The sequence below is a fragment of the Salminus brasiliensis genome, chromosome 10 (assembly GCF_030463535.1).
Source record: "Salminus brasiliensis chromosome 10, fSalBra1.hap2, whole genome shotgun sequence".
NCBI lineage: Eukaryota > Metazoa > Chordata > Actinopteri > Characiformes > Bryconidae > Salminus > Salminus brasiliensis.
The window spans coordinates 29,284,615-29,548,275 of NC_132887.1; the positions used below are offsets into that span (position 1 = coordinate 29,284,615).

Consider the following 263,661-nt stretch of genomic DNA (forward strand, 5'->3'; position numbering starts at 1 on the left):
AATATTTATACATGTGTATATATTTTGTTTGTTTGTTTGTTTTATATATACATATTGTTTTATATATATAGAGAGAGAGAGAGAGAGAGAGAGATTTTATATCTCATGATTTAAAAAAATTCTGGTGATCTAAAGTTAATTTGTTAGGATAACAAAAGTTGTTGTTTCGAGATAGATAGCAAACTTAGAAAATATCAGAAAAATGATTTATGATTGTGAGATAACAGTACAGAAAGAAATTTACTCATGGTCTTTGAGGACTTTTTTTTATTTCAGCACAATTCAATGGTTGAGATGTAAAAAAAAGGGCCATTCCTGTGTCATGTCATGCAAAATGGTGTGTTATGGAGCAACAAAAAAAAGACTATTAGTTATTATTATTATTAGTTACTATTAAGCTATTATTAAAAAGACTAATAATTTAGCCAATTTATTTATGACCCAAAACCATCAGTGAACCTAGTAAACATGTATATGCTCTTTTTTTTTTTTTAACAATTATACGTCATAACTTTATGCAGTGTAGCTTTTAGAGGCATTCAAGTGGTTCCCATCACCACCACTGTGACCAGTTTTGACTGGAATGGAGCATTTTATTGTAAGCAACTCTGAATGACTTTGTTTACATTTTATAATATTCATTCATTCATCCTGTTACCCGCTTCTTGCTCGTCAGGTTCGTGGTGGGTCTGGAGCCTATCCTGAATCATGGGGCTCAAAACAGGAACACCCCCAGACAGTGAGGATGGAACCCACAACCTCAACAGTCTGGGCCGTGTCACACCCTGCCACCCACATCTTAATGATTTCAATAAAAATAAGTAGAATTCTCTCTGTGATTGAGGAGGCAACATAGTCACTCAGAGAGGACTGATGTGAAGTGCTCTGTTGTCTGGGACAGAATTGAACCAAATGTCCAAGAACAAATAGTCCCCTCTCCATTGACCCACTTCCCAGCAAACCACTCTAAAGGACTGTTTACGCAATGGTGAAAATATGTCAGCTTGGGGGCTCTGAGTGGTGTAGTGGTCTAAGGATCGCTGGTTAGAATCCTAGGTTGTGCTGCTTGCCATCAGCAGCCGCAGTCTAACTGGCCTTGCTCCCACCCCTCAGAGACAGACGTCTGTTAGCTGTTGTCTTCCAATTGAACATTTTCACTAGTAGGGTGATTGCAGTGCACCTCTAGATTAACAGTGTGAGGTAGGTTGGATATTGGTGTTGGAGGTCAAACCTGCAGGACAGTAGATCTCCAGGAGGAGGGGTTGATGACCACTGCTTAAGATGAATCTCTGTGATCGTCTAAATATAAATCGCTGATGTTTCCTAAACGAGCTGAGGCGGCCTTTTATTGTGCACAAGCTTTCTGAAATGCAAGAAAATGCTTAACATGGAAAAAAAGACTAAATGCTGTGTTGGTGAACCCAGTTCTACTAAATTTAAATACAGTGGCATGCAAAAGTTTGGGCACTTCAATCAAACTTTGTTACTGTAAATAGAAAAGTAAGTGGAAGATGAACTGTTCTCCAAAGACAGTTAAAGATTCAATTTTTATTTTTTTTGGGGGGTGGGGGGGGAGGGTCTCAGAGTGGCTCAGTGAGCTCAAATCCCAAGCCATGCCGCTTTGTCATCAGCAGCCGGAGTCTGAGAGAGCACAATTGGCCGTGCCTCCCCCCCCTTCTCACTCTTGGAACAATTTTGGCTGAAACAGGCAGCTGTTTGCTGGTGCGGTGGAGCCAGGGAGCCGGCCCTTTCCTCTGAACGTGTTGGAGGGGAGGTGTTAAGTCCTTACCCTCCTGGGGTCGGGACCATTGCTAGTGCTAGGGGGAGTTACGAATGGGTAGGTTAGTTAGACAAAGGGAACAATTTAATAAACAGGATGAAAACATGAAATATTTTTATTTATTAATATAACTTTTATTATTTTATCTTTTTTTTTATTATTATTATTATCATTTTAAGCAAAATAAGAGCTTTCTTGTTTTGTATAATTTAAGTGAAAAAGGAAAGACACCCCAAGAGATTTGAGCTTTCAGATCTTTTTTTTTTTTTTTGACCAAGATCCCAGACCTTAATTAGCTTGTTTGAGCTATGGCTTGATCAGTCCTCATTAGGAAAGGCCAGGTGATGCACTCTGAAAACTAAAATAATTGAGGCCAACAAACAGGAGAAGGCTCAGAGAAGATTGCAAAGCGTTTACTGAAAGCCGCTACCTCAGTGCACAATATAATGCATTCAGCGAAAAAGGCAAGTAACAGTATTATAGCGATTAAGTTAAGTTGTAAAACCTAGAATGAGAACTTTTCTAAGAATTCCTAGAAAGACAAATCAAAACCCTTGTTTGACTGCAAAAGATCTTCAGGAAGATTTAGCAGACCAGACTGGAGTGGTGGTGCACTGTTCTACTGTGCAGCGACCCCTGCACAAATATGACCTAAGTCCTGTGGACTGATTAAGTTAAAATATGACTTTTATTTTTTGCCTGCAGGGAGTATGTAAAGATATGGTTGGAGAAATAAGGGTGGGCTGAACATGCATTGCATGGGCTTGTGTTGCAGCCAGTGGCAAGGAGGAACATTCCACTGGTAGAGGAAAAAGTATGTTATCAATGCAATGCCAACAAATGGAAGCAAACACCTCACTGTCTGTAAGAAAAAGCTGAAGATGAAATAAGGATGATCCTAAACACACGTCAAAATCAAAACCAAATGGACTACCTCAAGGGGTGCAAACTGAAGGATTGGATATTGACCTCACAGTTCGCCTCCCTAAATATCATCAAAAGCAGACCTCAGAAAAGCAGTGCGGCAAGACGGCCTAATAAAGGACAATTTAATGAAAATCCCCCAAATAAGAAATGAAGGAGTGTTAACTGGCTACAAAAAGCACGTTCAAACAGTGATGCTTGGTAAAGTGGGCATTTCAGGTGTCTTTCCTTTTTTGTTATTTAACTATAAAAGATAATAAAAAAAGTAGTCTTGCTTAAAATATTAAAGAGATGTCATCTATAGATTTTTGCCGTTTGGAACTTTTACACACTTGGCTATTCACAGTAACCTTTATGTTGACTAGGTGTCCAAACTTTTAAATGCCACTGTATCTTGTCCAACATAAACAATCCTGTATAGTAGTTATACATTTGACAAAAGTAATCAGACACATGCAGGGTATTAAAAAAAAGTGTGTTCATCCTGCTTTTATTGGAGTAAAGTCTCTACTGTCCAGGAAAGACTTTCTACTAGATTTTGGAGCATTGCTGTAAGAATTTGATTGCATTCAACATTCAGACAAGAGCATTAGCAAGATTAAGGTGTTGGATGATCACCACCCCACCTCATCCCGAAGTCCCCAACTTATCGGATTGTATGTATTAGATGTAGCACCATTATTCCAGAGAACACAGTTCCACTGCTCCACAGCTCAATGCTGGGGGGCTTTATGCCCCTCCAGCCCACACCTGGCATTAGGCATGGGGCCAATAGGTTCATGTTTATCTGCTTCAGAGAGTCCTATTCTATTGGCAATACTTTTTTACATGGACTAGACCAGCTGTGTGTGTTTTTGCACACCTGTGTGTCAGCAATGGGTGCAACTTAAAATAGCTGTATGAATGTATTCATTAGAAGGGGTGTCCATAAACATTTGGAGATTATTGCCGAGCTCTGGGAAACCTCACATACAGATGTGATGTATGATATGCCATATGTCCTAAAAGTCCTAAAGAACATTCTTATGATTAATTGCATAAATAACATGTAATACACTCAACTACTATTACTCATTCCTTCAAGCAGTGCATTGTGTGTGAGAGATGATTGGGAAAGTTTCAAGGAAAAGGCAGTATTACTAAATAATTACCTTCATTATGAGAAAGGCTAAGAAACAACCAGATGTGAAAGAGGCTGGTGTAGATTCTGGCAAAGCCATGAGTGAATAATGGGAACACTCTCGTGGACTTACTTGTGTTGGAGAGGCAGTGAGGAGAATGAGAAAGGAATGAGAGATGGAATGTGAATCACAGACAAAGATTAGGTAATCCGGATCATGTGATGGCTTGCTCTGGACAGAAAGCAGACGACAAGAATCAGACCGGAGAGCAGTGGAGCGAATATTGCAGATGTTTCTTTAGGTGTCCAGTTGAAAGAGTGTGTGAGGGCGAGCTTTACAGGGGTCAGGTTCAGTCCTTACCTAGAGGCAGGACAGAGGTTTGAAACAGGTGTTCAGTAGAACATAGACCATAACCTATTGCATAACCTATTGCAGAGTCCAAAGATCTTGAACTGGACGTGTCTTCAGTGGGTAAAAGAACCTACAAAATGGGGACATTAACAAACTTACCAGCCTCCAGGAAACAAACAATGGAGGTATATGAGGTTTTTTATGCGAAATAAAAAGTTTGGAAATAGATTCTTTCACCAGGACTGGCGTAAATGTGCCTCAAGAGCACTGTCTGATGGCGAAAATGTGTAGCACACTTTCTGCTGATTGGTGGACAGTATCTGTTGATTGCTGGGTTTACTAAATAATCATCCCAATTCAAGTAAGATGATACTTATGATAATTGTTAGTTGAAAAGGCTCATTATCCTTATTCCTAAGCCTACAAGCTACGCCTATCCATATGTCCTCAAAATCCCATAACAAAGCCAGCTCAACATCATTGATTTATTCTTTTTTATTAAAGTATTATCTTTTCAGCAGGTCGCTGTTCACATCCTCTACATTTCTTTCATATTTACACGGTCTCAGTTGACACCCCTTTGAGGTTTAGGGTATCGCCCTCATTAAGTAAAATAAGAGAAGGTAGAGGGATGCCACAGAGGTGCCGACTTCAGACAAAATACATTTTGAGGCCGTGAGTTTAGATGAGAAAGGGCTGTTGTGGCTAGTTCTTGGTCAGCCTCAGTAACCTCTGGATGTCGGGTTCAATGGCAATGGTCTCAAACTTTTTGCTGTATCTCTTGAACGGCTCGCCTTCAGGGCCAATGAGGAATTTCTCAAAATTCCACGAGACGTCAGTCCGACTGATGGGGCTCCACACAAGGAATTTGGGGTCCTGCATGAAGGAGACCGGGTCATCGTCAGGATAGGGGAGTTTGTCTTTCAGGTATGCGAAGACGGGATGAGTGCTGGCCCCGTTCACGTCACACTTCTCGAAAATGGTGAAGCCAGGTTCGTAGCCCGCCCCTGGGCGCACGTGCTTCAAGGAGTTTAGGATTTCTCCATTTGTGCAGTTTTCCTGCAGGAAAAGGAAACAGCAGTTTCACCTTTAACATGGACGTGTTTCATCAGGAAAACAAAGGAAGGTCCTATTACAACATGTCCCTTGTGTATACTGGCTCTCTTCCTATAGTGTGCATTGACTGTCTATTGATGAAAGACCAGACTGTGGGGTTAATTAATGGGTTCATTCACTGTATCTTGTCCACCATAAACAATCCTGTATAGTATTTATACATTTGACAAAAGTATTAGGACACCTGCTCATTCATTGCTTCTTCTGAAATCAAGGGTATTAAAAAGGTGTGTTCATCCTGCTTTTGTTGGAGTAAAGTCTCTACTGTCCAGGAAAGGTATTTGGAGCATTGCTGTAAGGATTTGATTGCATGCAGCATTCAGAGCATTAGCAAGATCAAGGTGTTGGATGATCAGCACCCCACCTCATCCCAAAGTCCCCAACTTATCGGATTGGATGTATTGAATGTAGCACCATTATTCCAGAGAACACAGTTCCACTGCTCCACAGCTCAATGCTGGGGGGGCTTTATGCCCATCCAGCCCACACCTGGCGTAAGACCTGGTGCCAATAGGTTCATGCTTATCTGCTTCAGAGAGTCCTATTCTATTGGCAATACTTCTTTACATGGACTAGACAAGCTGGAAAAAGTACTGCCTCTATTAGGAATGCTAGGTTGGTAGGGACTCCTTTTACTCCCGAAGGGATCAGCATCAGTTCTTTGTTGCATGGATTCCACATTACACATTCCTGCAGATTATACAGGTGCACGTTTATGCTGCGAATCCCCCATTTTTCCACATCTCAAAGCTGTTCTACTAGATTCAGATCTGGTGACTGGGAAGGCCACTGAAGAACACTGCACTCATTCTAATGGCCACGAAACCTGTTTGAGAGGACTTATGCATGGTGCATTATCATGCTGGAAGATGATAATGGGATTGGAAGATGGGAATATGGTGGCCGTGAAGGGATGGGCATGGTCAGCAACGCTACTCAAGGCTTTTCACACAAGGGAGATTGAGCCATGGGTTCTTGCTGTTGGTGCCAAATTCTGACCCTACCATTTGTTTAACCTCAACAGGCCAGGCTATGTTTTTTTTTTCCAGTTTTGGTCAGCCTGTGCCAGCTGCAGCCTCAGCTTTCTGTTCCTGGCAGACAGAAGAGGAACCCCATGTGTTCAGCAGAAAAGTACCACAGAATGCACAACAACTATTCACAGTGGTTTCACAACTGTAGAGTCAGTCGGGCCATTCTCTGTTGACCTCTCATCAACAGGGCGTATCCGTGTGCAGAACTGCCACCTGCTGGATGTTTTGTGTTTTTTTTTTTATTGCACTATTCTAAGAAGACTGCTGTGCTGAAAATCCAAGGAGATCAGCAAGTCTAGAAATACTCAAACCAGTCCAATTGGCACAAACAATCATGCTACACTCAAAAGCACTGAGAGCATTTTTACCCTTGTTCTGGTGGGTGAGGTAAACATTATGAGAAACTGCTGGCCACTGTCTGCATGATGTTGGGATCAGCTAATTTGCTTGTCATCATTTGTAGTAGTGGCTGCCAACACTGGTCCTAGACCAATTTTTACCATTTTTACATACACAAACACTCAAATTAAGGAAAATCTTGTTAATTAGCCTACTGGTTGGAAAACACTCTAAACTAAGCAGGATGGCTGCTCCACTCAGAATAAAAACAACAGCATGCTTTCAACCCTGATCCAGTAGTCTCACTGGAGCTGTAGGCCACTGAGAGAATAAGAATAATTACTTTCCACCAACCTGGTAGCCAAACTGGTTACAAGGGAAGCCCAGGACCACCAGCCGGTGTGGGTACCTGCTCTGGAGCTGGTTGAGCTGGCTGTAGTCCCGGGTGGTCGTCCCTCAGAGGGAGGCCACATTCTCAATCAGCACTACTCGTCCTCGGAAGACATTGAAATCGATCGATTCCCCCTCCAGCGTGGTAGCACGCAGGTCATAAAACGTCTTGGCTATGAACGTCATTGTCCACGTTTGCAGGTCTTCCAGCACACGGTCTTCTTCCCAACTGTCACGCAAACCCGCCTGGTTGCCTAGCCTCAACTATAAAGGCTGGGTTTCGAATGACTTTGAAGAAAGCAGATATACAAGTGATACATGATACCACCATGTGGTGAAAAGCCAGAGGTAGGCCATCTCAGGTTTTAATGTGTAAGCCTGCACCAGTCTTTACACAGCAGCCAGTCTTTTTCGATGGGAAGGAAAATCAAGCGTAGTTGAAATGATGAAGATGAGCAATCACTTCTGAAAACTATAGGTAAAATGGGCATGAGGTTCAACATGAAGGAACTGAACAATTAAATAATCACACAGTCTATTTATTTTTATATTCATCTTGGTGGCTCAGCGGTTAGAGCTCCAGGCTATTGATGACAGGGTTGTGGGTTCAATACCCGGGCTCGGCAAGTTGCCACTGTTTGGGCCCATGAGCAAGGCCCTTCACCCTCTCTGCTCCCCGTTGCTGGAGTTGGCTGCCCACCGCTCTGTGGGTGTGTGCTCACTGCCCCTAGTTCACTAGTGTGTGTGTGAGGACACATTTCGCTGTACATGTACAGTACAGTAACAGATAGTTGCACCTTTACCTTCACCACCAGTTTGCTCTACACTGCATGATGAAAATGGCTATTCTCGATCTCAGTCCCAGTCTTCTTCACTGCAGCAAAATGTAAAGAGAAGAACACTGTAGTGAACTCTATGTGAGCTTCAGAGACTGCATCCATCTCTGAGCCATTAAACATTCAGCAAGTCATTACCTATGTTCCTGTGTCATTAAAAATGGATGCCTGTTCAATCTAATCCCCTTCAGTGGAGCTGGCCCTAAACTCTGATTCTGTTACACAGAATCTTTCATTTGACGCCATTGCTAATCTGCCAAAGAGCTCCGGCACAAGCCATCTACAACAAACTTGACAAATGCATGCTGATGCTAATGATAGTCTGACCATGAACTGGTCCAGGTTTCTGTTTAAAGGAAGGTCTCACAATTAGAGGTCCTTCTCAATCAGTATCATATTTATTTTAGAAACACACAGTTAATACTCTATATACAATCTTCACATCACTTCCAAACCATCATCATTTTCAACAACAAACACTGTCTTCATAAGTATATGCATTCACACAATGACAATTATGCAAGATCTTTGCTTTTTAAACATGATTCCTTTCAAAATTCAAGAACTGTACTTGCTATTGTTCAGTCATCAGACAGTAAAAGAGCTTTTACCCAGTTCTTGGTCCAGACATGTCCAAATGAATCTCTTCAATTGGTCTGTTTGTAATTTACAAAGTTATGGGGATTTTCTTTACCACAATGAGGTCAAAAAAAACAGCCTCTCTCCAGCTGGATGGTTACATTTCCCATGCACAGCAATTCAACAGAATACAACAGCAATAAATGTAGTTATCGCAGATTCCAATTCACAGCCCTGTCTGCGTTTTGCACTTTTGTCAGTGAACACTGTGCAGGTTTTGTACTACGCTCTAATAAATAAAGGTGCTTCAAATGATTCTCTGAGTGATGCCATTGAAGAACCACTTTAGGTTCAATAACGAACTATGGTTGTAATAGAGATGTGCGAGTGGGAAGGATCTGTTACTTGATGTAAAGGTTCTTTACCAAGGTTTTGCCCACTCATCTCACACACATCTCTATGGATACCAAAAGTGATTCTTCTATGGTATCACTCAAAGATTCAAAGATCCACTTGAAGCACCTATATTTTTATTCTCAGACTGAAATCTGAATAGAAAAACTAGATCAAAGCAGCAATATTTTATTTAGGGACAGAGGGGAACAACCTAACATGTGGTGTTCGCTGAACATTAAAAAAATATTTGCTGAAGATTAATAATTAATCTGTTTTACCTAGCTAACCAACCCACGTATACAACAAATGATAATGTAAATTGTTTCCTTAACATGTAATTGATCAACAATTCAAACTAAAGTGAAATGACTTGAGCAGCATGTACACTATATGCACATATGCACACTGCATAATTTTGTTTTTCAGTGATAAATAAAAAAAATACAGGAATCCGCATCACAATCTTAATAATGCAGTCCGTATATGGAAAATTGGAGTAAATATAATTGGGTACATATAATCTGCCCTTAGTAAATGTCATGGAAAATGAGAACAGTGTGAATTATTCTTTTGCATCAAGCAGCAAAAAAATGAATCTGCATCTAGATAATAAGGGAGAAGTGGTGAGAATTTGAGAAGATGGCCAAAAGCAAGTTCAACTTGAATCTGATTAGCTATATAAAGTACTAAAGGTCTATGTGACACTGTATCCCACTTGCCTCTCCTTTTGCATGAGAAAGGATTAGCAGCTATGAACTAGATATGAGGATATGAGTCGCTGGTGACTGCCCTCTACTGGTCGATGATCAGAAGTGCATTTTTCCAAGTGTTTGTGGCTCCCCTTCTGCTTCTGGAATTGAGGCATGAGATAAACCTACAGTGAAACGGATGCAGAAATAAGGGACTGAAACCTGAGATCATGTGCAATTAATATAGAAGGAGCTTGTTTCAATGGTAACCATAACCACCTTATTTGCCTACGTACCTGGTAACACAGTTGAAAAATGATCTCATGCTTCAACACTTCCCTAACATGAGCAGGTGGAGTATTCATCCTCCTCCTCCTGCTCCTGCTCCTGCTCCTCCACTAGGTCAAGAACAGTGAGGTTGTCTTCTTTGGACGGCAGTATACTATCCAGCTCCTTCCTATTGGCTTGCAGCACCAGCTCAGTCAACCGGGTTAATGACTGGGAATGACGCAGCACAAAACAGTAATGCTAACCCTACGTTAGTCAGATTACAGTGGAACAATAATGGCACTGATAGATAGCTGCAACGTGTAGGCATGTTAGAAAATAATCACACATCAATGCAAAGTAGTGGTAAAGGTAAAGGTGCACGTATTTGTCACTGTACAGTGTACACTGTACAGCGAAATGTGTCCTCCGCATTTAACCCATCTGGTAGTGAACACACACTCACACACACACATGTGTTAGGGGCAGTGAGTACACACACACACCCAGAGCGGTGGGCAGCCAACTCCAGCACCCGGGGAGCAGAGAGGGTAAAGGGCCTTGCTCAAGGGCCCAACAGTGGCAGCTTGCCGAGCCCGGGAATCGAACCCACAACCCTGTTATCAATATCCCGGCGCTCTAACCGCTGAGCCACCACTGCCCCGATGCATGCACTGACCTCTTTGATGTTGTGATTGCTACGGGCACTTGTCTCAAAGAAATCCATCCCATAAGACTTGGCAAGCTGCAATATGCAAATGGTTTATGCATCAGCACAACACAAAGCAAATATACAGTACTGTCCTGAGAGGTCATGAGAAATGTTTACATACACGGACATGCCATGGCAATATTGGGCTTTTAATGTTTTGGGAGGTTTTCTGAAATGAACACAGGGTGAAACTTAGACATACATCACCACACATTAACCCATTCATCGTAATAATTCAGCTATTAGTCCTAAACTGAAAACTACTGTATAGCTGTTTATCTTACTGGAAAGTCCCACTGACGTTCTACTGCCTTTTGTCCCCCTAATATTGATCCACTTGATGTAAAGTATAACAGTAATGAAGTGTGGGCTTGCATACAGAGTTTAAAGGGTTTAAGGGGTTAATTCAGAGGTTCCTAAATGCTTGCGGAGACCAAGGCCTCTGAACTTCCTGTTTTTTGTGGGTTGTTTTTTTTTTTTTTATGTGGGCTTCTCTGTGGGCTTCTCTCACATAAAAGGGTTTGTTTGACAGCACTCAGTGGATTAACCGACACACAGTACAACTAGAAAGTCCAAGGAGATCAGAAAAGATCTGAAAAGGATGACTGCAGATTTACAAGTTATGAATCTCTTGGAGTCTCTTGGAGCCATTTTTAAAACAACTGCAGATGTCAAGATCATCAGTTCAAACAACTGTGCTTGAGTACAAGTGTAGACATTAAAGTCTGGGAGAAGACACATACTGTCAGCTGAGGAGAAGCAGGAAAAAAGGAATAGCCCAAGAAAAACCAAGGTACACGTCTGCCATGAACTGGAAGCTGCTGGAAGATGCCAGTGGACTACCTCAGAATTCTACAGCAGAACCTCCAACCATCATCCAGACAGCTGGAAATTGGACAGAATTTAGAGGTGACAGGAAAGTGGTAGCTGAATAGATAAAACAGGCCAACATTAGACATTTAATTGAACTCCACTAACTCTGCCAGGAAAAGTGGTAAAATATTTTCTCCAGATTTGGTACTGCCTAGAAAACCAACCCATCTGTAGCTCCCCCTAGCACTAGCAATGCTCCCAATACGAGAAGGGTAAGGAAACACACGTCTACACCGATACATGCAAAGCCAGCCACAGCCTCATTTGGGCGGCCAACAAGCTTGGAGGAAAGCGCAGGTCTTCAGCTCTGCAACACCAGATAAGTGCCCGAGGAGAGCCCGACCAATTGTGACTCTGGTGGAGATTGTAGGTGTGCTATATGTATTATTTTGATCCTGTGCACCAAATTTTTGTTGTATTAAAAATGTATGATGTAACCATCTGCCCCAGAAAAAAATATTGCCATGACAACAAAAAACAATTGGCACCTTGCTCCCTTGCTCTGTGGCCACCTGTCTTCGATGTTCCTTGTCACTTTTGTTCCCTAGGAGAATCTTCTGCACAGTGGGTGGTGGAAAAGCAGTCAGGAACCACATGCAATTTGGGCAGCATTACTAAACTCTACTGTAGAGGAAAGCAGTATCTCTGAATGTAGGACATTTATGATAGTAGTCCTCACCTCATCCACATCGCTCACCCACTTCACTATATGCTGGAAAGAGAAGGCACTGGTAATGTCATACACAAGGAAGATTCCCTGTGGACAGAGAGATCCAGCATGAGAACAGATCCAGAGGGCTCAGGTGTCCATTGCACTAGAGGTGCAAAAACAAAAGGCATCTATGTCTATCATTTCAAGCATTTTAACAGTAGTGATTAAATGACTGACCGCTGTCATCCTACTCTTAAAAACGAGCAATCACATAAATACAGTAACAGTTATCAAACTTCTATATGTAAACAACTTTACATGCCAAAGTTCTAGTCACACTGTCATTTGGCTATGGGCTACTTTTAAAGGGAAGCTGTTTACCACATACAGCGATTTGGAAGTAGTGCTGGGCAATATGGTAAAAATACTACATCACAACATTTAAAGACATTTTCATTATATTTATCACAATACATGTAAATTACAGACTAAATATATCAGAAGCAACAGATTCTACTATTCAGATACTCTCCCGTACTGAATATAGTGATTTATACTCAACATCTGCTACACTTCATCTAATTAAACCAGTCTAATTACACGGTATATAATAAAACCTGCAGCTGATCAGTGTTTATTAAGCACTAACAATATCCTCCATATGCTTAGAAAAGCGTTTTGTGCATCACGATACCAAAATTGATCACAATATAATAAAATATCGTCATATTGCCCAGCCCTAATTGTAAGCATTTCAAATGAGTCTGGACTTGAACGATGAGTAGGACTGATTATCATTCATTCATTCACTTGATAAATTCCAGCTCTAGACACAGTTTTAGAACAGGTTCTGGACAGGCTTTAATAAAATGCAAAACTCAGTCAGAGCGAGACACCTTGACTTATTGCTACGAGATAACTCAACGATCCAAGACACACCCAGTTCCCTGCACACCTACACCCAGAACCTGCACCTGTACTGTACCTGCGCTCGTCTGTAATATTGCTTGGTGATCGTCTGGTACCTCTCCTGTCCAGCTGTGTCCCTGCGAAGGGGAGATACACACACATAAGTAACTGCTTAAATCAGATTAAAGGAGCACTTCAGACACATTATTCATCGCCTTGTTTTCCCAACCTCCCTTTACCCCTTAGAATTAAACAGGCTGTTTTTTTGCTGCTGTGCTTTTAAAGGCTGAGATGTGTAAATGTAAACGTCTGTTCGGACTGGCTGTCCTGTATCGGCCCTCATTTAAAAGAAACCTAGGGGGATAACCTGATAACACTCCTGATAACCTCAGCAGGAATGGGGAGGACTAAACGGCTTGTAGTCTGAACAGGCGGGTACCGGTAAATACGCTGGTCTTCCTGCCGGTCATCACAAAAACAAGGGATTCAAGATGAGATGAGAAAGGCTCATGAGAGAGGCTCATGCCGTTTAATGGACGTGCACACATGGACAGTTACTTTTGGGATGTTTACATGAAAAGGGAAATTTGATCCATGATGCAGTGACTTTTCAGGGAAACTTTTGACTGACGATTTCACTCACCAGATCTGTATTCGTACTTTGACTCCATCTACGTCCAGCGTCTTCATTTTGAAATCCACTCCTGGAGAAAGGGCCAAACTTATCACACTGACCTGACAGGATGGTAGTGGACAGCATTATTATTATCATTATTATCATTATTATTATTATAAGTAACAGTTATATTCAGCACTGGACGGTACTGGTCAGCCCAATAAATAATATACTGATTAATCCGCTCATTTTAAAAAGATAAAGACCACAGAAAACATGCTTCAGCATGATAGCTAGCTAAGTTACTGTACATTACAGCTGGCTCATAGGAGAGAGGAGAAACCTCAGGGACAGGATGGACACGGAAAACTGTGGGCTGTTAATGCTGCAGGTCATGCAACTGCAAAAGGCCACATTTGAGGGTGTTTAACGGTCATTCCTCTTGAGTAATGTGTCCAATTATGAGTAACCTGCCATGTCGTGTTAAGTTTCCTCTCAGTTTCTCAAAGTTATTCCTACCTGGGGGGGTTTACCCGCTATACCCACTGAGCCTCCCCCTCAGCAGGTGTCCCGGAGCATTTGCACACAGTGGCGACTGGAAAGCCGGGCTCTTACCGATGGTGGAAACATGCTGTGAGAGGAATTCGTTGTCGGTGAACCTGCACAGCAAGCAGGTCTTTCCAACACCGGAGTCTCTCAAGAGCAGAAGTCTGAAGAGGACATGCATTTCTCCTCCTAACTGTCGTGAGAGGAGAATGGTGGCGGGCTTGTCCTGTTTGCTGTGTCTCCATTAGGACCAACTACTTAGTTCATAATTAAATCAAATATGAATTAATTAGTTAATTAAATAAAAAAAAAAAGATAAAGATCAAGCAAAACATGTTTCAGTATGATTAACTTATTAATAAAATTATTTTTGTCACTACATTATGGTATGCTCTCAGGTGCCTTGGGCAGTGGTGGCCCAGCGGTTAGCGCACCGGGCTAATTACTTGATGGTTGTGGGTTCTGTGATACTTGGGTTCTGTTGGGCCTCCTTGAGCCCCTAAGCAAGGCCCTTCACCCTCTCAGCCCCCCACCCGGGTGCTGCAGCAATGGCTGCCCACTGCTCCAGGCATGTGTGCTCACTGTCGCTGCATGTGTTCATTTAATCCATGTCCAACACAAATGGTGAATGCAGTTGTCTTTTTGAATTATTAGGCGATTGAAACCATATGGGCCTTTATGATCAGCAGATATAACCAGCAAAACCATTAAGCCAGTAGGCCTGACCAGCTATGAGAGACCTAGACCTCTAGAAGCAGCCTGAGCCCAGTTGCCCCCAAAAAACATTAATGCGACGACCTTCTTTGGATCTGAACCGGTAGAGAGGGTGTTCAGTTTGACTGTTTCTCTGTCATGTAGAGATCATCTATGTGCTAAGATACTTTTGGGAAACCCAACCTCAAAAGTAAATGTCCAGAACATCTCTATATCCAATTGTGGGCTATAGCTTTTTGTCCTGGCTGCAAAACAACAACATGTAATGTGTAATAGGGCATCCCTTTTTGGTCTAGACCCATTTTAAAGGATCTATGAAAAACCATCTTCAGTATATTTAAAGATCCATTTAAGCTGTCTTTCTAATAATCTCTTCCCTGACAGGCAAAGACTGATGTCACGTGAAACCTGTATTGAACTGGAGACTGAAGACTATAGGGCATCCATCCATTGTGGATCCAGTCTGGATCCAGACTAGAAGGTAAATCTTTACACAAACATGAAGCAAATTCATTTGTGACCTGTATAACAGGGTCAGATTCCAGGACACTGGTGTTTTCACTGCTCAAACATCCCTACAAAACCTGCATTTCACAGATGGGTTGAATCAGGTGTTTTCGATTAGGGAGATGATCAGACTGTGCTGGACGTTGGCCTTCATCCTGGCATCAAATACCAGTGCACTAGAGCAGAGATTTCCAGTTCCAGCCTTGGAGGCCTCACCCTGTGCTCACCCACAACTACCACAACTGTTCACTCTGATTTACTGCAGATCAGGTGTGTTACAATGGGGAAATGGGAAATTTCTGTGCAGGCCATGGCGTCCAGGACTGGGATATACAGAATTGCCTTGCCATTACAGAACATTTGCTTCTCCTCACCTCCTCACGTTGTAGCCGAAGTATGGTTTGGGGCATTGCTTAGTTTAGTTACAGTGACACATTAAACAGGGAGGGATTTTCTCCTGACTAGGCAGACACAGTATTTCCATAAATGTAAAACATTGTGGTGGTGTGGCAGTTTTGCCATTACTGTATCTGTACTTTATCCATGAAACAGACTTATGCTTTTGTACATTTTGCAGCTTAGATTTGCAGTATAGCATTGTGTTCTTTATACATTTGTGGCTGAAGGCTTCTCAATGTGTTGCTGGTTAATTTTTCCTCAACATCTTTGGTCGTCCTATCCTAAGCCACCCTTTATTCGTTTTTAAAATCTTGCCAGGCGTCACACTGAAGTTTCTAGTTTAAGATATTTCCATTTCCTTTAATGGAATAGTTTGCTGAAAAATCAAATTGATCAGATTTATAACTGACCCCAGATGACAGCCAGCCAGCCAAGACATGTTCAATACTTGTATGTGCTTCTTCAGTTTAGAACAGAAGCTGCCAAGCTGATATTGTTAATAAACCCTGTACTTGAACGGTGTGCTTTGAGGTGTGTATTTACAGAGACCAGGTTGTATGAGTTGGCAACATTAACCTAGCATCTCCCGTCTTGGCTGATCAATTGCATCTGGGGTAAGCGAGATCTGATAACAGTTTATTTAAAAACACTTAAATAAGACATTTTCAGCTCTTATTACTTGGTCAGTGGCACTGAAAAAGTCCACTGGCCTATACTGTTATATTTATTTTAGATTAACCAATTTTTGTCATGATAGACCAAGGGCCAAAAAGACAAAACCAATATACAATCTAAACTTAAAGACGGTAGGTAGGTGACGAGGATAGGGCTAGGGTCAGGTTGAATCAGCCTGGGCCTGGGCTAGGACTAGGCAATATGAAGATATGTTTTTAAAAATTGATGCATTTTATTGTGATACACAATATGCCTTTTTTAAGTGAGTATCACCAGTACTTAAATAACACTGACCAACAGCATCTTTAATTGGCTGTAGTACAAACGAACAAAAATCACTGCACTTGGTGCGGGTCAGTATTTGGAGAGCAGGTTTTGATCTCTGCAGCTACTGGTAAATTTGGCCAGCATGACAAAACTTTAACATTTTATAACATTTCTACCATATCGCCACGCCCTAGCCTGGACCATATTTTAGGCTGCCTAGTTCTAGAATGGAGAGCCAATTACAGAAGTGCTTAGTTCTCCATCCAACAAAACCTTGTTTACACACATTTTTTCATGTACTTCTACACTACAGTCTACTTCCCTCATCATTGTTGTGTGCCTGAAGAAAACGTAATGCATATTTAAAAAATAAATAAATAAAAGGGGCTTGAATTGCCCCTTTAACATTATGGAACCAGTGCTGGGAGGTTGAAAGCTACCACTTGCTTTCTCCAAGTCACACAAAGCCAGCCAATGGCATTCTTTCAACTGCCAGTTCTGAGAGAGAGAGAGAGAGAGAGAGAGAGAGAGAGAGAGAGAGAGAGAGAGAGAGAGAGAGAGAGAGACCAAGTAGGGTCACTTGACTATACACCACTTCCTTAAGGATCCTTATTGTTGTGTGCCTGAAGAAAATGCACCCAGTATTTTAAACTGGTCATCACAGACACATCTATCAAAATCCCACACGCACTAGCTAGAACCACCCTCCCTCCCCCTCCCTTACACATAATGGAACCAATGCTGGGAGGCTGAAAGCCAACACATGCTTCTTCCAAGTCCAAGTCTCACACAGCCAGCCAGTCGCATCTTTTCAAACTGCTGCAAGCACAAGGTCATTGTACAGCTGAACAAGCTTGAAGAACACCAAATGCCAGTTCGGTCACTCCGAGGAGTTGAGGCCAATTAGGATCTGTTGACCTGAGCTTACATTGGTGGACTATACCAAAAGCAAGATCCTTGAGGAACTTTCTGACGTTCTTAAGTTTGAAACCCTTTTCTTCTAGAAACAGTTTCAAACTGAAGGACCTCTAGAAGTTCCTCAAGGATCTCGTCATTTCAACAGCGTAGGGCTTTACTGTGCGTCAGTAACGCATAGTATTCTATGCATGCCACAGTGCCTTTCTAGCTATGTAACCTCTATAGGAGTTGACCCCTATCAGCACAATCACACTAATCACTGATGTAGATAAGGATAAAATAGTTTTATTTGTAGTCTTATAGTAAAGGTATGCCTCAACTTGCAAGACAACTGTTGGCAGTATGTACAACATACCTGTAATTTCCATGGAATGGAATAAAAGCAATATCTATTTCATACACACTATCTCTGAAGACAACTGAAGAGAGAAACATTCCCTAGCCAGGCAAAAATTTCCAGGGAAGGTTGTTCGGCTGAGACGATTACATTAAAGAGTATACAGTGCCATGTACTACATACTGAAATGGACATACTTACCTGTAATTAAGAAGAAGAAGGAAAATGAAAAAATGAACTGCCTTTGAACTGCACTGTGTAACATTCAAATTCCTGCAGGGAGTATTACCTGTATTAAAAGTTGTCCTCATTTGGCGCAGCAAATCAAAAAAAGAAGAAGAAGAAAAAAAAAAGTTCCAAAACTATGACGTGAGGAGGCGTAAGAGTAGAGGCCATCTAATTCCACTTACAATCTCAAGCAAAACAACATACTACACAACAACAGAATACAGCCTCAACGTTACATTAAATAAACATTTTGCAACAAACATTTTCCAAAAAGGGGAGAACATCAGTCTTCTATACCAGTGAAGTGGGTCACACAGCCACATACCCTTTTTTTTTTCTTTATAAAAGCACCATCATATTTTTTTTGTGGAAAAGTACAAATCTTACAAAGGTAAACTATTTTTAATGACGGGGTTTCCTCCTCACATCTCCAAACAGGCTCATTTGGGAGAGAACAATAAAGGGCTGCTTTGTAGCTTAATGTAATTTGTGCACGACTACTGAGGAGGTTTATAAAAGGTAACTGCAGTCTTTGACTGTCGAGCTGCCACACTTCGCAGGAGAACGTGGCTGGGCATGATCCGTGTGCAGAGTGGCATCAGCGCTGGGAGGGGTGAAAGGCGGACAACTTCGGAGCCTTTCTCAGGACCTACCCCCAGTTTCTGACCGCACGAAGGAGGGGGGGGGACGCACAAAAGATGGAAGGACGGGTTGTGGAGAGTGAGAGAGAAGGAGAGGGGGAGGATGGAGCTGAGAGTCTGAACCGAGGTCTCCCACTGCTGGGAGGGGTAGGCTGGATCTAGCTGGGCTCCACGCGGAACTTCTTCTTCATGGGCGGTTCCTCGGGCTCCGACTCGGAGCTGGAGTCAGAGCCACCATCGAAGGCTGAGACGGCACTGCCCTTAGGGTTGGTGTACAAGCTGCTGTCTGAGGAGTAGCTGGCCTGGAGCTGAGCATTCCCCTTGGCTTTTTCCAGAGCACGGACTAGTAAGATTAAAACACACATGAAATTAAGATAGCAGCAGGTGTCTGATTGTACCCTCAAGATAATCGGTCAGATCTTCTCAATCCAGTTTTTAGGGCCCACCAGGTGGTCTACATTTTTGGCTCCCAACACATCTGAATCAAGTCTTAAAGAAGAATGAATTCCTGTTACAGGTGTACTGGGATCTAGATAAGAGCAAGGATGTGTATGGTCTATTGGACCCTTCTGAGGACTGGATATAACAGGTGGCAACAAAACTAGATGACTTGTCTTTATCGCTACAGCGGAATGATTTTAGAAGTCTATCCTCTTCCTTTTGCTGGAGTAACTCTACTACTTAATAAAGGCAAAAGTAGATAGGTTCTACTAGATTTTGGAGCATTACTGTAAGGATTTGACTGCATTCAGTGACGAGCGGATTCATGAGGTCAGGATTTGGATGATCACCACCCCCACCTCATCCCAAAAGAATTGGATGGAGCACCACCATTCCAGAGAACACAGCTTACAGCCCAATCCTTGGGGGCTTTGTACCTCTCTAGCCCACACCTGGCATAAAACAGTAGGTTTATATTTTTCTTTTTTTATTGGCAAAACCCTGGTCCTGGAGGCACCCTGCCCTACACATTTTAGTGCTTTCCTACCAACACACCTGATTCAGCCATTAACCATTAGGAAGCCCTTTTAGAGTAGGGAGCAGGGAGCCCAAAAAATGTGCAGGGCAGGGCGCCTGCAGGACCAGGGTTGAGAAACACTGGGCTGGGCAAGCTGTGTGCGCACGTTTGCACATCTATGTAAACGATGGGTCCAATTTAAAGTAGCTGAATGCATTTATTAGAAGTGGTGTCCACAAACATTTGGACGTATAGTGTACATGCAGAAGCGTCACCTTTTGAAACGTAGGCTTATTATTGTTATTATTCCTAAAGCAGTAAGTAATATATAAATTACTTGCCAACTGTTTAGTGCATTTAGTGGCGTCCCACAGGGTCTATGAAACTAGTGCTAATTGTGAAAAAACAGCAGTTATGAGGGTAAAGAACAGAAGTATGGGCTGAAATACAGGTCTTAAGGACTTGTAATTTCCGATATTTCAGCGCAGTTGTCTGGGCATTAAGTTATCAGATATCCGAGACTCTTTCTGGTGCTACACAGAAACAGCCAAAAAAAGCCTGTTACTCTCCAATGACTTACATATCTGACTGCATCTTAACCCATATAGATGGGCTTGTATGTTCTGCACTACTCACCCTGCTGCTCCAGGAGAGCGTTCTGTTTCTTCAGGTCGTCAATGTCCTGCTGGTGTGTGTGGTTCTTTCGGCGCATGTACTGGATGTACTCTGTGGCTTTGTCTAGAATCTGAGCTCGGGAAGCCTGTTTAACAGAGTGCTGTCAGCAAAGAATCACAACTAAAGCATGACGCAAGGTTTCGTTGCACATATAAACAGCAGAACAATGAAGGACATCACTGATAGACCTCATAGACTCCTATCTAAACAGCTACTGTAGAACCAGTTCACCTTAACTGCAGTACCAATAACAGCCGTACATACAGCATAGTAACAGACTATTACAAACTACTACACATCACAATCAGCAAAGCAACCATTTCCAACAAAAATCTACACTTAAGAGGTAGAGAGCACACTACAGAACCTGGGCTAAAATAATGAGGTGGTCAAAAAACAACAGAATCAGAACCATACCAATCTCTATTACAATTATTCATCAAGAAACATTAACAAACAGCAGCAGCTTAATCAAATATAAACCCTTATCGTTATTACTTGTATTAATCTCTCTTACAATTAATCTCTCTCCTTCTACTCCATAAAAAACAACAATCTTAACGTTTAGCAGCTTTTATGATCAATTCAATGTGGAAAACAAGCAAAATGAGTGAAAGAGAAATCTGACATCCAACCTTCTCTCCTTGTAAAGCAGGCACAGAGTCACGTAAACTGTGAAAACTGTCTTTGATGTGGTCCCTGCGTTTGCGCTCCAGTGCATTGTGGTGTGCCCGCTTGTCTGCCTGGAGTAGAAATAAATTAAAACATAATTAAAACTGCCTTTAAAAAAAAAGCACACACAATTACAACACTATATTTCATCAGCAGTCTGCCATTTAACTGTACCTTTGAAACAAATGACCTTCCTTCAGTTTACCACAATGAGATTTACTACTGCAAGTGGTTTCACATCGGGTTTTGCAGCCAGTTTAATCATTTCTCTTGGATCCGTTGAAAATTACATCGCCAAAACAACAACTGAGCTACACTTAGTATGACTTAGAACAGGTATTAAAAGCCTTAGTCTCACTTTCCCCTCGATCTATATATCTATAACATCATTACGGCCAAAATAAAACATCTGGAGTGTAAACGCTGCCAACAGCACTACCTGATACCTCTTGTTTCTCTGAAGTAAACGAGAGCGGTCACTGACCACAAACTATTATTAGCTCATCAGATCAGTGTTTCTTAGTCTGGTTCCTACCATCTCACTGCACACCGCAGTGTTTTCTCTGCTCTAACCTTCTCACCTTTTAAACATGAGGGCCATGTTAAAGCACTGAAACGCCTGTACGGATTTTCTAATACCAAGACTAGATGGCGAAAGCCGTTTGGTTGTCAATTTGCTTCATACTCTTCCGCAACGTTTTCGCAACAGCTAAAACTTGTCCATCATGCCGTTTACCTTGGTAAACACCCATTCAAATACGTGCATAGCAAAATTAAACACAGTTGGTGTCTCTGCTAGTCCTGTTTTAGAGTCCAGCTATGAATAAATAAAAATGATCATGAGATCATGAGCATCTGAGGCCGCTTCAATTCACTGTTACACTTAAAGCAGCATTATGCGAAAACTAGCATTTCCCTTTTCTGGGCTCCCCTTACAGTCAGGAAGCAGAATTCACACTTCGATTCACGCCGCCGTTAAAGGACATGCTTTTCTGGACATGCTGGGAGATACAGAACCAACACCAGGAGCTGCTTCACCCAAGTCACATAGTGCAGTTGGTAGCAAGCCGAGCACGCAGTGGCCAGGATAGAGCCGCTATTCTCCCCATCACAGGCAGCCGAGCATCATCATGATTTACAGGCTGTTATTTTAAGGTAGAAATGCTCCAATGATGCTTTAATAGTGAAAAGAAGAAGCAACCTAGTCCACGTGTAGCCATAAATGTTTCAGATCAAGTTCAGGATTGTGTTGCTAATCAATTTTAATAATTTACTTCGGGGCAGAATCAGTCTGGAGAACCAGTCCTCAGTTATAACCACTATAGGCTAGCTTTCACTGTAGATGCTGAACAGATAAATAGGTAAATGACTCTCCGGAATCAGCAGTTTAATAAACGTGAGTCTCATAAGAGAAGCCTACTGTTTACTGGACGTCTGACTTCTGATAGCCATCTTTCGGGCTGCTGTAGCTCAGGCAGTTAGCCAACACGCTAAAGGCCACGGAGCTAATGTTCACAAACACACTGGGGGGGGGAAGTGGTTAGTGAACAGAGCCGATACTCACCACCGGGTGAAATCTCGAGGACTCTTCCTGCAAAAAGAAAGCGGAATTAGCGGAGGGTAGAGATTCATAAATTGGGGGGAAAACGAGAGAGGGGGGGAAACAGGAAAACACAGCTAGCCTTCTGCTGCTAGCGAGTCAGTGAGAGCCACACTGAGCACGCGTTTCAGCACATTTCCCTTGGAGCTCACTGCTCTACAGCGCGCTCCCTCACAGCAAATCAGCACCAAATCGGCCCCTAAAGCCACCGAAACTCACGTCGCTGTCGACTTCGATGTCATCGTTATCGCTCATTCTCTGACTGAAGCGAAAATGGGATTATATCGGGCTGAGACGGCGGACGCGGCGAGCCTCCACTGTGAGACAAGAGGGACCCGAGCGGAGCTACACACGTGACTCGGGAGGTTCGTGCGAGCGCACAGCACGCCGGGAATTGGAGTTCGTACAGGAGGGGGCGCTCAATACGAGCTCATGGCAGCGGCCATGAAGAGGACTACACTCGAGATCTGGACGCACGAGCCAACGTCCATGTCAAAACTGAGGGTGCGTCACATGAGCGAGCGTGCTCAGAGCTGCACGTGTCACTTAAATCCTCTGTGTATATGTGTCACGCACAAACCACGTATCTCATTTTTTTTTTTTTTTTTTAAATAAAACTGCCATAATTATGTGGGTAAAGGGAATGGCTGGCAGATGCGATTGAATACACATATGTTACACACACCTGCCTAACGGATTTGCTTTTTCAATTCAATGTTTGAGATGTTTATTATTATAATAATAATAATTATTTAATTAATTATTAATTTATTTTATCCTTGCCTCCAAAAAAGTAGGACTGTCAAAAATGTACATGGGATTTTTTTGAGAAATTAACTTTTTTCCTGTCCGTTTTGAATCTCCTCCTTCTTCAATACATTTGCAACATGCACTATAGGGCAAAAAGTATATGGACACCTCTTCTAATTATACCCATGCAATTGCCATCTACAAACACAGACAAACACTGGCAATAGAATGTGTCATACTGAAGAGCTCAGTGACTAAAAAACATGGCACTGTCAAAGGAGACCACATTTGCCACGAGTCAGTTCTTTTCTCTCTTCTCTTTTTCTGCCCTGTTAGATCTGCCCTGGCCAACTGTAAGTGCTGTCATTATGAGGAAGTCATTAGGAACAACAACAGCCTGGCCACGAAGCAGCGGACAGACACAAACTCACAGAGCGGGGCATCAGGAAACTGATATGCACAGCATGGCACAAAATCGCCTCGCCCGTTGCATCACATATACAGGAAAAGTTTTTCCAGCTGGACCTGGACAAGGAAGCTGCAATCTGGACCAAATTCCATACTGCGGCCGGGGGTGTTCTGATACTGTATGATTTTTGTTATAAAAGTGCTGAAAGAATATCTTCTGTGAATCCAATTCAGGTAGATTTTGTGATTTAAAAGAATCGTGATATTACATGAACAGATACACATTTTAATGGTTTCCACTGCTTATCATCTTCCCACAGGATACATTACCAAAAGCACCCCTAAGCGTCTTGCTTATCTTGCTTTGCACAAAGAAAGACTAATTACCAACATACACTACTTTTGATTCCTCTCTGTTATTCAAAAGTGCCAAATAATGCATTTAGTCCATATTTTGATATAGAAATAGTAAGCATATGACTTTCGTTTGGGTGAAAAAAATGCTCAGATGCGACTTTACAAGTTTTTTTTTTCAAATTTACAATTTACTTTAATTATGTATTTCATTTTTTTTTTTATGATTTTGGGGCAGTGGTGGCTCAGCGGTTAGAGCGCCGGGATATCGATAACAGGGTTGTGGGTTCGATTCCCAGGCTCGGCCAGCTGCCACTGTTGGGTCCTTGAGCAAGGCCCTTTACCCTCTCTGCTCCCCGGGCGCTGGAGTTGGCTGCCCACCGCTCTGGGTGTGTGTGTGTACTCACTGCCCCTAACACCAGATGGGTTAAATGTGGAGGACACATTTCGCTGTACAGTGACAAATACGTGCACCTTTACCTTTTTCCTTGTGGCACAGTGTGAGCTTCGCTAGCTGAAGTGTTTGCACCCAGTGTTAGCTTTTAGCCTTTCTGCTGCTCTGACAGTGGACAACACTGTCCATAGGCTCCCATAAGCCACAGCACAGCTCCTCCTCCTCCCCACGTGGTACTGCTTGCTCGGTCAGCCTAGCATTAGCTAGTTGTTAGCATTTTCAGCCTCACTTCCTTATTCCCCTGAAGCAGCTGTTGCAGTTAGCCTCCAGAACCCTTTGTCAGGTGGTTGAGTGTATTTAAATTTGGTGGGTGTAAATAAAATGAGCTAGGACTGTTACGAAAAGGTTTATAGTATTAAACCACCATGTACCAAACTCCATAAATACAGTTTTACCGGCCCTATCTTACACCCTGCACAAGGCGCGGAGCAATGCTCATTACTATCTTGCCCCCCGCCAACAGTCTATTTTCACACCTTCCTTCTGTGTTGTTTAAACAGCAGTGGTGCTTGTGAATATATCTACGCAGATGGATGTGGTGGTCCCGAAATGAGGTGTGTTCAGGTCAATTTCTGGCGTATTGCTATCTTGGCAGCGGAAAACACAGGAGAACACTGACTGAAAACAACCCAGGCAGGCGTCAACAGTCAGACGTTCATTGCTATCTTGGCAGTGAGTTGTCAACAAAGGCACGTGCAGCCTGACGCGTGTACACCCCTGCTTGTTAGGCACACATGGCCACGCAGCAGTGCACAAACCCATAACTCGTGGCAGTTGGTGGCTAAGCAAAGTTTTACACCAAAAATAAACAGAATATTAAATAAAATGACATTATTCTAGAGGAGAGGAGCTCCACCGCTTCAGCACGCCCTCCAAGACGGTGCACGATGCGCCACTGAAATAGCAATCCGCCAAAGTCAGACCGCACCTGGCTCTTAAAGGGAATTGCAAGAGACACGCTGATTGGTTTATTGCACGTTACGCCCAAAACATACCCATGATTAACTAAGAGACTTAGTACTAGTACTTAGTAGTGTGTACTAGCAAAGACACACTGACGCGCCCTAAATCAAGCTGCATGATTGGCGGCTCGCCGAAAGATCAATAGAATTTGAGCCGTTATTGTGTTTGTGTAATGTTAGCTATATGATGTGTGTGGTTATGCTCACGCTTAGCATTAGCCGCATTGATGGGCTATCGGGTGCAGCGGTCATAGTCTTGGGCGCCATTGAAGATTTCTCATTCTGACCTCCAAGCACTTGCAGATGCCTTATTGTAATGGATGGGATTCACTTTCAATCAGTTTTTGATTTATTTGTTAGTAAGGTTTTAACATTAAGACTACATTTGAGCAGTTACTTTGGGTGGGCCACTGTCAAGGGTGAGTGGGCCTAGTCCCAGTGGGGACTAGTCCCAATTCTACTGCCACCGCTACCTGTGCTGCACCATACACTTTACACACTTCACCAGGTATAAAAAATAAAATGTTTTTGTGTTGAAAATGTTTCACATCTCGGTGCTAAAACACGAAATGTATCGTATTTTGACATCAGTGCATTGTTGCAGCCTTAATTATAACCAGTGTTATTACACTCCTTTACCAGTCTGTGGGGCTGCCTGCAGGATCAGGGATTAAGAGCGATGATCTGCAGTCAGCTGACCTACTGGCCTGGAGGCAGCTGAGCACTTGTGGGAAAAATAATCTTCCCTCCTGCAGAGACGACTTGAAGAAGTGGACTGCTGAGAAAAACAACACTTAGTCCTTGATCCTGCAGGTCCTGAATTGTACTGACCTCTAGATCCATTAGATAAACAGAGCTGACTCTGAATCTGTGTACAATCTGTGGCAAATAACGTGTTGAAAGTAGCTAGCTGTGTTCGCAAAGAGACGAGCAAGCCGTTGTAAAGATTGCCTACAGGCTGCAGGCTTATTATTTACATTTTTAAAACCTATAATGTAGGAAATTATAGGTAAACTCTCTAGTAACTGCTGTCAAATAATACGTAAACAATGTCATTAGAAACTGTCACGCATGCTACGGATTCTGTAGTCCGGAATTCGTCTCAATCCGTTCATCTTTATGAACAATATGACCGAAAAGACTCCAACTCCCAACACGCACCCGGAGATCATGTGATCATGGACTCGACCAATCACTGTTCCGTCTGTGGTTCGTCAGCGCTAGTGTAAGAAGTCTGTACACCTGTGTTGTCGTGCAGTTTTTCGGTTATGTTGACATCTGGTTTTGGCCATTGCCTGTATTTTGACTTAGTTAACTGTATGTAGCCTTGATTAAAACCTCGTATCCTCTTTATTCGACTTTAAAAACCTCGTATTTACCTGCGATCGTCTAACTGTAATCCGGAACGTTAAAGTACAAATTCTTCGTTACCTTACTTAAGTAGAAATTTTGTTTATCTATACTTCAGTAAGTAATTTTTTTAAAATAGCCTCCTTACTCCTATTTAATTTCTGTTTGTTTTCATTCCTGCTTCTCATCGTCCAAAAAAAAATCCCCCAAAAACCTATCCGGATAAACTTTTTGACATTTTGCACCATTACAGTACTTCTAGGCAAATACTCATCATATCATATATATCATATTTTCCGCTCCATGAAACACAGGTTAATGCTCAGTAGTTCACACAGATGCTCCTTTAATAGATCTGATATTACTAAAATGCTTCATTTTCAGTGGTCAGATCTGCAGCTGAGACAGGCAGCCTAGTGCAACCCAACATTTTTCAACATGAACATTTTAATAGAACATTATAGTCATTAAGGCTTTTAGAAAAATGCTTTTGGGGAGATGGAGATGTAGTGCACTATAGACCCCTGTGGCACGGCTTAAGCTTTTGGCATTTGTTTTCCTTACATTACTTTTACTTTTATACTTTAGGTAGTTTGGAAACCAGTACCTTTACACTTTTACTTGAGTAAAAAGTTTAAGTTGATACTTTAACTTCTATAAAAGTCTTTTTAAACCCTAGTATCTACACTTCTACCTGAGTAATGAATATTCATTTTTCTTCATATCTTCTTAGACGCTTCATCCTGGACAGGGTTCCAGTCTATCACAGGGTACCACACACTCAATCACTCACACCTAGAGGCATTTTAGCATAGCTAATTTAGCTACCATGTGTGTTTTAGGGAGGAAACCCGCTCAGACCTGGTGAGAACACACCAAACTCCTCTGGAGCGAGGAGCAAATCCACAACCCCAGGAGCTGTGCAGCACACGCACTGCCTGCTGTACCGCCTGCTGTACCACATTTGAAGGGTACACATTTTTTTTCCTTGAGCTAGATTATTTTTTTTAAATATAAGCAACCTGTTTTGCTACTACTGGAAAATTAAACATTACTTCCAGCCCCAAAACACCTTATCAGTAAGCAGCACGAAACCAAATTAGTCAGTAGTAATGCTTTCAAACATTGGGCCTAATTCACCAATGTCCTGTTAAATTTTCTTAAATTTATTATTAAGAAAAGTTCTAACCAAATATCTGTGAGATTCATGATGGTTCATTTCTATAATGCAGAATTGTTTGCATTTTTATTTTCTGAAATTAACTTAGGATCAAAATGATATATATGGTCAAACATACACCCCCATACAGCCCACATTCATTCATTCAGGAAGTTTCAAAAGGTCTCTTAACTTGACAACTTTTAACTTGCCATGAACTGAAAGCTGCTGGACCACCAGTGTCACTGTCTACAGGTAAGTGAGTTTTAAATTGTTATGGACTGGGAGGCTGCCTTTCAAGAAAGAAGCTCCTGCTCCAAAATTGACACCTACAACCTCAACTTAAGTTACCAGCTGACCACATGGACAAAATTTGGTTTTATAGTCGGATAAAACAAAGGTTTGAGACAAAGAGTGGACTGACCACAATAAGGCTTTCCCCCCAAAAGCACTTTTTCAGCTGTTAAACATGGTGGTGGTAGTGTCATGCTCTGGGCTGCCAGTGAAACTGATACACACATGACGCATTGAAGACAGATGACTAGCTCAGAATTCTTTATCGTAATTCTTAAACCTTCAGCTAGATAGTAGAAACTTGGACACAGTTTTGTGTTTTAACAGGACAGGGCCCCCGAACACAGTGTAGAAAGCAGGTAAACATTGAGCTTTTGGAATAGCCTTCCCAAAGTCCTGATCTCAGCCCAATTAAAAACATGTGTACTGTGCTGAAAGGTCAGCTCCATGCCAGGAAATGAATGACTTATCGCTGTTTTATAGAGAACCTTGAAGATGCCCCTTTTTAAAGGTTGACACAAGTCTTTTAAACTATATAAAAAATTATCAGTGCTACATTTTAATCCAGAACTGAAGCTTATTGCTGTAATCACTATTAGATTAAGGTTTGGTCATTAAGTGTCCTTCAATAGCCGTCAGCCAGCCCGCTGTGCTGAAGTAAAGCAGAAGTAGCGAGTCGCTGTTCAGCTCTAATAGCAAAGCCCTGTTGCCTCTGAATTTGCAAGCTCAAACAACACTGTGGCCAGGAGTCGTGAAAATGTCCGAAGCAGAAGTCCAACAACAACACCAGACGCAGCCAGACCAGACACAACACTGCTTATCTCAGCATCTGAGACAAGTAAGAGTAAGTCATGTGGACATCAAATAGATCAAATAGACCAAATAAAAACACACAACTTTGTACTGATCAAAAAGCTTTTTATTCAGAGCAGAGTTTTTTTATGACTTTTTTATTATTTAATATATATATATATATATTTATTATTATTTTATTACTTTTTTTATTCTACTAAAGCAGTGGCTGTTCTGTCCACTCTAAAAAGCTGAGGCAAGGGAAATGAGCATGAAAAGAATAACTGCTTATTAAAACTACTGCACGCAATTCTGATTGATGTTGTCCCCCTGCAGGCACTCATAGCATGTCTGAGGGGACACGCAGCGATACAGGGGCACATACTGGGTGATCGCTTTGAATTTCTCTTTCAGATCTTTCTCAGTGTCAAACTTCCAGATGTCTCTGAAGACAAAAGCTTTCAGGCCGCCCCGCTTGCTCCAACTGTCCAGCATCTTCAGGATGCTGTACTCGCCTTTGACGTCAATACAGGTGTTGACACAAGGAGAGTTGTAGGTGTAGAAGACCACACATTCATCTTTTTGTTTGTTCAGGAGGTTTTCCATGGGGGAGGGCATGTTGGGCGGTGGTGGTGGTGGTGCGTTCATGAGAATAGACTCAGAGTGTCTTTTGTACTTCTTGCCTCTATTGAGCGTTCCTGCAGCGATGAGCTCTTGGCCTTCATACAGAGCCACTTTCTCATCATAGATCTTGTTCTTCACATTGGTGGCCACCTCGTTTGTTAGGAAGTTGCTTTGGTCAGGTGCAAAGTTCTTTTGGCATTGCTTTATAGGGACGTTAATGGCCACGGCATACTGACGGACTGCATTGTTTTCCACTTTCTTGTAGCTGTAGAAAGTAGAAGTAGAAATCAGTCTTCATCAAACATCAGCCTTAGATGAAGCGTTTGGATAATGATTAGTGATGAACGCTTTCCTGATATACATCTGTTGGTGTAATTAATCTGACCAATATACACTAGCCTTCAAAAGCTTGGAATCACATTCTGTAAAAAAAAAAAAAACAACAACTGGCGCCGCCCAGGGCTCAGTGCTCAGCCCACTGCTGTTTACTCCACTAATTCACGACTGTACTGTAAAGAGCAGCATGAATCGCTTCATCAGGTTTGCTGATGATACGACTGTAGTGGCTCTCATCAGTAGGAATGTGTAGTCAGCTTACAGAGAGTAGGTGCAGTGATTAACGGACTGGTGCGGAACCAACGTCCTGTCTCTTAAAGTGGACAAAACTAAAAAATCTGGGAATTGCAGAGAACCTCACCTGCTCCCTCAACACCTGCTTTTGCTCTGCGGTTGCAAATTGCACTTCATGTAGTTGCATAGCGTTGTGTTGCTCATGGTTCAGTCCACTTTTTTTTTAATCCAACTTTATTATTGTTAAAAACTTAAAAGTGTTCCAAACTTTTGAACACTAAGTATAAAAACTACTTTAATACTTTAAACGCATGGGAAATGTGGCCACACCCTGAACACAAAGACTGTACACGTGCGAGTGTGTGTGTGTACATAAGTGTCGCCTGCTCGAGGAAGCTGTAGAATTAGTTTTACACTCATTTGTTTAAATGTAAATACAATTATGCGGTTCAAGAATCCAGTTCCAGTTCAGAACATGACCTCGCAAGGTCGCTCACTTACTTGTTGTCGAAGAACTGGATAATGCGTGCAAGGGTCTGTATGTCCACACTGTCAGCTTTAGAACTTCTGCAACCAATAGCAAGCAGACACAGCAGAACAAATGCTCCCAGTGAGCCCGGCAGACCCTAGAGAAACACACACAACAACAACACAGCAAATGAGAGAGTCCCAGCACTTCTAAGCAACAGGTTTTAGGCGTTGTCCACTGTAAGATGACTAACTTGCAACGTCTGTATTACAACACTTAGGCCAACGTCAGTTAGTGATAACATCTTCATATAAGAGCTTTTTTTGGGAGGGTCAATGTGAGCCAACCGTTAACGCCAGAAGATGTTTGGACCATGTCTTAGCTTTTGCAGTCTGTGAACAGACACTCTTGACAAACTGAGACAGAGTGAGCCTTGAAAAACCAAATGGTTTTTAAATGGAGGTAACAGTAGTTTAACAATACTTACAGAATGGCCAAAGTGACCATTCAAATGACATGTTTTGTGTAACTAAACTAGTTTTCCACAGAAAACACTTAAAACTTAAAACTTAAACACTTAAAACTCTTAAATACATCCAGATTATTTTCACATAGCACTTTTAACAACAGAAATGATCACAACAGCAGCTGCAATGGCAGCCAGTGGCAAGAAAAAACTCCCTCCTTCTCAGAGCAAGAGGAAGAAACCTTGAGAGGAACCAAGACTCAAAAGGGGAACCCATCCTCCTCTAGTTTACACCGGACAGCAATATAAATAACAGCAACAACATCAAAGACGCTGGTGGGCTTTTCTAACTTGGCTGGAGGGTGAATGGCACATGCAGATTTCCCAAAAGATGGTGAAGATGGTCTGGAGGGCAGGTAGCAGGGAACCCCCCCTTCCTCCCCCCGTCAACGTTGACCATATACCATATATTCTTATATATAGTTGCTGTCTAATAAAAAAAATCTATTTCTGTCTATATTTTCCATGATTTGGACCCTGTAGCTGCTCTGCACACTGTGCTATTAATTCTACTTCTGAATGAATAGACCAATAGAAATAGAAAAATAGTTGGAATAAATGTCAATTCAAAGATATAAATATATACAAATATAAATATAATGTTCTTGTGCAGAAAATAATTGCAAAATTACCCCTGCCTTTTACCCCTGGCTTGAAATTGTAGTCATGTTCAGTTAGACATTAGAAAGAAAATCATTTACTATAGACTGTGGTCTGGTTGTGACCTGGTTTGGGCTTAGCAACTAAGGTGACAACATATTGCCAAGGTAAAAGAGGTAGAAGAGTATTCATGCCTATGAGGTCAATAACTACATTAAATACAAATGCAAAATGAATACCAGTAAACTCTGCCTATTTAAACAAATGTCCCACATACAGAGAACTGACTGAGGAAGTGTACAAAGCTGCTGGACATTCCAGCAAAAAAAAATGCTTAGTCGCAAAAACCTATGTGTGAAAATCTTAGCATAAAGAGAACACGAATCCACAAGGTGTTACTTACCATATTTGCAGTCAGGAGCCTTTAGGTGAGCTGTGCGGAGACAAAGAGTCGGATCTTCTCAGGCAAGTCTGACAAGAGAAGGAAGTAGGCTTTATTTGTTTGCCAAGTGCCAGCCCTGAAAACTGAAACTCACCATTGATGTGACTGTGGCAAAAAAAATAAATCACTGTGATGGAAAGAGCTTTTAGAAACTGTCCTGAAGTGACTCTACCTCAGTCTACCTATTAACTCGAAATCACCCTGCCTATCCGATGGAAGAACCTGCTTGTGTACCAACTCACGCAAAAGCACATGAGTCCAGAACCAGCTCAAGAGTCCCTCTACTGTCAATGGAACTCAGCAGCTGTTGAACCCAGCTGAAATCAGAGAGTGGAGGTTGGACGTTGCATTTAAAGGCTCAACCATATAGGCATCCCCAGTCAGGGATTAAACCTAGTCCTAAACTTTAGCAGTTTGACTGGAAATATTACAGCTAGCTAATCACCTGGTAGGCTAAAGGTAACCAACTACAATGAAATGATTACAATAATATGTATGTAAAATAATATGTCTATTTAAAATGATATTTAGTTATAAATGGACAAATATCATAAATGCACTGCCTCTGATCAAGGCTCTGGATCCCTGTTGGTGTTACTCAACCTAGGTGTAGCTTTTGATACAATAGAGCATTTTTTTCCTAAAAAAAGAAAAGAAAAGAAAAACATGGGTGGAATCACAGCAAAAGCTTTAACGTGGTTCAAATCCTACCTAACTGAACATTATCATTATGATTATTTATAAAGGTAAATTATGTATCTTTCAACTGCAACAAATGTGATAGGGAGTTCCGCAAAGCTCTATTTTAGGGCCATTATTATTCACACTATACATTGCCTCTGGGCAAAGTTATGAGCAAATATGGTAATAACTTCTACTTCCAGACGATACACAAATAAATATCAGCTGAACTTGATGTCAGTTGACACAGTTAACCCCTTAACACACACTAAGGTATATTATTCAGTAACTACAGGGACTTCTGCACAAACTGTTAAGGCTATTCTTGGGCATTAGAAGTTTGTATTAACACTTTCGGCCTGTCTTACTGAACATTACCCTGAACATGAATTCTGCTTGCAGGTTTGCTGGCCCAAAATAGGACAATCATTTACCAGGTTTTTCAACTAAACTGAACTGAACTGGAATTACAGTGAAGTCTGTTCACATTTCCAAGATGGACACCAGGGAGAATGGCCCAAGCTCATTTTTTTTTTTTCTCATGTTTTGTGTTTCTGTCCTTTGTGTCTTTTGATTTTCCCCTTAAAAGGTGGCCTGCAGTGAGGACTACCCCAGCAAAGAAGCTTGTGGCCCTTGGCACAGAACCAGGCTTGATTGTGTCCAGCGCATGGGTTTGAGTGCCAAGAGGCAGCAGAGCCAGATAAAGTGCCACCGTCACAATTACAGCCTGAAAAACACAATCAGCCCCAACAATGTTGCTGGTAGCTTTCCCACGGTGCTCGGGTCCTGCTGAACAACAGATGAGCCTTATGCTAACTATCTTAGTGCGAGGTGCAAACATCAATGGGGACTATTTAGTCCAGGGCTAGGATCAACTGGTGGATCAACAAGTTGCCAGACATCCCCCTTGAGTCCTTAAGGCTTAATTCAGGGCTTGAAATGCAGCAAATACATCACATATAGCCAAGCAATTTAAACAAGATGTCCACCTTCTTTTCCTACTTGCTTTCTAAATTTAGGGGTATAATTGAGTAATAATTGAATAAGTAAAGCTTAGTAAAGGCTTCACAAATGCTACTCTAAGGTATTGGATGGAGCCCCATCACTCGGGAGAACAACGTCCCACTGCTCCACAACCCTCTACACCCCTAGTTGATGACCACAGGCTCACATGCTGCTCCAAAGTGCCCCATTTGACTGGCACCTGTCTCAGCAATGGATGCACCTTAAAGTAGCTGAGATCTCCAATTAGAGGAGTTGTCTGGATACTTTTGGACATTTAGTGTTAATTCATTTAGGTTTATCACTCTCCTTCTACTCTCTAGGTAGAATGCTACATGCTGCATGATCTGGTGCCTAGAACGAGATGCGGGATGTCCGCAACAAGCCCTGGAGTGTTGATTCAGTTGCATGTTGCACAGAAGGAGGCCTCATCCCATGTGACTGTAAAACACCATGTGATGGGGATTGCGGAGCAGAGAGCAAAAGGGGTTATGCAAAAAATAATTTGAGAAATTTGTGTTTGTGCTTGTGAGAGGGGAGGGTGGGAGTGACTGAGAGGGAGGGAAGGACAGAGAGGTAGCTAGAGAGAGATACAGAGACTCTGGTTGAGTTGTTTCAGAGGTGCTTCAGCACTACAACTTCACATCTTCACAAAAATGAAGGTAAGAAAATCGGTTTATGCCATTTGTCAGGAGTGCAACTGGTCTGATATTGCTATTTTCTAGCATTTACATATCCCTTGCTAAAATATTTGGTTCTGCCTCTTTTTTGCAGAATACACTTTGAATTACTGAGAACTTTGCATAGCTCATACTGAACAGCTGTGCTGTAAATCATCGCTGCCACGCAAAAAAACATGTACAGCAGCAGCAACCTTCCTAACTTTTGATGGAAGTCAAAGTAAAGAGATTTTTATTCCAGGTCATTTTAGAGCATTTCTATTGGTCCATTCTTAATGCAGTTCTGACACAATATACAGAACAACTGCCAGATTCAAATTATGCCAAAAAATTAAAAAAACTGCAAACATTGAGGTGCATGGTTTACAGGACAGAGATGAAGTGCCATAAATAGCTATTAAAAAAGGTTCTTTAGCTCACCAGACATTCCTTTGAATCCTTGATTGACTTAATTCAGGGCTTGAAATGTAGCAAATGCTTCACATTTAGCCAAGCAATTTAAACTAGATGTCCAATAGTATGTAGACACTTTCTTATCCAACTTACCTAGGGATCAATTCAAGGGTTCAAGGGTCCAAATGCTACTCCAAGGTATTGGATTGCATCACTCCATCGCTTTAACCCTCTACATCCCTAGTTAATGCTTGGCACTGGGAATGATGATAAAAATAAAGAAAATAAAGATGCTACAGATGTTTTTTGGAGGGACGCTATAGAAGAAACCTTTTTGGTTATGTGAAAAAAACATTCTAGTAAAAGAAATGCGAGTGGCTCAATTAAATTAGCTAAAATTGTGTAATAGATTAAAAGGTTCTATTTTACAGAAATGGTTCTTCATGTAACCAAAAATGTTTCTTTTTATTTTTCATATCAACTTTAGTCATTTTTTGTAACACCTTCACTTTTAAGAGGGGAAATGAGATGTCTCAGTATGAAAAGCTTTTCAAAAGTTCAACGTATCTCCACATAGTGTAGAGGTTCTTGGAATAGGTTCTTTGAAATATTGTGGTTTCAAATTATGGGATGTCTTGTTTTAATGTTGCTAATGTAGCTTCTTAGACCCCATACAATTACAGACTTGCATTCCTTTCCCTTTAAAATAGTAGCTTCCAAATCACTGTGATGCTCCACTGACTTTCAATAGGGAGAGTAGTGTCCCCGTCACTGCCTACCCAGACTTAGCATCTTGCTAACTGCACTGTGTATTTTCGGAGAAGCAAGGACTATGCTCAAAAGAATATCTTAATACTGCGTAACTTGAGTTATATGTTTGTGTAAAATCCTATATAATTACTCTATCACAACCGTCCACATGCTTCTTTCAGTGATGGTTCTGTATCTCTCAGAGTGTCCAGAAATGCATGTGCAAAGAGTTTCCTTTTGATGTGGCCCAAGAGCAAGTAACACCAATTCTCACATAAAGCTGCTTTAACAATAACTTAGTTTGCTCTGTTTGCATGTGATTGCTGGATAATAATACCTAGGAAATCATAGCTTAGCCACTCAGAGCTTAAGAGGTTCACTGATTGCACATTTCAGAAGTGGCTGACTGAGAATGAATCTCAACATACAGCATTACTGCACGTTTTACATTTTCTTCTGTGGTATCACAAAAAGAACTGTTCTGTAGCATTTAATGGTTTCCAGGGAACCGGCACTACACCTCAAAGATGCTTTGCTTTTATCCACATTGCTGCATTTGGGAAAGTCCAGCTATAAAATAAATTGAGCCAGTAGACAGTAGAAGGGAGACAGATATTGCAACACTCTGAATGCCAAATGTGTTTGAACTAAGAGCGAGGGGAGCCAAATGCGTGCCTTTACCTCTCCTGACCAAAGACTTGTTTGTCTTCTGGATCCATTCTCCTTCTAACAAGAAGACTGGCTTTTGGGGAATGTGTAAGCCTCCTTTTGTAGTTTCTCCAGCAGCTGAAAGTCACACGCTCATTTAGAAACTCCATGGGCCAGCGGACCTTCAACTGGGTGACAAAAAAGCCATTATGCATTGGCCAGACTACTAAAGACACAGTAAGTCAAGCTGAGTTAAACCCAGTCAGTAAAAGCGAGAGCTGACATAACTGTCAATTGCACTCAAAATCATTGTTTTCTCAGCTACTTTCTACAGCTTTCATTGTCCTTACTGATGTTTGGATTGGTGGCTTTATATTCTAGGGCACAACGAGTGAAGGATAACAGCGTTAGAGTGAAGAAAGAGGACGAAGACAGACGAAAAGGTTAGAAGTTTGTTAAAAATTTCACAATACTTTTACAACAGTGGCATAAATAGACCTCTGTATGAACCCTTCCCCCCAAATATGACTAAAAATGATAATGTCATTAGCTTGCATAGTGGCTAATACCATTTCTCGGCCTAATTGCTGCTCTAATATTGTTAAATTCCTTACTTGATTGAAATTCCTCATAAATCAGTGTTGCTGAAATGTGTAAACAGCAGAGGATAAGGAGTCCAGTGAAGGCATTAGTGGGCCCCATTGCCAGATTAGCCCACCCCATGCTCCACTTTTCCAAGAGTGATTGCTTCAAAAGCTCTGCCTACAGCTAAACCACAGAAAATATGATATAAATACATTTGCAATTCTTTTGTAATTTTATGTTAAAGGTCGGCAACACCAAATGCAATTATGAACGTTACAGAAGTTCACCAAAGAGGAGTCAGCAATGGCCTCAGCTATGACCTCCTCCTCAACACCACCTCAGAAAACAGCACCATCATCAGAGGATTCCAGTCCCCCTTCTCTCCAGCCATGGACAAGGCCATAAATAGCTTCACCATCATAATCCTCTTCATCACCATGATCTCCCTTGGCTGCACCATGGAGATGGCCAAAATCAAGGCTCACATCCTCAAGCCAAAAGGGGTAGCAATAGCCCTGGTGTCTCAGTTTGGCATCATGCCTCTCACCGCCTTCTGCCTGGCCAAGGCCTTTCAGCTGGGGCCCATCGAGGCCGTCACCGTGCTGATTTGTGGATGCTGTCCTGGAGGGAACCTCTCTAATATTTTCGCCTTGGCGCTCCAGGGGGACATGAACCTAAGGTAATCTAGATGGACTGGTTCATAATTTTTCAAGGGCTTCAGAGAAGGTCATCTGAGATTTGTATTTATTGGACACAGTGAGAGTCCAGCTTTTAAACCCCTGAATCCAATGAATCCAATCCAAGCCTGTGCAACTAATCTTGCCCAAAGCAACTAATCTTGCCCAAAAAATCATGCTGTTAGCTGTGTGTTTCTTTTGGTGGCATAGAACAATGTTTGAGTAGTTGATAGCCCACTTTCAGATGCTCAACTTTAGTGATAATAGTTCAAATAATAAAATAGCTCATTTTAAAGTAATAAAAAATATCAAAGCAGTTTTCAGTATTCTGTATCAATTCTCAAGATTTTGATTATAGGTGCACCAATCTGGTACTGGCCAAACTTATTCAATGGGATATTGATAATCCGATCCATTACCCTAAACCATCCTGTAAATTCATGGTTATTCATGGCAATACTTGTTACAATACTTACCCTATCTAACCATGTTTTTAGAATCTTTACAAGCAACAAGCAACAACTCCAATTGCAGACGTGTCTGAATTTCTGATCAAAACAGCACATGTGTGAAGTCATGCTGTTAGCTGTGTGTTTCTTTCTGTGGGGTAGAAGAATGTAGTAGTTGATAGGCCACTTTTGCATGCAACTTTAGTGATAATAGATAAAATAGCTAATTTTATAGCTTTGAAGTTTTAGAAAATAAAAAATTATTAAAGCTGTTTTCGGTTTTTGTTATCAATACCGAAATTGATTCGGTGAGAAGGGCAAAGTGCCTCCAGGACCAGGGTTGAGAAACACTGGCCTAACGTCTCCTGAAAATAACATGCCATGTGTGCCTGTCTTTTTTTTATAAATTCTATAAAAGTAAAGTTATGTCAGACTATTACAAAATCACACAAAAAATGGCCTAGGGGTCTTATTGTAAAAAAAAGGATGGTATGGGATTGATAACAGTATCAGTAGATACTCCACGTACTTTTGAGTGTAGACACTAGGTAAGTGTACCTGATAAACTAGCAACTCAGTGTAGGTCAGCATAAGCTAGGTATAAGCAGATATGGCCTACTGATTGGATCACATTACTCTCCACCACTAGGTTTAAACATTACTACTGTATTACTATTACTATTCTTTTACTAATTACTTTTTCTTTTACAAATGACTAATTATGTAAAGCTGCTTTGTGACAACAACAGTTGTAAAAAGCACTATACAAATAAATTTGACCGTACTTGACTACTGTTAGCTGATGCCAAATCTCCCTCTCTTCTACAGCATTGTGATGACCACATGCTCCACGGTCCTGGCACTGGGCGCCATGCCCTTTCTCCTTTATCTGTACTGCCAAGGGTTCTCTGGGCTGGAGAATGCGGTTCCCTATGCTGGCATAGTTATTGCTCTTGTTATGACCCTAGTGCCCTGTGCTTTTGGCATCGCCATCAACCACTGGGCACCACGTTTCTCGCCAATGATAATTAAGGTACAAATCTGAGAGAAAAGCATGTGTTGCTTGGATGTAACTTAAAGCTTAAACTCTTTTAGACGCTGGGTTCTCAAGGGTTCTTTAGGAAAAGTAGTTGTTCTATATAGCAATGGTTCTAATGAAACTATGACTGCAAATCCATTTGAAAGTGAAAATGGTTATTTGCCTGGTTAAATGGTTCTACTTTAAAATGCTAAAATGTAAAGATCTTGTATATGATTCTCTACAACAACCAAAAGGGTTCCACAAGTGCAGAGCAAGAGCAAATTACACAGTCAGGAGAACTACTTCCAACCTCTATTTATCACTTTAAACAGGATGTTTGTTACTGTGCCTTTAAGACTGATAAATATCTTATAAATGAGCCCTGTTTGATTGGTTGTGCTGCATTGCTCCTCATTTATAAAGCAGTTCAGGCTGAAATACTCTTTATAACTTCACTATGAATGGGTGGAGCTAAACTGCTATGTGGAGCTAAGGCAGACCGAAGTAAATATGTTGTGGGAACATTACAGAAATTAGTTCATGTTTAAGACAATAGAGTACAACAATAAACATTAAAATATATATAAAAACAAAGATTTACATTTACATTTATGGCATTTAGCAGACGCTCTTATCCAGAGTGACTTACAAAAGTGCTTCATTGTTTACTCAGTGAGCTAGTTTGTATAGACTAGGATCCAAAAGATACCTCTAAGCTTAGATACTACTAATACAAAAGCCAGTGTGGAGACCACAATGCTCGGCACTACACTTCGCGAATTACTCTCGGAAGAGCTGGGTCTTCAGTTGATGTTTAAAGACAGTGAGTGACTCTGCAGTTCTGCTACTTCAATACCAGGACAGAAAAAAGCCTGGACGCTTGTCTTCTGTGGATCTTAAGGGATGGCGGGTCAAGCCGAGCTGTACTTAAAGCTCGAAGGGCTCTTGGTATGGAGGGGCTGGTCCATTCTTGGCTTTCTAGGCCAAAATCAGGGTTCTGAGTGTGGTGAGGAGTGTGGGGAGAGGAGAACGCAGCAGATGAGTGACATGAACTTTTATGAGCTTTTTTTAAGAGCTTGCCTCTGTATTATGGATTTTCATTAGCCTGCCAGTTGCCATAATTCTGAGTGAGGGCCTTGGTTAAAGAAATGCCGACCTTGTACCAGAAGCTTATGTGACATTTCTGTCTTCAACAGGTTGGTCTCAGCATCTTGCTAATAGCCTCCGTGGCGATCGGTGTGATGTCTGGCATCACTATTGGTGGAACAGTGTGGGTAGTACTCTCTCCAGAACTCATGGCAGTGGCCTCTCTGATGCCTTTAATAGGCTACCTGCTCGGCTACATCTTGTCAACGCTCTTCAAACAGAATGGCCAGTGAGTACTGAGCAAGCCTTTCTAGCAAATGTGGAAACTGAGTGATAGACAAACAAATATTAAATCCTGTCAAAACTGCACCTTGCTTCTGTTTTAAATTTTTCACCTCTACTGAATAATCAACTGTAAATGCTAAGTCTGAAATGGCGAGCTAGTTTGATTATTAGGAAAAGCAAGCCGGACAATTCCAGCGTCTACTCTGTGCAGGTGCAAGAGGACCATTGCAATGGAGACCGGCTGTCAAAACATCCAGCTGTGCTCCACCATTTTGAAAGTGGCATTCCCCCCAGAGGTCATTGGGCCCCTGTTTCTCTTTCCACTAATATACATCATATTTCAGGGTGGTGAGGCTCTGCTCTTCATCATCATCTTCAGATGGTACCAAAGGTGTAAACCCGCAACCGAAGGCAAGTTCCCTTGCCAAGCTTGTTAATGGAAAACATAGAGTAGAAAAGGACAAATGTGCCTGAAATGACTTGGAGAAGTTTGGTTATAGCTGTGGGCTTCTTCTAGCCATCAGCTGAACTGATTAACATTTAATTAACATACATAATAAACATGACTTACAAAACGTGTCTGTGATCAGGGAGAGCAGGTGTAATAAGAATGAATTCTGCCCTGCTGACACCCAGGGTTCGCCTTAGGGTGCACTCCATCCAATTAGTACACACTGTATCGTATGAGCAACTTACTGTTCGGTTATGGGATGTAACCACTAGGAAGAGGCCTACCCCTTTGGATAGACTGCAGGGGTGTTTGTACTATGAAAGACGTTATGAAGTGGTGCAGGTGCACTGCGGAACCATGCTAATTTGGTCTTCATATCCGAACATAAGGATATAATACGTCCATGTTCCCCTTATATTAAAGGTATGCTTGCTGGTCATAATGTATTGGCAATATGTTAAAACAGGTCTATTATAACTGTTTTAAGGTACAGGTTATGTTAGAGGTTTTCATGAGGATGCAGTTGCGAAACCACTGGAATGTACAAGTGATAGTGAAACCTCCCAATATAATCAATTTGAGAAATCAATAACTCCCCTAAAGATAGAAAACAGCTGATATTTCACTTTGATTGAGCTGATATTACATTTACATTTAAGGTGTTTAGCAGACGCTTATCCAATCTCTTATTTACTCAGAAAACCCTTAGCTAGTTTGTATAGACTAGGATACAAAGGATACAAAGATACCTCTTAAGTCTGCATACTACTAAACAGAGTTCACCTCCCCTTTAGCAACTGTTCCAGCAAGCCTCAGCCTCAGTTACAGTCAAGGGGGTCTATGGGGCCACTTTTGGCTGAAAATGTTCTGAGCACTGCTTGCAGTTCGAATATTAGCAATCTAGCTCAAATACTCTAAAAAATGTGGTAGGCGGTGTCCTGCTCTCCCTTGCATAACTCATATGATGTGTAGAAAGCCTGTGTCAGTAGATTTGCTCAGCCTAGCTGTTGCAGTGATTCAGATGAACACCATATTCCAGTGGTAGTAATGTCTGTCCTTCTTCTTCATTTTCAGCAGAGAAAAACGTACACCTGACAGATGACAAACTGGAAGAGGCCAAAGTTCCCTAACCACAGACATCACCTGCAGAGTTGGGCCAACTGGAAGGAGTATGCTGCTGACCATTAAACTCCACCAAAACCAAGAAAAGCAAAGCAATGTTTAGTCGCAGAATGTAGAGGGAGTGTGAGATGCGTTTTTGTGGATGACCTCTGTGCTGACTGGAGTGATGTGTGTGGTACCTGTACCCTCATCTCCTTCGAACACAAGGCATTTCCCGGCTTCTTCTGTAATCTTTGCGGAGAAGTGGGATGGAATATTGCTGGAATACTCAAATGTGATATTCAATGAAAAAGGACTTCTTTTTTTTGGATATGATAAAGTATGCTCTAGAGGCAAAACTTGAGTTGTGTGCAGCGTTTCCATTATTTCTCCTCTATATTAAGTTTACTTCCACTTCTTAAAGGAATAGTTTCATGGAAAAAAGCAAATTAACAGGATTGATTACTTCCCCCTTTTCAGTGTACAATAGAAGACGCTAGGCCAAGGTAGCTAACAAGCACTGGGGCTTAGGCTGGTGCCAGTTTCATCTGAGGGAATAAATACCTGTGACAATACTTCACCGAACTCTGTGAGGAGGCACGAAGGTTGTGTAGGGTAGGTTGGGATTGAATGGGTAAGTGAAATGCAGTTGCAGGCTGAAGAAGGGACAACTCTGAATATTTCTTTGCAGATGGTGTGATTTATTTACAAGGTGAAAACACTGACTCAGTGGCAGCACAGGTAAGTTTAAGGAGTCTTAGGCTGCAAGGCCATAGGACTAAACTCTCTAGCTTAGCCCTTATTCCCTTCTCCTCCGTCTCCTCGCAATCTGAGGTGATTATCTTTGAGCTAGCCCCCTACTAAACCTTTCCCCTACCTCTTATAGGGTTAGCCCCACCCCTGCATCACCTGAGCTGACCCATTCCACTCTGAGTGGATGCAGAGGTGAATAAAATCATAATGCCATACCACAACGCCTCTTCCAGTGTGCACATTTACTGGCCTGTCTCAATACTACATAAATACGTTTGTTTTATGATTTAGGAACACAGGAGGGGTTGATCTTATTTCTACTTTGAACTTAAAATTGGAACTACATTACCATCCGTGTAAAGCCCCACTGCTTAGTACTATTCTGCTTGCAGAATAGATTGCAATATGAAGAATCCCCATCAGTGTGTCTTTGTGAAACAAATGAAGAGCTGTATGAGTTTTAATGGGTTCAGAGGTAATTTGGGTGTGTATTTCTAGAGCTGATGTGTCATGACTGTTAGGCTGCACCTGGGGTAAGTGATAAATCAATTTTTCACTTGGCTATTCTTTTAGCGCCAATCTTGTTTAAGTGTGTTTCCATGGATCTGACAAATGTCTCCTTGTGCCGCACAGGCTGCTTGTGTAATGTGGATGCGACATGTTTCCAAGCGATCGGTGGAAGCGATATAATGTTTGGGGTTGGGTTGTTTTTTCGTTTGGGCTCCTGTCATTGAACCTATGAGGTGCAGGGGATTGGCTTTTCTATCAAATCTTGTTGCTCGAATGTCTTTGTAAAATAATAAAAGGTCGACACTGATCAGTGTCACAGAAAGAACAACAGAGAGCTAATGTTACATTTGCACAATTAAAACAATATTTAATCAGAACTCATCACAACTTCTTTACAATGCAGAGATAAATTAAACCTTTTTACAAACACAAAGCACTACTCCTCGCAAGTCACTCCGTTCTGTTCCGAAAGGTCAGACTGACTGTCAGTCAGTCGTACAGTACAAGACATCACCTTTTTTGGTATTAAATAAATTCATTTACATTAAGTTGTATGAGTTTACTCCTGCAAAAGTGTCAGCATGGAGAGTGTATAACATGTTCCTCCCTGCCTGAAAACAATAGAGGTTTACAATGCTAATCAATAGCACTTCATATACAAAGCCCATTTTTTCAGTTGAACTAAATGAAATTCTCAAACGCACAGTCAAATGCAAATATAAAAAATATGAAAAACAAAAGCTGCTGTATTGTCCAATCAAGCACACTCAGCGCACTCTCCCCAGCTTTAAGATGTTGTGAGAAAAGTAAACATTTGTTCAACATTATTCAAATCTCGATGGGAATGCAGGGATTGGCACTTGGTTTATAGACAACTGAGACACAGATTCAGTAGTCAGTCCTTGCAGTGTGTTTGAGGACCCATACAATTGTTGCTGCTGAGCAAAAACCTTGTATGTCCAAAACGGCAACTTTACAGGAGATGGACAAAACCTTTTTAACTTTCAACGGAAGTCAAATGTCAGAAATGTTTATTTTAATTTGGTAATTTGGGATATAATCATAATTTGGACACAATATAAAGAACAACTGCCAGATTCACATTATGTCAAAAAGGTAAAAACAAATGGAGATGTGAGGTTTATACATATAGCCAACCTCCTAATTAGAATCGTTTTGGTCTAACAAATTTTTAAGGTATGAGAACCTAGTTGTACAATGCCATGGTTTCAAGGTATTTAACAATCATAACAATCAAAGAAAAAGCCCAACACACAAGAAGGTTTTTAAAACAAACAAAACATACACAAACATGCTTTTAACACACTTTCCTTAAACATTAGTGTCTTTTTAAATAATTTAATACATTTATTTTAAGTGCATCTCTGTCTTAAAGCAACAAAAGAAAATGGAAGAAAAAGTTTTGAATTCCCTACCTGTAAGAGTTTGAGAATTAAAATTTACAATATGTCCTTTTTTATTTTTCTAGTTTATTTTTCTAGACTAGTTTTCTAGTCAACTACTTTTGAACTGCTTTATAGTAAAAAAAAAAGGTTTGGGCAAGTTAGTATTTAGTAACAACCTCTTTCTAGTTGTTGTTTAAGAAATGTTAACCCACTGTTACTTCCAGAACGCAAGTAGTTCTGTGCTATGCTCGGGTCGGGTCTGCACAGTATGTTTTAAAAATCTACCCACAGATTTAACAGTGTTGAAATAAAAGTATAAAAGGAAAGTCTCTCCAAACATATTTCAATAATTGTGGCCGAAGAGTTTCAATTTAACTACATCTTTCCAGTGCACTTGTTGTTCGGGGTAAGTGATCAAGCAATTTTTCCACTTTCACTATTCTTTTAAAGATAGCACCAATCTTGTCAGGTAAGGATTACGCCAGTCCTTTCTAATCCTGTCCAGTTTAGTCCATTGTTCTACTGACTTTGTGCTTCATGTATAAGTACAATACACAATAGTGTAATAGTCTGTCTAAAAAAACTGGACTGAACATGTTTACAAGAGACACAAGTTAATTCATGGTCCCCTTTACATGCAGTCATGTAAAAAAGTTACAGTTATATGCATCCGCAAATAATTCGATTTTCAGATCCTTAGACAGCTGCTTAGAGGGGCACACTGCTGCATATTAATCATCAGCCGATAATACTTAATGGCAATTCCTGACCTGCCTAACCAGCCCCAAAGAGTTGATTAAGGCATAATGAATTAATTACATTCTTTTTATATAAATGAAAAACTACATAGCAAAACATAGCCAACTACATAGCGGCCAGATGTTTGCACAGCATTGTCAATAGTAGCCTTAATTATTTCATTTTGTGAAATAAAAGGTCTTGCCCACCGTTATGTTAAAAAAGCTGGTTTCTAATTGGGTCTCTTTTAGAGGGGGAATCTTGAGGCGGAGCTTTTTAAATTTTAACAACACTGAGCTAAAAAAGAAAAAAAGATTAATAAAAAAAACAACAAAACCTTGTAATGATAAAAACAATTACACTCACTAGTGCTCCTGGCAGGCAGTGTGCAGATCTTAGCCATGCAGCTAAAACTGCTTACTCTTACGCATCTACATAAACAATGTGCAACTATACGCTGAATAAAAAGACACCCAAAAATGGCACATATCGCTTTGTTCAGGACAAATTGGAACTTGCAGAGCCTTTGAAATGTGAAAAGTGTGTGTCAATGTGAATCAAAAAGGACAGGGATGATACTAATGTAAGCTGGGAATCACTTTAAGGACCTATAGCTCATAAACGTGAACATCTGGAAACACATTTCAGTCGTTCGTTCGAAATAGAACACGGTGCTGAAACCATCCAAACACATACCGTGACTAACCGTGAAACCGTGACACTGTAACAACCCTCAGAATCCCAAAGCAGTTAAAAAATATATATGATCCAGTGACGAATGACATGCATTATTACTTCTAGAACCAAGAGAGGATTTTAATAATGCATGCTAAACTGTCTGGGTCAAAAATGTGAGAGATGTACTCATTTCACTAGTGCCTGACATTGGAAAATTAACACACATGGAAAAGGATGAGGGTAAAAGTAGCCCTTATCACGGTGTTCCGGGTGTATACACCTTGTTTTTTTTTTTTTTTCTTTTCTCCACATGCCAAAAATTGCTACAAGTGGGATGACACATTCAATCAAGTCTTAAAAAAGGAGAACAAACAAACCCCCGTCAGTGCTAGCACAAGTGTCCATGCATCATTCATAATGTCGAGTGGTGGTCTGTATGTGTACATACAGGTGGGGGTTGGGGTGGGGTAGGTGAGAGTTGGGGTGGGGTAGGTGGGTGTGCGTGTGTGCGAAATTGCTTCACTGTGATCACTGTGGTCTTCCCACAGAATGTGATCGATAACAAAATAATAATAACAATAATATTAATAATATGATCTGAATGCCAAGTAAGGCCTGTCAGCAATCTTTACTCTCTGTACAGTGTTGTGTGTCTCTCTGCTACGTCTCCAACTCATACACCTGAGGGATGCAGAGGGACCGTCTGAACTGAATGTGATGTGTGTGAGTGTAAAGAGCTGGGAGTTCTTGACTGGACTGTATTGTGGTGCCTGTTGGGCATCGGGTCTGCCTAGTTCAATATCACCTGAGATGGGCTGGGCTGTGTCTAGTAGAGGTGCAGCACAAAAGGGGATCACAGCAGTCAGGCCTGCCGGGTTGCAGCCTTCGTGGCCCCAGCGTACAGGCTGTGTGGCAGCCTATGGGATGGGAGTCCAGAGGCTCTCAGGATTCCTTTAAAAGGGGAATGTCTGCAGGGAAAAGTGGGGAAATGTCATTTAATAGAAGGTTAGCCAGCTACGAGGTCCTAAAGCAGCATTGTGCTAAAAGTGGCATTTCTTGCTCCCCGGCTCCTCCTGCAGGATACATTTTTTCCCCAAGCAGAGAGGTACAGGACAAGCACTGAAAGTAAAGGAAGCATTTGGACTGATATTAGAGATTTTAAACAGTAAAATCCTGTGATATCGATATGCAGCTCCTGCAAGCGTCGCTATTCTTCCTATTACAGGTGATGGGAGAATCACCATGATTTTGAGGCTGTTATTTCTCAGGTAAAAATGCTGCACAATATTGCTTTAGGAAAGCACTTCAGCTTTTTACATAAGTTAGATAAATAACAACAGACACAGAGAGAAAAATATAGAGGCAGAGAAATCAGAGCCAGACAAGTGTGCTGCATTACATTTATCAAAATGCAACTATTATTGGGCATCCGTTTATTGGCAAGAACATGTACACTCCATACAAGGATGACAGGTTCTCGCCAATTTAATATATTGTATTATTGTAAGGTGAAATATTATATATATATTATAATATAATATATTTTATTATATATTTTCATTGTTAATTCATTATTATTATTATTATTAAACTGTCATAATATCAATAAACCTGAATATAAAACTTTAGAGTATAGCAGAGTATAACACTGCTATCTAGCAGTCAGGGATTACACTGAACACCCAACAAATTGAATCAGGGAATCCCTACGACTATTTTCTACAGCCAATTATCAGTAAAAGCATGGCTGGCATATTACCTTTAATTCACTTCATGTAGGGGTGGGCAATATGGTAAAAATATTATATGGCAATACTTTTTTTTTATTTTAAAGACTCACTTTAGCCTCACATCACCCAGGTTGGACCTCATATCTGCTGTCTCCTCAAACTCTACCATATCGTTTCTTTAAACATGCTCTGAGGAATCGAGGAATCAAGAAATCGATGGATGGATGGAGAGAGAGAGAGACAGAGATGCAGAACAAGCCTGCGTTCCTACCATCAGCCGTGTCCTGCTCTGGGCTTTGTAGAGACAGCATACTGTTTTGCTGACTGGACTCTGGGTTTTGGTACTGCAACGCTGCGGACGCTGCCATTGCGCCATGCACGGTGTCCAGCGACCAGGAGGAGGAGGAGGAGGAAGAGGAAGGTGGCCGATGCACAACTGCGATCTCTGCGAGCTGAGCTCGTGCTGCTGAATCCTCTGCAGAAGGTTGCTCCACAGTCTCCAGTTGTGCATGCAGGTGAGGTCTGGGCACGGCGGGACCTCCAGCTCCAGAAACAGCCTCCTCATAAGATGGCAACGTCACCTGAACGCCCTCCACCATGATGGTTACAGGTTGCCCGGAGCCACCTTGATCGCGCCTACAAAAAAAGGAGGACAGCTTGTTGTTAGGACAGCTAACAACTAACAGCACCTACTAATGGAGAACCTCAAGCCTACTAAACAAATTATTTGTGAGGGAGTTAAATAGCTTGTGGAAAGAAGCCAGAAGGATCGACAAGTCAAGGCTTATTTGAGTGTGGGTAGCCAGTGGGCCACATTAACAACACTTTAGCTACATCAGATAGACTTCTTTCAGCCTTGCATTAAGAACGGCAGCAGATTACGTAATCTGGGCTACACCACCTTTGCATGCCCCCTCCCCACCCTCCAATGTAGTGATATTCTGCAAATGCCACAGACAACAGGTAAACCGGGCAACAGAAGTAAAAACTACAGCAAATGAAAACATACCAGAGAAATTCAGGTGAAATATCCTAGTATTTTCTATACTATAGAAATGTTATAATAATCAATCATTTCAATTCTTTTCAGCACACAAACCATTTGATGCAATCATGCTTTAAAGACTGAATCCTTCCTCCAAGATGCTGGTGTTGCACACTGTGGTTTTGCCTTTTATAAAAACGAATTAAAGTCCTGAAGCGATTCGATAGCTGAGCAGACGGCTCACCTTCCATGATGGAAAGACTTTAGTTTGGGCTGCAATAAGACAAACAGAACCACCAGCAGAAGGACCAGTGCCACAGAGCTGGCGGTGGATGCCACAATGGACAGTGTGTTCATGCCCAGGACAGGAGCTGGATTCTTTTCTGTGTAGAGAAGAAGAGTCTGAAGAATTACTAAACCTTACAAACCTTTACAATGTAACAATGTACAACGTAAATGTTTGTAAGGTTCATAGACTTTCCATGTGTGTTACTGAGTAAGTCCACAGGGGCTTTAGAGTTGTCTAGGGCCGCCACTAACTCAGGTCATTAAGGGGCTAAAGCTGACTTTTTACAAACCTCCAAAAAGTTTGCTTGGCATGGTTATGGAATTACCCCAACACACATGTGCTAACATAAAAAAAAGACCTGCAAACCAACAGAGGCAGAATTCCAGTATACTGTACTGTTATTCTGCAGGTTTAGACCAACAAACATTTCAATTAAATAGAGTAGGGTCAAGTATCCACATTTTTCTTTAAAATAATACCATGGTATACAGTCTTACCATTGGTGGGGTTATATGTTTACATAGCTTAAATACAAAAAAGGTCAAACACAGCATTCAGTTTCCTCAAAGTGTGACAAAGTGAATACTACACAGTTTTAAATCAATCATTCCATTAATATTAAACCATCAATCCGACAATTACAAAAGGTTAAACAGCTCTGAATCAGGACAGAGAGATTAGCAGCAGCTTAGTTAGCAGGATAACAGTCCGCTCAGCACAGAACAAATTCTGACAGGCTGACTGCAAGCCCATACCTAACTAACCACCTAGTGACTGGTGATTCCATGGTTTTGGATCTGCAGCCCACTTACTAAGCTAGTCTTTCGCTTAACCGGCCACAGGTCAACTCTTACCCAGGGAGGTTTCCAAAAGTGCTTTACTGTTTACTCCTTAGCTAAATATCCTTAACTTGTTTGTGTAGACTAGAATCTCAGAGATACATCAAGCTTAGATGCTGCCAAATCAGTCAGTATGGATACCTGGAGGCACAATCCTCAATACATTACACTTCACCTGAATTCAAACCAAGCAAGACTAATAAGTTACCATATGAGACACAGTTACAATTAAGACCATGTGGGTGTCCCAGAGAATGTCACTTACCCTGGCTGAGAACACAGCTGATCTGCACCGCACTGTCCCACTCGCCGTTCTGGCAGGTGAGGTATTTGTAGTCCCCCTTCAGTGTGTAGCCCTCATCACAAAAATACTCAACCACCGTTCCATGAGGCAGGTGATGACATGGGGACGGGTGGCAGGAATAGCCTCCGTTCTCCGGCTCAAACGGAGGACCGCATACTGAAAAATAAACAGGTACAGAAAATGTTTTAACCTTGTGTTGTATGTTTAAGCATTTTCTTAATTAATGGGAGCCAACGGAAGCTCTTCCTCCTCACCGGTATTGTGTAGACAGCGTGGTGGGCCTGAAGACCAGAGACCCTCTCTGGTACAGATGACGATGCTGGGACCATCCACAGTGTAACCTGAATCACAGTTGTACTGGAGCACAGCGCCCACAGGGAAGGAGCCTCTGTTGGTCTCTGTCACATTCACTCGGCCATGCTGGATAGAGAACGGCCTCACACAGCCTGGGAAAAGGGAAGGAGACAATTCTTAGCATAGTTAAACTGCATCTGGGATCGACCAGTAATAAATCATGTTGAGTTGATTAATCAAACAAGTCCTTTAAGATCTGAACGGGCAGATGCTCACTCAACCATTTAATGATCATCTTGATCCTGAGATGCTTTAGGAAACTCAGCCTTGGCTGAAACTGAAGTGCTAAACTAGTGACTAGTGAACTGACCTAGTACTTGTAATTGATTAGTGCATTTATCTTAAGTGTTATTAGGTATCTCAGCTCGAGAGTGTTTATTAACCACATCTTAAAGCTGACTAGTAACACTTCCCCAGACCTTCAGCGTATAGTAATTATTAGTGAACAGGTTCACAAGTTAATCCTTACAAACACAGCATTAGAAAATCAAACCCCTGGCCATTAGCACTTTTGCTCACCTTGAGTGGGCACACAGTTGACCTGCATTGAGTGGTCCCACTCGCCGTTCTGGCAGGTGAGATATTTCTGGTCCCCCTTTAAAGTGTAGCCCTCATCACAGAAATACTCCACCACTGAGCCCTGAGTCAGGTGATGGCATGGAGATGGGTGGCAGGTATAACCTCCGTTCTCTGGCTCGAATGGAGGATTACATTCTACAAAAGCGAATACAAATAAGGGAACGTATGAGTGCAGAGTGAATGTTAGAAATGCAGAACTATAAAATAATAAATAATTTATAAAAATATTTTTTTTAAAAATCATAGTTTTAATTGTAAACACGTAAACATATTTTCTTCCGAAATGCTTTAAGAATGAATTCACCTCATGCCAGATCATACAACCAAATAAACAACAAACTAAAAAGTTGAGCATGAAGGACAAATCAGATACTACAGAATGAAATGCACTATATGGACAAAAGTATTGGGACAAGTATTGGGACACCTGCTCATTTATTGTTTCTTCCAAAATCAAGAGTTTAAATAAGTGGAGTAACTGTCTCTATTGTCCAGGGAAGGCTTTTTACTAGATTTGGAGCACTGCTTTAAAGGATTTGATTGCATTCAATGAAAACAGCGTTAGAGAGATCAGGATGTTGCATGGTCACCATCCCACCTCATCCCAAATGTATTGGATGGAGCACAAAGAACACAGTTCCACTGCTCCACAGCTCATTGCTGGGGTGCTTTATACCCTCTAATCCACAGAAGCCTATTGGCATTGGGAATCATGCTCCAGTGAGTCCTATTCTAGTGGCACTACTCTCTACAGGGACTAGAAATGCTGTGCGTGTGAGTGCATTTGCACATCTGCAACTTAACGCAGCTGAATGCATTCATTAGAAGGGGTGTCCATAAACATTTGGACATATATTGTGTACGCTAGATTTTTTATTTTCTCTGTGCAAGCTCATTAGTCTTGTGTTACTCCAAGTTACATCGTTTGTTCATTCAGCCTGCAACCAAGCGTATTTATGCAGTCACACTAAGTGGTCAGGCTTACAGGCTTACATAAGCACACTTCAGGTCACTGAACATACTGGCTTTAGCAGCCTCATAACAACCTACCCAGCAGTTTTTAGGAGAGCAAGATGTAGCGTATTAGTACACTGCATATACGCCTAGGAGCCAAAACATTACGACCACTCACAGATGAAGCATATTACATGCATTATTCATTAACAACGGCTACTACTTACCTTGAGTGGGTACACAGCTGACCTGCATGGAGTTGTCCCACTCGCCATTCTGACAGGTGATGTATCGGTAGTCCCCTTTCAGAGTGTAGCCCTCATCACAGAAGTACTCAATCACCGTGCCGTGAGTCAGACGCCGACATGAAGATGAGTGACAGGTGTAGCCTCCGTTCTCTGGCTTCAGCGGGGTGACACAGTCTGGTAGTGGGACACACAGGTTTAAACAGCAAACCCTGAAATGCTTACTGCTCACGGTCTTTTCAGAAGTGTTATTGCTGCTGTCGGCAGTCAAACCTCATCAGACTGAAAAGATGATTGAGGCAAAATGAAATCTAGTAAATCTTCTACTTCAAACATTTACAGTACTGAGTAAATGCTTTAGACAGCAGAAAGAAATAGAATTAAAAAGCCATTCATCCAACAGTAAACATGTATTTTCTTTTTTCCCCCACCCATTTTCTCCCCAATTTGAACTGCAAATTACCCAATGTTCTGTCCCCAACACCAGTGAGGACGGACCAGCACACGCCCCCTCCAAAACGTGCACAGTCAAGCCACTCGTTTTTTTTAAACTGCTGCCCAACGCACCAGCCTGCAGACGGCAGTGATGGCCAGCACCGCAACAAAGCGCTGTGAGGGGGGAAACCGCCAACTACCCACCCTGGAAAGAGCAAGGCCAACTTGTGCAAAGATCCTCTGATCACAGGGCCTTAGTCAGCTGGACCACCCGGGGACCCAACATGCATTTTCTAGGGCTCCATCTCTTTGTTTCCAGGTCTCCTTAAACATGTTGTGTTTCAAGACATTTCAGTCTCTGATGTGGAACAAAATATGATTTGAAAACTGCTTCTGCTTCATTTTAATCATTTAAAGGTGTGTTATACTGCCTCCCAGACACAGTAAATGGTCCCAGCGTCTAGTATAAACTCAGACGCAGATTCTTACATATGGCCATTACAAATGTGTCCACTGTGAGCTTAAACATGAAGGTAGCAAAATACACCTAATAATAGCTTGAGGCTCCAAAGGTTAATTGGTTGGATGCTTCAAGGTATACTGACAACATACAAAAGAGCTGGGAATAAGTCTTCTTGGCTTAAGATCTTGTCTTTCTGAAAACAGAAGCTGCTCACATTCTAAATATAGCCTGCTTAGAAATACCACTAATTTAAACAATGACCCCTCTGTTCTGCTCTGACCATCTTTTATCATGAACCCAAGTTCCACTGCAGCCTCAATATCTCTCAATATAGAGGAAAACAGCATTTTGGACATTAAGGCTAGTAGAGACAATAAAGGCTAGAGTATTAAACCCCAAACGTGTGTCAAATGTCTACAGAAATGAAGCTTACACAGCTATTTGACTCCTGCTATGAAAATTGAAATATGCAAATCTGACTGTGCTGAGGAACACTAATGTCTAAATTAGGGACGCACCAATACCACTTTTACCTTTCTGATGCCGATGCCAGATTTTCAAGTATCTGCTGATACAGAGTACCAACAAATACTGGATAGATGGCTATAAATCCTTATAGGTTTTACTTTTTATTTGTATATCTTATCCCAAATAAGAGCTTGAAAGAACAGCATTTACTGCTTAAGTAACTGCACATTTGAAAAGTTTCAAAGCTATGAAAATATGTAAACTGCTATAATGCAGAAACACATGCAAGTAGGGAAGCATAATCTAGCTACGCTCGACCAAAACATTTAATTAATGTTTAAAATTCACCATAATAATAATAATAATAATACCAGTTTAGAAACAAACTGTTTGACAAGCTGCTGAATTCAAATTTTGGTTTCAGAACCAAACACCACATGGAAACAAAAGTGCTGTAAAAAGGCAAAAGTTCCATTAAATGTCTGTTTAACTATTTATGACTGCCTTTTACTGACTGTTTAAACATTTGGTTTTATAAAAAAAAGTATATTATATACATGTTATAATATACACATAAAAAAAGTACGGCGTCAGCAAGCTTCATGGTACCGGTGCTCTCTATTGCCGATGCTGGTACTGTGTGTAAGTGCCAGTATCGGTATCGCTGTAACACTAGTCTAAATCATAGCTGGGACTGTTGAAATAGCTAACCTGTCTCGAAATTAAATATTTAAGAAATATTAACTTTGGCAGCACTCCAGATGAAAAGTATCAGGCTAAATTCTTCTACTGATTCAAGGTAACACAGTGCTGAACAACTAATGTTTCACAACATACATCTTATAACCATAGATATAATGATGACAGACTTATGCATAACTGCGTATGGTTTTTGCAATACCCCTGGAGTGCATCTCATGGTGTTAAAATGTACATCAGTTGCTTAGACTATCAGTATTGCGTAACGTTTTTAACACGTGTGTGATTCAGAGGCATATTTCCAGTTTAACTGATTAGCATGTCAAATCACCTGATTTAAAGGAGCGGCTTGGTGAAAATAAATGATACACACTAAATTCTACATGATTCCATATGCATGCGCTATGGGTTTGTGCACCGCTGCGTGTCCATGTGTGTGTAACAACAGTGGGCTGTTGTGTGGGCTGCACGTGCCTTTGTTGACAATTCACTGCCAAGATAGCAACAGACGTCTGACTGTTGATGTCTGCCTAGGTTGTTTTCAGTTGCCAAGATAGAAATATGCCAGAAATTGACATGGAAACACACCTCATTTCGGGACCACCACATCCATCAGCGTAGATATATTAGCAAGCACCATTGTTTTTTAAATGATGCAGGTGGGAGGCGTGAAAATAGACTGCTGTGTACGATAGCAATGAGCATCGAGACACGCCGTGCACAGGGTGTAAGAAGAAGTCAATAGTCATGTAAATCTTTTCTGTAAATTCCCTAAAATGCTGTGCAGCTGGAGCAGCCATGTAATTTACCTGTCCTCAGTTAGACTGAGAAGATTTGATGACTTAAAAGATCTCACAGAAAGTGCTTTCCAACACAGGCTCCTCAACCTTAATGAAGACTAGCGTGCAGATTGAGAGCTGAAGCTTTAGGCATGTATTTACAGAAAAGATTTGGTTGACTATTGACATCTGGTGTTAGATGCATTAACCGTGATCCTTTCCAAATGAGAGGGGAAAAAAAACAACAACTCACAGTTAATGTGTAGACAGTGTGGGGGCCCTGAAGACCAAAGGCCCTCTCTGGTGCAGATGACGATGCTGGGACCATCCACAGTGTAACCTGAATCACAGCTATACTGGAGCACAGTGCCCACAGGGAAGGAGCCTCTGTTGGTCTCGGTCACATTCACTCGGCCATGCTGGATGGAGAACGGCCTCACACAGCCTGGGGAAGGATAAGGCATCAGATATATTCCTGACATTAGAGAAGCTACTGAATACAGAAAGTTTTTGGTTTGAAGTACTAGATCAGAGCTGTGGGCAGAGGTAGCGCCATCATTACTTACAGGCTTTGAAAAATAAGCCCAGGTGGGTGTGAGGTGGGATTATATAACTATGGTGAGTCACGTAATCGGTAAGCTCTGTTCACGTTCTGTAAAATACTACCTACAATGACTTTAGCTGGAGACAAACACACTCCTTTCTACTGAGGCTGGTTTGTTTTGCAAGCATGATTGTATTGTAGGGGTGAGGTTGAGGGGTTAGGTTTAACTAAACCAGTTCAATGCAACACAAATGGTGTTTCATCATTAAAAAGTCCATTTGGTTCTTAGTATTAGTCTTAATCTGGGTCTACGAAACTGGTCAAATCACATGCTCTTGCACATTATTGCTCTGATACACATCAAGCCCTTACATTACACACTAGGTTTATTAGTCAGTCATTAATCCTAATGCAGAAACTACTGGGAGTGATCTGGTAACTTTTGTTTAGCATATCTGGTGGAGTCCCACAGGGTTCTATTCTGGGGCCTACAATGCTGATTTCATGCCAGTAATTTAGTTACGAGAATAATAAAGAGCTAAATGTGTAAAGCAATCATCAAATACCTCAGAATACCCAGCACACAAATGCTCCTCATACACAAGAGATGCTTCCCAGAGAAATCACAACAATTGTTGCCCTCTTTTTTCAACATTAATCATCTGTTACAGCTAATCAATACTGTTTTCCCATAAGCCCAGTGTTTTGCAAACCCTGCATATCAGCATTACAACAGACCATGAATCTGACTATGGGAACTTACTTGATGCCTGTGAAGAAGACAGGAAACTCAGGAAGATCAACAGAGGCAGGGTGGGAAGTGGCGCTAAGGAGACCCGGACCGATGGATACCTCTGATTAGTTCCTTCTGACATCTTACCCCTCACGACAGGGCTCCTGTCTCCTGTAAGATACATTCAGCCCATAACATTTAATTAACTGTGAAGAACCACAGTATAAGCAGATGCTCCTCTCCAGAGCGACTTACAAAAAGTGCTTCGCCGTTTACTCTAGTTTGTATCAGCTAGGATCCAAAAGATACTAAACACAAAAGTCAGTATGGAGACCACAATACTGGGTCTTCAGTCTGAGTTTGAAGACAGTGAGCGACTCTGCTGTTCGGACACCCTGGGGAAGTTCGTTCCACCACTTCGGTGCCAGGACAGAGAAAAAGCCTGGACGCTTGTCTTCCGTGGATCTTAAGGGATGGCAGGTCAAGCCGAGTCGTACTTGAAGCTCGAAGGGCTCTTGGTACTGATCGGGTTTTGACCATTGCCATCAGGTACGGAGCGGCTGGCTGGTCCATTCTTGGCTTCGTGGGCCAGCATCAGGGTCTGATTGAATCTGATGCAGGAAGCAGCTACAGGAAGCCAGTGAAGAGCAGTGAATTGCAGCAGAGGAGTTAGCACTACATGGCTGAACCTAGAAACTCCTAATACAGTAGAGGCTTGTATGTGCTGGAGATCAGTTGGTACACTACAGTTGGGCTACAATGAGACGATCCTAACCTGATATGATCCGGATCGGTTGGAAAACTTGACACACTGCTAATTAAAGCAGTTACACAACTGTCAGCAGCCCTGATAACAGTCACTCGTTCAGTCATTCGGGCTTGGTGCTCAGTTCCAGTTAGCTAGCTAATATCCCACGCCTACTCCGGGAACTTCCTTATTTTGTTTCCCAATCCAGCGCAATGTGACCTAAAGCTGACATGAACACCTTCACATAATCGTGGCGATTAAAATACTGCATCTTCTTTCATTTAACTTCACAATTTAAACCATTTTGAGCTGGATTAGAAATCACGAACACGAACACACCTCCAACACCAGGAGATCGAGTCCCCGGACAGCTAGCCTAGCCTAGCTATAGCTAGCTGCAGCAGCTCTGGTGTTTACACCATCTGAACTAGACAGATCGAGAGATAACGCCTCTTAAACTGCTCCAAACCCGTGACTTTAACGCCTTTAAAGTGTCTCTGATAACATTCCTATGATATATTTCTCATGTTTAGGTTGTATGTGAATTAAACGTGGTACATGTGTGAGTTGTCGTTTCCGTTCAACAAAAGAACAACGCTCGCACAGACACAATAGCCAGCGAGCGACCTAACGTTAGCTAATCCACACCCGCTGCCTCAGAAAGACAGGGTTCACGGAAATCCATTAACCTCTAGCTATAATCTCATCACATATAGACATGACACGGCTACTACCTGCTACTCTGCCCTTTTAACAGCCTAGTCAGATATGAATCCTTCCAGATCGACTCTGGGATTTTCAGCTGAGGTGAAGAATTTGACAGCTAGCTGCTTGTTAGCCTGTTAATAGGCGTCCAGTAGCAACCAGCCAACCAGTCACCGCTAGCTAGCTACAGATGGCAGCTGATTGCACGGTTCTGCTTTCATCTAAAACGCACAGCTGTTACCCTCAGCCAGGTATCCGTGTTAAATGCAGCTGTGTTGCGGACAAACTGACCTTTCTTCGGGATCGGTAGCTAGCAAGCTAGCTCTGCCTCCGCCACAGCTGTCAGACCGCTCTGTGAACAGATGACCTGTCCGTCCGCCCACGGTCCTCTCACTGCGCTCCGGGGGCAGCGGAGAGAAATCACCCCGTCAAAATAAAAGCTCTGAGCCGCATAAACCAACACTGCCTAGATTACATTACCGTCTCGAAATCACAACAGAGCAATTATTTGGTAATTTGGCAATTATTATTATTATTTTTTTTTAGCTAACTGGTTAAATACACCACAGATCTGTTCCGCTCATTTGGATGAGAGAGTGTGTTTAAATATATAATTTATTTCTTTTTATATATAATGTAGCTATGTGCCTCACAGTAAGAAGAAAAAAGAAGACATATTTACAAAATAAAAATACTGATTATTTACACATTAATTTATACCATACATATACAAACATTATACACACACTATACACACTCTTCATTTACAATAGTTTACTGGTAAAAGCAATTAAACGTACAGGTTTGCTATAACTTGAATGTTTACATTATTTACAAAAGGCACTGGATAGGTGTGGGTTCAGGTGTAGTGTGGGTGGGGGTGGGTCTTTGTGGGTGCTGTGTGACTGTGCATAGGGTGTCCGGTAGTAAGTGCAGGGGGCAGAGTGTGTTTGTATGCGGAGGAGAGGAGGGGAGGCGTGATGGTACAGATGAGGTCCACAGTCCACAAGCTGTTATTAATTATGACTTCCCTTATTAATGTGACTTCCCTTGTTTCAGAGTTAAAGAGGCAGACCCAGCTGCCCTCAAGACTTCTACTGGTATTAAAATATAGTTTGTTATAGTTTGTTATGGGTAAATTACAGTTTGTGGGAGAATTGCATGACATTACACATTATTTTAAAATACTCACTGAAAAATGACATTTGTCCACAGCAAATATTAGAATATTATATTATTATTTTATATTGGATTAGTTTACAGAATGCTCCCAAAATATTAGTTCCGGGGGTTGGATTTGTCTATGTTTTTTGTGTATGTGTGCGTTGACACAGGGGAGGAGGGGCGTGAACCAGAGAGACGGAGAAAATAATACTAATGGTGAAAGTTATGCTATTATCATTTTTAATATACTGGACTTTTATCGGGTCTAAAAGAAAACACATGCACGGCTCGCGTCTCTTCTATGCGATCTTTGATACCGCGCAGAATCAACAGCGCTTCTGTGAGGCGCCTCCTGATTGGTTCAGAGCAGTACGCCTACTCCGTTAACGTCAGGATCCGGTGGCATTCATGACGCTTTTACGCTGAGTTTTGACTCGCCGAGCGCAGAAACCGGGTTTGCTAACGGAAACTACGCTAAGGCTTGTCTCAGCTTGAGGGGTGTCTGCTGAAGTGGTGGAAAAGTTTCCAGGTAGTCGAGTGAGACAGAGACCACTAAACCCACCGAAGATGTCAGCTCAACTCATCAGCGGGAAAGAAGTCTCAGCGTAAGTTCTGCTCGTACCTTCATTTCGCACCTTATCCTGGCCGTGCAGCTCAAGCTCCGAGGTGGGAGTCAGGTAGCTAGCTAGCGCTTTCACACCCAGCCTAGTCGTTCAAAGGTCTGGGGCCACTTCCCATAAACGTGGAGAAGACGCATGGTGCTCTGGATGAGTTTAGGAAGGCTGGAGTTTAGTGGATATGGAGTATTTAGCTAAGGAAGCGTCTCGTGCACAGCGTGCAGCAGTGGAGAGCGCGCCAGCCACGTGCGGCACTCACGAGCCTCTCATTATGTGAAAGCGTTGCTGTTCGCCAGGTTTCTGCAGAATTGGTAGCTAGCTAATCAGATCGGGGCTGTTAACGTTGCACTCGAGCGTGCATGTTAAAGGGGCAATTGCAGTTGTCTCCACCTTCACCTTCACCTCCACCTCCACCTCCACCTTCTGCTCATAAGGGCAAGAGTGCAGTGCCTGACCTCTTTACGAGCCCAGTGTTTAGGCCTGGCGTTAGATCACGGGCATGTTTTATCGTTTAGGCTGATGCTATAATCTGACACAGAATCATCCGAAACGCAAAGTGTTAATAGATCTAAAAAATAAAATAAAAAAAAAAGTCTAATAAGTGAAAAACATTGGCTTTGCTGGGCAGAAGGGGGCGAGTCTGGCTGCAGACTGGTCTGGTTAATGTTTGTGGAGAGATCCGTGAATCTTTCTGAAGGTTTCTGCACAGCTTGGTCTGGCTTAGCGCCCTCTAGTGGATGCAGAGTGAACACCAACACTGCCTTAATACAGACGCTTGTATTCTCAGGATCAGTTTGCCTGCTGTTGGGCTGGGTTGGATGTCTAGATACACAGTCAGAGTCTAGATCAGACATGAGAAGACTGATTTAATATTAGATTAATATTGAAAAATATTTATTCTTCTTTTTTAATGATCATATCTAAAGGTGGATGCCATGGACTTGGCATGTACATATGTTTCTCATATAGTATAATATTGATCATTTAAAGCAGCATTCTGTTGCATTTCTACATTAAAATAACTGCTTCAAAATTGTTGTGATGCTTTTACTGACAACACTCATGAGATCTGCGTAACACTGCGTAACACATGATAATGATATTTTAGTAAAATTTGGTGATATTACTCCACCACCTGAGTCCATGAGCTGCTTTCACTTCCAGTGGCTGTTGGGAACTCTTAGCTTGTCCACAAATGCATGTGTAAACCGTGTCCTTAACTAGTGTTCAGCTCAAAGTGCAGATTACACTTTGTAGGGGAAGCCAAGAAGCAAGAAATTCTCATTTTTATTTGCATGAAGCTGCTTTTTAGTACTGCTTTAGTTTCAGTACGCTACAATGCCACAATATTGATATTTTCTGTCATCTAAAGTTAGAACAGAGCAAAAAAGATGCATTAAAATACTGTCAAAAGCCAGTGATAAAAAAGAAATAAAATCTACTGCATACTGTAATTGGATTTCTAGCAAAACCCAGGGCACATCATGCTATGTTTGTAATGAAACATGTAGATGGTCTGTGTTATAAGTACTAATGAGATCCACTATATGATCAGAGAAGCTCCTGTGTTGTGATCTATCATACTAGTGATCAGTATTATATTGCCCAGGCCTGTAAGTTAGTAGTTAGATGACTAGCCTAATGGTTGAGTTTAAATAGCTGTGTGTTGTACACTTAAAAGTCTTGTGTGTGTGTGTGTGTGTGTGTGTGTGTGTGTGTGTGTGAACTACAGGCCAAAGTGGACTTTTTTCCCTCTTTCTTTCTTCTCCCCTCCACCACAACCGGAAAGTTACCCATAAGTTCCAACCAGAACTATCTTTTGGTCTTTCTGACCCTTGACCCACCACAGACATTGCACTTTGGCCTATTGATAGATTTTTTTTTTTTTTTTTTTACTGTATTAAAAGCAGGCCCAAATGTAATATTTGTAACACAGGTTGGCTGTATTTTGGACTTGTGTGGCTGTGTGTTCAGAGTATAATGGGAGTTTTAGCCATATTGTGCTGCTGCTGAACAAGGACAGCACCTGTGCAGTACTGGTATGTCTGAAAGCTTTGGTAGTGCAGTGTGCTCTGAACATGCTGACCATCTCAGGTGCTCCAGGCGAGAGTTTGACAAAGTCAGGGCAGAGACATGATCCAACACGCTTAAAAAATTTTGGTCAGGGTCTTTAACTGCGTTGTAATATGGTGAGACGTGCCACAATTGAAATAAGCAGCACTGTGCGGTACCGTATCTGTATCAGCGCCAATCATAAATCATTATGACCATAAAGACGTGTGCTTGAATATGAACGCTTATTGTTTCCAAACTGGTATTTTTTTTTCACTGCTCTGAAATGTAAATGTACATTTTATACACCAGTTAAAATAAAGTCTGTTTGGCTGAGCTTAGCCAGATTCTGCGTTTGTTGCTGAAACTTTTCAAACCTTTCAAGCTTATTATATCTTATTTGGAAAAACGTACAACATATAAAAAGTGGAACACTTTTTAAATATCAAGAATTATATAGAGCCATCTATCCAGTATTTAAGTCTGAATTGGTATCAGTACTTTGTATCAGCAGATACTTAAAAATATGGTATCGTATCGAAAAGGGAAAAGTGGTATCGGTGCGTCCCTACTATAATTGTGATCTGGTGATTTTTTTTTTTTTTTTTTTTTTTTTTTTTCTTTTTGATTAGCTGTGTCCGTGGTCACAAGACTGAGCGGCTCATGCTTTCCTTATTTGCTCCTCCACATGACTGATTTAGCTGCAGTTACACACTGAGTGATCTCCTAACCCAGTGCTTTAAACACATCATTGATTGTCGAATGTTTACATGCACCGTGTGTCGTGCTCTTCTGATTGCGTTGTGAACTTTCTGCACGTCAGGTATCACTGAGAGTTGCGTCATTGGCTACACTGTTACTTTGATCAGATTACAGTACTTTCACCCCTGATGGTGAATGATCACTGAAACAGTGACCCAGTTCAGGCTGTCAGACCTCAGATAATGTCGTTATGTAATGTCAGGCCTACATTGGGTTTTACTCAGTAGTCTCTTTGATTTAGCACAGTGTTGTTACACAGTGTTGCCGGACATACCGAAAGGCTCGGTTTTACTGTGAAGCTCATGCTGTATTTTGTTATTTGGAACTGTAGTAGGAGCAGATAGCGTTCATCCTCTGTCGTTCGGCAATAGACGTTATGTGGTTTGATTAGAGAGTCTGTTGGACTGTTGGCTCTCTTCCAGGGCTGCACGATATATGGGGGGAAAACTGACATTGCGATATATCGTAGTTTTGCGATATTAAAAAAAATAATAAATAAATAAATACAAGAAGCACAACAGATTTCTCTGGAAGTCAGTGATCCAGAATTTTGTGATTTTAATAAAGGCCTCAGGCAAATTGTAGCATGATGTGTATGACTTAGTTTGTCCTACATGGCTTTGCACATCTAGTGACCTGCGATGTTGAATGTGCCTTAACATTGCGATGGCGATACTGAAACAATATATTGTGCAGCCCTAATCTCTCTGTGCTATCCTAGACTGTACCCTGACGTCCTGTAGTTTTAAGTAAAAAATGCTTGTGCTTATCTAAACAAATGAAAAAATACAACAATAAGACTAGCTTATGGGAATTACCTTGGTACAGCACTCTCCAAAGTGATGTTTCATGCAAACCAAAGTAAGACAATTAGTATTTTGTCACATGAACATAATTCATCATTTTTAATGTACTGGCTGCCACATTTGTTATACCTAGCAGATGAGGTGGTTGTAGAAATGCCGATGTCGAGCTGCTCTGGTTGACTGCACTTAGCACAGCAGATATCATGCCTGTTACGAAATAAGGTTACATGTAGAGGACATGTAAAGGGGTCTGATTTGGGCAGTTCTGTTCTGTAAAAATGTTTTTTTTTTTTTATTATTAATTAAATTCAATAAAGTGAAAAAATAATAAGTGCAATCATTAATGAACTTTTTATTGTATCTTTGTATTTGGCGAATATTAAGATCCAGTTCGCAATCTATTAACTGGGTTGTTTGACTGTCCGCTTCTGTGCCAGGTACCGTCTAAAAATGACTGAAATGGCTGACAAATATTATATATACATATTACCCCAGTGATGAAATGCTTCCAAGTTATAACCATTAAGTTTTTAAGAACAGAGGTTACCTGTGAACATTAAACATTACATCACAATTATCTTAAGACCATTTAGCCTGAATAAGACAGACGTCTTATGTTTGACTAATTGACTGCCCCTTCATTCTGTTTTTTTTAAATGGCTTGGGAAGATGCTCTTGGTTACAAGAGCATCTTCTGGGAACACTACATCTATATAGGAGCGCTGACTGTAGCTGGGCTATGGCTTAAATGGAACCTGAATAATCCCGGTGAGACGATGTGCTGTTGGTTTAATATTTGCCTGTTGTGTGTGTTTCTTTCTTCTGTTTTTTTTAATCCAGTCAGGTGAGAGAGAGGCTGAAGAAGGAGGTGGAGGCCATTACACAGCAAGATGCAAACTTCAGACCAGGCCTGGTGGTATTACAGGTCAGTGGGAGGAGGTGCCATGCTCCTAGTAAAAGGAGTAAAGTGTGCTAATATTAATAAGATGAAATGTTCCTTTATCATAATTATAAAGATAATTGTTTTAGATTTTATGCAAATAATAAGAAAGATTAGGCTGAAGATTGAAGGCTGAGCTTGCATTTACCTACATTCCTCAATAACACATTGTTTTATATTATGGCCATGTGGTGAGAATGGGGAAGTTTCACTGATCAGTTGACAAGCCATTGAAACTAAGCTCACCTTGTATGTTTAAGGTGGTAGTAACTTACAAGCATACAGGTTTACCAGCAGAAATTGTAAGCAAAGGCCTCTTGCGTGCCACTCTGCTGCATATGTTCATGGTATGCAGTTTCCTGTAAAGTATTTTATTTCAGAAATTAGTTCTGAATAACCTGACTTGGCTTCTAGAAGCACTTCTTGCTTGCAAGCGAAGCAGTTTTCAATCACAAGCTATGAAACCTGTCCCCGCCAAAATCCTGATGTGAATTTCCTGTAGTCTGGGATTTCTGCCACTGCTGGTATACCCGCATGACCATACGCTTTGATACACCTGCAAATTTAGCTACTCCCTTTACACTATGGCCTCTGGCATGCCCAAATGCTGTCACTTCTTTTTGCCAGTCATTAGCATCTGCCCATTTTTCACACATCCAACAAGGCACTCACTACACTATACCACCTCTTCTCAATCTATAAAGCCCATCACACTCTGCAGGTATTTCTAGCCTGATTGTCCTTGTGCAATGACATCTGCAGGAGCCTGAAGTTACTACCACCTTAAACACCCAAGTTCCACAGATCTTACTTCTCCAGTGCAAAATTGAATGGGAATATTACCATTTACGCAAGGTTTACCACTTATCTTTATGGTTGTAGTGGTCAAAAAACATGTCCGTCTTGTGTCATAGTGATGTCCTTGAAATGCCTGTAGTAACTGCAGGGCTGTGAAGGTTTGGCAAGTTTTACTGTGTGTGAATTTTGATAAGATAAGCATGCTCATAGTGTTTTTTGCATGTTGGAAAAGCTGCTTCATTGGTACTTTAAATACATCCTACAAAATAGTTCCAGTTTTGCAGTTTTGTATAGTCTGTAGTTTGTTTCTTTTGGTCCAGACCACAGCGGACAATCATTTGTAGTTGCATGTAGTTCTGGCTACCTTTGTGTTTATGCTACGCCAAAAGATGTAAACAAAGGTCATGTCTGGATCGGAAATCCAGCATGGATTGGGCAGACTTATGATCTACAGTGGTGCCGATAATCATAGTAACCACTACTTGGAGCTCTGAACCACGCTGCTCTCTGGTCTACTTAGGCTGTGAGTGGTTTATACGTCTTGTTTTATCTGTGTTCTGCCATGAGAGGGCGCACCTTAGCAGGGTTTCTTATTCTGCTGTGTGGTCTGGTAAGAGGACAGTGTTGCCAACGCACTCACTTTGTGTGCAATCATATGTGTGAATATGGAGTATTTCAGAATGGCCTATCCGTCTCCGACCTTACATTGACTTTCAATTAGTGACATCCCGATCCGAGACAGTGGGGCTGTGTTCTTTATACCAATGCAAAAATCAGCATTGGCCTAGCATCCCCTAGTAAAGAAAGGCAAAGGGACTGAGACTGCCCTCCAAGGTGCAGCGGAACTTCTACTCCTGCACTGTTGAAATCATCCTGACGGGGAACATCACTGCCTGCTTTGGGAACGGCACCAAGCAGGACAGACTCTGTGAACCTCTTAAGGTTCTTGTACTTTTAACAGTGTATATTCTATTTCTACCTTAACTTTACCTGTTTCATGTGAGTGGACAGTTATCAAAGCATTTCACTGCTAGTTGTACTAAGTAGAACTGTGTATGTAACAAATAAACATTTAAACTTTGAACTAACAAGCTGTGTGTTTGTATTGCAGGTGGGAAACAGAGATGACTCCAACCTGTACATCAGCATGAAGCTGAAGGCCGCTGCTGAGGTAAATAGCTGTACCACTACAAATTATTTTACCGACTGTGCATTCATGAGAAGAGACTTTCACAGATTCTGAAAACCTCGGAATTGTATAGCAGTTGGTCTGCCCTCACTTTCAGATGAATTATCTTTTGCTTGAATTTAGATCGGAATCAATGCCACACATCTAAGGCTTCCCCAGACTGCTACTGAAGATGAGGTGAGTAGAGCCTTGTGAATGTGGCCTGAGTCCCTTATTTACTCATATCGTCTAAAGTATGGAGATTGCATGTAAAACATAAACTGTACATAGTTATAAGATAATCCTTTATTAGTCCCACAGTGGGGAAAATCTCAGTGTCACAGCAGCAAAGGGATAGCAAGACTCTCAGATGCAAAAACGTAGATAAATTACCACTATATACACAATATAAACTATAGAAGTAAAAAAGCAATAACAATATTGTTTACAGATTGTCAATATAATGCTAATAGACGAAACTCCTAAAAGGCAAGCAATGGGAACCCATCCATGCACTGAACACACACACTCGTGTTCAGAATAGTGGGCAGCCAAAGAGGGTTAAGGGCCTTGCCCAGGGGCCCAACAGTGGCAGCTTGCCCAGCCTGGGTATCGGACCTGTTCTAACGGTTTGCTAATGGTAAGCTGTCACTAACGAACACACATACATTCAGGTCCTGAGAAGTGTCAGAGAGGTCAATGAGAACTCCAGTGTCCATGGACTCATTGTACAGCTGCCCTTGGACTCCATTCACCGCATTGACACTGAGAAGGTCACCAACGCTGTGGCTCCAGAGAAGGATGTAGACGGGTAAGCAAACCGAATTTCAAAAAGATATGTTTGCTGTGTGTTGATGTAACTCTGTTTTGGACCACGTCCATTGGTCCATTTGTAATGAAATGATCACAAAAGATAAACAAATAAAAAAAAAAGGGGGGCGGGGGGGAGTTAAGAGGGTTACCTTAGATTTCGGAAAAGCCAAAGGTGAAAGATAAGGTGTAATAAGAATAAACATTGCAGTAAATGTCCTGTACGTCCTGTTTATAGTTTAACAAGCATAAATGCAGGGAAGCTGGCCCGTGGTGATCTTGACAAATGCTTCATTCCCTGCACTCCTAATGGCTGTATGGAGCTCATTAAACAGACAGGTAGGTGACTGTTTTTGTCTTTGAAGTTACTGCATTTTTATCTCATTTGTTTACGATTAAAGTAAGATATTGGTGGCTTTCTTGTATTAAGAAAAATAACACTCAAAAAACATAGACATGATTTATTAGAGGGGACTTTGATGTTCTATGTGAATTAGTGGTTGAGTGATTTATGCTTTCATTTTCTTTTTCCTTACAGGTGTGTCTGTGGTAGGGAAAAGGGCTGTTGTGATTGGCCGCAGTAAGATTGTGGGCGCGCCTATGCATGACCTTCTGCTCTGGAATCATGCTACTGTGACCACCTGTCACTCAAAGACCGCTGACCTGGCTGCTGAGGTGAACCGCTAAGCATACAAAAAGCAATAAATATTGAAAAGTGGTCTAAGATTCGTACAAGATGATGTGTGATCTCAACTGTAAGTCAGACTGATTTTCCTCAGCTATTGAGATCAGCAGACATGCTAGGTTTAATTATAGTCTAATTTGATGACAAATCTAGTCGGAAATGGCACTGAATTGCAATGGTGTCATTACTGTGTGAAAACGGTAGGAGTGTTTGATTAGTTTGGACACCGTGTATAAATGTAAAATAAAAATATATATGTTTTAAATCTCAAATAAACATTTTAAAGACAAACATAATTTCTAATATCAGAAAAGGACCAAGTGATATTAGGATATAGGAAGAATCACATTTTTCCATTGCACTGTAACAGTAATGCATTGTTCCAGATGGGTAATTCTGCAGCACCATTAACCTCCAGTGAATTCTGGAATTGTACTGTTGTACAGTCAAGAAGGATGAGATAACTAAGAGCTGCATTATGTAGCAATTGTACCTTAAAATCATTAAAATTCCCTCATTCAAACTCTGGGCTGGAAAGCTGCTACTGCTCTATGTAACTTTGGTGTAGCAGAAACGAGATTGCTTACTAGAATTGAGTTATGCTGTGTTATCATATTTCATATTGTCGTGTCTGTGTAAAATCCTGTTATATTACTCCAATATTACCATAACGGTCCACATGCTTCTTGCACTTCAGATACCAGTTCTGTAGCTTCTGGCTTGTCCAGAAATGCATAACGTGTGTCCATGGGCGGACCTCAAAGCGCAATTTGATGCTTTACTGTGAACTCGATTCTAGGGGGAGCCCAGGAGCCCAAAACATTCATAACTTGTACATTCGCTTTGTTACAATTACTATATAATACATGGTGTTCACTGCATAATACATGTTTAAAACTGGATCATAATGCTGTGGTTTAAGAGGTTAAAGTGTTTGGAATAACAGCTTATTAAGAAGAGAGGTAATGTGTATATTATTGATATTCTTAACATAAATTAAGGACCAGTAAAATGACCAGTGAATCTAATCCACTTCCCAGGTGGGAAAAGCGGATATTTTGGTGACTGGAATTGGAAAGCCTGAGATGGTGAAGGGAGAGTGGGTGAAAAAGGGAGCAGTAGTCATCGACTGTGGCATCAACCATATTCCAGGTGAGCATCATCAGAGCTATTACGGCAATACAGCAATTTAATTTTTGTTATGGTAATACAGCATGCGTACCACCTGGAAACCTTATGCTGCAAGTTATTGAATTTGCATGGTATTGTGAGAACATAACTTTTTAGGAGTATTGCTAAGGTAACTGTAGTCTTGTTTGCCCCCATTATAAATATAAACCTATTTCAGCCCATGAAATCATGGCGGATTGGATTAGTTATTGGTTTGAATGTGTGAATGCGGGACGTTTTAGGGTGCAGTTTCATTCACACTAAAGACTGATACAAGACACTGACTCCAACATGAATCAGATCTGAGGAAAAAGTGGAACATAGCAATGAAACTTCTGATGGTCTAAAGTGTCTCTATTACCATGATCATTTATGCACGCCTCTTGGCTGTGGGAACAGAAACGGGTTCCATTCCGGAAGAGAACTGTACCTCATGAAGGGTGCAATTTGTTAATGGGCTCCATAAATGTCCTGTGTGTGTGTGTGTGTGTGTGTGTGTGTGTGTGTGTGTGTGTGTGTGTGTGTGTGTGTGTGTGTGTGTGTGTGTGTGTGTGTGTGTGTGTGTGTGTGTGTGTGTGTGTGTGCCGAAGTCATGCATTTGTTTGAATGTCCTCACAGACAGCACTAAGGCAAGTGGAAAGCGAGTGGTGGGCGATGTTGAATTTGCCTCTGCTAAAGAGCAGGCAGCCTTCATCACACCAGTGCCAGGAGGAGTTGGCCCCATGACTGTAGCCATGCTTATGCAGGTAGGTCTCTCATCTGCCTATATTGCTCTTATTCTTAAATGTACATCAGAAAACATTTCAGATCATTATTTGCATTTACATACAACTGGTGGTCAAAAGTATCAGGACACCAGCTCATTCTGAAATCATTCAAAAGCATCTCTTATTTCATAAAAGTACAAATTAAATAGAATGTAGAACTTGTGCTTTAGGAGGAGTGTTTCCATTAGCTTCTTCACTGTATTTAAAAAGCTTAAGCTCAACCCCTTCAAAGACACTAGAGAAAAGATACCGTTACTGATTAGAAAGATGCAGGCGAGTCTTCCCACTCTGTGTGTCAATTGCATTTGCCGTAGTCGGACGCCAGTCAGTTGGAGCTCAGCTTAGCTTAGCTCATCTTTGCATGGCATGAGCCTGTCTCCTCCAGAGAGCCCTGTTCTATTCGTTGGACTTCTCTACAGGGACTAGACAAGCTGTGTGTGCGCATTTGCACATCTTAAAGTATCTGAAGGCATTCATTAGATTCCAGATGGTTCTGCTTTACGTTCAATAATGATTGCACACTGAACTGTGACCTCCATACTGTGTCTACAGCCCTGCTGTTTCGGTATTAAGGACTGTCTGTTTTCAGCTCTGTTAAGTTTGAAGTCCACGATGGAGCTGGATCTTCACCCTGTTTTAAGTGTTTTGACTTAAGCCATGCTTCTTCTTGTCTTTCTTGTGTTTTTCATCAGAATACTGTTATTAGTGCCAAACGCTTCCTTCAAGAACATAAACCAGGTCAATGGAATATCACTTATACCAAGCTCAACTTGCAGAGACCCGTTCCAAGGTTTGCCTCTACTTCTCTGATCTAAGCCTTTTCCCTTTAAATGGATTTGGTCTTTTTAGCTTTCTTTTTGCGACTGGCTTCATAATTTAGTGCACTGTAGCTGTATGTAACCATTTGGCCTCTCTTTTAATCTGTCTTTCTCAGCGATATTGTCATTTCTCGCTCTTGCGTGCCAAAGCCAATTGACCGCCTGGCTAAGGAGATTGGGCTTCTCTCCGATGAAGTGGAACTGTATGGCAAGACCAAGGCCAAAGTACAATTAGAAACTATTGATCGACTTCGGAGCCAAGCTGATGGCAAATATATCGTTGTTACTGGGTAAGAAATTGGCAAAAATGGAAATTGGTGCAGTGTTATGTTTTTGCAATATTCAGAATATATTGGAGGGTGTTTGTCCCCATTTACTGTCAAATTCATGAATACAAAGGGCCTCATGATTTTTGCAATTGTAGAATCACTCCCACGCCTCTTGGAGAGGGGAAGAGCACCACTACGATAGGATTGGTGCAGGCCCTCGGTGCTCACCTCAACCGCAACGTGTTCGCTTGCGTACGCCAACCATCTCAAGGCCCCACATTCGGTATCAAAGGTGAGTCGATTAGTTAGGTATTGCTGTGGGAGTTTTTTGGCCAAAATACATTGCATAACATGACTTTGGAAGGACTATAATACTATAACTTTTATTAATTATTGTTATGTTCTATCATTAGGTGGCGCTGCTGGAGGTGGTTATTCTCAAGTTGTTCCCATGGAAGAGGTACAGTGGCTTTCCATGTCCAGTTTTTAAAATGTTGCTAATATGACTTAGTTAATTAAGCATTAAATGGATTAGTTGTGTTTTCTGGTTTGTTTTTTAGTTTAATCTTCACCTTACTGGTGATATCCACGCCATCACAGCTGCCAACAACCTGGTGGCTGCTGCTATTGATGCTCGCATGTTCCATGAGGCCACTCAGTCTGATAAAGTAAGAACTGTCCATTTTCAGGGAGATATATAATATTCTGAGTTTATTGTGAGAAGATTTATTGTATGTGTATTCCATCACATTCTCCTGTTTATTTGTTGCTTTCAGGCACTTTTTAACCGCCTTGTGCCACTAAGTGGAGGCCAGAGAAAGTTTTCTCCTGTGCAGATCAACAGACTAAAGGTTGGAGTAATTGTCATGTTGCTTTCTAACCACAGATTAACAAATGTTATTCTGACCTTTTTACCCTCTAATTATCTCAAAATTCAACATTTTCAAATGTAATTTGCCAAATACTTCCCATTTCAACGTCTCAGATTACTGTGTGTGTGTGTCTGTATGTATATACAGCTCCAGAAAAAATGAAGAGACCACCCTACACTATCAGTTTCTCTGGTTTTACTATTTATAGGCAATGTGTTTAGGGAAATTAACATTTGCGTTGTATTTCATAAACCATGGACATTATCCCTAAATTCCAAATAAAAATATTTATATTCAGAGCATTTATTTGCACAAATGGCAACTGCTCAAAAACAACTGCTCAAACAATGCAAATAATTTACTATAATAATTAAAATGCAAAGAAGCTGTAACAGCAAAGCACTAATATTTGAACTTTGAGATCATTCATAAATGCTCTCCACTAGTCTTTCACATTGCTTTTGGGTGACTTTATTACGTTCATAGTCTACAAATTCAGGTAACTCTGCTTTGTTTGATGAAATGCCTGGAATGTCTGTCATACACGTAGAGATGCAAATTTTAAAAAAAAAATTAAGTCGTCTCTTATTTGTCAGAGCTCTATATATATAGATCTCAATTCAGGTGTATGCATAAAACCCTTTCTTTTTTAAATGTATTTAAACATATAGCTGCTCCATTTGTTTGCATTTTTAGTTTTCTGTGAGATGGATTTAATATAAAAACACACAAAACTGAAAAAATATAGATTTTTCTTCAAAATAATGTAAAAGTTAAAAAAAGGTCATTTGTAAAATGTAATTAATATAAATTAATTTTCTCATGAAAAAGTTAGTACACCACCCATTCATTCTATTTACTACTTTAAATGACCAAGATTAGAAGGTGCAGCTTAGGTTAGCTTTGTTTGCTCTTGATTGTTGAAGTGAGTGATATCCCCTATGGTGAGGTCCAGACAGGTTTTAGAGACCTTCAGAAACAAGGTTGTAGATATATATAGGAGTCTGGGAAGGGATACAAAAATATCTCTGAGCACTGAGAAAGTCTCCAACACTCCTGAAATATCATCACAGGACCTACAAGTAGCTCTGAAACACAGTTGACAAAGCACATCCATCTACCTTCAGGTTCTGATTTCAGGTATTTTAAGCAGTACTAAGTATGGGGATGTCCAAACGTTTTCCTCACAAGAAAATTGATTTTTTTTATTAATTATATTTTAACAAATTTAATAAATATGTATAAATATGTAATATATATATGGACACATAGGAGCATATAAAATATGATACAAATACAGCAGATTTCATTGGGTATCCTAATTTTTTGTGTGACCATATATCTATTTTTATTGATTGTAACATGCTTTTTCATGTTTCATATTTAAAGAAACTGGGCATAGAGAAGATCGACCCCTCCACGCTGACTGAAGAGGAAATTACTCGTTTTGCCAGGTTGGATTTTGACCCAGAGTCCATCACCTGGCAAAGAGGTATGGAGGACTTTAGGCTCTAAATGTACTACTGTGTGCAATACCATCCTTGTACCACATTGATCACTTCTTCCCCTTTATAACTGATGCTGACATATACAGATCTTGATCAGAGGCAGCAAATGGAGTTTCTCCCAGGACACAGCTCTGCCTAATTAGACACCTGATTTAACCCCTCAAATAATGAAGTTTTACTTGTATAATATAATAATTAATAATATAATTAAGAGTTTTACCTTGGACACTCCTGGTCTACCAGTTTAGTTGGACACTCCTGGTCTAGATGAATATATCCCTGAACAAGATCCATAACTTTTTACCCCCCCCCCCCTTCCTTTTCCCATCAATACAGTGTTGGACACCAATGATCGCTTCTTACGGAAAATCACAGTTGGCCAGTCTCCCACTGAGAAAGGCCATACCAGAACAGTAAGTATAAGGAATAACTATCTGATGCACCTCATTCTCCAGAGAGAGTGAGTTGTCTCCTCGTTGCTGCAGTTACAGCCTCTTCTCTTCTGGGAAAGGTTTATACGAAATGTTGGACTATTTATTGTGAGGATATGATTGCAGCTGTACGAGCGTTCTGCTCATGTGTGGCAAGTATCCCATTCTGTCCCAATGTTGAGGGTGTGTGTGTGTGTGTGTGTGTGTGTGTGTGTGTGTGTGTGTGTTCGTTCTGCAGGCTCAGTTTGACATCACGGTGGCCAGTGAGATCATGGCTGTGCTGGCTCTCACCAGCAGTATGGAGGACATGAGGCAAAGGCTGGCTAAAATGGTGGTGGCCACTAGCCGCAGCGGAGACCCCATCACTACTGAAGACCTGGTAAGTATGGCAGCTTATGATTTCTATCTTGTAGGAATTTAAAGGTTCCATATTAATATAATAAAGCCGTTCTCTCATTTTGAACTCTTGTGTGTGTATGTGTGTGTTTGACAGCTGGAAAGGTCCATTTTAGCAAGTGTTATTTTAGGGTTACAGGGCAAATTTAATGGGTAATATCTGTATCTGTATGTATGTGATTTAGCACTAGCTATTATCTCTGGACGGGGGAAAAGTAGCGTAGATGGTGCAACCTTTCTACAGTGATGGGCTTCACTCTCTCACTTCTATCTCTATTCAGGGTGTGTGTGGAGCTCTGACAGTGTTGATGAAAGATGCCATCAAACCCAACCTAATGCAGACTTTGGAGGTACGAGAACCTGCACTTTTTTGTGTGTAAAAATATTAAGATCAGCTCAAGATTGCATGCTTCTCATCACTGAAATGCAGGTAATATGTAATTCACTGAGGCTCTTTGAGTATGAACTGTGAGTAAGAGCAAAGCAATTAATGAATAATGAGTCTGACTGTTTTTACCCACCTTTTTAGGGAAACCCTGTGTTTGTTCATGCTGGACCCTTTGCCAACATTGCCCATGGGAACTCCTCCATCTTGGCTGATAAAATTGCTCTGAAGCTGGCGGGGCCTGAAGGATTTGTCGGTACGTTAAAACTCATTGGGTCGTATTATACATGCCTTTTTCCTCCGCCTTTTTTTTCCTTATTTGCATGCATTGTTAGATTCATATATTGTCACGCAAAAATAAAACTTTGAACCCAGCGTTAAAGTACATGTTACAGTGACAAGCAGAGTATCGCAAGTATAATTTTGGGTGAAACAGGCCAGTCCTGCTCAAAGTACGAATTACACTTCCTACCTGACCGTAGAGGGAGCGCAAAGCAAGGAATGGCAATTTTTTTCATGGTGTTTCTTTAAAATACTGTGAAAGTGGTAAAGGGAGCACAACAGTTCCAGCATGTTTACTTAAGTACCACCACCTCCTATTTGCACTGTGTTGCACCGTCACAGCTGTATTTCTAAATCTGGTCTGTTAGGTCTGAGATGTCCCACTGGCTCCACCTGCTGCACATATATGACAGTATTTAAGCTAATTTTAAGAAGTATACCGTATGATTACCATGACCCCTTGCTCAGTCTATCTAAGGCAAGGTTAAAATCCTGCTTGCATTTTGCTTTAAAACTGATTAACTGAGAAATGCATTTTTTCTATTTTGAATCACCAGACTTTGGTTAGTATCACGTTACTTAACCAAATACGGCAACAACAGCAACACTCCTTGTGTGAACTCTGAAAAATGGTCAAATCTGTACTGATTTCTGGCCTTGTTTCTATCTTGGTTTCCCTCCCGTAGTGACGGAGGCAGGCTTCGGTGCGGACATTGGGATGGAGAAGTTTTTCAACATTAAGTGTCGTTACTCTGGGCTGAGGCCTCATGTGGTGGTGCTGGTAGCAACGGTCAGAGCGCTGAAGATGCATGGCGGAGGACCTACAGTAAGTACCCAGTAAATATTGGGGGCGCTATTTAACTAAATTTTGTCTTAGCTGAAGCAGCACTGTTGTGTGCTAATTCAACTTAAGTGTCCATGGTGTATTTGTGAATTCCACTAAAGGACTGGGCTGAGGGGGAAACGCATGTCAGTTGATCCTCACTGTACTGCGGTGTATTTGAGGTATTTGTCTCTTTTCTATAGGTCACAGCTGGCATGCCTCTACCAAAGGAATACACTGAGGAGGTAATAATGTTTGTAAATCTCAATGCAAAAAGCGAACTAGATCTGTGTAGGGTACAAATACAGTGTATGTGGACATGAAATGACGTCTTAGACACAGGGATTAAAAACGAATTGACTTCAGTAATGTATTGTCATAATGCTTCTCATATTTATATTGTTCTTAATAATTATGATGCCTATGGATGTTGCGATCTTTCAGAACCTGGAGCTGGTAGAGAAAGGCTGCAGCAACTTGAGGAAACAGGTGGAGAATGCCAAGCACTTTGGGGTGCCGGTCGTCGTGGCTGTCAATGCTTTTAAGTAAGCAGTTCTATAAGAATGAAAACCCAGCTGCTGTCTCTCTCTTTTCGTCTCGCCAAATTCCGGCTAGATTTGTTCTTCCTGAAGATCATTAAGATCTGTACCTTTAATCCAGTATGAATTTACAGTGTCTGACCTAATGATTCCTCTGGAGGTGGTCTCAGTGGGGTTGTTTGTGGCTACTATTAGGGTCCAGTTGATTTAGGTGTTAGGTGAAAAGACAGCAGGGCAGCAATGTAACAATGTATACCTTGTTTGCTTGGTCCGGACCAAGAGACCCGAACTACAAGTACAAACACCTCCTAAAACCCCTCAGTTAATCAGAACCATGTGTGAAAATGCGCTTTGCTCTCATGCACTGTAGACTGCAGTTCTGACTATTCTCTCTGTGTTGTTGTCTACAGGACAGACACTGATGCTGAAGTGCAGCTGATCTGCAAGCTGTCTAAAGAAGCTGGGGCCTTTGATGCCGTGCCTTGCACTCACTGGGCAGATGGTGGCGCTGGAGCCGTGGAACTGGGCAAGGCCGTGCAGAAAGCCGCAGAGGCCCCCAGCAACTTCAGCTTCCTCTACAACACTGAGGTAATACATGTTTACACTTGCCTGACTTGCTCTTTTCATATTAAACAACATCACCTGGGCACTCCTTTTGTCAGTGGTGTCTATAAAGTGGTGCTTTCTTGCTGTTCTTTAGCTGCCCGTCGCTGATAAGATTAGAATCATTGCGCAGAAGATTTATGGGGCTGACGACATCGAGCTCCTCCCAGAGGCTCAGCATAAAGTGGAGCTGTACACCAAACAGGTGAGGCCGTATCTGTAAAGATGAATGCCTTGATTTAAATACTTTGTTGTAGTCAAGCAAGATTTGAGCCTCTAACACCAGATGCTTGTGTTTTGTGGTGGTGTCAGTTTTTAATTATTACTTAATTATAGTGCAATTAACAGTACTCTGCAAATGTTGTGCACTTGTGATAGAATTAAAAAGCTCCTTATCTGGTCAGGAACTGTTTATTTGCTCAGTGAATTTTTTTCTAAAGAACATTTTCTAAACTCTCCTCATGGGAGTTTTATTATTTAGTATTATTTATTTTTATCATCCACCACCTGTGCGGTGTACCACAGGTACAGCAGGGTTTCCCAGTTAGCCAGATGGCTTAAATTGTCCAATAGAAAGCTCCCTCAGTTCTTTTGCTATTGGGCAGACTTGGCTTTGGGCTCAAGTTATCTGGTTAAACTGATATCTTGCTTCTGGTTTGGAAAATCAGTGTGTAAAGTAGGGTGAGCTAGTTCTTTTTTACTATATTTATGTTTACATGCATCTGTTCTGATATCATCTAGAGTAGAAAAATGGTTTTAAATAACAAGCTTAGGTGCCTAAACTTTTTCACAGTACTGTACCATACGTGCATGAATATATACCTGAACATGCACATCACTGTTTTTCTATTCCCCTCGCTGTAGGGTTTTGGCAATTTGCCAATCTGTATGGCCAAGACCCACCTGTCTCTTTCTCACGATGCTGAAAAGAAAGGTGTGCCCACCGGCTTCGTCCTGCCTATCCGCGATATCCGTGCCAGCGTGGGTGCCGGCTTCCTCTATCCACTGGTTGGCACGGTGAGGGTTGACACTTCTATGTGATGACTTGACTGTGCTTTCTCTGGCTCCTACATAAGTTTATGGCATAGGTTTCACAAATTTGGGTCACAAATTTTGACTAACTAGAACTTATGTTATGGTCACATTTAGAGTTTGCTATTAAATTGATTTATTAGATTTAGAAATATTAAAAAGTGATCTAATAAAATTTACCATTTGTTTATATTAAGTAAAAAATAACTAATCAACTTTGAAATAATCCATCATATTTTATTTATGAATTAGGCTTCATTCATATATATTTTTTTTTTTATTCTTAAACTAGAATAAGCAACTTTTTGACCTGGTTTCGTTCTTGTGCAAAAAAGAAATTGTTTCTAAAAAATTATAACTTTTATAAGAGAAGGAAAAAACTTAACTTTGAATGGATGTCAGTCCAATTCTATTCCAGGTCATTGGCCCATTCATCATGAAATTTTTAACACAATGTTAAGAACAACTACCAGATTTAATCAAAATGTGAAAAACTTCAAACCTAGAGGTTTTTGTGATAATGATGATCTTTACGTGCATTTATCTAGGGCAGTTTATAGTGGCAGGTGAATGTAACATTAGTCTTGCCCAGTGGCTCTTATTCATAAGTAAGAACGTTTGTGACTGTTAGACGGTATGGTGAATAACACACTTAGCATGTTATCCACCATGCTGTCTAACCGTTCCACAGAACTGCATTTTCACAATCTGTTAAGTTCAAAAATGAGCTTTAATAGATGTAAAAAAAATGTTGACTTGGTATATTAAACTGCATATTTAAAAACATCCTCTATTCATTAATTATCATTATCAAATTTTTCAGGATTAGTGAGGCATTAAAGTTTTCACTTGCTGTTTTCCAATGCAGATGCCGACCATTCCAGGCCTCCCAACTCGTCCATGCTTCTATGACATTGACCTTGACCCAGTGACTGGAGAAGTCATCGGACTCTTCTAGAGGAGACACGTGTTGAGCCATAGTAGGCCCATCTGTCTGCTGGAGATGTTTTTAACAGTCAAATTAGGGAGATAACCCAGTATTGTATTAGGTTTCCTGACTCTTGTAGTTTTCAGATGGTCTTCCTAGCTTTTAAGATGAGGTAAGATGGGCCTACTGTCAGCTTCAAAGAAGCAGGAGAAATCTAAAATGGACTTTCAGAAACCCCTTTACACCACCTTGTATTAAATGAGCTAATTTGGGTTCATGAAAGTTGGGGTTTTTGTTTTGTTTAGTTTTTTCATTCACAAAATAACTGACAGCAGGCATGCTGACCACCCATGACAAGGGCTTGAGGTTGCACAAGAGCATGAGTAAAGCTGTGAGCATGTTCATAAAACGCAGGAGCGCTAACCCAGAACCAGGTGTTCACATTCTTCCTCTCAAATACTGTAGAAACATGCTCCCACAATAGCCACCTTTTTAGAACCTAGCAATTCCTGTGGAAACTATGAAAATTATGGTGTTTTTTTTTCTTTTCTTTGTGAAACATTGTAGAATTCCTTTTAGTGATACACTACATCCAGTGCATCTGCAACTGTCCCCTGAATTGATTTTCCAACCCATCATAAAACTTAGATTTCAGGATCTTAGCAGAGCTCTTAATAAACTCTTAAAGGGAGTCATTCCTCAGACCGGTGACCCAAATATGTGCAGTCCTCTATATCGTAACAGTGGCATTAAAGACACAATGTGAACCGCTGGAGAGATGGTTTTACCTTCCCTAAAGGAATCTCTTTCAGATTAACTGGAATTTTTTTACATGAACGCCAGTGGGTGCCCGTCACGGCTGTGTAACACCCAGAATACATCTATATCTTCTGAATACAGTGAATTAAGAAGCTGATCTACTAGATATTAGTTATTAACTGTCCCAAGCAGCCTTTTGGCTGGCATGTCCTGCCCGAGTCCATTTCAGTCTTTCTGTCTGCATCTTTGCAACTCCTATGCATTCAAACTAAGAAGGTCTGGGCTGGGATTTGAACTTCCGGATGGCTGTATAGCCATGCGTATTAATACTGTGACATACTGTTTCTTATGCCTTTCACGTCTCTTCCTGTGTGCTGCCTTGAATATTTTTTTAAAGATCATTCACCCTCAAACTGGAACCGGAGTCTTGTCTTTTTTTAAGTGTATCTTTATGAAGCTTGTTACTGGCTGTACATTGGAAATACTTCAGATCTCTGTTGCACCACACCTACACTGACATTTTACAGCCTATTATTTGTTCCAGTAACACTACTGTAATTACATCTTGGCTGTTAAAATTTTTTGGCAGCAGTTTCTGCAAAATTCCAAGACGCACAGGAAAATGAAATCAGTCTGTCAAGTTATTTATTGCTCTATACAGAATGTCCATGTTTCAGATCTGTAGACAACATGTCCAAGAGGTTGTAGACATCTGCTTGTCCAGTGTTTCTTTTGAAATCAGCAAACCCTCTGCAAAAACAGTGCTTTGACTCATAACAAAAGTCACAAGGGAAAGAACGATATATATTTTTTCATGTACAGCAGGGTATTCATGCATTTGAGGAATCGTTTAACCAGGCCAAGATCTATTTAAGAATTCAGATGTTGTCATGGCTCTATATATACACACATGGACAAAAATTGTTGGTACCCCTCGGTTAATGAAAGAAAAACCCACAATGGTCATAGAAATAAGTTGAATCTGACAAAAGTAATAATAAATACAAATTCTATGACAATGAACAAATGAAAATCTGACATTGATTTTGAACCATTGCTTCAACAGAATTATTTAAAAGGTTAACTTGTTAAACAGGCCTGGACAAAAATGATGGTACCCCTGAACGTAATGTGACCAAAGGGACATGTTAAATAAGGTGTGTCCACTAATTAGCATCACAGGTGTCTACAATCTTGTAATCAGTCAAAGGGCCTATATACAGGGCTCAGGTAGTCACTGTGCTGTTTGGTGATGTGGTGTGTACCACACTCAACATAGACCAGAGGAAGCGAAGGAAAGAGTTGTCTCAGGAGATTAGAAAGAAAATTAGAGACAAGCATGTTAAAAGGTAAAGGTTGTAAGACCCTCTCCAAGCAGCTTGATGTTCCTGTGACTACAGCTGCACATATTATTCAGAAATGTAAGACCCATGGGACTGTAGCCAACCTCCCTGGACGTGGCTGCAGGAGGAAAATTGATGACAAATCAAAGAGATGGATAATATGAATGGTGAACAATAGAGCCCAGAAAAACTTCTAAAGAGATTAAAGGTCTAAACTTCAAGCTCAAGGAACATCAGTGTCAGATCGCACCATCTGTCGTTGTTTGAGCCAAAGTGGACTTCATGGGAGACAATCAAGGAGGACACCATTGTTAAAAACAAATCACAGACAGAAAAATGAAGCATATCAAGAAAAGAACACTGTCCCTACTGTGAAACATGGAGGAGGATATGTAGTAGCTATATTAGCTAATCCTTGGGTCAGGTGGGCTTGGGTCTGTAGTAGCTATTCCATGGTTCAGGTGGGCCTGGGTCTGTAGTAGCTGTATTAGCTAATGCTTGGGTCAGGTGGGCCTGGGTCTGTAGTAGCTATTCCATGGTTCAAGTGGGCTTGGGTCTGTAGTAGCTGTATTAGCTAATCCTTGGGTCAGGTGGGCCTGGGTCTGTAGTAGCTATTCCATGGTTCAAGTGGGCTTGGGTCTGTAGTAGCTGTATTAGCTAATCCTTGGGTCAGGTGGGCCTGGGTCTGTAGTAGCTATTCCATGGTTCAAGTGGGCTTGGGTCTGTAGTAGCTGTATTAGCTATTCCTTGGTTCAGGTGGGTTTGGGTCTGTAGTAGCTATTCCTTGGTTCAGGTGGGCCTGGGTCTGTAGTAGCTATTCCATGGTTCAAGTGGGCTTGGGTCTGTAGTAGCTGTATTAGCTAATCCTTGGGTCAGGTGGGCCTGGGTCTGTAGTAGCTATTCCATGGTTCAAGTGGGCTTGGGTCTGTAGTAGCTGTATTAGCTATTCCTTGGTTCAGGTGGGCTTGGGTCTGTAGTAGCTATTCCTTGGTTCAGGTGGGCCTAGATCTGTAGTAGCTATTGCTTTGTTTGGGTGGGCTTGGGTCTGTAGTAGCTATTCTATGGTTCAGATGGCCAGAGCTGTGTTCCAACTCTCCTCCAACACACTTGACCCAGCTGAGCAAAAATGCAGACATTCAGAGGGTCCTGACCATTTAAGGGTAGGACTGTTAGTACATTTTTATTCTTTTGTGTGTGTCCTGGGGGGGTGGTGTAGCTCAAAATAGTTCCGCTTTACACCCTCCCCTCCTCAGAGGGAACGCCAGAGCCGAACCCAGATGTTCCAGTCAAAAGAGTACAAAGTAACTAGACCAGATTCTGTGACCCAGATTTAGGCAGTGTTTTCCTGAGTATCATATCTGAAACAGTGACCGGTGTTTATATATCTCATAATATCTCTAATATCTATCTAAATAATAGAATTATGTACTTACCTGTTTGGTTGTTGATGAAGTGAGAAGAACATGATCAGACTGGGTGCTCTTATCAAAGTATGATCTAAATGCTGACTCTTCTTAATGCAGCTCTATTCAAGATTAGACAAGTAATGGGACTTTTGTTTCCAGGCTCTGCTGTTGATAATACAAGCCAGGCATTTTGCAATAGTGTCGCTGAACTTGCGAGACCCATCATTTTCATAAACCTGTAAGAAATGTCTCACATTTTCCCATCAGCACAGTTTACTGCTGATTTCTGCTGTGGCCTTCCAGGACCGATGTTTCATTCATCTGATGTAGATCTTAAAAATGAAGCTGAGAAGCTTACGTAGGATCACATGAATACGTTACGCGGTTAGTTTGTAGTCTTGCTAAACCAACATATAAACTGCTAAATACACCCAACAGACTAAACACTACAGAGCAGGTTTCTCCAAACACACTCCAGAAGCGCTGTAGTAGCTCAGTTCTCCCAACTCTCAGCCACCTAGGGTTGCACAATATATAAAAAAAATTACGTATATTTTGTTTTGTGATATCTATTAAAAATATATATATATATAATAATAATAATAATAAAAAAAAATAATAATAATGTTCCTGTTATATTTAAGAAAATGTAAACTTTTTCAGTTTGCATTCAAACGTTTGGGCACCCCTGCTCAAAGTGTTTGTCACTGGGAATAGTTAGGTGAACAAAAGTTGAAGTGATCTATAAAAAACAAGAACAAAACCCCATTGTTTTTTTAACATATTATTAAGAAATATGGGCATCATGCATCATGCAAAAGTTTTGATGCTTTAGGAGATTATTTACCAACATCTGAGACCTTAACTAGCTTGTTAGGGCTTTGGCTTTTTCACGGCCAGCATTAAAAAGGCCAGGTGATGCAAATTACAACAAAGTTTAAAGATAGTTAAAAAAAAAAAAAGTAAAAAAATAAATCGTGCTAAAAAAATGTTTTAAATGTCATCTTTTACTAAATATTTACAGTATAGGAAATGTTGATGAGGAGTGACCAAACATTTGTATGCAAATATTTGTAATAGTTGCACTTTGTATTATACTAGAAATTATATACAATATTTCAAAAATTCAAAAATTGAGTTTTTACTTTTGACTTCTTACATTTTTCCTACATTTTCTTCTTTACATTTTCTGACATCTTTCTTGACATTTTACTTTCTCTACATTTTACATCTAATATTTTTCTTTACATTATTCTTTCTTTACATTTTTGTTACATTTATCTTTCTCTACATTTGACATCTTTTTATTTACATTTGACTTTATTTACATTTTTCTGACATCTTTCTTTACATTTTACTTTATTTACATTTTACTTTCTCTACATTTTACTTTTTAGATTTGTCTTTGCATTTTACTCTCTTTACATTTTACATCTTACATTTTCTCTACATTTTACTACTTATGTTTTTTTTTTACATATTACTTTCTCTGCCTTTTATTACTTAAGGTAGAGAAACTTTACTTTTTTTTCATTTCCTCTTGCACCAGTCAGTCGCGTTTTTCCAGTACATTTTACATTATTTTTGAAGAAAGCGACCAACCCAGTTACACCAGTGGGCATGATTCCTTGTACTGATTTGATCAGTCAATGCATGACACAGCACAACCCGGGAAAACATGCCCTGAAAGCATCTCAATCTGATCTGTTAAAGCATTTACTTTTTTACCTGAGTGTGTTTAAATGTACACTTTCAAAAACTGGGTTCTTCACAGGTTTTTTGTAAAAGCAGTGGCCGTGCCACTCAGATGGGTACTTTTCAATCCCCGAAGGTAGATCTTTAAAAATAGTAAAGCACGGTTATGTAACAATAGTTTCACTGTTGTTACGAGTCAACACACCTGTTTTCAGACTGTAGCTGAAGCTGTAGGCTATTTACTTTCACCAGGCCCTTTTAAACCCAGAACTATTCAAAGTTGATACTTTAGGGTTTATATTGTGATCTATCATAATAAACCACTTACTTTCCCGTCCCTATTCATTCAGTACCTGCTTTAGACCTTGCTCCAGCATTTCCTGGTTCTATAAAGTCCCATTACTTGCAGAGCTCTCCTTGACACTCCCACCATGTACCAGGCACACCCTCTCAGCTGCACAACACTGCAGGTCTTTGAGAAGCAGCATCTGCTCAGAAGGTGTTCTTTAATCCTAACATAACACCTTGATATGAATTTCACCCCAAATGAAGACAAATGCATAACCGCTGATTAATCACACACACTTTTTAATTCCATTACTGTCGCTCAAGCACGAAAAAACATTTAACATCCGTCAGGCCTCTGCGATCAGCCCCCTCATGGCTTTCCTCCTTTTCCTTTTCCTTCTTTACCGTGTTCTCCATGGCCGTGGCCATGTCCGTGGCCTTGACCCTGACCCGGGGCGCTTCCGGGTCCGTGTCCGTGGCCTGGGCCTTTTCCTTTTCCCTTATCTCCAGGGCCTCCCTCTCCCTTTCCTGGGGGCTTTCCTCCCTGCAAGGAGAAAACGCAGAATTGGTATGGCAGTTATGTTTGTTATGGACCCATGATTAGCAGTTAGCAATGAGATTTGTTATGGACATGTTGTGAGGAAGGGAGTTGAAGGGAGTCAAGATGTTACCTCAGGCTTTGCGTCTGTTCATGGAAGAGAGAAGAAGAAAAGTGGCGAACGTCAGTTTCAAGCCATTTGCCTACGTTTTTAAACAATTGCTCAGTTTTCCTGAAGTGATTTAAAAGTGCTCACCTGGTTTGGGGTCACTCATTGTGCAGCTCTTAGGTTTCACAAGATTGACACTGCATGACAAAAGAGATCGTTGGACCCCATCAGTACAACACCATGATACTCAGCACCCATAACCATATCCACTCTATCACACAGAGTCCTTCACAGTTCTACATAGTACATCATCATCATCATCATCATCAGCCAATACCTCGATACCTATGCTATAACTACACAACCTATACCACAACCAATAAACAGCATGTTCAAAATCTCTGCACCATGACCATAAGCCAGGCTTGAAACTCCTCACCAGAGTTAGCGCCGCGTGTCTTACCTGTTGTCTCTGCAGGTTGACCTCTGAGGGAATACACAGGGCTGTGCGAATTTATGATGCAGCCACGCCCTGGAGAAGATAAACAGGTATAGGCAGGTATAGGTGGCTGAGTGAATGAGGAGGAGAGCTGAAGTGGGCCGTCTCGTTGCAGTGCCTTCAAGAGGAACTAATGAATGCATTTTAATGCATTCATAGTAAAAAAAAAAAAGAAAAAAGAAAAACCAACATTGTTTTTGCTTCATTTTCTGGATATTATATGTAAATCAACTACGAGTGACTGTTAGGGTTACAAGGAGCATTGATAAACCAAAAGCTTTGCTCTGGAGCCGTCACAATCAGTTGATTAAGCTTGATTGCTCTATTAAAGTGACTTGACCTTCTCAAAGCATTGGCTGTGATTAGGCTCTAGCAGATTACATGATGATGATGAATATGATGACATTTGAAATTCTCCAACACTCTTAAAACATAAAGGTGCTTCAAATGGTTCTTTGAGCGATGCCATACAAGAACCCCTTTTAATAGAGATGCCTGTAAAGGTTCTTTGCCAAAATAAAAGGCTCGTCACATTTACGCACATCTCCATTACAAATACGGTTCTTTATGGAACCAAAAGTGATTCTTCTGCAGTTATTTGAAGTACTTTGGAAGCTTTGAGAGGCTGCAGATGGTTTGTCATCGTTGATTCCATTTTTAGAGCTTGTCCTGATTATGCAATTCTTTCTTAAAATAACTGGTTCATTGCACAATTACTAATATAATGGATAATAGGGAGGTGGCGGCATAGTGGTTAGAGTGCTGGGCTGTTGATCACAGGGTTGTGGGTTTGATACGTAGGTTCGCTAAGCTGTCACAACTGTCTCTTTTTGCTCTACATTGTTCAAACCTTATGATCAGAATACTGTTCTATGTGGAGGACTATATGTCATCGCAGCGAATCTCCCAAAATGTCAACTTGACAGGAGAAGGGGCTGGAAGTACTGACTGGAAGTTTGCAAATTAGCTACAACTTTTCTCCAGTTATTGGACGCTCCCAAAACTACTTAAAAAATGCTCCTAATCAGCCTTTGTCATGTCTAAAAGATGCAAACTGTGAGAAAATTAACTCTTTGGGCTGTTTGCATGTTTGTAGAGGGCGGGGTCTGCTATGGTCACACTAATTTAATTGGAGGAAGGGAACGCCTTGAGTAATTGTGCAACAGAGCTGACAGTTGAAGGCAGGAACTATAATTATGGCTTGTATTTACGCCATCATGCTAAAAGCATACCAGACAAGCAGACACCTGCTGTGTGAGAGAGAAGGCTGCTCCTTAGAGCTTCATGTCTGCGCTGTGATTGCAACACAGACAAAACAACCACAAATCATAACAGAGACTCCTTACTCTGAGAGTATAGAGGAGGGGAAAGTTCTTCTCTGTACTCTGCTCTCTGTCCATCCAAAGCTTTGTTGGTCAAGCGTCTGAAGTGTCAAAACAACTGATTAACCACTATGCACAGTGGTGGCTCACTAAATTATTGATGACAAGGTTGTGGGTTCCAATCCCCAAATCCCCGACTAGGAGCTGCCACTGTTGCCAAGGGCCCCTTGGGCAAGGCCCGTGGACCCTGTCTCCTCCAGGGGTGCTATGGCATGGCCGACCCAATGCTCTGACCCCAGATATCTAGGCTGGGATATTTCATTGTCCTGTGCAAGCATGATGTCACTTTCATGCAAAACCTTGTATATCCATTTTTGTCCTTTTGACATAATCAGAATCTGGCAGTTGTGACACAAATGCTCCAATGACTTTCCAGCTAGGAATTTTTGGTTAGCAGAACGTAACATGAACATGAAGGTTCTTAGAAAGTTCAAATGGTCAAGTTTTCTGGAGGTTTTATTATTATTTATTCTCACAATTGAATACGGCTTTTCAGATTTGGCAGACATGCTTCAAACAATAATACATGCTCATCATTTAAATAGTTTTATTATCAGTGTAAATAATTAAAAATGTTTGACATTCATTAAATATTCTATTAAATATTATATTACATATATTCTAATATACTTCAGATGTTTCCATGTTTTTGTCTAACTTACACTTAAAGCTATTATAAATGTTGTGATGCAAACCATTATTATGCCACACATTTCTGTAATGTTACAGGCTAACCTTCCTGGAACCTTTTAAAAACATTGCTGAACGTTCCTATAGTGTTTTCTGCTAGCTGGGTTGGACTAAGATGTTTTACCGTGACTTCCATTGAAAGTTAAGAAGTTTTTTTCCTGAGGATATGAGGTTTTTGCTTGATGTGTCAACGATAAATGACCATTAAGGCACATTCCAATAGATTCATCTTCATAGACATAAAGCAGCAACTTCGCATCTATAACTGCTCACATTGCTTCATGTTAGAACCAACTGAAACACTGTATTTTAGAGACAATTGCCCAAATTCTCCCCAATTCTGCCCAAATACAGCAGACTACAAAGATGACCAAGTTCAGGGTTGACCTTTGATGTACAGAACCTGCCTCTATCTTTAGTTATTTAGCTGGTGGAAGCAGCTAGTCTTCTATCTGTCCTGCAGTTATAATTACATGATGCTGCCACCCCCATGCTTTACTATTGGTGTGGAATTTGTTGATGTGCAGTGCACTGATGAAGTGCAATGGTCTTGTTCTAGCACTCTCCTACACAGGCCAGTTGATTGCAGAACCCTTGATGTCATTGACCAGTGCACCTTCACTCCAGCCTCATCCACTGAACTCTGTAGCTCCTTCAAAGTGATTGTTGGCAAAAACGGTATGACCACTGGTCTAATAAGCTGCCGTTTCTCTGTGTACCACCAAAACAGCAACAACCCACTGAGGCAGACCTCTGAAGGTGGGTGTCCTGTGGTATCTGGCACCAAGGTGTTGACAGCAGATCCTTTAAGTCATGTCATTTGTGAACTGGAACTGGAACTTGTTGTTCCAGTACATCCCACAGATGCTTGATCAGATTGAGATCTGGGGAACAGGGCAACACCTTACCCTCTTTGTCATGTTCCTCACAGCATTTCCCAAACAATGTGCACAGTGTGTTGGGTGGTAAAGTCTGGCTGCAAATGCTGTTAAAGGGAAGGGTTGCTGCAGATAAAATACTGCAGATTCTGTGATTAAACATTTTCATCCTGAATGACAGTACTCCCAGGGCATGGCGGGTCACTGATTTCCATTTTTTTCTCCATTTTTATCATTTTTCTGGTTAATATGTGCATTTCATACAGTTTTAACTGATGATATGAAGGGAATGGAAGTATAATGATATAAATGATTCTTTGAGTGACACCATAGTAGTACCACTTTTAAAGGGTTAAAAATGTGATTTTCTTAACCAATTTAAAAGTTCTTCACTTACACACCTCTATCACAAAACTGGTTCTTCATGGCAGCAGAAGTGGTTCTTCTGCACCATTGCTCAAAGAGTGGATGGCAGTAGTCTGCCCTCTTGTCTCTTTTATAGGACCCATGAGATATATGATGAGGAAAGTGAATGAGGTGTGTGGTGGCCCCACCCTGAAAGGATCTCCTCAGGGTTTGTGTGTCAGGAAGTAATGTTTGCCAAGGCGGGGCAGATTCTCTTGAGTGACATGCGGCTGATGACGTCCAGTAACACAAGAATCAATGCTAGTTCCAGAGTAAATTCTCTAAATGACAGACAGCCTGGGTGGGACCTTGGCCCAATTATGTCAGTGTCTCACATCAGCAGCCATGCCCCTTTTTTTTCAGCTCTCTGTACGCTGAATTCTTTTTGGTTATTGTTGAACAAGGTGTACCTTTTTTTTTTTTGCACATTAGCAACTGCCATACAGTACAACATGAAAGCCTGATAACAAGTCATTTGTTGAGCAACAAAACCTGTCTTACCTTTTCATTCTTGACATCCAGCCTTTGGCTTTGTTAGGTTTTGATTTACTTTCATGTAGATTTAGTACGTAGTTACGGGACCTTTGTTAAATCCATGTAGACAAAACAGATCAGTGGAACAACTGTAAACCAAACTACGCAAGAATATATCTACAACAAGTGCTATGAAAAAACAAGTTTATATGTATTTGGACAGTGACGCAGTCTAATTTTGCCTCTGTAAATCATATTAACAGTTAAGGAATTGCAGAAATGTCTCTACATTTCAGGCCGTCAATGACTGCCTGAAGTCTGGAACCCATGGATGAGGCCTTATCAAATGCTGGGCTTTTTTTTTGCAGCCACCTTCAGTTGTTACTTGTTTAGTGGGGTTTTCTACCTTCAGTTTTGTCTTTAGTATTCTCAGTTGGATTGACCCTTTAGGCCCTATGAGGTTTTGTATAAATGATCTCCAGAAGTATATATTTTGTTATAGAGAGCTTTGGTAAATGTACTAGCATCCTGAGACTTTACCTGAGAAGACACATGCTAAATGGTTTCTCCACAACTTGAGGCTAACTGTCTACAGTCAATGCAAAACTAGTCCACACTGGCTCCTTAAATTATGGACACGTTTCCATTTGTTTTCAGTTTATTTCAGTCATTTATTTGAGCAAATTAAATTTCATCAGCTGTATTACTTTGGATCCAGTAGCTAAAGGGAATGACACAGCAGTATATCCTCGTTTACTGCCTAATCATCTGTACTGCAAAGCACTTGGTATCGGTATTGCAGATTATGACCATATCTGAGCAGAAAGTAAAAGTCTACACACTTCAGAATTCACCTTGCTACTTCTATCAACAGCCACAACATCAATAAACACCAATGATCCAGTTCTATTGCCTGTCATACATTATTGCCTGAACACTGCCTCCACCATGTTTGACAGATAATGTGGTATGCTACAGATCATGAGCCTTTCCTTTCCTTTTCCTCCATCATTCTAGTACAAGTTAACCTTGGTATCATCTATCCAACAAATCTTGTTCCTTGTTGTTGAATCTAATATATATCAGAATTTAATCCCACCCATGGGATTTAGATGGCCAGCCTTGAAAGTTATGCAACATTCAGGTTTGTATCTGCATACTAATTACTTCCCACAACATGCAGCGCAACCCTCAAATGCAGCAATTGTCTGTTCCAATGGTGCAATAGTTACAGAAAAAGAACTCACTCTGGGTGGACCCTGAGTTCCTTATACCTTCAAGGAACCATTTTTTTTGTCTATAAATCTTTTCTTGAAGGTTCCTCAGAGCACCTAAAGAGGTTCCCCCAAAGTTTCAAACTGAAGAACCTCTAAAAGTTCCTCAAGAAACGTATACTTTAAACAGTGTACTGAATTTAATTAGACTATAATACCTTTTATAATCCACCCAGTTAAATTGAGTTTGGCCTCTTATTGTTAAAATGTGGGGAAATATAGTTTTCTTTTAAAATAATAATTCATTTTACTGATTAAAATGTTTTATTAGGAGTATATGTAAGCCTTTACACAGTTCAATTAAGGAGACAAAAAAATGAAGATTAGATTAGTTATTTTTAGCTATCTGCATATTTTTATAGCAGTAGCATGACTTTCCCGAGAACTTTGCTACCCATTCTTCCCTCTATGCAGTGTGTACACAAGTACCTGACCTTGTTTATTATTAGTAATCTGAGGGTTTCTCCCCATTTCAAGTTAGACTGGTAACCCCTTAGCTACAATCCTCAGACAGCCACAGACACTCCCTAGTTCTGCACATGATCTAAGCACTGTAGTGGTGTAGCTGATAGGCTGCTACTCCTCGTACGACCAGCTATGAATTGAGATACACCTATTTTGGCACCACTTTTGTTTACAACCTAGCTGACTGCCTGGAGCACATCTGGTTATGTCTGTGGCTCCCCGGTGTGTAGTTTCACTACCACCTCAAGCTGAAGTATTCTGCAAGCTCTGGCATCCAATGAGAGTGTCATTTGGGTTTGTTTTAATGACTACAAATGATGGGGCTAAATGGTAGAGTTGATTCTAATGGATTTAAAAGGTTGAGGTATGGGGGGTCTTATATAATAATCCACTACTTACTAATTCTAAGCACCAAAGGCTCAAAAAAAAAGGTCTATTGCACATGTAGATCGTACATACACAGCACAGCACGCAGGGTGTGGCATCTTAGAGCTAGTGGAGTTTCTATGTACTTATGCTTGAGATGTGATCCTCTGCTAAAGTGCTGTGGCAGCTGTAGATGTTGGCCGTCTGCTGGAGACGTCGTGCCAAGGTTGTACTGAAGCCATTTGCAGACATTTTAAAAATGATTTTTAAGCCATTATTTTTGTTTATGTGTTTTTTTAATGTCTTCATTAAGTGAAATACAAAATCACATGGATTCAGAATAAGTGGTTGATTTGGCAAGTCGAGAACAGAAACCCCACCCATGACCAGAGGTGTCAAGTAGCGAAGTACAAATACTTCGTTACCTTTACTTAAGTAAAATGTTGTTTATCTATACTTTACTGGACTAATTATTCACGGGACTATTTGTCAGACAACTTTTTACTTCTACTTCTTACATTTTCACACAATTTTTGTAATATTTTGTACAATAATTGTACTTTCTACTCCTTACATTTTAAAAATAACCTCATTACTCTTATTTCATTTTGATTTGTTTTCAATCCTGCTTGTCATCCTTAAAAAAAAACAAAGGAACAAACCCTATCCAGATAAATCTCGCCATCCAGAAAGTGTGAATTTGATTGTGGTTGGATGAGAAGTATAAACATATACTATTCTGACATCCTGTTGGTTTGTAAGCGATCCATCGCACCTGCACGCCACGTCAGACTCCAGCAAGGACATAGCAGACGTATGTAGAGTATGCAGATGTCCGTGGCAGAGACTCAAGAGAACTTGAGTGAAATGTCCCAACTAAGCCCCACATTTACATTCCAATAAAGCTTATTGATCACCTGCCTCTGAAGTTTGACTTTTGCACCATTACAACACTTATAGGCAACTACTCATCATATTTTCCTCCATGAAACACAGGTTAATGCTCAGTAGTGCACATAGATGCTCCTTTAATATATCTGATATTACTAAAATGCATTCAGCTCAAGTTAATACTAGAAGTCTTTTTTAAAACCCTAGTATCTACACTCCTACCTGAGTAATGAACGTGAATACTTTTGACACCTTGGCCTATGACTGCCCTTTAGAGCCATTGTCCTCATAGTCAACCAAAGAGTTCTCATGTATTTACTTGGAACCGAGTACTCGAGATGTTTCTGAGCTCATTAATCAAATTATCTTATCGCTTATATCATAAGTCACATTATCATTAAATGACAATTAATTATCCCCACTGGCAGCCATACACCCACTGCCAGCATGGTTTACAGATGAGGTGATCTATTTTCGGACCAAAGCATTTCTCCACATCATTACCAGCATCAATTTCTCTTACTAGCAAATGTGTGGAAAAAGGAATCACTTGTTCAATCAACCAATGAACCAAATTTAGTTGAGAACTGGGATCAGTTCAACTAGACATACCCAGGCTTGATTTCTGCCAACCCCTAGTTAAATCTAAACCTCACTTAATTAGAAACTTTACAGCTAGCTACAGTAGGCTAAAGGTATCAGTGAGCAGGACACTATCCAATCAAAAGAAATTCTGCAAGAGATAGTAGTCAGTTATTAAAATATAATCGCCTGGGAACGGTTTCTAAGGCTCTGGGAATACAGCAAACCACAGTGAAAGCCATTATCTCCAAAAGATACTTTCAACAGTGCTGAATCTTTCCAAAAGTGGCTTTTCTGACCATTCAAAAATGGTGTGTGTTTGGTCGTCAGTCTGTAAACTGACGCACAGTGGGGTTAAGTAGGGTCTTAAATGAAACACAATTAAGTTTTTTTTTTTTTTTTTTTTTTTTTTTTGGGCTCCAAGGCCTGACTTGAAGCCCACTATGGTGGCAGGAGCTTAAATGGGCAGTTCATGCTGGAAAGCCCTCTAATCTTTTAATTTGCTTCTTCCTGGTCAGGGTAGTGGTGGGCCCTACATGGAACCACTGGGTACAAGGCAGGAACACCCCCTGAACAGGATGGCCACAGGAAACTCCACATTGACCTGGGGGGAGCACACCAAGACATACTATGATCCCCTATCTAATAATGTGAGTATCCATCCTTGGCTCGTGTGAGACGTTTTAGGTAATAGAAGGTGTACATTATAGAGGTAGACTGGTCCACAGTGGTGGGTAGATTGATCTGTACCACTCGCCGGTTTCTGAGATGCTACCACACATCAGCCGGTACCCTATTATCATGCCCTTTTGGACATCAGTCAAATCGCATCCTTTGCCCATGACGATTGATCTGCTACAACTGACTGGTGTGCTTGCTAAATTATATGTGCAGCAAACCCTATCACATGGCAGCTGTGACATCCCAGGTCGAGTTCATTCCAAACCAGGGGTGGTCATAATACTCTCATATGACTGTGACAGTGGGCTAAATGTGGTAGCATCTCAGAAACTGCTAACTTCGTGGGATGTTCTAGAGCTGCCGTACTAAAGGTGTACTGGGAATGGACTAACAGTGGTACCCCATAGACCACTGATGCCAGAGGGGAAAGACAACTCCGACAAATGGTCTGAGGAGTCTGAGGAGCCCTCAGCTGTTATTTACAGCACATCACAGAATGACATAAAAAGAAGATTCTCCTGTTCTAGGTTCTACATTATTATTCATATGAGGAGATCTGTAAAGTAAGTGCAAATACAACATTGTTGTACAGTGTTGATAATTATTAGACAAATCCCACCAATTTCAATAGGTTCCCAAGCACTGCACCCTTAATGATTGGAAACTGGGTCAAACATGCCCTCTAGTGGTTCATCATCATAATAGTGACATTTTGCCCAAGCATTAACAAGTTCACTACAAGGCGATTACTGCTCATCTAATCATATTGGTCTTATTTTGCTTTGAAGTTGCTTCCAAAACTTCCAAAAGCATCCAAAACTCTACCTGCGCCTTAAATTACCCTCAGGAAACATCTGTCAGAACCAAAACCCCCAGCAGGCAAAAAGGAGTGGTGATATGTGGCCTTTCTTATGTTCACAACCAACAGGCCAGAGGCCAATTGGAAGTTGAGTAGGGTTAAGAATGGCTCCTTGCCATTCTGCCTGAACAGGATTACATAAACCTGTCCTGCTTCATTACACTAATCACACAGAACTTGATAGGTAATTGGATACCCTTGAAACCTTTCAAACACACACTATGAATAACGCCGAAGACCGGCTCCTCCAAAACCCAAAAACAGTGTCCTAACTGTTACATCACAGGAAAACATTTTACGCATGATTTCTTTATTCAATTTAATTCAATTTCAATATTGTTCAAATGTCCATCTGTCTAAATACACAACATGTACAAATGTATCCAGACACTCCTTCTTCCAAAATCTACTGTAAGGCCTTTGCAGAAGAGTAGGAAAAACAAACTCTATTATTACCTATTATCGCCCTTGATTTCAACTGCAACTCTAGAAGAGCAGGTGTCCACAAACTTTTGTACACTGTGTATGTTAAAAAGACTACGTTAAAGGGTGTCCTAATTTTTCATGTCCTTTTCTATTCTATTCTATTCTATTCTATTATTTTATTTATTTATCTATTTTATTTTATTTTATTTTATTTTATTTTATTTTATTAATCATAATGTTTCCAACTAAAGGAGATTTAGGAGTGTTTTATGGGAATTTTTACCATTCTTCCAGAAGCGCATTTGTGAGGTCAGATACTAATGTTGGACGAGAAGGCCTGGCTTGTCGTCTCTGCTCTAATTCATCCCAAAGGTGTTCTATCGGGTTGAGGTCAGGACTCTGTGCAGGCCAGTCAAGTTCTTCCACACCAAACTTGCTCATCCATGTCTTTATGGACCTTGCTTTGCACAGTCATGTTGGAACAGGAAGGGGCCGTCCCCAAGAGAGCGACCCATTCTTTCACAAATGTTTGTAGAAGCAGTCTGCATGCCCAGGTGCTTGGTTTTAGACACCTGTGGCCAAGGACTTGACTGGAGTACCTGAATCCAATTATTTGGATGGGGGTGGGGGGGGGGGTGGGGGGATACTTTTGACAATATAGTGTATGGATTGCTACCTGTGGAGAATTTGTCCAGTATAGCATTTAGCATTATATGAGAATTGGTATGTTGTGCTCCTGAGCTCCCCCTACAGTTGGGGAGTGTAATTCACTTTCCCTCCACTGCTGTAAATACAAATAGGCTGTGAGCTCCCATTGTGGACAGCTGTGCACGTGCATTTGACAAGCTTGAGAGATACAGATCCGGCATGGTAGAGTCACCACAAGGGGTACCACAGCAACCACTTGGCAACACCCTTCCAACCACCACAGCAGACAGCATAAAACTGCCTTACAACAGCCTATTAACCCCTAAGCAACACCACAGTGATCACCTGAGATACCAAAGCAACCACCTCGCAACACTAAAGCTTCCATCTACCGACTACTTAGCAACACCATAGCAACTAGCATCAACATAATAGCATCTGTGTACCAACTACTTAGCAACACCATAGCAGCCACGTATTAACATTATAGCATCCGAGTTCCAACTACTTAGCAACCCCATAGCAACCCTATGGAAAACAATAGCAACCATGTAGCAACACCATGGCACCATGGCACTTCTCAACTCAATAGAAACCACCTGGAATACATAGCAACACTTTCGCATTCATCTACCAACCACTTAGCAACACCATAGCAACCACATAGCAACACCAAAAAAAATCTGAAATATCATATCAACCGCATAGCAACACTATTGCATTCATCTACCGACCACTTAGTAACAGCATAGCAACCACCACGCAAAAAAAGAGTGTTACCCTAGTCACCAAGTAGCAACAGCCTATGAACTGCTTGAATATGGAAACTAATTAAAAATTAAAATTAAAATTAAAAATTAATTTGTGTTTTCATCGGTAAATACACTTTTCTAATTACAAAATAAAGCTCCGCGTTTATTAATAATGCAATATTAATGTAATTTTACTGAAGTATTTTGCCTCAAGTCGCGCCCACTGAACCTTTCAGGTCGGAGGAGGGCGGCGCGCGCTCGTCTCAGGGACGCGCACGGCAGTTGAAGCTCGCTAGTCACTCTGTCTGTCCGCCCACCTGTCTTTGAAAATGAATTGGGGTGTATTTGTGTGTGTGTGTGTGTGGGGGGGGGGTATACACTTGTTATAAATGTAGGGGCTCATGTTGTATTCACACTCTCACCCTAGAGGGCTGTGCTAATGGCCTGCTCAGAGCAGAGGTATGAGATTTGAGACGCAGCCCTGCTGTCCGTGAACGCGCACACATGCGCGCCATCTAGCGGCTCGTGCGCTCACATACATAAACATTGCCATCCAGATAATGAGTGAGAGACGTTCGAACATGCAGTGGTGATGCTCTCTCTCTCTCTCTCTCTGTATCTCCCTCCACCTCCCTCCACAGCGTACACTAGCGGTGTAGGACACAGGTGTTTGCTCAGTAAAATTGAACCATAAGTTAAAGAAGCTTAAACTGAGACGGTCTCATTATTGTAGCTGTATTGCTCTGAGGCCTGGAGTTAGGGGTCTAAACCAGCCCGGTCTCATGATGGCGTACTACATACCAGGTAGCTAGCTAACTCTCCTGCTAACGCCTGAAGCTACTGTTTAAATGGATACTTTAGCCCATGAGCACGAGAGTGAGTCTGGTATTTAGCTCTGGCTGATATTAAATAGTAAACAGTAAATAACTGACTGTTGTCATTAATCCCACTAAGCAGAGATCTGGTCCTCAGGTAAGATGGAGAGTCCATGGTGTCACTCGTCCTCAGGCCTGTGGGAGGAGGACGTCGATTACTTGGACAACAATGCAAACTACAGCTTCACCATAACGGATTACTTCCAGAGCCTCGACATCTGTGAAGATGTCAGCTTGGAGGTGAGTGAGGGTGTTTGCGTTTTTATAGGTTTTAACCAGCTAGATTTTTAACCTGCTTTAATATTAGCCAGCTAACAGGCTGCACTGTTGACTCTGTCTGTAAGAACTGGCTCCCATATTTCATATGTCCATAATAAGTTATTCCGATCATATCAAGTACCTTAAAAACTACATCAGTATATTACTCTTAGAAAAGCTCCTCTTGACCTCCTCATCTTGGGGTCAGTAATTCTAGAGGCCTCAGGCAGGGTTTGGTGGGCATCCATATAAAAGATGGCCTAGTTGTTTAGGCCTTTGCCTCCAGTTTTGTAGTAGTGCAGAGCACATGACATGAATGGGTAATGATGATGATGATGATGATGAAGAAGAAATGTTGCATATATTCTGCGCTGTCCCTCTAACCAGATCATTTAACATTCAGACTTAAGATGATTAAATTTCTAATTATTTGGTGAAACTCACCTTTAAGGGGCTCTGAAATGTTAGGTGGCTAGTATATTAACATTGGCATTGTTGATTTAACAAGTGTTTGGTACGTGGAAGTACATGGAAGCAAGACCCACATAAGTAAAACGGTGCCTGAGAAAGCGTATCGTGTATCCTGATAAAATCAGATATCGGCATATTGCCCACACATAGGGTCTGATAATACTTTGGTTATAATAATGCATAAGTCCGCCTCAGAAGTTCCTTACTTCTATAGAGCTTGTGATTACGCCATGATATCTGAAACAGCACGAACGCCCCAAGAAAAATGCTGGCCAACACCTAGACTGTCATATAACAGTCTTGGCTCTTATTTATTTATTTATTTATTCATTCATTCATTCACTCACTCACTCACGCCCTGAAGTTCTAGTTGCACACACCCCGCTCACTAGCGGAGATCTTTCAGTTAGCTCCCTCAGCTCTTAATATTTTTATTCTATTTATTGTTTAGTGTAAATGATTCTTATTCTGATACTTTTGGAGGGAAAAGGAAGCTGAAAGCCAGAGAAGAAGGAAAGGGTCAACCGGCGCAAGCATGGCTGTGGTCCTCTGTGGCCCCTTTAAAGTTTGGAGAGTTTGGATTAGTACCCGTGCTAAAGTTAAGATGTAATTCCAAAAGTTAAATTAATACATTGCTTTATTTAACACCATCTTTCATTTGAAAAGCAGACGAAGGCCGATTCACATTCTGTATGAACAGCTACAATAGAAAGTAAAATGCAAGCACAGTTTTTCCAGTCGAGAATAACTGCTCGAGTTCCTAACGTGGGCGTGCTGCAAGACTCAAGAGGTCTGAGCTGACCCTTAAGCACCTATATGGAATTACATTTGACTTGGTGTTATCTTTGACTGCATGCATGGTAATAATTGACTACAGCGACTTGTGTTTATGTATTTAGCATGAACAGATACACAAGCGTAAATGACAGTGCTTGCTCCTAGATGGGCCTATAGTGAAACACTATGTCCTGAACTGATGTAAAAGGAAATTAATAAAAATCGAAAGTTCTTTTAAGCTAAGCTTAACTGCTAAAAGCCTGGGGGTGGTTGTGAATGCATTTTTCTTTAATAGATTTTTTTAGTATGCTTCTAAACCTTTTATATTTATTATATGAATATCACTAGTGTCTGTATATGGTAGCTGTCCAATGAAAAGCATGCACGTCCAAAATAGTGATTGTACAGAAGAAGGCAAAAATGTTCATAATTTTAAATGGTACTTAATGTAAATTATCCAAGTAATGTAGAGCATTTCTATTGGTCCATTCATCCAGAATGATTTACACAGGGTACAGAGCAGCTACAAGGTTTAAACCATGGAGAAAACTTAAATACATAGAAGGAGGTGCATGTGTTTCAGTGGACAGCAGCGATATTTAAATAACTGCCCTCGTCTCTAGTTAGTATTTTCTCTTTGGACTCATGCCTGTGCTATATCTGGGGTAATGCGATGCACAGTCCACATCAGGCTTAAGACTGAACGAGTCGGTTAGGGAAACAGAAAATGTAACGGTTATGAAGTCAGCAGAGACAACAGGCGACATCAAAAGATATGTTGTTGTTGAACAGTGATTGTGCAGGGTTTTGGGAGGCACCCACCTAGAGGTGGCCGATTATGGTAAACATATTATCATGATTTTTAAGACATTTTTTTTAATATACAATATTTATCTTGATCCACATGATCGCAGACAAAATTCTTCAGTAAAACTATTCAGTTCAGAGTTAAGATTTATTTTATCTGCTGCTCTTCATCCAGTTAAATTAGGTTTTTTTTCCTGTTTGTAATGAAATGTGCAGCTAAACCATGTTCTTTCAGCACTGGTGATATCTTCAATTTGCTTAGAAAAGCATATTATGTATTAATATGATAAAATATTGTCCTATTGCCCACCCCTAGACCCACCACATCAACCCTTTGATTGGTGAGGGTAAAGTTCACACAAGCTTATAAACCTATTTATGAAATGGCAAAATATGATAAATATATATATATATATATTTTTTTTAGTAATTCACCTGCAGATGAGAGTTAGCCATTTACTAAAACTTTAGAGAGCCATGTTCATGTGTTGCTGCTAACTAACTAAAATACAACCATGTTGAAGGTGTTTGTGTGCACACATCTCATAAATACTCAAAAAGTATACAGAAATAATTTCTAACACACCTTCCCTATGCAATAGTGCACAAGTAGTACCACCTGCTGCTCTCCAGAACATTGTACAGTATGGAGTACACTGTTTCTTAAAAAAAATACACCACCATAATGCGTACAACCGAGAGCTCTGCGCGAGGCTCAGCGGTCGCAGGACGCTGCAGCTGCTTGTTCAACTGCTAGATGGCACTATGAAGGTTGTGCATGGCTGCAGAAGCCTATTGCAGCCAGTGTTGTACTCTGCTCTGTGGGCTGTGTTCATAAACTGGTACTTGAGAATTGGTACAGTATTGCCAAACATAATGTCACGATACTTCGATATAGCTATTTCCCTACAGCCCAAACCAAATGAACCCAATTAGAAAGAAATTATTAGAAGTATTTAGGCCTCAGAGAGGGGCTGGCTTGTACTTAGTATGGATTCTGGATTTCAGTCTTAATAGCATATTAGTCTTAATAACTGTGTGTGTGTGTGTGTGTGTGTGTGTGTGTGTTAGACTTTTAGACTGTAGAAGAGTAAAAGTGAGTAATGGGCTGCTTTGTCTTTTTTTTGGGGGGGGTGTTGGCCAGCACCATGGGAGCAGCGAGAGGGGTGGGGTGGTAAGTTTAACTGCAACTGAGTAGTGGAGGGCGAGACACACAGGAGGGTGGGGGGCAAGGGAGGAGTGGCAGAGGGAGAGCAAGAGTGAGAGAGAGAGAGAGAGAGTGAGAGAGGGACAAAGTGTGTGTGTGTGTGTGTGTGTGTGTGCACGCGTGAGTGCGAGTAAGTGGGCCGTTGATGTAAAATTTGTTAGCAGGGACGCTCCCGCTCCCTTTCTCTCTCTCTGCATTCGTTGGAGATTTTGGCTCGCAGCCTGCCGGGGTTTCATTTGTAATCGAGGCATGCACACACACTCCATGCAGTTCACTGTGCCTTCTCGGCTGCCTTGCGTTTGGAAGCAACCCAGGTTTTGCCGCTGACATGGACAGAGATGTGAGTGTGTTTGTTTCTCTCGCTCTCTCTCTCTCGCTCTCTCTCGCTCTCTCTCCTACTTCTTCCCTCCCTCCCTCCTTCCCTCTTTTTGCCTCATTCGCTTAGCTCTAGGTGTCATCTGTGTCTCTCAGTCTTGTTCTCTTTTTATCTCTCTCTCTCTCTCTCTCTCTCTCTCTCTCTCTCTCTCTCTCTCTCTCTCTCTCTGTCTCTGTGTGTGTGCATGTGTGTGTGTCTGTCTGTCTCGCTCTCTTTCTCTCTCTCTCTCTCTCTCTCTCTCTCTCTCTCTCTCTTTCACCCCTTCTGTCCAGCTAAAGATGGTTGCTGAGTGTGAGTGCGGTGCCGTGTTCAGCCCTAGGCTAGCTGCCACACAACACACACCCCTGTCCACATGCGCAGAGCTAGCAGTGGCTGCTGAAGAGGGAGGCCTGTGTTTTGGGCAGGCAGGCAGGCTGCTGTCAGCTGATCGTCTGGGGCTAATATGTTTGGATATTTGCCGTGTGACATTTCAGAGAAGGGGTAGGTTATTTTTTTTTGGGGGGGGGGTTGTTTGAGTGTGTTATGCTGGGTTTGTTATTCTGGGATTATCATGTCCTCTGTTTCTTCCCCCCCAGTGCACCCCCGTCCCCCTCCAAAATGCATTAGTGACTCGTTTTTGGCATGGCCACTGGGACATTCCCTACCTTCTGTTGTGCGGATTTATGTGTACGCCGTGTTTGGTGGTGTGGTGTGGGTTGTTTGGGTACCCTGACGACCAGAGCTGCAGTTTCCCCTGCCTGTTAGACACTCTACACTTCTAAACGTCAGCCTTCGTGATGCAAGCCCCTATGTCTTGGCAGCTATGCCTTATTAAGATGTTGAGTCATGTGGTGGTCTTTTGGCATTCTTGCTGATGCTATATTTCAGGGCAGGCCTAACCGAATTTGCTGATTACTAAGCTGTCAATCTGTCTCGGAATGCTAAGGCGGCCGAGAACGCAGGGAATCCTAACAGAGTCGTTGTGAACGTACTAGGCTTCATTCTATTAAAGTCAGCTGGTCCAGACTTTAAAGAGCCCACAGAGTATGTCAGCACTGTTCAGGTTTCGAAGTGTACCATTCACTTACACACCATACACACTTGTGGTCAGAGGTTTGCACACACTCATCATGGACCTGTTAATGTCATGGTAATGTAGGGCTCTCTGTGGTTTCTTTGAACTGTTCTTTTTCTGGGGCACAATGAGTGACAGCATGCATCTTTAATGAAAATATAATATGCATAAAATATACATACTTATATAGCTAATATTTGGTAAAATGTCCCTTAGCAAGTTGCACCTGCCCTGTATGCTTTTGGTAGCCATCAACAAGTATCTTTCAGATGAGCACAGTTCAATTAAATATGTTGACCAGACTTTTAAGCATAGTCTGCATATTTTCAATAGGGCTGTTAGCCTGCTTTATTCATTCCACAACTGTCTTTGTTGTGTGTTTGCGATCACCGTCCTGTTGGTGCACCCAGCTGTATCCAAATTTCACCAGTCTGATTGATTGGTGTCATACTGAAGAATTCTGAGGTAGTCCTCCTCCTCATTCTTCTTTATTCCACTCACTTTGTGCAATGCAGCGTTATGCTACCACTACCATGCTTAACAGCGGGTACTGTGCTGGTCACTTTATCCATCTTGAGGATCAGGATTATATCTGGATAAGGTTAAACCACATACAAATGCAAGTGTAAACACACCCAGAACTGATATAGATCTGATCTCTCAAACCACTTTAGGATGTGGTCTGAGATGCGTCTAAGACGTGTTTAAACCACGTTATAGCATTGTAAACACTACCGTCTCTCTCTGAGACTGAAACTCCTCCCAGAACAGCTGAAACACAATGCAAATTTGCAGTTCCTTCCAATACAGCAAACAGATTTCAGTCGGAATAACTGGAGAGACACATGACAACGAATGCATGTGTGTGAAATTTTACCAGGAAACAATCCAGTTACTAGTCACATGAAGTGACCAGGGGAGTTTTAGAAACCACCCCCCCTCAAAAAACAGCATTATACATCTGTTAAGGATGATGTCACTCATTCTGCTCCAGTAAAACACAGATTCAATGAAACCATTAAAGGACCAATATTGCCATGAACAGTGTCCATGATGACTGTATGTAAACTTCCCTGGGACGTTCCCTACCTTCTGTTGTACGCCATGTTTGGTGGTGTGGCGGGGTTGTTTGGGTACCCCGACGACCAGAGCTGCAGTTTTCCCTGCCTCTTAGACACTCTACACTTCCAAACCTCAGCCTTCGTGATGGAAGCCCCTTGTGATGTATCGGCAGCTGCATGGGAACTAAGCTGCAAAAACTGCCCAGATTTTGGATAATTGACTTGCTTGATCACAGTGATTGTCCTTTGCCTGCTGCTTGGTGTTTTGAAAGAACAGTGAAAATACATAAAGGCTAAATTACGAGGAAATATTGTTTTTGGTGATCAGATTTGTCTGGTTGAGGCTGTATCAGGTTTGTTGATCGTTCATTTATCAGAGCTCAGTAAGTACAGAGTCATTATCGTCATCAATACTCATGTAAGCTATCAGGGCCCTGGATTTCATCAATGATTTCATCATACCGCCCAGCGCTGGTATAGGTTAGGACTCCTGAAGAACTTGCAGATGTCATGTGTCAGAAAGGTGTTCTGTTTATCTGCTTCTGCTTGCAGCCTTTTCCCAGACTGTGTTGGCAGAGGTAGCTCTCGCACTCAGAAAAGCAGACTGTAAGTTGTGACTCACTATTCTGCTTTGAGGGGAATGTCACATGGACCAGCGAGGATTCTCTTATATCATCCCTGATGTGACAGCGGGTGGTCAGCAGCTTTTCGTTACCACCCCCCCTCCCCCCTCCCTCCATTCCGTCTTCCTTCCTGTCTCTCACTCTCTTGTTTGCTGACTGGCAGATGATGAGGGAGGTTAGTGCAATGGAGGCTCTGTCACAACAGGAGCTAATTGTGGCCACTGTGTTGGGAGTTCTCTGCAGTTTTGCCGATGACATAATTGGCAAGCGTTCTCGTCTTTCTTGGAGGACGAGAAGATGCCTGATGCTGGAAAACAAGAACGTCACATTTTCCCTGAGCCTGCATTCTTCACCTGTTAAAGGGATAGTTTAGCATCTTTATAGATTACAGTATCTGTGCTACAGGGGCAGATATGCATAATAACCACATTTTCTCTTATCATGTTTAGAGAACCTGTTCCCTTCAAATTATGTGTAAGTATCTGATAAAAAATAACACTGATCGCACATAGTTCAGAAGGCGGTTGTTTTGGTCAAAGAAGAGGAGCTTTTGTTGAAACTGACTCTCCTATGGAAAAGGCAGTGGCATGTACATCCTTTACAGCACTGTACGAGGCAGCAGAGTGAATTTAGCCAACAAACAATCAAGTCTCCTTTGCGTGGTCGGAGACATGGTCTCCGAGCCCCGTTGTTTCGAACACAGTTGCGTCACATTGGCCGCATGCCTTATGATGCGAATGACTGGTATAAACCAACCTTTAGGTGGGTATAGCTGTACACTGCAACTGGAAATAAAAAAAAGATACGAAACAAGCATTCTGTGATGATCTTTCTCAAAATAACAAAACCTTGTATCTCCATTTTTTGCTGTTTTCACTTTTTCTGTTATTCTTTATATTATGGTGGAAGTGCATGATTGATGGACTGATAGAAATGATCCAGAATTACTTGGAATAAACAAGTGAACGACACTTCCATTTAAAGCTAAAAAGCTTTATACAAGGTTTTTGTTGGATGACAACCACAGTATGTAGTCAAGTACCAGCAAATGCCAGGTTAATTTCAAATGAGGATGGACCGTAAGCTCTGTTTTCTGTAGTTCTTATGTGTGTGTGAGACCGATGGATATCGTTGTTCTGTACTAGGCTTTTGGATAGTTTGTTTAGTTGAATGGAAATCAATTTTTTGGTGTGAGGACCCTATGAAGGCTTTAAGAAAATCGCTGTAATGTTGTTATTTTTATAAAAGTGGTTCTTTATGGAACCGAAAATGGTCCTTCTGCACGGCATCACTCAAAGAACCCTTAGTAGGCACCACATATTTGTAGTGCCTAAATCATGCTTGTGTGTTTTTTATGGGCTGTATATCAGTTTCCTAAAGTCGTGGGAAACCCGTTTATTTGAGCTAATGGTCCGCACCACAAGACACCGGATTCTAAATGGATTTGGCTGTCTGGAATAGAACCTTTATTGGCCCGGTTCCATCCCTCTGTGCTGAACGTTTGACTCCTCTGCTTTAGGTGGTGCCTGTTTCCAGGATAAAAGATTCTTGTGAAGTCGAGGAATCTCCTGCACTGTGAGCTGACTCCACAGCAGATGGGATTCGACTCTTGGCCGTCCCTTTTTTATCTGAGGGCGTTTCTTCTGGTGCCTCTTCACACTGTGCAAGTGTCCTGAATCATCTCCCGTGTCCCCACCTCACTCTCTTGCTATTTGTCTTTTGAAAAGCAGTGCTCAAAAGCGGCGTCTGGTGCACGTCTCACTTCACAGCCCATGTCAAAGATGAGGCCTACCCAGAGGGAGTTCTTGGAGTAGAGCAGTGCCCCTCCCACCAACCAAACCCACCCACCCACTGATGTCATTGAACCAAGCCCATGACGCCACACTGAGCGCCCCCCTCTCCAGTTGTGCAGAGCACTCCTCGCTCTGCCGATTTGTCAGACATGTGCCCTTTAGCCTATCTTGCAGCCATTTAAAGAGATGGCATTACTCGGCGTTCACACAGACCATAACTGAGGCTCCCTTAGTGGAACAGGAACGCGGTGCAGTTTCAGACACGGTTCCGTAAGCATGTGAAGACAGTTCTGGTGTAAAACACAGTCAAAGTACAACACTACTGTAGAACTGAACAGTTCAATTACAACTGACCAGGATTTTTACTTTGTTGTCTTATTCGATTTGTAGAGACGTGATCTTTATTGTTATGATTGGTTGCAGTTGAGATCAAGTCACAGCAGCATCAGCAGAACTGTATGAATTATATACTTATATTAATGATATTTTTGAGTGAATATTATAAACGGTGCCTGTAAAGATATATATATTTTTTATTAATATGTCAAAGGTCTCCTGGTGGCCTCCCTCACTTGGTGGACTTTTTTATCCATGCCCTGACTTATATACTTCAATCAAAAAAATCAAATCTTAAAAACCAACAATAGACAGAAGTTGATTGTAACTTTTATAAAAAGACCATCTATGTGACTTCACTTGATTTATATGGGCACAGTAGTTCAGCCTTCGTCATGCAACTTCTGATTTGTGAAAGCCATCTCTTTAAATCTGCTTTGGGCTGAAAACTTTAGGTTTGATATTAATCAGTCGACGACGTTTAACACTGACTAAGTAGAGGTATGGTGCCTGAGCTTTTTCTGCAGCTTCTTTAGCACCTGCAGTTGTAGTTGCTGTTACATGTCCCAATCTATTTTTTGGTTAATGGATCTGGTTTGGTTGATTATTTTGTTATTATTGAAACGAATAATTGATTATTTGGGTTATGAATCTCTCAATTGCCAAGAAACTCCTATGTAGCCATCAGATTTTAAATGTAGCTTGAGTTTGTTTTATGCACAGTGAATTCCTCATTCAGAAATTTTTGCCATTAAAAAAACCTTTGTATTTATTTTGTTCTGTAATTTCTAAAAAGGTTTAAAGTAGCAGCAGTAACAAAACAATCAGTTTTCCCATATTGTTTCAGTTCAGAGAAATGGAGACAAATGAGACACTAATTTTAGCTTTAAGTTTGAAAGGGTTTTGTTACTACAAAATTTTTATTAGTGACTTTTATTTTCACACACAATGTTTACGTAGCGTGCCATTTTTATCCACACCCCATTCACATGACCGGCAGCGTCCGAGTCTGTATGTTTTCACTGTGTCCAGATTGAGGCGGTTGTTACTGTAAATTATTAAAAAGTAGCAGTGTCTGGAAAACTGTTTTCCACACTGTTATAGTTAAACTTTAGCGCTCAATCCGCAAAAAGAAAAAGTGTGATGTCACCAACTAATTGCCAGTTCTGATTCGATTAGATCTTTGTGGTTTTATAAATGATACAGCCACACAATTCAGGCAAGATGTGCTGCTAATTAATATTGAAGTAAAATCACTTTGTATTTAGTAGAGCGTTTTGTATAATGTGAGGTTCTGGACGGATCTATTTAGTTTAGTAGTCAACGTTTTTGACTATTGACTATTTGACTGTTACGCTCCAGGGAATAGGCAGTGTGTTTCTTACATTACAAGAGTTGCAGTAAAACACTGCAGTGAAATCTCTTAATGTATGATGTTTATAGATTTTATTCGCATGATTTGGTTTTGTACAATGTATTAATTAGAAAGGTGTGCAGTATGTCAGCTGGGAAACTGTGGCGTTTCATCAATAGAAAAAAAAAATCAGCCATAATTAAAGAGGTGGCAGTATATTTCCACACATGGTTTTGGTGGCATGGGCAAAAACAGCGGATAACTGACAAACGCCTGGAAGGATGGCAGCTCAAATGCAGTCAAACCTCAGATATCACACAGGTTTTCCACACTGCAGGCTTTTAATCGTTTTATTCTCTTTGCGGCTCTGAGCTGGGAATAATGTGTGTTAAAGGAGGATACCAGATGGTTCTCTACTAGAACTGTGAAAACAAAGGAGCAGAACTGGATTGGGCTTAAAATAGACCGTACCAAATCCATTCAAATATGCCTGCATCGACAAGACCATTCTGATCCGGCCCTAAATATTGTAGTGGTTCTTGTTGTCATCTTCTCATTAATGGGCATTGCAAAGTGCTCAATAATCTGCAGATGTAGAAAACTACTACTTAAAAACCACAAGGAAAGGGATAGAAAAATAGAATGGCTTAATGATGCGGCAATAACGAGTGAGGATATGACTCATTTAATGGATGTCTCAGAGGGCCCACTCACCTGGAAGGCAGACGCTTGTTCTCTGGAGCTTAATAGTCCGATGTAATATAAATAATACTAAAACTGCCATTGGTTTGAAAGCTACAACGGGGATTTGAAAATAGTAAGGTGATCGCTTTGCTGTTGCCGGCTTTGAACGCAAGAATGTTTTGAAGAGCTCTCATGCTCTACTGTTTACATATTTGGAAATCTAGCTGGAAGGTGTACTTTTCAACAGCGGCAGTATGCCGTACATTGTCATAAGTCCCTAAATTAAACTTGACAAATTACATAAGTAAAGCTGTTTGCACAAAGCTTGAGTAGCTTAAACAGTAATACTTTGCTAGTTTTAAGGGGGAAATATTGTATTTACAACCTAACCTCTAGCTGTAACCCCCCCTTTAGGGGTTGGGTCATCCCTCTTTTAGAAAATGTGGCATAGGTGTTCTGTTACTGGGGTCATTTGGTGATCTTTGTTATGGTGGTTATCCATAATTTGGTGTGAGGTGGGCGGGTGGGGGGGTCCTGGAGAACATGCTTGCATGTGGCACTCGTGCTGACAGCATCAGAATATTTAGCACGCAAGCCGATCATGTTGCATGTTTGAAACTGACCCCAGTAATGGGGTGTCCATCTGCAGAGGATTGCACAGCTGAACTCTATGTCTGGTCAGCATGGGAAGGTTTAGTCTGGCGTGTGGCACTGTTTGGAGAAGAGATTTAGATGGAGCATGTGGTAGAAAGGGTCTGCTAGGACTGTAGAATGGTCAGATGTATAGTATTGATGGCAGGACCTGGAAAGAAGCACATAGGCTTGGATGTTTCTCTGGAGCGACTGGAGTATTTCAAATACCTAGTTCTTGTGTCTGAATCAGGCTTTTCTGTTGCCTATGATTTGGTGGAGTGGAGTGATTGGTTTTAGTCTAAACAAAGTGATGCACATGATTCATATGTTTAAGACAGTTTTTATCCTCATGATTGAAATGGTCTTGCTCACAGAGCCCCACAGACATGATGCTGCTGAAGAAGGAGCAGAAGGATGCTGAGCTGGATAAGAAGATTGAAGCTCTGCGCAAGAAGAATGAGGCCCTTATGAAGCGGTATCAGGTAATAAACATCTGATTATTCCTCTGGACTGTAACACCAGAAATTAAGGCTCTCAGACCAATTTTGTGCCCCAGCACAAATATTAGGACTCATTTTGTGTCATTTTTATTCCATCAAGCCTATTGTGTGTAGTTACCTCAAATGAACTAGCAAATTGGAGACTTTTCATGAGATGGATGACTGGGGGGCTGGAAAAGGAAGGGAAAAAGGAGCTGTAAATACTGACTGAGGAGCTCTGTTGTTCAGACAAAGAGGCTGTTCCTAAACCTAATCTACATGCTAATGAGCCTGGTAATGTTTGTGACCCCTTTCTCCTATATCAACGGTTCCAAAAGTCTTGCCCTGGAGGACGCCGTCCTGTGCATTTTTTTTTTTTTTTTTTTTTTTTTTTTCTGGCTCCTGTCATACCTACTAATTAGCTAATGTACAAGTCCTTCCTGAGTTCAATTGTGTTAACAGTAGGAAAACAAAACCATGTGTGAGGCAGATGGCACTGCAGGACCAGCTTTGCCTGCTTACACATTACTAAAATGGACATGCTTGTGTTTTTGGTTAGAAACCTCCAAGATAACAGTGTTTTTGCCATGGTTTGATGGTTCTTGTTATTTGTTTAATAGATCACACTTTATCAGCTTACACTCTAGGCTGAATACGTTTTTTTTTGACAATAGTGGAAGTCTCTTTTGTTGCGATATAGAATGGTTTCTATATAAAGAACCATCTAAAATAGGTGTTCCACCATAGCAAAGAACCTGTAAATCAGTCAAACATGTTAAATGGTTCTTTGAGTTGTCATGGTTGGATGCAAGACTTTTGCCTTTACTAATGAATTCTTAAATCCCAAAAACATACAGAATTTACTTTTTTTTTTTTTTAAATAATAAATTTGGGGAAATCCAATTTCAGTTGAAGATGACCTGGTAAGGAAAATTGTATTCAACTTGGCATAGGTAAATAAAGCATTTGGTATGTGGAATGGTTAAACCATGAACCTTAACACAAAATCTGGCATAAAGCCCACTATCAATCCACAGCACAATCCACTATCAAAAGCCCTTCAAAGCTAATTTCAATGGCTCCAGTCCCATCATAAAAGAAAAAGCTCATTCAGCCTTTTCTCATTCTGAGGCCAAATAACAGATCTCATTAAACAGATCTCATTCCAGATCACTCTGGAAAAAATACTAGAACTTTGTGTTTATTGTCTTTTCTATTATAAAAGACTATTCAAAGTTATTTGGTCTAAAAGTTATTTGGATTAATCAGTGCTTCGATATGATTGTTGGCATTGTTAACAGCCCTTGAATGAAAGCCAGTGGGACTGGGGAGCATGCACTAATTTCCATAAAGCTAACAGACTTTGTTCTGGCCTGTGTTGGATGCTTAGGAGGTGGAGGAGGATAAGAAGCGGGCGGAACAGGAGGGCATGGCCCTGCAGAGCCGTAAGGGAAAAGTCGAGGACCTGACCATTACCATCAACAAGTCTCCCACTGTGAGTTTCTTTTTATTCTTTTTCTGTCTTTTTTTTATAAGATCAAACTTATTTTTATGCTTTAGCCAGTGTCATGTTCTGTCTTGGCCATGTTCACGTTACAAGGTTAAAGAGGCTCAAGGTGTAGAAGGTTTAAAATATCAGTATATCAAAGTTTTGCTTATTATGTCTTGCAAAACTGTAACTATTCTCAAAAACACAGTATTGATTTTTAAGATTATGGCAGACATTGGTTCGTTCTGCAGTGTGTTTAAACCCTGACTACTAGATTGCGGTGTTGTAATGTGAGTGTTTAAATATTACAATGGTTTAAAAAAAAAAAAAGTGCAAGATCATCTTACTTACAATACCACAGAATATTGACTCATAACCCCTGTATTGTGATACATACTGCTGTGAGCCTGTAAGGCAGAAAGGTTGTAGCTCTGTAGCCTGACAAAATCAGGAAAGTTGTTGATTTACACTGCGTGCAAAAAAATCACTGCTGCGCTTTCAAACACATCATTTTCAGTGAGATACATGGTGCAGATGCCAATTTTCCACTGCCCGGAGCTCACAGACATACGGGGTCATATAACGTTTAGAAGTTTTCAGCTTTTGCACGCTGCGCATTGGCCGAGTCCCAGCGCAGCCAGTACGAGAGCAGTGGGTGTTTCTGGTAGTTCCCTCCAATGTTGAGGAAGGGCTAGTTTGATCTTTTTCTGAACACATGCTGTACAAAACCAGTCTGAAAACCATCATAACCTATCAAGAGAAAGTTTAGTGTGGAGCAGGTGGCGACCCAAGTTGGTCTTAAAGGTTTGTAGTTACCAGAATTTAAAAGGTAGCCATTGAAATAAACTTGAAAGATAACATGCTGTCCCCAGCTAGCAAGGGGACATATGCAGAGCCTCCCTCCATACAGAGAGCGCCTCTCCCTTTTCTGCCCAACCGGCAAGTGCATTGCATACCGCAAGAGGAGCGTGTTCAGTATGAAAACAACTTAATTCATTAACAACTTAAGTTCATCATAGCCTTCTAGCTCGTTTACAGGGATAGCCTACTTTGTCATGAAAGTTAGCATTATGTTGCTATCTTATTTTTCGAACGTTTTGATTGGCTTTGGTTATTGGTTTCTGTAAACTAACACTATATGTATCGATACAGAGTATATCCAAGCTTAAGATCCGCGGGCTTCCTGCCCACTCTGTACATTTTGAAAATGCACTTTAGGGGGTTGATGACAAGCATATGGAGGCAGGGCCTAGTAAGCAGGCTAGTCAAGTCAAGTCAAGTCAAGTCAAGTCAAATTTATTTGTATAGCGCTTTTTACAACTGTTGTCGTCACAAAGCAGCTTTACATAATTAGTACTTAATAAAGAACAGAGACAGAGAAAAAAGAAGAAATAACATGAAGCGTCAAAGACCCCCGTGAGCAAGCCAACGGCGACAGTGGCAAGGAAAAACTCCCTCAGAGCTGGAGGAAGAAACCTTGGGAGGAACCAAGACTCACAAGGGGGACCCATCCTCCTCTGGCCAGACTGTTTTAGACATTAATGATAAAAATTACCAAAGCAGATACAACATAAAGTTAATAGTGTTGATATTAATAGTGTCAGACAGGCACGAGTCCATCTAGGTTTCAGCACGGCCACCAAACAGGCAGCAGCAGCTGGCGGGTGAGCCATGGGTGGTGGCAGGTTGGGGGGGGACCCGCTGGCCGGACTGGTAGGTGGCAGCTGGTTAGATGCAGGTAGAGGGGACCTCAGCGGGCAATCTTCCTGCAGATCGGGCTGGGTGGCCATTTACTCGGGGAAGGTAAAGAGAGAGAACAGAGCCAATCGGAGCCTTTTCCGCTTTGTACATTGCAGTCGCGATGAGTGGGACCAACAACTTTCGATAGGTTTCAACCACAGCAAAAATGATTTAGAACAGCAAAAGGGTCATTTTATTGTTATAATGGTATATATTTTTTTGTTGGACAAAAATCTGCAGAGTTTTCTCTCACTTTAAAGCAAAATTGACCATAAAAATAACTGTTTGTGATGATATGTGAAATGTTGACTGCAAGTGAAACAAAAATCAAATGTTATTCTTTCCTGTTCCCTCATGGTGCAGGAGAAGCGTGTGGTGACCAAGAAGGGCTCAGGAAGTGTGAGCCCCAAAGGGCAGCAGGAGCAGGGAGAAGAAAGGTCCGGCATTTTCAGCAGCGGCCGAGGAAAAAGGAGGCAGCTGCTCGTTACCACACCAGGAAACACCAAGGCAAGCCTGGGACAGTATTTGTATAACATTGTGTGAATGGGTGAAGGGTAGCTATGAAATCATTATTGCTAATTGGTGGTTTGATCCTCAATTTGAATTCATGTGTTGCTCAGCCTTCGAACTGTGTTCACTGGCAGTGCTCTCAAGTTCTGCTCTTCTTTTGGGGTGTTGGGATTGTTTAGCCCACACAAGCTGAGACAGATGTAGAGTAGTTATTGATTTGTTATAAATTGTCTGCAGTGTTGGCCTCCAGCTACTGAGTATAGCACTATGGATTGCATGTATAAAAACTGTGATGTTCTTTGTAGAGTTCTCACTGGGAGATCTGTCACTGCAGGGGAAGAGGGTGGTCAGTGAGCGTGTGGACAGGAGGAGTCCTTCCGGCCCTGTTGGGACGAAGTACCCTACTGAGGATAAGGAAGAGCTGCTGGATGCTACTGCAGGTGGACGAAACTGTGTAAACACCAAGAGAACCACTGGAAACCAGGTAAGGTGACTTTTGAAGGGGTGCAGAGATGCTATATCTGGGAGGATGCTCAGTATTCAGCAGGGCTGTGCAAAATTCAGAATTTCAGAATTTAATTTAATTCAGTGAATGAATTTGAATTAAATCCACCATCCAGAATGTTGAATTGACTTAGAATTACAAGTGAATTTATTGTAATTCAGAGAAATTCATTCTTATCACATATCAGTCAATATGTAATACTTTTAACATACATTTTCTGTGGTTTCCATTAGTTGTAGGAATTGGCTCATGATTTTCTTTTTATGTGTGTTATCATTTTGCATACTGCTGTAATTACAAAAATCTAAAATACAAACCAGCTCTGTCCCTCAATTAGCTTATTTCACAGTGTACTCCAAACAAAATGCTAAGTACCTAAATGTTTGGAAAACCAACATAACACGGTATTCTGGGAAATTAAGTGCTGTCCTATCATTTTCCACAATTTGAAAGTCATTCCAATGTTAATGATCTGATTTATAGCATGTTTTAATGTTAATTTGGGATAATAAGAAAATAGGCCTATTTACAGTAATAAAGTATTGTGTACATAAAGTCAATACAACAATATATTTATGAAATAATGTTGTAATCATTATGATGTATCATTCTGTGGAATTCCAATTCTACTTCCTGCCTTTTACATTTTAATTGCAATTTCACTTCCATTCATTCAATTCATGAATAAAATTGGAATTTCTGTGTCATTCTCAATTCAATTCTGAATTTTGTTCAACCCTGCTAGTCTGTGTAGGTGTATGGTGGGTGTTTGGGTGCACTGGTTTCTTTGGTTTTCATGACCAGATACAGTTTCTAGACAGTTGTCACACATATAGTTCTTGGTTACCGTGCTTGTTGTGCTTGCTGAAAGGGGCTTTGGAGAGGTGTCCTTTACTTGAAATTGTGCTTTCCTTTTTTTCCCCTGAACGTACCTCTCCTTAATGCGGCCTTAAAAAATTCTATCTTGGGTTCATCAGCCTACAGGACCTTCCTGAAGGTCTTTTCCAGTCAAACAGGGGAATTTGCCTTTTTAGCAGTCCTACAAGAAGTTCTAGACCTCAACTTGACCTAACGTAATGTTGACCAGGGGTCAGATATATTTTGAAATGTTGATATGTAAATAATTGTGCAGTAAATGCATTGGAAAATAAATACTATAAATACTAATATTTTTTAGTAGTCTAAATTTAAATGATGACAGCATCCAAAAAAAAAAGCAGCAGTTATAGCACATGACCGAAGATAAAACTATACAGCCTGAAGAGCTCTGCGGTGAGAATAAACATTAGATCCCCACTGTGAGCTGAGGAATAAAAGTCTGGGCAGATGAGCAGCTCAGTTTTCCTAGATCTGTTGTTGGGTGGTGACGCACGTTTCTCTTAGCTGTGAGCCTTCATGTTCTCAAGAACTGACCATGTGGCTCTCCTGAACAGGTCTTGGGGGAAGTTGTTTGAAATGTTGGGACTGTACAGATACGTTTGCTTTATGGATGAGTAGCAGTATGTTGCCGTAGTCGGTAACTAAGAATATACTGATGCAAAGTTTTAAATAAAATCAGCCAAACAAGTGGCCAAGAAATTGGAATTGCACACTAATATTAATTTGCTAATTTGAAAATAATGTCTGTAGTTACGTTTGATATATAAGAAATGTAATGTGATTCTTACATGTGTTTTTAGAACAGCATGATGATTAAATTATATTTTTGCTTGTTTATTTATTTATTTATAATTTTAAAGTACTAATTCCCTATGGACACACACAAGGGCATGCCTCAGAATCCCTGAAAGTCTGTGCACCCTTTCCACTTCACCCCTCTACTCTTTTTGTTTTAAATTATTACCTCCTCTCTAGTGGCGTCTGGGTCGCCTCGCTCCTTGAATTTCCAGCGTCTCACGCTCGGCTGTTTTGAATAGCCACCAGACATGAAAGCATGCCCCTCCCCTAACTCTCAGGAAAGCCAGACTGTTGCACAGAGGGATGGTCTGTAGCTGATTGACGTGGAGGCAGACACCCCGATAGCCATTCACAGTAGTTCATTGCCTCTGGCTTTTGAATATTCAGCAGGGCTTGTTCAGTTGTCTGGACTCTAGAAAAGCAGCGTTTCAGCTGTTCCTCAACTCTTTTACGAGCCTTAGTTTTGGTCTTTGTGTCCGTGTCTTGGTCGCCTTTGCTCCAATGATTGGTACTTCTGGGATTTAGCAGTTCTTTAGTCACACAGTTCAATGCTGAATCAACCATTTGATCCAACAGCCCAAACAAGGACCGTTTCACTGTGTTAACGCATCACAATCCTCAAACTGTGGAAAATGGTTTAGTCAATCCATACACAAACATGTCTCAATCTAGTGAGTACAAAAAGATTGAAAACCTGTCCAGGTGTGGTGCTGAAAAGCCTTAATGTTTTTCGGGTTGCTCACCCCACCCTTTTTGTCTTTTACTTGTTTTTAGAAGCCTTATAGACAAATGCATCAGTTTGTGAGGTGTAGATGTAGAAACATGTTAAGAGATGAAAAAATGAGAATTTGACAGACGATGAAATGCAGAATGATAACAAAATCATTGCTGAATATTTGTTAAAAATTAATTGGACAGATGTTTAGATTTGAACGATATATCCAACCAATTTTTCATGATGGTTTTGTTGTACTCCAGAAGGGACGAATGGTTGTTGCTGGGATACTGTGCTGAAATGTCTGCATCTTTTAATGAGCGTCTAAGCCTGCTTATGTAGTGAAAATCATTGGGATGCAAAAACGAACCACCTCCTTGCTTTTGATTTGCATTACTGGATGTTGTCGGTTGTCTAAGCAACACCTTTTACTATTTTTCTGTATTACCCCTGACTTGGTTTCAATGGTTTCAAATCTCATTCAGATCATCTATAAAATGTAACAAAATTTGAATAGTTTATAATGGTATATTATACAGTGTCAGAAACCACATAGGTGAGCCTACATAGCTGCATAGCTGTTCTATAGGATTTAGATGCAGTGACTGGGAAGTCCACTGAAGAACACTGAACTGCTTTCATGTTCATGTTCATGAAAGCAGTTTGCGAGACTTTAGCTTTGTGGCATGGTGCATCATCATGCTGGAAGTAGCTCTTGAAAGATGGGTAAATTGAATTACTGGATGTCAGTTGTCTAAGCAACACCTTTTACTATTTTCTGTATTACCCCTGACTTGGTTTGGGTGACTGAAATCCATTAGGGGAGAAATAATTTAGGAAATGGTTTCAAATCTCATTCAGATCATCTATAAAATGTAACAAAATTTGAGTAGTTTATAATGGTATATTATACAGTGTCAGAAAACACATAGCTGCATAGCTGTTCTATTGGATTTAGATGCAGTCCATTACAGTACCTTCACCTTCACTTTTTTGTCCTGTCTTCAACCAGCTGCCCAGTTTTGGTAAGCCTGTGTCCACTGCAGCCTCAGCTTTCTGGTCGTGGTTATCCTTTGTCAGCTCAACCAGTCAGTTTTTTTATTTTTTTTATTTTTTATTTTTTATTTTTTGCATCTTTCTGACTAAATCACGCAGACTGTTGTTTATTATTGTTGTTATTGTATATTCTAGGACACGGGCAATATTTAAGCCATGTTCACAGTTGCTCAGATCACTTTTTCCCCCAGTTTGTTGTTTATCTGAAGCCACTGGCCTGCATCTGCATGAATTTATGCATTGCACTGCTGCCACACGATTGGCAGATACAGTGGTCCTAATACAACAATCAGTGAGAATTTATGTAAAGTACGGATTTGGGCATGAGGCCGTTTTGGCGTTGTGTTTGTGCTGCATTGCTTTGCAGGGAGTGTAGGCTGGAATTTAGAAATCTATCCAACTGACGGAGACTGAATTAGCGTTAGTGGGAGCAGAGCTGAGTCATAAGGCAGCGAGGCCCACTGAAGCTCAGTGCTACGTCAGTGTGCTGCGAGCTAATCACTGCAGGATGACTAGACGATCGTGCCAGAATGCTGCAGTCTGACAGTAAGTTTGTAGCACCGTCGCTTCCTCTTATCTGAGCCAGAGCACAGAGGCGATTTACAGCACGCACACAGTGTGAACACTGCAAGAGCGCTACTACACAGAGAACGAGGAAAAGAGCTGACAGTCTGACTCACTGCCTCTTCATACATCTCTTTCTCTCGCGCTTTCTCTCTCCCCCCCCCCCCTCTCCAACTCTCTCTCGACCATGCTGCTGAACAGTAGGTTTTTAATCTAATTAACATTTAGCAGCTCTTTGTTCTGAAAGGCCAAATTATGCAGCAGCCGAGAGAAGAGGTGGAGTGCCAGAGTTGCCAGAGTGGACTCTCTCTTTGTTTGTTTGTTTGTTTGTTTGTGTGTGTGTGTGTGTGTGTGTGTGTGTTATCCCTCACATTTCTCCTTGAACAGAAAGCTTCTCAGCCTCCATTTGAAGTGTGTGTATATGTGCATGTGTATGTGTTGTATGGATGGAAGAAGATCTGTGGACATGCTGTTTTTAAGTACCTGAAAATTCTATATATTTTTTTATTTGCTCAGAAAACACTTTATATTTATGCAAAATGTGTATGCTGTCTGTGTGTAATGAGTAAAATACCATTTCCAAAAAGCACCCCATTAGTCCAAGGTTTTACAACCCCCATCCCCCAATTATCAGTACTCCACTGGCGGTTTTGCATGGCCACTCCACCTGTCAAACCTGCAGTTCTTTTCTTCACAGTAGAAACAGAGACTTGGTCCAGTGTTGAGCTTTACTACAAGCCAATGCCTGAGAAGCCTCTGATGCTGTTGTGGATCTGAGTCTGTCTGATCCTTCCCAGAACCACAGCTCTTCAGTATTCTCCCATTTCCAGTAGTCTTCTGATTGTGTAAAAGAGTTCTACTGGTTTTTCTGTCTTCCTTTTAAGTGTCTTTCTCTAGACATTGTGAGAGGAAACCCCGACGTGCCGTGTTGTCTATATACTGCAGTTGAGAGTGCAGTAACATAGTCTGTTCCAGCACTGCTTTTATACAGACCCAGGGTTTGTAATCAGTCAGCAAACGTTTGCACATCTGAATTGTTGGCATCAAATTTCAAAGCTGATTTACTTCCTTTGCTACAGATCAGCTAGAGGAAGAAAAAGGGAATCCAAGTTATTTTTATCCACTTTTGAACAATTTAAGGTCACTGGACATTGTAGCATTACAGGTAATTAACTGCACATGCACATGCTCATTTTATACGCTACCTCCAAATTTGATATGATGTTTATTTAATCATTATAATGCATGTTTTAGTCAAACATGCTGGTGTTCATTCAAATGAATCAAGGAAACCTGAGACCTGCTCTCTGGTCGAGAATTAAATGGGCAAGCTTGTTGAGGAGAATGGGACTAGTTTGGCAGGGTTTTGGTGTTCAACTAAGCAAAAGGCAAGAACTACTGCGTATTAACAGTGTTGCATTATGTCTGGCCAATAAATAAATAATCAAATAAAATTATTATATGAGGGCAGCACAGTGGCAAGGCAGTGAACGCGTCTGTCGTACAACTCCAGGGCCCTGGAGTGTTACATGGTGCATGTCATGACCAATGTATTACCATCAGGAAAATTTCAAGCTATACACTCTTAGCGAAACAGATCCTATATAGTTACCCCCCCCCCCCAAAAAAAAATATGTCTATATACAGCCATCTACAACAGGTTGTCCATCAATCTGAAGAACCCTTTCAGAATCCGGTAATGAATAGTTTAAGCATCCATGTCTTTTTCAGTAACACTCTCCTGTGCTGTTTTGCTGTAATTCTGCGGATAATTATCATTAGTTTAAGCTTATTTCATGCTCTTACTGCCAATGGATATCATTTAAAATTGCTTAGTTAGTTCCCTGGTGGACAACACTGCACATCATGACCATGTACGTCTTCCAAATATGTGATATTGCAGGTTTTGTTAAAGGACAATGTTACAGGCATGTTGTTTCTCATCTTGTCCAGTGGAGGGCAGTATAACTCTTTAGCCACACATGCCCGTTTAACTCTCATCCATTCCCATCATGTTTTAAATGATGTTGGATTCATGTTTTTCATTAGATTTAAGCAGTTTGAACCGCATGCTACCCCAGCACTGCTAATATAACTGAAAGTTGCATATTGGTCATTTTTGACTAAAATGGTCAGTCCTAGTGCTCAACCCTCGGTCGGTTGCATTTATATATTAGAAAAGAACATTAAATATATTGTCTCCTCATTTTCCCCATGTCTTTCTATTGAGATTGACGCAAAGCAGGAGGGAAAGAATTGAGCAGAGGAGACTCGTCATGGACCTAGTATGACCCCTATACACAGGTATTATCTCTCTCTCTCTCTCTCGCTTCCTCGCACTGTCTGTGCGTTAGTGAGGTTGTCCTTGAGTGCCCTTGTTCCTCTGAGTGTGAAATGAAATCCAGCTTTGAATGCCACAGTGGAACATTGCAGATACAGAGAGATAAACTGAGCCAATAAGAGGAGAGCAGGAGACTGGAGGGGGTTGAGAGTAAACTGTAGCCTCGTGACACAGGACAGACTTTCGCTGCATTGACTGGTCAGCCGAATGTGACCTCCTGTCGAGTCTTTCTCTCATCAATTCCACTACTAACACACCTACTAAAGATGATTTTGGTTGTGCAGTGATATGGATGCCTTTAACTTTGGCAGTGTAAGCAGCTGAAAGGTCCCCTGCTGCATTCTGATGTTCTGCACAACTGCATTGCAGGTGCAGAGTTTGCATTTTAGCTTCAAGCTAATCTGCGGTCAGCGGAAAGCTATCCGAGTGAGTTATGCGCTTTATTAATTTAACACTGCAAAGCTCAAAGTCTAGCACTAATCTTGGCTTCCTGAATAAATCACTGATTATGGCAAATATAATAACGTGGCTTAGTGATGCCCGTAATACAACAAAGAATAAATAGCTGCTGAGTTGAGGTAGAACCGACACTCTTATTTATTATAATAATGTTTAATTAAAAGTATGACTGGTCTGAATATTGAATTTCTTGGTTTTCACTTCTGCCTGTTAGCAGGTCATTTTGTTTCCGAACCCAGATAAATGGCGCAGTCCAGCTTTAAGGCAAAACTGCCATACCTGGGATTTCATATGGTTACGACCAAGCACACACTAAGATGATCAAAATGGGCTTATGCAAACTGAGAGGACAGGGTCCCAATTTTACAAGTAAATGCCAGTGTTCTGTTGGGTTGTGCTGATATGTGCATATGTACTATTTATTTGCATTGACTGTGTATAACACCCTACACACTGAGGTTTAGGGTTCTAAAAAAAAAAACCAAAAACACATACAGATAGCAGTGTTGTGCTCTAACTGTTCTGATTGCAGAAAAATCCACTTTTCTTTTACTCAGACTTTATGCTTAGGATTACTTACAGTATCCCAGTATATTAAATTCTAACCCTTGTATCTTGACGTGCATCGTATTACCAGTATCCTGCCAATACACAACCCTAAAGAGGTGGTAGTCAAACTCCTTTTTCTCTATTCTCGGTATCCGGCTGCTTGAAGGTTATTGGCATCTGGAGATTGCGTGTATCTGCAGCCTCCTGAAATAATCCTCCTATAAATTCTTTGCTCAACAGCTTTTACACTCACCTGTATTTAGGGTTTTGATGTTCAGTGAAGTAAAAGAACTTCAGCTGGATATGAGCACACCGTCCACTGAAACGATCCGTTTGGGAAAAACAGTCGCACTCTGCTAGTAAACTGTTACAAGCCCATAAAAACTAGAGGCTGCAAATCTCAGGTGCTTTTAACAGGCACAGACAGTTACAAGGAGTCACTTTCTTTGTCTAGGACTTACAGTGCTGTACAAAGGTCTTATGCATCTGAGCAGGTGATATACAGAGCTATATGAGCGAAAAGTTTTTTTTGTAAAAATGAATATAAATACAAGTAAACAGTGCATAGGGATCTGTTCAGCTCACTTCGAGGTAGGCAAGTATCACATGTCCTGGAGTGTCTCAAAAATGTTATCTGATTATTCGAGTGGTTATGTACACAGCATGCACCAATTTCTTAGATCAGAGTAAAGTCTAGAAATTAAATTAAGAATTCCAATTCCGAATCCAATCCAGAGCCGGGTTTTAGCTCCGTAATCGGATTATCAGTGTATACTCTTTGACCAGAGTTCTCTCGGACTTCTCAGTCTGCGCATGCGTAAAAAACACTGCTTGCTTATTTCCGGTACCACAGTCTAACACAGCACCCACGATACATACAGTGACGAAACACTTGCTGAAACCAATAACATTGATTGATTGAAGTGAAGGATTGAATTATTCTTCATCCTCTAGACGATCTATGTACATTTATTGTGGTTTGTTATGAAGTTTTGATTTTACGCAGCGTTTACGTCACATCTTACTCTGTGAGATTATTGGCAGGGTGCAGAAGCAACTCCGATTACTGCTTGTCTCATGTAGACCCAGAGCTTGCCGTCATCTGTTTACTGAAGTGCATGTTGAATGTATTGTTTGGATTACTGACAAAATCAGTATTATGAAGTGCATGCCAGTGCACTCGGTGACTTTACTGAAAACACATTATTGCTACTGTTGAAGGTAGTTCTTATTATTTCTGTAAAAGTCATTACATTTAGTCCTTCCATCACAGTGTGTTCATCAGAAGGTTAGAATTTTGTTACCTATTTCTGTAAAGAACATCTAAAATGATATTCAGTAAAGTGTGCACTCACTGGTGAAAAACACAGGGCTCTATATATTGTTTTACATGTTGTCAACAGCATTAATCCAGGTCTAGGCTGGTCCAGAATTAATGGCGTGCAAATATTAATACATTTTATTAATACCAATCAGTCATTGCTTGAATACCTGTATATAGACTGTTGGAGTATTGTTGCTGACCATGTGCATCCCTTCATGACCACAATTTACCCATCCTCTAATGGCTGCTTTTAGAATGATAATGGACCATGTCACAAAGCCAAAGCCGTCTCAGACTGGTTCCATGAACATGACTCTGAGGTCAGTGTTTGTAGTGGTCCTTCCACTCACTGGATCTGAATCTAAATGTGGTCTTATATTCCACTTCTGTAGTAATAGTTGTAATAGTTCCTCCAAACAGTGCTACTAAAACATCTGTCTGATGGTCTTTATTCAAGCAATTCTCTCCCAGTACTGATCTGAATCTCCAATCATTCTGCACCCCTACTCATTTCCTATAAAATCATCAATATTGTGACCTCTGAGACTTCCTCCTGGTATGCGCTTCCGTAAATGAGTCCCGGACATGTGAATGGACACTCTGGTTTCGCTCTTGACCTGCAGTAACTCTGCTCCTGAGGGAAGCGCACACGCCTGTCCCGAATGTTTTGTTCTTCACTGCACCCAGAGGAGTGCTTCCTGTTTACACGCAACTCATTTAACGTCACAGGAACACAGGACTGGCCTAATTGCTTGCTTTTCCTTTCTGATGTGTGTCGTCTGGCGCTTATGCAAAAAATTTCAAATTTTTCAAAGATTTTTATGTCTGGACAAGGTGGAAAAGTTATATCGCTGATAATTATGCTAAAGAAAATCATTTTTCTAATAAACTGTAAACTATCTAGCTATAAGTCACATGATTATTCTTATCCTTTGGCACGGGTGGCCGGTGACTGGAGAAACAACTGGCATTTTACAGATGGTCCGATCCTGACCCATAACCTAACGAAGGTTGATTTCGACATTCTGAAATACAGAAATACAGAAATACACCAGAAAATGGCTCTGCTCTCCCAGAACTGTGGTGCGTTCATGGTGGACGCCGTTTGGGCGGCACGGAGATATTGACCCTCGTTAAGTGGGCAGGTGGGCAGCCCAGCATCTCTGAAGTGCAAACAGCACAGCCATAGAAAGATTGCAAATGACTGTATAGATGATTCTGCTAAAAGCAAAGACCAAGTTAGATGTCTGTATTTTGCTTTTCCGCCCTTAATCACGAAAGCCTACGCCATGGTGTCTTTTGCCAGACTGTAGTGGATGGAAACACGACTTTTTTGCTCGTTTGTAATGGAAACCTGGCATATATGACACTGAAGTGGTCTTCTAAAATATATATGTGTGTGTGTGTGTGTGTGTGTGTGTGTGTGTGTATATAAAAGCATAAATGTGTGTATAGCATAAGTGTGTTTCCCTCTAAACAGCACAGTCATTGTTGAAATACTTTTATCAGAGCACACTGTGGAGGTCAACCATATAATTACACCACTCTGATTCCATTGTTACTCAAATGTCAAGAGAGCAATACACAAGCATTGCCCATTTTATGATGAAGGTCGAGCACCTCACTTAGTCTTCTTCACTGACCGTGAGAAATCCACACAAGGCCACATGCACTTCAGGTTGTCTTCTGTTTCGTTTGCTCAACATGTTTCTGATGAATGGCCATCACTGCTTAAATTGATCTTGTATTTACAGACAAGAAAGCAGCATTCATCAATTCAAAAGTGTTCAAAAGGGTAGACGAACATGATGATTTTGAGGTTTGCTGATGTTTCTGTGCACTCCAACAACAGTATAAATTACTTCATTAAAAGTTAATCAGGTGAGCAGCTTGTGAAACTGAAGGGTTGGTTAGGTATTAAGTACGTAGTACACGGTGTATGTATGTACATGCAGCATGTGTTATGATGGCTTGCTTGTTTTTTTTTTTTTTTTTTTTTTTTTTTACTCCATTTTAGCAAACTGAGTTGCCCGATGCACTGCACCCCTCCGACCTGGACACCCCCACTTCCAGTGAGGAGCAGCTAGAGTACTTGCGCTGGAAGAAGGAACGAGAGGAGATCGATAGGGAGCGCGTGGCCCGCCATAAGAACTCCCAGGGCCAGTGGAGGAGAGCCTGGGACATGGACAAACCAGAGCTTATGTAAGCTGTCGCTGCTGTCCCATGACTTGATGCATGTGCTCTATCTGCCTCATCTTTAACCTTGACTAACTGGCTTGCTTTGCTTTGTCTTGGGCCTTCTTTGATTTGTAGTTGTTTTCTTTTCGTTTTTTTTGTTTGTTTATTGTATGTTGAGCTGTTTCTCTCACCATGTCTAACTGCCTCTTCAACTAAAAGATAAATTGCAGTTTATTTTGGAAGCTGACTTGAGTTGTTTTTGTGTGCTTGTGCCTTTTTTAGTTTTGCTTATGCAAAAGACAGCCCGAAGAATTAGCCTGCCCAAATACAGTCTTACTAGTGTACAACGACTGCTAAAAGATTGAGACTGGCCAAACACTTAACACTTAACAGTTTACAAAGTCGCTCTGGATAAGAGTGTCTGCTAAATGACCTTAATGTAAATTAAATGTAATGCTAAAAGATTGAGACTGGCCAAAGACTAGCGGCTTACAAAGACTGCTACCAGTCAAAAGCCGATCTGCACCAAGAGCCCTTCCAGCTTCAAGTACGGCTCGGCTCGACCCGCCATCCCTTAAAATCCACAGAAGACAAATGTCCAGACTTTTTTCTGTCCTGGCACCGAAGTGGTGGAATGAACTTCCTCTGGGAAGTGACTGACTAAAGACCAAGCTCTTCCGAGAGAACTTAGTACAGTACTATGGTCTCCTTATTGACTTGTGTTTAGTAGAGTCTAAGCTTAGAGCTTCTTTGCATTTTTAGTCTATTCAAACTAGCTGAGGTTATTCTTAGGTAAATAGCAAAGCACTTTTGTAAGTCGCTCTGGATTAGAGCGTCTATGTAAATGTAAATGTAATGCTAAAAGATTGAGACTAGCTAAATACTAGCGGTTTACAAGGACTGCTAAAAAAGTGAGCCTAGTTGACAAATGTATGTTTTGTAGGTTAGATGTTTTCTGTAACTGTAACTCTAATATGGGAAACATTCAAATTCACATTCAAAGTGAGCCAGTATATCTGTTTATACAGCAGACATGGAGGAGCCTTGTTTATACTAGTTGCAACATCATACAAAAATAAACATCTGAATAGATTAAATGATAAGACGAGGATTATATACTGGTGCATCATTTTCTCCTTTTTGTCAAGTCTGTGCTATTCACTGATTTTCAGTGGCTTTTCAGTTTCTGGTGGTGTCATTTGCAAGTATTTTGCCTAACCTCCTACAGTTATTGTTTAACTGTGTAATTGTCTGTGTTCATAAGATCATCACCATCCAGTCCGCGAGTGAAACACTATGCATTTATTTATTTATATTTTCATTTTAGGATGATGACTCATTGCTTAATTTTACGCATCTTTTTAATTTTTTTATTAATTTTTTTTTATATAAATCGGGCACTGCATATTTTAGCCTGAAACTTGAAGGTTAAAAATGGTCAGATTTCTTCTGAGATTACCTACAAAGTCCAGAATTGTGAACAGCTTAAAAAAAAGAAATGTTTTCAGTGGTTTCCATTTGAGTCATGCAGTAATCCCCTGCTGATTGCTGCCATTAGCATAGTATAAGGAGTTTGTGCCTCTACCCTAGAGAACAAAAGGATGATGGCAGGGTTTTATTGAATGCACTTGTTAGTGGAAAAACAACAGCGTAAAGTTTAATGATCTTCCTAGGAATGGCATTGTAAGGGACTTCGGTACAATTGCAGCAGGTAGTTCATGGAACACTAATCTGCATATTACAGCTGAAAGATCGTAAGAGTAGCAGGAGCATGTCATTTATTAATCCATCAAAAGCCCATGAAATTAAAAAACCCAGTTGAACCTTTTGAAAGCAGTCGTTTAGCTTCCTTCACAGTATGAACGACCTGCAAGTTCAAATGTAAGCTGCAGTATAAGACTAGAATTGTACATCTGCCACTGTAATCCTTAACTCATGAATATGAGCTGATCGGCTCTCAGGATTGCCTAATTGAAGAAACGCGTATCACGTATTTTGGCTGAAAATCAGCTGATCCTGATTAACAGCCAATTGATTTTTCCATTTCTAATGGGAACATAAGATGATTGCTGAAAGCATGTCCGGCTTGGACCTGTTTAGCTACCTTTAAAAGGCCATGTTTTGCTTTATCCTTGTTTGTTGTTCTGCTCTACTGGAAATTCTTCAGAATAAAGAAAGGGCTGGGTTGCAGAATCTAATAATCGAACAGGGTGAATTAGAAAGGTGAGGGAAATGTGAAACATGATGCCTCATTCATCATACTGCCTGCAGCAGTCTGTAGTCTGAAGTTGTTTTGCAACAGTAGGTTTTCAGAAATGGATGATCTGATCAGGAGAGTTTATCTGACCAGATTGGTGCCTTGTGCTGTTGATTCTTTTTTTTTTTTTTCATCACAGAAAGTCTAGTCATAAAACATCAATTACCTTAATGCAAGAAAGTAAATCAAAAAGTCCAGGATTAGGGTTGAATCTAATGAGATTTAGAATAAAAGGTTAAAGTTGATTTATTTATTTATTGATTGATTGATTGATTCATTGTGGTGACCTTATTGTGGTTCTAGATTAAACACTCATGCAAAGGAAGACCGAGCATGTATGGAAGACCATACCATCTGTTGACCTGTAGAAGTCTCTCAGTCCTTGTTCATGAAAACACCATGAGTGCATCTCGACCTCCGGTCTCCTTTGGTCGCCCATTCATTCCCCACTCATTTGAGAGGTCGGAACCTTGGCCTTTAGCCCGTGCTCCTCACGTTGTTTTTGTGGTCCGGAGACGTATGGTTTGGCTCTTTTCTTCCCATGTATTTATGGGAATCTGGAAGCTGGGTTATGTAGCAGGATTGTACCCTGTGGGTTTTAACACCCCCACGTCTGGAAGTCCTCAACTGAATAGCTTTTGAGATACTGAAAAGATTCCCTTGTGAGAGAGGCACTGACTGTGGAAGAGAACATGAGCCTATTTTTAGGGCTTAAAATGCCTTGCCTTATTTGGGAGAGTTTGCAAACATACCGTAAACCGAAAGGGAGCAGGAAACGTGAAGGTTTCAGGAGTGAAATGTTTAGTGAGTACTGCATACATACCAGATGACGGTTCTGAGTGTCGCTTCAGGTTTTATTTCGAAGCCTTTTTAGGAAGGCGAGTACACTCTTTTTAAAACGGGGGGGAAATTGGTCAAATTATTTGAAATGATGGCATTGAGGAACCACCTTTTGGTTTTTTTTCCCAGTGTTCTACCACAGGCTGGTTATTTTCAGTGCTTAGTAAAGACCAAAGCTAGTTGACTCCAAACACGCTTGTTCCTTTACTAAGTACAGGTAGCAGGTAGTCTTAATTATTGTATGTGATCATTGACTATATACCACAGATGGCATAAATATTAGGGTAAAAACTAGTAAGTTGAATATGCTTTTAAGGGGCCCATTTTAATCACAGCTGAAAATTCCTTCCTTTTCTTGCAATACAAGAGTGTGTTTCAAGTTTCAGACCATTTACTACTTCCCAGTCCATACCATTCATTGTGTTTTGTGTGTATATGTGTGTGACACTTTTTAATTTCCATTTTTGTATCCTTTCAAAATAACAAAAGAGGAAAAAGCCCTGAAGCAAACGTTTGGGGACACTGCATGGTCAGAACACAGTAACACCCTCAGTACAAATTTAGCAGCATGTAAACAACAAAAGCTAAGCCTTTCAGCCCCCCCATTCTTCCCTGCAGGAGGTTTCTAGTGCTGTCTTGTGTCCATTGCCTATTCACAGGTTTTCAATGATGTTAAAGTCAGGGCACTGTGTGGATTGTGGCCAAACCTTCAGCTTGAGCCTCTTGAGGTAGTCCTCAAGGGAAAAAATGCTTCCAGAATTTTCTGATATTCAAACAAAACCATTCATTGTTGAGAGAGCTGTTTCATGAGCCACTGTTTGCAACTAAAGTGAAATCTAAAGATCTAAAAATCCTCCTGACGGTCGTTTCTTAATTACCTTAAGAACTGGGCAACCGGCTACCACTTTAATATCTTTGCTTTGGGGGTATCCAGTCTGTTTTATCTTAAAAGGTCTTGGCAGGTGCTCAGAGGAAGTTATGGCTGCTGATTGTTGGGGCTTAAGGTTTAAGGATTCTGAATTCTTATTAATCTTTTACAATTGCCATGGTCTGTCTTTTTCTAAAGATGATCCTGAACAAGCCACAGCCCTTAGACGCTAGTTAAAATCTTGGTGAAAGTCCTTTAAACCAAACCTTTGCATGGTGCTTCTTTCCTTTTTTTCCCCTTTTAATATTGTATATAAAATATACCAGTCTTGCCTAAAATGTTTGTCACCGTCACTGTGGATAGTATAGATTATTTATTTCATGTGATATGATATGGATGTATGTTATGCAGCCTCATACACACAGCACTACACATTCTCTTGGGCTTTTGCTGTGGCATGAGTTTTGCTTGTATCTGTGTTTTTAGCACTGTGGCGCCCAGTCGTATATGCTATTGATTTAGCCGCTCCACCTGAACCTACTGGGTTCGTTTCCATGTCAATAAATTGTCTTTGCAGGTTTTCTTCTGAGAAAGGGGCAGCAGAGAGAGGAGCGCCAAGCAGAGGTGAGAAAATCAATGTTAAAAATAATATATATTAAAAAATATATAATAAAATAACAATAAAAAGAAGTGTGAAATTGGAAATTAGGCAATCCCCATCTATCATTTGCAAAAACATCCTTATTGATTTTCTTTGTTAACGATATATTTTTTTAGAAAAGAAGGTCATCTTATGGAGTATTTCTGTTTTAGAGGTACTTGTTTGTCTGGGGGTTTTATTAATAGAATTAGGTTATGTATATTTAATTAATAATTGGCTTGCTTTACTTGATTTAACAGGTGGTAGAAACAGCAGAAGAGGAAATTTAAGATCCTCACCAGCAGAATCGCGAGGTAGGCAAATTGTCATCACTCTAAATTATACCTCACCCGAATCATGTCTTATTGCCATGCCAGTCTATACTAAAAATAAAAAAAGAGTAAAAGGCTAAAATAGAACTAAAAATGGCTCTTTTTTATTGCTATGTTTTTTTTTGTTTTTTTTCTACTCAAAAGATTATTTTCTAAAGAACAATATACAACAGGTTTTATAATACAGGGAAAAAGTTGCCTTTATTATAGACCAGCTTCAAAGAGTGAATGTTTTCATTTGACAATACAAAATTAAAAGAATATCATTTATAATTAATTTCATTTAACCTCAAAATTGGATTCTTTAATAAAGAATTGGTTTATTATTGAACTATTTGAATACATAGATGCCCCATTGCCTGCTTAACTAGACCTTTATGTACTTGGAAAACATCTTGGTTCTTTAAAGAGACAGAGAATCTTGTCGGTACTATTTAGAACTCTTTTGGCTTAGTATGCAGCACTGCGTTGGAGGTTCATACTAAAATCATTTTTGAAAGTTCATAACAGATCATTAATGTCTTTTATCTTTGTTTTTTTGTGTGTGAGATGCAGGATTCATGCCTCTATAATGAACTGTATAAACCACAGCTTCTAAAGAAATAATGATGCACTTGGCCATAAAATCTCAACTAGATTTATAAGAGTGTGAAATTCTTTCCTGGTAATGTTTCTAAAGGAAATGTGCCACTAAAGCAACATGATGGCATCAGTGTGTCATGTCCTTATTATCTCATATTTTCTTTAAAGTCAACCCAGTTCGACAGCGTGATAAAAAAGGAAAGAATGTTCCTGTAGTTGGAAGCAAAGCGAAAGGAAAGGATCGTCTGACTGGCAGAGCCAGGAGGTGAGAAACTTTCTATTTATATTATTACATTGATATAAACAAGTAGTAGGAAGCTCAAAAATAAAAATAAAAAATGTAAAAAAAAAAATAATAATAATAATCTAGAAATCTTATTGTCTGGAATAATGAATAGAGCTCTATTTAGGCCTGTCACGATAACTTTTAGCAACTTGTTGCACAATATATTGGCATCACCCTGATCATTTTTGCTGACTACAATGTTGGCCATTTTGTTTACTTTGTAGATTTTATATATATAAAAATATATTTATGTATTTTGTGTAGTTTAGCCAGTTCTGAACAGCTATTTTGTTGTTTAGCTGTTTTGTTAGTTTTTTTCCGTTCTGCCTGGTCCCAAATTGTCCAGCTATTTACACTGTCTGTATCCCAAGTAGTAGGGGTGTAACAGTACACAGAAGGCTCAGTTTGGTTCACACCATATTTTGGACATTATAGTTTGGTATGGGTTCAGTACAATGGCAAATAAAGCCTCCAAATGCTCAAGACTAGGCTTCTTTGCATTACGTTTGAGCGGCCAGTTGTGTAGGTTACAGCTTGCTCCTCCCTGACGTAGTTGGGTTCATTAGGAATTTTCCCACACAGTAAATTTTGAAAGAAGCCATGTCATTTGCACTCACTGTAGTCAGATGCCAAGCAGCTTGAGCTGGGTTTAGCCAGGCATGTTGCTGATCTGCTAATGGCTTTCAGGTTGAGGCTTCCAGGGGTTCAGCATTATCCAAACCGTGACAGTTCTGTACCATAACCTCTACCGTTGTACCCCTACCGGGTACAATAACATATACTACAGTGGTTAATCAGTACTCACAAAAGACACTAGCAAGAGCAAATTTCTTTTAGAAAATGGCCAAGACTCACTAGGCTTAAGCTAGAAGAGGTGATCATTTATCAGATATTTACAATACTGTCATTGCTAAAGAATGTTTAGTAGTATTTCAGAGCACACGTCTCCCTTGTTTTTGGCTGCCTCAGAGTTTCTGTCTACTGTATGCTGTCGTAGTATTCTTTATGGTTGTCTGTGGTGAAAGAAGTTCAGAATTACATGTGTGTTTAAGTCCTGAATTCTTTTTTTCAGATGGGATGCAAAAGTGGAGGAGGATCTGTTACAGGTTCGTTTGTTTAGTTCTGAGGTAAAAAAATAAATAAATAAAATAAAAAAATTGACCTCTGTTCTACTGAGGGCCGTAATAAATATTAAATGCCAGTTTTATTGTTCTTCCATAATGTTGTGAAACTTTGAGTGAACCCCAGTTTCCAGCTGAAGCTACAATGTACAGTCAGGTCCATCTATTTTAGTTCAGTTTTACTTTACTTTACTTACAGTCTGTGTAGACCTTCAGATTTAATGTGATTTTTTGTTTGTTTATTTTACATTCATATCAGAACAATGGACCATTTCTACTTATTATTGTTCCATGGCCATGGGTAATCTTTCCTCACTTACAAGTGACCATATAAAAGAGTTGATTTCAAGTGTGGCATCTGCATTTGGAACCTGTTAACTCTTAGTATGACATCAAGAAAGACCTGTATGGCTTTCAGTTGGGGTTGGGTGGTATAACTGTAATATCATATACTGTGTTATTAAAAAATATTGACTCTAAGAGGACAGCATTTCAAAATTACAACGTAGCTGATGTCTGTAATGTGTCTTATCTAGTTCATGGCCAAGTGAGCTCATTCCTCCCCATGCACATTTAAGAGAGCAACAGCGTTGGGGTGCTGTGAAGCATAGTCTGAATTAAAAGGAAAGCAAGCAAATCTGAATGAAACAGGCAACTAAATGTGCATGAAAACATTCCTAAGACCATTTACTTGACTTTGTGCTTTTGGGTATGAGGCTTTAACCTCTAAAACTGTGAGATTTGAGCCTCAGTTAGCTCATGTAAGCCAAGGTAGCTGGCTGTGGGTCCAAATACAGCTAAGGCCAGTCTAATTTTGGGTTTCTGTCACTCCAACACTAGTTTCTTGACTTTGCTCACTCATACAAGAGATTTTATCGTTGATACCAGCAAAGCAAAGACTAGTTTACTAAGTGGGCTACAGAACAAAAACAAACAACGGGGAAACTTTCTGGCCTTTCAACAGCTGTCACTCATTCTGTGTCATTCTTGTATAAATGTTTATGGGTTGGCTTTGTCAGCCACACTTAGCCAGCATGGTAAGCAGATTGTTATCCTGCTAACTAAGCTAATGCTAACCACCTTCTCTCTCCTGATTCAGAGCAGTTTAACATTTGTAATTGTCAGACTGACTGCTTAACAGCTATTTAATGGTTGATTTAAAACTGCGTTTGTTTGTCTTAGTCTGTGATCCTGTGAACAAACTGAAGAAGGTATTTGGTCAATTTTCAGTTAAAAACAGATTGTACGAAAGCCACGTAAATGCATAACGATCAGTACTACTAGCTCAACTTGCGCTACTCCTACGCCCCCCAGTAATACCATGTACCGCGGTAATATTTTGAGATGGTATGACTGCATGCATCTATAAAAAGTACAACCCTACTGCCAGTATAGTCATTGATATGAAACAAGACCACAACATCCAAATACTTATGAACCTGACTGTAGAAGCCGATCTCTTACATGGTAGTTAGATGGCATGATGGCACTGACCATCTGTAACCTTTAGGTTTAATGAGTAATATCTCACTGATTCCCTCTTCTGACCAGACATGTCCAGATACCAGTTTAGAGGAGTTTTTGGAGGAGCTGGATGCTCTGTGTGAACCCGAAGCTGAACGCAGCACTCCAGACACAGAGACCCAGGATGGATTCAGGATTGATGCCACTGCCGATATCAAAGCAGCGAGTCAACATGATAATCCTAAGGAGTCAACAAACACTGAGGCATCTGGCACTAAAAACACAGAGAAGAAGGTTCGTTTTTCAGAAGACCTCATTAAGGGAGCTTACGAGAAGAACACCAGCGCTGGCACAGCAGAGACTAAGGCTAGTTCTTTAAAGAACACGTTGCAGGGCAAAACAGCAGCAGAAGAGGAGGACACCCACCAAGCTTTGGAGCACAACCAGGACAGCATCAAAAACACCCAGGGACAAGAGGTCATAGGCAAGCTACCCACAGATGCCCTAAGCAAATCGTCAGGTCAGGAAGATGTGCAGGACACGAGTGTGAAAGAACTTCCAGAATCACCTAAAGGCTTCTTTAAGGAAGGAACTGAGAGTGGACCTAAAGAAGCATCCGATCACGGCTTCAGTTCTCAAAATGTTTGTGATGCCTCCGATTCCATTGACCAGGAGCTACTTCACCCTGTGGAGCATATGAAGAGCAGCACCTCCAGAAGCACTGGTAGGAGAGAATTAACGTTTAGTCTTTGATTGAAGAGTCTGATAGGACAGAGAATTTAGAGAATTACTTGTAAAAGTTTCTTTGTCTTTGATGTAATTCTGTAAATCTGATGAGTTCATTTAAGGCTTATTTAGATTCAATAGAGCGAAAGACCTATCTTGTACTCCATTGTGGGTATAAAAAAATCAGAAGAAGTACGAGAAGCATGTTTGTAATATTTACATCTATGACTAAAATCTTTTGCCTAAAGTGTAGTTTGACCGTATCCTGTAGGCAGAAGTGGTTATAGTAGCCTAAAATTGCTCTTAGTTTATTTTTGAAATATAAAAAATGGAAAAAAACAATACTTGAGTAAGTAAAACTATGATATTGATTAACTTTAAGTACTGAGTTTCCCTGTAGAGATGCAGTGGACTTGTTACATCCAATAGTAATTGGATTTAATTGGCAATATTCTGCTATTTTTTTTTATCCCATTTTCTACTTTCTCCTTAATTTTGGTCCAAAATGAATAAGTGAAGCTCAGCAGTGTGTGATACACAGATCAGCCATAACATAAAAACCATTGACTGGTGACGTGAATAACATTTTGATTATTTTGTTTTAGTACCACCTGTTATCCACAAGTGCGGTCCCACCCGTGGGCTCTGAACGTTCGGCTTTAAACGTGACACAAGCGTCAGCTTTAATTAAACTGATTCATCAAATCTGTTTGCTAGTTAGTCTTCCCACAACGCACAGCACAACCCTAAAATTCAGGGATTGTCCTTTCAATCTTAAGCAGTCCAAAGGTTGCAGAAAAGGACCATTGCAGGTAGCCAGAACTTGCTTTACTCTTAAAGGGTTAAGAGGTAGATATATTGGGCAGGATGTGAACAGGCAGTTCTTGAAGTTGATATGTTGGAAGCAGGACAAATGGGCAAGCGTAAGAATCTGAACCGCTTTAACTAGTGCCAATTTGTGAAAACTAGATGACTGGAACCGAACTGCAATCACCAAAACACCAGGCAGGTCTTGGGATTTTTTTTTTTTGGTATGCAGACGCGATCCAAGGAAGGACAGCTGTGAACTGGCCACCAGGTCATGGGAACCCAAGGCTCACTGTTGCGATCCACAGAGGCCTCACCTTACAACCTGCAGAATTAAAAGAATCCGCTGTTAACAGCTTGCTGTCGGATACCACATTACACCTTCCGAGGTCTTTGGAGTCCATACGTCAACAGGTCAGGAGCTGTCTTGGCAGCACGAGGGAGATCTGCATAATATTAGGCTTGGTTTTTATGTTATGGCTGATCTGTTTGAGCAACAGCAAAGCATCACAAGCGTTGATCTGGCCGAACAGAACGAAGTTAAACCCAGAGGAAGCATTCAAAGTTCGGTGTGAATGCTGAAGTGAAACCGGGTAAAGCTTAATGACTTTATGCACAAATGTCCTCGAATAAGTAAAAGTATTTATATAAATTACAAACCAGATTTTTTTGTTGATTTTAATAGTTAGTAAATAGTTACTGACCACCCTGCCTGAGGGCTAATAGAGCTAATTATATAACCTCTGTCACAGCATTGAGATAACAGATCAGGGTCCCTGGAACAGTTATTGGTATTAAGGTCATGTAACTCTGTCTGACAGAAGAGCTGATTGACTCCGGTCTCTCAGTATTGAGTTTGGAATCTGGAGAACCTCTTCCTGACCACAACACAAGCACTGATAAGGTAAGAGCAAGTTCAAAACAGACCATTCTTAAAATCAGAGATTGAGGTCGCAACGCTGACTGAACTGGGTTGACCTCGCCTGGATTCTGGGGAAGGTGTTGCAATTGAAGCATTAGTTGGTCATTTTCTTTTCGCGTGCCATGAAGAGGCTGGATTTCCTGGAGGCCTGGCTGCATGCTGATGAGAATCTGTTATTTGACTTGCAAATTTGAAGTAGCTCTGCCTTGTGTGGCTGAGCAGCCCGCTGAACATCCAGTAGAGGGTTCAAGTGATTCGGCGAGAGGTTTTAAAGTGGCACTGTGCATGTTCACTAAAGGCTCTGTTCCATCAACATCACGTTAATGCACTACATCCCAAAAGCACCAGGAGATATCTAATGGCGCTTTCAGGAGCATTCTCTTTTTATGTTTGCAGTCATTTATTGTGTGAATCGAGTGATTTTGGTTAGTAGTTTAATTCCCAGACAGTATTCTCTAGATTTTAGCTTAAGCCTGAGTTGCACCACTGTTTTGGCAATGATCCAGAGACCCAATATTGATGCTCTCCTGATTGCTAACTGTTTATGTGTATTAGTACTTGGATTCATAAAGATATAATCCACATAAGTGACACACATACTGTATGTTCAAATGTTTTTGTTGGGTCGGACCCTCCTAAATGAATGCATTCAGCTACTTCACATTGCACCCATTGCTGACACATGTTCAAATGTGCACACACAGCTTGTCTTGTCGCTGGAGAGAAGAATTGACAATAGAATAGAACTCTCTGGAGCAGATCAGCATGAATCTATTGGAACCAATTGGGGTTATAAACTCACCCAGTATTGAGCTGTGGAGCTGAGTTTTTAATATCCTTGAGTTCTTAAATTTTTTTATTCATGTTGCACTGTTAACTCTCAGCTGTGTGTGAGGACTGTGCTGCTCCCTGCTTCAGTCCCTTTTGTTCACCAACTGGGTTTAAGCGAAAAAAATTTTGTTTGTTTGTTTATTTTCTATTTTTTTCCTGCCATAAGTATAAGTAATTATGTGTCAACAATTTCTAGACATAAACACAAAAGAAAATAAGTTTGTGTGTCTGCTTAGGGTATTCAAAGCTGTGTTAACTTGAGCATAGATGACCTAGGCTTTTAATAAAAAAAAAAAAAAGCATCGTTTTCCCAAGCGTTTCAATTGCCCCGTAATGTTGCATTGGCGACGGTTTGGAATGGCTGACTGGCTGCCCGTGTCGGAGGAGGCATTTGTCGGTCTTCACCCTCCCAGTGTCAACAGCATTTCATGTAATGAGGGAGAATATGTATGAGTGTGGTAGTCATAAATTAAAAAATAAAAATGTCAGGATCTCTGAGTATGAACTCGCAGTCCAAATCCCAGGGGGTCAGTCACATGTGGCCCTAGACCCTCTCCATGGCTCCTTTTCTCACTTTCTCTCTTTTGCTATATCCCTTTTATACTCTACAGGTAGTATTATCCACTGGTGTTAGTCACATATGGTATTTGCCTATTTTATATGTTACAGTCTCATTACTTTATTCATATCAGTATAACTCTGGTTATTGTCTAGCATTAATAAATCCAGTTTAGCTTCTGGTTTGCGTTTTTAAGAATTCTAAACTGTGATTAAGAGCATAATGCTACGTTAACTCTTACAAAATGTTCTTGGGTATTCATGTTTGAAGTTATTCAGACATCTACTCTTAATGTAGTCAGATAAAATCAATAATTACATTTACTCATTTAACCTTTATCGGTCCCGGAACCCTCATAGGTCCAAGTTTCTGAGAAAAAAAACCCTACAGTTACATGAGGTTATTAGTTGTAGATCCATATCAGGAATGCATGTGTAAAGTGATTATATTATTACCCAGCCTATTATCCTCCATTATGGCTGGCGAATAGGGTCTGGTGGGGAGATATGAAGGGAAAATGGGATCCTGAGGGGGAAGTGTTCGCAAGAGCGCATGACTCTGATTGAAAGAGACTGTGTGACTCTGTACAGAGATTTCTACGCCAGTCATTCAGTGAGGAAGAGGAAACGAAAATCTCCAAACGTGTCTTTGCTGACTCTGACCGTGTCAATTAGGCAATAATGCAGTAAGGTGCAATGTATATATGGATGCACAATAAAATATATAATAAATGTAATACATTTACAGATGCCAAGCATCTCATGCAGGCATATAAGCATATTCAGTAAGCCATGAGAGAGAATTGCTCTCCCTGAATTACCCAATCTAATAGATGCAAACATCTACTTTATATATTGCTGAAACAGGTGTGCAAATGCACACTCCTAGCTTGTCTAGTCCTTGTAGAGAAGTACTGCCAATAGAATTGGACTCTCTGGAGCAGATAAACATAAACCTATTAGCACCATGCCTAATGCCCAGTGTGGGCTAGAGGGGTATAAAGCCCCCCAGCATTGAGCTGTGGAGCAGTGGACCTGTGTTCAATACTTTTGGGATGAGTTGGGGATGAGTTGGTGGTAATCATCCAGCATCCTGACCTCACTAATGCTTTTGTTGCCGAATGCAATCAAATCCTCACAGCAATGCTTTAAAATCTAGTAGAACGACTTTCCTAGACAGTAGAGACAGTTGCTTCATCAAAAACAGACACTTTTTTAATACCCTTGAATTTGGAGGAAACAATGAATGAGTCATTTTCTGCAACTTAAAGTAGCTGAATGCATTCAATAGAAGGGGTGTCCACAAACATTTGGACATATAGTGTATTTATCAGCATTTAAACAGTCGGCCCTTGAAGGGGACAGGACTTGTTGGAAGCAGGAAAAATGGAGTGTCTGACTGACTTTGACTTTGACCAGGGCCAAACTGTGGTGGCTGGATGACTGGATCAGACCGTCTTGTGGGGTGTGTGGTCTGGTATGCATTGGTCAATACCTACCAATAAATAAATATAAAGGAATAATAAAAAGGAGCGTTGTTGCCTTTCTTTTAGCCTGTTGGCTATCGGACAAGTTGATCAGCCTGATTGAGCATGTTAAGGAAATATGATTTTTTTTTTTTTTTAATATGTTAATACAAGGATCATTTGTAGTGAGGTGGCCCAGCCAATTATTTTATAATGCTTTAGATTGCAGGTGTCAAACTCTCTCAGACATGTTAGAATTAATTTCTTAATCATAAGCTCAAACTAAACATTAAATAGTTCTTGAGTGACCTGTGTTTGTAACGCTGAAATGCACAGTGATCTAACATCTGCTTCTTTCTGTCTTTCCTCCAGGCTAGAGAGAATGGGAAGATCGTTTAGACGGAGCCTTCCTTCACGCTCACGCCTGGATCCAGACTTAAGACTGAAAACCAAAACGAGCAAAAGGCCGTACTGCAGTTTGCCTGTTTTAGTTTATTCCAACTCCACGAATGGTTCGGTGTGGAACTAACGCAAAATTAGCACAACGATTGTTTTACCTACTGTATTTAACTCCTCTTGCTAATTCATAGGTCGTAGGGGTAACTTGAAACTGTATGTTTTGACTGAGAAGGGAAGATGAGAGAGGGGTGAAGAATGAAACAGGGAGGTGTCTGAGAGTCAAGGTAATGTATCTTGCTTGGAAAGATTCTTTTAAAACCGTTTGGAGGTGAATCTACTTCTGATTTACTGTCCTGTATGTGACTACACTCCTAATGTCTAACTTTAACATCAGATTGGGTTTTGTGGTTTGATGAATTTGCAAGGAAATTAGGCTAAGAGCACTACACAGCATATTGAATGTCTAACTTAAGTCCTTTGACACATGTGTATATGCAATGGAAGGAGGAAATTCTACAATTCACACCTATACAGATAGACACATTCAGGCTTGAACCCATCAAGGAAATATCATGTCATTGGACACCGTACGGAAGCCTCCTTATTTTCCATTAGAGACTATATTTATTTTTGTAAACACGTTTTCAGACTTGGGGACGTGGAGTTTTGGAGCGAAGACAGTTTAAGCAATGTTTACTGCTTTGAGGTACGTTTCTAAGCACTTTATTTTGTAAGAATGTTAATGAAATGTTACAGTTGTTGAATTTTCCTTTGAAAAATACTGTACGCTGACACACAAACCCCCTTTAAGAATGAACCTTTGACAGCTAACATTTTTGTCCGGGATTTAGTTGCTTCAACTGAATCTTGTTTGATCGGTTGTGACCAGTGACGAGGCGCTTTTTGTGATTGCACATATTCTGAAACAGGCCCAGAAGAACACACTTGGTAGGATGTCATGTAGTCCAATACATATTTCATTATAGATATGCCTATAAAAGTCTTATTAGACTTGAATGAAGAAATGTCAACTCTGCCCATTAAAAAAAAAAAAAAAAGTGTCCTCATTTGTTATGAGCAAGTAAATATTACAAATTAGAAATGGCCTAATAGTAAATAGTAAGTTCAATCAAGTACTGGACAGTTCTCTTCAAGTTCACATTTCACTGTCAAGTTCTGGCCTGGGTTCTCCATCACTGTTTTAGCACAACAGTACATTGTTGCAGGCCTATTCTGACCATTTCCGTGTTAGTAAAACTGTATCAGTAGAGCTTCTAACTTGCGTATTGAATTCAAATAAAGAAATGATCAGTATTTGTTTTGAGCATGAAGTGGCTAATTTAACATTTAGATTATTTTCCTTATTATTATTTTATTTTATTTTATTTTATTTAAATCTTGCTCAGACTAATATTTACATCACCACTGTCACTTTGTGTCCATGGAGATTTGAAACCAACTTTGTGTACTGCATATTAAAGAGACTTCGGCTGACACATGCCTATACTTGATCGTATTTGTTAACACGCGTGTTTATTACTTCGTCTTCATGCTTTATGCTCTCTCTCATGTCGATATCCTCTGAGATTAACAGATATTTCTGTCACTCAGAATAGGTATGTATGTAAAGGCTCTGAGTGGTTCAGCAGACTAAGATGCTGACACGATGGCCAGAGGATTGCAAGTTTAGTTCCTGGGTCATGCTGCTTTGTCATCAGCAGCCAGAACCCAAGAGAGCACAATTAGCTATGCTTTCTGTGGGTGGGTAGATAGTGCTCTCTCTCCACTTCACTCCCATTGTGATGCTGGCCAGCACAGGCATCTGTTCCCCAATGTATCAGAGCTGGGGGCCCCGGCACCTGTGATGGAGCCTACAACACCTAATGCTGGTTTAAAACTTCTTTCAGTCCGATTCAAGTTCTGGGAAGCTTCTGAACTCAAATGGAAGAGTGGGTTTACTGCATGGTCTCATTTTCTACCTACCAAGTATCTTTCGGTTTGTACTTTGAGTCAGTATTCAGGTTGTGTTGTGTTGCTTTTCCAGTATTCACTCATTGAGCACTTTATTAGGAACACTTGTACACTCACTCATCCTACAGCCTATGGTGTGGCAGTGGTGCAGTGCGTAGTTTTTGCACAAACGGTCGAGCAGCTTCAGGAAATGATCACATCAACAATCAGAATTGTGCATTAAAGACTAAACGTGCTGTAAACCCCTTAAATGCCTTTGTTAATGAGAGGTGTCTACAGAGAATGGCCAGGCCAGCTGCCTGAAAGGCTGCAAGAACTACAGTTGTACAAACCACTCTGCACAACTGTCACGTTAATACCAACACCAATCCGTCGTTGTTTGAATACCACAGACTATTTGAGTATTGTTGCTGATCAAGTGCATCCTTTCAGGGCCACAATTTACCCGTCTCCAGCATGATGATGCTCCAAGTCACAAAGCCAAAGTCCTCAATGTTTTCATTAACATGACCATGAGTCCAGTGTTCTTTAGTGGTCTTTCCAGTCATTGAATCTGAATACAATAGAAAACCTTTGATAGGTGGTACAACCGCCGACTCCAGCAGTAGTCGAGGCCGATGAAAGCTTATACCCTCTGGGCTGAACGAACAGAAAGGCACGAGTCACGAGAGAAAAGTGCCCACTCCACCTCACTGCCTCACAGGATTTTTTTCAGATGCCACAGGGGACCTTCAGAGGTCTTGTAGAGCGAGCTGTTTTGACAGCATGTGGAGGAACACCAGCGTTTTAGGCAGGTGATGAGGATTCGGTGGAGGCATTTACAAATAATATGCTTCAGTTTCTTTCCAAGCTCCATTGAAAATGATCATGAACACATAATCATGATCTACACAGTTTACTTGGATTTATTTATTTTTTTATGTATGTATTTATTTATTTATTTATTTCCACAGGCAGCAAAGGTAGGGCAAACAAACATACAGGCTGCAGTTTGTTTAATAGTGTTTGCGTGTCCTAAAGATAGCAATATTCAAGTAAAATCACCTTTAGTCCTTTAGGGTAATGTAATACACACACTTTAATAATAACAACCACAGATCATTTATATTCATCATTAATGAATGTATTAACATTTATTTATAACAGATAACGAGGTAATGAGCTTCTACTTTATAATCAACCAACCCAAACCTTTAACTAGCCAAGCGTTAATCAGTATTACACTACAATAGGAGACATAAGTTAATAGTTAAAAATGACCTCAATAAACACTCCTATACAATACATTAAAAAGTGGTAGTCCATAAACTACATCAGTAAACACTCCTATAAACTACAAAATGAAATATTAGTTCATAAACATCTATAAACACTCATTCATTATAATAGGTGATCCTTGTCCATAAACAACCTCAGTAAACACTTCTTTCCTCTAGAATAGGAGGTATTAGTCCATAAACGACCTCAGTAAACGCTGCTGTACACTAGAACAGGAGGTATTAGTCCATAAACGACCTCAGTAAATGCTCCTGTACACTAGAACAGGAGGCATTAGTCCATAAACGACCTCAGTAAACGCTGCTGTACACTAGAACAGGAGGCATTAGTCCATAAACGACCTCAGTAAACGCTGCTGTACACTAGAACAGGAGGTATTAGTCCATAAACGACCTCAGTAAATGCTCCTGTACACTAGAATAGGAGGCATTAGTCCATAAACGACCTCAGTAAAAGCTCCTGTACACTAGAATAGGAGGCATTAGTCCATAAACGACCTCAGTAAACGCTCCTGTACACTAGAATAGGAGGTATTAGTCCATAAACGACCTCAGTAAACGCTCCTGTACACTAGAACAGGAGGTATTAGTCCATAAACGACCTCAGTAAACGCTCCTGTACACTAGAATAGGAGGCATTAGTCCATAAACGACCTCAGTAAACGCTCCTGTACACTAGAATAGGAGGCATTAGTCCATAAACGACCTCAGTAAACGCTCCTATACACTAGAATAGGAGGCATTAGTCCATAAACGACTTGATACACACTTCTATACGCTAGACAAATGTATATATTAGCCCGAAGGCAACCCTTGTAAACTCTCCTATGCATTAGTATAGGACGATAGTCCATAGAAGACTACATAAAATACTCCTAATAGAAAGGGGATATTAGTCCACAAACGGCCTCAAATAACACTCCTATACACTAGAATTGGAGATAATAGTCCATGACCAACTTCATAACTATCCTATAAGCTAGAATAGGCGGTATTAGTCCATAAACCACTCCGACTCACTAGAACACACCTCAGTGAACACACCTGAGAAAGGACAGGTAATAAACCACAGACAGGTGAACACTAATGAAAAGGAGGCCCTAAATGGGAGAAGGGTATTTTTGCAATTTGTTTCTTTACTTTCCTTGCACTGCACTCCACAAGCAATAATTGAGGCATCAGCTCAACTAAACCCCCCCCCCCAAAAAAAAAACACCTTTACTACCAGCAGCTTTATTAGACGATCAGTAACACGTCTCTGCCTAGCTATTGTGAAATAGCTATGAAATACGAAGACGCCAAAGAGAAAGATCACAGCGCACCGTTTTAATATATTCCTGAAGAAAATAAAAATGGACAGAGATGTTGTTTGAAAAACGGATGCCTGCTGCCTAGCGCTCGCTGCGTTAAGGGATCCTTCATTTGGGATTAGTCTCTTATTAATCTTGAATCATCCCTCCCCCAGGCCTGTTGCTCTGGAAATGGCTCCCCGCGCCTCCTGAACGTTGCTTTCCCTTCTGTTACTCTTTTAATTACGTTTTCCAACAGGCCCTCTCTGGGGCAGCCGCGGTCCTCTCGGGGGACTCCGTGTTCCACAGCAAGGGCCCGGGGTCATATGACTGGGTGCATGGCGGGGAAGACAGAAGGTGTCACTTTCATCTTCACTGTGTTTTAATCATTTGGGCTCTATGGCCTACACTGCACACCGTGTACTCACTATGCAGGTACACAGGGTCCTTGTATTTAGTCCAACAGATTCATGAGGAGCATGTTTAGGGTCATATTGTTATATTGCTGTCATTTTTTTCTCCATGCTTTGAACCCTGTAGCTGCTCTGTATACTGTGTAAATAATTCTGGATGAATGGACCAATAAAAATGCTCTCTTGTAAAGTCAACATTTTGGAGATGCATGTTTTTCATTGGACAGCTACGATATAAATAACTCACTGTGAACGCTAGCCAGGCTAAACTGCAGCCCCAACGTGGTGGTGGTAGTTTCAACACAGTGTTACAACTACGCCAATAATATGAGATGTTCTTATGCCCCGTTTAACTTTAAAATAGTTAAGTGCTTGGATGTTTGATGCACCGATTTATCAAAAATGTACTATTTTCAAATGTTTCAACTCTAATATTCTAAAAAATTATTTTCTATTTTGTGGTTGAAACAAGTTCATTCAGGATCATTTGGGTGTTTTGATGATCTTTATTTGTCTGGTGTAAACCAGCTGTTTAAAACAAATGTAAAATTGTGTTGCCATTACCGCCGTCCACCCACACCCCCTCTTTCAATGTCTGCTACTTGCCGTTTTTGTGACGACTACTGCTATTAGTGATCAAATCCAGCCCCTGAAGTGTCCAGCCAGAGTCAAAAATAAAAAGACTTTGACTATTGCAAATTTGCTTAAAGGTACACTAGAATGGCAACCTTATTCACTTTGGCATAGTTGAATAAAGAGGGTTCAGTACACGGACGTGATAAACACTGCTGTTCCTCCTTTAAAAGAATATATGGCATAACCAAAACAAAGCTGTAAAATGGGCCATTTTCTCACACCTCAAAGAAACCGCGTAAATTTTAATACAATCTTTTAAATAGACCCAGCCCACTGACGTAGTAAACTGCAACGACCCCCTCGGGAGATTATGCTTATGTCTATGTTACTTGTAGTCAGTTTTCTGTGGCTTAGCCAGTGCCATTGTCCGCAGAAGGGGAACTCAAAAGTGGCGTGTGACAAAGCAAAGGCTGGGGAAGTGAGCAGGTATTCATACTGGGCTAACAGATAACCCTAGTCATCATCTCTTCAGGTTGCTAACCGCAGACAGCAAGACAGGGTACTATCCGGATACTATCGCCACACAGTGTTATGCACTGTGCTATGCTTCATGGGTTCTGTGTGAGCCGTCACAGCACCCTGCTGTAAACAAACCTCCAAAATACTCACAAGCCCTCTGTAAAAGAAAAGGTCAGGGTCATAGGGTTGTGAATGGTTGTGTAAAGCCACATCTGGACATTTTTCACCCCAAACAAAGTAACATATTACACACTATTGTAGGATATATTAGGACATTGTGGAAGTACTCCATTTGAGAATCTGCAACAACACAATACAATTGTCATGTATGTTTTAACCTATAAACAAGTTTTTCTATTTTTCTCATTCCGTAGATCCGGTCACTGGCTGTGAGGAGTTTGGTGTGTTCTCCCCATGTCCTCTTGGGTTTCCTCCAGGTACTCCGGATCTCTCTTATCTCCCAAAAACACATGGTAGGCAAATTAGCGATGCTAAATTGGTGCCCTGTACTGGGGGAATTCCTGCCTTCCACTGTCCACTGATTCTGAGTAGGCTTCCACCACAGCCCTGACCAGGAAAAGCAGATAAGAAGATGACATTGTTATTTACTAGCCATAACATTAGCACCACCTAATGCCTAATATTGAATAGACTGAATCTGTGCCACCACAACAGATCAGACCATCCAAGGAATGGACTCCACGAGACCTCTGAAGGCGTCCTGTGACATCTGGCACCAAGACGTTAGCAGCAGATCCTTTACGTTTGGTAAGTTGTGAAGTGGGGCCTCCATGGATTGCATTAATGAGCCTTAGGTGCCCATGACCCTGTTGCTGGTTCTTAGCTTGTCCTTTCATGGAGCACTTTTGGTAGGTACTGACCACTGCATGCCAGGAGCACCCTGGCAACAAGACCTGCCTGATGATTTGGAGATGTTCGGACCCAGTCGTCTAGTCAAAGTTTCAATGTCTCAGATCCTTATGCTTGCCTATTTTCCCTGTTTTTAACACATCGCCATCAAGAAACGAACAATGACAGTTCACTTGCTGCCTATTATATCCACCCCTTGACAGATTTTTTTATATTTTTTTTACGTGGTACTAATGTTATGGCTGATTGGTGTGTAGCTAATCAAAACAGGAGAACAAAAAATGACCACGTTAAGGTACTGTGTTACCTTACCCTCACTCCCATTCTCATGAACAGACCTCGGGTGACCCCTCAGTCTCAGTGATGAAAACTTACCAGCAGAGGGGTCTTCGGTCTGTTGAGGACCAGGATTAAGAGCTGTGCATTGACTTGACAGGATGTTCCTCAGCAATCAATGCTGTATCAATATCCTGGTCCTTACGTGAGATAAACACGACCCACACCACTTTGTACTACCAGGAGAGTTTTATCAGGTTTCTGTAGCCCTGTTTATAAACCCCATAGGCTTCATATCCAGCTGTTAATCTTAAGACTTATTATTCAGTATGCAGAATGAATTATTCAGTAACTGCTGTAATACCAATGTCTGTGTTATGCACTTTATGAGTAAGAGGAAAGCAAATGTGGGCCCACATGCAGATCATTAGAGTTTACGCTGTTAAATCCCTTCCTTTATTAATAATCAACACAAGTTATTGTCTTTGTAATAAAGTACTTTCAAAACCTTTGGTTACATCTGCATGGCTTCAAATAGAACAGAACTGGAGGAGCCACACATGGGCCTATATTTATCATTACCATTAGTGATGCCAATTGAGTGAATGAATCACTCTTTTGAATCAGTTCTCAGGAATTTGGACAAATCAAACATTAAAAATAGCTGTTTATTTTTCACATTCTACATTATACTAAAATGATTCTTTTACAGTGAATCATTGTACTAAAAGGATTCTTTTACACTGAATCATTGTACTAAAATGATTCTTTTACACTGAATCATGTACTAAAAGGATTCTTTTACACTGAATCGATAGTGAAGCTCTGTTCCGCAGTAGAAATACTTCAGATACTTGGTAAAACTTACTTAAATACAGTAAAGAAGAACCTGCGTGTTACTGCTCACCACAGGTATCAGTGTTTCAGTGTACAAGGAGCCGAGTGGCAGACGATCATTACAGCAGACCAGGTTGTTACTCTCCTCAGCACCTATTACTGCAAGATTGCAGCAAACATACGTCCATGTGTTCCTAAAGGCTCCAACATAGAGCTTTATTTCTCCATCTGCTCTGTATGAAACTTCGGAAGATCTTACAGCCTTATTCGCTCCATTTAAACCCTCAGTAGATCTGCTTACACGAACAATGGAGCCAGAAATTTCCAGAGGCCTTTCCTGCTCTGAGCTCTCTACACTTTTAAATATCTCCTGGAGCCCAATTCTGCAGTATGTGTTAAAATGGCTCCTTAGTCTCTTGACGCATAGCGCATTAAAAAAGCTGCACCTGGGTCCTGCTCTGACACCATGAACCCTCTCTTACACACACACACACACACACACACACACACACAGCACTGAGCTGTTCCAGTACTTCAGACAACGCCTCATGCCGTCATTTCTGCTATTGGTTAGGATTAGGTTTGGGTACGGGAGCACAAGGTTGTGTGTGTGTGTGTGTGTATATACATGTTTGGGGGAGGAGGAGGAATGTGTGTGTGTGTGTGTGTGTGTGTGTGTGTGTGTGTGTGTGTGTGTGTGTGTGGCTGTGCTTTCTAACCTCCCCCACTGGTCCCAGTGCTCTCTCACTGTTGCCTATTAGAATCTATAATGCAGATTTCTCCTGTACTGTACTTGAACTGTACTGTTCGTTAGGTGCATTAGTACCTGCACTGAGGTTAACCCACAGGAACACGTTAGGTCAGTCTTCATGTTCCAGAGCTTAATAAAGATTCTCAGTTAGTAGTTCAGGACTAGCCTTAATCCCTGACCAGTTAACACAGATTCCCTTCAAGAGCTGCCGCTAATGCAACTCACTTGGAGGAGAACTGCCAGTCCTGTTACGTCAGCTAACAGTTCTGATTGGCTAGCACTGTACTGAGTGATGGTGTGTTGGGGTGGGCCTCATCCTCTGCATGCATTTAGGCTCTCCTGGACTCCCAGCCACAGAACGCATGATGTACCAATGGTAGTGCCATAGGTACGCTTAGACAGTTGTGCCACTCAGGAGCTGTGTAGTCTTATTTAGATGTACAGCAAAATGCAATACTTTTTTTGCAGCCAAAAGGAGGAGGGTCTTTTCTGTTGATGACTGCTGACAACCAGGCATTTTTTTTTTAGTGCTGCCAACCAAAGGACCATCGAGCACCCAACATCAGAGCATCATCACAAACTCTAACACAACCTTTATTCCCAAAGGTTTGCGACCGCATTCAGTCATTGAGATCCAGGGCTTTCGCGCGATGTTGCTCACTTTGGAGCTGAGACACAGCAGCGTCCAGTCTCGAAGATATTTTACCAGCCTGCAGCGTTCTCCAAACTGTACAATGAGATCCAAACTGAAGTCATGGATTCAGTGAAGAACACAGGCAGGATATCTGGAACATATGATGTGTGGACTTTCTGCACACTTTCTGACACTAACTGCACATTTTATCAGTGACGAGTGGCAGCTAGCAGCTCAAAAGCTCCAAATAAGAGCAGTGAATGAGAGCCACACAGGTGCGGATCTGGCTGAGCTGTTAATGAGTGTAGCAGAGGAACGTCAGATCACTGTGAAAGATTGAGTTACTGTGAGTTACTGAGTTGCCCACTGTGTCAAGGCGTTATTCCCCCACAGCCCCACTGCAGAACCTTCCAGCTGACTTGCCACATCGCTTCCATTTGTTTTATTAATAAAAGATGTTGGAAGTGGTCATTTTGGATCATTACAAATAATTTGCCCTAAGTACGAAGTAGAATCACACAGTGAGAAAAAAGAAATCCTGAATAGAAAAATAAGAAGACGCTTGCTTATGGATATTGGAACCATCCTAAATATAAGGAGGGATGCTTATGTCGTCATTGTCGTCATTGTCGGCTTGCTTGATTCATTTGTATTATTCCATATTCAGCATAATCAGTATTAATAAACAGTTTAGAATTGCGTGAACCGGCGTGATATCTAAGGGTTAAAAATGGGCGTGTAGAAGCAGGGAAAACACTAACGTGTGGGGGTAGTGCTGCTCCAGGACCACAGTTGGGAACCACTGTCATAGTTCATTCATCAACATGTCATTAGGCCCAATGTGAACAGAAGGGTAATGAGAACGCTGCTTCATCAGCAACAACACGGTCCACAGGGACAGCTGTACCTCTCTCTCTCTCTCTCTCTCTCTCTCTCTCTCTCTCAACCTTAGCACATCAGTCTGGACTCTCTCTCTCGCAGAGTCCGTTCTCGGCCTACACAAACAAGTACAACAAGGTAACTCAAGCTAAAGAGATGGAGCAGTACAATCGGCCAGTGATCAGGAATCACAGCCGCTCGTATTGATCTGACTCTCCTCTGATCGACAGACTGAATGAAAGCAGTTCACTGGGACGCCTTGTTTACAACATGCAGCGGTTTCCATAGTTACTGTTTACTGAACATAAGAGCAAAGTAAACAGCGCAGACTCACGGATGTTTTGACTTTATTTGCTCTTAATTTAAACACACACACATGCACACCCTACCTCTGGCTCCCTCCTTCTCTCATACACACATATGCTCGCTCTCCCTCACACAGATTCTCTCTCTCTCTCTCTCTCTCTCTCTCTCTCTCATACACACACATTGTAAATCTCTGTCTCTCTCATACCACACTGTATTTCTCTCTCTCTCCTTATTTCAATCATAGATACTGTGTCTCCTGTTCTCTCACACACATACTGTATCTCTCTCTCTCTCTCCCTCTCTCTCACACCATACTGTTTCTCTCTCCCTCTCTCTCTTATACCATACTGTATGTCTCCCCCTCTCTCGCTCTCATACTCACATTGAACCTCTCTCCCTCTCTCTCTCTCACCATACAGTATCTCTCTCCCTGTGAGTCTCCCATACACACAATGAACCTCTCTCTCTCACCATACTGTATCTCTCACCATCTGTCTCTCTCTCATCTATCTCTCTCTCTTACCATACTGTATCTCTCTCCATCTGTCTCTCTCCCATACACACAATGAACCTCTCTCTCTCTTTCTTACCATACTGTATCTCTCTCCATCTGTCTCTCTCCCATACACACAATGAACCTCTCTCTCTCTCTCTCTCTCTCTTGCCATACTGTATCTTTGTCTCTCTCCCTCTAGGTCTCTCTCATACACACACTGTATCTGTCTCTCTCCTCTCTCTCTCATACACATACTGTACCTCTCTCATCTGTCTCGCTCTCTCACACACCATACAGTAGCTCTCTCCCTCTCTCTCTCATACACATACTGTACCTCTCTCATCTGTCTCGCTCTCTCACACATGGTACTGTAGCTCTCTCCCTCTCTCTCTCTCATACACATACTGTACCTTTCTCATCTGTCTCGCTCTCTCACACATGGTACTGTAGCTCTCTCCCTCTCTCTCTCTCATACACATACTGTACCTTTCTCATCTGTCTCGCTCTCTCACACACCGTACTGTAGCTCTTTCCCTCTCTCTCTCATACACATACTGTACCTCTCTCATCTGTCTCGCTCTCACACACCATACAGTAGCTCTCTCCCTCTCTCTCTCATACACATACTGTACCTCTCTCATCTGTCTCGCTCTCTCACACATGGTACTGTAGCTCTCTCCCTCTCTCTCTCTCATACACATACTGTACCTTTCTCATCTGTCTCGCTCTCTCACACACCGTACTGTAGCTCTCTCTCCCTCTCTCTCTCATACACATACTGTACCTCTCTCATCTGTCTCGCGCTCTCACACACCGTACTGTAGCTCTCTCCCTCTTTCATACACATACTGTACCTCTTTCATCTGTCTCGCTCTCTCACACACCGTACTGTAGCTCTCTCACTCTCTCTTTCATACACATACTGTACCTCTCATCTGTCTCACTCTCTCACACACCGTACTGTAGCTCTTTCCCTCTCTCTCTCATACACATACTGTACCTCTCTCATCTGTCTCACTCTCTCACACACCATACTGTAGCTCTCTCCCTCTCTCTCTCATACACATACTGTACCTCTCTCATCTGTCTCGCTCTCACACACCGTACTGTAGCTCTCTCCCTCTCTTTCATACACATACTGTACCTCTCTCATCTGTCTCGCTCTCTCACACACCGTACTGTAGCTCTCTCCCTCTCTCTCTCTCATACACATACTGTACCTTTCTCATCTGTCTCGTGCTCTCACACACCATACTGTAGCTCTCTCCCTCTCTTTCATACACATACTGTACCTCTCTCATCTGTCTCGCTCTCTCACACACCGTACTGTAGCTCTCTCCCTCTCTCTCTCTCATACACATACTGTACCTCTCTCATCTGTCTCGCTCTCTCACACACCGTACTGTAGCTCTCTCCCTCTCTCTCTCATACACATACTGTACCTCTCTCATCTGTCTCACTCTCTCACACACCATACTGTAGCTCTCTCCCTCTCTCTCTCATACACATACTGTACCTCTCTCATCTGTCTCGCTCTCACACACCGTACTGTAGCTCTCTCCCTCTCTTTCATACACATACTGTACCTCTCTCATCTGTCTCGCTCTCTCACACACCGTACTGTAGCTCTCTCCCTCTCTCTCTCTCATACACATACTGTACCTTTCTCATCTGTCTCGTGCTCTCACACACCGTACTGTAGCTCTCTCCCTCTCTCTCATACACAAACTGTACCTCTCTCATCTGTCTCGCTCTCTCACACACCGTACTGTAGCTCTCTCCCTCTCTCTCTCATACACATACTGTACCTCTCTCATCTGTCTCGCTCTCACACACCGTACTGTAGCTCTCTCCCTCTCTCTCTCATACACATACTGTACCTCTCTCATCTGTCTCGCTCTCTCACACACCGTACTGTAGCTCTCTCCCTCTCTCTCTCATACACATACTGTACCTCTCTCATCTGTCTCGCTCTCACACACCGTACTGTAGCTCTCTCCCTCTCTCTCTCATACACATACTGTACCTCTCTCATCTGTCTCACTCTCTCACACACCGTACTGTAGCTCTCTCCCTCTCTCTCTCATACACATACTGTACCTCTCTCATCTGTCTCGCTCTCGCACACACCATACTGTAGCTCTCTCCCTCTCTCTCTCTCTCATACACATACTGTACCTCTCTCATCTGTCTCGCTCTCTCACACACCGTACTGTAGCTCTCTCCCTCTCTCTCTCACTCAGATACACATACTGTATTGTCTCACGCATACACTCTCTCACACTAATGCCCACTGTGTCTCTCATCTCCTCTCATACACACACATCCTACTGTATCTCTCTCGCTTTCTCTCTCTCTCTCTCTCTCTCTCTCTCACACACACATATGCGAGAAGTAATTCATAATTAATTATAGTAATTCATTCATTTTGTTTTTGATCGTCACAACAGATACCCAAGAGTTAAACTGTGTGTGTTTAACCCTTATATATCACCCCCCCACACACACACACACCCCACATTCTCTCTCACACAATCTCTCCCCCATGTTCTCTACCTCCCTCTCTTACACACACAGACTCTCTATGTACAGAGCAGTGTGTGTGTGTGTGTGTGTGTGTGTGTGTGTGTGTGAGGAAGAGAGCTGGAAATAGAGCAGTAGCTGGATGGGCTGGATTGTGTAATGCACTTCTGTTCCTGTGTTTAACTTCACAGTGCTAAATCGATAACCCACCCAGCACTGCAGAGAGTGAGGGAGAGAGAGAGCGAGAGAGGCAGAGAGAGTGGGGGAAGAGAGAGAGAGAGAGTGAGAGAGTGAAAGATGGCTAGAAATGACTCAGAAGATGAACGAGCACTCAACACCACATCCTGATAAAGGGCCATAAACACTGCGCTCCATTACCACACACACACACACACACACACACACACACAGGGCCCACAGATTTGAGGGGGATGACCAAGAAAGGTCCAGCAATAAAACTCTGACCTGATCACAAGAATTTACCCAAAAGCTTCTTCACACAAAGATGAATTTTGAATGGTCGCATCAGCATCACACTGAACACACACACACACACACACACACACACACACACACACACACACTCTACCAGTTTCCATGATCTTAACATTAGGATGGGTTATACAGCTAGTGTTATTATGGTCTGTGCACTACAGTTACCTCACACAGCAAACTGCCTGCATTCGCTTGTGTACTGCTGCTTGTTTACATTGGCTTCAGCGAGGATGAGCGGATCAGGCCGTGCTCAGAACTTCAGCAGGGGTTGATCTGAGTTCCAATCGCAGTGCCCCACACTGATTATATAACATTACATAATCCACGAGCCTTTCTCGCTGTACGCATCTGCCCACTGTGTTTTCATCCTGCTTCACTCCTCAGCAGCTTCTTCCACTCACATGACCTCAAACACTCAGGCCCTCACAACAGCCCGAGCAACCTCCCTGCACCTCTGCTGCTCACTGGCGGCTTTCTGCCCTTTTCCTTCAGGTAAACCGTGCCTTGGTGCCAATTTAGACCCACTGTCAGATCAAATGCGATGATTTCAAAGTACACAAAAGTGCAAAACAGTGCTGATAAATTCTGATGAATTAATAATAATAAAAAAAAACATAACAGTCGTGTTGTTCTTTTTTTTTTTTTTCTTACAAGGGCGTTTATTAGCCACCGTGGAGATTAGATATGTACATATATACGTACTCAGAATACAGTATTCTCGTAAAAATGGTTGTATCTATGCAGAAGGTCCAGAGCGTGCGCCCCTATTCGTATTTATATATTTATATATTTATATGTACATGAGCAAATACACATCTGCATTTACATTGGCATGAATATCTGCACATACCTGAGCGGAACTGAACACAGGCTCCTCTGATATAGGCCTCCTGATTAATTAGTACGGCTTTAGGGACACAAACCCTCCTCCTTTCACATTTTACCACCCTGAAAAAAAAGACCTGTGTCCTACATGACCCACCCCCCCAACCCCTCCACCCCCTTCCCTCCAAAAAAACCCCAAAAACAGTAGTTCATTATGTTCAGCCTGCCTTCGATATTAGATGCGTCTCTCTGCAGGCGGTTAGCTAATGCTTTTTAAGAATATGCAAGCACACTGACGCAAGTGGAGAGAGGTTAATGCTTCAGAAGGGCCCGCTGGCCCTTGCCTTGCAGGTGCTCCCAGCGGCCGCTGCAGGTCTGTGTGTTTAAGGCAAACCCAGTATAAGAGAGGTTACATTCTTCATGGTTTTAATGGTACAAATCGAGAGGGGCGAGGGCACTGTCTAAAGACTGGCTATGCTGTCTGATGGGATCCGATTGGTTTCCAATTGATGTCCAGTGTGATGTCCACCCAGTCAGCCACATGTCCAGGTGGTATCCAATGGTGCCTGTTGGTGTATATAGTTGGCCACTGACTGGGGTCAGCTGGCTTACAACGTCCATTGGTGTCCTGTTGGTGTCCCCAGTTGCACTCCAACGGTGTCCACTGCTGTGTCCATCAGTGTCAGCTGGTCTTGATATCCATCGGGGTCCAGTCTGTGTCTACTGCTGATGTCCACTGGTGTCCGATAAGAGTCCCATGCACCAAAGCCTGGGGCTTTGTCTCCTCGTGCACCTCCTTCCTCCTCGTCCTCATTACCCTCCTCCTACCATCCTCGCGCTTCTCATCCACTCTTCTTCACTCTTGTCCTCTATTGCCCAGCTCTGCTCCGTCCTGCGTGCCACCACTGTTACTGCTGCTGCTGCTGCTGTTGGTGGCCTCGTGCAAGACGAGCGACGAGCGCGCGCCCCACTGCTGGCGTGCTCGCGCTTCGTCCGACGCCGTCGCGTTTAGGCTGTCGCTCGTGCCGTTGACCGCGGCGGGCGTCCACAGGCTCGTGTCGTTGCCGCTCGCGCTGCCCGTGGCGTTCGGCGGCGGCGGGGGCGCGGGGGTGCTGTGGCTCGAGCCGTGGGGCGGCGAGACCGAGGCGGCCGCGGGCTTCCAGATGAGGCTGTAGTAGACGGCCAGGATGATGGCGGCCAGGGACACCGAGAGCACGTAGGCGAAGACGGTGGCCAGCCTCACCCACTTCTTGTTGGTCTTCGCGGCCATCTTGGCTTTCTTGTCCCCCGTGTAGGTGGCCGGCTTGCCCCGGTCAGCGCCCGGGGCGAAGTCCCTCTCGCGCATGTTGCCCCGCTTCTTGGCCCGATTCTCCGCCACCCCGTCCGTCTTGACCGCTTGACCGGCTAGGCTTTAGTTCAGGTGTGGATTCAGGAGGATGAAGGTGAGGATGAGGAGGATTCTGATTCCTAAGGGCCTCCCCGCTTCTCCCCGCTTCTCTAAACTCGGCTCTTCTCGTCCATCTCGCGCCTCAGAGATCCGTCATGACCGTGTAGCCTCACCGCGCTCGAGCTCCTCTCTGGCTGGGGCCGCAGCAGCATCCAGCTGTTGTCCAGATGAGGGTCAGCGCAGCAGCAGCAGCAGCAGCAGCGGTGCGACAAACACAAAAACCCGCATCCGCCGACTTTTGGAAGCACGTTGGTGATAAACGATGATGCTCTGTCTCTCTCGCTGTCCGTCTCTCTCCCTCGATCTCGCGCGCGCGCGCACACACACACACACACACACACACACTCGCACGCACACACACGTATATATATATATATATATGTATCTATATAAATATATACACACACACACAGAAGGGCTCGCGCACACGCATACACACACACAGGCACGCACTGCTGTTGGTGTTGTTCACCAGCTGGAGAGAGAGGCTTTGCTCAGCTAAAAATACAGCAGAGGGGGGCGGGCGAGGGGTTCTTAAAGGGACGGCCGCGGCACAGCCAATAGGCGTTCAGGGATGGAGAGGATGGGATGAGATGATGATGCTCAGGTGCTGGAAGGACGTGCGAGGTGTTTACACAGAGGTGTGGACGCCGAAGGGCTATTATTATTATTATTATTATTATTATTATTATTATTATTATTGTTATTATTATTGTTATTGTTATTGTTATTGTTATTATTACTATTATTTTTATTATTATTATTAAGTTTAAGGTGGAAGGAAAGGGCATTTTATTAATACTCTATAGATCACTGCTATAAACACCATCACTAAGTCACTTTATTATTAATACTCTATAGATCACTGCTATAAACACCATCACTAAGTCACTTTATTATTAATACTCTATAGATCACTGCTATAAACAACATCACTAAGTCACTTTATTATTAATACTCTATAGATCACTGCTATAAACAACATCACTAAGTCACTTTATTATTAATACTCTATAGATCACTGCTATAAACAACATCACTAAGTCACTTTATTATTAATACTCTATAGATCACTGCTATAAACAACATCACTAAGTCACTTTATTATTAATACTCTATAGATCACTGCTATAAACAACATCACTAAGTCACTTTATTATTAATACTCTATAGATCACTGCTATAAACAACATCACTAAGTCACTTTATTATTAATACTCTATAGATCACTGCTATAAACAACATCACTAAGTCACTTTATTATTAATACTCTATAGATCACTGCTATAAACAACATCACTAAGTCACTTTATACAACAGGAATAGACATAAACCAATATTTAGCTCCACTCTCTCTCAGACTACACCTGTCTCATAAATGTACATATCAGAGAATTCCTACAAATCCCTTCTGTCTTTGTATATTCTGTATTTTGTGTTTTGTGTATATTTTGTGTATATTATGTGTATATTTTGTGTATTTTGTGTGTATTTTGTGTTTTTTGTGTATATTTTGTGTTTTGTGTATGTTTTGTGTGTTTTGTGTATATTTTGTGTGTTTTTTGTATTTATTTAATATAATTTTTTATCGAACTTTATTTTTTATATGTTTAGTATGGATACAGTTTGTCCTCCTGCAGAGCATCAACCTGCACACACTTTTGCACAGTCCACAATGATGATTTGTATTGTTTAATATAATGAGCGACAGGGCTGGAAGTCTATAGGTTGAAGGTCAAATGCCAGCAGGCAATCATCAGTTTGTACATTTGGATGGGGTGCAGTGGGGTGTTCTCTGGTCACTTTTCTCTGTTCCACCACCACTGGGGCAACCTCAAGCATTCTGAGATCTGACACAGAGTCATCGCTGCCTTGGTTTTTTCCCTTGAATTGTTTCAGGGAAGGGTAAAGTCTGACCGCGGCTGATCATGTGACTTTTTATTCCTGCTTTCTCAGCATCTCAACTTTCTTTGAAGGCTAGTAAAGAGAGCGCTGCATATGTTCCCACGTCTTTTGAGGACCAGTGGCTGCTTAATCTCATGTCCTGCTGTTTCTGCTGTTCGGTCATTAATAGAGCATGCCACTGATGGAATATTTGAACACACCTCTCTAAATCTTTAATCTTTTATCTTTAATCTTTAATTAAAAAAAGATGGTTCCTCAGTCCAGTCAGATTCTTGTGCAATGCCATATTTCTCACACAACTTTCTTTTCTTTATTTGGCATATCTCTAAGATCTGAGATCTAAGATCTTCAAATGCCTCCCTACTGGCATATGTTGAAGTCATAGATGCAGCAGCACATGCACATGTTTTTGTGGACAACAAGGTAAAGAGTTTTGTGTGGCTTATGTTTAACATGACTACACAAAGAACACACACAAGCAGAACTGTTCTGTTTGCTTTTCTATAAATGATCAATCTTTAATCAAGACAATAATTTAATAATTGAAAATTGAATTGAATAATTTAATGGTGGTTGGTGTGGCGCAACAGATATCACCACTGGAGCTACCACACCATGTGGGAGACTGGGGTTCGATTCCCGGTCTGGGTGACTATGCTGTGCTACACCCATAAGAGTCCTTGGGCAAGACTCCTAACACTACACTGACCCACCTCTGTAATATGAGTAACCTTGTAAGTCGCTCTGGATAAGAGCGTCAGCTAAATGCCATAAATGTAAATGTAAAAAAGAAGACTCAGTGTAGTTACTCATTGGTTAGGTTTGCTTTCTTCAACTCTTATTCATAAGTATGGTGCTACACTCAAAAATAAAGGTGCTACAAAGGATTCTCTGAGACCCTCTTTACACCTGCTCACTTCATGGGACTAGTTTCTGGATTGTGTCCTGATAAGATTTTAGCCACATGCATTCAAAAGCACCTGTGGAGTAGTGTTACTTCTGCTAGTACTGGTACTGGTAAGTAGTATTACTGTCTACATCCAAGACTGCTCTTTTCCTTCTCTGGTGCTCTGCTTTATCTTAAGTTCTTTATCTCTAGACGTCTCACTCACCCAGTCCAGCAGCTGAGGAGAGCAGCTCCGCATCCTGTTCCTGACGCCAACTGAAGTAGATTCTTGCTTTCTTGCACCGACTGTTAACTTGGAGAACCAGGAGACGGCTGATGGGTTAAGATGTTTATTTCAAGTCTGAAGACAGTATCTGGACACACCTTTTGTTGTTTAACCAGATGGTCAGCTCACCTAACTGATTATTGGCTACTGGCATTTGGCCTTCAACCTATAGATCTACAGCCCTGATGCATACAATGCAAATACTGTTCCGGCTATTTCCCAGATGTTATACTTCTACACATATACACTCCTGTATACAGTATATATATACATATGTATATACAGCAGTATGATGTACTGTGCTTTAATTCACTGTGCTGAGTATCAGTTTACCAGACTTTTTAGTGACTGTTACGCAGATTCAACCCCACCTGTGAGGCAAGTTAACACCTGCACTGATGGCAGTTGTTCATACAGCAGGTGCTGGAAACAAAGTTTACATTTTCACTTGAAGCAGAACTGTTCTGGTTGCTTTTTTTATTTTTTATAAATGATCAATCTTTAATCAATACATAAAAGAAGACTCAGTGTAGTTACTCATTGGTTAGGTTTGCTTTCTGCTACTCTTATTTCTTAGTATGGTGCTACACTCAAAAATAAAGGTGCTACAAAGGATTCTCTGAGACCCTCTTTACACCTGCTTACTTCATGGGACTAGTTTCTGGATTGTGTCCTGATAAGATTTTAGCCACATGCATTTACGGTATTCAAAAGCATCTCTGGTGAGTCAGACTGCTATCAGATTGCTGTGTGGGAAAGGATATGCAAATTTGCTCAATGCTCGACAATTACTATTAGTTTTGGAGTGAAGAGTTATGTTTGAAATAGAGATACAGGACTGTGCAGAAGTTTAAGGCACCTAAGCACATTATTAAAAAACCATACGAGAGTTTGTGCTTGTGAAAACTCCAGATCACACTAGAACAGATGCAGGTGAACATTAATACAATAAGAAGTTGAGATCTTATGAATTAGTTTGAAGAACAAAGCTTGGTTCCAGATTTCTCCTGGACGCCCCCAACCAGTGCATAGATTTGTTCAATCCCATCACCAGCTCACCTGATTTACCATCATTGAGCACTGATTTACCAAACCAGGTGTTGGATGATGACAATAAATAATACTAGACTCCCATGAGGAGAACTTTGGAGATGTTCTAATGATGAACACAGTAAAGTAAAACCACTACTTTCTATATTAGTGTTTTACACGTACATGCCCAGATAAGGAGCTTTTTCAATCTAATTTTAAGGGGGCCAAAACATTTGCACATGACTCTAAGTGTGGATAATCTTTACATTTGTAAAGAACCTTCTTGTGAAAGTTCCTAAAACCCCTAAAAGGTTCTTCACAGTTCTTTATGGAACCAAATCTGCTTCTACTGTACTTTGCACGCTCCCCCTTCCACCTCTGAAAGTGATATTTCAAGTGAAATGCTTTCTAAAATAAACGCATGCTCGTGTTCATAAGCTAGACAACCTCTCCATGTCTGATATCGTCTCCTAAATAATGCATCACTCTTAAAAATGTCATGAATATTTTAGAGCTGTTGTCTTTAGCTGTAACCACATAATGTACAAGATGCAGGATTCATTTTTCATGTTTATTTAATGAAGTGCAAACACACAATAGCTGATATTCAGTTGCTTACATAGGAAATGTTTGAAGCTTCTTTCAACCCTCTTCAAAAAATAAGACCAGTTATATCAACATTGAAACAACTGCCTTTTATCAGTGTCAGTGTCAGCAATAGTTCTGTTAGACTGACTCAGAGAGTCTCAGTTCAAAGACTGTCCATTTCTCTAACAGAGCCAGAGCAGTCCATTTTGGCCTGAATTATGAAGCTGTTCACAGTCCACATAATAAGCCCAGCTGAGAGACTGCCACCTACCAGACTCCCTGAAACTAGTCAGTGCAGCGCCTAGAGCCAATCAGATGCAGGGTCAGTCATGAGGCATCCGAATATGTAACCCCAGACCTGCTGTAGACACATCCAAAGACTATTCAAGTAAGATTGGGGTGTGTCTTTTTGGCAACTACAGTTACAGTCATCATTACCATCAGTATCATTATTCTATACACAATAGGTGTCCAAAAGTTTGTGGACACCTCATTTAATGTTTCTTTTAAAAGTAAGTGTATCAAATAAAGAAGTTCTCCTGCTTTGTTGCAGTAACAGTCTCTACTCGTCTGAGAAGACTCTACACCAGAGGCTGTTTTTTTTATTTTCAATGAGAGTATCAATGATTTTAACCTCACTTAAAATGTTTTTTTTTTTTTACATCTACTCGCAGAAATGTAATTTCTTTAAAAAATCAGTATTTAAAAAACACCTGATATTTTTTTCTACAGCCTAAAACACTTTAGCAATTAATTCTCTTGTACACTATGTTACTTAGAATTTGTTATTGAATAAAGTGTTGTTGTTGTTTGGCGGCTGTATTTCTTAGTGTGACTGTTAAAAAGTAAAAAACACATCAAAATAAAACAATGAATAAATTAAACATCCATGTTGTCATGCTACTAAAGTTTCTGAATGAACTGAATTGGTATTTTATGCTCTTATTTGATGTAGATGAGACAGCATTTAGCGTTTTTCAAACTTGTAACACTGACTTTAAGCAATAATATCAACAACAAGAGAAATCTGTGAATGAATAGGTGAATGACTGGTGTGCATCTTACCTCAGGCAGGTGGTGGCAGAGTCATCTCACCTAAAAAAAGCTTTGCACTTCCTGTATCTGTGCAATTACAGCAGACAGACTAGCTGGGGATGGGGCACCAACGTAAAGCAATAGAAGCATCCATTTGGGATGAGGGTTTTGAGTAAATACAGATGTTCAGATGTGCTGACATCCAGTTGCTCTAGTGCTTTTGACATCAAATGGCATTACAAGTATTAGTTGAAAGGGCAGTAAAGCACCACAGAGCACTGTAAAGTCTCGTAAGATGTGTTTGGTTTATATATTAAAATTAATCATACAATCTGTAGAGAAACAATAAACTTACTAATGTGCAGTACTGACTTAGAAACAAAGAATTATTACAATGCATGGTAGTAATGAATGAGTGTCATTTAGCTTAGCCTGTAGGTGAGGTTTAGAGTTTGCTAACACCTGACCCTGGGATTTCCATATGTTATTGTTGGACTAGCTGACATTTGACTATTACCCAAACTACTCAGGGAGCGATGTCTCTAATGACACCCCTGGAAAGTTGTACTCTGCTTCAACTGAAAGCATACTTATTCAGCTGTAATCTAATAAGTTCATGCTGTGTGAGGTTTTACAGCTGTAAAGAACTTGATGTGATGCTACAGATGTGCCACTCCTAACCTGAAAAGTATTATGAAGCCTTAGGCTAGTAGTTAAGCACTAGGTGGTTGCAAAGTGGATGCTAGGTGATTGCTGTTGCTCTTCCAAGTGCTAAGTGGTTACTGTGGTATCCCAGCTGGTTGCTATAGGGTTGCCAGATTTTTTGCTACACTGTTTTAAGTGCTTGCTATGCTTTTGCTAAGCAGCTGCTGTCGTATTCCAGGTAGTTGCTATCAGGTTTTTCACCTGTTCACAGTCACTGCTGTGCTATTGCTAAGCAATGGGGTGCCAGGTGGTTGATACAATTTAAGAGTGTTTAATAGTTGCTAGGGTGTCATAGTTGGTTATGCTGTTGCTAAGTAGTTGCTAGGATGTTGCTAGGTTGTTGTTAGATGGTTGGTAGAGTGCTTCTAGCACTTATATGATGGTGACTGCTGTGCTATTTAAGATGTGGTTGCCATGGCATCTCTAGTGGTTCCTAGGATGTTGCTAGGCATTGATAGAAGGGGGAAAACAGGTTACTATACAGAAAATGTGCATCTGAAGATGTAGACATACACACCATTCCCGATTAGTCCAATAATTCCAGACTTGTTTCGGAGTTAATATCTTGGGACCTGATGGAACTGTTAGCGTTTAGCTATTCGACAGAAAATTCACACTGAAGAAATTCAGATAGCAGTTGTGCAGTTCCTAACAGCACATAAGTAAAGTAGTTATGAGAGAACAGAAATGGGTGGGATCTCTTAAACTACTAAAACAAGGTTCCTAAATGGCGCTAGCTTGGATGGACAGTTCCAGGAAAAATATATATATCATATTAAATCAAAACTAAAAAAATCAATAGTTAAAAAAATTAACTAAAATTTGTATGGGATTACTGAAAGAATCATTTTTGACACTTTTTTAAGAGAATAGTTGATCAATTAAGATGTTAATTAATTACTGTGGAGCAAAAGATGTCAAAAGTATTCACGTTTATTACTCAGGTAGAAGTGTAGATACTAGGGTTTAAAAATCTGTATAAGTTGAAGTATCAACTTAAGCTTTTTACTCAAGTAAAAGTGTAAAAGTACTGGTTTCAAAACTACTAAAAAACAAAAGTAATGTAAGGAAAACAAATGCCAAAAGCTTAGGCCGTACACAGGGGTCTATAGTGCACTACCCCACCTCCCCAAAACACACATTTTTCTAAAAGCCTTAATGACTATAATGTTCTATTAAAATGTTCATGTTGAAAAATGTTGAGTTGCACTAGGCTGCCTGTCTCAGCTGCAGATCTGACCACTGAAAATGAAGCATTTTAGTAATATCAGATATATTAAAGGAGCATCTATGTGCACTACTGAGCATTAACCTGTGTTTCATGGAGGAAAATATGATGAGTAGTTGCCTATAAGTGTTGTAATGGTGCAAAAGTCAAACTTCAGAGGCAGGTGATCAATAAGCTTTATTGGAATGTAAATGTGGGGCTTAGTTGGGACATTTCACTCGAGTTGTCTTGAGTCTCTGCCACGGACATCTGCATACTCTACATACGTCTGCTATCTCCTTGCTGGAGTGTGATGTGACATGCAGGTGCGATGGATCGCTTACAACCAATAGGGTCTCAGAATGGTATAGGTTTATACTTCTCATCCAACCACAATCAAATTCACACTTGCTGGATGCCGCAGTTTATCTGGATATGATCCGAGCCGGAATGAAAACAAACTGAAATGAAATAGGAGTAATGAGGCTGTTTTTAAATTGTAAGAAGTAAAAAGTACAGATAATTGCGTGAAAATTTAAGGAGTAGAAGTAAAAAGTCGCTTGAAAAATAATCATCATTGTTTGGACATGGTCATACTTTGAACTTCTGGTGCTTCTACCAAAAAGTGTTGGTATCAAATTGTTGCTATGGTATCCCAGCTGGCTGCTGTAGGGTTGCTTTGCTGTTTCAATGTTTGCTATGCTCTTGCTAAGTAGTTTCTATGGCACTCCAGGTGATTGCAATGGGGTGCGATGGGATTCTACAGAATTGTCAATTTTTGAAATGGCAAGCAGTCTTAAAATTAATTTCCTTTTTTTTCACATTTAAACTTAGACAGTTATTACATAACACATTTGCTGTATGAATACTTATACATGATGTGCAATTATTTAAAGGTAAGAAAGTAAACACCAGCAACAGTTTTGTATTAGAAATGCATTTTACAAAATAAAATAGAAAACATGGCATCAAGCCATATGTTGTCAAGCATTCTGTAGTCACTTAATTATGCAATTATTCCATTTGTGTTTTATTATTGTAAGATTTTAAGAATACAGTAGGTAATATTAATGACTTTGACCAAAAGCGTTGTATGAATTTATATAATAAATAAGAAAATCTCTGATGACTGAAAAAAAAGACTTTCTTCAAAGATCATCAGAGAATTTAAATGATGTCATCAGAGTTTTTTTCTTGGTAACACATATTTTGTAATATTTATTTGGCATTTTGTTGTTTTTTATATATAACTATAAAAATATATAAACATATTTGACAGTTAAATACTATTGCAATTTAAATGGTGGAAACACTCTGGCTCTCACCTCCAGAATTCCTCTGGAAACCTCTAGAGATAATATATATCTTATATTATATAAGTATAATTGATTACAAAGTGAAATATAACCAAATTGATACCTCAAGAACTGTTCAAACAATATTTTTTTGTATTTACAAAAACAAAAAGATTGTCCTACTATTAAGTGTTTTTTGTGTAATATTTAAATGTTTACATTTAAATATTTAAATGGGTTAAGGACCCAAAAAGGACGTTTCCAAAGAAACTGTTATTTTTTCTTTTACATACGTTAGTGTATTTGATGGAATTTTATGCAGGTATATCACATTTATAAAATATGTATTTTATAATAAATTGGCTACGTACTTCCACTATTAACCCATGTACACTTGTTATCCAAGCCTACACTTTATTCCCTTGAATAACTACAATACTCTTATAATTACATCACTACAACTCCATAGGCCCTATCATAGAACTTTGTGGGACTCCATAAAATAAGCTAACTGAAATGTCTTCTAAATAATTCCTAATGGTTTCTGCAGTGTAAATTGTAAGTGTAAGGACTATAGCTATTGTCAATGCTTTCTATAAATTTTTGGGTCTTAAACCTGGTGCTGTTTTTTTAATGCCTAATACCAGGACACGCACTGCGCATGTCACCATGAAGATGGATCCGAAGGTTGTTGCACCATGGTCCTGGAGGAACGTTGCTTCGTTTCACTGTGTACTCTGTTTGTAGTTGAAATGACAATAAAAACCTACTTGACTTGACTTGAAGTGAATTGTGAACTTAGGGTTCAAAAGGATACAGCACCCCTTTTATTAAGCACTTTTATTAAGTCTAGTTTATTAAGTCTCTGGGCTTTTTACATCCCTGGACATTTTAATTTTAATCAATAAATGCTGAATGGATTCACCTGGGTCTTACACTTTATTCCATCACATTTGTAACTACATAACTCACCTCTTTGCTTTTTTTAAATATTAGTATAAATTGCAGTGGTTACAGAACAATACAGGGTTAAAAGCTTCAGGAACTCTCCAGAAAGTCATTTTTCCCCAATCATAGTTGAGTCCTCCCTCAATGCACTCATTTGCAATGCATATCAAAGGCATGGTGGTTTTGGAAGAGTCACCTCAGCCTCCACTGCTGTTAGTGTGTACGTTCTCCCCGATGCCCGGTCACCACACGCTGAGCTGACCAGGCCACGATGATCAGGAAGCGCTACTTTCTGAAAGAGCCTGAGGTCAAAGACTATTTAATCAAAGGAGAGAGGTTCACCAAATGGAAAGAGGTGAGTGCTCCAGCTGCCCTTTTCATAATCAGATATGACCTTCCAGGGAACAGAGTTCCTGGGAGTTTTATGCAGGCCAGGCCACACTCATGCTGCTGTTTCTGCTTGTGGGTTTGCAAATAGTGGACAAGTCAGGTGCTCAAGTGAATGCCTTTTGAGGAGATAGAAGGTTTTTATTTACAAGGAATCAAATGAATGAACATGCATCACATTTTTGTACAGGGTTTCATAAAGGTTCTTTAATAAAGGTAGTACAAAGGTATTCACATATGCACTATCCACAATCCAAGTGTTTTAAGAAATAATGTAAGACTATAGCTATTGTCAATGCTTCCTTTCAATTTTTGGAATTGTTTTCTAATGTCTTATGCCAGGACTCTACACGCACTGCGCATGTCACCATGAAGATGGATCCGAAGGGATTCTACCTGTACTGGATCAACCAGAGCAAAGTAAGCAGAGGGGGATCTTTGTTAGCTCTCTGCACATAAACCTACAACTTAGACATTCTTCACTTAGAACACATGTCTGTGCTTTCCCTCATCTAGAAGCTCTAACTTACTGGCTTCTTACCAGCTGGACAGGGCTGTCAGAGTAGAAAAAAACACTAAATTGTGTGAAGAATAGAGTTTCCAGTATTGGCAGTAGGACACAGTGGTTTTAGATGAAATCTGCAAGTCATGACCTTAGAATACACTGCATGAAACATCATCACAAAAAAGACCAAGAATCAGCCACTACATGATTTTCATGATTTATTTAGTAACTAGGCCTTAAGATTTCTCTCATTTTTTCTCTTTCCTTCATTTCCCCTGTGAATGAATGTACACTATATGGACAAAAGTAATAGGACACCTTCTTATTCATCGTTTCTTCCAAAGTCAATGGTATTAAAAAAGGGGTTTTGCTGGAGTAACTATCTCTACTGTCCAGTAACTGTCTTCTACTAGATTGTGGAGCGTTGCTGTGGAGATTTAATTGTAGTCAGCAACAAGAGCGTTAGTGAGGTCAGGATGGTGGATGATCACCACCCCACCTCATCCCCATCTCTCAGACTCATCTCAAAATTACTGGATGGGGCACCATCTATCATTCCAGAGAACACAGTTCCACTGCTCCACAGCTCAATGCTGGGTGGCTTTATACCCCTCTAGACCACACCTGGCATTAGGCAGCATGTTGCCAATAGGTTTATGTTTATCTGCTCCAGAGAGTTCTATTCTATTGGCAGTACTTCTCTACAGGGACTAGACAAGCTCTCTCTGTGTGTGTACATTTGCACATATGTGTCAGCAATGGGTGCAACTTTGAGGAGCTGAATGCATTTTTAGAAGGGGTGTCCACAAACATCTCTTTCCTTTCTCATCACTTTCCTGCTCTTGCTCTCTCTCTCTGTATCTCCTCATCTCTCCATCCTCCGCTCTCCGACCCTCTCCCTTTTTAGTTCTACCTTCCTCTCTCTCTCTCTCTCTCTCTCTCTCTCTCCCCTCTCTCGCTCTCTCCACTCTCTATTCCTCTCTCATTTTCTTCCCTCCTCCATGCTCTCTCTTCACTTTTTGTCCTCCCTTCCCCCTTTCTGCTAGAATACAACCCCCCCCCTCCCTCTATGTGTGTGTATGTGAGCTATTGATCTGTGGAGTTGTGTGTGGAGCTGTGCTGAAGGGATCATGTGTTGTTCAGGGATTATTAACAGGCTTTGCAGACTGATTGCACGTCCATAAGTCCCAAAAACACAAACAATTAACTATCATGAACAACCTGCACGTGACTCAACATCTGGAACATCTGCTGCTCAAATTAAACCTGTCCAAATAAGCAGTGGGAATCTCTACTCACACAGCGAGGGCGTCTGGTCCAACCACACAGACCTTCTGCATCTGAAGTGCTGGACGTCATTTCTAGCTTACACAGAAGCACTTTAATGCTTACAAATGGGTCACTTGAGAACATTGATAATTTGATAATCGGATCAAATTACCATCTGCTCAGAATCATGTGATGAAAGTTGATGGGGTCACTTCCATAGATTTAGACTTGTTGTCCTTTTCATGATTGCATTCGACACGCCCTGTTATGCTGGTCTAGACTGTAATCCGTGATCTGAGGTCATTATGGTGTGTTCTTAGTGGGAGTGTGTTTCTTTTCATTACAGGAACTGGAAATCCTGGACATTGCGAACATTCGGGACACGAGGACAGGGAAATATGCCAAACTGCCCAAAGTAAATGACATATATTAGTTTATACTCATGTTTTTTCATATCTCTTTTGTCACACACACACACACACAAAAACATCTCCAAAATAGTAAAAAAGAAGGAAAAACCTTTTTAACTTTCAATGGAAGTCAATGTAAAAAGATGTTATTCCAAGTCAATTTAGAGCATTTCTATTGGCCGAATCATCATGAAATCTGGACGTAATGTAAAGCACAACTGCCAGATTTACATTATGTCAAAAATTGAAAAATGGCAAAAAAATAGGATAGGCAAGGTTTTCGCGTGACAGTGACGAGAACCTCACTGCTAGTAGCTTCAAATTGAAGGATTTGTATACATTTGCCTGCCAAACAGTGGCATTCAGAAGAGCAATATCGTGATCTAATGCCATGATCACATTACGCACACACACACACACACACACACACACACACACACACACACAGGGAAAGAGAGAGGGAGGGAGGGAGGGAGAGAGAGAGAGAGTGATCTATTGATCAGATCATGCATTAGAGGAAGACTAATTGACTTAGACATTGTGATTTCCCCCCTGAGAACTGCTGTGAGGAATCAGTGCTTATAGAGCAGAAGAGGCCGTCCACAGAAACAGAGTCAAAACAGAGCAACAAAATACAAAAAAATTGTGGATTCTCTTCCAGAAATTCCATTTTCAGATGTTCTTCATCAGTGATGTGACTTAGCTAAAGAAAAAGAGCTGTGTGTGCTCATTTAGGGTCAAATCAATATGTTTTCTTAATTGGAAATCTCCCTCGGAGTCTCTCGCACATACACACACACACACACACACACTCACACACACCTACCTACACACTCGCAAACAGCTGGTGTTCTCTTATGTTGTTTGAAATTTGCATTGCACTAGATTTGCTTGCCGGGCTTGGCTTGTACTCACAGATGTCCTTTGTATGGAAAGTAGAAGCAAGGGCGTTCAGAGTTTAAACACCCGTAACTGTGTGTGTGTGTGTGTGTGTGTGTGTGTGTGTGTAATGTGTATGACAGTGATTTCAGAAGTCAGGTGGAACTGATTATAGCCACACTTGCTAATCAGAAGTATACTGAGTGTTGTCAAACTCTATGTTCTTATTAAGATGCTCCAAATACACAGTGGATGTGAATAGGGCCTACTTTTCATTCATCTATCCCTTAATGTCATGAAACATGAAATTAATTACAGTTTAAAACATGTTTTAAAGGAATAGTTTGTCAAAAAAAGACATTGTTTACCACTTATTTCCGATACTACCCCAGAATGCAGTTGATCAATCAAGACATATTTGCTATCTGAATTTAGCTTTAGGGAGTTGCTAAGCTAACATTGCTAACAAACACCGGATTTAGAGTGTTACCACTTCCGAAAACATCTCTCAACCTCCTCTAAACATCTGTTAGCACATAACATTAGCTATTCTAATGAAAGAATGGCGGCTGTTATCTCACCTCAGCTCAGTCTTTTACAGTCATTAACCCACATGGCCATTAGAAACATCACTGATGTAAGCCAGAACAGCAGCCCTGTGGTTATTGTGACCCTGTAGGCAGGGGTAGTGCCTTATTCTCTGTTTTAAACACTCTGCTACGGAGCTGCAGGACACTAAGCTGAACGGATGCACCATGAATGAGAGCAGGCAACTGTAAGTCATCTCCTTTTATAAACCAAACTAAGAACACTATGCCAAATGTGTCTTGGCTGATCAACTACATCTGGGGTCAGGGATAAGTCATGATAGTTGGATTTGTCACCGAACTGTTCCTGTGCTTATCATCTAAAGTTTGTTATTTAGTTTAGTAGAATGGGAGATGATAGGCTAATTTTGCTAACAAATACTGTACTGTCCTAAAGCATGACCTTGAGTCAGTTTAAATTCAAATAAACATATAAAATCATACAGACAGTCAAACGCACATAACACGGATTTTAGACTTTATTATTCTACACTTTATTATTCTAGAGTTTTTCATGTCATACAGTTACATAGTTTCTTGATATACCAGTGATGTTTTTTTCTGTCCACAGCAACCAAAGGTTCGGAATGTGTTCAACATGGACTTCCCCGACAGTAATCATTTGGCAAAAGCCTTGACCATAGTGTCTGGCCTTGACACTGTCAATCTTACCTACCACAATTTCTTTGCAGCCAAAGACAAAGTTGTCCAGGTAAGGCCTTTTCCAAGTTTCCCCTCATTACTGCCTCTCCCAGTGTTAGACAGTTAACCCTGAGTTAACCTGAATACCTGTTCAGTACCTATGCACACCCACACAAAGCTTGTCTAGTCCCTGTAGAGAAGTGTGGCCAATAGAATAGGACTCTCTGGAGAGATAAACATGAACCTATTGGCTCCATCTGTATATTTTCTTGCTTCTTTTATTTCTTTATTTCTATATTTCTATATTTTCATATTTTTATTTTTTATTTTTAATTTAAATTTAACTTAAATGTAACTTTTATTTTATTTATTTTATTTTTTTGCACTTTTGCACTTTATTTCATTAAGTTAAGGTTTAGTTTAAGTTTAAATTTAGATCTTTATTGTATAGCTTTGATGTGGGCAGACTGTCAAAAAAGCATTTCACTGCAAGTTATACTGTGTATTACTATGTATGTGACAAATAAAATTTGATTTGAATTTGATTTGAACCATGTCTAATCCCAGGCATGGGCTACAGGGGTATAAAGCTCCCCAGCATTAAGCTATGCATGCTGCTATATGTATACATAAATCTATACAGATATATTAAATATATATATATATATATATATATATATATATATATATATATATATATATACACACACACACACACACACACACACTAAATATATCTATGTACTATATATATATACTATATATAGTACATAGATCTAGTATATTGGGATGGAGCACCATAAGGCCAACAAAGGTCTCGAGGACATCATGCCTTGACAGGTCAGATCTGTTGTGGTACAAGGGGGCCTACTCAATGTAACGCAGGTGATTCTAATGTTATGAATGATTGGTGTATATAAAATGTTCTCTAATTTCTGTTCAGTTTGAGATATAATATGATGCTTACTTACTGGGTGCACTCCTCTATCCCTTAAACATCATGGCAGATTTATTAGCTCTTACCAAAGCTATACTTACCTCCTAATTTTATATTCATGTCTGCTTGATGCCACGCCCATGGACCGCTGCTAAGTTATGAGCTCTGGCGCTTTATTCAAAGCAGCCGTGGTTGCTGAGGCTAGACAAATGTAATTTATGAGTTTATGACTCCAATATCCTGCTCACTGGTGTAGATCCTCAACGCTTAGCCAATATGTTGCTTCATGGCATTGAAGGAATAGTTCAACCCACAGTGCTTACTGTGCTAACAGTGAACGGAAGCCAGTAGTGCTGGTTAGCTGGATGTCAGACTACTGTTTCAAAAGGGTTATATCAAGGAAAACTGAATTTTAAATGGATTAGCTTAATAGTATGTAGCTCACACCCCAGTTCATAAATGTGTGTCACACAGTCTAGGCTGCAGCTGAGCTAAAACGATCTTGCTGTCGGTCTGTTCTTGAATTGGTTTCTCCTCAGGACTCGTTTGAATTCTCCAGTTCATTCCATACATTGATCAAGATACAGGTCAAGTTGGTAAAAATATATATAGTTGCAGATGAATAATTTCATTCCAAAAGCCTGACAATTGTGATGATTGTTATTAGACATATATTGCAATAAAACATATTTTTTTTCTCACAGCAAAATGAATAAATATTGCACTGAAAATTATAGGTTGTAAAGACTCACGTTCCAACCCAAGGAATACTTACCTACACTGAACACACTGATGAAACATACAAAATAGAAGAAGATGGCTTTCATGTGTTTTAGAAAATGAAACCCCTATATATTTCCATATATTGGTCTCAAGGTACAGTAGCAGTCCTGGAAATATAAAAAAGGATTGATGATTGATGAAAATGATAATTTCAACATTTTTTGCATAATGCTACTCAAATGCTGGAATTGGTCTTCAAGGGAAATAGGAAAACTACATGAAATACACAAATAATAGAATATGTAATAATGTAGAAAAGCACAAGTTTGTCTTGTGCCCTCTAGTGGCTGAAACACTGACTGGAGAGAACGGACAGTGATGGGACATCGCTACAGAACAATTGTCCTGTTTTTTTTTTAACATCAGGCTCAGAGTTTTACACTTATAGTCTAACTGTCCAGCAGGAGCATTACTCATTTCCCTTAACAGCACTGTGATGAAAGTCTGTGAATTCAACAATAAGCCAGTGTGATACTCTATATGACAGCATACCATGTTACGTTGACATTATAGATGGGTTATACTGTATTAAAGCCCTTTTTTGTAATGCTACTGTAACATCATCATATCAGTATTGAAATCATTATATCTCAATATATACCATATCTTCAGAATTATTGTTTGACTATGCACCAAAATACCACTATTAGTTTCCACAGTTTTTTATTCTTTTTAGTTTTCCTTTTTTTAAATATGATAAAATGGCTAGCTGTACTGATATCTGGGACCTGTGCTAAACGTACAGTAGCCTAACTAATTATTTTGGTAATTCAGTTCTTTTAGTAACTGCGGTCGGGGAGGACATAAACGACTAGACATTCATATAATAATGAGGTTATGAAGGATGAAGTAATACATACAAGCAAACAAAGAAAAGACTACAAAAAATCTTGCCATGTATTTGTGTATGTGTAAGTGTGCATGCATGTTAATGTGTTAATGGGACCAGAAACATTCGGGTAGAGGCACCAGATATGTGGGATATGTGGGATATTTAAATAGGTGGGAGTTAAAGTATTTCTAAGAAGGTTGAGAAGTTCCGATCATTTTTTTTATATTCATGAGATTTGTAGCTTAACTAATTAATGTTCACTAATTTACACAACCTGGAAGTTACCAACATAAAATAAGCATGTGAAATCCAAGTTTGTTTGCATTACATTGTATAATCCCACAATGCAACGCAAAACGGAAAGGGAGTAGTTTCTCACATCTGGAAAAATTCTAAAATGTATGTCGGCATAGTAACGCTTCATCACTTCCTGTTAGTACCAAATGATCTAGTACATATATATTTTGTGTACTAACCTGCCAAACCTGCAAACCTTATAGGATTAGTGTGCAGTGCTTAATTGGGACGCAGCCTTTTATTTTCCCCATCCACTTTCAAGCAAAGTTTTTGAGAATCAGTGTTTCAATGAGAATTTGCTCCTGGGCACCCCCTATAGGTGGGGAGTGTAATTCACTTTTACACCACTGCTGTAAACACAAATTGTGCTTTGAGCTCCCCCTTATTACACATGCCATTTAGAAGCTGAGAGATACAGACCCAGCATCTGCAGTGAAAGCAGCATGTGGACTGAGGCGGTAGAGCAATATCACACAGTCAGGATAGTACAGAGCCCCTGAAGGGATGTGGTGTTTTTTTTTAGGTGATAGTATCGCATGCTCACCTGATAGTGTTTGGGTGCTCAGCACTTTTTTACCTAAACAAATACACCACGTCCCTTTAGGGGCTCCATACGATAGTTCTCCAGATGCTACTGATTGCTAATAGTATATATTGTGCACCATAACGAGCAGCAGGACAGCCTGTGCAGGTGCCAGAATGAACATGCTGCACAATTTAAAGCATCATGATCAATTTGAGATGAAGTAGGTTAAGGCTAACATTAAGGCTGCTTCTGTGCTTCTCCTCTCTTTGGTGCAGAACTGGGCTGACGATATCCTGTCCATTGCCTACAACGCTCAGAGGGCCAATGTCTGCAGACAGGTCTTCCTGGACAAACTGTAAGTGACCCAATATGACATTTTTTTAATCTTACCACGATAAGAAGCTTGAGATTTAGTATTATTTGCTAAAATTGGCCTGTGTTTTTTATGCTGCTGTGTTGTAAAATGAGAGTCATTGCTTATGCTTAGTACTGAATGTAACAAATACACCTATTATTGTAGCAGAGTATGAATTTATTACTACTTTAGTATTTTAAAAAAATGGTTTGATTATTTCTGAAGACCCTTTTGCAATATTCTGCTTGGTACAGGTATGTCCGTCTCTCGCTGCACACCAGTAAAGATGGCAAGATCCCGGTTAAACTGTAAGAAAGAATCCTATGTTATTTACTTTGCTTTTTCCCTGATAATTGCTTCATTATTGTTTACATTCTTAAGAGCAGTTAAATGCTCAAGTTACTTTTGTGATCATCATGACATAAACATTGTTTTCGTTCTCTATATACTAGTTCTCCTTCAGTTATGCAAAATAGCCTGTTTTTACAAAATGATAAAAGTATGTGGACACAACTATATAAGCCAGTCGAACATCCCATTCCAAACTTATGGGCATTCATATTTAAGAGCTTTAGACAACATACTCACACAGCACAATATAATTGATGGGCATGGGTATTATTGCAACTCTGTTATTGTGCTGTTTTATACTTTATATCAACATGATATGAATTTGATGAAACACGGCCATGATAATAGAGAGAGAAAAAGAAAAATCTTGAGATCTCACATTAATTTCAAGATCTCAGAACAATTATTCCAGTATCTTGGGAAAACAATATTTTTATGTCGTAATGATTACAGTGATAACCAGATAGCTCAAATTAAATTAATAATAAATGCTTAATCACAGGAAAGAAATTGAGTTATACCATAACTAAGATGGACCTCGCCCCAATGCCCCAACTCCCCAACTCCTTAAATCCTGCTTTTATATAAACCCTCCACTCTCACTCCGTCTTTGTGTTGAAAAACATTGCACCCACCACCATCCTGTTTCTTCCCTCTGCACCCCTTTGAAGCCCCCTGAACTCCTGCCCAACACACTTCTGAGTTCGCCTCCCTATGCTAGCTCCTAAGTGTGGTCCTTACTTATATCAAACATCTATCTGCTGGAATGTTGCCTTTGGTTTTATGTTGTGCAGACCTTTATATATGCTATACTTTTACCATTATGTTGTAGCATCTATAAGATGTTTCCAGCGGATAAGAAAAGAGTGGAGAGTGCACTGGCAGCTGCACACCTCCCCAAGGGAAAGGTGAGAAAGTTATGGTTGTGTGATATTGTTTAGATGTATATTTTGTGACTGTAAATGGTCACAAAATATGTGTAATATTGATTTCAGTAGTCCAGTTTCAGTAGTTAATACAACAATACACTCACCACCCACAAGACACATACAGATATAGCCACATGTACACTCTCTGCCCACTTTATTAGAAACACCTACCTTGTACTTGCACTCACTGGCCTCTTTAGGAGCTCCACCTACCTTATAGATCCACCATATAACAGTGCAATTTACGGAAGCCCATCTTTTATAACACGCAGTGTCTTGCAAATGTATTGAATCTTTCCACAAAAGGATTCCATTCAAACTGATCAGACTGGTTTGACCTACCAATGACATTTGAAATGTTTGATATGCTTGACATTTTGGGTTTCATCATATTTTGATTTGAAAGCCTAAACCTCAAATTATAAAGACACTCTTAAAATTGGTCTCTACCTGTGAAAGTGCACATTTTGTAGATTAAAGACCCCCCCTAATTTAAGTACTTTCTGTCTGATTATGAAGAAAATTAAAGATAAAGTTCTAGACAAGGTAGGTTGTGACATACTATCCAAGTTTTTGAATATCTCTGTGAGAACTGCTGGAGGATACATAAGCCGCATCATACTTGTGCCTAGACCAGACCAAAACACAGCACTAAAGCAAAGAAGAGACTTCAGAATGAGAAGGAAAGCCAACAATAACTTTGAAGAAGCTATAGAGTTCAGTGGCTGAGGCTGAAGGGAAGGTGCTCATGTCAGTTATATCAAGAACTCTGCTAACAAATGAATTTTGGTTTGTATAATTAAAAACGTCATTTGTAATCCAGACCCATCTGATGAGTTTTAATTGGTAAGACACTTGATCCAATACTTTGTGTGTGTGGTATTTTACAAATGTTTGTATTGTCTTAGTTTGATCACATGAAGCCTGATGTGTTCACTGAAGCTGCATTTAAGACCTTCCTCTCAAACCTGTGTCCAAGGCCAGAGATCTACGAAATCTTCACCTCCTAGTGAGTCTCTCTCCTGTACACAAATTCTTTTCTTATGTTACTGCATTATATATAATTCCTGATGCCCTGGGATATCCAAAGAAAATCATGAAAAACTCACATTAATGAACGAATGACTATAATGGACTTCAGTAATGGTAAACAACCAAGATAATTAGAAGCATTAGAAATGAGAAAACATGAGAAATTTGACAGCTGATGTGTAACCGTCATCTCCTGTGATTCAACCAGCTGTGACTTTGGCTGCGCTGTTAATTATTTCCAGGATTTCAGATGTTTTAAAACTAATGTTTACACAGTAAAATATTGTTTTCATAATGTCATTGTGAAATCACCTCATTTTATGAGGGAATTACTGTAAGGCTGATACTGAGCGGTGTCTTTTAGCATTATAGGATAGCACCTGACAGTTACAAGGAAGCACATTATTTATACTATATTTCTTTATATTTAAGGATATGGTAACATTTTTCCTATGTAAATTTATAGTAAATTACATACAGCTATTGGGTGACATTCATATTACATGTTACATGTTCTGTAAAATAATATGCGATAATATGCAATATATGCTTTATTTCATTAGTTCAGTTACAGTGTACAGTTATTTTGTAACTAATGGGTCGAGGCGGCCATTACTTACTGTCATAGTATGTAATATTACTGTAATATATTGGTGTTATGATCATGTTTGATGATGTAATTCTCAGCTCCACCAAGCCCTACATGACGAAGGAGAACTTCACCAAGTTCCTGCATGAGAAGCAGCGGGATTCACGGCTGAACGAGGAGCTTTACCCACCTTTGAGGCCTGAGCAAGTGAAGGCTCTGATAGACAAATATGAACCGTCCTCCAACGCTAACCGCAGTAAGTGGACGGCTGAGCATCACACCTCACTCTTCAATACAGTGCAGTAGGTCTGTAAGCATTTCTACACAGCACAGTGTTCTCACACTATATGAACTGTACTAAATGCCAGTTGTAGAATGTGTAACTGCTACCACGCTAAAGTGAAGGTTAGCCAAGATTTGAGTTTTTCAGAGATGTCTAGTAGTAATGTTTGCTGAGCAGATTCAAGTGAACTCTATATCCATATTATAGGTTTTAGGCCTGTATACATAGGAGTAGAGCTGCTGCTCCTTTGCATTGAGAGGAGCCAACGATAGTGGTTCGGGCGTCTGATAAGGATGCCCCCACAGTCTTCTCTCATTTGATTTTTACCGGGTATGGCCAATTGGGAGCAGACCCAGAAGAAGACCCATGACCCGCTGGAGGGATCATTTCTCACAGCTGGCCTGGGAGCCAGGGGAATCTTCTTGCTGGGAACAGGGACGCTTGGGCCTCTGTGCTTACCCTGTTGCTTCTGTATCCCTGAACTGGATCAAGCAGAAGAAGATGATGATAAAGAATATGATTATGAAGACAGCTTACTATTAATGTCTTACCCTAAACCCTATGCAGCTCAGTTGAAATCTTTTCAAAAAAGTGGGCATATGCAGGAGATGAGTCCAGTGGTGCATGCGTGACATCATATTGTGTGGCTCTGTACAACGATTTGTCCTTGTGTAATGACCAACTTTTGAGCCATGTAACAACAGGACTACAAGTGTAAGTCAAATATCTGCAGTTTACCTCTCTCCTTTGGTTTCATCTGTTAGGGACTGCACTAATACATGACAAAAAAAATTTCCTGTCTCTAGCTTAGCTACAAAAGGGCTACAGCATGCTGAAAAGAGAAGTAGCATCACTTACTTTTTATCCACCTCCAGCCTTTTAGTATTTCAACACTGAAATGAGGGAGTTGCTGCAAATAGTCTCTTTTGTATCTAGTTTATAGTTCATAATGTGCTTTATGTTTTGCATGTAGCCACTTCTTCTTTACTGTGAAAGCCTGACAAAGAGCTTTATACTGTATACCACAGGCCAGATATCCCCAGAGGGTCTCCTCTACTTCTTAATGGGGCCTGAGACATCACCTGTAGTGTTAGACAAACTGGCCCAGTGTCACGACATGACCCAGCCAATCCCTCACTACTTCATTAAATCTTCACACAACACCTATCTCACAGGTAACACTGCTTAAATGCTTGATACTTGTATTAAATAGCCCATAGTGTATCCTGGATTTCTATTCTATTATGTTTATCATTTGAATGTATGCATTAATAACTATACTAACATGTTTATGTTAATGGATGTTAATGTTGTTTGCCCTGATTGGCTACCATTTATCTTAACCTTATGCACTTTATTTGAATGTGAAGGGGTGCAAGGCTAAACTGACATGCTCTGAACTGAGAGATATATGTGTATACTTAGGAATCTTGAAAATGGACTGTTTCTGAAGCCTAATTTGTCAAAAAGTCAGTTGTCCATGATGTGGGCTCATTAACACGTGTTACTAGGAACTAGGATATGCTGCTGTCCTTACAAACAAGGATTAACAGCTCCCCCCACACCAGCACAGGGACAGCAAGCTCCCTGTTAATCCCTGTTTGTAAGACATACTGACTAGTTAAGGTTAACTCCATGTGATGTGAATTTTGTCCATTATCTTGACCTATTTTAAATAATGGCACCTTTAAAAAGACTGAAATTATTTATTAATAAATCAAACATTATATATTTTTTTCACCTTGTCCTGTGGTTTCACCTTGACCCTGTGGTTTAGTTTTGCTAAGTCACCAAGTCATTGAGTGGTTCCTGCCAAGTCACCAATCAGTGTGTGTGTGTGTGTGTGTGTGTGTGTGTGTGTGTGTTTCTAAAGCTGGGCAGTTTTCTGGTGTCTCCTCTCCGGAGATGTACCGGCAGTGTTTGCTTGCTGGCTGCCGCTGCCTAGAGCTGGATTGCTGGAAGGGCAAACCACCAGAGGAAGAACCAATCATCACCCACGGCTTCACCATGACAACCGAGATCCTGTTCAAGGTCAGATTACCTCCAATCAGTGCGGCGACTGTAATTGTGGTATAAATACTGGAGGAGGCATGACAGTCAGAGGCTAAGTGATGTGTCAGTCTGAATAGCTGTCAGAATGAGGCATACATTAGAAGTGGAGGTGCAGGTGGCAGGTGAATTTATGTAATAACCAAATTTGGTAATAAGCAGTTACATAATATCATTAACATACACATTTATCATTCTGGCATGTAATGTGTTCATGCAAGGGGTTGGACAATGGGAGCCAGTTTGCTGATTTCCATGCTCTAACAGACCTACTAAACCTAGCAATCAACAGATGAGTTGAAGCAAGTGTGCCTGAGCAGGAAAAGCCCAAAACTGTGCAGGAATCCAGCCAGGACCAGAATTGCCCACCCCTGTTTTATAGCATAGCATTGTATCTTTGTGAAGTAGCCCTGTTTACAACAGATGTTCACATTTTTACAGTTTTTCACATTGGTAGAAAACCATTTGTAGATGGATCGGCATAGTGCCTAGTTTCACCACCATTGCACATCATCAAATAACCCTTGTTTTTTTTTTTACAATTATGGCATTTGACAATTATCCCGAGTGACTTACGTTTGAATCATGTTGCACAGGTAGTTGAGTGTAGCCCAAGGATGTAGAAGCCTTGCTCAAGGACTACTACTGCCACAGTGCAGTGTGCTTGTCCAGCCAGAGTACTCTAGACTGCCATGCAGAGGGTGGTGTTGTTACTCACTATGCTACACCAACCTATTGAGAGTCTAGACATTTGGACCAAAATGGCCTTTAAAAATCTGTACCCTTCTAACGATTTTCTAAATGAAAATTTGGTATGTTGTATGGACAGAAGTATTGGGACACTAATCAGGACTTTCATCCTTTCTTCCTTTTTTGTTGGAGTTACTGTCTCTAATGAGCAGGAAAGGCTTTCTACTAGATTTTTGAGAATTGCTGTGAGGATTTGATTGCATTCAGTGACATGATGTTGGGTGATCACCACAACTCATCCCAAATGTATTGGATGGAGCACCATCATCATTCCAGAGAACACAGTTCCACTGTGTTCCACTTTATACCCCTCTAGCCCACACCGGGCATTAAGCATGGTACCTCCTGAGAGTCCTATTCTATTGGCAGTTCTTCTCTACACCTGGCCCTTTTTCTGTGGTAGGACGTGATTGAAGCAATTGCCGAGAGTGCGTTCAAAACCTCCAAATATCCAGTCATTCTCTCCTTCGAGAACCATGTGGACTCGTAAGACACTTTTCTTTATGCTGCAGTTTCACATTTCAGTTATTTTGCATTTATATGGACGCTGAATTGTGTTCTGTCTACTAGAGTGAAGCAGCAAGAGAAGATGGCTAACTACTGTAAGACGATATTTGGAGATGCTTTACTCACTGATCCCTTGGAGAAATATCCGGTAAGTAAAGTCCATTGTTAGAAACGCCATTCATTCATAACAAGCAGATAAGAGTGAAAGACAGCTGGCTTTATTGGGCATAAATCACCACAAAATTATATTGTAGACCTCACCAGTCTCTAAAGCACAAACCTTAGCCACAACAAAGTTTCAATATTTCTATCCCTACACTGTACTGTTCTATACCAAAACACCTGCTATGGACAACACTCTTTATATTCTTAAAGATTAGGTGTGCAACGAACAAGGACTATAAACAGTTTAGCTTCTAATATAAAGGTATTTTTCTTTCCACCTTTATTTGGCCAGCAGTTACCCTAACTGGTGTGCAGGTTCTTCAGTGTAATGGCTGTACCATGTAAGCCAAAAGAAATGGTAAATCTAAAGCAACTTCAACCAAAGCCAACTTCAGTCTCAGGAGGTTGCATCTCTGCCACTGTTTTCCATTTCTAACAACTGACTGAATCCAGTATTATCTACCAGTATTTGCAGTCTGTGACATACAGAGTTGTGACCTATTTGAACATCTATTACATTGGGCAGTATGTTGTTCTTATCCGAATTGTAAAATTGTAAATGTAAAAAGCTGTTTTCAGGAAACTGCCATCCACAATCCACTCTCGCCTTTAGCCGGAGATCAGTCACTACTTCATCTAAATATATAGCAGCTGCATTGCGAGTCCTTTGTTACAACACAATGGACAGAAGAACATTGCATTAGCAATGCATCAAACCCTCTCGACGCTATGAGCAAAAACAAAAGCAACAGCTCTTCACAGTTAAAAACAAAGATGCTATTGCATTTGTTGGTGCTTGTTATCAACATAGTCACCAGGAACGAAATGCGAAGCCATGCTACATTTTTCAAAACATATTCAAAACACAACTCGCTAATTTGCTTGTCTGTCCATGAGCTTTTGTTAAAAACTGTGAAGTATCTTGATTTTCTTATCAAGATTTTTATTATCCATGTAGGCTTTAGCTGGCTAATTAACAAGCTGACAGAGTGAAGTACTGAATGTGTATCGGTGTCATATTACAGAGAGAGAGAGAGAGAGAGAGAGAGAGAGAGAGAGAGAGAGAGAGAGAGAGAGAGAGAGAGAGAGACAGAGAGACATTTACAACCTGAGGACCAGCCAATCAAATGTTTGCTCACTTGCCCGTCCGGCTTATTTAACTTCTTATGGGAAAGGCCCTTAGCATGTTGTCAGGAATTTCCCTGAGGGCAAATAGAGGCTAAAGGGAAGTGGGCCTATTAAAACCAGTACTGAAACGTTGGCTGGAGTGATGTTTTATCTTTCAGAATTGGTTTATTCAGCTGTTACCCCTAATTATGTTAATTGTTAACCTGATGTATACATCTAGTTAAAAAATAGACTTGATCAATTCTTTCCTTCAGCCATTTCAAGATCTTACCTCATTTCTTTCCAAACACTTGCAAAATTGAACTAATACAATTATGATATTTCTACTAAATAAAAATGTGCTACGAATGACAGATGTGTGTTTCCAGAAATCATTAGGTTTTAGTTCCCCACTGCTCTCTATAATATAATTGCCTGCATCCCCTCAATATTATCTGGCCAGCAGTGATCCAGTTGGTGGTTTGTAGTAGTAACATGTACTATTTGACTGAATTAGTCTGTGTGAAAGAGCTTGTATAATGGTTTGCACTGGGTATATCTTTCAGTTGAAGCCAGGCCAGCAGATCCCCAGTCCAGCAGAGCTAATGGGGAAAATTCTGATTAAGAATAAAAAGAACAGTGAGCCTCAGGCTAAAGCAGGTCAAGCTAATGCAAAGAAAGCAGCAAGTCAGGATCAGCAGCAAGGACCCTGCAGCTCACCTGATTCCAACCAAACTGCCCCTGCTAACCAGGAGAGCCAAGGTGAGAATGCAGCACATCCACTACAGGGCATACGTTTAAAAGATAAAGTTTCATCTTGTTTCATGTCCTGGCAGCAAAAACAAACAAAACAGAACAGCCCAAGTGGGGCTCTAACAGCCTGAACACACGTGTATATTTTTAGATTGTCTACTGGCAGCTCAGTCCTCATATTCACTGGGTCCGCTCTCTCCCCCGTAAGGCTGAGCAGGCCCTATTTATGCTGCCAGCTGGACTCGTTAGACTAAACAGGCACAAGTGTACAGCATCAGGGCAGTGTAGGGTGGCGCTGTGGGCAGGCCCACAGCTCTCTCCTGCCTCCTAACTGCCACTAGAAATGATCCAAATATGACAGAAGACAAATAATAATAAAAAGCTTTATTCTTTCCCTGCCCATTAGCCGCTTTCTGTGTTTAGCTATTTGTTGTTCTTTTATTTATGCTAGTTGTATTTGTACTTTTTGTGAAGCATTTTGAGCAGACAGTGTAATATTAAAGGTATTACAATCAAGTCAGAATTATGCTAAATATCGGGAGCTCCAGAGTGGCACAAGTGTTGGCCATATCAACAGGAAATCTCACAGCCTGTCATGACTGAGAGCCTTACTGAAAGCCTTGAATTGCATGTGTGTAGGATGGATGGCTTAACAAATGAGCATTGCCTTTCTTAAACAGGTGAAGTGGCTGAGGAGCAGGAGGAGCAAGAAGAGCAGGAGGAGCAGGATGAGGAGAAGATGAAGAACTCAGATGAGGTGCTGTCTTTCTCCTCACTGTTCTTGAACTTGAACACCTACATATGTTTCCTTTAATTAGTTCCTAATGGGTGTCTGGGGTATATAAGTACAGTTGTTTAATAAGAATTGTATAAGTGTTTCATTATAACCTTTTCATGTTCAGTTGTGAGGAGGAAAGTTTAGCAAAACTGAAATTAGTTGAATTCATTTACTGTTTCTGCTTATCCATCATCATTAGGGCACTGCTGGGCAGGAAGTAACAGCGTATGAGGAAATGTCTGCGCTCGTCAACTATATCCAGCCTAACAAATTCATCTCTTTTGAGAATGCTAAGAGTGAGTCACTGCCTGCCTTATATATGCTAAATAACATAAAGTCATGTATGAAAATGTATGTCACCAATAGATATTTGTGTATTTATGACAACTTTTCAATTTGTGAGTTATGGAAGTCTAGAAAAGCCATGAGAAGAAAAATTATTTGGTTATTTTAAGTTTTTTTTGTCAATTTATTTTTTTGTTTGTCCCATTTTGGTACTGCCAATGAAGTCACCTTTTCATAGCTACCCTTAGCACTAGCTCGTGACACTAGGAGGCTAAGGACTTAGCGCGTCTGCTCCAAAACATGTGAGGCCAGCCACTGCCTCTTTTCAAACTGCGACGATGCTGCATCGCCAGGTAGCCAACATGCTCAGAGGAAAACGCCGGGTCCCCAGCTCAACCACACCAAACAACATTGATTAATGAGGGGAGAGAGTGGCCAATTGTGCTCTCTCTGACTCCAGCTGCCGATGGCAAAGCGACATGGCTCGGGATTTGAACTTGCAACCCCCGAGTCATGGTGGCAGCGCATTATACCTCATAGCCTCTTAGAGCCCTTGAATATCTTGAGATCATGAATGAATTTCACTTAATTGCAGGCAAGAATTTCCTATGTCGAGCTAATGCCCCATATTTACAGTCTGAATTTGCTTCTCAGTGATTAGTGGTGAATTCTGTAGTATGTCATGACTTCCTCTCAGAGTTGTGCTGGTAAGTGCTGGAGTACTGGAATAGTAACTGATTTTCCAATCTTTTCCAAACACAGAAAAAAACAAGAGTTATGTGATCTCCTCTTTTGTGGAAACCAAAGGTGAAAGTCTGATCAGCAAGAGTGCTGTGGAGTTTGTGGAGTATCCTTTTACGTTTGCCTTCCTAATGAAATCTACAGCTAACCCTAGGAGCAACTTCAAATAATAGCTTCATTTAGTTTTTGTCAGAACAGATGACCACAACACACTCATAATCTCAAAATATAACATTTGTTTATAATTGGTCCTTACAGACATGCATGCACACACATAGTCAGGCACCTTTCATCACAGTTTGTGACAGTTGTCAGATAATAAAAAATGGTCTATATTGGTAATTCTCCTTTCGGCATGGTAGCGGCTTCTTTTACTGCATAATTCAGATATAACAAGAGACAGATGAGCCGTATCTACCCAAAAGGAACACGCATGGACTCCTCCAACTACAGCCCTCAGCCTTTCTGGAACGCAGGCTGCCAGATGGTGGCACTAAACTACCAGACCATGGGTAAAAACCTGCTTTTTATTTTGTGTTGGATTGAATGATGTTTTCCATTACCCTCTCTGGCTACATACGTTACCATGTTTTATTAACAGTATAAAGAATACTGCATAGAGTACCGGGCTATTGATAAGAGGGTTGTGGGTTTGATACCCGAGCTCAGCAAGCTGCCACTGTTGGGCCCGAGAGAAAGGCCTTGACCTTAACCTTCTTGGCTCTCCAGGCACAGCAGCGTTGACTGGCCACTGCTCCGGACATGTGTGCTCGCTGCATGCTTTTGCTTACTATAGTGTAAATGTGTGTGAACTGCACGGATGGGTTAAAGGCATTAGAGGCCAAATTCTACCTTTGTCCAACATAAATGATGAAAGTGTTTTTTATTATTTTTATAAATGAGTGACTTTATTATTTTATTATTAAATGTTATTACTCAGAATGAAAGCTTTTGTGTGTTCAGAAAATAGAGGATACAATTTTCCTTTTATTAATTATCAGTTAGGATAGGATAGGAAGTATAGGTAGGCAATACCTGTAAAAATGTGAGATAGGATTTGCTAATCGTTTCAGTGCTATTCATTGTTTGTAAATAGCCATTATGTTATACTATTATATTATACTGTATCTTATCAATACTGCCAACACAATCTACAAGAGGTCATTCTACTACACTTGACATTATGGCCCAATTCCTGACCGCTGTGTTCAGAGAGCATTGAATCAATACTGACCTATCAGGTCAACTGCTTGTGTTCTGACATGTAGATTTCCCCATGCAACTGAATATGGCACTGTTTGAGTTTAACGGGAGGACAGGGTACCTCCTCAAACACGACCTGCTGCGAAGGAGCGACAAGAAGTTTGACCCCTACAGTGACAGGATTGACACCATTGTGGCCAACACTCTCACAATCAAGGTAAAGCCTTTAACCCATTCATGTCCTGGAAATGCTACAGCATCCGTTCTGATTGGTGTAATATGTTATAATCTGTGGCTATAGTCGGTAGGTTGATCTTAAGAAAAGAAGTGCTTATAGACCTTTTTAATGCATGGTCTGACATTAATGTCAACAGCAAACTGGAAACTGACTTGTTGAAGGTTTTCATGAATGAAAAGAAGTGTGTGTGAAGCATAGGTGCAGAGAATGGGTAAATGTGAATTTGACTAGGCTATTATTTGTGTCAATGATCGCACGTTGTCAGTCCTTTGCACCTGCAAAAGGGGGTTACATATAGAACCATTGCCTTTACTAACGAACTTTTGAAGAATCAGTTCACACACCAGTTCCTTATTACCACTATCTGTGAACAGGGTGCATTTAATGAAATGTAAATACACAGATGTGTAGTAGAAACTAAATGTGTGGGTTCCTGTGTGTGTATGTGTGTGTCCATTTACTTTCTATGGTCTTAAGCTAAAATCCTTGCTACGTTTATTACGCCCTTTGACTGAGTAACTATATGTGTTCATCCAGATCTACTCAGGCCAGTTCCTGTCTGAAAAAAATGTGAAGTCATCAGTGGAGGTGGAGATCATCGGTTTGCCTGGGGACCCCAAACGCAAATACCGCACAAAGTGGTCCCCAACGCCCAATGCCATCAACCCTGTGTGGAACGAGGAGCCATTTGTGTTTGAAAAGGTCTGAGATCTACCTAGAACATATGGCTGTTGGAATGTTGTCAGTGCTAAAAGCTATGCTGGGGTTAATGCACTGATACAGAACATAATAAAGCAGTGCTTTTGGATAGACAGTTTTTGGGTATGTGATTGAGTTCTAATGCTCTGTGAACAGATTCTGTGCCCAGACATGGCTTCGCTCAGGATAGTGGCCTATGAGGAAGGCGGGAAATTCATTGGTCACAAAATCATTCCTATAGATGCTATTCAGTCAGGTAAGTGCAGAGGAGACTAGGTGCTCGATCATACCAGCGTGTGCGTTCTTGTCACTGTAAATGTGTGCTGACTGCCAGGCCTAAAGCCTATTTTATTCGTTGCAGTAAATCTGTGTGTAACTGTGACATCTACTGTTATAGAAATATGATATTTAAAAAAAAAAAACTTTCCAATGGAGTCTGCTAAATCTTCTTGAAGGTCTTGTGCAGTCAAACAAGGATTCTATTTTACCTTTTTAATTGACCTCCACAATTCCTGTTAACTGCCATTTTTTAATTACATTACAAGCCATAGAAATAGCCATCTTCTTAGATCCTTCTCCAGCTTTGCGGGCAGCTGCTTAGAGGAGCCCATGCAGAATTTTTGAGGAGGAAACTTCTTAGACCTAAAAGTTATCTGAGAGCTCAAACCATTTGGGGTGCCCAAACTTTTGCATGGTGCTCCTTACACACAAATGCATATTTTTGCCAGATATATTTGATGTATATTTAACACATAGATGGCTGTGTGTGTGTGTTATACATCTGCAGGATTCCATCATATCTGCCTGCGTAGTGAGAGTAACATGCCTCTAACTCTGCCTGCTTTATTTGTCTACATCGAGGTGAAGGACTACATCCCTGCTGCCTTTGCTGGTACCCACAACTACAAACACTGCAATCTTTTTAAAGGAATTATTTTGGGTTCTTACGCTTTTGGGTTCTTAGGCTACATTAGTCAGTGTTGTAATCCTGTGCCCATGTTTGGCTTCTCAGATTTCACAGACGCTCTCTTTAATCCAGTCAAGTCCACAAAGCCGGTGAAACAGGAGGCAAGTTTTAAACGCAGTACAAACAAAAAGTTACACATAGAACTGGCAGCACATATTTGGCATGTCTTTACCTTTGAGAACACACACACACACCACAGAACTCTATTTAAAGACAAGAACACTCGGTTGTCTTAGATTAATGAATCAGCAGCAACATACAGATGATGAATCTATTAGAAAGCAGCTACTCCTGTCATTGTCAACATCGGTTTCACTTGAGTACATGTAGCTGAGTGAACACAGCTAGTTACTACCCACCTGAGGGTCTTAATCTGCCCCATGCTTTCAGAGTGCTACTTATGTAAGCCCATATGAGCTGCCTCCTGTAATAGCAGATGCTTCTGCACCTGCTCCTATTACAGGTAAGTAACTTCCATGAATAATTTATGTTGCTCAGTGCTCAATTTCATACATGCATCATGTGAAATATGAATTGCATAACTCCTCGCTTTGCATGTATAGTCTTTTTTTAATAAAATCAATATATTTACAGTACCTGATGTCACTGAGAGTCCAGTAGAGGGCGATGCTAATCCTCCAAATCAAAATGGAACGTCTGCTCCAGACCCAGGCAGCACTGATTCCAACTCAGTTGCCCCAGAGCCCACTGACCCAGAAAATCACAATTCAGAAGACCAGCCAACTCCATCCAACCAGGCACCAGAGCCTTCTGAGGTCCAGTCTGATCTTGAGAAGCCTCTAGCCTCAGATGAGGCTGCTGAAGAAACCCCCGTGGCATCTGAGCCAGATACACCTGCAGAGTCTACCACTGTTCCAAATGAGGAGCCGGTTGTAGAAGAGCCAGAGGTAAAAGCAGACTCAGCTCCAGACTCTGATTCAACTTCTGAACCAACTCCAGACTGTGATCCAAACTCTAGTGAGCAACAGGACTCTGGGCTGGAGTCTGCATCTGTAACTGATTCTGGATCAGCCACAGAAGTCGAAGAGGTTCCTGTTATTGCCCAAAGTCCAGACACTTCCACTGTGTCTGATGGTGCAGGTATGGCCTTTTTACTATTAATCCCTGACTGTCTGGGGTCATCATTAGCAATACAAATGGTGAGGGCCCAGATCCTGTTGTTAATCATTATCACAATGCTTTAACCAGTCCCTGACCCAATCCCAGACATTCCAGATCAGTGTCTCTGTTTTAGTGATTCAAGGCATTGGTTGAATTAATGCAGGCCAGCATGTGAAGCACATGCCATATTAATTATAAACAAGCCACCAAAAGGGATTTTTTAGTAGTGTTAATCTATAACAGTTTAACCGCATTAATTAAAACAATATTCTGTCATTATTCAGATTAATTACAAGTTAAAATGCTAGCTAGCACATCCTTGAAGTTTTAGGCGGGAGAACAAATAAATGTGCGGAATGCCAAAAAAACTATATATATATAAAACTATTTATAAAATAATATATATAATAATATATAAAACTTATTATATAATATCTCAGTGTAGATTTGAGAACTTTAGCCTTGAACACAACAAAGCTCGGACAGAGAAGCTTTAATAGAGAAAATGCTTCAACAAATTTTAAAAAGAAAAATGGATGATCGGTCTTTGGGCTTTGAGCTAAGAAAGGAGCTGCTGTATGTGTATGTGTGAGAGAGATGATGGAGGGGTAAGGAAATTGGAGGTAGTTATGAAATTGAATCCATATTTCAGCATAAATAAAGTGTAATGTACCCTCTGAGCTCAACAGTAGCGACACTGTGTTTACATCACTAAATAAAAACGCAAATACGTCACTAGGCTCTGAGACGTAGAGAGAGTGACCTACAGGAGGAAGTTGGGCCAAACTTGGTAAGATAATGAATTTGTGTTAAAAAAGATTTAGCGTTAAAGTTTGCAGATTAAACGTTTAGAGTTTTTAGACCTGTGATTTTTAGATATTTTGGAGACAAGAACATGAAAGAAATTATGTAATTATCTATTTTAAATAATTTAAACATTTAATTTCACCACATCTGAAACTTTTAGTTATTATAACTTCATTCTTGATGTCGTACAATTTCCTTGGTCATCATCTACAGCTCTGTTCATCATTTATTGACATATCTATTTCTTCTTCATTCCCCCCAGATTATTAGTTAGCTAGTTTTATACATGTATCTACAACCAAACAGATAATGTTTATTTTACTGAAAACGCTGATTTCAAACTAATTTTGCAAACACAATATGCAGCAATGCATTGCAGCTGTATCTGGTGCAGTTCATAGATCATGGCAGTTTGTACTAGGATATTCACTGTCAAATATAGCAATGACAGATGGTTAAAATAAAAAATCAGGTTTTATGTCTTGGCATTGGTTCAAAAAATCTGTAACTTTAAAAAAGAGGCATACACTGATTTATAAAGTTTCTGCATACTTAAATGGGTAAGATGCAACCAAAGTCTTTCAGAGTTGGTGCTTTGGTGAGAAATAGTTTAACGGCAACCAGATGTCTAAAGCATTTAATCTCTGTAAAAGCTGCCTTACAGAAGGTTATTACACGAAATGAACACAAATATGCTGCCTGATGTCTGAGGCGTTCGTTAATGATAATTTTGAGCTGCTGCCTGGCACAAGATTATGATAATGGATGCCCACAAAGCAGGAGATAGTAAGAGGGTTTTTAGGTAGCTGTTGCCTCAGGTCGTGAGGTAAGTATGAATGACAGTTAACAGGTAACATGGAGGTCAAGTTGAGATCTGGAAGACTATGGAAACATTCCAAGAGATCTGCTCACAGAAGTTCTAGAAAGGCAAATCAAAACCCCCGTTTGACTGCAAAAGGGTTAGTTTTACTGTGCACAAATATTCCCTGCATCCTCACCTCAAAATGAAGCATCTGAAGTTTTCAAATAAGCATCTGAACAAGCCTGATGCATTTCATAAACAGGTCCTTTGGACTGATGAAGTTAAAATGATGAAGAAAAACAGAGTAGTAGAGCAGCTTTTCATTAAAAGAACGCCTCTCCAACTGTTAAGCATGGGAGTGGAATGATCAAGGTTTGGGCTTGTTTTGCAGCCGGTGGCATGAATTAATTCAGTTTACTCCCAGCTAATTCTGGAAGCAAACATTTTCTAAAAATCTAAAAAAAAAAAAAAAAAATAGAGAATGACCTCTACTATATTGATTTTTATATTACATCTGTAGATAAACCTCCAAAGAGCAGAACATTCATGGTGGGCCAAGAATCTCACAGTTCTGGAAATGTTTTGCTAATAAGAATAAGCAAAAATGCCACAAGCAAGAACTGAAAGCTTCAAACTACAAACAGCATTTACTAGCTGTGATGATTCCCAAAAGGGGTGAAACTATATACTGATCATGCAAGTTGCCCAAACTGTTTCTTCAGGCCCTTTTTGTTATTTTGAAACTGTAAGAGAAGAAGTCACTTTGCTCAAAAATCTTTTACTAGCAAAGCTTTTCATAGCAACAGATATTTTTATCAGGGGTGCTGAAAGACCTCTAAGACCTGGTTTCTTTAAAAATCAGGTCTTAGAGACAGTAAATAAAATATTTATTATAGACATGGTGATCTCTGGTAATTATCCTTTAGTAGATGTTTTTGGCAATTAAACTTACAGTATACAATAAACATCATCTCACAGCCCAGAAATCACATGTTTGAGTACTGTGATATGCCTAATACAAATTTACTGACTGTAAACCATATGATATAATGTACAATTTATCATCTACCCTCAACTCTATTCATTATTGGTCAGTGTCTGACCATACGACTACTGTTGGCCAGATACTATTTGGGAGGTGGATTATACTTTAAAATAACTAGCTTAAAAATCATTGTGAATGCTCACAAGAACTGCGTAATGCTTTGTTACTCGAGTCATATTCGTGTAAAATCCAGTTCTGTTTCTCTTACATCATCTATAAAACGTGTCCTTTAGTGGTGGCTCAAAGCACAAATTCCACTTCCAGATTGTAGGGGGCAAGAAATGCTGATTTTCCATAGTGTTGGTTTAATAGGATTCTCTACAATTTCACACCAAACCACTCTGAATGACTCTGTGGTTCTTATTTCTGATCCGTTTTGTCTGCCACACACACACAACACCTACCCTTTCACCTACCTTTTCATGCACAGATCCGTCCTCTGTGACCTGTGAGGAACTGCAGCAGAACAAGAGTTACGTGAAGATCATCAAGAGGCAGGAGAGAGAGATGAAAGAGCTGGAGAAGAAGTTTCAGAAGAAGGCTGAAGAGCTGACTCAGAAATACAGTGACCTCTTCAAATCCCTCAAGAAAAAGAGCTCGCTTAAGAAGAAAGAGTAAACAAAGACCTACTACTGGAGATATCTCTCCCTTTCTAAATGTGCATGTGAATTTCTTTAGAACATCTACCAACTATATAGTTAAGGGGTTTAACAAGAACAATACCGGCATACGTAAACTAGAATAATTCACACTTTTATGAAAAAATTATATTTAATTTGTAACTATAAATATTTTTTTGTATTATAAACAAAAAGAAAATGCATGTACCTGGAACCAATTAAAATGTATGTATTTATAAGCTTCCCAGACAAAAAGGTGGTAACAATTTCAGGCTCCTGCAGGTAGTGTTGCACAAAGATGGTCTCTTCACTGGCTTCCTGTAGCTGCTGTCCACATCAGATTCAAAACCCTGACTCTGGCCTACAAAGCCAACAACGGACCTGCCCCTACGTACTTGATGGCAATGGTCAAAAGCCGATCCGCACCAAGAGCCCTTCAAGCTTCAAGTACGGCTCGGCTCGACCCGCCATCCCTCAAAATCCACTGAAGACAAGCGTTTTTTCTGTCCTGGCACCAAAGTGGTGGAACGAGCTTCCCCTGGGTGTCCGAACAGCAGAGTCCAACACTCGCTGTCTTCAAACCCAGACTGAAGACCCACCTCTTCCAAGAGTACTTGAGTGAACAGTAGACTGGTCACCTTACTGACTTGTGTTTAGTAGTGTCTAAACTTAGAGGTATCTTTGAATTCTTAGCCTATTCAAACTAGCTGAGAAGAGTACAGTGCAGTGAATGTCTTGTTAGATGTGTGACAAATGGGTCACAAAGCAGATGTTAATGATTGGCAAAAAGGAGTGATTGCATTTGGGCGGACCAAAGGCCAGAGTGTGAAGGACGTAGCTATACGGTCATACAGGTCTACCAGCAGTGGCAAAAATCCCAGTCTACAGGAAATTCCTATCATTTTTAAGAAGAAGTGAGCAAAGGCCTCTTGCTTGTCATCCTGCTAATGAAATGCAGTTCCCTGTGGAGTGTTTCATCAGAAGTCGGTTGTGTAGGACCTAGGTTGACTTGCAATTCTACATGCAATTCTTGCCTGGAAGTAAAGTTTGTCTTCTGTTTTTCGACTACAATTCTGACTAGAATTTCCTGTAGTCTGGGATTTTTGCCCATGCTGGTAGACCTGTATGAGCATACACTTCGATACACCTGCAAATTCAGCTTCTTCCTTCACACTGTGGCCTTTGGCTCTTGGGCCCAAATGTTATCTGCTTTGTGACCCATTTTCTACACACTGAATGAGACATTCAGTACACTGTCCCACCTCTTCTCAATCTATGACTGCCGTCGCACACCCCACAGGCATTTATAGTCCATTCATCCTTGTGCAAAGCCATCCTCAGGAGCCTGAAGTTACTACCACCTGAAAAACACAAGGTAATTTGCCTTGTTTTTGTCAATTAGACTTATATATAATATGTCGCCACAACATATATGACCACTGTAGACATGGACTCCACAAGACCTCTGAAGGTGTCCTGTGGTATCTAGCACCAAGACTTTAGCAGCAGATCCATTAAGTCCTGTATGTTGTGAGGTGGGGCCTCCATGGATTGCATCAGTGAGCCTTAGGTGCCCATGACACTGTCACTGGTTCCCTGGTTGTCTTTTCTTGGGCCACTTTTGGTGTGCATCCACCACTTCATACCAAAAAAACCCCACAAGACACGCAAGATGTTTTGGCGATGTTCTGACCCAGTCGTCTAGCAATCACAATTTGGTCTTGTCAGAGTAGCTTAGATTTTTCACTGTCTACCACATTATAGTTCACCTGTACTAATGCTATGGCTAATCAGTGTATATTTGTAGCATAAATGGTAGGCTCTGAGTTAACGTCAGATATGGAGTCACTGACTACAGGCTTACTCTGGGTCAGTCTGTAATATCCACACTCACCCTTTCTGTTGCAGGGCAGGAGCTGAGAGGGCAGATGCAGGGCCTAGTAACGAGCGGATTGCTGACCTTAAACAGAAGATGCAGGCGGAGATGAGGGCGCTGCGGGTGGAGCAATATGATCTGCTGAGGAAGAAGAAAGAACAGCACGCCACTGAGGTAGCAAGCAATCCAACTCTGTAGCTGTGTCCGAAACTGTGCCCTATTCACTGTCCCCTACATGTGAAAATCCAGATTACTGTATACAAGATAGAAGCACTATTATGAAGAGCACAATTCCACAAGGTAGGGCACAATGCATATGAGCTCATTGCTGTGCGACAGCAGATTATGCTGCATAAATAATCTGATGGTAGGTCTAACTCAGAGATCAGACACAGCTGATGTCTCTTTCCTACACCACCATTAGGATTAATTTAAGTGCTCCGCCTGTTCTTTAAATTAATTTAAATAAATTATTCGTACAGAAATGTATCCTAACCTTTCTGAATTAGGAGTGAAAACAAGGGAAACCAGTAAGCATTAGCGTTACACAAATGCTTACGGGTTGTGCTAGTTTCTCACCTGTTTGATGCACTTTTGATGCACTCTTTTCAGGCAGTCCTGCTAAAAATCAAACTGCACTCCCTAATAACACTAAACAGCTGTGCACCTCTACATCGACATTTACTTACCAGTCATTTCAGCAAACACTTCTGCGGGGCACTAATCCTCACATCAGCAGTGTGTAATTCATGAGTACAGAATCCATCAAGGCCAGCTGTGTCTGTGTCTCAGCATGGTTCACCAACCTCAGAGCTGCACAGTTTGGTGTTTTTCCACACAACTGATTCTTTATAAGAAACATTGGCATTAGTTGAGATGTGTGAGCCCTAATATGGTATAATTGTCCAACACATATATGTCCAAATGTTTGTGGACACTCCTTCTAATGGATGCATTCAGCTACATGAAGTTATATAAGATGTGCAAAAGAACATACACCTTGTCTAGTCTCTGCAGAGAAGAACTGCCAAAATATGAACCTTTTGGCACCATGTCTAATGCCATGCCTATAAAGCACCATTGAGCTGTGGCGCAGTGAAGCTATATTCTCTGGAATGATGGTGCTTCATCCTAAACTTTTGGGATACGTTGATGAGGGGATGAGGTGGGGTGGTGATCATCCAATATCCTGACCTCACTAACGGTCTTGTTGCTAAATGCAATCAAAACAAACATATTACACACCTCTGCACCCCTGTCTGCACCTTCAGTACTGAGTGCTGTGTCTGTTTATCTGCCCACTATTATTCATATTTATTTGCATTTTTGCTTCTCTGCTCTATGTTTGCACATTTGCATTTCCTGTAGATTTGTGTAGTTGTGTTGTGTTGCTCTATTGTTGCACTTTGGTCCTGGAGGAACGTAATTTTGCCTGACTGTGTACTTGAACACAGGTCAAATGACAGATAAGCTCTTGACTTGACATGAACAGTCAGGGTGACCTTTAATAACCTTGTTAGTAGATGATGGTGGTGTCTGAGCAGCAGAAGGTTTAGACACTCTTGAGCTCTATTACCCTTAAATATCCTACTCACTGAGCATGGGTGCAGGGAACTGCAGTAGAGACTGAGCAGAGACAGTTTATGGAGTGCCTATTTCCCCTTATTTAATAAAACAAATGACTGCAAAATGCTTGGGGAGCCTGCAGGTGAGTCCTCAATGAATGGACTCGCTAAATGGCCAAAAACTTCTTTCTTTCTTTCTTTCTTTAAATTTGGGAAGTAGAATGATGTATTTCACTAAAAAAGCAAAGAAAGCCTACCTGTATATACATTGTTCTCCAGCAAAAGGGTTTTGAGCAATAGAGACTCTAGCATTACTTCAACTGAGTGCTGACTGGTTAGCAAGCTGACGCTGGAGTTACGGCCAGTTATGACTTAACTGCTTTGTTTGGTGGTGTCTATGGCCGGCAGTTAACGTCCTGGCCAGCTAATGCTATGCTACTTTGCAGTGTTAGCCACATGTACATTACTACAACTTTACATGTACATTACTACAATACAGAAATAAAGGTTTATTAAATTGTGTTTCCCTTGTCAGCCCATGTCGTAATGCTGTTCTGTGATGAGGATATGAGGGCATTTTCTCATGAAAATAATCAAAAATGTATAAACTATGATCTTGCACCAAATGCTCCATAATAACCTGTTCATTTTGGACTCACTCAGGAGTGCCCACTAGTGTTTTACAAACCCAAACAATCTCAATTCAAAGTCAAAGTAAACGTTTCTCCAGCCTCCAATGTGCAAATATAACACAGAATGATTACACTAGACAAGTAGACATATCAGACAGCACTGACAGACATAAAATATACATAGAATAAATAAATAGCATATGTTAAATATAAAATAGAATACAAAAGAAATGATTGCACATAGTAAGATTATTGCACTTGTTTACAGTGATTATTGCACTTGTTTGTTCGTGTATGTTTTTGATCAAATGTCCTGAAGACCATTATGTTGTGTGTTATGTTAGTGGGTGTTTAGTAATCTGATTGCTTGTGGGACGAAGCTCTTGTTGAATCTAGCAGTCTTACACCGCACACAGGGGTAGCGTTTGCCAGAGGGCAGGAGGCTAAACAGTCCATTGGGCAGGGTGGGTGGGGTCTCTGACTATCTTGAATGAACGGCAGTGAGGATCTGATGATTCTACCGTCCTCACCACTCTCTGGAGAGCTTTCTGCTCTGAGGTAGTGTAGCCACCATACGAGACTGGGAGGCTGAATAGAGAGTAGTCGGACTTTAGTCGGACTGAGGGTTAAAACATTTTGCAGTAAGACTGCAGTGTTTATTAGGGTCCACGGCCAAACTGGGACTAAAACAAGCCATTATCTGCCCAAGTTAAAGGTGGCTGGACAAGTTAAAGACAGCTATCCAACCAATTTACCAAAGAAGCAATAGTCCATGGACATAGATTTGTAGCCAAGAACGTCCAGCTAACAGGCTCAAATCAAATCCTACCCTTTAGGAGGATAAAACCAGGCACACGGTGTTTTCAGGCACATTTAGTATATTGCTTCATGTGGGTTTTAATTTTAATTAAACTTAGCATGTTGTTAAGTTCGCGGTGGGCATGTTTTTTACCCCGCCTGTTTTCAATTGGTTACATAATCAAACAGCGAGCTCCCACGCGTTTCCTGCACCTGGATTCAATGGATTCAATGCAGTTGCTTCTCTTTTCTTGAGCTTCGGGCAGTCTATAAAAGGACATCTCTGAATTCTTGCTGAATCTATTTGTAAAGTCAGTCACACAGCGCCATTCACACTGAACGCTAACATTGCCACTCATTGGGCCTGCCTGCAGGGTCTCCCATCGCCGCTGACATCACGTGCATACCCTCCATTCTCCTATCTGGATTTTTACACTGGCTGTAATGGGCGTCTGCAGTCGTTCTCAAGCTCTATAAGAAACTGCAGCAACCTGTGACATGCTGTAGTGCTTAACTCGCGAATATGATCTTAGAAGTTAGAGAAATATTGTCTGATTACCGAAGGTCTGAAAATTGGCAGATTCCGGTATGTTTGATTTTTCCATCACTAAACTGCGGTTGATTAAATGCCTTTATTCGGAAAGTGCTGCAACGTCATCATCAAAAGCAAAGCAACCCACAATGTGCGACCGACATTACACTTTCCTGCAGCAAACTCAAGCATTTTCACTCCACCCTTTCTGAATGCTCTGTGTAGTCCACTCTGTGTAGTCCACCTCTGGTCTAGAGGTAATTCTTCCAACTATGTGGTTCATCATTAATTAGGAGAAAGTCTTTGGAGACCTCATTAGTTAAACCACGCCAGAACCTGATTCCACATATCAGCTAATTACCGAATCCTTTGTGAGTTAAATCAGGTGTGTTAGAACAGGGAAAACAATAGAGTTGTAGCATATGGTCTGCCCATATTAGAGCTTGATCCTAGTTCTGTACTTTGTATGAACTCTGTTGGTTCAAACTTCAATCAATATAGATTATTATCTTTTTTTTAATAAAGCAAGTAGGTATTTAATTTGAACAACAAACATAACTTACATTCACTTTAATTAAAGCCACAAAGCTCTTTTAAATGGGCTCTCTTCTTTTCAATTCAGCTCTGCTGTATTTCTGTCTGTATGTTTGACCTGCCACCTTGCTATCTGGATATTTGTGAACTTTTTTCAGCCTATGTTCAGTTTGAGAATTGCGATCTCAGTCTGAAAACAGAGCTTTTGGCTTTTTTATTTCTTGAGTGTGCAGAACTCTGTATGAGATATGGTTGATTTATTGATGACTGTTTCTGTGTGATCTGCAATTTGAACAGAATTTAGCATCACTTTGTCATGACAGCGCTGTGCGGAGGCTTCGGTTTCTACTGTGCTCAGATCTGTTACAGCAACTGTAATCTGAAAAGAGTTAAAAGCTAGAAAATCTCCACTTCCTCTGCTGTCTGATAAAGAGTGTGTTGGATTTCAGAGCTTGTGTTCGCTTTGTTAAGCTTTTATTTTCTGGCAGAAATCCTGTCCGAGTACTGCCGGCCTGAGTTAAGTGAAACAAGCCTGTTGTGTTTGTAACATGCCATCATCGTCACTTAGACACAAGATATGTGCTTCAGCTGTGTACTCTACAGCGGAAACATTGGCTGCATCGGGACAGTTGAATGAAGCCAGAAATCTAAAGTACAATATCTTGAGATTTTGACTGATCTGATATGCAATTCGAACCAAAATGTCTGACGGCTCTGCCAGTTTTTTATGTCGTTTTTTAGACTATGGTCGACACATTAGGCAAAATCAAAATATCAAATATTTCTTAAGACATTCATATACTTTGATTATAGATTTGGAAGCTGTTTTATTTACCCTGTCAATTCACCCAGTGCCTTGTTAATGAATCAGAATCTGGCGTTGCCACGTTCTGAATTGTTTCTATCCAATACAGCGATGTTCTCTCCTCTCTGCTCGCCATTGATCCCCCATTAGAGCAGCTCTTCTTAGAACTACCCCCTCCAGTCAGATTATCTGCATGGATCAGGGGAGTCAGACAGGCCCCCTCATTTGGGTGCACACCTGGTTAGGGACACTGTACTCCATTAACTTTACATTGACTTGTGTAGGACTGTGACGGTAAGCATATGACTGCAATACTGCGCTCATTACTGTCATCACTGCAGTTATTATTCGCTTATAAAAAGGATAGTTCCGGCTGAAAGATTTGATTTACTGAGGCAAGAGTAGGGTAGGGCTGTATTAAGGGTAATACCGTACCTCAGTAAGTATTTGGACGCATTCTTATAATTTGTCTGACTCGGATTCGGAAGCTGTGCATTAACTAGTCTGCAGACGAATTCAATAGTCTGTACACATGCTGGCAATGTTCTTCTTGAGGCATTTTTTAATCATTACCATTCTACTGGGCTTGCATGCTCTGGAGATGAATGGAAAAATTTCATAAATTTTCATAAATATTTAAATAACATTTGCGCAGGCCTATTGCATTCAGAAACTACTTATACTATACTATACTATAGTATATATACTATACAATACTATAGTATTTTATTGATTTAACCCTTTAAAGTCCCTACACCCTATTTACACCCTATGGCTTACTCTTTCATATCTTTCACTTATTCTTCACCATGATTCGCACCAGTTAATCATAAGGTTGGGTACCAGTTCTCAAACACATCAGTGACCCTGTGTGCTGATGCGGTTTGTAAAGATGTTTTTTGTACTAAAGTCTGTCAGTGTGCAGCCCTGTGCACTTCAGTTCATTACCAGAGAAAGTTTTGCAATAGCTTACCTCCACGTGAATGCCATCCATGTGAGGGAGCAGCACAGAATGACTGCCCATCACCTGTTGCAAGAAAAAAAATAAGAACTTTTCCCATTATGTAACACAACTGCAGAGCTGCTTCTTACGCGTGGCAGCCGAGCAACCATCCACACAGCGAGTCTAGAATCACTCATTAGACCTTCCAGTCTACTTCTGAGAAGACTGATTTACTCAGCGGTAGTTTATACATGCTCCTGTGGGGCCAGTTAGGGAGCTTCTCCATGTGCACGTTGGTCGGACAAGCCATTTTGTCCTCAATTCACCCAGTGCCACATTATTTAACCAATCAGAATCTGGCGTTGCCACGTTCTGAATTGTTTCCATTCAATAAAGTGATGTTCTCTCCCCTCAGCTTGCTATCGATCCCCCATTAGAACAGCTCTTCGTTGAGCTGCTCCCTCTAGTCAGATTATCTGCATGGATCAGGGGAGTCAGACAGGCCCCCTCGCCTGGGTGCACACCTGGCTTGGGACACTGTACTCCATTAACCTTGTATTGATCGCACACAGTCACTTCCACACAGGCCTCAGCAGAAAAAAAACAAAACATTGGCCTAGTGGGCTTCTGTGTGTTGCACCACACTCACTCAGTGCCGCAAATTAGCTGTGTTACAGCCTCTTTATCAGCGTGTTTCATGGGCTGCTTAAGTGAAAAGCACTCTAGTCTTAGTGCTTTCTGTCCTGCCTTGTTTGCGGTAACCTTGATCCTTTGTTTTGCCGTGTACCACTAGTTTGTTTTGTTTGTCCTGCCTTAGCGTTTTTCTCCCTGTTTAGCCGAAGCCCTGTTACCCAGTCCGATGCTCTGCTTCATGTTTTGGTTTGTCATTTGTTCCCTTCTGAGCTCGGCTCAGTTGACTAAGTTGGTTTTCCCTTCCCCTTTATGTTGTAGTGTTTGGTGTGGCGCAACAGATAATGCCACTACCTGCCACTGAGCTACCACACCATGTGGGAGACTGGGGTTCGAGTCCCAGTCTGGGTGACTATGCTGCGCTACACCAATAAGAGTCCTTGGGCAAGACTCTTTACACTACACTGACCCACCTCTGTAATACGAGCAACCTTGTAAGTCGCTCTGGATAAGAGCGTCAGCTAAATGTAGTAATGTAATGTTCTATGGTTTTCCCCTTTGCCCCGCTCAGCTTCCTCCCAGTCCCAGGGGTGTTGTTTTGCCCAGTTTGCTTTGTCACGTTCCGTTTTGCTTTCCAGGTCTGTCCCTTAGTTTGCTGCACTTCTGGTTATCTTCTGGTTGGTAGTTTTTTGTTACTTTGTTAGTTTGTTATTAAAGCCTTACATCGTCCATCCCAGCAAGCGTTTACTTGTTTTCACTGCCACGCCTGACCCGGCATGATACCTTTACAACAATAAGCATTGAGACACAACCTCTGCTTACCTAAGATTACTTCACCTCTAGACAGCACACATACCTGTCTTTGAGCTTTTCAACAAAGTTTTTAGTCAGTCAACAATTGAAATAGCCTCTTCTTCAATTATTGTACAGGAAATAACTCAAGACAAAGACAACTGTATTCATCACAGAGGGAAATTGGCCTTCACCATTAACCCATCCGTGCAGTGAACACACACATACACGCTAGTGAGCAAACACACACAGTGACAGTGAGCACATGTGCCCGGAGTGCTGGGCAGCCATCGTTGTGGTGTCTAGCCAAGAGGGTTGAGGTGAAGGCCTTGCTCAAGGGCCCAGCAGTGGCAGCTTGCCAAGCCTGGGTATTAAACCACCACTGCATACAGTTTTTTTTTTTTATAGCATTAGACTAGCACAGCTGGTCAGTTAGCCAGTTAGCTGTACTAATAAATGAATGACACTTATTAGCCCTACCTCAACATGTCTTTAACAGTGATTTAACCACCATGGCCAATAGAAAAGCCACTGGTAATACAGTGCAGCGAGCAACACTGTCACTATTTTGCCCCTATCATTCGGGGGTACTTTAGTGTAGTCTGGGGTGAAGTGTGTTGATATGATGTTTTTGAACACTCCCACTGCCATGGAGCTGCAGAACAGAACTGATCTGAACTGATGAACACTAAAGGAGAAAGGCTGATTGTAAGTGCAGGGCGAGGTGGGAGATCCATCTAAAATGCTGTTTCTGTTCTCTACTGGAGTATTATTTTCTTCTCCTACTTCCACCCTTACTTCACTACATATTTTACATAATACTTCTACTCTGTTAAATGTCTTTGTGCTGCATTGTTACTCTGTTACAATTATAAAAATGGTACGAATCATATCAAACCCACATTATTACCGCCAGAGTGCTAGATAGCACTGTCACCGCCTCAACATTGAGCAGAACAAGCGATCAAGCCGTGAGCGCCCATGCTGCCGTTCTTCCTTTACTCCGCTGCTGCAGCCGCTGCTGCTTTATTGCGAGATTACTTGTTTGTGGCCTAATGGCCTGAGATCTTTGTGGTAGGTTTGTTTATAAAGCTTAGGTTAAGCTCAGTGTTTTAAGCTGCTCTCCTCACTGATTTTTACATATGAGACACTTATGTGGCAGGTTGAGTCAGTTCTGTTCAGCCTTTCTTTTGGGCTAAGGTTTATTTAGAGAGTTAACTAAAGATTGCATGTTCATGAACTCTGTCCTGTACAATCCTGTCCTTTTTCTACAGCCAGAGGAATTGTGACAGTCCTTAAGTCTAAGCATTATATAAACACTGATATTCAGACTTTTGACTGCTTTCTGTAATAACTACATCCACAATACTTGTACTTTTACTTTCAGTACTTCAGTAGTAATAATAGAAATAAATTACTTGCAATAACAAAATAACAAGTACAAAAATGTTGAATACTTCAATACTTCCACTTAAGTACGGAGCTTAAATAACTAAAAGCACTTCTACTTCTACTCAAGTCACTTTTTTGATTGAGCACTTGTACTTTTACTAAAGCCATATAGCAACTGCATTGCAGGCAAATGTTTTTGCATGCTTTTGTATCATTGAATGCAGTCACCTTGCATCACCTTAGTAACTATCAGACAAGACATATTAGTTAACAGCACCCTACTAACCACCTAGCAACATACTAGCAACTATGTGAGACACCAGCATAACAAAGCATAGCAACCACTTGGAACAGCAACCCATTGGAGAGCTGCAATTCTGGAGTAACCACTTGTAATACAATAGCAACTGCTTAGCAACAATAAAACAACCACTTGGAACAGCACATCAACTACCTAGCAACCCTATTGCTCTCTAGTACTTTATACATGTCTGGGGATATCTGGCAAGGTCTGTCCTACCACACCTGCAGCCTTCACTTTGAGACTAGTTATGACAGTTATGATTACTTATGATAGCTAGTTCATATACTATAAATACACACTACACAGCTTCTAAACAACGAGTGTTTCAGTGTGCTTATCCTAGAGTGCCTGAAACCCATGATCCACATTCAGTAAGGAAATGAGAGTATTTTCTTTCTTACTATATAGCTGAGTGGCGATGCCCAGACAGGGCAGCTGGTGTGTCCTGTGTGTGTTTTTGAGTGTGAAAGTGCAACTTCCTGTGTTCTGATTTCTGCCTCCTGTTTTATAGCGTGTGACCAAGCTGCTGGAGATGGCCACAGAAAGACACTGCAGTGAAACGAAGGCGCTGAACAGGTTTGTGTGTGTGTGTGTGTGTGTGTGTGTGTGTGTGTTTGGCTGCGTGGGCATGTGTGTGCCCTTGACCTTTTGGGCGAGAGAAAAACACAGAAATGAGTGATGAGTCACCTTGTGTTGCAGGCTATTTAGCTTTCTCATTCTCCTAATGGATCAGAGTGCTGTGTGTGAGCGTGTGTGTGACTGTGTGTGTGTTGCTGAAACATATATTTTGATAATGAATCTCTTCTCTGTGGTTTGATAAAGACACATAATACAGTGGTCAGTGTTTTTACTGTAATTTGAGTTACAGTGCTAACAGAGGTTCTGAGAATTACAGCTTAAGTGAGTTGGTTTGATTATGTGTGATTTGTCGTGTTTAGGAGTGCTACCAGTCAGATGTATTTGTGTGTGTGTGTGTGTGAGTGGAGAGATGATCAATCAGGTTCAGTTGATGGAGCTCAATATCAGTACCATGCTGTTTTGCTCTTTCCAGTGAAAATAAAGAGGGAAAGAAGAAGCGCACATGTTCCGAGAAGAGCAGGTGAGCTGATAGCACATGCACTCTGCTGGACTGAACTGAACTGAACTGATGAACTGAACACATTAATGAACATACATCACCTGGAAGAAGATGGTAGAATATTTAAATCCCACAATTTCGTCACCCATGATGTTGGTTTCAGCAGTCTCGTGGGAGATGGCTGATTTGGAGATGCTGATTTCCGGTACCACGGCCTGTTTTCACACATGGGCAGACTGAGAAATTAGGCAGAACTCTGATCGAAGAGTATACATGCATTGAGAAATCCGGTTACTGAGCTAAAACCCAATTCTTTTCATGGGATTTCTGGACCTTACTATGATCTAAGAAATTAGAGCATGCTGTTTACATGCCCACTTGAATAATCAGATCACTGCGGGAATATGATTATGATCAGAATCTAGAGGGCATTTAAATGCACTCAGTGATTATATGGGTACAGTGGCACCTTTTAACAGTTCTTGAAGTTTGTTGTACTGGAAGAAGGAACAATGGGCAAGCATAAGGATCTTCTCCAAAACTCTTGGTCTTGTGGGGAGTTTCTGGTATGCAATGGTCAGTAGCTACAAATAGTGCTTCAAGGAAGGATGACCAGTGTGTTTTGGGGGCATGAGGCAGACTTCCACAATATTAGGCAGATGGTTTTAATGTTATGGATGATCGGTGTCTGGTTCCACAATGTCAAAATGTTAATCAGCTAAAATAGCAGCTTCTTGACTCTTAAAGGCCAAAGGAATCCCCACACCAGGCATACAGGCAAACATGCTCACGCTTTCCATAAATCTGGGGACACTTGGTCTCCATAAAAAGCTGATTTCATTATATGTTCAAACCTGTATGAGCTTGTTAGATATCCCCTTCCAAAACAATTGCCATCAATATGGAATTGGACCCTCTTTGCAGCTACTTCACTTTTGTGGGAAATCTTTCCACTAGAATTTGGAGTGTGTCTGTGGGAATTTGTGGCCATTCAGTCAAAAAAGCATTTGTGAGGTCAGGTACTGACATTAGGTGAGAAGATCTGTCTCACAAATCAACGTTCCAGTTCATCCCAAAGTTGTTCGATACATTGGAGGTCAGAAGTCAGCCCAAGACCATTATCCCTCCTCAAAGTAAATATGAAGTCTGTTAGGCAGTTCTCCTGGCATCCACCAAATCCTGATCTGTCTATGAGACTGGCAAATACTGAGGTGTGATTCATCACACCAAAAAAAAAGTGATGTCAAGCTGTGCTTAGATCTTAGGCTTATGTATAGCTGCTCAGCCATGGAGACCCATTTTATAAGCATCCTATGCACAGTTCTTCTTCTGGAGGATGTTCAGAACTGTGTAGAGAGTTGACAGTGCTACATTTACATTTACAAGTCACTGAGCTCTACAGTATGAACCGTTTACTGTGAATGGCTGTGTATGGAGATTGCATGGTTACATGTGTGACCAAAAAAATGGTGTTGACTATCTATTCATTAAAAACAAGTGCAACATATAAATGTAGCCAGCAGGCAAGAAAAGCTGAGACCTTATACATCAGCGTCAGAGCTCCTGGTTACAGCTCACTAGTGAATGCCACACTATATTTGAATGAGACTCAAAATCACCTGTTGAATATGTTACACATTGTGAGAAATTGGTCTTTTTTCATGCACATACATTGTTTCAGATGGTACTTTTACTCTTTACCAGTTTGCTACCAATATGCTAAAATTCACAGTTTTTCAGCAGATCTTTACGTAAAATTAAAAACTGAAAAATGCCACTTGCATAAGCTTTCAAAGTGGTATCAGTATCCTTCAGACTGGCACCTGGTAGAACCAGCTTAGCACAATTTGGGGGATTTTCACTCCGGTTGGTTGGATGACGCTTAAGGCACTGAAATTGTCAAGTAGTGCCACTGATTCCCTTGGACTGAGATCTGGTCTGTAGTTTGGACACTGTAGAACATTTACCATATTGTTGTTGGGTCACTCCTGTGGTCTTGTGGTTGAGATCATCATCCCGCTGAAAGGTAATGCTTCTCTTAGCTATAGTTTGTTAGCAGACTGTGGTGAGTTGCCTTGTATCTCCTTGTATATTGCACCATCCATCTGTCATTCCATTTTTTAAAGATGCCCTGTCCCTGCTGAGGAAAAGCATGCCCACAATATGATGCTGCCACCCCCATGCTTTACATGGCGTTTGTTGAGGAAAGAGACAACTACTGGAGAAAAAGGAGTCTCTAGTTTGGGCCATGTTACGTTTCTGCCACATATAGTATTTTGAATTCTTTGTGTAACCAAAAAACCTTGTCCCTATGGGTCACTATGATGATTTCTGATGAATCAGAGACTCTTTTTTTTTCCTCAGTAGTTGCTTTTTTTTTTTTTAGACACTTTTCAATACTGGTCAGTTGTAGGCCGAGTTCTTTGTGTCGGTGACTGGTGCAGCTTCTTTCCAGTCTCAGCCACTGTACCTCCTTCAGCACTATTGCTGGCCTTTGTGTGGCTGCTCTCACGAATCTCAGCTTTGAGGGACTGCTCTGTCTAGCCAGTGAGTGGGCGGCATGATGCAGCTTTCCTCACAATTGATTCAACAATGCTCTTTTGCATGTCTGCATCTTTAGCTCCAAATTACACAGAATGCTCTTTGGTGTTAAAAGCCTATCTGACCAATTTGGACAGCTTATCTGACCAATCTAGCCAATAATATTTGAAGTAAAGAGGAAGAAAATCTACAACTAAAGGTTAATTGTAAGTGTAAACTTGTCTAATATATTCTTTCTCATAGGAAGTGTATGGTTTTTAGAATAATAAACAAAGCACTAAATACTAGTATTGCTGATAAATCAGCTGTACCTCAATATGGGCTATTATTATGGTTGCTATGCGCAACTATACTGTTAATCAACTTAGATATGCGTGTGTGTATATAAAAAGCTGGGACAGTGGTGGTTCAGCAAGCTGTCACTGTTTTGGCCCCTCTTTGCTCCCCAGTTGCCTAGCTTTGGACATGTGTGCTCACTGTCACTGTGTGTGTTTGATCACTAGTGTGTATGTGTGTGTTGACTGCACGGATGGGTTAAAGGTGGAAGCCAAATTCAATTCAATCTGTGTCCAACACAATTGGTGAAGGTTAGTTCACAATTGGTTGCCTTGTCTTGTCTCTGTATATACACTGCATTCATCTTCCATTTTATTATTATTTTTCTGCCAGATTTCCATCACGTTTTTGAGATATCGACACCATTCCAACTCCAGATTATGGTCTAATTGTGTGATTTGAGCTTGTATACAGGACATGCTGGACGCTTTCTGTGTGGCAATGGATTTTTGCTGAGTTTTACCCCCTAGGAATAAATGTGGTGCAAATGTTTGTACATACTGCAAAACTAACAGTGACACAAATCTCACTGGTATCACCCAATCGACCACATGCAACAGCAACAGCAACCACTCTGCAACAACAAAGCAAACACCTGAGACACAATAGCAACTATCTGGCATACTATAGCAACACTTATTGGCAGCACCATAGCAACCACTCAGCAACATCAGAGAAACCACCTGATATACCATGGAAACAACTTAGCAACACCATGGCAACCACTTAGCAGCACCATAGCAAGCACCTAGCAACCGCTTCGCAACATCATAGCAGCTACGTAGAAACACCTTAGCAACCAGCTAGCTAGCAACACCAAAGAAACCACCAATAATACTATAGCAACCCCATAGCAATAGCCTAGCATCTACCATCAAGTGAGAACCATTTTAGCTGTGCAGCCATTCTGCGTTTCTCTCAGAGAATGTACTTTTCTAGTCGTTATTATCACACTCTAGTGAAGGCCAGTTCTACCAACACAAATTCCTCATGCTTGCAGATGTCCTTGGCCGATTAAGCCATTATGATTGTGATCAGTTTAAGTGTTGTGTTTCAGGCTGAAGAGGAGCATGAGTTGTGATCAGCTTGACGAGGACAATGACACACAGGTAAGCCAACAAAGTGAGTGAGTGAATGAATGAATGAATGAATGAATGAGGATGGGAAGGAGTGACTGACAGACATGAAGAAAAAGAGGCCTTGCAGGAGAGAAAAGAAAACTGAGAGGCACTGAAACTGGAGTGAAAGCAACCAAGCTAACAAGTGCCAGTAACCATGGCTACTGTGGAGAGCTTATAGACAAAAAGGCTTCAGATCTGTATAAATGCACACACACACACACACACACACACACATACACACACACACACACACCGACATCAGGGCACCCTGACTAAAGAGTGGTTCTCTCTTAGTCATGCTGTTTTCAGCTGGTGTGGACTTGGGAGCATGTGGGATGTGACTAATTCTCCTTCACATATTGACTCATCAAAATTCATTCAGTGTTTTTGTGTGACTGGCCCATCACTTGGAAATCTGGAGAGTCGGTGCAATATGGCTTGTGTGCTCTCAGAGAAAAAAGTTTAAAGGTGGCCTAGTGGAGTTCTCAGACGAGAGTGCACGTTCTATTTAACCACTGAGCAGAGCAAGACTGAGCAGAGCAGGAGCAACATAGACATCCAGGTTGTGTAGAGAGAGAGAGCAGTTACACAGAGTGTAGAACTGCAGAATAGAATTACTGTTACTGTGTTACTTTATATTCTACTTCTTCTCCTTCCTTTGCCTCCTTCGTCTTAATCCAATTATCCTTCTTCTTCTTCTTCTTCTTCTTCCTTTTTTTGTTCTTCTTTTTTTTTCTTTTTTATATCTTTCTTTTTCTCTTTAGTCTCCTTTTTCTTCTTCTCCTCCTTCTTACCCTTCTTTTTCTTTACCTTCTTTTTTTATCTTTCTTTTTCTCCTTAGTCTCCTTCTCCTCATCATCATCCTTCTTCACCTTCTTCACCTTCTTCTTCTTCACCTACTTCTTTAGCTTTTCCATCTTCCTCTCCTTGTTTTTCTTGTCCTTCTCTCTCCTTCTCCTTATTCCATTTTTCCATCTTTTTCTCCTCCTGTTTCTTCTTCCTTTGCCTCCTTTATTTATCTCCTTTCACGTCTTCTTCTTTTTCTGTCGTCTCATTCTCCTTCTTTTCCTCATCACCATACTTCTTTACATTATCCTCTTCTTCTTTTTCTCCTCCCTCTCTCCCTCCCCTTTTCTCCCCTACCTTCTTCTTCACCTTCTCCTTCTTCCTCTCCTTGTTTTTTTGTCTTCTTTCTCTCCTTCTTCTCCTTATTCCACTTTTCTTCTTTCTCTTCTTCTTCTTCATCTTTGTCTCCTTCTTCGTCTCTTACTTTTTCTCCTTCGTCTCATTTTTCTCCTCCTCCTCCTCCTCATTCTTCTTCACCTTCTTCTTTTTCTCCTTCTTCTCCTTCTACTTATTCCGCTTGTCCTTCTTTTCAGCTGCTCTTTCTTTATCTTCTTCGTTTTCTCCATCATTCTTCTTCACATTTCTTTCTTTCTTCATCTTCCTTTTGTTTTTTCTCCCCCTTTTTTTCTTCACCTACTTCATCTTCTTCATCTTCTTCTTCTTTTCTTCTTCAGTTTCTTCCACTTTTTCTTGTCATCTGTCTCCTTCGTTTGCCTCCTTCATCTTTATCCACTTCTTCTTCATCATCTTCTGCTCTTTCAGCTTTCTCTTTCTTGTCTCCTTCTCCTTCAGCTAAAGTCTCTCTACTAAAAACATCTATTTTATGACATATTTGTATTATAAAATGACCAAAACCTAAAAGAAACATCCACAAAGTACTACAAAGTCTGTTGTCCTCATTCAACATTTAAGAGTTACTTGGTAACGATAGCACACTCTAAATGCATTACCTGGCACACAGGTACTATTCATTGAATGTACTGTTCATTGAAATTGAATTAATTTATGTATTTTATCATATTTACTGTTGGTGCTTTTACTCAAGACTGTGCATTACAGTGTTTTTGCAGTGAGTAAGTGGGTTTTAGGCACTATGCTTCACAACAAAATTAAAAACATCTCTTAGCTGTGAGAAAGTAACGTTTTACCTTGATCTGTTGAGCTGAATAATTTAAAAGTTGCCCTGTTTTGCAACATTCTATGAAGTTGTCTAAAGTAAAATCATGCCAAACTAATTTGAGCAGGATTTTATTCGACTAAACTACCACTTTTAGTAGTGCACTTCTACAGTGGTCATATTATTTTGACATTGATTCACACGTATTAAAGCATAGTTTAAATGTGATGGAAAAATAATGTTTAGGACACACAATTTTTTCAGTTTTGTAACTGTAAGTTGTTGAGGTCGTCTTCGTACTTCACCTCTTTCATGAGTGTATGAAACTTTTAGACAGGGTTTGAGCATTGGCTCTACTCTTTCTAGTGTAATATTTAGATTTGTGATTGATGAATGCATGCACATAATGTAGAAACAGAACTGTTTCTTTGTTCTGTTTACTGAGATCCACACACACACTCATATGTGCTACTCAAGCATTCACACACATACAAACAAGTTTCCTTTCTGAATGTCCAACACTAGCTATAGTAGAATTGGCTTCAGCAGGATGTCTTGCTTGCAGCGTGATCTCATACTGCAGATATGTGCGAATCTGACCTTTCTGTGCTGCAGACCTGCTTGGAAAAAAATCCAAGTGGTAAACAAACATGTGCATGCATTCAATTACATAAATGCAAATGTGAGAAATGTATATGCGGTATGAATCATGTGGCAATGTTAACATGACGCCCGTTCCACCACCCAGCCCACAGGCAGCAGTGGGAGTCCAGAGCTGGAGCAGAAGCTGAGGAAGAAACAAGCCGACACTCTGGCCGATATCAGAGCGATGAGTGGCCAGGTAAACTGCAGCCTGCACGCATCACAGCCAGGGACTTATCATTAAAGCACTACTCCAGTGTTTCTGAAACCTTTACTCGGCCCGCCGTATCTGTAGCAACTGACGGATAATCATGGATAGTAATTTCCCTGTACTTAGAGACAGAAAAGAAAACCAGCTGACTCTAAAAATCACTTATAGTTGAAGCCAATGGACAGGTGAAGCATCTGCCCACTGGCTTGTGTAATAGATGTGTTCTGAGGCGGGGAGATTGCTATTCTGTTCCAGACGCAGGGGAATTATCGGCCATGATCACTGACTGGATGCTACAGATGCAGTAGGGAGAGCTAAAAGATGCTGACAGCCCTTTTAAAGCATTAATTAAATTAAAGCAACAGCCATATTGTACAGCAAAACCAACAGTCTGCGATCAACTTAACCCTTTAAAAGGCCAGTGGTCCTCCAATGTACCAAAAACATTGCTTTTCCATGCTATTACCATGGAATAGCCCCATCAGTTTGCACAGAAGTCCCTGTAGCTACTGAGTAATACACCTTAGTGTGTAATAGGCCTTAAAGTGTTAAGGGGTTAAATAGTCCTATTTATGCAAAAACAACAGTTGTTGAGATGAATCCAGTACCTTTTCTGGTTTTGGGAAGAAGCTGGTTAACATCAGTGTCTTGCTCAACAAAGTGTTATTCATGAATTTGATGGTGAGCCCAGATTTTAAGAGTTCTCAGGGGCATCATTAAAAAGACAGTTTGGCTGCCGATAGTTGTACTGTACTGTAAACGGACATTCTCAAAAACCACTTAAACACATAAATACTTAAATACTAGTCTTTGTTAAGAAGCATTGCCAATAGAATAGGACTCTCTGGAGCAGATAAACATTAACCTATTAACACCATGCCTGATGCCAGATGTTGGCTAGAGAGGCATAAACCTATGGAGCAGTAAAACTGTGTACCCTGGAATGATGGTACTCCATCCAATACTTTTGAGTATGAGTTAGGGTGAGGTGGGGTCAAATCAAGTTCTGTCTGTAAGGCTAGATTAGATGAATTTAACATAGGTTAAAGCTGAATAACAGCAGTTAAATATGTCTGTAAATGATCAAACTACAAAGAGAGTGATACTATAAAATCAGACTTTATCTTTGTGTGCTTTCAGCTGCACCAGGAAGCCATGTCAGATCATGCTAAGAGGATGTGGTCGCTGCCCTGTGACCTGCGGGAGGCGGTCAATGCATGTGTTAGTCCTCACTTCCCTGAGCAGGTGGAGAAAGGTGTGGAAAAGAGGCCAGAGCATGGTGGCCATGGAGCACACTATGGCCATGTTTTCCTGGGTTGATAGCAGCTCTGTTTCCTCTATGAAACATGCTCATGTTTTTGGTGTTTATTCTGTTTTGTTATTTAGTTAAGTGAAAGTTTGATAGACTATTGTGTTATAATATGTTTGCATTTTAAATGGTCAGGGCTTGGTTTTCCAAATGTTTCTTAGCACAAGGATGACTCTACAATGGTCAAGCAAGCATTACAAATATCATCTTAAAACTAAGACTGTTACTATGTTGGGAAACTTCTGCAGTTTGAATAAAAAGCTAAGTTACTGCACTTGTGTGGAAGCAATAATTGTGTCAAAGTGATGGTAGTTTTGCACTGGGACTTCAAGTCATGTAATGGAAGTTTATAGCCACTAATTTAAATAGTCTCACATATGTTTATGTTTTCTGACATTAAATGACATCAAATTGTGATTATTATTATTACTTATAAAAGTGGACAAAAGTATCCTAAAACCACTATATGGTTATCTGAAACATAATAGGACAGAATTGGAATATGGCAGTAACCCAAAACATTCCAGTAAATAAATCAAAGAATAGTTCATAATAAAGAAATACTTGGACTCAAAATGGCCAAGTCAAAGTCTGGATCTTAATCCTATTCAGAAGCTGTGGGTAATTTGCATGCAAGAAACCCCTCAAATATCACACAGCTAAAAGAATTCTGCATGGAGGAGTGGGAAAGGTGCTCTCCTACTCAATGTTAGAGACTGGTAGAAGGTTATAGAGAAAGTCTAATTGGAATATTTCAACCAAAAAGGGAAATACCAGTAATTAAGGCATAGGCTGTTGTAATGTTGTCTAATTATGTGAAATACATTTCTTCAGTTGTCTTTCTTTATTGTTGTATCTCACCTCCATCCCTTAATATTGTTCAAATGAAGATCAAATGTCCATATGAACAAATATATTAAAAAAGACAAATGTCTTCTTGAGGTGTTCTCATTTTTTCACATGACTGTAGTTACATCCATCTTGTAACCTCACTTGGATCCACACTCTTTGGGGAAAGGAAAAAATTGTATAGATCAGATTTTTACCTGATGGCTTTAAACCAGTCCAGGAATTAAATGTTCTATCTAGTAAAAATGTGCCAGAATCTCTTCTCAGATATTTGTAGTGGCAGCCACTGTTTGCCTTCGATGCAGTGAATCCAAGATGTGTGATGCAACACAGACTCAGCACCTAAAACTGAAACTGTGCTAGTACAGAAATGTGTCAGTTGTGTCTGTAACACTTAATGACTGTTACAGGAACATGCACTCAGCGTGCACTTGATAAGAAATATTAGACACTTTTCAGGTCAACTATATATGTGTAGAATTACTCAGTGTAGTCCTAGGGGCAGTGGTGGCTCAGCGGTTAGAGCGCCGGGATATCGATAACAGGGTTGTGGGTTCGATTCCCGGGCTCGGCAAGCTGCCACTGTTGGGCCCTTGAGCAAGGCCCTTTACCCTCTCTGCTCCCCGGGCGCTGGAGTTGGCTGCCCACCGCTCTGGGTGTGTGTGTGTGTGTGTGTGTGTGTGTGTGTGTGTGTGTGTGTGTGTGTGTGTGTGTACTACCAGATGGGTTAAATGCGGAGGACACATTTCGCTGTACAGTCCACACTGTACAGTGACGAATACGTGCACCTTTATCCTTTTTTGGCACATTTGTATTTGGTATGAGCATCAAGCATAGTAGAGTTACTTAACTTTTAACACAGTGTCCATGCTAACTTTAACCTTAAACCCAAAGAATATCCATCCAAGGCCAGTTCTGTGGTTAGAAACTGACCATTTATAAAGGAATGGAGACCAGAAGTCCCAACCTCAGGTCCTGGTGGGTCACAAGCATCCAGAGATTAGCTAATGAGTTAAGTGGATGCATTTAATGAGGTGCTTTGGCCCACTGTGACACCACCACCACAACCAAAGACTTCTCAATTAAAAAAAAAAGATGCTGCAAATGGTTCTTTAAGCAATACCATAGAACAACCACTTTTGGTTCTAGAAAGAACCATGTCTGTCAAAAATAATTTGCATAAGGTTTAAAGAAGTTGATGTAAAATCAGTCAACATGCTCAAGTGAGGCTCACGTAGGTGGAATGTGGGCTAGATGGGTTCCAGGTGGGCATGGGCTCAGTGTGTTGTTACTGGGACTAAGTTGGGCTTTCCTTCCAGACCTTATTTGGGGCCCATGTTCAACCCCTCTTTGGTCCCATTCCTGACCCTGGTGGGACCATAAGGCCCACATGGGCATGTTGTTTGGGAAGGTTCTTTATCAATTTAAAGGTTCTTTATAAAAATGGCTCTTCATAGAACCAACAAGGTTTTGTCTGTGGCATTGCTCAAATAACTCTTTGCAGCAGGCCTTACTTTGTAAGAGTGGACTGCATTTGATTCGCAAACCATGGACTTGTGAAGGCCAAGTGTGGTCAGAACTAGACACTGCAGGAGAAATTGCCCATGCTGACAAATGGTCTACAGTACACTGTCAAACCGAGCTACAATGCAGGTGTTTCTTATATAGTTACCAGTGAGTGTAGTGTATTTTTAATCTTACTAATTATTAATTCTGAGCGTAACAAGAAGAAGACTGGACTACTTCCTTATTTAGCACTTTTAGCTTTTATGTCAAATGTAAAAAGGCTCAAGTTTACAACGGAACAACTTTGTACATCATATTTAATTCCCTAAGTTTGAAAAATAAAGTTGTTGGAAAAGTGAAAAAGCTGTGAAATGTGTGTGTCTGTGTCTGTGAAATGTGTATTGGTAATGTGGTAAAGGGATCTCACAGAAGTGTGATTTTTATGTAAGAGTTCTGAGAGAGTGAGAGAGAGATTAAAGATGCCAACATAATGATGGAAAGCATTCTCTGAAGCAAAAGCTTATTATTGTAATCCTTAATGCTTCCATCTGCTCACACTCTTCTCGCTCAACAAATGGCCCAAACTATTATGGGTAATAGGCAACGTGAAGGAGGAGTCTTCTGCGGTGTTGATAGCGCTTTCTCAGAACACTTATTGAGTGCAGGCACTCTGTTAGTTCATCACAGTTCAAACTGGACTCGCACTTTGAAAACACTCCAGACACCTACACACACATTCCTCAAAGGTCTCCGTCTTTCAAATGTGCAATTATTAATCCATTTGGTTGAGATGGTGTCCTATATGCAGAGCACTTGGCTGGGATGTTGCTAGCTACGAGGCTGACCAAGTCACAGTGGAAAGTGCTTTGTGCTTACCCAACGCAGGATTTGCACATGCTATTCTAATTTTAATGTTGCTGTTGAAAGCGATTTGATGGAAAAACTAATCATATGTATTTGATCAGTTAAGTCAGTTTATATGACAAGTCAGTTTGATTTCCAATGACTGCTTTATTCTTGTAGAATAGAATCACAGAAGTTTCAGTTTCAAACTGGAACACATTATTATTCTTAACCACATCCTTAAAAATTCTTTTCTAATTGTAATGTTACTGTCATTAATGTAATTTTAAGCCGCAGTTACACAAAATTGCTACTAATTAGTTTATGCATAACACAAATGTAGTTTAAAGTCAAGAGAAGTTAGACTTTTTCTAATTATTTGTGAAATTCATTTCTTCAGTTGTCTTTTTTCAGTTATTTCACCTGCATCTCTCAATATTGTTCAAAAGAAGATCACATGTCCATTTAAAAAAATATGTCAAAAAAGACAAATATCTTCTTGAGGTCTTTTTTTCACATGACTGTAGCTACATCCGTCTTATAACTTCACTTGAATCCACACATCCAGAATTTTTTATATCATGTAGCCTCTTTGGGGAAAGGAAAAATTAGTATAGATTTTTGGCTGATGGCTTTAAACCAGTCCAGGAATTAAATGTTCTATCTAGTAAAAATGTGCCAGAATCTCTTCTCAGATATTTGTAGTGGCAGCCACTGTTCGTCTTCGATGCAGTGGATCCAAAATTTGTGATGCAACACAGACTCAGCACCTAAAACTAAAACTGTGCTAGTACAGAAATGTGTCAGTTGTGTCTGTAACACTTAGGGAATGACTGTTACAGGGAACTTGATAAGAAATATTAGACTCTGCCCTACACTGCATATCCCTTTTCAGGTCAACTATGTGTAGAATTACTCAGTGTAGTCCTTTTTTGCCAAGTTGTATTTGGTATGAGCATCCAGCATAGTGAGTTACTTGAGTTTTAACACAGTGTCCATGCTAACTTTAACCTTAAACCCAAAAGAATATCCATCCAAGGGCAGTTTTTTGGTAAGAAACTGACCATCGATAAAAATAAATAGTTTAAAGTCAGGAGAAGTTAGACATCTAGTATTTGAATTGGAGCTAACAAGCAAAACAAAAAAAGAGCATACAGGGTTCACACAAGGTGGATCCAACTGTGAGTAGGGAATCAGAACAAACCAGGTTGTCTTAACGAAAATAGTCCAGATAACTATACCTATAACAAAAGGAAAAAAGCAAACTCTGAGATTAAAAATAGGCCAGGAGCTACAGAACAGATTTTCCAGGACAACACTCAGTACATATGGTCACTATCAGACAAACTAAAGCTCTACAGGTGAAGGAAAAATGGTCCTAACTTTCAATGGAAGTCAATGTATAAATATTTCATTTCAGGTAAATTTGGAGCATTTCTATTGATCCGCTCATAACTTTGATACAACTGGCAAGTTCAAATAATGGCAAAAATGGCAAAAGCCGAAATACATTTTATTTGTACTAAAGGATTTAATTGTCAAACAAAAACAATTTGGACAAAATTACTTAACACCAATTCCTTAATAAACACCATCCCAACACTGAAGCATGGGGGAGGCAGCAAGCAACAAGACGGCTAAGTTTCAGAAGCACTGCCAAACATGGCTCTTTGTGGAACCAAAAGTGTTTCTCTATGGCATTGCTCAAAGAACCTTTATTTTAAGAAGTCTAAGTTTGAGCCTGGTTCCTTAAAACACACCAAACTCAAATGAGCAGGACAGCCGCACACTGCTGGAATAAGAGGCTAAATTACATTGATTAACACAAATTGCAGGTGTCACTGTGTTTCACCTGTATTTTAAGGATTCACTGTGTGTTGTGGAAAGACTAATCAGTGGAAGGATTTGATGAACCAGTAGAGTTGAGGCTCACATTCAAAGCTAAACATTCCAATCCCATGAATTTGCCATGGCAAATCCTACTGGTGGGACCGTACTTGAGGGTTAAATTTGTAGACTGAGGTAACCTCCAACCCCTTTTTTGTTTTGTTGTAATTTTTGTTTGTTTTGTACACCTTTTTTTGGTACTGAATATACATATATATACTTTTCCAGACGGCATGTTTCTGCTCCTTCTGAAGATGCTCAATAGGATTTAGGTCAGGACTCATAGAAAGCCACTTCAGAATAGTCCAATGTTTTCCTCTTAGCCTTTCATGGGTGTTTTTACCTGTGTGTTTTGGGTCATTATCCTGTTGCAAGACCCATAACCTGCAACTGAGACCAAGCTTTCTGACACTGGAAAGCACATTTCCCTCTAGAATCCCTTGATAGTCTTGACATTTAATTGTACCCCGTACAGATTCAAGACACCCTGTGCCAGATGCAGCAAAGCAGCCCCAGAACATAACAGAGCCTCCTCCATGTTTCACAGTAGGAACAGTGTTCTTTTCTTGATATGCTTAATTTTTTCATCTGTGAACATAGATCTTATGTGCCTTTTTTATTATTTGTTTTTAACAATGGTGTCCTCCTTGGTTGTCTCCCATGAAGTCCACTTTGGCTCAAACAACAACGGATGGTGTGATCTGACACTGATGTTCCTTGAGCTTGAAGTTCACCTTTAATTTCTTTAGAAGTTTTTCTGGGCTCTTTTGTTACTATTCATATTATCCATCTCTTTGAGTGGTCATCAATTTTCCTCCTGCAGCCACGTTCAGGGAGGTTGGCTACAGTCCCATGGATCTTACATTTCTGAATAATATGTGCAGCTGTAGTCACAGGAACATCAAGCTGCTTAGAGATGGTCTTATAACCTTTATCTTAAACATGTTTCTCTATAAAGACAACTTTTTCCTTCACTTCCTCTGGTCCATGTTGAGTGTGGTACACACCATGTCACCAAACAGCACAGTGACTACCTGTAGGTCCACTGACTGATTACAAGATTGTAGACACCTGTGGTGCTAATTAGTGGACACATCTTGATTTAACATGTCCCTTTGGTCACATTTTTTCATTTTTCATATTTTCAGGAGTACCATCATTTTCGTCCAGACCTGTTTAATGAGTTAACTTTTTAAAACAATTCTGTTGAAGCAATGGTTCAAAATCAATGTCAGATTTTAATTTGTTCATTTTCATAGATTTGTTTTTGTCAGATTTAAGTTATTTCTGTGACCATTGTGGGTTTTCTCTTGTTAACCGAGGGCTATCAACCATTTTGTCCATGTGTGTATAGTCCTTTGAGGCCAAGGAGTTGAAGCATGGACCTTCAGGGCTTAAAGGGTTATATAAGAAAAAAGAATGCTGGAAATCAACAGTAGTGTATAGCAGTAAGTGACTTGCAATTATGCCAAAGATGGAGGAAATATACAAACACATGAAGAACTACCACATGTAGTCAGGTAAGTGTGTGTGTATGTGTGTTCATAAATAATTCATATGTTCAGCATGGCCTTTCCCCTTCTAAAATGTAATAACAAGCCTGCTGACCTTTCTTAATACGCCAGGCTCTGCTTTTTATCCAGACGCCTACCTTGGAAATGCTAAAAGCCATTAGACGTCAACAGTGAGGCAACACTTGTTAGCCAGGCAGAAAACAGCCTGTCTTTTGTTTTGAGGCTCCAGTAATAATTGGCACGTGGCTGGCCTACTGGTCCCCGTCACATGGCGTGAAACAGTGATGTGCGATCGCGCTCTTCTCCGTTTTGGAAGAGGAGCGGAGATGAGAGGAGAGCTGCTCTCAGAGCCCTGCTGAACACACTTTAGCGCTGCTGTGTGCAGCAATTTGAGTCACGATGGTGGATTCGGCTCTAATGTTCCTTAATTACCACTGTTATGATTTCAGAAGCCTCTAAATGGCTCGCTCTCTTTAAATAGCTGAGGTGAGTGAAGAGCTCTGACACGTGCATGGAGGAATACTGGCAGCTCCGGTCCTAAATATCTGAGCCATTTTTCTCCTGCCAAGGAGGGGAGTGTGTGCTTCTGCACCTGACAAATTAAAGGTGCCATTGAATGCCTTTAACAACCCTGTTATTTGGCCCTAACCTAAAACACACTGATATTCCTCTTTAGGGTGACTCAGAAATAATTTGGTGAGCTCTGCTCTGATTGACTGATTTACAGCGAGGCACTGTGACAGGTCACACAGATGCCATGTAGCATAGCATAGCATAACATTGTGTAGCATAGCTAAGTAGGGTTGCCACCTTTCAGAAATGAAAATAAGAGACACCCACCACGGCTCCTCTGGGCCATGGCCAACACGGGCCCTACTACAAACATTTTTAATCTGGGAAATGTATTTCTATTAAAGAATAAATGTTTTCTCTTAACTAATGTATTTATTTATTAACTATTATTGCATTAGTATGATATGTTCTTTAAATGGCCATTTATAATATTTATATTGGCTAATACTATTGAATATTAAATAAATTGTCAGGGCCCTGTTATTGTGGCCTCCCCCAGCTAGGCGACCCTCGCTCTAGGCAGCTGCGGTTCCAGGTTTGGTCGGCCTAGCTGTTGTCGCTCAGTAGCTGGTCCTCTCTTAGTCATTGTAGCGCCGTTTGAGCACAGTTTATGTTAACCCCTGTTTAGCTCAGGCTCTACCTGTAAGATCCTCTTTGGTTTTCCCCTAGCGCTAGCCACTCGCGCCAGCTCAACCCTCAATCCCAGATTCGTTTTTGGTTTGCCCTCTTGTTTGCCACGTTTGTGTTGTGTTTGTGTTTGTACCCCTTAGTTGCTGCTTTGTTCGCCTTGTTTTGCCCTTTTGTTTATCTTTGGTTTTTGTTAATAAATCCCATCCGTGTCTGTCCCATCTTGGACTGGCCTAGCACGCCATGACATAAATGACCATTCATTCGACTCAAAAACTCAACATCCTAAACAATCAATCAAACCACAATAATCTACTAAAATAAGCTATTCCCATTTTGCAATTTGCCTGACGCTGTCCAGCCAAGAATGTGCCTCTTCCCACTCACGTCTGAATTAGACGTTTATGGAAATATGGAACAAAATTGTTTCAATACAGGACGCAACATTTTAGTGTCAAATAAAGAACAATTCTGTATTTTACAGGACTGGTGGCAACCTTATAGCTAAGTATAGCATAGCAGCGTTTTTAGCTCTGTAACAGGAACAGGATTTTTTTTTTGCAATTATATATTCCAGAGTTTTTGAGGTTTAATGTATCTCATTTCTATTCTCAACTTTCATTATTTGAACTAAGTAAATACAGTTTTTCATTCTAGACCAACTAACAACTAAGTCTTAGTTAGAACTAAGACCATGCAGTCATGCTCACCTCGGGCCTTAACACATGCTGTGCAGCTAAGGTTACCAATTAGGTGGGCAATCAAAAGCAGAAATGGTTTACAATTTTAATCAGATGATTATTAAAGTGGCAGTTAAAAAATGAAATATACACTATAGTCCTCTTACTATGTAAGAAGCAAAAGAAGTGCCAACTCCACTCTAAACAATAAAGGTGCTACAGACAGTTCTTTGAGTGAAGACACTGAAGAACCACTTTGGTTCCATAAATGTAGATGTTTGAGTGTGAAGAACCTGTAAAAGACTCAAAACCGAGATCTAGATGTAAAGGTTCTGTATCAGTTTAAAGATCACATCTCTAATAAAGAAAATGTCTTCTTTCTTTATGCAACCAAATGTGATTCTTCTATGGCATATTAACTTTTATTTTTTGTAGTGTACTATTGCAAGATTATACCTCACCAATAAGCATCATGACATGATGTATCTACAAATATGAACAAAGGTTTAAATGTCCACCTTGAAGAATCCATCATTTAGACAGAATTCTGTCTATACTTTAACAATTTTTATGGGTAACATAAAATACAAAGATTTGATATAATCAAAATAAAAAATAATAATACTGGGCCAATATTAGCAAAAAAATCAGGTATTGTTGATCAGGTATTAGTTAAAAGAATAATGACTCTGATTGTGTAACAAACTAAGCCCAGAAGCACAAAACTGCAGAGCAAAGTATGTCAGTAACCAGTAATCAGTAACCATTTAACATCATGCACTTATCACACAGGTAATTTTTCAGCACAGGAAACCACACAACCACATCTGATTTCAGTTCATTTGCACCATCACCGCTATACACTGCTAATAGTGCTAATATAATTTGAAGTGCAGTAATAAACACTTTTCACACAATTAAGGATAATTATGGATCAATTATGCATGTACTTGTTTAGGAACACTGATGTTGGTACTCAATATGTTGTCCCTTAAAATTTTTAACACTTTTAACACTTAAAAGTAACTTAATTATCATCGTCCGCCCTGCCTCCTCAGAGAGTCTATAGATGTAAATACTTAAACATCTAAAAGTAGATTGATAGAAGATTCAGGGCCATGCTTTTGATGCATTTTTGGTGGTGTGTAATGTGGTGGTGTGGTTACTAATGACAACAATAGTCCTATTCTAACCCATTCAGTGTTGGACCGAATTTTTCAGCTTATGCTACAGGTGTTTTTTTTTGCAGGACAGTGTTGTTTTATGAAGCACTACCAGAACATACTAAAGTGCCATATGTACTATACAACCGATAGCATGGCCTAGTAATCCAGATTTATGAATGACAAAATGTTACCCCAGGTTATTTACTCTTAACCCCACATAACAATACTGTTCTGACTTCAGTCCCTTTTCAGCAAGTGAAATGCATGCATGCTTGATGGGAAATTGTAATGAAGTCCTGTAATTTCAGAATGAAAAGGCACTTATGCCAGAAATAGCCCAAAAATAAAAGCTATCATTCTGTTGCCAGACATTTGCCGTTTTGAGCATAAAGCACTGTCCCAGCTTCTGAGTGCCTACCAAAATGGCATAGTGTTGTACTGTATGTTATCGTTAAGTTTCCTTAGTGTTCCGTGCTTTTCTCAGCTCTCTCCTAGTCCTCACTGCCCATTTTCTGTAGCAGACAGGCCAACGTGTGATTGCTATGTCCTCACACACCATGATGGGAGCAGGGAGATGAGTCAGTCATTGTGAGTCACTTTCAGTCTTACTGAACGCCATCTTCCTCAAACGCACAAACATCTGAACATCTTACCAGGCTGGTGGCGAAGGAGTGTCCCTGTCCTGCTGTAAAATAAGTCACTGCGTCAAATAAGATGCTAATGAGGACTCATCATGGGTATATTTGTCACTGGGGGATGCACAACTATTACTTTTTATTAGTTGTTGAAAAACGTAGATGAATGGTCATATATCAACTAAAAACAGATCAGTGTTTTGTATATCAGAGAGAAGTACTTTGTTGTTAACTTGCAAATAGAGGTAATCATAGCAACAGTTGCTGTGTTCTGTGGTGGGAGGCATGCCAAAAAGCTAAACGCTAGTAGTCAGCAATAGTCACCTTGCATACCAGTGAGCCTTTTAATGTACAGTACCTTCAAAACAGAAAACAGTCATGCTGTCCTGTTTCTAGTTTTTATTGGACAAATGATTTCTGTTCTCTCCTCCTGCATGTGCTCTACTGTTTTTTGTACCTGAACCTCAGTCACTGTACTCTGTACTGTCCTATGTCCAACTATGGCCCAAAGCAGCATCTAGTACATTCATCACTAGGCAATACAACCTCTCATCCTCCTTAGTTTCTGACTATCAATAAAATATGCAGACTGTGAAAAAGACAACACTTTTATGTTTAACCATACTTCAACAATCCGAGACCAGGCATTTCAAGCCTTCACAGAATAATTGCCCAATGATTTCAAATAGCAAATAGTACTAGTCTTATCTCATTGTTAAAGCAACACTATGTAGCATTTTTCTCTTAAAATAAGGTACCTTCAAAATTATGTTGCTTCACTGACCAGTAATAGCGAGAATAGCATTGTTGTCGTCTGGCTCAGCCGGCTCAGCGTGCTGCTAAGTACAGTACGTAACTGGCATTTTAGGAGAACAGCACAATGCTACCTAACCCAAATCCTGTAATATTACTCTACTGCATTCAGTCTTTCAGTAACAGTTCTGTATCTCTCAGCTTGGGGGGTGGGGGGTGGGGGGGGGCATCTCTATAATGCTGCTTTAACCTTTGGCAAATTAAGGATTGAAAGGGTTTAATTATTTAACCTCCTAATGGAAAATTAACCAATCAGGATTTTTTGTTCCCCCCCTTAACCACCAACATAACATAACACACCAACATTCGGGTGTGACGGAGGAATTAATCAGTCACATTCTGATGTACTGTGGGGGGACTCAAATCCCATTGGGAGTACTAGCAAAAATGTGCATTATCATAGAGGTCAGGGATTGTCCTAATTTTTAAGCTTTAAAATGTATGACTTGAACTGAAGGCCTATATATAACAGCCACAGTGATAAGTGTTTTTTTTTCATATTTAAATGCAGACGACTGAAAAAGAACGGAACATTTTCTGAGTGGAGCATGTAGAGATGAGGGGGAATGAGGGGACATTTAGGAAACTGCCTACAAGAGGGAGAGTTAATCATGGGTGGCAATCAGCCAGATTTGCCCAATGGGGGGGGGGTCATGTGATCTACGATACTGGGCATGTGAAGGTGAGAAGTGTGGGCCAAACAATTACTGCCCTTTAACCTTCACTTACGTATTAGAATGGTCTAATGATCTAATGCTCGCCAGACTGGGTTACATGTCATTCTGAACACCTCCTAACAACGAACAGTCCCATCCTCGAGCCTGTGAATTGTGAGTCAAACAGCAACAGCTGATGGGGCACACACTGTACAGCACAGTGATAGTGTTACTCTCAGCTTGTGTGTCTAATGAGTTCATGACACAGTACCTGTAGGGCTGGTGATCTAACAGATCTCGAAATACTTTAGAAACATGGTGAGATATGATGCGATATGATGAAAATCTTAAATTATTTTTAAAGTATTAGTATTTATTTCATATTTATATATATATATATATAGATATAATATCTACAATATAACTTCAAGTAAGTCAAACTTCTGTGAAATCAAACTGTCCACTCAGGAAGCAACACTGATTGAAAATCAATTTCACATGCTGTTGTGCAAATGGAATAGACAACAGGTGGAAATTATTGGCAATTAGCAAGACACACTCAATAAAGGAGTGGTTCTGCAGGTGGGGATCACAGGCACTTCTCAGTACCTATGCTCTCTGGCTGATGTTTTGATCACTTTTGAATGTTGGTGGTGCTTTCACACTCGGGGTAGCATGAGACGGACTCTACAACCCATACAAGTAGCTCAGGTAGTGCAGCTCATCCAGGATGGCACATCAATGCTGGAGGCACTACCAGGAGACAGGCCAGTACACCAGGAGACGTGGCGGAGGCCGTAGAAGGGCAACAACCCAGCAGCAGGACCGCTACCTCCACCTTTGTGCAAGGAGAAACAGGAGGAGCACTGCCAGAGCCCTGCAAAATGACCTCCAGCAGGCCACAAATGTGCATGTGTCTGCACAAACGGTTAGAAACTGACTCCATGAGGATGGTATGAGGGCCCAATGTCCACAGATTAGGGTTGTGCTCACAGCCCAACACCGTGCCGGACGCTTGGCATTTGCCAGAGAACACCAGGATTGGCAAATTCGCCACTGGCACCCTGTGCTCTTCACAGATGAAAGCAGGTTCACACTGATGATGATTAATAAATTTGATTTCCATTGATGATTTTTGTGTGATTTTGTTGTCGGAGCATTCAACTTTGTACAGAACAAAGTATTCAATAAGAATATTTCATTCAGTCAGATCTAGGATGTGTTATTTGAATGTTCCCTTTATTTTTTTGAGCAGTGTATTATATATAGTACAAACCAGACCACCAGTTCAAAAAACATTTAGTATTTTTTTTAGTTTTACATTTCAGCTTGTATAATGCTAAGATCTCCTTTCTGGTAAATGTTTGAGTTTAACCCCTGATAAGAGAAAGGCTTATTATACACTAAGGCATATTACTCAGTAACTACAGGGACTTCTGTACAAACTGGTGGGTCTATTCTTTGCTAATAGAGGTTTGTATTAACTTTCTGCCAACCTACGGTCCATAGGCTTTTTAAGGTCTATGAGTGTGTTACTTACAGACACAGACTACAAACAATGACGTATGCATGGCTAAGCACCTTAGTTATACACTGTATAGTGTGTATGTGTGTGTGTTCACTGCATGGATGGGTTAAAGGCAGAGACCAAATTCCATCTGTAGCTTGCTTTTTCTGCAAGTCCTTCTGTCTTTCTGTCAGACACTTTTTTCTCCAGTTCAAACTCCTTTCTTGCTTCCTTCAGTTTTATCCCTGTTTTATTTGCTTATACAGTTGTTTAGTTGTTTAATTGACTTCTCCTCTTCCTCTGACTGGTCCAGATCTTTTACGGTGCATTCTTTTGCCGGTTTTAGCCTTCCCTCCAGCATCCATCTCCAAGCCTGCCTTCACTTATCAATATCATCCTTCATTACATCTACTCTCCTTTTCTCAAAGCAGCTCAATAAGCATAATTTCCACCCTCTCGGCATGGAAGGGACTACAACAATACCGGATGCAGTAAGACATGGTGCAAAAAACAGTGACATACATACCATAGACATGCATGGACAATAGAACAAAACTGCACAATTTGCATAATATGCTACTAATCAGACTAAGCTCAGACGAGGAAGGGAGCATACTATATGTGTTCTTACATCCTCACAGGGACTGGAAACATGTTTCTGAAGGAAATGAGTGCTGTATTGTATTAAAGAAAGGCTTTGCTGACAAATAACAATAGAGGATGCCTTTTGGTGCTGCAAAGAACCATCCTAAAGGTTCTGTAGAACTCATTCCTTCCACACACTCTAAAAGCTTCTTATATCAGTGTGTGTAGCTTCAGATAACACTAAACTCTCACTTGTACCTTGGGAGCTGACTCCAACAACTCCTTTAGTCCATAACAGTCCTGCCTATGATTTCCATCCAACACTAGGGGCCCTATCTTACAATGTGTGCTAGATGCGCTGTGGTGCTCATTGCTATATTCCGCCCGCGCCAATTAAATAGCAACGGTGCTTGCAAATATACACATGTAGACAAAATTGGTGGTACCTGTCATGGCAAAATATTGTTTGGGCAGAGCATGGATAGAATTATAATTATGATGTGCAGAGGGGGCCAAATGTGTGTCCCCACTAATGAAACTGCCTATATTTTCCATTCTAATTTGAAACTAAATTGTTCATTACAAATTATTTTATCAGCAAATCAATAGTAGCATAAAATAGAACCAGAATTACAGTCAGATTTATTGGCCAATTAAAATACAATGAATTTGGTTCCGGCTGTTGGTGTCTCTCTAGTATTATGTGCAATATACATATAATATACACATAATTTACAGACAATATACAATATACACTAAACAGCCATTTATGAGTGTGATGGTATAAGGAAATAAACTGCTCCTGTGTCTGCTAATCCTAGTATACTTCCTAAACCCTTCTGAAACCCTTGAAAAAGGTTATATACAGGGTAACACAATGATTTTCCCTGCATGTTTCCTGATTCTTGAAGAGTACTTTAGGTCCTGGAGGGTGGGCAGGGGGGCACCAATGATTGTTTCTGCGGTCTTTACTGTTCGTTGTAGTCTATTCCTATACTGCTCTGTGGCTGTTCCAAACCAAACTGTGATAGATGTGCATAGAAAGACTGCAGTGTAGAACAGGCTCAACAGCTCCTGTGGCAGTTTTTACAATTGCTGCAGAAAGTACATCCTGTGTTGCCTTTGTGAGGAAGGAGTTGATGTTGGCCAATTTTAAAGGACTCTACAGCTGACACAGGATATTGGGGGGTGGGGGGGGGTACAGGGCTCAGGGGTGTTGAAAAGATTAATATCAGCATAATTTGAATTTCTGACTTTCTTAATATGTATTGTGCCTTTTTTGATGTAATGACAATGAGTCTAGACTCCAAAGTTACACAAAAACAATTCCTTGCATTGAATATATATCCAGAAATATTGAAAATGCTCTTTCACTCTCTTTTCTGCAGTTTATTTCCAGGATGAAATAACAAAAAATTACCATAATTTCAGCGTACTTTCAGACTTTCAGACTGATACCCCAGTGTATAATAGTCTCTGAGTACAGCCTCACAGCTGGTCAACAAGCAAGCCTTGTGGCCACTGCAAGCAGAAAAACAATCTCCCGTGGCGTAAACCAAGTCATCGGAGTTCAGACTCCAGTTCACCCCTTGCTTGGGTTGAAGCAGATTAGAATGCTTGTTCACTGCCGCTCCGCATATAATGCCTTCTATTCTGGTCTCCGAGGCAAGGCGCGGCACAGCCAGTAGCACTGAGTCACCAAGCTGCCTGAGCTAGTCCAGTAAACACATGCGATCTGGAGCGCCTGATGGCACCAGAGCCTCCCTAATCTCCACCCCCTCCCGCTTCCCTACTCATACCCCCCTGCCAACTCATAGCGTTCCATTCTTCCCTTAGCGCTTCCCTCTGGGGTGCTGCCATATGAATTCTTATGGGGTGTCACTTGCCAGGCTGCCCAGTCATGGTGGAGTGTGCCGGCAGGACTGCCCGTTCCATTAGAGTTTCCTTCTCCTGCCGCCCCTGGGCCATCTGGCCAACAGGTTGCTTAGCAATGCCTCCCTGATTGTGTCAAAATGACCCTCTGTTATGGAAGCCAATGTCAAACCCGTCTGTTGGAATTTAGAGATGCACATTTGTCCCTTTCAGGTTCAATGTCACATTTGCTCCTACAACAGTACAACAGCAGCTAACAACGAACGAAAACAGACACACAGGTGTCCGCCATGGTTAGGACATTGTGGCTTAAATAGGCCTAAGTTATAGGACTTTGGCAGTGTGTGAGAGGGTAGTTAAATCTTTAAAATCATGAAAATATGTTAATAAATATTAATTCCTAAAAATTTACTCATATACTAAGAACTGATTTGAATGTTACTATAAATGTTTAGTTTTTTTTAATCAGTTGCCAAATTTACTATTCAGATTATTGATTAGAAACTCTGCTTTTGAAACAATTCTTTCAGAATATTTTGGTTCACTTGCTTCCACCATGATGAAACCACAAGCATTTATTTACAGTTGTGTTTAGGCATTTTTAGGCTGTGGTAAATGGGCTGTGGTAGGAAGCAGTTTGACCAGTGGTTGCATGTTGTGGCAGTGAGTAGGCAGGGCTTAAAGAGCTTTGTACACAAAATCTGTACACTAAATGTTTGGCTACTGCAGAAGCAAATGCTGACATGAAACCAGAGCAATGACCTATGCATTTTATGCAATTAATAAACCCTGGCTGGATGCATTTTTTTAGATCCCAAAAAGTGTCTGTCTCCCTATTTGAGTAAAAACAGAAGAAACTAAAGCTACCTTCACACAGCAAATAAAAAAATAAAAAAATAGTCCAAATCCAATATTTTACCTCATATGTAAAACTGATTTGTTTCTTGCATGGCAGCATGAAAAGTACATTTGAATTCTGATTAGGGCAGATTTCACGTTGTCAATGTCACGCAGAAACCCTGCATTTACAAAACTGGTAACTTTACAGGAGAATGAAAAAAACCTTCCTAACCTTTAACATTTCAAGGCATTTTGGAGCATTTCTATTGGTCCACTCATCATGAAAATTTAACCCAATGTAAAGAACAATTGCCAGATTCACATTTAGTCAAATAGTGAAAGGAATTGAGTGATAGCAACACTTTATAGTAGCAGTGAAATGTGATACAAATCCATATATCCGATATCTGATTTTAATATGATCCTAATCATAACTTTGCTCAACCCCTTTTGGCTACATCTTCAAAAATGCCCGTTACTATGGTTACACTTTGCATTTTTCCTTTAGCAGGATGAGCGAGTGAGTGCAGCCTGTGCAAACAAAAAATGTTATGTGATGCTCTTTTACATGACAATGAAAGGCTCTTAAAGGATGTTTTGAAAGAGTGAGAAGGAAAAGAGTCAAAGGAGGCTCTTCATGCCGATCTCTTATTTCACTATGCATCTCCTTTCTTCCCAAAGTTTGTGTGCCATTGCTAGCATTCTTCACGACAGGTAAACAAAAGACAAGGATGTTCTGTTCCCGTCTTCCACAGATAAACACAGAAACTCACCATTTGTACTCTTTTACTGTTAGCTGGATTGAGTGCTGTTGTTATAGTTTTCACCTGTTTGTCCTCCAACAACTTAGTAACATTAAAGACTCGTTGGGCTGATTTTTAAATCACGTGAAAGGAAAGGCAGAGGATAGTGGTCAGCATGTCTCACATGTCTCGCTGATGTCTCTTCTTGGATGGCGGCTCACCACCTTCAACTTAACCCCAGCAAGACAGAGCTGCTGTACATCCCGGGAACTGCTGGACTTCAAAACGATCTTGCCATCACCTTTAAGAACTCACTGGTCACTCCTTCTTCAGAAGCTTGAACCCTTGGTTTAGTCAGGGATGATCAGTTATCGTTCTCAGGTCATGTTGCAAACGTAACTCGGTCCTGCAGATTTCTCCTGTACAGCTTGAAATCCATGGACTTTTTTTCTGTCCTGGCACCAAAGTGGTGGAACGAACTTCCCCTGGGTGTCCGAACAGTCTGAATGAGTCGCTCGCTGTCTTCAAATGCAGACTGAAGACCCACCTCTTCCGAGAGTACTTGGGCGAAGTGTACAGTGGTCACCTTATTGACTTGTGTTTAGTAATGTCTAAACTTTTTTTTTTTTGCGTTTTCAAACTAGCTGAGTTTATTTATGGGTAAACAGCAAAGCACTTTTGTAAGTCACTCTGGATAAGAGCGTCTGCTAAATGCCTTAAATGTAAATGTAATGTAAATGTCTTCGATGGAAGGAATGTGTTGGTGGAGTGTAATTGTTTCACACATGTTTTTGACATTCATGAACAAATAAAACATAAATATTATATAAAATCACTGAATATGTATTATTTTGATAATGCATCCAAATAAATATAAAAAATATGTTGTCAGGCTTGATACATTAGTTAAGTTCAGTTCAGTAGAGCAGAAAATCAGCACCATAAATGAGATCTATCTGTTACCTCATGTAAATTCAGTTTATTGTTTTTTATATCTGTAAAAACATTATTTACATTTTGTCATTTTTTTGGGAGGCTTAGTTGTAACACTTCTGTGAATCAGTTGGTACGTAAGGTTCATTGTGACCAACCAAATGAATTAGATTTGGGGCAATATTAGAGTGTTTTGGCATTTTCTGTGCTAAATAAAAACACATGTAGTCTATGGGGTGAACACATTCCATTAATTCAAATGCATTTGACCATAATTACCATGATAATGATGAGTATTGCTGTGTTCTCATCAGAGTTTCAGTGTAACATTTACTGAGCCTTAAGTATGTTTGTAGGAGAATTACTCATGGAATCTCCTCTGTAGTTCTTCACTGACTTTGCTCCAGGAACCTTAAATTTGAAGAGAGAAAAAATCTAGGTGATGACCTTGGTTACAGTACACTATGGGCATTTAGTTAAACAGGGAAATCAGCAGTGTGTGCTGGACACTGGACCTCCAGCACTGGAACTGAACACCTCTACTGCAAGGTGATGCTATTGTGAAAGAAACAATACTGGCAATGTGGATAACACCACACCTCCTGCATGAACCTCTTCCCTTTCAATTGAATATGAACATAACTGGGGCAAACAAACAAATCTATGCCCCAGACCTTCTGCTACAATCCATAATTCTATACAAAACCCTGCTATGCTAAACAACAGCTTTTTCTCAGACCACAATTATCGCTTGGAAAAATTACAGAGTTTGAAATATTTGGAGCTCAGCTGTGAACCTGGTGCTGAAGTAAGGTGCAGATCTTGAAGATGAAAAGGTCTAAAACCATTCGAGTTGTTTTTCTTCAAGCCAGGGTCTCTTTAAAGTTTTTTTGAATTGTGAGAGAGAGTGTCTGTTTTGTGCTCCAACTGCTTGAGTGGCTCTCTTGAGAAGTAGCCACAGAATCGAGCCATGGCAAGGGTCCTGCTGCTCCAAAAATACATCAACAGAAAACAAATGCTGCCAGTAACATGCGAATATCTCGCTCCATGACAACTGCATTGCTGAATGATCTAAAAATACCAGTGTGTTGATTGCCACTCTATATTTTGTTTCTCTTTAAAGCAGCGGAAGACAGGTAACCAGGCTGTTAGACCTATAAATATTTATCACTTCTTAATAAAGATACTGTGACATGGCCTTACAGATACAGATAATACACAAGGACAGAGAAAACACAAGGACTGTCCACAGGGGTGTCAAAGATTTATGGATTAGAGGATAAATTAGGATCAGAATAAGATCAATGAGAGTACATAACATGAACGACATGGTTCCCTTCCCTTCCCACCATGTTGCCTCGACCAGAGTCTCCCCCACCAAGCGTGTCTCAGACCACCTTCACTGAGCTTACAGTGCTGGAGCAAAGTTAACTTTTTCTCTGGATACCGAGTTTGTTGGATAAGCGTAACATTTTAACAGTAACGCAGTAAGGGTGTAACGCAGGTTCTGACTGTCAATTCAAGTCAAGTTAAGTGGGTTTTATTGTCATTTCAACTACATACAGAGTACACAGTGAAACGAAACAACGTTCCTCCAGGACCATGGTGCAACATAGACAGTGCGTACAAAACACAAGTGAAACACAAACAAGTGCGGACAGACAAAACAACACAGTACAGACAGAGAATAATAAATAATTGGCGGTAGTGTGCAAATTCTGCAGTGTGTAATAAATATTGAGTCCAGTGAGGTAGTAAAGTTATTAGTGCAAATGCTTTGTGCAAAAAATGCTTCATTCCTAGGTGTAACATTGCTTTCTTATGATAAAGCAGAATAACGTTTTAATAAATGATTTCAGGGGGAAAGTGTGACATTATTAGGACAATAGAGAAGGAAAATCGACTGTTGGAATTGGACACTGGAAAAGGGACAGACAGTTTAGAGGACAAAAATGAAATGGAAAATGGAATGGGTGGAACTAAACATCATACTCCAACCAGCCAGCAAAGGGGCTAGATATGAGTGCTTTTCATGTTTTCTATCATTTATTTGGATGCATAAAATATGCAACAAAAAGTCTGTTTGCCATTAATTCTTAAAGTATCAACAGACATAACATTGATAGAAACAAGGCTATGTGGTGCCATATTTGGTGTGGTATCTATGACTCAACTTCCCAGTGAAATGGACTTACTGATACTGAGGGAAGATATGAAAGCAAGGAATGTAAAAAGCTATCTGTGATATTCTTTTAAATTTTTTTGGATAATTCATCTGTGTTTACTCAAATAGTTGGATTGTCTCATAAACCTAAAATTAGCTTAAAAAAAACCTGAAGAGAAGAGAGTTATAGCTTGCTTTACTGGTCATGATTTACCCAAATGTGTATTGTAGATAGCTTTTGTCACTCTGGGAGGACTTGCTATTTCACTTTGTATACAATCTATGTTGAAAAAAGGCTTATGTTTATTTTAGTGAACTTTTAGCCAACATCCTGTCACAGGTTCAACAGCTGCAGACTCCCCCAAGTCTTAGCACTCTGCTCTTTCCATGTATTTTGAACTTGGAGCTGTGGTAGCTTAACTGAATAATTTAAAAAATTGAAGACGTGAACAAATGAACAAATTGACCACATTAATACTACATGAAATACATATTATTTTAATAATTCAGAGACTGTCAAGCTTGGTACATTTGTTGATTTATTTTTAAAAAGATGATTAAAGATGATTAAATGTAATGTTCACAGTCTACAGTGTAAAGTTAGGTCTTAAGTAGTAAGTTGAGCATTAAAATGAAGTGTGAAATTAAAGTGAAGCGTAACAATAAGATGTTACCAACTTCAGTGCTGGAAGAACAATGGCCATTGTTAAATCTGTGCTGACAAATGTGGTGGGCAGATTAATCTAAACATCTGAGGGGAAAGAAATTGAGACTAAACTGGAACTAACTATAAGAATTGATTGTATAAGCATTTGAAAGCATCTGGTGATGTATTGTTTCCTATAATCATGCTTGTCCCTTAAGTGTTAATTTGCAGTTGCACCAGCACCTGCGTTTTCCTCAAAAACAATTTAGCATCCCACAGGTAATAAAACAAAACAAGTTAGAAGGGATAGCTTGGATACCTTTTCTTTGTAATCATATTAAATAGCACCGTCTATAAATGGCGCAGACATGAGTTCCACTTCAGAAGAGTGTGGAAACGTGAAGAGTGCAATACTATCTACCAGGAACATGTTGTTCATGAAAAGGCCACGTGAATTCTGTTCATTGGTGCTACTCTGACAAGCGATTGCTTGAACTGTGCCTGCAGGGTGAAATAACCTTGGGTGTTTGATAGAGTCGCTTGCTTCTGACAGCTTCTGAGAGTCAACAAAGTGTTGTGTACTGAACACAGAATGTTAAGTCTTACAAAAGCTCTGCACACATATAGTGTATACATAAAACACTGGACCACATGACCACAGACAGCTGGATACACTGACCACTTTAGTAGTAACAAATGTAGACCTACTCAATTGTGCAATTGTCTTATCAGCCAAGCGCGTGGCATCAGTGCAATGCATATAATCATGCAGATGCTGGCCAGATGTTTTACATACTGTTCACATCAACCAGCAGGGGGGTGATCTCAGTGATTTTGCATGGTATGATTGTTGGTGCCAGATGGGCTGATAGCTCATGGTATTTTCAGCATGATCATCTCAAGGGTTTACTCAGAATGGAGTACTAAAAAAAACAATGACTTGTTGATGAAAGGGGTCAGTTGAGAATGGACCGACGACAATAACTAAGATAACCACTCTATTCAATCATGGTGAACAGAAAAGCATCTCACCATGCACAACATGTCCAACTTTGAGGCGATTTAGCTATAACAGAAGACGACCACATCTGGTTCTATTTCTGTCAACCAAGAACTGAAAGCTGAGGCTGCATTGGGCATGCACTCATCAAAACTGGCCAGTGGAGAGCTGGAAAAATGTAGCCTGGTCTGGTCTGATGAATTTTATATTGAGGCACATAGATGGTGGGGTCAGAATTTGCTACTGACAGTGTAAGCCCATGCACCCATGCTGCCTTGTGTCAACATGTTGTAATGGGAGAAGCTGGTGTTTTCTTGGCACACTTTGGCCCATTTATACCAGTCAATCGTTGCTAAATGGCATTTTTATACTGTTTTTACATTGGCTGGCAACCCAGCTTAGGGAGAAAGAGAGGGCCATGGTGAGTATGGCATTGCTAAGGATCTAACTCGCAATCTCTCAACAGTAGGGAGACAGGTGTTTCACTAAACTTTTATTTGAACCTTACTGAAGTCATTTTCTTTATTGCATAATCCAGCCATGGCTGTGGTTGTGAGTAGCCTTGTGATTAGTCCTTTCATCCATGCTTTTCATATTTTTAATCAAACTCACAAAATGTTAACAAAATCTAACGGCCTGAATAGAAATGCTTTTTCAAAGGTAAGCAGTGAAGATTACTTGCAAAACTGAAAAATGGCTCTATTTGCTACTTCGTACTGGTTTCCAAAATGTTTCAGGCTTGTTTAGACGTTCTTTTGAAAACTGAATTTTGCGGCAAGGACGCAGGAAAAGTTTTTCTTGGAATGACTTTTCCATGAAGGTCATTTAGTACACCACCACTCCAGAGTCTGCTAAATCTTCCTGAAGGTATTTTGCAGTCAAACTGAGGTTTTGATTGGCCTTCCTAGCAATCCTACATACAGTTCTTGGTCTTCCAGATCTCAACTGTTCCTGTAATTCCTTTACATTCTTTACATTGTGAACTAAGGAAACACCTATCTGCAAACACTTTGCTGTTCTCTTACAAAGCCTTAACTGGCTTAGTTATTTTAGAGGAGACCTTGGCTGTTGATTGCTTGATACAAAGTTTGAGGTGCCAAGACCTCAAATATTTATGAAGCTTTATGAAACTAAATTGCATCATCTGGGTTTTCCTAACAATAATTGGTGAACAAACCATAGCCCTAACAATCTAATTAAGGCAAAACTATGTAGCATTATTACCTTAAAACAACTTCAAGCATCAAAATCCTTGGGATGCTCCAGTGACTACTCAGGCCTCAGCATGCTGCTAACTGCACTATGTAACGCTGGAAAAGAGGGCAGGGCAATGCTTGTGAGAACGATGCAAGGCTGCATAACCCATCTAAGTCATTTGTGTCAAATTTTGTAATGTTACGCTACTGCCTCAGTCCACATGCTTCTTTCCCTTTCAGTGGGCAGAAAAGCATGTAAGCGTGTCATTCTTGAGGGGTGGCTCAAAGCGCAAAATCCACTTTTACGACTGTAGGGGGAGCCCAAGAGCAAGAAATACAAATTCTTGCATAATGCTGCTTTAAAGCTTAAGACCTTGGTAAAAGTAGGTGTAATGTGAATGTATGGACAAGTACTCAGTGTATAAAGGAGCAGTTTACTCATTTAATTCAACCAACATACATTTTGCTTTCAACAGCCTTCCAAACTCTATATTTCTTTTCTTCTATATTTTCTTCTCTGCTTTATAAGCTGAAACACACCAGTGGTGTCTGAAATGAAGGATGCTCACTTGAAGACATTCTTCTCTGTCTCTCTCTCTCTCTCTCTCTCTCTCTCTCGAGCTGGATGGAGGACCCGAGGCGACTGATGTAACCGCCTAACTGCAGTGAGGCCAGCCATCAGCGCAGCTGCGCCGGAAGAAGTGAACATGCCACGGCCTGATGTAGGCGTGAAAGAAATACATCTGTTATCCTATCGTCCAATTTATTAAGCTGTCAGTGGGCAGAGTTGGGAGGAGGAGTAGGGGAGAGGGGGCTGTTACAGGCAAGCTGCTTTGGGGGCATGGGGACTGAGCAGTGGCTGCCTGGAATTGTCTTTCAGAGGGCATCCAAGCAGCCACACCACCAGAGAATTTCAATCAGGTCGTCTAGCCAAAGCCACAACTCAGGGAGACCAGCACAGGTGGCCATGCTCATAACCCCGGTCATTCTTCTTCCTGTTTTGAATGTGCAGGAAATATAATGATGATGTTTCCTGATAATGTGAATTCAAAATTATGCTGGAAATGTGCTCTGAACATTCCTGTTTGTAGAGGTAGAGAACATAAAAAAATATCTACCCAAGAGCTAAAATCATAGCAAAAAGGGTTCTAGATAGTACTGAAAAAGTTCACTTTGTGCAAGCTGACTCATAACAGTTGTGGAACCCTTCACTACACTTGGTGCTACGCATAACCATTTTTATTCTGGAAAGAACCCAAGGTTTGTCATCATAGAGACAGTTCTATAGTTTCTGTATGTCAAATGGACAGAAAGTTATGTTATACACATGATTGGATCTGGAGCTTGAAAATATACACACTAATAATGTACAGCAGTTGTGATCAAAATGTTATCAGAGTAAATATACATTTCACTTCAGGCATTTCAAACCTGCTCATGTCCAAATCAGGGATTTAGAAAGCACACAAATCCTGTGAGTTTTGACAACTTTGCTAAAATATTCCAAGTAAAAGTTTGTTTTTAACTTGACATGCTTTTAAATTTGGGGTGCTCCAGTTGTTCTAAATATTACAATAATTATTAGCTCATTAAAACCTGTGTAGCTGCGCACATGAAAAATGAATTTTACAAACTAGTGTAGAATTCTTGTGTATTAAAAATCACATTTTCACACATGAATAATTATTTTAGTGGAATACAGTTCTATTACTAATATTAAAACACATTTACTGTTAATGTACTTGTACAGTTCAATAAAATTATTATCTTTGCATATCTCTGCTTAGAAATGGCATGGACTGGGTTAAGCCCAACAGTTCTGTGATCAGTCACCCAGTACTCCAACCACCAAGCCACTGCCCTGCTGTTACTCTACTGAAATGTAGAAGAGTTAAGTTGAAAAGGACAGATTATTACTGTGCTCCACACTGGGGTAATCACACAGTAAAACACAACCCACCGGGCAAAAACCCAGAACTGATTGGAAATGACTGCTGCAGTTGATCTTGCTGTGAAAACTGAGATTTTAGCCATTAATCAAGAAAGTATCAATAATTAAAAAAACATTTACTTTGGTCAAAATCAGTCTGTTTTGTTTGATATCTTTCTGCCATTCTATCAGTTTAATGCAACCAGAATCCACCAATTCTACCATTATCACAGAAAGAAATAGTATTATTTATTGTGCTAAATATAATTTATGTAATACCAAATGTGTTTTTGATACTGACCCGGGGGTCAGAGAAAGTGTACTGAGATATATGCATATTCTGATATTACAGCCAAACTGTGTGCCTCGCTTGACCCCAGTGTGACGGCTGTGCAGTACTTAGCCACATTTCTTCGAGGCAGACTGAGGCAAATCATTTTTATATGTGCACTTGCAACTCGCAAATCCTTGGACTAATGTCAAACAGTTGCTTGTATTGCCTCATAATGTGGCGTGGACTCATTTTGCAGTTTAATGTGGCTCACTGTCTTTGCATAAAAACAGTTCTATTAGGTATAAAACAGTCTCGTTGTCAAGTCATGTAAACAGCATTTGCAGGAATACTGACATATTTTGAAATATTGGCCATTTTCAGGTTGTTGTCTGCATGTTTACAATGCGGCTGGGGCAGGTTTCCTGGAAAGGGAAATTATATGTAAGAGGAGTTAACATAAACAGATGAATAAAAAGATCAGTGTTCAGATAAAAGATAAAAGATACACATAATAGACACAAGAGTACAATGCAATGCACTTATCAAAAACTCCTGATTCACTATTGATAACTGCTCCAAGTTTGGTTGTGATTTCAACCTTTTCATAATCATATAATCATGATATTTTTTCTTTATGTATAGTCACATATACATGCATGTGTGTACAGGCTGTAAGTTTGAAAGCCCTGATGTAAATGCATGTACATGTAGACCAATAGTGGCGGCGAGAAGGCGTGAAACACTGGACATTTGGCTCAATTTTATGTAGCAGCAGGTTGTGAGAAGTCCTGGAACACAAGAAAAATAATCACAGGTGCCAAAGAGTGTCTGTACTGCGTATACTAGTGTGTACTGGACCACTTCGAGTACTAGTTGTGGTTAAATGTTTACATACACCGATAATGGACATGAAAGTCATTGTAATATTGGTCTCTCAATGATTACTTTGAACTATCCCTTTACTGGGCAAAATGAATTACAGCATACATTCAAAGGTATTGGCTAATGCCAAGGTCTTAACTCCCTGTTAGTGTCCATGATTGATTACAGCTGATAGCTTCTCGCTTTCCACATAAAAGGTGATTTTTTCACAGCCGTCACTGGATTGACCAACACCAAGTATGATTGGAAAGTCATATCTGGAGTCATTTCATTTTCATTGCAAATTCCAAGACCGTCAGTTCAACATTTGTGTGTATGTATAAGTCATTAAGGGGTAAAACCACTTTGCCATGGTCTGGAAGAAGTTACCCTCACCTGAGTGGAAATGAGTTTGGATGGTCAGGAACATCCGAAGAACTTCCGAGATGCAGTGCCGCCATGAACTGGAAGCTGCCAGAACACCAGTGTCACTGTGTACAGTAACAAGAGATTTACATAGCCATGGAGTGAGATGCTCCCATCCAAGAAAGAAGCCCCTGCTCCAGAAATGACACCTTCAAGCTTGACTAAAGTAAACTAAACATCCTGGAGGTGTGTTTATGATGATCAGATGTACTTGATGTAAAAAGATGTTGGGAAAGCTAGTAAGAAGACTCATTCCACCGAAATGCACCACAGAGCGCCACAGAAGGTCATTCCTACCTGTGGCCATCAAACTCTATAACTCCTCCCTCAGGATGTGACACTATGGTTCAGCTGTGCAATGCTCAAATTATACTGTTCATATGAAGTAGTACTGTAATTCAATTTGATGTGTGCAACAATTTTATCTTATCTTATTTATTATCACAGTTATTACCAATATTTTCCACTTTACTATATTCATGTAATTTATATTTTTAATATATAAAAGTGTTTTTTTTCCCAAAGTTGTCTCTTTGTCTCTGTTCTTAGTCCTAAATTTATCTTTGTGTTTATTTGTATTTATTTTGAGTGTTTATTCTTACATGAACAGTTGCCGTGATCAATAAAGTATTTCTGATTCTGCTGATTCTGAAATTGGTGAACCTATACTTTAAAGCTATCTAGCTGCAGAACAGCTAGCATTTGGATCTGTAATGGTTGATGCCCTCTGCTAATTACCATGTGCCATATGCATGAGGGTGGGAGTAGTTAATTGATAGGTGGAAGGAGAAAAGAAAGTCTTTGAGATGCTTAGTTCATGGACAGTGACATTTAACCATAACACACTCTTCACCATAGCAATCCTACTGAGATACTGCCTTATTTCCCAGTGGCTTCTCAGAAAGATCTTAGTTAAAGATCATTTGACAGCAACTTAAAATTTTGTAGGGCATTTTTTTTTAGAATTTTGCCTTTAAGATTTCTCAGGCTACTTATTGTCCTCTTTCAGAATCATTCATAACTATGTGTTCTCTAACGTCAATATTGACTCTTGACATAATACTGTCATATATCATTCAACATATGTTAATGTTATTTAACTGATGTGCATTTGACACATGAGGCCTGGAGGACCTCAAAAAACAACCATCATGTGGTGGATGACAGAAAAAAATCCCCACAACATTTGGCAAGATTACTGCTGTGCTCTGAATGGTCAATTAAATAATATCTGACCAGCGGAGGTCCTATCGTTTCCACTGAGGGACAGAGCCCAGGGTGGCTGGTAAACTATGCAACAGATAGTCTACAGTCATTAACTGACTTACAAATTGCTACAGGCTATACCTATCCCTAAAAGGGTCAGTGAGTGTGTTATCAGTATCAGTTATGTCTTCTGCTAAGTCCTCCAGACAGTCTCACTTCCAGGAAGTGACTTACGTATTACGAGGTGTGTACAAAATGCCGTATTCAATATTCTGAGCTGAGTCAGTGTTGAACTGAAGAAGTGTTATTTTCCTTGACTGTCCTAAACTCCCCAGGCCTTTGAGCGTCCTGTGAGGACACATGAGCTGTTACCACGGCGATGTCCAGCTGTCCTCGTGTCTTCCTGTCAAATCAGAGGGCATTAGTGGAGGCAGGGAAGGAAAGCGCGAGAAAGAGAGATGTAAAAAGAGATTAAACTTGCAGTTTTAGAATCTGAGCACATACAGTTTGGTAATGCATTTTGGTAATTATCGGTTATTGGTTATTATCATAAGCAGCAAAAATACTCCAAATCAGAATATTAGCAGAATGTCTCCCAAAGCAGCTCTTTGAAATTCACATGGCCCTTCCAATCCCACTTTCTACTTTAGGCTCAGATGGAAACGCAGGCTTATTTAGAATCACAAAGATGTAATTAATTAGCCGGGCCTCCTCTGGTGGCTTCCCCTTTGTTATTTTTTTGTTCCAGGGAGAGTGTCAAGGGAATCACACAGACAAATACAGCCTGAGAACCTTTTTCCTTTTCCACTTATGTAACCAACAACAAGAACCCACAGATTGAGGTCTAACCTGGTTTATACTCACCCTCTCTGAGACGTGTTGCAGTGCTCCATGTGTTGTAAGAAAGCCAGAGAACAACAGGGCTGACCAAAAAATCCAAGACCAATAACAATAAGGTTTTTCTGATCTTTGTGAACTGCAGGGCAAAAAGCACATCGACATATAAACACATTAAAACAGGATGGGAGAAATGCTGTATTAAAGGCTCTGTATGCGATTCAGGAGAACGACTGTTGTTATCTGAACTCAACAGCAAAATAAACATCTTCATTGCTTCATTGCTCCTTCAGAAGCTCCCCCCCTCAAATTAACCTGTGTAGCCTTAAAACCCTTTACATGACAAAGCGTTAGATGGAACAACGTCATGGCCAGTAATTAGCATTATCTAGGTTAGCAGTTACAGTTGCTTCTGCTTATTTGCAAATGACAAAACAATACTGTTTTCACCGCTTTCTGCTGATTGGCTGGAATAGTGTTGTGTTTCTGGGTTTGAGACACATTGTTTATTCCCATTTACAGAGCCAGGGCTGCGAACCGAGAGGAAATGTTGAAGCTGAATTTTACAAAAAGTGTATTGGATCAAAATCATGTACAGCATCTTTAATACAAGCTGAATTTCATGTTTTCTGTGAAGTTGTTTTATGCTGGTTAGACGAATACCATTGGACTACAGAATACAGCTGCTAGCTGCATAGCTCTGACATAACCATGTCATAAAGCATGTCATGGCAGATATCAAATACTGTTATATATGCCGTGTTCAGTAACAGAACAATGTTGTGTTATCATTAGCAGGAACTGTCATGACAGGCACTATTAATGCACTTTCAGGTCATGACAGTTTATGTCACATGCAAATTTTAAGTCGTCATAGTATCTATCATAACATGGCTATGACATGCCAGTGTTATGCAACAGGGTTCAAATTGAGTGTTACCCATTTTTTTCTCAGGAGAAACGGATGCTTAAGACAGAAGTGAACAGAAGTGAGAATAGTGTTTGGGAAATGTGATCAAGTTAGAACACTTCTGTTATACGCTTTTCTTCACTGCATATGAGATGAGATAATGAAGTTAGGAAATGTTATTATGCAAAAGCTCCTGTCCTACATTTCGTCCTAACTGAAGTTGTCATAGTTACTAAACAGATAAGATTTCAGAGTTAGGCTGTGTCTATGATATGGTCACTGGTAATTACAGCTGCTTCTCAAACTGCATACTAGCATTCTGAATAGAATTTCAACAACCAATTGCAGCCCATTCATTAGTAATATGTACATATATACTACTGTAGAATGTGGTCTGTGATGCATGTTCTGAGAATCTGATCTTCATACATTCATGATTGAGGTGTTTCGAGAGCAGAGTGTGAAAGCTTCAGTTTCAGTCTAGCCTTGAATCGTTTAGTAACATTGATTTGTCTGTTGCCCTGTGAATACACCATGGTTGTAAGGCCCGGAAGCTTTTGTGTCCCAGAAAAAGCTGAAAGACGGTCCTTCTATGTGTTGAAGCTGTTACTGTTAATATGCTTTCTTCAGTCACACAGGCCTCGCAGAGGGTTTTCTAATGTCTCCTTTCGAATGTCCTAAGGGACGAGGCCCATGCCGCTTGGTAAGCAGAATTGTCCCCTTGTGGCTAACACGCACGCCCCTGACTGATGATGCTGCATTAGCTTGAAATGAGCTTTAATTTCTAATTAGCTATTCTGAGAGGCTGGCTTCGGGCGCAGGCGGAGAGGCGAATGGCAAATTCGGTATTTATGGTGACATCTCTCTTTTCCGCATGCGTCTGCTCAATTACCCCCGGCCTACTAAGGCCTTTTGCTCTGACTTCTTGCGTTGTTCCTCTCAGGCTGCTTGCGTAACGAGAAAGGTATTTTTAAAGCCTGATTAGCGTAGTCCCTCTTCGTCACAAATTACAGACATGAGGATTGAATTAGTAGCATGTCAACAACACTGTTTTAGCCAGGTCTCACTTTGTACCTCGTCCTGTTTGCATGGCAGGTGAAAATGAATGACTCCATTATATCTTTTTTGTTTTTTTTTTCCAGCAAAGTCTCTGTTCCTGATATTATTGCTTCCAGCAAGAATTTAATTCACAGGCCTGGAGGACATCTCTCCTAGACTGATCGTACCCCGAAATAGAAACAGACTCATCCTAAAAGCCACTGCCTTCAAACATGAATTATCTATTCTCGCCAAGAGCGACTGACCCAACACAATAACTTACCTCAAGCCAGGAGGCTGCCTGAAAGGACTGGGGAGACTATTTCTGGAGCAGTAGAGAGCTAAAATAGTAGCCAAGGGTTGCAAGCACAAAATAATTAGAGATAAAGAGCATCTCTCTTAAAGCATCTGTTCAGAAAAATACCAGTTTAACATAAAGACTCCATCACTGCACACCCGCAGCCTCTTCCAATACGTTTGGGATGAGTTGGAATGGCATGATCCAGAACTAATCGGTTAACATAAGTACCTGACCTTACTGTTGTTATTGTGTTATTATGTGTTATATGTGTTATTGTGTGCAGTAAAATCCTCACAGCAATGTTTCAATGTCTAGTAAAAAAGCCTTAGTAGTAGATTAGAGTAGAAGGTGCAGTAACAGGAGACAAACTCCCCAGTACAGGTCCATTTTCTCTCCCTTTCCTTATTAATTCTGCAATACTAAAACTAATACTGTCAAATATGCGGAACATACATCTCCTTTCAGTTTGTATGAGACACTCTTTAGCTCCTCGTCACTCCACACCTTTCTCAGCCGGTCAACTCCCTGTATCGCCGAGGCAAGAATACACCCTACTAATGAAAATGAGAGCTAGCATTGGAAGGATCCGAGTATTCAGGTATTCTGATATTTGTTTGCTGAATTTATGTTTTTCAAAAACAATGATCTGCAAAATACACTTTCTGTTCACACCACCACACACAAAGGAACAGTCAGTGCTGATGCCGTCTGTGAACAACACCATGGAGACAGTCCAATAACAGAGATGGAGCAGTATCTGACAGACACAACTGAAGTCCAGTCTGGCCCACTGGCATGATAGAAGCGAAACAGTGGCCAATATCCTAAGCTGGTGTTTGCAGCCATACACTGCCTTTGCTTTCCGGATGCTTCAACCATGACCAAGCACCTTCATTTTACATAGGCTGAATGCATTGTGAACATAGCCAGAAGATCCCTATTAACAGGAAATGTAGACGAATCTTTGAAGTTCTTTGCAAACACAGAATGAACAGGGTGTAGGTTACCCTACAGTCAAATTAAGGATGAGTACCATTTGTTAGTTTTCTTGTAAAAGATTGAAATAAAATTTCAGCAGTGCTGTGTTCTTATTATAATGGCACCAAGAACGTTGTTTTGTTAACTTTTTTATAATTTGTTTTATTGTATATAATTCTTTTTTTATTAAAATCTGTTCATCTAAACGAAGCTCCAATATTTCCCTAGGATCTGTATCAGTCAGCCTGCAATTATTTTAATGAAGTTGGACACAGAATTAGCGATGTTACAGGCATGGACTTCACATAATGAATGGAGTAGATAAAACTTTACTACTTACAGAGCAAAGTAAAGAAAACCTTTGGCGGAACCTCCTTCAGTGTAACTATATAATACAATGTTAACTAGATAACACAAATACATAATAATAATAATAATAATAATAATAATAATAATAACACAAACTAATAAACTCATGGAAGCTCATTACAACGAATTGTCAGACAGCAAATACATTTGACTATTCTCACGGCAGCTAAACAAGATGAGCTGAATTCTAAGTCTTATAATGTTTATCGGTTTACAATTTCACTATCAAGAAGCTAAATGTAGTGGTTTTACAGAATCAGTAATTAGACACGAAATCAACAACATAAAAACACATGAAAATCTAAGACCCCCGGTGAACAAGCCAAAGGCGACAGTGGCAAAGAAAAACTTCCTCAGAGCTGGAGGAGGAAACCTTGGGAAAAACTGAGACTCACAAAGGGGACCCATCCTCCTCTGGTCTGAACTGTTTATAAATTATTGATAAAAATCTCTGAACTACCACATAAGACTGTTCTACTGCTCAGGTATGCAACATAATCTTAATATCATAATATGATAATCATAATAGTAATAATAATAGAGTATATGGTGGTTGGTGTGGCGCAACAGATAATACCACTACCTGCTAGTGAGCTATCTCACCATGTGGGAGACTGGGGTTTGATTCCCAATCTGGGTGACTATGCTGCGCTACACCAATAAGAGTCCTTGGGCAAGACTCCTAACACTACATTGGCCCATCTTTGTAATACGAGTAACCTTGTAAGTCGCTCTGGATAAGAGCGTCAGCTAAATGCCAGCAATGTAAATGTAAATATCTAATATAATCATAGTAGTGATGGTAAGAGTAATGGGAGTAATAATGGTTAGTGTTGGTAATATTAGTAGTGCCAATGTTAATAGTCTGTGTACATTTTAACATAGTCATTAGGCAGGTAGCAGTGGCAGAAAGGTGGGCAGCTGGTCTGACACGGGTGGTAGGGGAGCCTGGTGGTCAGTCTGGTGGGTGCCCGCTCTGGACAAACGCCACCGCTATACCTAGAAGAATTTGTAGAGTATGCATGTTTCATAATTAGAGGATACGTCTTTGTGAAAAGGAAATTTTAAAGGCATGCTTTGTGTTCATGACAAAGAATTAAAGGTTGATCTAAAGGGAAAAATGGTTCCACTGATTGAGGTTGTGTTTCTGGACCTATGCCCCTTGAACCCCTTAAACAACCAATGGCCTGCCAGTGGGCTGAAAGTGTTATTACAAACTTCTATTACCAAAGAATAGCCCCATCTGTTTGTGCAGAAGCCTGAGTAATACGCCTTAGTGTTTAAGGGTTAATAGCCTAATAGCAGGTATCTACAAACCTTTGGACTTACTGTAGTGCATTAGATGCAAAGGTTGGGATATTAAAAGAAAGGTTACATGTTCCAATGCAACAGGATCACTTGATTAAGCCTGCATCGTGAATTAGCACAGATTAGAACTGCGGTGCATTAGTTCAGTAACACAATTAAGGCTTTAGATGGGGAATCCATTTCAGGACAGGATATTGAAGCACCAGGCATCTTTAGTCCTGGGGCAGAAGATTAATTAACAGGCTTAAGGAGATCCCTCATGAGACAGATATGATTCTTTAACACAACTGCAATCGTTCTCAGGAAATTGAAGCTCGTGGAAATTGGCTTTATTAATGTTAGCACATTCCTAAATGGAAACTTTGACCAAGAAAGGAACCAGTCTGTTGCACTGAAGGACAAGTTCAGCAAAAGATACCAAAATACAGTTGCACTGTATACTTGTACTTGCTACAAGGCTAATGTAGCTCATACCCCTGTCTGTGATCATGCCTTATCAAGATAGCAAACGATTCTGTGCCAACTATGGACCAGTTAAGGCACTCACAGGTCAGTGATGGGAATGGCAAGTGTATTGTGCGCCAAAACTGTCCGAGCTGTGTCAAGTTTAGCATGCTGTTGAAACTAGACCTAGACGACTTTGACAAGGACCAAATAACTACGGCCAGATGACCCAGGCTTGTGGGGTACTCCCGTTCAGCAGTGGGTGAGTGCATACTGACAGGGGTATGAAGAGGGACAAACCACAAACTCAACACAAACCTCCTGGAACTTGGCCTTGGAGAACTAAAAGGAGGTTGTGTGTTCTGACAAAGCTCATACCAGACATGTCATATGATTATCACATGGGAACAGTTTGAGTACCATCTTGACTACCTTGTCTTTGAATTCCCCAGATTCCAATCCAGCCAAGCATCAGATGGGATGGGCAGGAACCATCTATCTGATCCAGGCGGCTTTACCTTGCAACTTACAAGGCTTGAAAGATCTGCTGCTAACTAACGTCTTGGTGCCAGACACCACAAAGCACCTTCAGCGACCTGTACATCAAGTGAAGGTTCTTTACAACTTCAAGAGATTCTTTCCACTCACACATGTATATTACAAACATTGTTCTTTATGAAACCAAAAGTATGCTGTTGTTATGCTGTTGATGTTATGTGGTTCCTACTGTCTTATGGATCTGCTTAAATGCTCCCATTATTTTTCTGCACCCCAGGCTCTGTGGTTTGAGCTGTTTTGGTAGCACATGGATCCCTATTAACAGGAAATGTAAACGAATCCTCTTCTTTGCAAACACAGAATGAACAGGGTGTAGGTTACCCCACAGTCAAACTAAGGATGAGTACCATTTATTTTTAACATTTATAAAAAATAAACATTTATATTTAACAGTGCTGTGCTGTTATTATAAGGGTGCCAAGAACGTTGCTTTGTTAACTTTGTTTTATTGTATATAATTCTTTTTTTATAAAAATCTGTTTATCTAATTTTAATATGTTTAATTTGCTTTTCATTTATTAAAATACATTTGAATCCCTAAATATTTGTGAGTAATTTGTGATTTATTGTATTATTAAAAATATGTTGTTATGTTGATGTATGTTTAAAAAAAATTAAATATTCATATTAAATAATGACTGTAATACCCCCCCCCCCCCCCCCACCCCAAACGGAGCTCCAATATTCACCTAGGATCGAGGACCAGCAGCATTTTAGGCAGGTGGTCATAATGTTTTGAGTAATCTTTGTATATTAGTTCATTATGCCTTAATCTTTAAGCAGCCTAGATTCCTGACATTTATTTGTCTAGAGTAAAGCTACAGTATATCTGCAGTTCTGCAAGTTATTCAAAAACATTTCCATAGCCACTTCAAATGATCACCACTGCAGAAGCTAAATAAAAATTTTGAATTAAATGAAATTAAATGAAATTAAATGAAATTAAATTTTACAGCCAATTAGACTCAGTGTTAAATGTTTTTACATGTGTTTTCTGGATGTAAACTTTTCTAGTTTTTCTAGGGCTCAGGACTTCTGAGTCCCTTAACCCAGCCCAGCCTGTAGCTCCATCAAATAACATGAGGAATGAGTTGGTTTGGTTGCATTTTGCTTGATGATCAATGTATCATTTGTATCATCTTCTAGGATCACGTTGATCCACCCAGAGTGGACCGAAAATTGTTCATGATTACATCTTTATAACATCTGACAGTTAAGAGATGACACATTGATATGCTTCCTATAGACCTCCTTGGCCCCCTGACTGATTTTAATAACAGGGACCATATGGTCAGGCGGAACCCAATAAAAGCCCTGTTGGTATTTTCTCACTTTGACTACACCCGACTCAAATCTGGCATCGCACTTGCTGTGTTTAATATTAAAGATACAGAACGTAGGTACAGAATTTTTCATGAAAGCAAGACAAAACAATAAAGGATACAACAGTTGAAAATCTGACACTGTCATAAGATGTAAAGACTCCTTATTGAGTAAATTAATACTTTTTCCAGGAAAGCATCATATTTATATTTTAAACAGCCTCGAAAAGCTTTCGTATTCACACATTTATCACAGTTAAAAAGGTGAAAAACACTGGGCCATATTCGTATAATGCACCACCAGATTTTATGTGATGGCAAGAGCAACCATGCATGATGTGGCGCTACCATGCTACCATGCTACCAAATCATAACACAACACCGCCACACAAAAAAAATCTATTTTTGGCGTTACACAAGTCTCAGCTAATTAACCAATATATTTAAATGTCCATTTTTGGTCTGTTAACTGCACCTGAATTTAAGTGGGCCCTCCTGCCCTATGGATCTGCTTACTAATTGCATGGATCTGCTAACTGCATGTGTCCTTTTTTTCTGCAACAATAAAAAGCTTTACCTTGTTGTTCCTCTCAAATTCATAATTTCATCCATTATAATGCGCCATATGACTGCTATTCCTCTGAGCTTTAAACATACTTATGGTAATGCTCTCAAGCTTGCTCTCCCCTGGCACATGACTCTACCAAGCTGGGAGGGTGTAGGCTAGCATGTGTTCCTACTGAGTTATCTTTTCAGTTAACTGAAAAAGCAGTTAACTGCTGCTATCATAACTAATGTAATTGGTCTGCTCAGCACGCTAGGAGGAAAATGCTAACTGCACACTTCTGCAAAGTCACTTAACAGACGCTCATGCTGGCTAGCACCACGCTGAGTGACTGGGGGAACCACAAAGTTCGAACAAAGTCTGTTGTGGGACTTCCGGTCACAGATGGTGAAGGAATCACAAGAGATCTCAAACGATAGGGCAAACACCCCTATAATCTGCCCCTTCCCTATAATCTGCCACATACTTGGTAGCCTTGTGGTCACTCGCACATATCTTTCTGTTGTGTGAATTCATGTGAAGATAATTCCATTATAGAATGTTTTCCAAAGGAAAATGGTTTTCATTTTGAGTCTTGGAGGAGAAAGTTCTTTTTATTGTAAAAAGAAATTAGAACTGCTTTCATACGAAATTAAAATGGGTACATCTCTACAGCTATTAAAGCACATATTTAATAGACATGATTTCTCACAATGTCTGGATTCAGACACTGCTCGTTATTCTTCAGACCCTCATAAAAAAAAAACAGTTTTGCCGGACTGCCATTGGCTGCATAGAATCGCCAAAGGCATTTTAACAATGGGGAGTTTGGGTTAAAAAAAATCTGCTTTTTATTGTTAAACATGTACATGTATTATGTTTCACGTACCATTTCATGTGACCCTCCTTGAAAAGGACTCAAGCCCTCAGAGCCTTAAGATGTGGACCATATATTTACTGGTTTTTAGAAATGATGGCCTAGCATCCCATGAACATGGCTTGTGATTAACAGCATGTTACTGATGCTGGCTAGGTCGTTGGCCAGTGCAGCAGCAATGCTAACCCCGGGATAGTTACAACCTCGGTGATGCAAACATTGTGATGCTAACATCACAATGCTAATGATGCTGGGGGAGGCCAGGGGTTGATGGGGCAGAGATGCTGACGCCGTGATAGCGGTGTTACCACTGCAGCAGCAATGCTGAAGCAAAGCACTGCTAATGCCACAGTAGTGATGACACATCCGTGCCGCAGTAGGCCTTCACACCACTTCCCATTACAATAAAGCAATCAAGCAAGGAGACCCAACCTCAGCTTACCTAAGATTACATCTCCTCTCAGCAGCACATATACTTGTTAGCTTTGTGGCAAAATGTAGTCCTAGTTTCAACAAAGTCCGACAGACAGTCGGTAAGTGAATCAGTCCGAAATTGCTTCCTCTAACAAAGCAAAACAAATATTATGTGTGAATATTTTGGGGTTCTCAACCACAACTTGGTTGGTGTGACAGTGCTTTAAATGATATTTTCCTTTTTTTAATTGACTTTATTTCTTTGCAGACTACAATACAGAAACCATAAATTATATTTTGTTATGCAGCACAGTTTTTTTTGTTCTTGTGCAAAATCAGCCACATATGATTTTATAACATGGTTTAAAGTCCATGTTTTCAGTAGATGACACATCACCCATTACCACAGAATGGCTTCCGTCACTCATTTTCAGATGGGGCTGAAAGTAGAGAGTCATCATTCAGAAGAATGAGGCTTAAAAGGACACAAATGGCATCATACATCACAAGACATTTCGAATGAGAAGGAGTGCAGACTAGGGACGAGTCCTTGGTGTAACAGCAGTGGTAACAATGGTGTTGAATGCTGGTGGTTTAATAATACTGATTTAAATATTTAAAAAAATCCACCCCCTCAGACTTCAATACTGCTAATTTTAGGTTCAAAGAGAGCTGTCATAGCATTTTGTGTGCTCTGCCTGTTAGAGCTTCACTCGAACCTCAAATATCAACAAATATCAGCTACGGCACCATTCAAACATGACCCTCACCCACTCGGCTGCCAACACTTCTGAGGATAAAGGTTCAGCTAGAGTGAGAGACCATTAAAAAGGCTGAAGTAGGCAGTTTTTGGCAAGTGGGTTGACAATGCCTCTGACACTGAAATGAGTAGAGACCCTCAGGGCTTGGATGCACTAGAAAGGTGCAAAGCTAGTGCACTTAAAATGTCATGATGAGCAGGACACCATAATAAAAGGACTAATATGATCAGTAGTTTCGGTCAGTTTAATGTAATTTAATTTAATGTAGAATTCCCTCTATTTTGGAAATAAATCTGTAGCGCCCGGTGATTCCAGCTAGAAGATGAGCAGTGAATGAAAATCGTATGCAGAAGTTTACTATTTAGGATTGTATGCAGATTGGGACATAACGTTTTGGAAAAATTCCCATTGTTTGCATTATAAATTATAAGACAGTGATGCCATGTGGCATATGGCATCACCTCGAGTCAGTGGTCAATATTCTTTATAAGTGGCTTCAACCTCATTGCTCAATTAAAGGCCTCACTGCAGTGATTGGTTAGATACCATTTTGCGAAGTGCGGGCCACACTTGCTTGGCTGAGGCAAGGAAGGAGAACTCGAGAAATTTGGGCTGGAGTTTTGGGAGGCTTTGAGCTGATGGGACCCCAAGCCAGACCCCCCCTCTTTGCAAGGCAGAAGAAAAAGAGAGGAGAGGAACCGTTTTATGGTGCATAGTAATGGAGAGTTAACCACGTAGGAGGAGTTTGGGCGTAGACCTTCTCCCAAGCTTTTAATTATTACATAACTCCATTACATATTCTTAAAGAAATGATTAAATGATGTATAGGTCATTCATCTTATTCATGTACATCTATTAGACCAGCCAGATGTTCAGGTCTCAGAGAACAGGGAAACCTCGAAGGAGGCCAGAAACCATCATCTGGATTAGATGTACTTAATCTACAACCCTACAGGATTAGCAGATGGGCTGAATGAGATGATTTGGGGCAGGGAGTGGTTTGATCTCCCGTCTAGAGCTCAGAAGCACTGTTCTAGAGGATTGATGGATTGATTATCTGATGTTCTGATGACAGCATAAAAACTGAAACCAAAGAAATGAGAAACTACTCTCAGATGAAATTGGAATACATCATATACTTTGTATATATACGCATAAAATATTGCATATGAATAGTTTGGGCATATGATTTCCCTGTGAAATGCTATAAAATGTTGTACTTGCTGATGTTTTACCACTCTTAACAAAACCAGAAACACATGATCACCATTAAGTTCAGGCTGATAATATGTAACACTCTCCATCAATAAAACATGACTCATGCGTTTACATATCTACAGCCCTTCCTGACCTACATCAACATTTCAAAGCCCAGTGTTTTAACCTTGAATGGTCACAAACAGAAAATGCATGGCATACTAATTTTCTCCTCATGTAAGGTAGAGAGGAGTCCATTAGTCCTCAGTATGAAAGCAAAGCTGCTTTATTGCAAGAGTTTAAAACACAGCCGTGTTTTTTGTTTTTTTTTCGCCCCTGAGTAATTATGCCTTACAAAACGGTGTATCTTTCGCCTCCTGCCTGAGAGGAGAGGAGGAGATTCTGAATGGATGCTATAGCAGCGCCGGGCCTCAGATGGCTGTTGCCGTAGCAACGTGGGGCGGGCATGCAGGGAGAGGGAGGTATAAAACCACCGCCGGTCCCTGACTGAGACTCAGAAACTCTGAAGCCGTCTGCCAACAAAAACCAAGGCAGTGCCAGGACTGAGGCTGACACACGCGCTCTCGCACCCGTGAGGCTTCACCTGGAGAAGGAGGAGCTCCGCCATGCTGAGGCCCAAGGACCTGTGCCAGGGTTCTGGCACCAAGACCTTCTTGGACGCCATGAACAGCGGCAAGGTTCACCTGGCCCGCTTCGTGCTGGACGCCCTGGACGGGCGCATCATCAACTCGAAGATGGAGAGCAGCCGCACACCTCTGATGTTTGCCGTGTGCCTCCAGGACCATGGCACCAGGTCCAAGTTCACCCATCTGCTCCTAGAGAAAGGAGCTGACGTCAACAGCCGAGATGAAAACGGTCGCACGGCCCTCAGCCTGGCCTGCGAGCTGGGTCATCTGGACGCTGTCAAAATCTTGGTACAGTTTAACGCTGATCCAGAGGTCACCGACAGCTGGGGAAACAGTGCCCTGATGTATGCTGCCTATGGAGGCCACAGCCAGGTCCTGGAGTTCCTGATCAGAGCCTTCAAGAGGTTTGGCTTGAAGCTGGACCACACAAACCATGCAGGCCACTCTGCTATCCAGGTAGCTGAATACTTAGGACATACTCAGTGCATTCAGGCGCTCAACAGTGGGGGAAAGAAGGGAGTGGGGTCCATTGAACAGATGGAAGAAAAGGATGGGGAACTGCAAGGAGAAACTCGGCAGCCCAATCGCCTCTCTAAGCAAATTCTGGAGCGGTTCTCCAAACAGTTCCACGGCAAAAATGAAGAACAGCTGCCAGCCCTGTTTCAGAAGCAGCTGTGGGTTGGGGATAGTCACAATGAGAAGAGACGCTTCAGCCAGCAGCATTCCCCGGACCGAACCAACTCCAGTTATCACCAAAGTCTAAGCAGATTTTCGGAAAGGCGTTTCACAGAGGACGACCAACACGCCCTGTTCACTTCAAAACAGATTCAAAACTCCGCACTAAGAGAGGTCGGCACCACGAGAAAGCTGAACTTCACCTCAGAACGCTGCCAGAAAGTGGACGACAAGGAAGACATAAGGGAAAACATACCCATGTGGGGGAAAGCAAAGTCATTTAACTTGGACCTCAGGACAGGCAGAAAGCAGTCCTACCAAGGAGACATGCGCGACACCAGCCATTCAGCCAGCAAACTCAAAAGAGCCTCTCTTCAAGATGAGAAAGCACTCGTTGCCAAGTTTCCCTGCCATGGCAGCGCATCTTCAAAGACAACCTATGCTGAAAAACTGACCAAAACATCAGCAGAACTTCTGAACGGAGACGATGACAAGGACTTGAAACGAGGCGGTGCCTGCAAGGCCGGTAGACACAACAAGCTGCTCCTGGGCAGGGAGGAAATGGCATCGGAGAGAATTAGACCTCGTCCTCAGGGCTTAGGCGGACTTGGGACCAGGCTGCTCCGGCGCTTCACGGCACCTGAGTTCATGAGGCTGGTCAGGGACTGCCCCTCTGGTACTACAGGCTTGAGCAAGGGGAAGATCGCTCGCTCAGAGACGTTCCCCCTCTCACATGGCCACAAGATGGTCAACAGCCAGCCCAGCGTTGACAGCATCAGCGGCGTGAGGTGTGAGTTTGAAGGCAGCCCTCCTGTGAGTCGCTCCTAATTCACCGGGTGGCTGTTGGACTGCGACAGCCCGGCACACTGTTCTACAGGGATCACTTGCAGGGATCAGTCATTTGGAAAACACTTGTTCCAAGCTCACGTTAGGCAGCAAGGCTGTCGGCAAGGTAAAACCTACTACGTAGTTGTGAAGTTGCCTAGGTTACCAGTGTACATGAACACAGCGTGTAAATTTCTTGGGACTTGGTTGGTAGTCTGTGTACATGCTTTTGGAATGGCTTTAGTTATATGAGGTTGGACTGAAGCTGATTCGTAAAGCACCTTTTATGCCACAGGTTCATGTAAAACTGTCTGAACTTTAGTGTTCATGTTGGGGTTTTAGAATACTGACGTATTTATTTGTGGATTTATTTATTCCTTTCATGGTTTTATGCCCCAGGCTTATGTCGTCTCATCATCGCTTTAGTCGAACTACATCAGATGTGAAAAAGCTTTCTTTCTATCTAATGTAAACCTTCCTAACTGCTGTTTCTACTTATAACCTTTTATATTCCCTGATACATATTCTTGAATATACAGATCATTCTCTTTTATGTATAATTTTATGTATGATGGATGGCATTACTGTTTTTACGTATGTATAGTACGTGTCTGATTTCTTCACAGATAAGAGAAATATTGTGTGTAAAACCTTGTTAGCCTTGTTTGAACTGGAGCAAAAATCCTATACAGCAACCGTGAAGCCTGTCAAACGTCATTTTGTTATATATAACTATGCATTGCAACTGCGAATGTCAATCATTTATATCCTGTAAACAAAAGTTAATAAACACATGTCCAGTGTACCTTCTGGCAGGCATGTTGATGTTGGTGTGTGATGTGTGATGGTGATGGTGACAGCATGGTGAGGGGAAAAAAAGAAAGAAAAGAAAGGCTTCAGGTAATCCACTGCACAGCCCCTGAATATCCAATATGCATCCTTTATTCATTTTACAAAATTAAAGTTATGTTCAGGTTCTCTTTCCTCTTAAAGAGCCGACATACAAATACAGCCACAATGAATCATGTTGAACTGTCCAAAGAATTCAAAGAAGGTGACACAGTACAGATCTGTACTCGGCTGGTGACGGACCAATCAGCATGAACCAAACCAGTGTGCTTTACCTACACAAGCGTAATCACGATCACAGTCTCACGTTCCTTAGCAGCACACATACACACACTCACACACACACACACACCTACTGAAAAAGCCATGACTTGTTAAGAAAGTAAGTCAATCAGTCAGTCACAGTACAACAGGTTGGGTGTGGAAATGCCGACACGTATGTTACATTCCAGGTGTAAACATACCATACGCACATACTCGCACTCTCTCTCACACACACACACACACACTGTAAACAAACGCATTGAAGCCAGGTGACTTATTTCATGTTCCTTGTTTTTTTTCCCCCACTCATAATTTAATAATAATAATGATCAGAATGCAAACACAGAGTCAACTTCTAACATGATTGTATGTACATTATTCCTTTCTCAGTCACCCACCTAAAAATTCAACCTCTGAAGCCGAGATGCAATATTTACAATTTCCACATTTTACAAACAATTCACGACACCTTTTGGAAACGCAGGTGGGTCAGTCTGTTGAAAAACAAACAAACAAACAAACAAACAAACAAAAATCCAAACAAACAACGAAACAATAAATAGCTGAATCATAATTTCTATTCAGATGTTTCCGATGGCTCATTAAAAACAGCTGCCACAACAGTAGCAGAACGACAGTCGACGTCAAAGTCATTTAGCAAAACTTAAAATCAGCCTACGTGTGCCACTGTATAGGCATGCAAGTTGATCCTGGACAAGGTGCAGTAGCCTCTCTGTGCTAAGAACACTGGTCAAATATCGACCTAATCAGGCCGCCTGGCTTCCTTCTTCTGAGTCGTCTGGAATCACGATGATGTTTAAGGGTAAAAAAAAAAAAAGTGTGACTCGAATACTTTCAGCTGACACCCTGACACAGAGTGTATCTGGGCTGCCATGTAAGTGACGTCCTCAGGATAAAAAAACATTTGTCATCGCCCTATGGCGCAACGTCTTCCTACTCCAGTGATGCCGGTGGACAACCACAGTCTTCATCATCCTGATCGCACAAGGACAAAAGTGCTGATAGTTTCTGTTTTGATTTTTTTTTGTTTGTTTAGTCCACAACAGCTAGCTGTGCGACAGCCTCTTCTGCTCACTGCTTTGCACCCAGTACGTACTCATGTAGTTCTGGTGCACAGAGGGCCTCGGGTCGAGAGGGCCTGGGGAACTGCAGTGGTGTAGAGAGAGAGAGAGAGCCTACGATGGGCATAGTGCAGAGGAGAGAGGCAAATGGGAGCTCAGCAGCGGGACATGCGCTTGCGGTACTGCTCCACTAGGGGCACTAGGCACTGCGGAGAGCTGCTCTGCAGGAGGAAAGGGTGCTCAAGGAGGTCAGTGGCGCTGGCCCGCTCCATGGGGTCTCTGGTCAGCATGCGGTCCAGGAAGTCCTTCAGCACTGGGGAGACCTGAGGAGAAAAATGAGTAGTGTAAGGGCACAGAGGAACTATAGTAGGGTAGTTATGTATTTACATAATTACATTTTAATAATGCAGTAAAATGGAAGTTTTGACTTCTAATGGCTGAGGCTGCTTAGGATAATAGCCCTCACGTCAGCTACTACTAGATTGGCAGTTTTCACAGCTTCTTGTCTGCATTCGACATTACCTAGACCACCTAAAGCCAGATTTCACATCAGACCATAGTGCCTAATAGGGCATAGTGGGGCAGCCATGGCTAAATGTTTAGAGAACAGAGCTTGGGACTGCCACAAGGTTGCAGGTTTCATCCTTCTGGACCAGCAGGGAGTGAAGGAACACTTTCACCTTCCTCAGCATTCATGGCTGATGTGTCCTTGAGCAAGGCCTCAAAACCTAACCTCTAAATGCTTTCAGGGTGCTGAGATGGCTGCCCACTGCTTTGGTTGTATGTTTTCACTTACAAGTGTGTGAGTGTGTGTGTTAAATGTGGAGGATGAATTCTGTTATACTGCTGTCCAATGGCTGCGAATAGTGTTTCTGATCATTTGATCAGAGCTGTACGAAGATATATGAGCACATAGTCAACAGAGAGCAGCCCAACACCGTGGGCTTAGCATGTTGACACTGTTCTCTCAGTTGCACATCTGCAAGTAAATGGGCTTGTGGAGTAGCAAGAACAAGAACTGGGAATCTGTATTCAGAGTAATGAAGTACCTGTATTGTGTTTGGAAAGGAAATAAGTATCTAATTAATTATTCATTAAAAAAGAATTAATAATTCTCATTTCTTGTCCAGTTGTCTGTTTGCTGTTCACATGATACCCTCTGCAGCAGGAGACTGCAGTCTACCCAGATGAACCGTATGACTATGGGGCTGTTCAGGGAGTGCACTCTCACCTGCTGAATGTTTCGGATGGTAGGTGCTGGTTCATCTCTCAGTCTCTTCATGGCAGCCACTGGAGTTTCACTGAAGTACGGAGGTTCTCCATCCACCATCTCCACCACCATGATGCCCATAGACCAGACGTCCACCTGTGTTACATTTCATAACACAGCAATTTCAGACAGGTCATACAGAAAGTAGATTGCCTCACATTTAGATATTTGGAAGAGTGCAAAAAGTGACAGCCCGGTGTACAAGGTCACTGATTATATATCTGTTTATATATTTATGACAAGCACATACATATACATCATCACTGTTATGTAAAACCTTGTATCGCCAATCCAATTCATTCTTCATGAAATTCTGTGTAAACACAATGTAAAGAACAACTGCCAGATTCACATTATGTCCAAAAGTTGACATTGACTTCCACTGACAGTTAAGGTTTCGGAGAAACAAGGTTTTTAAAGACAAAAGTATTGGGACACATATGCACATAATGCACTGTTTCTTCTGAAATCAAGGGTATTAAAAAGATTCTGTCCTGCTTTTGTTGGGGTGACTGTCTCCACTGTCCAGGGAATGCTTTCTACTAGATTTTCTAGCCCACACCTGGCATTAGGCATGGAGCCAATAGGTTCTTCCGCTCCAGACAGTTATAATCTACTGTCAATACTTCTCAATAGGGACTACACAAGCTGTGTCAGCAATAGGTGCAACATAAACAGACATGTATAAAGTACTAGAGACCCAGACTTGAGTAAAAGTACAAGTGCTATATCAAAAAAAGTGACTTGTGGAAGTGGAAGTACTAAAGTATTCAACATTTTTTGTAATTAAGTAGTAAAGTAGTTTATTCTAAAAGTACTTCTTAAGTACTGAAAGTAAAAGTACAAGTACTGTGGATGTAGTTCTTACAGAAAGCAGTCAAAAGTCTGAATATCAGTGTTTATATTATTTTAAATGCTTAGACTTAAAGACTCATAATTTCTTTGGCTGTAGTGCAAGGACAGGGATGTACAGGACAGGGAGTTCATGAACATGGGTCTTCAGTTAACTCTCTAAACAAACTCGGCCCAAAAGAAAGGCTGAACAGAACTGACTCAACCTGCCACATACAAGTGTTTCATATGTAAAAACCAGTGAGGAGAGCAGCTTAAAATACTGAGCTTAACTCTTTATAAACTAAACTACAACAAAAAGATCCCAGACCATTAGGCCACATACAAGTATTTGAAGGTGGTGAAGATAAGGTTTCTTCTGGTGTTTCTTCCATCTCTGAATAAACTGAGCCCTAGCGTTAGTGTTCTCACTGCAGCAGTGGAGTGAAAGGAAGAACGGCATCATGGGTGCTCACGGCTTGATCGCTTGTTCTGCTCAATATTGAGGCGGCTTCATTAAAAACCCGGTGACAGTGCTATCTAGCACTCTGGCTGTGATAATGTGGGTTTGATATGATTCGTACCATTTTTTTAATTGTAATAAGTAACGATGTTGCAGCACATGAAAAATGAAACGGAGTAAAAGTATTAAGCTCATTCAAAATATGTAGTAAAGTAAAAGGAGTAGAGTACAGATACCACATTTTAATACTTATGTACAGCAGTGAAGTAGTTCTACTTCATTACTATACATCTCTGAACTTAATGTAGCTGAATGCATTCATTTGGAGGGGTGTCCACAAACATTCGGACATATAGTGTAAGTAGACATACTCTCCATTCTCTATTCATACTGTTCATCTTTAGAAATTACAGTTATTACAACAAAAGCATGTTGTAATTGTATTATAATTGCCTCTCAGGTATGAGTCATTAAAACCAGCAATTTGTGTAGTTACATTGTTACACTTAAATAATGATGTAATTCAAACTGAACGTACAGCAAAGCAACAGCCGTGCTTCTACACATACTGTAGGTGTTTACAGTAAATACTATGTATGTCTGCATATGTGTCAATATGCGTTATGAGTGTTTGTGGGTTATTATACAACAAATATATAATTTAGCATGTATGCTCCTGTTGTACCATGTTGTGCGTAGATTCATTACCTCAGTGCCATATGGTGACTTTGAGATAACTTCAGGGGCCATCCAATATGGAGTCCCCACCAGTGACTTCCTCTTAGGAATATCTTTGCTGATCTGGGCACAGAAGCCAAAGTCTGACAGCTTGATCTGAATGGGAAAGAGGCGCACCTTGTTGTTATTCACTGCAGCTGCATGCTAGCATAATTTGTACAATTATTGCATAGAACCACCAGTGAGAGGAAAGAGAGGGAGAGAGGGACGGCAGGTGGAACTCACTCTTCCGTCCAAGGAGAGCAGAATGGAGTCGCTTTTGATGTCGCGGTGGATGACGCCCTGAGAGTGGAGGTAAGCCAGTGCCTGCAGGACAGCCTCACACACTGTGGCAATCTGCTCCTCGCTCAGCCTGCGCAAGCAGCATAGCACAGTTAGCACAGCGGATCACTGTCCAAAACCTGGCACCCAGACTGAGTACAGTTCATATCAGTTCTTTATGATCAGTGTGTACAGAGACAGGTAAAAGTGTCAGCTTGGCCATTAATTAATAAATAAATAAATAAATAAATACAAATAAACAATCCCTCTTACCCCAAAGTAATGAGAGTTTCTAGTGATGAGATTAACATCATGGTCCCTGCTTAATTTAATCAAGACATTCTTACAAAGAGGGGATTCTTTAAGGTTTCTTTAGTACAGGCAGTTGTAAAATATGGAACACATAAAGACTCCTTTTGAATGCATAAATGATTCACTGGTTGGTTAAATGGTTCTTTTCTTATGATAGAAAAAAAAAGCTAGATCCAGTTTTGCTATAAGTGCAAACATATGTCCAAAAATGGGTAAAAATACATTGCATAGCATAGCTACAAACACACGTAAAGGAAACTCGCTCTTCTCTGAAGTCTTTATCTGTAATTAATAAATGCATTTTTACATTTTTTTTTTAAAGTTTGTTTTAATTGTTTTCCTAATATCTGTAATGAGGGCTGGGCGACATGGTAAAAATGTTATATCACAAAATGTCATTTTCACAACACATAAAATGAACTGTGATACATGTGATCACAGACAAAATGCATCAGTAGCCATTAAGATTCTTAAAGACTGCTGTTCAGATATTCTTCCACACTGAGTACAGTGATCTTTATTCAACATGTGCTGCTCTACATCTAATGAAACTAATACAGACTAATTACACTGTCAGTAATGAAACCTGCAGCTGATCAGTGTTCTTCAAGCACTGGCAATACCCTCGATATACTCTTGCTCACCATGAAAAAGTATGCTACGATACAATATTGTTGTATCGCCCACTCCCACTTGTAATTATTATATTTAATTTCTTTTATCTTGTTGTGATTTATTTAATGGTTATATTGTCTGAGTGTGTAATTATCTTACTGTTTATCACTGGGTTTTGCTGAGTGGTACGTTTACACCAATCAGCTATAACATTAGACAGGTATAATACACTGATTATCATTGATTATCTTCTTTTACAGTGACATCAAAAGATGATATAAACTAGGCAGCAAGTGAACAGTCAGTTCTTGAAGATGATGTGGTGGCTGACCTGAGGTTAGTTTGCACTTCTGTACTGGTTATTAGAATTAGACTCTGGATGTGGGTACAAATTAAGCAAAATAGCAACTCAATATTTCCACAAAATAGCAACTAGCAGAACAGCTATAATGATGCAAAAGATACAATAACCTTGCACCTTGCACAATTTGTAAGGCTGGTTCTAAAACACGCCTGTAATCCTTGGGTATTTTACACAGAAGCGATAAAGGACATGACAAAATGGAGCACTCTGTAAGTTCACACATCAAACCAGATGTGTCCTGATCTGGTATGTCAGCTGCTTTCCAACATCTCCAGATAAGCCAGTTCATTCACAATCAAGGCCCTGACACTGAGGTCAGCATTTGTCTCCCTAAGATGCCAAAGCTGATTTGGAGTGTAGGAGCTAATGTTGTACGCAGCATTCACTCCAGGTAGTGTTGAGCGGACTGTCTTAGCTTGCAGCTCATACATTAGAGCAGGGAAATGTGTATTTTTCAGTCTGAGTTTCCTCTTTGTCAGCGCGGCACTGACAATCTGATTATGTAATTGAATCACTGCATCTTCCCGTAGAAGTGTGGGGTGGTGGGGTGGCTAGTATGTATGCGGCAGCGTTAGAGGGAACAGCCGCTGTCTATGTTCCAGCACAGCCTCCTCAGATGCTGAGTTAACTGTATACTGGCCCCTTGTGGTTGAGATAAGCTGCTACAACAAAGATGCTTGAGTCCAGATCGCCGTCAGGGACACCTTAAATAAACCCTGCAATATGACATCATCGCCGAGAACACCCTGGGTCCTGTTTACACACAGTGAATAAAGGACACAGATCCTCCCGAATGGTCATTCATCTCTTGTTGTGGTCTGAGGTAAAAGTAAAATCAACATCAGGGATTAGCAGATTTGGGCCCAGTTAAGTAATAAAGCTCCTCTGACAGAACTGTGTCTCCAAAGCTAAATTTCCCAGCAAATGCTCAAATCTCTTGTTCAGTAAGCTGCGCTCAGTCATGTATACTCTTAAAAGTCAAGCTGCCAAAAAGGTTTTTTGAAGGGATGCACTGAAAGAAACATTTTTGTAAATTGATGTGAAAAAGTGTGAAGAACAGTTTAAAGATCCTCCACATAATATATACCAATATACAAAATACTGTAAAAACTGCTGTACATTTGCAGTGGAATCTGTGCAGTAATCCACTTAATTCCTTAATCACAGCAGATTGTTCTAAAAAATGATGGATTATAGTCAAATCAGTTTGAGCATTGGGTTTTACAGAGATAGCTTATTTTAGAGTTATCTGCAGAGCATATTGAAAAAAGTCACTGGTCTAACTGGTGTAATTTGCAAATTTGTAAATGTCTAGAGCAGCCTTGTAACTCAAGACAAGGGACTTCTTAATATTCTTTGAAGTTCGGTTATTTTCTGTTATTTAGCTTTTATTTATTCATCTACTGCTCCTTTCATCTGATTTCTATGGGAGGGTTTAACATAATTTTTTTTTACCCATTATTACACCAATCAATCGTAACGTTTATCGTCTGTCTTCTTAATATTAAGTATGTCCACCTTGTCCCCCCTTCACATATCTAACAATTCAAGACATGGACCGTACAAGACCTCTGAAGGTGTCCTGTGGTATCAGGCACCAAGACGTTACCAGTAAATTCTACCAGTAAAGTCCTGTACGTTGTGAGATTGGGCCTCCATGGATCACGTCAGTGAGCCTTAGGTGCCCACGACCCTGTTGCAGGTTCAAAAAATGTCCTTTCTTAGAGCACTTCTGGTGGGTACTGACCACTGCATACCAGACAAAAAACCCACAAGACCTGCCTGATGTTTTTGACCCAGTCAAAACCCAGTCGTCCAGTCAACGCAGTTTCACCCTAGTCAAAGTGGCTCACACCTGAGAACTGAGTGATTTCCTGCTGCCTAATATATCCACCCAAAAGCCATTCAGAAATGACAGCAGCATCTCAGAGGTATCCTAATTTTGCTAAAACAGCCGTGAGGGCAGGTGTTGTTCTTTGCTGTAAACGCACAGTATATGAAGACTTACCTGGTTTCAGACACAATGTTAGTTAGAGCCCCTCCCTGAAGATACTCCATTATGACCCAAAGTTCCTCCTCCACCAGCGCGCTCTTAAACATCTCCACTACGTTCTTATGCTGGTAGTCCCGCATGATCACCACCTGCAAAGACATACACACTTACTTAGTCACTCTTACAAAAGAACAAAAGAAATCATACACATTTAAGAGCAAAATCAGTTCCAATTTACACCTAATCCACTAGTCACATTAGTCATCTAATTATTAATACTACAAATGTGCAATGTGCAAATGTCAGGTTTCCTATTCAGTTATTCATTTTAAATCGTATTACTCAGAAACTGTTACAGTAAACCTTTAATTGAATTAATTAAAGACAGGTTTTAATTTGAATTCATTAAAGAAAGGTTTTAATTAGTAGGTAACATCGCATTAATTAAGATATTAATTTATAAGTAACCATTCACTGCAAGGTTCTTTAGGGTACCAATGTCAAAAGCTTTATACCAGAAATATGTCTTATAGAAATGTTAATCCCACCACATTCCAAAACAGATACCCTTTATATTAATATACCTATATTATCAACTCCTTATTAACAATTCCTCACCTCATTGAAGAGCAGCTCCCGCCTTTGTTGCCTCCTCAGGTCCATCATCTTGACCGCCACAAGTCGGCCACTGTGTTTCTCCCGTGCAATACAAACCACCCCAGTAGAGCCCTCGCCAATCTTCACAAAATTCTCCAGGTATGAGCGTGGGTCGCCCTTGTCCACCACCATCTGCAGTGCGGCTTTGAACTGCTCGTGGGTGACTTTAGGCGGGTCAGGGGGCGGGCGAGGGGACGGGTGCTGTGGGGGTCTGAAGGCAGGGGAGCATGTTCCTGGTGGGCTGGTGGCTAAAGAGCCAGTGGGCGAGGGGCGGGGCTGTGATGGGCTGTCCTGTCTGGGGTAGAGTCCTGGGTTGGGGCAGCCTGAGTGCCTGAGGAAGGGGTCAGGGCCGGCGGGACGGAAGCTGATGTTGGGCGAAAGGCCGATGGTGTAGCTGGAGGATGAGCGCACCGTCCTGTGTGGCCGGGTGGCGTTCACCAAAGGACTGCTGGCACCGCTGTGGAAGAAACCTGGCTGCGGCCTCAGAGCGGTGTCTGCCTGGAGCTTTGGAAAGAAAGAGGTAAGTCATTACTGTCTGAAAATCTGATTTTAATCTGATTATAATTATTTATACATAGAAGTTACAAGAAATTCATAACCAGATATCTTTTACTTACAAACACAAATAAGACATTTCAAAGGCATAACTGTGTATTATCTGAATCTGTCATTTAGTGCTCTAAATATCAGAGTCAGTATTTGTATTTGTATTTGATCCATTAGTGGAAGATTTATGTGGGCTATATGGAGTGGCAACTTTACTGGGACGTTTTAAAAAGTAAAAGTTTAATTAACCCCTTTATGCAGAAAGGCTTATTACACTGTAAGGTGTATTATTTAGTAACTACCAGGACTTCTGTGCAAACTGGTCGGGCTATTCTTTGTAAATATAAGTTTTTAATAACATTTTCAGCCTGCCAGCGGGCCACTAGCTTTATGAACAAAAATATTTTATTGTGAATAATTTTGTGTATTCAGGTCAGTTTGCATAGAAATAGGGTTTAGTTCTGAGGCTCAGTAAGGCAGTGTTTACGTCAGGACACTGATGGCCTTTACTGACACATACTACGCCATGAACTGCAGATACCAGGCAGAACCAAGAAAAGCGCACAAGGAAGGAAGTTTTAGTTAACTAGTTAGATGCAGGCAACCTATTCATACACATGTCACTCTTCAAAATAAAGGTGCCTTTAAAAATGTTAAGTTTTCTTGAAACCTGCTAAGCTTTCATAAAAGCAGCTTTACTTAAGATTGGCATCAAACAGCAT

At 40.7% G+C, this 263,661-nt stretch overlaps 11 protein-coding genes across 19 annotated transcripts in view; 5 read left to right on the top strand and 6 right to left on the bottom strand.

Moving 5' to 3' along the window:
- Positions 1 to 4,724: 4,724 nt before the first annotated feature.
- gpx2 (glutathione peroxidase 2) lies at positions 4,725 to 7,520 on the bottom strand. Its single transcript, XM_072690486.1, has 2 exons — positions 7,017 to 7,520; positions 4,725 to 5,235 (listed from the first exon to the last, which is right to left on the bottom strand). Exons 1-2 carry the CDS (start codon positions 7,236 to 7,238, stop codon positions 4,882 to 4,884), a joined length of 576 nt encoding a protein of 191 aa, XP_072546587.1. The 5' UTR covers positions 7,239 to 7,520; the 3' UTR covers positions 4,725 to 4,881.
- A 1,834-nt stretch (positions 7,521 to 9,354) lies between these two features.
- On the bottom strand, positions 9,355 to 13,790 carry LOC140564827 (ras-related protein Rab-15-like). Of its 2 annotated transcripts, XM_072690489.1 has the most exons (6): positions 13,609 to 13,669; positions 13,042 to 13,102; positions 12,084 to 12,161; positions 11,893 to 11,961; positions 10,499 to 10,564; positions 9,355 to 10,050 (listed from the first exon to the last, which is right to left on the bottom strand). In XM_072690489.1, exons 1-6 carry the CDS (start codon positions 13,653 to 13,655, stop codon positions 9,892 to 9,894), a joined length of 480 nt encoding a protein of 159 aa, XP_072546590.1. In that variant the 5' UTR covers positions 13,656 to 13,669; the 3' UTR covers positions 9,355 to 9,891. The 2 variants fall into 2 exon arrangements, with proteins under 2 accessions (XP_072546590.1, XP_072546589.1); XM_072690488.1 differs by lacking the exon at positions 9,355 to 10,050 and having other exon boundaries at positions 10,474 to 11,961; positions 13,609 to 13,790.
- A 4,086-nt stretch (positions 13,791 to 17,876) lies between these two features.
- On the bottom strand, positions 17,877 to 23,073 carry LOC140564355 (protein max-like). Its single transcript, XM_072689736.1, has 5 exons — positions 22,938 to 23,073; positions 22,683 to 22,709; positions 21,082 to 21,189; positions 20,408 to 20,546; positions 17,877 to 19,156 (listed from the first exon to the last, which is right to left on the bottom strand). Exons 1-5 carry the CDS (start codon positions 22,971 to 22,973, stop codon positions 18,972 to 18,974), a joined length of 495 nt encoding a protein of 164 aa, XP_072545837.1. The 5' UTR covers positions 22,974 to 23,073; the 3' UTR covers positions 17,877 to 18,971.
- A 6,273-nt stretch (positions 23,074 to 29,346) lies between these two features.
- LOC140564828 (uncharacterized) lies at positions 29,347 to 32,734 on the bottom strand. The gene is made up of 4 exons (XM_072690490.1): positions 32,645 to 32,734; positions 32,434 to 32,501; positions 30,937 to 31,061; positions 29,347 to 30,130 (listed from the first exon to the last, which is right to left on the bottom strand). The coding sequence occupies exons 2-4, from the start codon at positions 32,434 to 32,436 to the stop codon at positions 29,539 to 29,541; spliced, it is 720 nt and encodes a 239-aa protein (XP_072546591.1). The 5' UTR covers positions 32,437 to 32,501; positions 32,645 to 32,734; the 3' UTR covers positions 29,347 to 29,538.
- Positions 32,735 to 34,719: 1,985 nt separating this feature from the next.
- On the top strand, positions 34,720 to 42,645 carry LOC140564357 (hepatic sodium/bile acid cotransporter-like). 7 transcript variants are annotated; one of them, XM_072689739.1, is made up of 8 exons: positions 34,720 to 34,817; positions 34,930 to 36,863; positions 37,008 to 37,069; positions 37,456 to 37,890; positions 39,166 to 39,370; positions 40,555 to 40,733; positions 40,941 to 41,140; positions 42,255 to 42,645. In XM_072689739.1, exons 4-8 carry the CDS (start codon positions 37,478 to 37,480, stop codon positions 42,308 to 42,310), a joined length of 1,053 nt encoding a protein of 350 aa, XP_072545840.1. In that variant the 5' UTR covers positions 34,720 to 34,817; positions 34,930 to 36,863; positions 37,008 to 37,069; positions 37,456 to 37,477; the 3' UTR covers positions 42,311 to 42,645. The 7 variants fall into 7 exon arrangements, with proteins under 7 accessions (XP_072545840.1, XP_072545841.1, XP_072545842.1 ...); XM_072689740.1 differs by having other exon boundaries at positions 36,716 to 36,863; XM_072689741.1 differs by having other exon boundaries at positions 36,753 to 36,863.
- A 1,240-nt stretch (positions 42,646 to 43,885) lies between these two features.
- LOC140564356 (sushi domain-containing protein 4-like) lies at positions 43,886 to 58,597 on the bottom strand. Its single transcript, XM_072689737.1, has 10 exons — positions 58,511 to 58,597; positions 56,797 to 56,937; positions 55,743 to 55,934; positions 52,628 to 52,822; positions 51,387 to 51,581; positions 50,768 to 50,959; positions 50,475 to 50,669; positions 49,326 to 49,464; positions 48,368 to 48,732; positions 43,886 to 47,334 (listed from the first exon to the last, which is right to left on the bottom strand). The coding sequence occupies exons 2-10, from the start codon at positions 56,906 to 56,908 to the stop codon at positions 47,309 to 47,311; spliced, it is 1,611 nt and encodes a 536-aa protein (XP_072545838.1). The 5' UTR covers positions 56,909 to 56,937; positions 58,511 to 58,597; the 3' UTR covers positions 43,886 to 47,308.
- A 1,297-nt stretch (positions 58,598 to 59,894) lies between these two features.
- Positions 59,895 to 80,011, top strand: mthfd1b (methylenetetrahydrofolate dehydrogenase (NADP+ dependent) 1b). Of its 2 annotated transcripts, XM_072690491.1 has the most exons (27): positions 59,895 to 59,988; positions 64,461 to 64,545; positions 66,470 to 66,529; positions 66,671 to 66,724; positions 67,201 to 67,337; positions 67,575 to 67,675; positions 67,875 to 68,011; positions 69,062 to 69,173; positions 69,810 to 69,937; positions 70,651 to 70,748; positions 70,893 to 71,066; positions 71,201 to 71,337; positions 71,459 to 71,505; positions 71,606 to 71,713; positions 71,822 to 71,896; positions 73,307 to 73,409; positions 73,762 to 73,838; positions 74,095 to 74,235; positions 74,534 to 74,602; positions 74,782 to 74,893; positions 75,606 to 75,745; positions 75,946 to 75,987; positions 76,187 to 76,287; positions 76,692 to 76,869; positions 76,982 to 77,089; positions 77,749 to 77,901; positions 78,785 to 80,011. In XM_072690491.1, the coding sequence occupies exons 1-27, from the start codon at positions 59,951 to 59,953 to the stop codon at positions 78,872 to 78,874; spliced, it is 2,805 nt and encodes a 934-aa protein (XP_072546592.1). In that variant the 5' UTR covers positions 59,895 to 59,950; the 3' UTR covers positions 78,875 to 80,011. The 2 variants fall into 2 exon arrangements, with proteins under 2 accessions (XP_072546592.1, XP_072546593.1); XM_072690492.1 differs by lacking the exons at positions 59,895 to 59,988; positions 64,461 to 64,545 and adding an exon at positions 66,252 to 66,300.
- A 17,220-nt stretch (positions 80,012 to 97,231) lies between these two features.
- Positions 97,232 to 139,760, top strand: ccdc9b (coiled-coil domain containing 9B). The gene is made up of 13 exons (XM_072688895.1): positions 97,232 to 97,369; positions 108,938 to 109,045; positions 110,433 to 110,537; positions 112,635 to 112,778; positions 113,116 to 113,265; positions 123,989 to 124,173; positions 128,692 to 128,738; positions 129,015 to 129,068; positions 129,837 to 129,933; positions 131,027 to 131,060; positions 132,627 to 133,263; positions 134,894 to 134,976; positions 138,222 to 139,760. Exons 1-13 carry the CDS (start codon positions 97,232 to 97,234, stop codon positions 138,246 to 138,248), a joined length of 1,809 nt encoding a protein of 602 aa, XP_072544996.1. The 3' UTR covers positions 138,249 to 139,760.
- A 25,033-nt stretch (positions 139,761 to 164,793) lies between these two features.
- On the top strand, positions 164,794 to 211,653 carry plcb2 (phospholipase C, beta 2). The gene is made up of 32 exons (XM_072690493.1): positions 164,794 to 164,877; positions 165,252 to 165,329; positions 167,030 to 167,098; positions 169,131 to 169,271; positions 172,852 to 172,931; positions 173,186 to 173,239; positions 174,115 to 174,190; positions 175,120 to 175,220; positions 175,931 to 176,088; positions 177,144 to 177,290; positions 177,989 to 178,146; positions 179,318 to 179,400; positions 179,485 to 179,569; positions 181,260 to 181,455; positions 182,127 to 182,203; positions 182,424 to 182,520; positions 183,272 to 183,356; positions 183,638 to 183,762; positions 184,519 to 184,670; positions 185,229 to 185,393; positions 185,547 to 185,646; positions 186,178 to 186,282; positions 186,403 to 186,458; positions 186,748 to 186,820; positions 186,952 to 187,458; positions 190,564 to 190,747; positions 192,662 to 192,803; positions 202,068 to 202,132; positions 202,608 to 202,655; positions 206,569 to 206,620; positions 209,344 to 209,436; positions 210,589 to 211,653. Exons 1-32 carry the CDS (start codon positions 164,794 to 164,796, stop codon positions 210,766 to 210,768), a joined length of 3,816 nt encoding a protein of 1,271 aa, XP_072546594.1. The 3' UTR covers positions 210,769 to 211,653.
- A 39,424-nt stretch (positions 211,654 to 251,077) lies between these two features.
- On the top strand, positions 251,078 to 253,499 carry LOC140564359 (uncharacterized). Its single transcript, XM_072689748.1, has one exon. It carries the CDS (start codon positions 251,174 to 251,176, stop codon positions 252,695 to 252,697), a length of 1,524 nt encoding a protein of 507 aa, XP_072545849.1. The 5' UTR covers positions 251,078 to 251,173; the 3' UTR covers positions 252,698 to 253,499.
- Positions 253,500 to 253,614: 115 nt separating this feature from the next.
- LOC140564358 (serine/threonine-protein kinase PAK 6) overlaps positions 253,615 to 263,661 on the bottom strand; it is a 42,126-nt gene continuing 32,079 nt past the window's right edge. Inside the window, exons 4-9 of the mRNA XM_072689746.1 lie at positions 262,355 to 262,897; positions 261,752 to 261,885; positions 258,417 to 258,543; positions 258,162 to 258,287; positions 256,121 to 256,255; positions 253,615 to 255,212 (exon numbers count right to left, since the gene is read on the bottom strand). Of these exons, the coding sequence (XP_072545847.1) occupies positions 255,045 to 255,212; positions 256,121 to 256,255; positions 258,162 to 258,287; positions 258,417 to 258,543; positions 261,752 to 261,885; positions 262,355 to 262,897 (1,233 nt within the window). The 3' untranslated portion in view covers positions 253,615 to 255,044. The remainder of the gene's footprint in view (positions 255,213 to 256,120; positions 256,256 to 258,161; positions 258,288 to 258,416; positions 258,544 to 261,751; positions 261,886 to 262,354; positions 262,898 to 263,661) is intronic.

Coding starts and splice junctions, on each gene's coding strand:
- LOC140564827 (XM_072690488.1), bottom strand. CDS start 13,655: ATGAAGACGCTGGACGTAGATGGAGTCAAAGTACGAATACAGATCTG. Junction 12,162..13,041: donor AATATTACAGACGAGCGCAG/GTACAGTACAGG, acceptor CTCTGTCCACAG/GGAATCTTCCTTGTGTATGA. Junction 11,962..12,083: donor GGGTGAGCGATGTGGATGAG/GTGAGGACTACT, acceptor CCCACTGTGCAG/AAGATTCTCCTAGGGAACAA.
- LOC140564355 (XM_072689736.1), bottom strand. CDS start 22,973: ATGAGCGATAACGATGACATCGAAGTCGACAGCGAC. Junction 22,710..22,937: donor ACATCGAAGTCGACAGCGAC/GTGAGTTTCGGT, acceptor TTCTTTTTGCAG/GAAGAGTCCTCGAGATTTCA. Junction 19,157..20,407: donor CGCTCTCCTGGAGCAGCAGG/GTGAGTAGTGCA, acceptor TAATCTTACTAG/TCCGTGCTCTGGAAAAAGCC.
- LOC140564828 (XM_072690490.1), bottom strand. Junction 30,131..30,936: donor ATCCAGTTCTTCGACAACAA/GTAAGTGAGCGA, acceptor TACTTTCTACAG/CTACAAGAAAGTGGAAAACA.
- LOC140564357 (XM_072689739.1), top strand. CDS start 37,478: ATGAACGTTACAGAAGTTCACCAAAGAGGAGTCAGCAATGGCCTCAGC. Junction 39,371..40,554: donor TCTCGCCAATGATAATTAAG/GTACAAATCTGA, acceptor TGTCTTCAACAG/GTTGGTCTCAGCATCTTGCT. Junction 40,734..40,940: donor CTCTTCAAACAGAATGGCCA/GTGAGTACTGAG, acceptor TACTCTGTGCAG/GTGCAAGAGGACCATTGCAA.
- LOC140564356 (XM_072689737.1), bottom strand. CDS start 56,908: ATGTCAGAAGGAACTAATCAGAGGTATCCATCGGTCCGGGTCTCCTTA. Junction 55,935..56,796: donor GTCTTCTTCACAGGCATCAA/GTAAGTTCCCAT, acceptor ATCCTTCCCCAG/GCTGTGTGAGGCCGTTCTCC. Junction 51,582..52,627: donor CAGCTGTGTACCCACTCAAG/GTAAGTAGTAGC, acceptor TCGCTTTTGTAG/AATGTAATCCTCCATTCGAG.
- mthfd1b (XM_072690491.1), top strand. CDS start 59,951: ATGTCAGCTCAACTCATCAGCGGGAAAGAAGTCTCAGC. Junction 71,067..71,200: donor AAATATATCGTTGTTACTGG/GTAAGAAATTGG, acceptor TTGCAATTGTAG/AATCACTCCCACGCCTCTTG. Junction 71,506..71,605: donor AAGTTGTTCCCATGGAAGAG/GTACAGTGGCTT, acceptor TTTGTTTTTTAG/TTTAATCTTCACCTTACTGG.
- ccdc9b (XM_072688895.1), top strand. CDS start 97,232: ATGGAGAGTCCATGGTGTCACTCGTCCTCAGGCCTGTGGGAGGAGGAC. Junction 113,266..123,988: donor AGAGAACCACTGGAAACCAG/GTAAGGTGACTT, acceptor ACTCCATTTTAG/CAAACTGAGTTGCCCGATGC. Junction 128,739..129,014: donor GAGAGGAGCGCCAAGCAGAG/GTGAGAAAATCA, acceptor TTGATTTAACAG/GTGGTAGAAACAGCAGAAGA.
- plcb2 (XM_072690493.1), top strand. CDS start 164,794: ATGATCAGGAAGCGCTACTTTCTGAAAGAGCCTGAGGTCAAAGACTAT. Junction 176,089..177,143: donor GTCCTCCAACGCTAACCGCA/GTAAGTGGACGG, acceptor TGTATACCACAG/GCCAGATATCCCCAGAGGGT. Junction 187,459..190,563: donor CACTGTGTCTGATGGTGCAG/GTATGGCCTTTT, acceptor TTTCATGCACAG/ATCCGTCCTCTGTGACCTGT.
- LOC140564359 (XM_072689748.1), top strand. CDS start 251,174: ATGCTGAGGCCCAAGGACCTGTGCCAGGGTTCTGGCACCAAGACCTTC.